Source organism: Dromiciops gliroides, chromosome 3 (assembly GCF_019393635.1).
Source record: "Dromiciops gliroides isolate mDroGli1 chromosome 3, mDroGli1.pri, whole genome shotgun sequence".
In the NCBI taxonomy this organism is placed as follows: domain Eukaryota; kingdom Metazoa; phylum Chordata; class Mammalia; order Microbiotheria; family Microbiotheriidae; genus Dromiciops; species Dromiciops gliroides.
This window is the reverse complement of record NC_057863.1, coordinates 352,598,961-352,877,755: the sequence shown is the minus strand read 5'-3', so window position 1 is coordinate 352,877,755 and position 278,795 is coordinate 352,598,961. Positions and strand designations below refer to the sequence as shown.

Below are 278,795 nucleotides of genomic sequence, written 5' to 3'. Positions count from 1 at the left end.
TTGTGCTATAAGAAATGATGAGGGGCAGCTAGGTGGCGCAGTGGATAAAGCACCAGCCCTGCATTCAGGAGTTCCTGAGTTCAAGTCCGGTCTCAGACACTTGACACTTAGTAGCTGTGTGACCCTGGGCAAGTCACTTAACCCCCATTGCCCCGCAAAAAAAAAAAAAAAAAAAAATGATGAGCAGGCAGATTTCAGAAAAACTTGGAAAAACTTACATGAACTGATGCTGAGTGAAGTGGGCAGAACCAGGAGAACATTGTACACAGTAACAGCAACATTGTGTGATAATCAACTATGATAGATAGCTCTTCTCAGCAATTCAATGATCCAAGAAAAGTCCAAGAGACTCATGATGGAAAATGCTCTCCACATTCAGAAAAAGAACTATGGAGTCAGAATGCATATCAAAGCATACTATTTTCACTTATTTTTTGTCTTTTACTTTCTCATGGTTTTTCCCTTGTGTTCTGATTCTTTTCTTACATGACTAATGTGGAAATTCAACATGATTGTACTGGATAACCTATATAAGATTGCTTGCTGTCTTGGGGAAGGGGGAGGAAAGGAGGAAGGGAGAAAAAAATGGAATCCAAAATCTTACAAAAAGGAATGCTGAAAACTATTTTTATATGTAACTGGAAAAAAGGGGAAAAAAAAGAAACCATGTTTGGTAATTAGAATAACATTAATACCAATTGAGAATTTTGAGTCAATGGTGTGTAATAGTCACCCTGTATCCCTTAGGTGGGATTCCTTTTTTTTCTTTTCTTTTTTTTTTTGCGGGGCAATGAGGGTTAAGTGACTTGCCAGATAGTAAGTGTCACGTGTCTGAGACTGGACTTGAACACAGATCCTCCTGAATCCAGGGCCAGTGCTTTATCCACTGTGTCACCTAGCGGCCCTCTTAGGTGGGATTCTTAAAATTAAAACAAAACTGTTTCTGAAAAACTAAAGCAAAAAGAAAAATTGAACTGAATTAGGTAATCGTGTACTTAAAATTATTTACAGAACCAACTGCAGCAAGTTTAGCTTACTATCTCTCCAGCTGTTATTAGACATATATCAGCTTCCACCTGGAATCCAAACTACCCTTAAAGAAGGCTCCCTATCCAGTTTGTATCAAGGGTGACTATCTCCTTGATGCTCCTTTAGTGCAGAATAGGTCACTGTTTCCTGCTTAGAGAAAAGGATAAGAAGGACCAGCACAGCAGTTACCTCAGTCGACTCTTAGAGTTGTTATTCAGAGTGTGATTATCTAGACTAGGAACTATAGAGTGCTTTGACTCTCCTACTGTTCAACATCTTTTAATAATTTGACTGCTCTGAATGGAGAAGAACCGATAAATGAAAGGAAAATTGCCTCAGTCCATTTCGCTCTGCATCATATGCTCTGGTGAGAAAAGAAGTATCAACAGTAGGTCAAAAAGAAACTTGAGTTCTCAGTGGATTTTGTTTACTCATAGTATCTCCTGCTCCCCTTTGATTACCATGGATAATGTGGAGTTATCTGAATCAGCAGAGAAGAAAAACGAAAGAAAGGGGAGCTCTGTTTCTAACTTAAAGAAAACAAAATAAATTTTATTTAGTGATGGATTTAAATGGAAAAGAGTCTTCAATTTTTAAAAAATACTGGATGAAGATACTGTTCATTTTTAGAATGAACAAACACCTCTGGTAAATTCTTCCTTTAGCTCCATTAATCAAAGTTCAGTTCTCATCAGTGTACTGAGCAGGTATAGAACTACTCAGTTTCATAAGGAAAACAACCGTTCAATGGAAAACAAAAGGTTTTTCCATTTATTGTAGACATTTACATTATGGAAACATTCTTCAAAAAACCAGTTTGGGGGGCAGCTAGATGGCGCAGTGGATAGAGCACTGGCCCTGGAATCAGGAGTACCTGAGTTCAAATACGACCTCAGACACTTACCACTTACTAGCTGTGTGACCCTGGGCAAGTCACTTAACCCCAATTGCCTCACTAAAAAACAAACAAAAAACCAGTTTGAAATATTCCCATAGTCTTGTGGGTATGGATCAGTTGCATAGCTAAAAATATGGATCCTTAAGGAATGAAATTTCAACCACAACCCCACCCATGTGAACTGAAAAATCAATCTCTAGTCCCACTTCCAATGCCATGGACACACATCCTGAGGGAGGACAAGGTGGTTCCTGGTGCAGATTGTTTCCCACACTGAGTCTAGCTTCTTTGCCATTGCCTTTTGCCCATGGAATGAATCCATGCCTCAATAGTACTTATTAAAGTAACTCACCTTCAGCAATCAGGTAACTCTTACAAGTCTAGAGTAGTGGTTTCCTAAGCAGTATGCATACCTCAGAGTGTGTACAAAACAGTGCATTGGGGTATGGAAAGAAAAGAGTAGGACTCCTGTTTATTTCTAAACCAAAAGCTAAACTAAGCTAATCCTCACAGAATGGATAAGTGGGTTAAAAGATTAATAATGGGAGACTAAATATCCAACAAAAGTCTACACTGGTCCTACTCCTTGGTATAAACTCTTCTTCAGCCACAATTGTGAGGCAAAAAATGATGACAATTTGATCAGATATGACAAGAAGGCAAATAAAAAAGTTTCAAAATGACCATGATTATTTCAAAGATGTATTTAGATCTATTGCCATTCACAATGAACCTCATCCTGAGTGTAAATTATGCCTTTAGATATTAGCTAATGATAATCTGAAATTATAACTATCAGCAAGACATTTTAAAAGTAAGATTTCATCATCAAAGAGACATAAATGTCACCACTAAAAACTCTCCTCTGCATACGTTTAAAACCTGGAAACAGAATTTTTTCAAACTCAATTTTTTTATTCTGAATTTAAGAAATAAAACAAGCATTTCCATAACAAAGTAGTTTTGAAAAACAGAAGATTGTACCTGAAAATGCAGATCCATTATGTACAATTTGCAATCCCTTTCAAATATATAACAGTTATCATATAACTTTCTTTTTTCCTTCCCTGTCCCCCATTTTTCTTTGCTTTTTTCTTTTTTTAAACCTGTTTAAAATGAAGAATTTGGGGCAGCTAGGTGACACAGTTGGATAAAGCGCCAGCCCTGGATTCAGGAGGACCTGAGTTCAAATCCAGCCTCAGACACTTAACACTAGCTGTGTGACCCTGGGCAAGTCACTTAACCCCAACTGCCTCACTAAAAAAAAATGAAGAGTTTTAACCCATTTGTTAAAAATATAAAAATGCAACAGACATCAGGGAAAAGGAAAATGTACTAGCCAAATTTAAGCAAAAAAATTTGCATAATTGTTGGATGGAATTGAAAAATTAGTATCATGGGGGCAGCTAGATGTCACAGTGGATAAAGCACCAGGCATGGATTCAGGAAGACCTGAGTTCAAATCCAACCTCAGACACTTGACACTTACTAGCTGTGTGACCTTGGGCAAGTTACTTAACCCTCATTGCTCCACAAAAAAAAAAAGAAAAAGAAAAAGAAAAAAGAAAGAAAAACAAGTATCATGATTTAATAAGCACAGACAATGGTGAACTTCTTTCATTTGGTCTTCATCTCTTTTTTAACTATAAAACCAAGAATAAAAATAAACCAAATTGGTAACCAGACCTTTGAATCAATGTATCACAGTTTTAAACTATGATTTTAAAAAAATGAACAAATTCAAATCATATTACAACCTGTGGTAAAAATTATTTGTGATAAAGATTAATATCGCAGTTTTAGCTGAATCATTTGGGAGGGGCCACACCTGGCCCACCCCGAGGTCATGTATGCTACTGAGGTCAGAAGGAGAACTCTCCATAGGCAGCTTTTGAAGGACCTCCCCTTTTGGGAGAGGGGAGATTGAACACTCCTGAAGGGAGGCAGGCTGCTTCCGGAAGGCTAGGTCTTTTTCCTTCTTGGGCCTCGCACTGATGGTGTGTTTGCTCTCTGTTTGGCGACTCCCCTTGAGGTGGCGTGTTGGCTGTTCTGGTGGCATGAGCAACTGTAGACTTTCAGGTTTGATGAGCTAATTATGGAAAACCCTAAATTCCTTTGAATTAGCTTAATTGGGAACAGTCTGGGCAGTGAATAGGTTAAGCTTAGAGTTAAGAATATTTATCTGTATTTCTATTTTCCTTTTTCCTTATCTTTGATTCTTATTAGTTTCCCCTTTGTTGTTTGATTAATTCCCGAGTAATAAAATCTGATCCTTTTGTGAACTAAAGCTTAGAGGCTCCTTTCTTATTGGCCTGGGAGAAATGTCTAAAAAGGGCAGTTCAGAGCGGAGGGAGAACCTAAAAGGTCCCTCATATTTCTGGGAGCCCAATATTAAGGCAAGTCACCCAAATAACACTCTGTATATCAAATTTTGGCCCTCACAAACCACATATTTTAGTAAAAGATGGTTTTTGTATCATTCAAAATAAAATATTTTAAAATATTATTTATTTCATCCTTTTTTACATTTTGTGTGCATAATATACTATCACAAAAGCATATATACTAAATGTCACATGTATGGAGTTCATGTTCAAAATTTTTTTTATTGATGGGGTGTTAGTCAATAAAGTTTGGAGATCACTAGTTTAGAAGGTTAAGCTTATATCTTTTTGTCCAAAGTCTTAAAAATCTTTGATAATGCCTTGCAAATATCCCTTGCTTAATAAGCAACTTTAATAAAACTGCTCCTCTGATGATCAAAAAATGGAATAAAAAAGGGGGCAGCTAGATGGCGCAGTGGTTAAAGCACCGGCTCTGGAGTCAGGAGTACGTGAGTTCAAATCCGGCCTCAGACACTTGACATAGCTGTGTGACCGTGGGCAAGTCACTTAACCCCCATTGCCTAAAAAAAAAAAAAAAAAAGGAATAAAAGGAAAGGCAAAAAAAAAATTTTTAACTGAGTCAGTAACTGGAAGTTACTGGGTAACTGGAAGTATAAAGCTGAATCCATTGTGTTTGATCAATCTGGAGGATTAGTCTGAATCATTCAGGATCTTAACCCACTTTTGCTCAGGATTTGGTTTGGGGCCTAAAAATTATTTCTCCCTTTAATTTTGCTGTTAACACTCTCGGATGCATCAAGAAGTTAGGCTGAGTGTAGTGACCCAGGAAGAGCTCTTTCTTTCAGCTATCTCCGACTTGTTTCCCAGATAGTGATTTTTTTTTTCTGTCTTCTTTCCCCCTTCCACAAAATGGTGACAGACATGTTGAAGCAGGTCTGATGAAGTCACTAAATTTGTTGTCTCTACTTAAAAGTGATAATCCCCAATAATTCAAACCTCAAGCACCCATTTTTAATGAAACTGTTAGATGAATATCAAAGAGCTATTTACCTGGGTGTCTAATATTTTAATTAGATTATATTCTCAATTTAACCCATTAAACCCCCTTTGATGATCCCCATGTTTAGTGTTTAGCCTCAGATGCAAGAGGTAATGAATACTGGACCTTTTGATTTAATGAGAATTTCGGCCTTCCAGCCTGAGGCCTCTTTGTGTGCCTTTTGTTTTGCCTGCTATAGAATTCATTTAATTGAAGGAGTCTCTTACCATCACACATTAAGGAGTACAAATTAGCATCCCTTTTCTGATTGGAAAATGCAAGCAGACATTTTTGCTTTGATCTGAGGATTGTGCTGAAGGAGGCAGCAGCCCTCTGAAAATGAGCTGATGGCCTTGTGATTAGGACAAAATGTAGATGCGTCCATGTGTCACAAAATGCTTAATGTCCTAATTGGTCACCTTCCACATGGCTTATTCTCCTTGTCCTGTTTGTATCCTTCACGCATTCTCTGGCTCCTCCCAAGTAAATTAGGGACCTAGATTTTAAACAAAATGGTAACCTAAGGGAAATGAAATTTTATACTTTCTGATCTTTTTCTTCAGGTCACATTTTTTTTTCAGAATGCCCTTATTATACCTCCATCCTCAACTCCATCCACCCTCCATCCTCTAGCCAAAAAGATTCCCCAGGCAGCAACAAGGAAGCATGGAATATTGCAAAAGACGTTGGCTTTAAAGTGAGGAGTGTTTGAGTCCCAGCTCTGTTAAGAGCCATGTGAACATAGGCAAGTCAATTGACCTCTGAACGTCATTTTCCTCATCTATAAAAATAGAGGGATTCATACTTACATTACCCACCTTAACCCACAGAGTTATTGTGAGGAAAGCACTCTGTAGATCTTAAAGGTTTGCATATGGAAAATATGAGCTAATATTATCCCTATCAGTATGGTTATTTCTCAGCTAGGATAGGCAAGAAGCATTTCTGGTTACTTTATGCTTTGGCAAAGCCCATCTTTTGAAATATTCTGGTAGTGATGAAAATTCTGCTGGAACCCAGCAGATATAGGGGTTCAAAAGAGGGAAAGGAACATTTTTATTAAGTGCCTACTATGTGCCAGGCGCTGAACTAATTGCTTTCAAAATATTCTCTGATTTGATTTCCGGTCTTCCTGGCTCCAGCTCTATCCCCTGCACCACCTAGCTCCAACCAAACAGACCTAGAAAGGATCAAGTAAAATTGACCAATTTTATGTAAGTGGACAATGCATTGGCAAACATGTTAAGGACACTACGCTTATACCACATTATGTGTTGGGAAGCAAGAAGAGACATGAAGAGAATGAATCGCTGATCATCATAAATATAACCCCATGCCAGAATTTCTAACTCCTTCTCCATCTTTGTAGAACCATTCACAATAAATAAAATTTAATGGTCTCCAGGCCATTTTCTTTTTTGTTGTTCCTCTTGGAGAAAAGTTGATGAATTGGGAAGAGATAAGCACATTGAGGGCATTTCAGAAGGACTATGAATCTGAAAGGACCTATATCAATCATAGCAGCCACTTTTTTAGGGACTACAGAGCCTTGCATTATTTTTAAAATTCTCTTTAAATGATAGACTTGTGTTTAGCACCAAAAGGGTGATACAGGAGGCAACTAAGTGGCACAGTGGATAAAGCACAGGCCCTGGATTCAGAAGGACCTGAGTTCAAATCTGGCCTCAGACATTTGATACTTACCAACTGTGTGACCCTGGGCAAGTCACTTAACCCTTATTGCCCTGCAAAAAACCAAAACCAAACCAAAACCAAACAAAAGGGTGATACAAATCCTGCCATTACTGTGTGAAGGAAAGGAGGAACACTACAGCCTGGTCACTCTACTAGCTCTCAGTGTGATTTCTGGACCTCCACTATGGATTAGACATACCACCTCAGGTTGTGGATTACAATACAACTGTGGTAGTTGTGCAGTGCAATAAAAAAGTGTACAGTCAATAAGAATCAAATTACAAGGGGCAGCGAGGTGTCACAGTGGATAAAGCACTGGCCCTGGATTCAGGAGGACCTGAGTTGAAATCCAGCCTCAGACACTTGACACTTAGTAGCTGTGTGACCCTGGGCAAGTCACTTAACCCTCATTGACTCACCGCCCCCCCAAAAAAGAATCAAATTACAAAAATAAAGTTCCTTGGAGGTATTTTGGATGATAGTACAACGGAGCCACTTTTTAATGTCAATATTAGCAGATAAAACTAACTCTTTGGGCTAACCATGTCCTATCAGTTGTGGCTGAATGGATATTTGTTTCAAGGATGTTATCAACCTCTAGATACCTGATCTAATATTCAATTCACTTTATTTATTTGTTTGTTTGTTTGTTTATTTATTTATTTTTTTTTTTGTGAGGCAATTGGGGTTGTGACTTGCCCAGGGTCACACAGCTAGTAAGTGTTAAGTGTCTGAGGCCGGATTTGAACTCAGGTACTCCTGACTTCAGGGCCGGTGCTCTATCCACTGCGCCACCTAGCTGCCCCTAAAGAGCTGCTGTAAACATTTTTTTTTTTGCAGGGCAGTGGGGGTTAAGTGACTTGCCCAGGGTCACACAGCTAGTAAGTGTCAAGTGTCTGAGGCCAGATTAGAACTCAGGTACTCCTGAATCCAGGGCTGGTGCTTTATCCACTGTGCCACCCACCTCAATTCACTTTAACAGTGCTAAATAGGCTCTGAGTTACAGTATAACAAAGTTATGTCATAATATAAGCTAGCCTTTCTCTAACAACATTTCTTCAAAGAATTCAAAGTACCTCTGTATTTTTTATCTCACAAGTCTTCACAATATTCTTGAACCTGGGATGAAAGTGTTAGATATTATTCTCCCTATTTCATAGACAACCAAGTGACTTGCCTAGTGGCAAAAGTGGATTTTAGTCTGATTTTTGAATCCAGGTATCTGTACTGCAACCAAATTTAATTAATGAAAACCAATACTACAAAAGCAATAGGAGAATGCAGAATTGTTGGAATCTCTTAAATAAATGAACTGATTTTGTTGTTGCTGTCGTTCAGTCATTTCAGTCACGTTGACTTTTTGTGACCCCCTTTGGCGTTTTCTTGGCAAAGATACTATCAAAAATACCCCATCATGATGGAGGTGGTGTGTGTGTATTCACAGAATACCTAGAATAAAGTTTTTTGAGGTTTCTTTAATGAATGTTAACGTTCCTATCTCCTCCCTTATCCTCTCTTCTGTCACTTTTCTCTGTTGTTGATGGATCTGTTTATTAAAGTCTTTTGATTTGTGCCATGACAAATAATATTAATTCCTTGGACTTATATGGCTCCATTCGTTCTAAGAGTTCATAGGACTTTTGGAATTATCTAACTAACAGTCTCATCCCCCGTGCAGGAATCCCCTCAAAAGCATTCCTGATGAGTGGCTATTTAGCTTCTCCTAGAACAATTCAAATGATAAGGCACCTCAAGGCAGCCTGTAACATTTTTGATTACTCTTAATTGTTAGAACATCCTTCCACATATTGTGCTGAAGTCTGCCTACCTGTCGATTCCACAGTTCTAATTCTGTCCCCTGGGGCTAGGCAAGAGAAATTCCATTCTTCTTTTAGATGACAGCCCTTCAGATATTTTAGGTATGTCACAGGTATGTGCAGCACATTTCATTAGGGTGTGTACCCAAGTAATCTTTTTTTTGAAGGTGAATATTTATTGAATATTCAGTCCTAAAGGACATTAATTAATTCATCAAACTAAATGAACTAAAAAATTTGGTTAAAAAACACATTTCCAATTAGACCTTGTTCCCTTAGCCCTAAACTTTGCTATAAAAGGCCAATGAGGAAGTCTAAGGACAGGTGACTAGAGGTGCATCCTTTTAAAATTTAAAATCTTCAGTTTAGCCTTCTTTGCCTGTAACAATCAGAGCCTCAGAGCCATATACTATTGGATGAGTCACAAAAAACTAAATATCCAGAAGAATCAGAGGGGCAGGGAGACCCCAGAGGCTTTCCTAACCCCTGCAGTCTCCAGATCCTAGGTAGCCATATAGCAATGATAGGGCTGCTGGCACAAGTTAATTTCTGGGCACACCTAGCACACCTAATAATGACAAGTGCCATGGGCCCTCCTTAAGTTTTCACCTCCCCATGCTAGACCCATCCAGTTCCGTTGTTGTTCATCCTTCATTCTGGAAGAGGATCAATGTCTTGACTCGCTGTGAATTGGATTTAAATGAGGCTGAGTTGTGCAAAGTCATCAACCTCACTCTCTTCCAGAGTCATTGAAGTCCAGGACAAAAGTCAATATGACTGGCAATGCCCCAGGATGCAGTGGATAACCTTGGCCTTTCTCAATTAAGTTCTTTCCCAATTCTTTTAACCATTTCTCCTATTACATGACTTTCAGTTCTCTCACTAGCCTGGTCACTAACCTGTGGGAATATTGTTGTCTGTTGGCATTCCTTTGAAGTGAAACTAATATTTAATAATCTAAAGTGGTTTTAGTACTTAGCATAGTACTTGGCACATTGTAAGTGCTTAATAAACACTTGTTGACTGGAATGTGTAATCCAATTCCCAAAGTCTGCCTTGGCTTATCCTGCTGCAGAGTTGTCTTATCACTGCCAAGCCAACAGCCTAAATAACCTGATCCCATCCCCAGCTTGGACGTTGATGCCTTTTCTTTCTTTCCTTCTTTCTTTATTTCTTTATTTCTTTCTTTGCACAGGGCAATGAGGGTTAAGTGACTTGCCCAAGGTCACACCTAGTAAGTGTCAAGTGTCTGAGGTTGGACTTGAACTCAGGTCCTTCAGAATCCAGGGCCGGTGCTTTATCCACTGTGCCACCTAGCTGCCCCCAACATTGATGCCTTTTGATTTTGGACAAGATGTTTTGACTTTTTCTGCATCATCCTATCCTATTTCATCAATAAAAATTATAACTGACATTTGTGTAACATTTTAAGGTTCATCATTTTCTTCCCCAAAACCCTAGGGTAGCTAATGTCAATATTATTACTCTCATTATGTAGTTAAGTAAAATGAGACAAAGCAACGTTAAGTAACTTGATCATAGTCACATAATTAAGAAATGGCAGTCTGGAATTGAATCTATATTTTCTGGCCTCAAATCAACCTATTCTCCATTTCCTAAGGTGATGCCATAGAATGTTGTTATGCTCTTCTACAAAAGCTAAACTAAGCTGAACAATTATCTGACCCAGTATGACACACTGAAAAATGGATTTAGAATTGGACAGGACCTTTGCTATAATCTAGTTCAACCCCCTCATTTTACCAGTGAGAAAACAGAACCCTATAGAGTGTGATTTGCCCAAGATCATAGAATAGGTCAGTAGCAGAATTGGGATTCAAACCAGACCCTTTGATTACAAATCTAGTATTCTTTCCATGAAGTTCACTAAAACAATTTTCCAGTTCCCTGACATGAAATTCTCTGTCCCAACCAGAAGGATCTATTTATTCACTGTCCCAGAACATAGTTTGTTCATGTGTACTTCTATGTCTTTGGTCATGTGGGTCCCCTTGTTTACAATGCCTCCTTTTTATCTCATAACACTATTCACTTAAAACCTAAACATATACTAACTTGCGGTATCAAACTTATTTTAGCAAACATTCTATCCCCAATCACTACCACTTCCATCTCTTTGTCTTTGCTCACATATTCTAGATGACTTAAATATCCTCCTGCCCCATCTCTGTTGATATTCTATCTAACCTTCAAAACCCAGTTCAAAAATTACTTTCACTAATTCTTCCAAATGTATATGATCTCTCTCACTCTTAGAAATCTCATAGATATGGTACAAATAAAAATAGTCTAAAGCCCTTTCTGGATATATGTCTTATGACTCCATAATAGGTTTATTATTTTTGTGGGCAGAAAACACATTTTTTAATCTCCCCCAGCCTTTAGCATAGTTTATTGCACATAATATGCACTTAATTAATGTTTGTTGAATGAATGAATGAACAATAATGCCACCGCTATGAGAAGAAATCCATAAAGGGCAAAGACTTCCGGATTAACATTTTGACTTTAAAAATAAATAAAAATTGGGGGCAGCTAGGTGGCACAGTGAATGGAGCACCAACCCTGGATTCAGGAGGACCTGAGTTCAAATGCGGCCTCAGACACTTAACACTTACTGGCTGTGTGACCCTTGGCAAGTCACTTAACCCCAATGGCCCCTCAAAAAACAACAACAATCCAAAACCAAAACCAAAAACAAATAAATAAAAATCAAAGTATTTATGTGGTGCAGTTAAGTTTATCCAGGTTGGTCTGCCCAGTTGCTGTTTTTTTTCAAGATGTATGCTTTTTCAATGCCAGAGCTGAGTATTTGTCCATTTCTGTAAAATATGCAGTGGGTAACACACCTTAAATAAATCTTTATAACCAAAGAAGTAGAGTTGGAGCAGTTCTTTCTTCAGAAATTCAAATAAAATTCATGTTTCAGCTTCTAGAAGTGCTAATCAGCCAACCTTAAAGGCCACCCAAATGCAAGAGATCTCTGCATTAAAATGAGAGTGACTTCTTCCACTCTGCCTACTTCACCCCTATGTATAAACAGAAGAAACTTACTGCATATTTCTGCTTGCAATATAACTCACCATTAATTTTAGACTGGAAATTTTGGATCCAAAGAGGCCATAGGATGCCACAGCTAGTCTACTACAGACCTGGCAGCATCATTGCTATGCTGTGCACATTATCTTTTAACTAAATCAAAAAGGGATGCCAGTAATGGAAACTTTAGAATAAAGTGACATTAGGACTTTCCCCATATGGAATATTAATAAACCACAGACTACAAGTTCTTTATTTTTTGCTTGTTCTTGTTTTTAAAATTCTCTATGCCACCAATTAGCTAGGGCTAAACATTCACTAAGAGAATTTTCTATCTTCTTTCATTTCCAAGGACAAGATAAAGATGCACCCAAGCTTGCTGCACTTGGCAACAACTCTGGAACCTTGCAAAAAATACAAGGGCAGAAGAGAGAGAAAATCGTCCCCTTATTTGGATGTCTGTATTCTGTATGTGATTCAAGGACCTAAAGAAAGTCATGCTACTTGTTTTCTCAATTACACAGCATTTCCACTCACTTCACAGACTTTTCCCAAATCACATTTAGTTGCTGTATTTTCTGGATATGGGAGCACTCAAGATGTCTTTCCTGCCTCCGCAGTTATCATCCTATGGGTATTATCTACTTTCCCTCCAAGGATCCCAGGAAAGCTCTCGTTCTCTGATTATATTAATTCCAGAGCAAAGGCTTTTGTCCTATTTTATTGTTCTCCCACACACTTTAAATCCTGCCTTGAAATTAACAATCTTAATATTGGAGGGGGGATGGATTTTCAGGCTGAACTTTAATAGTCCCACCTACAGAAACAAAGCAAATTAAGGAGGTGAAGCAACGTTCCAATAATAAAGGTAAAGAACCATCTCAGTGCTATCGGGGAGCATCATGGTACAGTTGAAATAGCAATAGGACTTTGTTTCACATCTCATTTCTGAGGCTTACTTACTATGTGTAGCCTTGGACATAGCCTTGTGTAACATAATCTTTCTGGGATTTCTTGCTCATCTGTAAAATTAGGGGGTTAAATTAGATAGCGTCTGAGATTCCTTCCAGTTCTTAGAGCTGTGATCCAAATGTACTAAAAGGTTCCGTTTCTTCCACGTAAATAGTTTTGAGTATAATAGGATAAAAGCCCTTTGAAGGCAGGCACTTTATTATTTTCTCTTGGCACCCCAAGCACCTCTCACAGAGCCTGGCGTGTGGTAGGGAGTTAAATGCCTGTTGATTGATTAAATGAGACGAAACCTACATCAAAGCACTTGAAACTGCAAACAGTATTCAAAATAACAATCTTACTTTTCCAAATGAGCCATATTGTTTGCCTACCCTGCCCCAATAGTCAGAGCTCATAGGTTTACAGATTCAAAATTGTTACAGTTATAAGGAACCTGAGAGATCATCTATTCTAACTTCCTCATTCTACAGTTGAGGAAACTGAGGTTAAAAGATGAATTAGTCATGGTGACACAAGCAGATAGCTGCAGCTTCACCAGGCTCTCTATGAAGAATAAATCAAATGACACGTTTCCCTTTCTCCCAATCTAGGTAGCTTCACTTAAATTGAAATCACTTCAGTTTAAGGAAATAGTGAGATATGAGAAGCGAGGGAAAGAAGACCGGGGGTGACATTTTGACATATATAATGTGTATATATCTCTATATGCATACACATATATAAAACAATTCTTTATAAATTGCAAAAAAAAAAAAAAAAAGAAATTTCGAATGCTAAAGAATGCACTGTCTACCAATTTCAGAGTTGGAAGGCTAAAAATGGTAGGTTTCTTTTCCATACATGCGGTAACTCATGTCTATATATCAAACGGTTAAAAATTCTAAACGGAGGTGAATGGGAATTACGCCGGGTGGAGAGATCTACAAGAAGTTATATCTATCCTACACTGGGCTGCGTAAAGAAAGGGCGGTGTGGAAGAGACTTGGGGAGAAGCGCAGAGAGACGCGCGGATGGGGCATTTTAGGTTTCGGTAACAAACGACTCTAGGAGCCTGTCGGTGGTTCCCAGCGTTCCCGCTGAGCCCTTTATTTTCCTAAAGAGACTGTAAACCCCACAGAAGAAAAGGCGACATCCCCATCGAGCTCCGTATCAGGCAGGAGACAGGAGAAAAGTACACAATGCTTCTCTCCCTCCTCCACGCCAATACCCCCCAAACAAGTGCAAAATCCTAAGAGAAGAAATTATTTCCCTTCTGCCCTCGAACAAAGTTAAAACAAAACACAATTCTCTATTCCTAACGACGTGGATTTAAAAGGCGACATTGCAATTGGAGGGAGGATTTCAATATACAAATAGAGATCTCACCTTTAAAAAAATGGCCCAGGGAGAGTGTCCCTGTCCCTCTTTTCAAAGAGAACTAATTTGAGTCTGAAGCCGAACTGCTTCGTGTATCCCTTCCTCGGCTGTCCAGCCTTCATTCGACAGGTGGGCATTTGAATTTAACTACCTGTCCTGCTTAGCTGTGGTTGGGTACCAGCTATTGGCAGGAGTAATAACTCCACAGAGAGGACGTTAGTCTGGAGAACCATGGTGCCCAGAGACTTAAAAAAAAAGACTCACTCTCTCTCTCTCTCTCTCTCTCTCTCTCTCTCTCTCTCTCTCTCTCTCTCTCTCTCTCTGTCGTGAGGCCCCCAAGCCGGGAGACAGTCTGTAGGGGTGTGGATTCTTGATCTTGATCTCTTATCCTGGATAGGGTGACTCTAGCTAGGGTTGCCTGTTGCTTTTTCTTACGCCTAATTCACTTGTTTCCAACCGGCTCTAGGAAGGAAGGGCCGAGTTTGCTGGAGACAGAACAGAACAGCCGTGCCTGAGCAAAGGAGGCAGAAGGACTGAGAAGGGGTCTGGGGCTCAGGCTAGAAAGACTCCCTCTTCCCAGCCAGCTTCGAATATCTTCTGTCCTGGCCTCTTGATTCCTACTGAGCTAGTCTTCAGATGGGGGCGGCGGAAGTATAAACATACTCTCAGCCCTGAACTGGCTGTGGCCGGTGAAGGAGGGAGTACTGGAATTGGGCCAGGAGCGGATGCGGAGAGAAGATGATCTGTAGGGAAGGACACCCTGAAATAAGATCTGGGGCTGGGGGCCAACCTCACTCTATGAAGGGTCGGTGGGAACTGTAGTTGTGGAAGAAGGGGTTGTTTGTTTTTCAGGAAAAAAGGCTGCCCTACCCAAATCGGTCTCTTAGTCTTCCCCAAACCCAGGAGTCTATGTCCTCTCTCCAAAAGAGACCCCAAGAGGGTTGGCTTCCGTTCCCTGGTCCCCACCTTTCCCTTCCTCTCTCGGACTCAGCAGTTCAGAGTAGATGCGGCCCGGGGCCCAGCTCTCCCTCGTCCCCGATGTCCACTTCGTCCTCGGGCTCAGTGAGCACGAAGGGGCCGGCTACAGGCGGCCCAGTCCGGGGCTCGACGGACACCGCCTCGGAGGCGTGTGGGCTGCGCTGGGGGCTCTCCTGGCCGCCAGGTGCCTTAGGCTCGTCCTGGCTTTTCCGCAGCTGTTTTTTGTGCTTCATCCTCCGATTCTGGAACCACGTCTTCACCTTCCCCAAGGGAAAGAAATAAAACCCTCGTCACTCATTCCAAAAGGTAAATACGGTTGCAAACACCTGAAATTCTGATGGTCGAAACAGTCAAGTACGCACTTCGCTAATTATTCGATAACAGTGAAAACCTAGACTCCGTTTAGTTACTAGCCCCAAATTCTAAAATCAGACTAGAAAGGAGGAATAATGGGGAATAAAACATCGTGCCTATTAAAATGAATAAGACTGAAATAATGATGATGATGATGATGAAGGACAGTGCTAGTAATGATCAGCTATTGTTATTAGCGACAGATAAGTCGCAGACCTCCCCATTCACCTCCTGATTGACGTTTGGTCCAGAATGAAGATTTGTTAGGAAAGCAAAGTCTGATTTTCACTATACCATTCTCCTCAACCCTGGAGGCTGAGATAGGGCAGGCTCAAGGTTTCGGAGTGTCTTGGATCCCAGGGCACAAAGATTTAAAGAGAGGGACAGGGAAAGGAATGTACCAGAAAAAGTCAAGGAATGGGTGAGACCGAGACGAGATGAGAATACCGAAGGTTCTCAAAGATGACATATAAGATGTCAGAGCTTAAAGGGACGTCTTTCATTTTACAGCGGAGTAAACGGAATGCTTAGCTTCTTTTGCAAATAATTCCTATTAAACTTATAGTTTCCAGGGAGACTTACATATTTTGATTCTCACAATAAACCAGTGATAGAGAGTGCAAATGCTATTATTCCCATTTTACAGAGAGGAACTTGAGAAATGGAGTGACTTGCCCAAGGTCACACATATAGTGCCTGAATTCAAACTCAGGTCTATATCTCTAAATCCAATGGTCATTCTATTATACCTTGCTGAATTCCTCAAAGACATTTCCTCTGAGGAGCTGGGGGGAACTTCTGTACCTAGGAGAAAACTGGTAGAAAACTAAAGAGTCAGGAATAAGATGGGTGAAAGCACATTTACTGAGTCAGCGATGTAGTATTACCAGCACTGGATTCAGTTTCCAGCTACTCCGAGTCACTGTTTGGATTGTATTAGGTGTAGAACAGAGATTCCTAATTGACCTTTGGCGGTACCATAGACAATTTGGTCATTCCGATGCAGAGGAAGCTTTGTGGGAGGCGGGCTACTGGTAAGGAAAGGAGACAGACAATTGGTTCGGAGTCCTGACTATGACTCTTCTGGGTACAACTCTGAACATGCTACTTACTTATCCTTTCCGAGTTTCCTCTTCCTCGTCTGCAGAATGGGAATGATAATACCTCAGATGACTACTTCACAAGGTTTAGGGGAGGAAAATGCTTTGCGAACCTTAAAGCGTTATATAATAGTGAGCTATTATTGAGCCCTGAAGAGCACAGGGTTATCAAAAGAACGTAGAATGGAGTAACAAGAACCGCCCTCCCTTGACTCCTTTCCTACCTGAGTCTCGGACAGGCTGAGAGCCGTGGCCAGCTCCACCCGCTCTGGGGTGGACAGATAACGTTGAATCTCGAACCTCTTCTCGAGACCGGAGAGCTGAGAGTCAGAAAAGACGGTGCGGGCTTTACGGCGGCGGCAGTGCTTCCCCGGAAGATCGGTGTGAGGGGGATGCGGGAACAACGCAGAGACTGGCACCCCTGGCGAGGAGGAAAGGAGATCCGGTGTGGGAGAGAGGCCCCAGTCATTGAGAAGCAATCCCAGCCCCCAGGGACCTTCCACTCTAGATTCTGTGCCTATGCCTTGCTAGTTCTTTCCTCTTTCTGAAGCCTCAATTTTCACTTGGGGAGTGCAGCCCAAGAAACCCTGGGACAAAAAGGAAAAAGATGCCCTAGTAAAGAAAGCGTGGGCATCTTTTGAACGAACTCTGTATAGAGTAGCAGCAGCAGCAGAAGAAGAAGAAAACGAGAATGGCTCCTTAGATGTTCAAAGAATCCTGTGTTTGTGGAAACTTCAAAGGAAATTTCGAGAGAGATGAGGAAGATCTCTTTTCCGGTATTCCATAGCCTCTCTCTTCCTCCGGAGGTCCTGATCCGTCAGCTACTGAAGCCCTGTTGTCCCCTTAAAAGCACCTTCCCTCGGGGTGCTCCCCCAGATACAACCCCTTCTAGAAGTTGATAGGGCCAATCGGATCTTTCCTCTCCCCCCCCCCTTTTTCCTAGCCAAGCGGCCCTCATCTTGAAAAGAGCTCGGGGAAGGGGACACAAAATCGAGACAAAAATGAGTAGTGCCCAAACTAGTTCTTAACTGAGCCGCACGAGACATTTCCCGCCTGGCACGTTAGTTCCCAGCTTTTTTTCAGGGGCGCCAGAGCACAGAGGTTTGAACTGGGGCCCCTGGAACGTTCTCTGGATCCGGGCCAGAGGCTGCATCAGCCCCCTGTCCTGACTTCCCTAGCCTAATAATCCGTCCGTCTTCAAGAAACACAGCTTTTCTGGAAGATAGAACAAGGGGGAAGTATTTAGATCTATTCTTCGTGAAGGTGTGCGGTGAAACAGAAATTATGACTGTGGTAAAAGGCCTTGTCCTCAGGACTAGGAAGGGGGATCGTGGTCTGCTTGAAGGCAGTGTGAAAATGAGTCTTGTGGCTTCGATTCAAAATGTTTAGGTCTCAAAAAAAAAATGTTGAAGTCTCCTGTGGAAATTAGTCAAAGACTGGAATCCAAGTGTCAACTGCTTTTCCGGGAGCTGAATCCATTCCAGTCCGGGTCCCGGTCCCTGATGTAACTTATTTAGAAATCTCTCCTTTTTGTTTCCCACCTCCAACCCCTCTCACATTTCTCCCACCACCCTTTTCCCTCAGTCTCTAAGACAGAGTTCTAGAGCTAGAATTAGCTCTTTGGCTCTGGGAAATACCCTGAATGGGACGCAATAGAGTTGGGGGAAGGATTTCTGAGCCCTTTAAATCTGAGAGTTAAATGTTATATGCTTACCTGACCCCTTTTATTTCCCTTGCCCACTTTCCATTAGGACATTGGCCTGACAATGACTCCTTTCCAACAGTGCTCAGAGCTAAAATAACTTTGGACCCCCAAGTTCGGAAGATATGGGGAATTGAGAGCTGCAGTCTGCCCAGCCTATGATTGTAAATGAGATGGGGCAACATTCGGGCAGGGCAGAGAGGTCAAGGAGGAGATGCGTCACTTCACTTTTCTCCTCTCCACCCTTTTTCGGTCTCTGACCTCCAAACCAAGCTCTCCGTCTTCAAAGGCTTCTGAACTTTTTTTTTTTTTTAAAGCCCAGGCTGGATCTGCAAGGACTCAATCGAGCGCCCAACCCTCGGGAACTTCCTTCTCTACTGCAAAAATCCCACAGAGTACCAGAATGGATGATCAGAGATTAGAGACTATGATTCAAAGGCATCTGCTTCTGGATTCCCGATCCTTTGGATCGTAAAATCTTCTAGGAGCGACGGAAAAACGAGGAGATAAAATTGTATAACCAAAGAAAGTCCTTTTGAGACAAAAATCGAACCACCGCTATCATCCTCAAAGGGCCAGTCTTAATAACCTCCCGGTGCATTATGACCATTTTTCTCTGAGCCTTGGGACTCGTAAGTAAAGAGTTGTTAAGAACGTTAGGGATATCTCTAACCTTAGATTCCTCAGGTGTGCCCCTCACTCATCGACCCAACACATCCATCCGACTTCCGCTTTTACTTCAGAGAAGGGTGGTACCAAGGGGGCGAGGAGTATGAACCCTGGGCTTTCCCCTCCCTGGGCTAATCTCCCGAGACAGGTCTAGGAGAGAAAAAGACCTTTCCCTCTTTTTCTTTCTACCCTCAATTCCCTCCTCCCTCCCTTAGCATATATGCCCATAGTGCCTGCCACTTACCAGAGGTAGTAAGGAAATAAGGGTGATGGTGATCGCCTTTGTGGAGAGGATGATGCGGGTGAGGAGCCAGAAGGGTCGGCGTGGGCATGAGGGGGTAACCATAGTCTAACAGTGGGACTCGGGAGGCCAGGGAACTGGCGAAGTGGTCAGGAGCTACCTCCCGCAGCGGCTTGGGCTTGTGCAGCAGGATGTCCTCAATAAAAAAGGACGTGGGCCTCTGGGAAGACACGGGGTGGAGAGGGGAGGTGAAGTTGAGGTTCATTTTGAAAGGAAGTGGGGTAATACCAGGGTAGGGTGGGGGCGGGGGAGTTAGGGGAGATAGGAAGAGTCTAGTTATCCGGGGAGTCGTAAGGCGCTACCCTCTCAGTACTCAATTTCCCTCTTCTTTCTCCTCTGGCCTGGGCAACCCCCAACGCTGGAGAGGCTAGGAGAGAACTCCAAGGTGGGCTGAGTCTCTGTGGCTGGAGAGTTGGCTGCTTGCAGAGGGGAGAAGGGGAGAGCCAATAGCGTAGCGGCAAACCTCGGTGGGAAGGGGAGGGTGGGGTAGGAGGGGGAGCCCAGTAGCCAGCGCGGTCCTAGCAGTTGAAGGTAGTCAGGCTGGGCGGGGCGCTGTCCGAAGTGCTGAAAGGCTCCTCTATCCCACTCCTGTAGAAAGACGGAAACCCAAATAGTGTTTTGCCAGGTTTTGGATTCTTCAGTCTCTGCCCTAAACACCTGGAGGGGCTGCCTCACTTTCTGGCTCCTCTCTTTTGAAATAATTTTTAAAAGGAAATATACGAAGCCTTAGGAGAGTCGAGGATATACTCTCAGGGACAATGGCAGTAGGGATGAAGGGGTGTTTTCCTCCAGGGTCTTTGGCCCAGGCTTAAAGCGTCCGTAAGTATGACAGCAAAGAGAAAAGGGGTAACTTAAGGAGAACGGGGCTCCATCAGTTGAAGTGGAGGGCTGGCCTATTAGCTGGACCTGTAAGGTAAATAATAATGATAATGACAATACTTTCTTTACCTCAATTATCTGGTAAGAATGGTGTGGGGGTATTTTTAATCTAAATTATCAGGATAATCTGTGCCCTGTGAATCCGCCCAGCCCTACTTCCTGGCCCCATCCATTTCCGTTCTACTGTCTCATTTCCAATGGTTCCCCGCCACATTCACTCCCTGTGTTATTTCCACTATATAGCCCCTTCGTTTCTCACCCACCCCTCAAATCGTATCCTATCAAGGTCCTTTCCCCCCTCTTCCTTTTCCACCCACTCGCCTTTCATTTCCTCCCTTGTCCCCTTGTAATCTTTTGTCTCTTATGTTTATCTTTTTCTAATCTGTCCCATTTATTTCCCTGGAGTCGATCTGCTAAAATTAAGGTGATAGTCTACAGCACAGCAGGGGTAATTTCGGCTCGCATCTCCGAAAATTGCTCTAATTATTGATGTTAAACTCGGGGAAATTAAAAGAAGCCACTTCTCTTCCATCTCCCGATTTTTAAGCTCTAATTTGTTGAAATCTAGTCGTCATCACAATTCCAATCACTACTGCTAATAGTAAAAGTGTTTTAATAGAGACTGAGTCCTCACAACCCATGCTATTAGATAATTAGAGGAGGTGTTAGAAAGCCAAGTGCTAATCCTTGGGCGCACGGGTAGGATTTCCATCTGATCTAGCAGGTAGAACAAATTAATTACCAGAATCAATTAGACCTCAAACTACAGTTCTCCAGGAAGTGGGAGCCTCGTATTCCATACGGATGAGCTGGTAAATGGTAAATAGATGGAGAGGGGGAAGGGAGGAGGGAATGCTTTAAAGGACTAGATTCTGGCAAGTAGGAGTCTTAATGAAGGCGGGAACGTGTTGTCCTAGAGTTCGTAAAGTGATTTTTTTTAAAGTCTCTAATGTTAGGCTTGGAGAACTCAAGGACCCGCAGCTGTGGAGAAGGGAGTAGTGCATAGAAGTATTATATTTTCGGTGTGGTCATTAGACACTCTCCAGTGTCCAGATATCTGTGGGAGAACAGGGGAACCAGAGACACAGTGCAGTGAAGTCCAGGGGTGTAACTGTATGCTTCCCTCATATTAGCTGTAAGAACTTTTCCCTGTTGTAAGCTTTGATATGCTAATTAGGAAAACTCTACTCAGCTGAAAGGATCAAGTCCTTCCCTGGCCTGCTCTTCCTTTAACAAAGGACTAGCATCGGTGGACTTGCCTTTATATTCGATTCTACATTGATTAAGCGCCTACTATGTGCCTACTGAGTATAGGAGACCTTGAGAACAGAAAGATATTAAATTACATTCTTAGCCACTAACCCAATCGAAAATCTCCAGCTGATTTCTTCAAATGACAGAGGTTCTTTTGACAAGAGCCACGGGTGTGTGCATGAACTGCCCACCCAGTATATGTACAAGTACAAGTGGCTTATGACTCTACTGAATCCCATCCTCAGACCGATTATAACCAGATTGGAACCTGTAAGAGGAATTACTCCTAGTGGCCTAAATGAAAAAGCTAATGTTCTAGTTATTAACGTCCCTGTCAGGGAAAGAAGTCAGTTATAACTATTTTAGCCAGGTAAGTACATCATTGGGAGGCATTTGTAGTGTGATGTAAACAATACTGGCCAGGAGCAGAAGACTCCTGTTCGAATTCTGTCTCTGTCACTTAGTAGCTATGTGACCTTGGGCAAATAATTTAACCTTTCTGTTTTCAACAGTAAAATGAGCACTTTACCTATCCCCTCAGGGCTATTGTGAGAAAAGCACATTGTGGACCTCACATTTCACAGTTCTTTAAGGTTTTCAGTGTTCTCACAACATTCTGGGGGATGGCTAATATAATGGCAGACTTTGCAGTGCTACAATTTGAGTCAAAATCCAGGTAGAGTTCCTCGATGCAAAGAATTGTAGAGGCCACCTCGACCAACTCTTTCCTGACCAAGAATCCCATCTATAACACATTCGACAAGTGGTCATCCCAGCCCTTGCTGGGTAGCTCTCATTAATAGGAGGTTTTTCCTCATGAATGTGAGGAAATCTGCCTCTCTGAAACTTCCAATCATTTTACTCCTGGTAGCCTCCCTGGTACATAGTAAATGCTTAATAAATGTTATTGAGTGATTGGCTGACTGACTGGTAACTGCATTCATTCTGTACAACATAGATACTACCCTCACATCCACTTTAGCCAGATTGTCCCCTGGGATAGGAAAAAGCAAGTGTGTCAATTGAGGGTTAGGGACCTTTAGGACCTTAATCCAATCCTGGAAGTTCTCAATATTATACTTTGTTTCTCTTGTTTGGGAGTGAACAATTTACCCTCAGTTTATACTGAGCCAATGGGTATCTGTCCAAAATTAGAAATCTAGAGATTCTTGGGGGGTGAGGCGGTGATGAGGAGGGTGGAAGGCAAAGGATGCCATTGTAGTCCTTCTGCCTGTCCCTAGTCCCCTATCCTAGTCTAGGAGACTGCAGGGAACTCAGAGGAGATTTCTTGTAGAACTAGTTGGTCTGACTCAGGCAGAGAGAAACCGAGAAGAGAAGCCTATTCCTTGGAGAAAAGGACATTTGCTTCCATTCTGTTTTTCCTTCCATCTGGCTTGGGTAAGATGAGGTAGAGGCAGAGAGAACTCAGCAAACACACATGGAAATGCCAACTCTTTCTAGCTTGTCCTGCTCTGGTTCCTGGAGTATAGAGAGAGGAAGAGAGCAGAGAGCTGGGAAGAAGCAGAGCTAGAGGACAAAGAGACTAGAGCACTGGCTAGAGACTGGATACCAAGACTGGGATTCTTGAAGTGGGTTACAGGCCTCCACACATCCCAGCTTCTGGGCACACCTTTCAGAGACATCTTTACACCTTCAGAATTCAACACCTTCAATTAAAGGGCCCCTCTATGCAGGAGCACAAGGAAGGGAGAAGAGTCTGAGGATAGGAAGTCAAATCTGGGTGCAAGTCTGACCTCTTACTAAAGTTGAGTACCATGATCTAGCTCTCTGAACCTCTCTGAGACCTTTAAATGGAGGTAAGAAAAGTTATCCTAAAATGCATTACAGGATTTTGTGAATTAAATGAGGTAATCTACGTGAATATTTTTTCACGGTAAAGCGCTATAGAAAGTTCAATAGTTAATCTTGTCTCTACGGTTTTTCCAGTCGTGTAATGTCTTTATCCTAGGTTGCAGGGTCTGCGGGGAAACGAGAGCTAGGATAGCTCTGCCTAGTCCCGTCCCCTCTTTGTGCAGCTTTGCCTCGCTTAAATCCAATTCATGCGCAAGTCGAGACATCACCTCGTGATGTCATTGATCCTCTTCGAGAGTGAAGGACTAACAACAACAACAACCCTGGGGCGACCCAGCTCAGGCTCTAAAGCAAAAGAGTCTAAGCAACTATGAGAACATTTTCCCATCCATTGCCATTTGAGCTTCCTGGCAAACCTGTGAAGCCAGAGAATAACTCACAGGCTCCCTATCAAATGTTTGAGGTGTCCCCATGGAGAATAGGGAACATAGGGCTACCATTTGAAGTCTGTCACTGTTTCTATTCAAAACGGTAATGTGAACAATAGCTGACATTTATATAAGGTTGTGAGGTTAATAAAGCATTTTACAGACATCTCATTTGATTCTTTGTGATAATCCAGTAATTTAAAATAAATATAAATATATAAATATAAATAAATAAAGCATTTTACTGATAAGGAAACTGAGATTTAGAGAGTTTAAGTGACTTGCCCATGTTCATAAAGTTACAAAGTAGCATAGGACTCAAAACCAAGTCTTGATTTCACACTCAATAATGACTTTGATTACATATTCTGCCCCAACTCTTGACCAAGGTTGAAAGAGTTCAGTTATTGCAAACATCATCCCAGGTGCCAGGTTTCCTAATTCAGCCTTCACTCAAGGATAGGATCTGTCTTAGTTTGACTGTTATCAGGGATTGCAAAGGCCTGGGGAAATCTGTACACAGGGAGACTTCTAGCACTATTGAGACTAAGGTTTAAAGAAATGATTGATTAATTTTTCTGTGAGTGGATTTTTGTGAGGAAGGAAAGCAGCTTTCTCCTCCATAATAAGAATCCTTTCCCACCCTCATTTTTTTCTTATTCTCTTACCCATAAAGACATAGGTCTAGAGGAAATCAGTGGATTTAAAACCAGCCTGGCAAATACCTCCTGAAGATTCACTAACCCTTCACATTTCATTATCCTCCATCTCCAGTTACAGGAATTCTGAAGCAGAGAGAGGGATATAGTGGGAAAAGACCCTGGGGTCAGAAGACCATGTTTACAATCCCCACTCTTCCATTTCATAGCCTTATGACCCTGGGAAACTAAGTTAGTATTTTAAGTGCCTACTAGGTTTCGGGCACTGTGCTAAGTGCTGGGACTTTAAAAAAGCAAAAGACCATTCCTGCCCATGGGGAGTTCAAAATCTAATGGAAGATATAACAAGCAAAAAACTGTGTACATACAAGATATATACTGGATAAATAGAAAATAATAAGGGGAAGACACTAGATTTAAGGAGGATTGATAAAGGCTTCCTATGGAAGGTGAGATTTTAACTGGGATCTGAACAAAGCAACAAAAGTCAAGAAGTGGAGATGAGGAGGGAGATCATTCCAGGCATGATGTAAAGTCAGAGGAAATGCCCAGAGCTGAGACATGGAGTGTCTTATTCATGGAATAGCAAGGGAATTAATGTAACTGGATCTAAGTGGGGGGGGGGGGGAGGGAGGGGAGTTAAGAAATGAGAAGACTGGAAAGGTGGGAGGGAATGTTTTAGAGGCTTTGAATGCCAAGAAGCAGATTTTGCATTTGATCTTGGAAGTGATAGGAAACCATTGGAGTTTATTGAGTGTAGGAGTGACATAGTCACTTTAAAAAATCACTTTGGAAGCTTGTCAGAGTATGGATGGCAGTGGAGAGAGACTTGAGGCAGGTAGACCATCCAGCAAGCTATTGCAATAGTTCAGGCATGAGGTGTTGAGAGCCCACACCAGGGTGGTGGTAGTATCAGAGAAGAGAAGAGAGTGTATTAAAGAGATGCTGAAAAGGTAAAATCAATAGGTCTTGGCAACAGATTGGATATGGGAGGTGAGAGAAAGTGAGGAGTTGAGTATGACATGGAGATTTTGAGCCTGTGACACTGGGAGAATGATGGTTCTCTCCACAATCATAGGGAAATTTGGGAGGGAAAATGTTGAAAAGGAAAGATAATGATTTCTGTTTTGAATAAGTTGAGTTTAAGATGTCCACTGAACATCTAGTTTGAGATGTCTGAAAGGCGATTGGAAATGCAAGACTAAAAGTCGACAGGTAGATTAGAGCAAGATAGGTAAATTTGGGAATCGTCAGCATAGAGATGATTATTAAAAGACCTTGGAGGTATTTTAAATGGATTTAAATGGAGGTGAGATCAAGTGAAATAGTCCTGAAGTCAGGAAGACTCATCTTCCTGAGTTCAAATCTAGCCTCAGATACTTATTAGCTCTGTGATCCCTGTTTGCCTCAATTCCTCATCTGTAAAATGAGCTGGAGAAGAAAATGGCAAATCACTCCAGTATCTTTGCAAAAAAAAAAAAAATCCCAAAAAACCCAAATGGGGTCATGAAGAGTCAGACACAACTGAAAATAACTGAATGATAACAATGATGTCCCCAAAACCTAGGGGAGATGGGGGCAGCTAGGTGGCGCAGTGTATAATCCAGCCTTGGATTCAGGAGGACCTGAGTTCAAATGTGACCTCAGACACTTGATACTTACTAGCTGTGTGACTCTGGGCAAGTCATTTAACCCTCATTGCCCCACCAAAAAAACCCCAACAACAACAACAAAAACCTAGGGGAGAGTATCAAGGAGAGAAGGTGACTGACAGTGTCAAAGCCTGTGGAGAGTCATAGAATCACAGGATCTCAAACTGGAAGAGTCCTTAGTGAGCATCCAATTTGAATGTTTATAGATAAGGAAACTTGGGCCCAGAGAGTTTAGGGGCCCTTCCCAAGGTCACATAGTAGGAGAGCTAAAAAATGTGAACTCATTTTCTGACTTCAAATCCAATACTCTTTCCACAACACCATGTTGCCTCTCTGGCTCCCCATTTCCCTCATTGGTGCAATGGGAATAAGGCTTCAAGTCCTGCTCACTCACCAAGGTTGTTATAATGATCAAATGATATCTTGTCCATGATGACACGAAATGGCGCCATATTAATGTGAACTACTAAGCAAAAGAAACCAGGATCTATCTTTTTTTCCTCAGCAAGGCTTTGACATCTATAATTTGTCACCATTGGCAAGGGGGAGTATGACTATTTGCAAGCCTGATATGCTTAAAAACTAAGCTTGCCAGATATTTTCCTTGCTTGAGCTGAGTAATATACAAATTGAATACACACACACACACACACACACATACACACACACAGAAAGAAAACCTGATGTAGACTCATACATGCTATCTCATCTGAAGGAGCTTTTTTATTTTAAAAAGATAAGTACTGTTTCTCAGGAAGCCAATAATTAAACAACTCTTTTCTTTTATGTCAGCCCCATATAAAACTGTCTTCTGAACTGGGCCTTAGTTTCCCAAAAGGTAACCTTTTTGATGATCAAAGGACAAGATTGGTTCCATTACTTGCATTAGTCCAAGTTGCCTATATCCAGGCCTTTACAATAAAGGAAGAAATGTACTTTAGAGAGATCTGAGTAACACACTTTACTCAAAACATTTTGTATTATATTGCTTGTTGTCTGTTTCAACTTACCTTGTCTCTGGGTACTTTATTTTAAGCACTGTCAAAGTGGGTGACAAGAATGGGGAAGGAAGGGAGCTGCCAGATAGCATCCTGCAAATGAATCTTGAAATAATGCTTTTAAACTGGAATTAGGTTGTGAAATTGCATCCAAACATGATGGAAGATGGGATATTCAGACCGAGGAGGCTAAGGTAATGTGAGCACTCTAGAATTGCTGTGCTGACCCACTCAGAACTGAGACAACGTGTTTAGTGCAAACTGAATTTTGTTTCTTCTTTGGAGTCTTTGGCTTTGCCTTGGACAACTTATCCCAAGGATTCCCAAGAAGGGGATAAAGAAAATGGAAACCAAGAGAGCTAGTAGATACTTTGTAATAGAGGTATGGTGTCCATTGGTCAATTACAGCTAGTGTGAATTTTCATGGCTTAGCTCTTGTTTTCTTCAATCATCCTTAAATGAAATTCTCCCCTCAGATTTACCACAGTAATTCCTCCTGACTCCCCATAGATATTAACTAGCCCTTTTAAAAATCCCTGTTTTTTTTTCATTTCAAATAAAATAACCACGTGCTTAAATTTCGAATTTTGCATGAAATCGATGATAATTATTAGTTCACCTTTACATAGTGCTTTGAAGTTTATAAAGCCTCTTCCTCACAAAAGCCCTATGAAGTACATAATAAAAATATTATTATCTCTGTTTTTATGGGTAAGGAAACTGAGACTTGGTGTGGAATAGGAGGTTAGCTCAGCACAGAAGCCTTCTAGAAATCAGGAAGTTCTAAGTCTCCGTTTCCTCACCCATTAAAAAAAATACTATAATTTTTCCAGGCAGGAAATGACTGGTAACTGACCTAGTAATTATTTCAGAATCATCTGTGAGTAGTCAGACTATCTACTCAGCAGAAAAAAATAAAAATCAATATCAAATTAAAATAAGAATTAAGTTGAGAAGACACTTTGTGCAATTACAACAGCTTTGACTCAAGCTGTTTAAATAAGCTGTCTGCTTTTAAATCAGGGAGAAGGAATTGTTAAAACCCCCAAAAGTAAATATACTCACTGTCAGTATTTTGTCGAGTACTTTAGCCAATGCAAAAATAGTCACCATAGCTGAAAGGTCAAAAGAGTCCAGAAATTGCCACAGACAGCACACATTTAATTCTAACTCTAAGTCTATGATTCTATGATATTTGCAAGTAGAGAGTTACATCAGCAAAGAGTAACATCAGCTAGAATACAGATGCATTTGCAAAATATTACACAGGCATAGGATGAAAAATTACAAGTCATATTCCTTCAAATATATTCAAAAGCAACAGAAAGCTATAGGTAAAACTAATCTTAATATATACCAGTATGAAACTCATCTAAAGCAAAACATCCCAAGAGCATTTATAAGTGAAACATGAAAGGTGATAACAAACATGAAATAAAACAGATTTGCTGACATTTCTATAGATGGTCTAGTAATATTAGCAACAATAGTGGAATTATCCATCATGTTTGGATTCTTCTTAGTGCCTAATATCCCAGGGGCAGCAAAGTGGCACAATGGATAGAGCATTGGCCCTGAAGTTGGGAAGACTGAGTTCAAACTTTACCTCAGACACATACTAGCTGTGTGACCCTGGGCAAGTCACTTAACCCCATTTGCCTTAAACATCCAGGGCCATCTCCAGTCATCTTAATATATTTCCAATAGAGCCACATAGCCCTGGAGGAAAGAGTGAAGTTGATGACCTTGCACAGCCCTCCCTCACTTAAATCCAGTTCACTGAAAATCATGATATCACCTGATGTCATGGTCCTCTTCAGGCACAAAAGACAAACAACAGCAACAATACATCCTATCCGAGGGAAAGGCAATGCCACTTTAAAAAATGATGTATGGAAGAGATATACAAGAAGACATTTATGTTGAAGGTGATACAATTTTTAAATTACTTGGGGTTTAATTTTCAAGATTTATTGAAGAGGGAAAGACCCCCAAATAATAAAAAGGCCCATTCTTACCTCCTAAAAGGCAACTGAGAAGACATCAATAATTTGTCCAAATCACAATCTTTTTCTTCTCTATATGGTCATTATGGGAAATGGTATGTTTGATGAAAACACAAAAAGGAAATAGGCTTTCACAAATTATTTTCTATAGAATACTGTCTTAGCAATTAAAAAATGACAGATGCGAAGAAACAATCCTTTTGTATTAACAATTTGTTGCAGCCAGGTGGCACAGTGGATAAAGTACTGGACTCTGGATTCAGGAGGACCTGAGTTCAAATTCGGCTTCAGACACTTAACACTTACTAGCTGTGTGACCCTGGGCAAGTCAATTAACCCTCATTGCCCAGCCAAAAAAAAAATATTGATCATAAAAAAGTATTTGACTTAGTAGAATAAAATGCATTCTTAAAGTTTTCTTCAAACAGGGCATCTTTTGTATGAATATTAAACTCATAGAAAAATTCCATGACAGAAGTATCCATAGAGACAACTTTGTTCAACAATCTGCTAAAAATCAGCATAAAACAGGGAGTTATACATTTGCTAAAGGCATTCACAAGTGTCATAAAGGATGTTCTTTGCAGAACACAATTAGAAGAGGAATTCTCTATCAATGGCATGGTTCTCAAGATGGTTCCATATGAGAACACTGTGTTGATAGCAATGAATCTGGGAACACTAAAAGCTTCCTTGAGATTCTTGGATATTCAAAAGAGATCCCTTTAGCCATATCCCTTGTGTAACCAAATGGATCAAGAATGTGTATTGCTCAGACTATGACTGGCTAGTCCTTTTAATTAAATTGTCAGTTCTTATGCTATCTTTGGACAGTACTTTGAGATCAGAATTAAATATTTACAGAATATACTGGCAAGAAAGATTTTTTCCTAGGGAAAATTAGATACTTTTAATAAGCAAAAGCAAACTTTTTTCAAAAACTATGTCAATAACATCAAAGGATTGTTTGCATTTCATAAGTTCGCTTACTTAACTGTTGAGGGTAAAAAACCTTATTCAGTGAGAGAATACCTGTCTTTACTGAATTAGGGAAAAATGGTGATGGTGATGGTGCTGCTGGTGATAAAAGCTAACATTTATACAATGATTTAAGGGTTGCAAAATACTTTATATATATTGCCTAATTTAATTCTCACATGGATATATGGATTATTAAATAAGCAATAAGCATTCATTAAGCATGAATTATGTACCAGGTGCTGAGATAAGTACTAGGGGTACAAATAAAGGCAAAAAAAAAAAGAGAGAGAGAGAATCTCTTCCCTCAAGGAACATTCATACTAATAAGGAAAGACAATGTACAAAAAGAAGCATGTAGTAAGGAAGAGAGAGAAATTACCTACATAGACACAGGGCATGGTGTCGAAGTCTGGAGAGTCAAAATCAAAGCCAGAATGGAATTCTATAGAAGAAATTCACCAATGAGAGGAAGAAACTGGTAGGGTGGAGGAATATTCCAAGTAAGAACATTCCAGGTGCTGAGGGAAGTTCCAGGCTGAAAAGGCAGCTGAATCACAGTGGTGGTTAAGTCCAACAGAGTCAGAAGCATAGTCAAGAATGTTTATGTGGATGTTTATCTCCATTTTACAGATAAGGAAACTTAGGCTGAGAGAAGTTAAGTGACTTGTCCAAGGTCACACAGCTTGTAAGTATATAATGGGGTATTTGAACTCATGTCTTCCTAACTCCAAGTCTAGCACTCTCTCTTTGCCAAATTATACCCAAAGAACCTTTGAGTAGTTCTACTTATAGTGAACAAGGTGGGAATAAACTAGGCCTATACTCCAAAGAGATCAAAGAAATAGAAAAAGGACCCATGTGTATAAAAATATTTAAAGCAGTTCTTTGTATAATGGCAAAGAACTAGAAAGTGGGGTATGGGTGAGGAATGGATGAAGAAACTATAGTATATGAATTTAATGATATATTATTGTGCTACTGAAGGAAATGATATAAGGAATGGTTATTTGCCTTTATAGAAAAACAACTTTGAAAGACTTAAGAACTGGGGCAGCTAGGTGGCAAGGTAGATAGAGCACCGGCCCTGGAGTCAGGAGGACCTGAGCTCAAATCTGGCCTCAGACACTTGACACATACTAGTTGTGTGACCCTGGGCATGTCACTTAACTACAATTGCCTCACCATAAAACAAACAAAAAACAGAAAGAGGGGCAGCTAGGTGGCTCAGTGGATAGAGCACCAGCCCTGGAGTCAGGAGTACCTGAGTTCAAATCCAGCCTCAGACACTTAATACTTACCAGCTGTGTGACCCTGGGCAAGTCACTTAACCCCAATTGCCTCACTAAAAAAAAAAAAAAAACCAGAAAGACTTAAGAACTCTATATAAACTCAATGACCAACCATGATTCCAGAGGACTGATGATGAAACATGATACCCATCCCCTCCCAGAGCATGGTGCATTATGGTACCTTTTTCTGGACAGAGCGAATGCAGGAATTTGTTTTACTTTACTATGTATATTTGTAATGAGTTCTTGTTTTTCTTGCTTTCTAAATGGGGGATTAGGGAGGAGAGGGAAGGATGTGGGAGGGAGAGCATTCAGATCTGAAAATTAAATAAAATTTAATTCTTTCCTTTATTACTACTTGTCAATGTAAATTAGATACATATAGAAATATCTACTTAAAATACATGTCATATTTTACATAAACTGATACTAAGTGAAGTGAATAAAACCAAAAAAAACATTGTACATGGTAACAGGAACATTGTGTGATGATCGACTGTGATAGACTTAACTCTTCTTAGCAATACAATGATCCAAGACAATTCCAAAAGACATGATGGAAAATGCTCTCCACAGAAAAGAAGAAAAGAACTATGGAGTCTGAATGCAGAGCGATGCATACTAGTTTCACTTTCACTTTGTTGTTGGTTTTTGTTTCTTTCCTTTTGGTTTTTCCCTTTTGTTCTGATTCTTCTCTCACAACATGACTATGTGGGAATATGTTTAACATGATTGTAATGTGTAACCTATATCAGATTGCTTGCTGACTTCAGGAGTGGTGAGGGAAGGGAGAGAGGGAGAAAAATTTGGAACTCAAAATCTTACCAAAATGAATGTTGAAAACTATCTTCACATGTAATTTAAAAAAATACTATTTAAAAAATAAAAGAAAATACATGCCATGTATGGTTATAAAGAAGGTTCCATACATCTCAATGATCCTCACAAAAATTCTGCGAACTCCCATTTTATAGAGGATTAAACGGAGACCCAGAATTGAAGGTCATACAGCTTCTACCCCACAGAGTAGAAATTTAAACTAGGCCTCCTGATGTCAATCCATTCTACTTTAGGACATTAACTTTTATTTGTAAAATGATGGTTTCTAGGGTCTCTTCTGACTCTAACCATAAATCTATGGTCCTAACCCCTTCTTCCAGACTAATAGCTTGCTTTGATGCCTCATCACCCTACTAATCCACAAGCATTTATTCAGTGCTAACTATGTAACAGGTCCTGTATTAAGTACTAGGAATACAAATACAAGCAAAAAGAAGGACAGTCGGGGCAGCTAGGTGAAACAGTGGATAAAGCACCAGCCTTGGATTCAGGAGAACCTGAGTTCAAATCTGGCCTCAGATACTTGACACTTACTAGCTGTGTGATCCTGGGCAAATCACTTAACCTCCATTGCCCTGCAAAAAAAAAAAAAAGAAAGAAAGAAAGAAAGAAAAGAAGGAAGAAAAGAAGGAAAGAAAGAAAGACAGACACTGCCTGCCTTCAAGGAGCTCGCATTCTAATGGAGGTGACAACATGTAAATAAATAAGTATATGTACAATACAAAAATCTTGACCTGGGGAATCACTCTAAGGTTCTTGAAAACTTTGATTATAAGTACGACAATGGACTATCCATCAGCTGAAGGCTTCTTTTCTTCCTTACCTGAAATTCTCTCTTCTTATCTGTAAGTCCTACCCATCCTTCAATACCCATCTAAACCCCTTCTTCACAAGGCCCTCCCTGACCACTCCCATCCCAGCAATGCTCTCTCCTCTGAACTTTGATTATACTTTCTATCAGTAGAACTCGTTTGATTCTTATTTATGCCATTTGGTATGGCTTATCTCTTTGTGTATGTTGGATCACTTTGACATCCTATTAATTTGTGTTTCCCTTCAGCAATCAAGTCTACAAAAGTAGATAGTAGCAGTATTTTAACCTTAGTTTTATTGTTAGCTTCTGTTTAAAAAACAACAACAATAACACCTTCATTTCCAAATATATCTCTTCCCCCTTCCCCTCCTAAGCAAACCATCCCTTATAAAGGGCGGGGGTAGAATCCATTCATCCAAACCAGCCACCTTTGAGTCTGACAGCATAGGCAGTATTCCATACCCATAGTTCCCCACTTCTGCAAAGAGGAAAGGGAGGGACATCTTCTCAACTCTTCTCTGGAGTCAATCTTAGTCATTTTAATTATAAAACATTCAAAGTTCTGTTGTTTTTTCTGTTTACTTTGTTGGAGGTATTGAGTATCTTATTCTCCTGATTCTGCTTACTTCCTCACTGGAAAAGACCCTGATGTTGGGAAAGATTGAAGGCAGAAGGAAAAGGGAACAGCAGAGGATGAAATGGAAACAACAAGCATGATTTGGGCACAGAGATAGTGGAGGACAGAAGAGCCAGGCAAGCTATGGTCCAGGGGGTCATGAAGAGTCAGACACAATTGAACAAACAAACTACAATCTGTGTTCATTCTGTGTCAGTTTATATGTCTTCACATGTCAACTATTTCAATTTTCTCATTTTACAGATAAAGAAACTGAGATCCAGAGTGATTAAGTGTACAAGATAATTCAATTGGTAAGTTATAGATCAGGATTCAAACCCAAGTCCTCTGACTCCAATCCTAGCATTCTTTATACTACAACAGGCTGTGTTACTGTGAAATGATATTCCTTAATATGTGTGTGTTACAGGGACAACTAAGTGGTGCAGTGGATAGAGCACTGGCCCTGGAGTTCAAATTGGGCCTCAGATATCTACTACCTGGATGACCGTGGGCAAGTCACTTAACACCAATTGCTTCCAAAAAATAATTGGTTTTGCCATTCCCCAACAAATGGGCACCAATTTTGTTTCTAGTTCTTTACTCCAACAAAAAAAAAGTGTTGCTATAGTTTGGTAGACCCCTTAACTGGTCTTCCCTCCTCATCCAGTCCATCTTCCGCAAAGCTGCCAAAGTGATTTCCTGAAGCACATCTGTGCTTAACCATGTCATCATTTCTATCTAACTCTATATCTAACCATTTCACCACTCCCCTATGCAATAAATCCCACTGAATTCCTATTGCCTCTAACCTAAAACATAAATTCCTGTTTGGTTTTGAAAGCTCCTTATAACCTCTCCTCTTTACTCTGGAGTTTTGTGCTGGCCATGCTCCTTGCCTGGAGTGTACTCCCTCTTCACTTCTGCCTCACAGAATCTCTCACTTCCTTCAAGACTCAGCTCATGTACTACTTTCTACATGAAGCCTTTCCCATCACTCCAAATCCTTGTACCCTCCCTCCCAGGGGCATCTAGGTGGTGCAGTGAATAGAGCACTGACCCTGGGGTCCAGAGGACCTGAGTTCAAATCTCACCTAGGATGTTTACTAGCTATGTGACCCTGGGCAAGTCACTTAGCCCCAATTGCCTTAAAATATCCGGGATCATCTCCCTCACTTAGATCCAAGTCATGTCATCACCCTGATGTATTGGTCCTCTTTGAGAACAAAAGACAAACTCCCTAACTTTTTGTTATTGTTCCCTCATTTTTCAGTTGTGTCTGACTCTTTGTAATCTCATTTAGTGTTTTCTTGGCAAAGATCTTAGAGTGTTTGCCATCTCCTCCCTCCCCCAACAGAATCCTTTAACAAAAAGGTTTTGTTTTCTTTACCTTTGTATTCCCAGCGCATAACATCTGGCACATGGTAGGTAGTTTATAAATCCTTGTTGACTGCTGATTGATTAATTGGTGTAAGTAAGGCCCTTCTGTGTTTTTTTTTAATCTCCTTGAGGTATATGCTTAGGGATGGGATTTCTGGATCAATTATTGATCATAGACATCTTTAAAGAAAAGGAAAAAAAGATATATCTGCTCAGATACAGTGATACTTATTCTTCACTGTCAGTGGTAATCTTATAGGTACTTTACAAGAGATATTTTACATCTTACCTAATGAGGACATTTTCTATGTTCCTTCAGATAATTTTTACAACATAAAAAACCTCCTAAATGAAAGAAGCATTCTTCTTTTCACTCAGATTTGTTTTAAAAGTACAAGACCAGAAACATTTTTTAAAAACCTGCTTGTGCATACATAGAATTCTTGTATAGCTAGAACATTTTTCTTGGGAGTCACTTTTGTATGTTTAGAATTACAAACATTCTATTTTGTGTACATAATATAAAAATATTAGGGTTAGAGTTAAGGTTAGAAGAAGCATAATTGTAGTCATTCTTTAAGCATAATTCCAAATTGTTTTCTAGAAAGGTTAGATAGACTAATTCACAACTCCATCAATAGCATATTAGAATGCTCATCTCTCCATAGCTGCTTCAACACTGACTATTCCCATCTTTGTCAATTTTGCCAATTTTCTGAGTGTAAGGTAAAACCTCAGAGTTTTTTTGATTTGCATTTCTATTATTAGTGATTTTGAGCAATCTTTCATATGGTTATTAATAGAGTACTGTTCTTTGGGAACTGCTCATTCACATATTTTGACCCCTTAGCCACTGGGGAATGGCTCTTGTTCTTACATATTTATATTAATTCGCTATATCTTTAATATCAGATCATTATCAGAAATATTTGATGCAAAGCTTTTTTCCCCAATAGACACTTTCCTTTCTTTTCTGAGATGTGTTCATTTTGTTCCTACGAAAGCTTTCCTGTTTCACATGATCAAAATTATATATATTTATCTTATGTGATCACCCTTATCCCTTGTTGAATTATGAATTTTGCCTTAATCATGCAATAGGTATTATGATCCCCAGTTTATAGATAAGGTAAGTTGCATTCAAAATGGGAAAATGATTTGCCTATGTTCACACAGCTTATAGTTTCAGAACCAACACTTGACTGTATGTTTCTTTAACTCCTCAACATTACTATTTCTACTATTCTATACTGTACAATCCTTGAATATGATGAGGGGGAAAGTCAATGTTTGTTGCTTGATTGGTTTTAAACACACCAATATAAGCAATAGACTCCCAAATGATCACACTCAGGCGCTTTCCTCTCTGCCCAGAAAAGTGTTTCATATACACACACCTATAATTTGTCTTATTAGTAAAAATGGAGACAGAACTAAGCCCCGTGGAATTAAAGTCTGTGTCCCGCTGATCCGTCCCAGAACACAAACCTCCATTCTGTGTCAATAGTACAGGTCAGGGGCCCAGGACTTTGGTTGGCAATGGAGCCTGCTTGTCGGATTGTTGGATACAAAGCTGAGATGTTGCTATGGTGATCTTTAACCTTATTAATCCACTGAAGCCAACCATGTGTATGAACAGCCCTGATTTAAGATGGCACCACATGCCCCCAGCCTATCCACCTGTTTTATTACACTGAATTTCAGCATGTCCTGGGGCATGGTATGTTCACGCGCACGCACACACACACACACACACACACACACCCTTTCTTAGAATTTGAATCCCTCAACTTTTATTCCTGTGGGGGCAGGGGGGGGAGAACAAACAAAACCCCAAAACACCTCAGTCATTAATTCTGGTCCAGGGATCTATCGAATTCTTTGATGCATCTAGTACTGAAAGAGGCTATAATGCCTAGAAAGATATATAAGGAGGATTCTGTGTGAAATAATAAAATGAATACAGAACAGATTTAAGTATTTATCTCAGATCTGCTAGTAACTTGCTACAGGATTGTGGGCAAGGTGTACAGCTTCTCTGGGTGTCAGTTTCCTTCTCTATAAAGTACAGACTAGATGATCTCCCAGGTTCCTTGCAGTTCTATAACAATATGAAAGGCTCTATAGTCTGTACCCCAGGAGAATTTTCATTCTAACCAGGCACAGGAGAAACACATAAGGAGCTAATCATAACAGCAGGGGTTGATAGGTGCCAGATGAGGGGTACACCCAAAGCTATGGCTTGAAGCAAGAAATTGTTGTGGCTTGGGGAAGGAAGAGGGACTGACTAGTTAGGAAGGTTAGGAAGACTAGGACTGACACCAGGCTTGGGACAGGCAGAGGGAAAGGCAAGCAGAAAAATACCCTCAAAAAAAGTACCTGGGGGTGCGGCTAGGTGGAGCAGTGGATAAAGCACCGGCCCTGGATTCAGGAGGACCTGAGTTCAAATCCAGCCTCAGACACTTGACACTTACTAGCTGTGTGACCTTGGGAAAGTCACTTAACCCTCATTGCCCCGCAAAAAAACAAAACAAAACAAAACAAAAAAACCAACCAAACAAACAAAAAGTACCTGTTCTTTGAGGCTGAGGATACACAGACATCCATCCCTCTTCTCAAGACCTCTCCCCATCCCCCCTTTTTTGGCATGGAGGTAACCCAGGTTTTTGAAGGCTCTGCTTGTAAAAGCACAAGCACAGGACCTATCATGACAGAAAGGCTGGACCATCAACTGACTGACCTAGGCTACCTGAGGAGGACTAGTTGTGATGAGCTCAGAGAGGAACATTGCCATGGGGCTGGTGACCAGGCGATGGATTGTTTTGACCACAGCAACTCCTGTTGGGAGAGGTGGCATCTCCGGGAGTAGCCAATGAAATCATGGCTCTTATGAAGTAGGAGATAGAAATGCAGATGAAAATAACAAAGAAACATTACACTTAGGGATTATCAGAAGTGTCTCGCAAAATCGAACTGAATCTTTCCACCCAGAGCTGCAGGCTAGGTGCTCAGGCATCTGACCTAAAGCGTTCCCTCCCTGCTTGTCAGGAGGCCACTGGGCAGCAGAGGGTTGGGATTAAGTGTCCACTCACCTCTGGTCTACTGAGCCAGCTCTCAGCCGGACCTCCAGCTGTGCACTATGTAAGCTCCCAGAATAACAAGCACGGTTAATTACAGACACAAAGGGCTGCTCATTTGCAAAGAAATGATACCCAAACTACATGTTAGGTGTGCCTCAAAGTCAACTGAGTCCAATAGGATTATGATTTTCCCAGGAGACTCTGGTGCCTCCCTCACCCTTTAGCCTCAGGGCCTCAGGCAATCCCTCCTGACCTCCTGGGGAAGCCGGTAGCCCCATTTTTCTTCTGGTCTTGGTGCTGATCATTTTCTTCTCTACTATCTTTAATACTTAAAAAATAAAATGATTCCCAAGGTGGTCAGGAAACAAAACCCAGGCCTCCCTGGTGTTACTGAGGTGGCTGTTTGTTGTTGCTAATGCAGCTCCTGATCTCCCTTGTAAATTCAATTCATTTAGCTTAGTACATTTTCGCCAGACGTTAGATTAATGAGTTTGCCGTGAAAGCATACTTTGGTAAGGATTGGAAACAAAAGCACCTTACTGTAGCTTAGTTTAGCTTTCCTCTCTCCCTCTATTCTCCACCCCCTCCATCCGCCCTCCCTCCTTTTTCCTGCAGCTCTCTCTCCCCAAGGCAAATGCATGGCAGGGGGGGTTGGATGGGGTTTTCTTCTATGTCACTACACTACATTAGGAATAAAACCTTCCACTTAAACACTTAAATGAAAACATTGAGAAACTAATTTACTATTTGCAATCACATGATTCAAGCCCAAGCTGCCTTAATTTCCTCCCCATCTTGCCTCATATTCAATGTGAGCCCACACTAGATTGGTCTATGAAAAGGCTGCCTTCGAACACTTAAGGCCTCTTTCATTTTCTTTTTGATTAAATAATTGAAATTCCTGTCAGTGCCTGCACTTTACCCATGTACAAATTTGGTGTGTGAGGATAAATACCGCTTTTTGTTTGCTGCTTTAATTTTAAAAGCCTGGCTGGTTTGCTTTATTGAGGGCCAGATCAAATGGGACCATACTATTCACCCATTTCGCAGAAATTTGCTGGACCCATTAAGTGATTGTTTGAGACAAATTATGGAAACCATCTCCCCCCATTTAGTCATCCCCATCCTCAGGCTGCTCCCTGGGGAGGCTAAAAGGAGTCCAGCTATTCCCCTGCCATCTTCATCCATTTATTTAAAAAAAAAAAAAAGGCAAACCACTGGAGCACAGGAAACTTCATTTGCTCCAATTAGGGAACTCATTGGTTGTTAACATTCCAGGCTGAGTTTCTTCAGGGAAACCCAGGTTGGAGGACCCATCCAACTCTAGAGAAAACCAGGAGCAAGGCTGGGGAACCTGTTCAGCATCTCTGAGTCTTTGCTCTCCAGCTGATGGAGGGAAACTGAGACCTAAACATGGCCTCCAATCCCTGGAGCATTCATATCAATATGGAAATAGAAATAGCATTGGTTTATATATTTTATATATAGATATAAATACATAATACAAATATAAATACATATGATATTAATATATCTATAGATAGATGGGTGGATAGGTAGATATTACATATGTTATATATATATATAAGTACATATGAAAGAGAGGAGATACAGAAATATACAGAGAAAGAGAAAATATTTATGTGCTTTGAGCCAGGCACCGTGCTAAGCACTGGAGGTACAAATACAAGCAAGCAAAACAGTCCCTGCCCTCAAAAAGCTTGCATTCTAATGGGGAAAGGCATTACATAAAGGGGAGGGTCAGTGTATGTGGTATACAGATAGCCTGGAAGAGGGGAGGGGCAATTGGTGTAGGATAGAGAGTTGACCGCAGAGTCAGGAAGATTTATGTTCAAAGTCTATTTTTGACACATTCTAGCTTTTTGACCTTGGGCAAGTCACTTGAATTCTCTGTGTCCCAGGCTACCCTTTGAGACAAGAAGTTAGAGAGCAGGTGCAGATCAACATCTTCACTAGAACCTCCCTGCACTAATGAAATCACTGGTCCTTGGCACCAATGGAATTACCAGTCCAGTCCAAAAGAAAATGTCATCTGTGTTTATGAAAAGCTAGTTTCATGATGTTGCCCGCACCGTGTACACATACATATTCACCTCATAAATTGTGCTGTTCTCACTATGCTGGGCTTCTTTTCAAGAAAGAAAAGCAGAGGGGCAGCTAGGTGGCACAGTGGATAGAGCACTGGCCCTGGAGTCAGGAGGACCTGAGTTCAAATCCGGCCTCAGACACTTAACACTTACTAGCTGTGTGACCCTGGGCAAGTCACAACCCCAATTGCCTCACTTAAAAAAACAAAAAACAGGGGCAGCTAGGTGGCGCAGTGGATACAGCACCGGCCCTGGAGTCAGGAGTACCCGAGTTCAAATCCAGCCTCAGACACTTAACACTTACTAGCTGTGTGACCCTGGGCAAGTCACTTAACCCCAATTGCCTCACTAAAAAACAAACAAACAAACAAAAACAAACAAAAAAATCAAAACAAAAAAGAAAGAAAGAAAAGCAGGGGTCAAGTGCTTCCTCATGGGGTCTTAGAGTTGGAAGGGATCTCAAAAGGTATTGAGTCCAACCTCAACCTAATAAAAATTTTATGACATTTCCAGCATAATTTCCTCCCTGTAGCGTCTCTTGTTCGGGTAACTGTGCCTCGGTTCCTTCAATTGATCCTCACATGTCTTAGACTCAGGCCCTTTAACATCTTGATTGCCCTGTTGGTCAGCTTATCAAACTGTAGCCCCCAGGAATGGTGTCTGATGAAGGTACTGTGCATGGGTTCCTGGACTTGAGTCAGGAAAATCTGGGTTCAAATCATGTCTCAGATTTGGGGGGGGGCTCAATAGCCAAATGTCCCTTCCATCTCTAAGTCTAGGTTCCTGTGATCCTAAGTGGTCATCCAGCCCTTGAACTGTGGAAGTCCTCCAGTAAAAGGAATCCCCTACTTCTGGAGACATTTCATTTCATTTTTAGTTCTAACTCTTGGAAAGATTTTCCTAAATTTAAGCCTAGATTTCCTTCTGCAAAACTTCCATTTTTTATCTCTAGTTCTGTCCTCTGGGGCCAAGCAGAACATATCCAATGACTCTTCTATTGGAAAGTCCTTCAAATACTTACATATGATTATCATGTTCCTTCTCTATCTTCTCTTCTTCAGGTTAGTCATCTCTAGTAGAGGTGATCTACCTCAACTCCCTCCTCTTAGAGAAATGACAGTTAAGGTCCAGATAGGTTTGTCTCTGTGACCTTGAACAGGACACAGAGACAATCCACTCTAGTCCTTTTGTTCACAGGACAAGAAAGCAGTTGGTGGTCTGGGGGAGTGGAGAGAACAAAGTTTGCATCCTCTTGGGCTATGAAATAATATATGAAAAAAATAATAATATCTGACCATGTGAAAACATGTTCCAAATCACTAGTAGAAAGAGAAATGCAAATTTAAACAACTAAAATTTTTACCTCTTTCTATGCAAATTGGCAAAGATGAAAAAACAAAGAAAGATGGGAACAATCAATATCAGAGGGGCAGGCTGATATACAGTCAGTAGAGTGAAGTGATCCAGACATTCTGAATCTCAGTTTGGAAGTACAAAAGAAAAGTCACTAAACCATCCACATCTTTTGACCCATGGATCCCAATACTGGTAACATCCTAAGGAAGTAAAAGACAGAAGAAACAAAAGTTCTCTATGTGGCACAGTGGATGAAATACTGAGTCTAGAGTCAGAAAGACCAAAGTTCAAATCCAGCCTCAGATACTTCCTAGTTGTGTGACCCTGGGCAAGTCATTTCGCCTCTGTTTCCTTCAGTTTCCTCAACTGAAAATGGGGATAATTAAAACACCTACCTCAAAGGGTTTTTGTGAAGGTCAAATGAGATAATATTTGTAGAGCATGTAACTAGTAGGCACTATATAAATGCTTATTCCCCTTCCCCAATATGCAACAGAGCACTCTTTGTGGTAGTAAAAAACTGAAAATAAGATAGATGCCCATCTGTTGGGGAATGGATGAAAAAATGATGGTATGTTAATAAAATGGAATATTGTTGCATAGCAAGAAATGAATTATAAAAGAAATTCAGAGAAATGTGGGAAGATTTGTATGAAATGATGTAGAACCAAAAGAACAATACTATAACTATTAAAAATGAAAGTGGGGGGCGGCTAGGTGGCGCAGTGGATAGAGCACCGGCCCTGGAGTCAGGAGTACCTGAGTTCAAATCCGGCCTCAGACACTTAACACTTACTAGCTGTGTGACCCTGGGCAAGTCACTTAACCCCAATTGCCTCACTTGAAAAAAAAATGAAACTGGGGGCAGCTAGGTGGCACAGTGGATAAAGCACCAGCCCTGGATTCAGGAGTACCTGAGTTCAAATCCAGCCTCAGACACTTGACACTTACTAGCTGTGTGCCCTGGGCAAGTCACTTAACCCCTATTGCCCTGCAAAAAAAAAAAAAAAAAGGAAAAAGGAAAGTGAAAGGATTGATAAAACACAGTTGAATTCCTAAAAACTGGGGGGCGGGGGGGGGGGGGGGGGAATACAGTTCCCAGAGAGTGGATAAGGAAACTTTTCTTCCCTCAGGCAGAGAGGTAGGGGGGATATGAGGAGGTAAAGGGGAAAGAAGTTACTGGAATAGGGGACAGCTAGGTGGTGCAGTGGAAAAAGCACCAGCCCTAGATTCAGGAGGACCGGAGTTCAAATCCCGCCTCAGACACTTGACACTTATTATCTGTGTGACCCTGGGCAAGTCACTTAACCTTCATTGCCCTGCAAAAAAAAAAAAGAAGAAGTTTCTGGAACAAAGTCAAGTATAGTCACTCTATTTGATTTGTTTTCTTTTTGAAATATTTTAATTGCTATCTTTCATTTTTACATCACCTCAGACACTAGCTGTATGACCCTGGGTAAGTCACTCAGCCTCTGCCTCAGTTTCCTCACTTGTAAAATGGTAATAATAATAACATCTATCTCACAAGTTGTTGTGAGGATCAAATGAGATATAATAGGCATAGCTTTCTGCAAACCTTAAAGCTCTATAGAAATGGTAAATATTATTATTACTGTTGTTGATATCCACGTTTCCCAATATATTCCTTCTCCAACTCCTATTGGATGTTATTACTTAACTGCTTTCTTTGCCATAGAAAAGATTCATTATGGAGCAGGGCTATGGGATATGACTGACATTAAGACAAAAGACATCAATAACATTTTCTTTTTTTTTAAGTGAGGCAATTGGGGTTAGGTGACTTGCTCAGCTAGTAAGTGTTAAGTGTCTGAGGCCAGATTTGAACTCAGGTACTCCTGACTCCAGGGCCGGTGCTCTATCCATTGCACCATCTAGCTGCCCCATCAATAACATTTTCAAAAAAATCCAGTCACAAATCAAATGTTCTTTGTACACAGTAACATCAACATTGAGTGTTGATCTACTGTGATGGACTATATTCTTCTCACCAATGCAATGGCACAGAAGAGTTCCAGGGAACTTGTGATGGAAGAGGATCTCCAAATCCAGGAAAAAAAAAAAGAACTGCGGAGTATAGATGCTAAATGAACCATACTATTTCTTTTGTTTTTGATGCTGTTATTTTTTTCTATTTTGAGGTTTTCCATCATTACTCTGATTTTTTTCTTTTATAACATGACTAATGCAGAAATAGGATTAATGTTATTATGTATATATATGTGTGTGTATATATATATATATATATATATATATATATATATATATATATATATATATAACCTATATCAGATTACCTGCTGTCTAGGGGAGGGAGGAGGGAGGGGAGGGAGGGAGAAAAATCTGAAATTGTAAAGCTTGTATAAACAAAGGTTGAGAACTATCTTTACATGTAACGGAAAAAAAATACTTTATTAATTAAAAAAAAAATCAAATGTTCTACAACCCATCCTAGATATACCATCAACATGCTGTCCAAAGACCTCTCCCCAAAGACTGACTAAGCAGTCAACACCTTCATTTCAAGCCCCCCAGAGTCCTTTCTGGCTGACCTGCAGCTTCTCATTACAATAGTCCTTATCATACAGTAAGATAGAGATTAGGTCTGAGTTCTTTTTGGAAACTCCTTTTCCCAATGCAGGATGGCATCTTTTCTGAAACTTATAGTCATTGGAAGTAGACCAGAGCATTGAAAGGCTAAATGACTTGCCCAGGACCACATGACCATGATGTGTTGGGTTGAACCTGGGTATTCTTGGCTTCAAGGCTGGCTCTCTATAAACTATACCCCAGCTTCTTAAACCATGAATCACAACCCCATATGGAGTCACATAACTGAATGTGGAGGTCATGGAAAATTTAGCAACAGTAACAAGTTATGTGTACCTATTGTATATACCTATTATAACTGGGGTGGAGTAAAAATTTCTCAGGCAAAAAGGGGTCGTGAGTGGAAAAAGTTTAAGTCCTATACTATACCATAATGGTCCCTCAGCACCACCTATCGTACCTTATTATAAGTTTCATTTTCATGGGAATTTTCTCCCTTCTTAGCCATATTCTAACCTTGTTTGCCTCCTTTGTACCCATTCAATAATAAAATAATCTTAGAAGTAACTGAAAGGGGTCTCAGAGATCACTTAATTAACCCTTCCAACCAACAAATGAATCTCCTTTATAACTTCCCTGCAGCCCCTGATTGAAGATTTCGTGTGATGGGAAACTCATTATGTGTAAGGTAGCCTCTTCCATTGTTGGACAACTCTGATTGTTAAAATTAATTCTTATGGAATGAAAATCTGCCTCAATGTAGCTTCTACCCATTGGTCCTACCTAATTCTATACCTTGGAGCTATATGTAATGAATCTCTGTTCTTTCTTTTATGCAATAGCTCTTTAAACATTTGAGGACAGATATGTTGATCCTTATTTTTTTCTTCTCCAAAGTAGGGCAGTGTATTGTGGGAAACACTAGACCTGGAATGAGTAGAAAACTGGGTCTGAATCCAGCCCCTTTCACTTATTAATTGTGTGACCCTGTGCAAGTCACTCAGCCGTATCCTACTAAATATTTGACAACCAGATCTCCAAAAATTCACAACACACTTTTCAGTTTAAACTGCATTATATTCAACAAAACAATAAATCAAAATTTGACTTATAACACCAGTTTACAAGGTATAAATGTTCACATTGAAAATTTAATAGTCATCTCTGTGAACTGGTTAGCACTAACTCTACCCCTGGGGAAAGTCCTTTTATTTCTCTGAACATTAGTTTCCTTGTATGTAAAATGAGGATAATAATGCTGGAAGACCTACATCATAGGATGGTTGAGAAGATGAAATGAAGTAAGTTATGTCATGTTTGTAAACTTTTTTTTTGTCTTAAGTGAGGCAATTGGGGTCAAGTGACTTGCCCGGGGTCACACAGCTAGTAAGTGTCAAGTGTCTGAGGCCCGATTTGAACTCAGGTACTCCTGACTCCAGGGCCGGTGCTCTATCCACTGCGCCATCTAGCTGCCCCGTTTGTAAACTTTAAAGAACGTTGCAGTATGTCCCAAAAGTCTTAGTGCAGTTTATTTGTTTGCTTTTTTTTTTTTTTTAGTGAGGCAATTGGGGTTAAGTGACTTGCCCAGGGTCACACAGCTAGTAAGTGTTAAGTGTCTGCGGCTGGATTTGAACTCATGTACTCCTGACTCCAGGGCCAGTGCTCTATCTACTGTGCCATCTAGCTGCCCTTTAGTGCAGTTTAAATTTCCCCCCACCTTTTTTCCCCTTTTTTTTTGGCGGGACAATGAGGGTTAAGTGACTTGCCCAGGGTCACACAGCTAGTAAGTGTCAAGTGTCTGAGGCTGGATTTGAACTCAGATCCTCCTGAATCCAGGGCAGATACTTTATCCACTGAGCCACCTAGCTGCCCCTACAGTTTAATCTTTAATAAACTGGAACATGCCATATAAATGTTAGCTATGCTCATACATTTATGTGCATATATGCATTATGGTCATACATATAATGATCATTGGAGGCAGAATTTAAACCCAGGTCTTCCTGATTTCAGGTCTAGTATACTATCTACTAGCCCATACTGAGGGGTAGCTAGGTGTCAAGTGAATAGAGCACTGGGCTTGAAATCAGGATGACTCGTTTTCATGAGTTCAAATTTGGCCTTAGACATTGACTAGCTGTGTGACCCTAGGCAAGTCACTTAACCCTGTTTGCCTCAGTTCCTCATCTGTAAAATGAACTGGAGAAGAAAATGGTAAACCATCCCAAATATCTTTGCCAAGAAAACCCCCCAAAAAAGAGATCACAAAGTCAGACGTTACTGAACAAGAACAACAAATCCCACATTGAACTTCTGCATTTAAAAAGGAAAATAAGGGGCAGCTAGGTGGCACAGTGGATTAAGCACCAGCCCTGGATTGAGGAGGACCTGAGTTCCGATCCAGCCTCAGACATTTAACACCAGCTGTATGACCCTGGGCAAGTCACTTAACCCTCATTGCCCCACAAAAAATTAAATTAAAATTTTTTTTAAAAAAAGAAAAATAATTTTGACTCTAGCATATATTTTTTAGCTCTCCCAACCTTCCTATTAAAAGCATACCATATCAAATTAGCTTCATTTCCTTTTTTTAAAAGAGTAACTGGAGGGGCAGCTAGGTGGCACAGTGGATAGAGCACCGGCCCTGGAGTCAGGAGGACCTGAGTTCAAATCCAACCTCAGACACTTGACACTTACTAGCTGTGTGACCCTGGGCAAGTCACTTAACCCTCATTGCCCTGCCCCCCCCCAAAAGTAACTAGCATGTTACTGTGGAAAGAGTACTTACTGACTTTGGAATCAGTCCTAAATTCAGATCCAGCCCAGAATATTAGCTGTTGGACCTGGCTTGGCAAGGCATTTTAACCTTCCTGGGCTTCAGGTTCCTCAACTGTAAAATGGAGAGGGTAGTCTAGACAGCTTCTAAGATCCCTTCCAACTCTAAATCCAAGAATAAATGATTAGGAAGATTTTCTAGGTATAGTTTATATCTGGATTTCAGTGAGGCCCTTGACCCAGTTTCTCATCCTAATGTGCCAAGATCCTTTTGAATCCTGATTCTGTCATACACAGTATTAGCTATTTTTCCAAGCTTTTTATCATCAGCAAATCTGATAAACACAACAATTATGCCTCCATTCCCATTACTGATGGAGAATGTCAAATACAATAGAACCAAAAAAACAAAGCTCAGGGGCATTCCATGTTCTATACCTCTCTCCAAATTTATCTGAGTCCACTAATCACTATGGTGAGGACCTGCTCACCAGCCAACTAATAATACTAAAACCTGTTCATATGGGTTGGGATGTCATCTTGCAGTATATTGGCAAAGTAACTTGTGTTCAATGTGATTTAAAACTAAATATCGGGGCAGCTAGGTGGCACAGTGGATAGAGTACCGGCCCTGGAGTCAAGAGTACCTGAGTTCAAATCCGGCCTCAGACACTTAACACTTACTAGCTGTGTGACCCTGGGCAAGTCACTTAACCCCAATTGCCTCACTTTAAAAAAAACAAACAAAAAAAACCCAAAACTAAATATCAAAGCATCTGAATCCATCTAACTCCCATGATTCAACCGGCATCTTTCCATTTGCTCACTAGGAAATCATGAGAGATTTTGTTAAACTTTTTGCTAATAAATTCAGGTATTCTACATCTGTGGCATTTCCTTGATGTACCAGTCTAGTGTCCACAGCAAAAAAAGTATTGAAGTTAGTGGGGTGGCTCATTCTTAAGGACTCCATCCTGAACCAGCCACCATTTCCCTTTCCAAATTTGCCCACACCATCTGCTCAATGATGCATCCAAGTATTTCCAGGATCAAAGTCAAGCTCAATGACCTGTAGTTAGAATAAACTACTTTCTTCTCTTTTTTTGAAGGTCATGATCTATATCAGTCCAACTAATTAGATTCTTGGCAGATGTGGAGAAAGGAGAAAGACTGAATCATTTAATAGAGACAATAGGAAAAGAGGAGCTGTGTAGCCTACTGGATAGAGAGCTAGCCTTAAAATCAGGAAGAGCTAGGTTCAAGTCTTGCTTCTGACACATACTGATTGTGTTACTCTAGGCTCTTGATTTAACCCCTCAGTGTCCTGCAGGGGTGCTAACCCGAATTGTCAGAAGATGCTCCTTACTCTGAACTGCCTACACCAAAGGAAGGAGAGAGAGAGAGAGCGAGAGAGAGGATTGCCTTGACTTAATTCTGCTTTATTGCCAGGCTTTATTATAATCAAGTCAACAAGCATTTGTCAAGTGTTTATTATGTGCCAGGCACTGTGCTAAGGACTGGGGATGCAAATATATAAACAAAAAGTAAGAGTCAGGGGAAGCTAGGTGGTACAGTGGATAGAGCACCGGCCCTGGAGTCAGGAGTACCTGAGTTCAAATCCGGCCTCAGACACTTAACACTTACTAGCTGTGTGACCCTGAGCAAGTCACTTAACCCCAATTGCCTCACTAAAAAAAAAAAATCAAGAGTCTTTGCCTTCAAGGAGCTTATATTCTAACGGGGAAAGATAAATAAAAGGGAACTGGAAAGTGCAGGGGGAGGGAGAAAGGACACCTATGCTGGGCCATGGTGGCAAATTCCAGACCAAAACAAGGCTGGTCTGGGCCCTTCCCCAAAATGGAAATTTGGGGAGGGACTCAACAATGGGAGAGAATGGCCATCGGGACAGAGGAAGAAGACAACTGAAGCATGACTTATATCATAGTCTCAATGGAGGAAGAAGCACAATTTTAACTAATCTCAATGGCAACTGCTCACACTGCAAAGGAACTACATCTCAGGCTGTATTTTCCCCAAGCCAACCCCATCTCTAGGCCAATATAGAGGGGTGGACTCCTTTCCATCTTTGATCTGGATGGTGATATGGACACATACAAAAAACAAAAAAGTGTGTTCTTACTAATCATCAGGGCACAAGCATTGTCTAAGACAGAAAAGCAAGGTACAATTGCTAATATTCCATCCATTATCCTAAACAGGAACTCACTGATCACTTCTTGGCCAGGCATGAGCACTAGAAGTTTTGCCCAGTCAGTAGAGTTTGGCCATCAAGACAGACGTCAAGCTTTAAATCATACCACCCAAGTACCACATTTTCCTGTCTCCCATACTCTAACACCTCTCCTTTTCTCTTTAAAGACCAGCAGCAGCAGCTCAGCTATTACATTGGACAGGTCCTTCCTAGAGATGAACTCATCAAAAGTAATGACGTCGGGGCAGCTAAGTGGCACAGTGGATAGAGCACTGGCCCTGGATTCAGGAGTACCTGAGTTCAAATCCAGCCTCAGACACTTAACACTTACTAGCTGTGTGACCCTGGGCAAGTCACTTAACCCCAATTGCCTCACTAAAAAATAAAAAATAAAAATAAAAATAAAAAGTAATGACGTGCTCTTTTACTATCTGCTCTACCATCTTGGTCTACATTTCCCTGACACCTTTCTGTTTGACAAATCTCATTCTGCCCAGCATTTTTCTTAGTAGAGAAATCAGAAGCAAAATAGGAGTTGAATAGGTCTTCCTTCTTTCTGTTGTGTATTAGCATCATCTTTATGAAGCAGCAATCTTATGCCATATTAATCTGACCTCTTGTCCCAAACTTAGCTTAAAAAGTTGTTTGTATTGTCATAAATATTCATCACAATACATAGTTTATTCTAGACCTTAGCCTTCCTACTGCTCCTCTTATACAGTGAATTTGTCATTCTCCATTGCCTTCCCTTTGCTTCCATCTTCTGTATTCATATCTTTGAAATCCAAGTTGGTCAATTAGTTCCCTGTGTAGTCACATTGGTCTCTTTAAGTAATTCTACAATTTTTTACTCATCTGAATAATTTGTGCTTATGCCATCAGAATGGTTTCTTATAAGCATCTGTTCTCCCTTGAGTAATCTTCAGGGACCAGCTTGCAGAGTTTGGACTGGTGGCAGAGACAGACAGCATTTGAAAAAAATCTCCTGCTTAGATGAAGACAGAGATCAATCCATCTGCCAACACTCCTTCTGGTTACTCCCTTACTTTTAGTATTCCAGTCCAGGACATGGAATTGTAAGAGTGCTGGAACTTTTTCTTTTGCTAAACTAAATAAACTAGTTGCTGGGTATACAAATAGAGTTGAAATAAGATGGGGGAAAGCCCAGTTGTCAGATGGGGATTAGATCTATAATTTTTTCCTATTTTAACAGAGCTAAGCAAATTTCATTTCAACCTTTCTGCTACAAATCAGAACCATGCCAGAAAAGTTTTGTTATTTGTCCAGTTGTTTGAAGTCATGTTAAGATAGGAGGCTTATGCATATGAACCAGAGAGTAGGATCATATATGTACACCAGAGAGAGACTCGCTTAACTACCGGCATGGTAACTTGAGTATCGTGCCATCTGGTGGACAAATCCTATGTCATGTTCCCTTGCTGGGTAATAAATGCAATGATATCCAGCCATCTTTTAGACTTGATAAAGGCAGGGCAGAAGCTGATGTGGGTTGCTCATGACTGTACTCCCCCAAGTGTCAGATGAACAATTCAGAAGGTATCACATCAAGTCCATACAGTTGTTATATTTGTGAATAGTTTGTATTTACTCCTTCATAAATTGTTCTTATCTTTTGGTCAGTTGCTCCATTGGAGAATAATCTCATCCAATTCCATGGCTTTGGTTATATCCACACAATGACAATAACAATAATTAATAATAATTGTTAATATTTGTATAGTACCTATTATATACCAGAAGCTGGACTAAGTACTTTACAAATATCATCTCATTTGTTTTGTGATCCTCACAACAAACATGGGAAGAAGGTGCTATTATTTCCTCAATTTTTCAGTTGGGGTAATTGAGGCAAACTGGTTAAATGACATACCCAAAGTCACACAATTAGTAAGTATCTGAGGCCAGATTTGAACTGTGGTCTTCCTGAATCCAGGCCCAATGCTCCATTCACTGTGCCACCTAATTTCCTAGGGGCAGGTGCCACCATCTTTCTAATCACCCAAGTTCACAACCTTGGTTTCATACTCAACTCTTCATCCTCACTCAACCAATCCAATTAATTGTCAGATCATGTTATTTCTATCTCTAAAAGCAAATTAGACTCAATAATGTTACAGAAAAAATCTATATATCCAAAGCTAGTGTCTCTCTTGAGCTCTATTTCCCTATCACCAACTGCTATCTGACATTTCCAACCAGTTTTCCCAATCTCTGGCTTAACATATCCAAAACACAGCTAGCAAGACTTAAACTCAAGGGGGCAGCTAGGTGGCAGAGTGGATAAAGCACCAGCTCTGAATTCAGGAGAACCTGAGTTTAAATCCAGCCTCAGACACTTGACACTTACTAGCTGTGTGACCCTGGGCAAGTCACTTAACCCTCATTGCCCTTCAAAAAAAGAAATTTTAACTCAGTTGTTTTACATAATCATACATGTATAACCTATTGCTTACTGCCTATTGGAGGGGGGAGAGGAGGGAGGGAAGGATGAATAAAAATTGGAACCCAAAACCATAAATAAAAATGTTTATTACTTTAAAAAAAATTTAAACTCAGGGAAATGAGTCTGCCTGAATCCAGGTCTGGCATTCTATCCATTGTGCCCTTGGTCAGGTTGCTCTCTGAGCCTCATCTGAAAAAAGAAGACAATAATTCTTGTAATACCTTCTTCAAAGGGTTCTCAGAAGAAAACACTTTGTATACTTGAAAGCACAAGAGAAATGTGAGTTATTGTTATTAAGACAGGTCTGTCTGGGGTCCATCTTGGGAGTGAATTGCATAGTTGCCAACCTGAGTTTTGTCATCTGCATGAGTTCGTGTGTGTAAGAATGCACAAGTTGCAATTAATTCCCAGCAAAGGCACTCCTCAAGTTAATTAGAAATGCAAAGTGTGAGTCTAAATGTTATGAGATTATAAAATGGTTTAATAATGGGAACAATGAGATTGTGGCATATGCATTCTGGCCATGTAAATATTTTATAATGGTACTGCTCTGATTTCATTTGACTAATCATGCCATTGATATGCAACTACTGCCCTGAAAATAGAAAGGCTGAATCGTGGCAGATCACCCTTCTAATGTCATAATTATTAATATTGGAGGGAAATGGAGATGCTACACTCTAATGGAGGTGACTTGGCCTTTCCCATTGACTGGGGGATGGCACCTCTGGGGGAAGAGGAGAGAAGAGAGACTGAAGCCCTAACACTACATGCATCCCGTTGGCCAGAAACATTTAGGTAATTAGTCAGCTCAACCAATTACAACGACAGGAATGCCTGAGAGAGTAGTTTGGAGGAGCATATTCCACAACCTGAAATAAAAATAACAATGTGAAAACACTATCTGAGGGAGTAGGAGTGAGGAGGACAGCTTGGAAAGATGATGAAGGACCCTGCACACTGGAATCTAGACAAGCAAAAGACCATTAGAGTGCAAGTATATCTTGCCTTACAAAATCAGTGTATTTCTTACACCTATAAATGACTATTTTGTAAAGAAAAGGATACTCCATGGGCAGTTAGGTGGCACAGTAGATAAAACACCAGCCCTGGATTCAGAAGGACCTGAGTTCAAATCCAGCCTCAGACACTTGACACTTACTAGCTGTGTGACCCTGGGCAAGTCACTTAACCCTCATTGCCCCACAAAAGGAGAGGAGAGGAGAGGAGAGGAGAGGAGAGGAGAGGAGAGGAGAGGAGAGGAGAGGAGAGGAGAGGAGAGGAGAGGAGAGGAGAGGAGAGGAGAGGAGAGGAGAGGAGAGGAGAGGAGAGGAGAGGAGAGGAGAGGAGAGGAGAGGAGAGGAGAGGAGAGGAGAGGAGAGGAGAGGAGAGGAGAGGAGAGGAGAGGAGAGAAAAGATTACTTCCTTTGTATCCTTGCAGGGCCTAACCATGTGCTGAGAAACATGAGCTAGATCAGTAAGTGTTTAATGTTTCAAGTCAAAGGACTGGATTCAGTACCAGTTGTACCACATCTGGAAAATTATGCTCTAGGTGCTACTTTTTCCCAGGTAAAAGGTAGGGCATGTTCAGATCAAAGCAAACAGGATAGCAAGGAAGATGCTAAAACATGTCATATGTGGAACTATTGTCTTATAAGATAGGAGCTGGGTGAATTTATCCTGGAAAAGACCAAGGGCAGACATGATCTTTGCCTTCATGTATTGAAGGGCTGTTGGATGAGAGAGGTAGTGAATATGAGGTTAAGCAAACAACAGTCAGCTGGGCCAAATCTGCCTATTTATGTACTGCCCTGAGCTAGGAATGGCTTTTACAAGTGAAAACCATTCTTAGCTCATGGCAGTATAAAAACAAGTGACCTGTCAGGGCTGTAGTTTGCTGACCCATAAACAAGTGTTTATTAATGGATATGTGACCTTAATTTTAAAGATAATACTATTAAAAAAAATCAGAAGAGAAGCAGATCATGTGCCTCTCAGAGCTATGGGTATGAGGTACATTCTTAACCAAAGAAGAGATAAAGGCAATTAAAAAAATAAAATAGACAACTTTGATTACATGAAACTGAAAAGCTTCTGCATAGACAACATGAATGCACTTAGAATAAGAAGGGAAGTGGTTGAATGGGGGAAGGAATCCTTTTGTCAAATTTCTCTGATAAGAGTTTGGTATTCAGGATATATTTTTATACTAATAGCCATTCTCCAATAGATAAATGGTCAAAGGATATGATCAACCATATGAAAAGAAAATTTGTAAAGTTCACAACCACATGAAAGAATGGTGCAAATCATGAGTAATAAGAGAAATACAAATCAAAACAACCCTGAGTTTTACCTCATACCTGAAAATTGGCAAAAACCCATTTTTTTAAATGCTAATACTCAGTGTTAGAAAGAATGTGAAATGATAGGCACACTAATTCATTATTGGTGGAGCTGTGAAATGCTATAATTTTGAAAAGCAATTTAGAATTATGCAAATAAAGTAACTAAAGTATCCATACTCTTTGAACCAGGGACTCCATTACTGGGCTTATATCCCAAGGAAGTAAGCTATAAGAATAAAGACCCCATACACACATACACACACACACACACACACACACATTATATATACATATAGATGCACATATAGATATGTAGATATAAAACTAGTTTTTATTTATTAACTTACTAATTTTTATGATAGCTAAAAGTTGGAAACAAAGTAGATTCCTAGTAATTGGAGAACTGCTAAATAAATTGTGGGACATGAATGTAATGGAATAAAACTGTGCTGGAAGAAATGATGTGTGATAATACAGAGATGCATAGAGAGCTCTACATGAAGTGATTCAGAGTGAAGTAGGCAAAGCCAAGAGAACAATATACACAGTAGCTACAACAGTGTAAACGGAAAGAACAACTATATACTGAAAGATCATTGGTGATACAAGAATGAAAGAGGCTTACCGTCTGGATTACTGGGAGTTTTCCAACACTGGAAGTGTTCAAGAAGAGGTTGGATGACTATCTGTTCATTTCTATGATTTTAACTTTCCTTAACTTATGGGGTTTGTTTTGTTTTCGGTCTTTTTAGAAGTTCAGGTTTTCATATATTGGATTTTCCTTAAAGTGAAACAAGCCTATAATAGTATTTGTTCTTCACCTTCTCCATCAGTCCTATGAGTAAAGATGAAATAAGAAATTCATGTGTCCATACACATCCCAGTCACATTCTTTCTTGTCAATGGGGGTAAGATGTACACTAATTTTAGTCTCAACCATCAATTAAAAAACCACACCAAGGTCAAAATGGGGCTGAGATTGGATGGGATTAAGTGGTTTCGAATGTCATATTGGAAAGTCTGGGCTTTTTTACTGTGGATGATAGCAACCCAAACCAGTTCTGTGCTTTGGGGAGATTATTCTGACAACAGAGCTGTGCCTCTCCCCCCGCCAAAAAATTATTTGCCTCCCATTAAAATAAGCTGCTTCCAAAGATAGGAATATCCACTTACTAGATCTCATCAAGCTGAGACTTACTAACTTTTTAGGTATATTTCAGAGAGGACACCTGTTCAGATAATCTGTGAGGTCCCTTCCAACTCTGAGATTATCTGATTTTTTAGTGTCCTGGTGAAATTTAAGTAGAAGGAAGTTGGGGTGGGGCGCAGGAAGAAGAGAGGTAGCCATTGTAAAAGATGAGAAAACTGGACTTTCTAAAGTCCAGTCTGGCTGAGGTAGCCTCTCGAGATGTAAGGGGAAGAACACTAGATTTGGGGTCAGAAGAACTGTGCTTGAGAACTGCCTAGGTCTCGTTCCAGCTGTGTGACCTTGAACAATTTCCCCCCTCTCTGGATCTCAGTTTCCTCATTAGTAAAATGAGGGAATTGGACTAGATGCCATAGATGGTCCCTTTCACCTCTAACATTTATGTGATTCTTGGTTTTGAGAAGAGTAAGAGAGAAGAATGGAAGAGAAGGTGGGGGCCCAAATAAATAGATGCAGCTATATTGTTGTGTGTATGTGTGTGTTAGCATATGTATGTGTATATTTGTATTTATTTCTAGGTGTATACAATAAAATATGGGGGCAAGGACTGTTTTCTTTTGCTATTATATCCCTAGCACCTAACACAGGAAGCCCACTGTAAATGCTTGCTGGTCGATTCTTCATTCCTTTATCAACATTACATTTTCCTCATGCATATATGTTTCTTTGTTTGACTAAGAGCTGATCAAAAGCAGGCACAGATGCTTTAACCCCTCTCCTCCCCAACCTGCCAGGTCTCAACTTCTAGAACGATTTGTAGGGGCTTCTCTGAAGGCTCTCCCAGCGAAAGGCTTTCAGGTAGATCCATTTAGCATTCAGTGATCTTTTTATTTAAGCTTCCTTATTCATTAGAAAGGGCTCAAAGGGAAAGGGACTTAGCTATCATGGCATGGAAAACCCCAGTGCAGAAGTTGAGCCTGCTCCCTCCAGCCCTGACCTTTGACCTGCTCTGCCCTAGTCCCCATTCCCCTGCACTGCTCTCCTACAGCTAGCCCTCCGTAGGGCTCAAAGCCCTGGTTCTTTCAGGCCCAAGACAAAGGAGGAGCACAGCCTCCCTCCCTTTTTAACTCTTCCCTCCAGGGGCCGTGGTTAACATATAATAACTGCACATTGGACTCAATTAGGCTGTGGATTGCAAAGCAGATGCTGCTTTTGTGAGGAGGATGGAGTAAAAGTATTGGCTATGGTAACGAAGGGCCTGCGAATAGCTCATGGAGACTGCTAATTGAGTTTTTGCTGGTAATTTTTCACCCCTAAATGAACAAGAAAAAGGGCATCTTTGAGGCTCATCTGCCGTGCTGGTCAAACAAGCAAAAGTCTTCAGGTTCAGGAAATGAGCATCCTAATCCAGGGGGAGACAAGAACTATCTTTTCTTCTCCTCTATCGAGGGTCATCCTCTCCACCCCCTTCACCCCCCTCCCCCAAGCAGGAGGAATCAGGCAGAGATTTCGTTCTTGCAGCTACAAAGGCAGGGCTGACTGGCATGAGATGAAAGCTTCTAAGGTTGTAGAGTGGTTTGGGGCCTTGAAATTTTTCAGATAGTCCAGCTACCCTTGTGACTTAGATAGTTTTCATGCTTTTTTCTCTGGGGCTGGGCGCTAGAAGTGTGTTGAGGACCACAGGCTGTGAAATAGACTGAATTTGCTGGTGGGAGGAATTTAGATGAGACATTAGATTAGCATTTTCTAGAGAGGATGGGTTGTGAAGCAACATTCATGCTGTGCACACAGTAGGGAGATGAAAAGCATTCATTGAAAGAGAGATTGATCATAGGATGATTGACTTGGGCTTTTCTTCAATTAAACAAACGTTTATGATTAATAGCTGACATTTATGTAATGCTTTTAAAAAGCTTTACAATGTGCTTTACACTAATATCTCATTTGATCCTGGCATATAGTAAGTACTTAATGCTTGATTGATTAATTGATCGGTCTTTCACAATGTCCTACTCCAATTCTTCATTGTTTTATGGGCGTTGACCCTGGGTTCTTTAAAGTTATACTGACCAAACAGGTTCTACCATGTTGAAAAGATCTTGAGTATGGTTCCAGCAATAGACTGTTTCTGACTTGCAAGAATTAGTCTAGCTAAATAGCCAAAGGCTTTTCAGCAGAGGATACCACCTTCCTCCTTTCACTTTTACAGCAATAGTGGCAGAGTGGAAGGAAAGGGGACAAAGGATACCAAGGTGTATCCAGTGTTTAAACCATCTACAAATATTTACTTAGCTGTGAGCATTCAATAACCAATGAGTGAACATAATACCAGAGAATCTTAATCATATCAATCTTTTTTTTTTGTGGGGCAATGAGGGTTAAGTGACTTGCCCATGGTCACATAGCTAGTAAGTGTCAAGTGTCTGAGACAGGATTTGAACTCAGTTCCTCCTGAAAATCATATCAGTCTTTATATTTTATCTACATAAATGATCAAAACATAAAAGGAAACTGTATTGAAAGATGGTTCACAAAAAAAAAATAAAAGAAAGATGGTTCACAATTTCTCCTTGGAAAATCATATAAAGGAGTTGGTTGAGTTAGTTCTGTCATCTGTCCAAAGGCAACAAAAAATGTCATTTCATGAAACATTTGGAGATTTCATATGGCACTGCTCATGACAAATATTCACAATAAATGAAAATTATTTTCACCACCATTAAAAAATTGTAGTTTATGTATCAACATACATTTTAGCAGATGAAAATTGATAATTCTAAAAAAAAAACGTTGGGGGAAAATGGTTCATGAGCAAGGAACGAACCAAGCCAATGACTTCTAAGACTACACAGAAGATTTATTATTATAAATATCCCTTCTTCCATAAATGTCTCATTTTTTACATCAATAACTTGTTTAAATAGGTCAAGATGGAGTTATTTTAATTATATACCATGTTTCCTCATTTATAAAGAATTCAATAAGACCTAAATTAAACATATACTTTGCAAAGGTCAGCCTGCAATATGAATACTTTGAGAAAATAATTGGAAAGTATTAGAAATCAAGAGCACTCAATAACATGAATAAAACAAATTAATAACATTTTAAAGAAACAGAAACAATTAGTGATTAATGTGGAGGTGATTCCTGAATTATTGTTTTATATAGTCAGGCTATCAATGTGTTAGAGAAAAAATAAAAATTAATAGAATAAGAGTGATGGAATAAAGTAAGAAAAACTTATTACATATAACTAAAACCAGTCTAACCTAAACATGTTATTGATACCATACAATAGGAAATTGATGGAAGAAAGAATATTGACATCAATTAGCCGTTTAGTATAGAAGTTTTACTAATGTAAATCAATTACCATAATGAGAAGGTCTAAATAACCTAAAAATATTAACCAGCAAACACTTAATTTCCTTGACAAGTAGAAAGAGATGGCAGCTAAAGGCCACACTAACTTATGACATAAACTCATTTGTAAAGTCTTATAACAAAGGATAATGGAATATTATGATCAGTAATACCAAACTTACCTCATCAACCACTAAGAAGCAGGGAATACAAAATTAGTTTAATGAAATCTGGATAAGAAAACCAAGTAATGAAAGCCATCCTGAGGGCATTTGAAGATAAAAATGGAAAGCCAAATATAAAAGGTAGAAAAGATTTAAACATATTTTCAGACAAATTATTTTCACCATTAAGAGCAGTTAAGTTACTAGATTTCTATTCTAATATCACACTCCCATATGTGCTTATAAAAAATAAGACTGACACTTGAGAAAACAAAGTTGGGAAAAGCACTTAGACTACACTAAGATATATGTGTGTATAGATGTATAAGTGTGTGTGTACAGACATATATCTATATAATAAGGGCAATGTAATTTTGAGAGTGTTGAGGAATTGATTCCAATGTATCGGAAAAAAAAGAAAAAATACCATAGGATTAGGGGGAAATCTCATATTATTACCCCCCAAAATGATGAAGAAAACATTAATAAGGGGCAGCTAGGTGGCACAGTGGATAAAGCACCAGCCCTGGATTCAGGAGGACCTGAGTTCAAATCCAGCCTCAGATACTTGACACTTACTAGCTGTGTGACACTGGGCAAGTCACTTAACCCCAATTGCCTCACAAAAAAAAGGAAAACATTAATAACTACTATATTAACACATATACTCACTTTCATAGTTATATACAATTTTATGAGAATAATTAACAGCATCTTTAATGAGGATATTAGAAGACTTTTACAAGCAATTTTCTACAGTACATACGATTTTCACTGAGAGAATACAAGATCCCGTTGTGCTTATTTGACTATTAAAAATAATTTGATGGGGGCAACTAGGTGGCACAGTAGATAGAGCACCGGCAGTGAAGTCAGGAAGACCTGAGTTCAAATCCAGCCTCAGACACTTGACACTTACTAGCTGTGTGACCCTGAGCAAGTCACTTAACCCTCATTGCCCTGCAAAAAAAAAGAAAAAAGAAAAAAGAAAAAAATCATTTGATGCAATAGAATGAAATGCCATTTTATGGATTCATTTCCAACAAAATTACTACTAAACCTATATCAAAATTATACAAAATTCCATGAAAGATGTAATAACGAAAATAACTTTATTTTATAACCCTCTGATACTATCAAGTGAAGTATAGAAGGTATATGGAAGGTTTTAAGATGTGTGGCATAGAAAATTGTAAGATGTATAGTTTGGTTTTTTTTAAGGCATTCAACATTGACATATAGGAGACTCAGGGCAAAGTTCAATTTGAAGAAAGATTCACTAAACATAATGAAGTCCATTGGCTGTTCCTCTAAGTGTAATATTATACTGATGGCATCAAGCCCAATAACATCGTAAAGCCTCCTGAGAATCATAATTATTATGAAGAGTTTGGCTTAACTATCCATAAAGGAAAAACTAAGTGGATGAAGAATGTATAGTTCCCAGATTACGTTAAACAATACAATCTACAGACCACATTCATAAATGCAATCATTTGTTTGTTTATATCTTGCACAGACATGGCAAATGGCCAGTGAGTTGGGCCCAGAATTGAAGAGGAGAGCAAATTGGATTGTCTTTAGGAAATTGTACAGTTCTCTTAATTGCCCCAATTTTCTCCCTAAAAAAAGTCCACTGGCCAATATGATTTTTAAAAGGATTGTAAAATAGATGTTTTTGATTACATAAAATTAAAAACTTTATGCACAAACAAAACTAATGCAACCAAGATTATAAGGCAAGCGGAAAACTGGGAAAGAATTTTTGAAACAAGTATTTCTGATAAAGGCCTCATTTCTCAAACATATAGAGAACCGAGTCATTCTCCAATTGAGAAATGGTCAAAGGATATGAACGGAAGCTTTCTTCAAAAGCTTTCTTCAAAGCTAACTATAGTCATATGAAAAAATTCTCTAGATCACTACTGATCGGAGAAATGCAAATTAAAACAACACTGAGGTAGCACCTCACACTTATCAGAGTTACAAATATAACAAAAAGGGGAAATATTGGATGTTGGAGGGGATGTGGGAAAACTGGGACACTGTGAAGTTGTGAATCCACTGTTGGTGGAATTGCCAATGGATCCAATCATTTTGGAGAACAATTTGGAACTATGTCCAAAGGGCTATAAAACTGTGCATACTCTTTGATCTAGCAATACCACTACTAATTTAAATCTCAAAGACTTCCCCCCAAAAGAGAAAAAGGCCTATTTGTACAAAAATATTTATAGAAGCTCTTTTTGTGGTGGCTAAAAATTGGAAATCAAAGTAGTGCCCACCAATTGGAGAATGGCTAAACAAGTTGTGGTATATAATTGTGATGAAATATTATTGTGTTATAAGAAATGACAAGCAGGATGATTTCAGAAAGGCCTGGAAAGATTTATTGGTGTATAGTGAAGTGAGCAGAACCAGGAGAACATTGGGAACAGTGACAGCAATATTGTTTGATGAAGAACTGTGAATGACTTAACTATTTTTGGCAATACAATGATCCAAAACAATCCCAAAGGACTAATGATGAAACATACTATCCACCTCCAAAGAAAGAACTGATTAGATGGTAAAAGGAAGAATTCATTATGCAAGAGGAGCTGAGAAAACTGGAAAAGAATTAAGGGAAAATAGGTTTAAACCAGTATTTACAACATATACTGCAATAAGTTCCAAATGGTTGTGCCAGAACAAAAGCCCACCTTTTATATATCAATATTTTTCCTAGAAACACACTTGAAACAGAAAGATACACAGAGAATTAGAATAAGGGGCTAGAGCTGAATATCAATATTTTCCCTGGGCAGCTAGGTGGTGTAGTGGATAAAGCACCAGTCCTGGAGTCAGGAGGACCCGAGTTCAAATCTGACCTCAGGCACTTGACACTTACTAGCTGTGTGACCCTGGGCAAGTCGCTTAACCCTCATTGCCTTGCAAAAAAAGCTTTTGTAAATATTTTCCCTGCAATATACAAATATGATTCAGAGAACACTACAATCTGAAAAATCAGTTTTGAGGATTGACAAAAAGTCATCAGCAGGGTCCGGTGGCTTTAGTAGTCTACAATACACTTGAAACAAGGACTGATGAAGGAAAGGTAGTATAAAGAAGACCACACAAAAAAAAATCTTTGAAAGAAAAAAGTGGGTTTTCCATTTGATAAGAACAAGAGATAACTCAAGGAAATCAAAAAGGGTCTTAGCACTCTGGATTAGATCACCTGTGGCTAATTTAGGAGAGAACAAGCATGGGCAAGAGATATATGGGATGGGTGGGAATGGATAGTTCATGATTCTTATTGCCGGAGGGAATACCCACACAAATGAGATCCACTTCAGCATTTGAACTCCTTACAAAGTGCCTCACAGGTAGTACAAGGAGTATTATTTTCCTCACTTTCGGGATGAGGAAACTGAGGCTCAGAGAACTTACTTGCCGAAAGTTAGCAGCTGGAATTCTCTTACCACTCTCTTCCTCTGTCTACCTATCAAATTCACACCTACACTTTCAAAATCCATTTGATGCAACATCTCCTCATGGAAGTCTTCCCTGATATTTCTGGCTAAACAGGATCTTTCTCTTCTCTGATCTCTTAGCACTTTGAACTACTCTTGATACCTATGGTTCTAGTTTGCATTACATATCCCTGTGTATATTTACTTAGATAGCTGGGTGGTACAGTGGAGAGAGTGCTGGGCCTGGAGTCAGGAAGAATTGAGTTTTAATCCTACCTCAAACATTTACTAGCTATGTAACCCTGGGCAAGTCACTTTACCTCTGTCTACCTTCATTTCTTCATCTGCAAAATGGGGATAATAATAGTCCCCTGTGTCCCAGGATTGTCTTGAGGATCAAATGAGATATATTTGTAAAGCATTTTGCAAATCTTGAAGTATAGTATAAATATAGCTATTATTAGTAGTATAATATATATATATACATCAGTAATATATATACGCATATATGTATGTGTGTATATTAGTGCATTATAATCCCTCCTACTAGACTGTAAGTTTCTAGAAGACAAGGACTGTGTATTTCTGGCACAGTCTTCAAACTCTGGTCCATGGAGGTCTTTGAGGGAGTTAGGGGGAAAGTTCCTATAGAATGCACTTTCCAACTTACCAAAATAGAAATAAGGCACCAGAGTAGGACCTTCCAATGGCCTTTTCTTGTGGATTGTATGATGTGCCAAATAACAATTAAAAACATACCAAAAAAACCCCCAACAACCCTGTACTAGGTATACATATAAATGTATGAAGGAAATAGTCTTTGTCTTCATCTGACTTTCAGCCTAGTAGATTAAATGATACAGACATGAGTAATTAAAATACAAAGGAGAATGGTTGATAAGTGAACGGTAAAAGTATAGGCAAAGGGAGAGAAGGCTAGCTTTCTCTTCATTTAAATGAGAACATTACCCAGATACCATGAGATGCCACTCTTGAATTTTGGACCAGCCTGAAACCACTTATACCCCCTTGGGGATCCCCTCCAGGGGTCATTAGACCACATTTCAAAAACCAGTAATGCTTTTCTTATTCTTCCAGCCAAGATGCCAAAAGGAAAGAAAATCAAGTGGAAGAAGGTGACCCGAGAATGTGGCTGTGGTAAAGAAGCATGAGGCTGGAAAAGAGGCCAACCCTTTGTTTGAGAAGGGGCCGAAGAGCTTTGGTCAGGCATTGGTCAGGATGCCCAGACCAAAAGAGAATTCACCCACTTTGTCAAATGGCTTGCACAGTCAGCCTGCAGCATCAAGGCTCTCTCCATTAGAAGGGTTTGAAGGTTCCACCAGCAATTAACCAGGCTTCAGACCATCAGACAACTACTCAAATGATTAAACTGGTTCACAAGTACAGACCTGAAGGAAAGAAGGAAGAAAGGAAGGAAGGAAGGAAGGAAGGAAGGAAGGAAGGAAGGAAGGAAGGAAGGAAGGAAGGAAGGAAGGAAGGAAGGAAGGAAGGAAGGAAGGAAGGAAGGAAGGAAGGAAGGAAGGAAGGAAGGAAAGAAGGTTTGTTGCTGGTAGAAAACCATCTACTAAGAGACCACCTGTCCTCCAAGCTGGTGTCAACACTGTTATTATCCTGGTAGAAAACAAGGAAGCTAAAAAAAATTTAATTAAAAAAAAATTTTTTTTAAGAAAAAGAAAACAAGGAAGTTCAGTTGATGTGATGTACTCACCACTGAGCCAATGGTCTTCCTACCATCCTTGAGCTGAATAATGGTCATTCCCTACGTAATATAGATGTTAAGGCCACACTGGGTCTCTAAGTTCACTGAGAAAGGTGCCAGACAAACATTCACATGGGTTAAGCCTGAAGTTAAGAGAGTCCTGGTAACCCTGACAGAAGGCATCCAGGTGAATTATGACAGATAGGATGAAATGCAGCTAGGTTCAAAATTGATGGTTCATGTTGCCAAACTGGAAAAAATGAAGGAACTTGGAAGCAAACTGGGTGTAATGTTTAGGTGTGACTTTTCTCTTTTAAGAATAAACATTTTGGAGCAGCTAGGTGGTGCAGTGGATAAAGCACCTACCCTGGATTCAGGAGGACCTGAGTGCAAATCCAGCCTCAGACACCTGACACTAGCTGTGTGACCCTGGGCAAGTCACTTAACCCTCATTGCCCCACAAAAAAAACAAACAACATGACTAATATGGTAATATGTTTTGCATTGACTATACATGTATAACCTATATGGAACTGCTTGCCTTCTCAATGAGAGGGGTGGAAAGGAAAGGGGAGGGAGGAAGGGAAAGAATTTGGAATTCAAAGTTTTAAAAAACAAATATTGAGTTGTTCTTAACATGTAATTGAGGCAGGGCAGTCAGGTGGCACAGTGGATAAAGCACCGATCCTGGATTCAGGAGGACCTGAGTTCAAATCCAGCCTCAGACACTTGATACTTACTAGCTGTGTGACCCTGGGCAAGTCACTTAACCCTCACTGACCTCTCCCAAAAACCAAAACATGTAATTGAGTGGAAAAATAAAATACTAAACAAGGCAAAAAAATTTAAGCATAATAAATCCTCCTTTATTTTTATGGTACCCATAGAGTTTTTCTCTTCCATTTTGGTTAGATCAGTTCTTGCCCACTGGGGCTATTCCAGAGTTGTATTGTTAAGTGTTTAAAAACTGGCTCTCCCTTCCCGCCCCAAAAATATTGTAGGCACTTTTAAGTTTAATCTGCATTATTAACATTTTTCCATCATTTTCTCAAGGCTAGACAATCAACAAAACAAATTAAGCCCTGATTTGAAGCCTTTGCCTATTTCTGCTTTTTGGTTTTTTGTTTTTGTTTTTGCGAGGCAGTGGGGGTTAAGTGACTTGCCCAGGGTCACACAGCTAGTGTCAACCTTTGCCTATTTCTAAGGTATAAATGCTCACATGGGAAATTTAACAACCAGCTCTCCCAAATTGGTACTAGCTGGCTCCAGAACACCTCTGAGATGCTTTCTCCATTTCTACCCAGCCCAGGTCATAAGGCCGTCTATATACATTGGCAGAGTGGGAACAATCTCATGGATATTATTTCAGAGGGACCAGTCAGGACCTTGACCCACTGCCTGAAACTCCACCAGTATAGCCTCATTCCAGGCAAACTATATTATGCCTCAATAATAAAGGACCATATTTATAGTTCTTAGAAGTGGGCAGTACAAGTACCACTATCCCCATTTTACAGATGAAGAAACTGAAACTCAAAGAAATAGCGATTTGCTCAAGGCTACACGGCTCATAAGAGTCCAGAACCAATATTTGTTGGTACATGTGTATGTGTTCAATTTAACACATTCAATTTATTTTAAATAATTAATTAATTATTAGCCATTCGTTATTAACACATTAATAAAATGTGTTTTGAAACTGAGTCTCCCTATCTCAACCAGGCTGGCAGTCATTGGTCACTCATGGGCCTAATCCAGTACCCATCAGTGTTCTGTTCTGTTTTTCTGACCTGGACAGCTTTGCCTCTCTCTTCACAGTCTTTTTTTTTTTTTTAAGTGAGGCAATTGGGGTTAAGTGACTTGTCCAGGGTCACACAGCCAGTAAGTGTTAAGTGTCTGAGGCTGGATTTGAACTCAGGTACTCCTGACTCCAGGGCCGGTGCTCTATCCACTGCGCCACCTAGCTGCCCCTCTCTTCAAAGTTTTACTGGTCCTCTGTTTTGATGGCTCACCATACTGGTGTCCCAACTTGGCTTTCCACACTCCTGCTGCTCAGAACTCCTTTACTGAAGCCATCCACACCAGCTTCCGCCTCCCCAGCAGCAGGGACTATGGGCCTCCCAGGCCTAACATCTGACCCCAAGGTTCTTGATGCCAAGTCTAGTGCTTTTTCCACTACACTGCACTCACTGAATCGCAACTTCTTCTTCCTTCCCCCTTCCCCCTTCTGAAAGAATTGGTCACAGCCTTTTCCAAGAGTAGATTTGGAGAAAGGAGCTGGAAGAGGTTGGAAGCTGCCTGAGTAGATTGGCAGATGAAACACCACTGAGTCAGGGAAGGAAACAGAAAGGGAAGAAGGGGGTTTCAACCACTTCACAATTCCCACAAACTTGCCTGTGGGAGGAGAATGGGGCCTGGGTTTGCTGGAAGGTGGGGCTTGGTCCTCCTAGCGGAGGCCTGGGTTGAAGTGGGGGAAGAAGAGGTAGGGGACATCAGTAGGGGGATCCCTGATATAAACACGGTCTGAATTGGCTTCCAGTCCTTTGGTTCCCCAGGCTTATCAAAGGGCAATTAAGCTCCTTCTCGGTGACCCTGCACTAAGAATGCATTTGCCTTTCAAGTCTTTTTATGCCTGGAGCCTATTCTCCTCCCTTGTTTGGCTGCTAATTAGGCTTCCCCTAATTAGACTTTTACAGTCACCTGTAATTAGGCCCATGTTTAGTGCTTTTGAATTGGGCACTTTTAACCTACAGTCGCTCTTGTAATTAGGGGTGGAGTGCAGGTGTGTATGCATGGATGTCTGGGCAGTGGGGGGAAGGGCATTTGTTCATAGAGGTATATTCATGTGTGTGAGTGTGTGTGTGTGTGGGGGGGAAGTGACTAGGGGCCATCTCTTTCCTTTTCCTGTTGAGGCAAGAAGGCTGATTCTGAAATATACCATGTAGACTAATGGGAAGGTTCTTCCACAGAGAACTACTGATCTTCCTACATAAACCCAGAGACACTGCAGGCCCAAAGCCACTCTGATTCTCAGTGCCTCAGTTTCTTTTTGTGTGTGTGTGAGGCAATTGGGGTTAAGTGACTTGCCCAGGGTCACACAGCTAGTAAGTGTCAAATGTCTGAGGCTGGATTTGAACTCAGGTACTCCTGACTCTAGGGCTGGTGCTCTATCCACTGTGTCACCTAGCTGCCCTTGCCTCAGTTTCTTTAGCTGAAAAAATGAAGGAAGTTGGACTAGAAGATTGCTAAACTCCCTACCACTTCCAAATCCCATAAGCTCTATGAATCCCTGAAGTTATTTCAGCTGAACTTTCAGCATTAGTTGGAGAAAGGGAGGATCCCAAAGACTGTCTTATACTTTAGGTCCTGCAGCTAATTAATCTGTGTGACACTGCACAAATCACTGTCCTGACCTGAGCCTAGAACACAGTTGGTATCAAGAGAAGCTCAAAGTGCAAAGAGATCAAATAAGAAAAAGATCTTGTCTAGCTGGAAATATTAGGGAAGACTTCCAAGAGAAGCTGGAAAATCAATTGAGCTTTAAAATTATGACTGCAGATTTAAAAGGTGAAGACAGAGGCAGACAAGGAATTCCAGATCCTGACGTTGGGCAAGTCAAATCTCTGAGCCTCACGTGAAAATGAGGAAAATGGATGTTTTGTATCTCTTATACTTACTTCAGGGACACTGTGAGGATCTCAAATGAGGGGTTCAAACTAGATCATCACCAGGACTCTTCACTACTTCCTTTTTTTAAACCATAAAAGTATTTTGTTATTTTCCTGTTACATGTAAAGATAATTTTCAACATTTGTTTTCGTAAGATTTTTAGTTCCAAATTTTTCTCCCTCTATGCCTTTTCTCCCCCCTCCCCAAGACAGAAAGCAATCCAATATAGGTTATATATGTACAATCATACCAAACATATTTCTGCATTAGTCATGTTATGAAAGAAGAATCAGAACAAAAGGGAAAAACCTCAAAAAACAAAAAAACAGAAACAAAAGTAGAAACAGTGTAGTTCAATCTGCATTCAGAATCCACAGTTCTTTTTTCTGGATGTGGAGAACATTTTCCATCATGAGTTCTTTGGAACTGTTTTGGATCATTGCACTGCTGAGAAGAGCTAAGTCTTTCACAGTTGATCATCACATAATGTTGTTGTTACTGTGTACAACGTTCTCCAGGTTCTGCTCACTTCACTCAGCATCAGTCCACTTAAGTCTTTCCAGGTTTTTCTGAAATCTGCCTGCTCATCATTTCTTACAGCATAATAGCATTCCATTACATTCATATACCACAACTTGTTCAGCCATTCCCCAATGGATTAGCATTCCTTCAATTTCCAATTCTTTGCCACAACAAAGAGAGCTGCTATAAATATTTTTGTACAGGGATCCCACTTCTTCTTGAGGTATTCTACTCCATTTATAGATAATTCATTAAAGAAATTACAAATGGACTCTGCAGTGAGTGGAACTCATGGCATGACCTTGTGAATATAGTGCTGGTTTTGAAATCAGGAAGATCTAGTTTTGAATCCTGATTCAGACACTAAATTATCTGATCCCAGGGAAATCACTTACTGTTTCCAAATTTCAGTTTCCTCATCTGTAAAGTCAGGAGAATAGCACCAACCTTAATGGGTTGTTGTAAGGATCAAAATAAATCAATATATGTAAAACATTTCACAAACCTTAAAAAGTTCTATAATGTATATAAATGTCAATTATTATTTGCTTCCAGAATTTCTGTTCCTTGCCTTAATGATGATCTCTTAGCTCTAGTGACATCCTTATTAAATCTGTTTTCAAGTATCATTTTTTGGGAAGTGTTCACATGTGAAGGCAAAGTCTTGATCTTATGGAAGGATGGCTGAATGGGAAGTAGGGAGTCCTGGGTTTTAAGAGTAGTTCTATTGGGGCAGCTAGGTGGCGCAGTGGATAGAGCACCGGCCCTGGAGTCAGGAGTACCTGAGTTCAAATCCGGCCTCAGACACTTAACACTTACTAGCTGTGTGACCCTGGGCAAGTCACTTAACCCCAATTGCCTCACTAAAAAAAAAAAAAAGAGTAGTTCTATTATCTACTTCCTATATGTCCTAGATCAACTCACTGGACTCAGTTTCCCCTTCTGTGAAATAAGAGGGTAGAACTAGATGATTCCAAGTTTCCTGTAGTTCTGACATTCTGTGAGTTTATAGAAAAGGATAGGCAAGAAGTGTCCATAAAATGATTTCAAGCATTCATTATTCCAAGGAGAAAAAAAGTTGGTTTTCTCTCCATGTGAAGCTATTAATGCTATTTTATTGGCTTGGATCACTTCTGTTAGTAATAATCTTTTTAATTCTCTGGCAAAGTCTTCATATAAGACATAATCTAAAGTCCCATGTGTGGACCATTGATATACTTGTTTACCACAATAAATGGCCAGGGCTTCATGATTATTAAAACAAAACATTCCACAAGCCCCAGTTCTTGAAATTCTCTAATTTGAGTTTCATTACTTTGGCTTGGGTTAATTAGAGCTTTTATCCCATTTGAAAATAATAATGGGGGCAGCTAGGTGGCTCAGTGGATAGAGCACCGGCCCTGGATTCAGGAGTACCTGAGTTCAAATCCGGCCTCAGACACTTAACACTTACTAGCTGTGTGACCTTGGGCAAGTCACTTAACCCCAATTGCCTCACTAAAAAAAAAAAAAAGAAGAAGAAGAAGAAAATAATAATGGCTCGAATTTCAATAGCACTGAAAGCTTTATAACTTTAGGATCTAAAAAATGCTTTCTTTATTTCAGCACTGTTGTGCAGCTATAACCAAATCCATTTTATAGATGTAGAAACTGAGGATGAGAGGAGGTGATAACTTACTCATGGTCATAAAAGTTGGAGGTGGAATTGAAATTCAGGTCTACTAACTCCAGTACTATTTTCATTAACACACACTGCCTCTCTTTCAGAGCCAAAAATCATTCAACCAAATATTTAATAAATATGATGTACCTAGGAGTATGTTAGGCTCAGTCAGAGATACAAAAAGGAATAAGGCACAGAGGTTCTCACCCTTTTCGGGGAGCTCATAATCTCATCTGGGAGAGGAGATATTCACATTAGATTGTAAGCTCTTTGAGGGCAGGGTCTGTCTTTTGCCTCTTTTTGTATCCCCAGCACTTAACACAGTACCTGGTACATAGTAGGCATTTAATAAATGTTTATTGATTGATTGAAAAAAGATAAATACCTAATAAAGGGCAATATGTGGTTAAGTACTAAGGGTAGAGGACAGGCAATTAGTGTTTCAGAGGAGTTCAGAGAAGAGAGACCATTAAAGCCTTGGGTGGTCAGAAAAATCAGGACCAGGGTTTCAGACCTGAAGGATAGAGAGGATTGTGGACTGAATCTAATAAGATGAAATTAAATAGAGATAAGTATAAAATGTTACTGAGTTCAGCTTGTAAAGTCAATTTTTACAAGTACAAGTTGGGAAAGGTGTAAGTATATTGCAATTTACCTGGGGTAAAAAAAAACAACAAACTAGGGGTTTTAATGGTCTGAAAGTTCAATATGAATTTACATTGTGATAAAGCAGACAAAAATGCTATTTGGGGCTACACCGAGAGTGAGCCTTGAGTTCATGCCATATGGAAAATGGTTAAAGAAACTGGAATGTGGGGCAACTAGGTGGCCCAGTGGATAGAGCACTGGCCCTGGAGTCAGGAGTACCTGAGTTCAAATCTGGCCTCAGACACTTAACACTTACTAGCTGTGTGACCCTGGGCAAGTCACTTAACCCCAATAGCCTCAGTAAAAACAAAAAAACAACAAAAAACCAAAAAGACCAAAAAACCAAACCAAAACAAAACAAAACCACATGCTATTAAAAAAAAAAAAGAAACTGGAATGTGAAATCAAGAGAAGACACAGGAGAGCCATGGTGGCTATCTTTGTATTTGAAGGGGGAAAGGGATTAGATTTGTTTTTCTAGAAAGCACAACCAGGAGAGGCAGCAAGGTGGTTCAGTGGGTAGAGTTCTGGACCTGGAGTCAAGAAGAATCATCTTCCTGAGTTCAAATCTGGCCTTAGACACTTACTAGCTGTGTGACCCTGGGCAAGTCACCTAACTCTGATTGCCTCCCAAAAAAAGGAAGGAGAGGAAAGAAAGCGCAGCTAGGAACAATGGGTAGAAGTTGGAAAGAAGCAGATTTGAGTTTAGAAAATCTTCCTAACAATTAGAGCTATGCAGATGTGGATTGGGCGGTCTCCAGAGGTAGTGTCTCTTAGAGCAAGGACAGAATGCTTTGCGTAGGTGTGTTGCATTGAGGTTTCTTTTCCAGGTATGCATGTGACCAGCTGGCCTCTGAGGTCCCTTTCAATTCTGAGATTCTGTAAGGGAGAAAAGTATTCCATATGGAAAGGCTCTCAGGTGGGAATGTACTGAGCATACTGAGGACAGGGATTTGGGGGAGGAACATAAGGAGCAGAGCTAGATCAGAGGATTCATAATCAGAAGCAGAGTCATACAGAGAATGTAAGAGCAGGAAAGATCATAGAGATCCTAGAAGAATCCTTACAAGGCATCTAGTTCAGCCTCTTCTTCCTTCTTCTTCTTCTTCTTCTTCTTCTTCTTCTTCTTTGTTTTTTGGGGGGGAGGGCGGGGCAATGAGGGTTAAGTGACTTGCCCAGGGTCACACAGCTAGTAACTGTCAAGTGTCTGAGGCTGGATTTTGATATGGGGGGAAATGGGGTATGGGTTGGGGTTCTTAGGGATTCCTCTTTAAAGAATTACACCCTCTTGCACACAAAAAGTAGTTAGAATAAGGTGGTAGTTTATTTAGGAGCCAGGGAAGGGAAGGGTGGGGGGAGGGAAACCATGAAAGAAATCCTTAGACTTCTCATGGGGAGACAGGCACAAAGCACATGGCTCAGAGGTACCAAATCTCCTCGAACAGGAGACTGGAAGGTACTTTTATAGAGGACTGATGGGGGTGGACCATCTACCTGTGGAAAGTTCCTTTAGTGAAGGTAGACCATCCCCCACTGGTGGTAGCTGGGGGAATTGGGTGAGGGGTGGCTACGGATCCCTCTTCAGAACACAAAGGCCACAGCCACACCCAAATTTATCTCCCCAGGGTAAGGGAGACCAGAATGAAGGGTAGGAATCCCAAACTAGCTCAGTCCGATTTGGTTCAGCTTATCTCTCTAGGTGTTATCTGTCCTCTGGTTTAGTTTCTCTAGGAGAAGTTTCCTTGATGTGCCCCAGAGAACTTCTGGGGTGCTCTGCGCCCCATGACAATTTGAACTCAGGTCCCCCTGAATCCAGGGCCGGTGCTCTATCCACTGCACCAACTAGCTGCCCTCAGCCTCTTCATTTTACAGATGAGGAAGCAAAAGTGAAGTGAAAAGAGGAAAAAAACCTAAAGATTATCCAGTCCAACTCCTCATTATAGAGATTGGAAAATTCTATTTACCTGGGGTCCCGATATAGTGAAACTATATAATTTCTTTGTGTGTCTCCCTGGAATTTAGTATATAGTAAGTACCTAATAAGGTATAGCTAGGTGGTGCAGTGGATAGAGTGCCAGGCTTAGTCAGGAAGACCCATCCTCCTGAGTTCAAATCCTGACTCAGACACTTACTTGCTACCTATGTGACCCTGGGCTAGTCACTTCACCCTTTTTGCCTCTGTTTTCTCATCTGTAAAAGAGGATAAAGAAGGAAATGGCAAACCACTCCAGTATCATCATCATCTTCTTCTTCTTCTTCTTCTTCTTCTTCTTCTTTTGGTGGGGCAATGAGGGTTAAGTGACTTGCCCAAGGCCACACAGCTAGTAAGTGTCAAGTGTCTGAGGCCAGACTTGAACTCAGGTCTTCCTGAATCCAGGGCTGGTGCCTTTTCCACCGAGCCACCTAGCTGCCCCCTACTCCAGTATCTTTGCCAACAAAACCTCAAATAGGGTCAAGAATAGTTGGACAAGGGGGCAGCTAGGTGGCATGGTAGAAAAGTCACCAGCCCTGGATTCAGAAAGACCTGAGTTCAAATTTGACCTCAGACACTTGACACTTACTAGCTGTGTGATCCTGGGCAAGTCACTTAACCCTCATTGCCGAAGAAGAAGAAGAAGAAGAAGAAGAAGAAGAAGAAGAAGAAGAAGAAGAAGAAGAAGAAGAAGAAGAAGAAGAAGAAGAAGAATTGGACAAGAATAAAAACAACTGAACAACTAAAGGCATCTAATAAATGCTTGTTGTTGTTCAGTTTGCCCATAACTACACAAGGAGTTAGTGGCAAAGATAGGATTGGAATCCAGGTTTCCTGTGTCTCTGGCCAGTACTCTTTCATAGTTGTGACCTGCGGAGAGAGGGGCTGGCATTTCCCCATAGGTCATATATCCAATTAGACGGAGAATAGCACATTATGATTTGTCAGCCCTTTTCATTTGAGCATAGTTAAATTTGTCGGTTTCTTTCCTGAGGGAAGATTAGAGATGGGTGAGGAAGTAATTGAGTCCTAGGTACCTGAGGGGAGGATAGAGGGAAAAATTAGGGAAGCCACTGATTAAGAAAAAAGGTGAATCTCAGGGACTGAATAACAAATAATAATGATAACAATTAACAGATAGTGCTTTAAAGGTTTTCAAAGAGCTTTATATACATCTTCTCATTTGATCCCCAACCAAGTAGGTTCCACGGGTATTATTATCATTTAGCCAACAAGGAAACTGAGACTCAAAGAGACACTTGTCCATGGTTACACAGCCACTCAGCACCAGATACAGGATTTGAACACAGGTCTCTCCTGACTCCAAGTCCAGATGAATTTTGCCTACTTCACCATTTTTATTGGGATTGGGTTAGAAAATCTAGTCCAGGAAAGCCCTCTGTCATGGCCAGACACAGAGAGAAAAGCTCCCTGGCTAAAAAGGGTTGCCTGTGGTTTTAAAGGTCTGAACAAGAGATGACTCTGGGGGGCCACCTGGTGGTTTTTTCTGGCTCAAGCGGACAGAAAGCAACAGTAGCATGATCAGAGGAGGAAGACCACTTGCCTAGACTCCATGGAAAGGAAGGTGGTGTGAATTGAGAGGTCACATGTGTGACACAAAGTCAGGGTGGGTTTGGGGGCTGCAGCCTTTAAAGGGCATCTAGTGGTTTGGGTTTTTTTTTTTTCTGAACCTCCTTTTAAAATTTAATTCTTTAATTAGTCAGTCTACTGGCATTTATTAAGTACCTATTGTCCCAGTGCTAAGCCCTGGTGACACAAAGAAAGGCAAAAAACAGTCCCTGCCCTCAAGGAGTTCACAGTCTAATGGGGGAGACAGCCTACAATCAACTACATTCGAACAAAATATATGCAGGATAAATTGGGGTAGTCTCAGAGGGAAGGCACTAAGAAGTGGGACTTTAGCTGACATCTGACATCAATAAACATGAACATCAGGGCAGCTAGATGGCGCAGTGGATAAAGCACCGGCCCTGGATTCAGGAGTACCCGAGTTCAAATCCGACCTCAGACACTTTACACTTAACTAGCTGTGTGACCCTGGGCAAGTCACTTAACCCTCATTGGCCCACCAAAAAAAAAATAATAATAAACATGAACATTTCCTTGTAGAAAGAATTAAAAAGATTCTATGAAACCTTAAACTTCTGGGTATTAAAAATTATACTAGGAGAAGCTAGGTGGCCCAGTGGATAGAGCACCGGCCCTGAATTCAGGAGGACCTGAGTTCAAATCTGGCCGCAGACACTTGACACTTACTAGCTGTGTGACCCTGGGCAAGTCACTTAACCCTCGTTGCCCCGCCAAAAAAAAAAAATATACTAAATTTAACTCAGCAGAACAAAATTGCTCTATTTGTGTCTGTCCCCTTCTGGACTTCTGTTTGTATTCTGTGTATTTTTATAATGTCTTATTGAGGTCTTTTTCCTTTTCTTTCTTCTTTCCTTCCTTCCTTTTCCCTTCCCTCCCTCCCTTCCTTTCTTTCTCCTTTTTCTCCTTCCTTCCTTCCTTCCTCTCCTTTCTTGTACAAACAGAAGCAATGCATCCAAAATTAGAAGGAGGCAGTAAGCTGGGAAACAATTTTTATAGCCAGTACTTCTGATAAAGGGCTCATTTCTAAAATACATAGGGAACTAAATCAAATTTATAAGAATCCAAGTCATTCCCCAATTGAGAAATGGTCAAAGAATATGAACAGGCAGTTTTCTGATGAAGAAATCAAAGTTATCTATTGTCATATGAAAAAATGCTCTAAATCATTACTGATTAGAGAAATGAAAATTAAAGCAACTCTGAGGTACCACCTCACACCTATCAGATTGGCTAATATGACCAAAAAAAAAAGGAAAATAATAAATGTTGGAGAAGCTGTGGAAAAATTGGAACACTAATGCATCGTTGGTGGAGCTGTGAATTGATCCAACCATTCTGGAGAGCAATTTGGAACTATACCCAAAGGGTAAAGCTGTGCATACCCTTTGACCCAGCAATACCACTATTAGGTCTTTTACCCAAAGAGATCATAAAAAAGAGAAAAGGACCCACATGTACAAAAATATTTATAGCTGCTCTTTTTGTGGTGGCAAGGAATTGAAAATTGAGGGGTTGCCCATCAATTGGGGAATGGCTGAACAAGTTGTGGTATATGGATGTAATGGAATACTATTGTGCTGTAAGAAATGATGAGCAGATGGATTTCAGAGAAACTTGTAAGGATTTATGTGAACTGATGCTGAGTGAGATGAACAGAACCAGGAGAACATTATATACAGTATCATCAGCATTATGTGTTGATCAACCATGATAGACTTGATTCTTCTCAGCAATACACTGAACCAAGATAATTCCAAAGGACTCATGATGAAAAATGCCCTCCAAATCCAGAAGAAAAAAAAAGAACTGTTGAATCTGGATGCAGAATGAACCATACTATTTCTTTTGGTTTTGGTGCTGTTGTTTTTCTTTTTTGAGGTTTTTCCTTTTTGCTCTGATTCTTCTTTTGCAGCATGACTAATGCAGAAATATGTTTAATGTGATTGTACATATATAACCTATATCAGATTACTTGCTGTCTTGGGGAGGGGGAAGGGAGGGGAGTGAGGGAGAAAAATTTGGAACTAGAAATCTTATAAAAGCAAATGTTGAAAACTATCTATACATGTAACTGGAAAATAATAAAATACTTCTATAATTTAAATAAAAAGTTATTCCATCTTGAGCTCTATATGTCCTGCCAGTATGTTTCTCTGCCTAAGAGATACATGGTAGACATGCCCCGGGGATGGTGGACAAAGCAGGGAGAGCAGAAAAGAAATGACCTCCCCTTGACTTCATCAATCATGGAATTCTGGCAGATAAGGGAGGTAGAGGCAAGTACCCTACACACTCTAGAGCAAGGACAGCCCAGTTGTCCACAGATATGTTCATCTATTCTAGCAGACCCGGCCATCTAAGTGCAAACATCGTGGCAAAACCCCATCAGTGCCCCTTCCCCTACCATAGATTCACTTGAGATTATGTTGATGGTTTCATCATTATTTTTATAAGGGTAGACTGTGTTTCAGGGTTCAGAAAGCATCTTTGGAACAATTTGAATTGGAAGAAGATGTTGACAGGTAGCGAGGGAGGAAGAGATGTCAGAAAGTGTGCGTCAGAGAATCTTCAAAAGAAGAGGAAGTCAGGTGGGAAGAGCTGAATATAAGCAAAGAAACCTGGAAGCAGGGCCATTTCCATTTCCAAGAGTCATTTCCAGGAATCAGTCTCATGAATAATCACACAAGGTCTGTTCTGCCAGCAGCCATTTGTCACATTTATGCCAGGTGAGAGGTAAAGAACACTAGATGGTTCATTTGTATTCTGGTGGAGAGGAATATTAGCTGGCTGGTCATGTTTTGGCATCATCAAAAAGAGTGTTTATCAAGCACTTGTTGGCACTGTATAAAGGCAATTCCTGTGGATTAACATGGCCCTGTTCCTCTGAGACTGAGAACATTGCTTTGGACATGTGGTTAGTTGATGGCCACATCCCTGGGAAATACCACTGTGAGACAGGAAGGCAAACACAACCAGACACAACATGCTTGTCATATGCACATTCACATCAAATATATGATGTAACAAAGAGGTCCACTAGTCACAGGAGATCCAAATCCAGATCCAGCCTGTGTATCATGAAAGAAAGCTGAAGATTCTCCTTTGCTCCAATAAAAAAAAAAGACTTTCTGGAGAGAACCAATGACCTGGCAAGGGAGGAAGATGTCCCAAACATGTGCTGGCAATGTTCCATGTAGTCATCCAAGGGCCTATTTATCACCTCAGGGCTTATCTGCACTTCTACAACCACCCATGTGCCCATGTTGCACAATCATCTAAAATATCTCTACCCTCTGACACTCTACAGAGAACCCATTTAGGTTATCCCCCAAGGAGATCCATAGCAGCACTTGCTGCAAATGGAAATGAAAATCAAGAGGATGTGCATGGATAAGTTGTCATACAAGAATGTAAGGGAGGGAGCAGCTGGTTGGCACAGTGGATAAAGCACCGGCCCTGGATTCAGGAGGACCTGAGTTCAAATCTGACTTTAGACACTTGACACTTACTAGCTGTGCGACCTTGGGCAAGTCACTTAACCCTCATTGCCCTACCAAAAAAAAAAAAGAATGTAAGGGAATATGACTGTAAGAATATTTCTCATCTGTTCACTATTTGTTACAGAAACAATGAATATGATGGACATCAAGAAACATAGAATGACTTATCTGAATTGTTGCAAAGTGAAGTAAGCAGATCCAGGAAGACAATATGCGTGATGACTGCCCCCCTGGTGTAGGCCCTCATCACCTCACACATGGACTATTGCAATATCCTGCTAATTGATGTTTCTGCCACAAGTCTCTCCCCATTCTAATCCATCCACCACTCAGCTCTCAAAGTGATTTTTCTAAAGCACAAGTCTGACCATGTTGCCCCACTCTTCAGTAAACTCCAATGTCTTTCCATTACCTCTGGGATCAAATATTAAATCCTCTGGTTTCTAAAACCTTTCATAAATTGGCCCCTCCCAATCATTCCAGTTTTTTACCATATGCCCTGACACATACTCTGAGATCCAGCAACACTGGCCTCCTGCCTGACTATTTCTTGCAGGAGACACTCCAGCTTCTGACTGTGCATATCAGTGGATGCCCTCCGTGCCTGGAATGCTCTCTCCTCACCTCCACCTTCTGGTTTTCCTGGGCTTCTTAAAGTTTCAGTTAAAATTCCATCTTCTCCAAGAAGCTTTTTTTTTTTAAAGATCTCCCTTGGGGCAGCTGGGTGGCACAATGGATAAAGCACCAGCCCTGGATTCAAGAGGACCTGAGTTCAAATCCAACCTCAGAAACTTGACACTTACTAGCTGTGTAACCCTGGGCAAGTCACTTAACCTTCATTGCTCCGCCAAAAAAAAAAAATAATGCTTGTTGACAACTTTACTACAATGTAAATGGAAAAATAATAACAACAAAGTAATGAAAACTGAATGCTGTGAAATTATAATGGCCAAAGAATAGATATGAGAAAACATCTCCCCACCTTCTTTGCAAAGGTGAGGAACTAAGGTTATGAATCATTGCATATAATGTTATTCTTCTTTTAAGTGTTGATTACATTTGGCTCAATCTTTTTCTCTTTGTTAGCCTTTATTGTAAGGGATGGTTTTCTGGAAGAGGTTTTTATATCTAGATGATCTAAAACCAAAAGCTAGCAACAAATACCTTAAAATACTTTTAAAATGTCACATAATGTATATGTGTTTCGTATGCTTCAGATTTGTATGGCATAGGACCCTCTCTATCCCACACTTATCATTACCCAAGTAGCACTCAGCTGGCTCTATCAGTGAATGCAAAGTAAATTAGTTTAATATGACTGTTTTTTAACTATGATCAGATGGGATTTATACCAGGCACATAGGGCTGGTTCAACATTAGGAAAACTATCAACATAATCGACCACATCAATAACAAAACTAACCAAAATTATATGATTATCTCAATAGGTGCAGAAAAAGCTTTTGACAAAATACAACACTCATTACTATTAAAAACACTAGAGAAAAAATACACTAGAAAACAGAGGAATAAATGGAGCTTTCCTTAAGTAGTATCTACCTAAAACCATCAGCAAACATTATATGTAATGGGGAAAAGTTAGGGGCATTCCCAATAAGATCAGGAGTGAAACAGGGATGTCCATTAACACCTCTATTATTTAATATTGTACTAGAAATGTTAGCTTTAGCAATCAGAGAAGAAAAGGGAATTAAAGAAATTAGAATAGACAAGGAGGCAACAAAACTATCTTTGTAGATGATATGATGGTATACTTAGAGAACCCTAGAGAATCAACCAGGGGCAGCTAGGTGGCGCAGTGGATAAAGCACCGGCCCTGGATTCAGGAGGACCTGAGTTCAAATCCAACCTCAGACACTTGACACTAGCTGTGTGACCCTGAGCAAATCACTTAACCCCAATTGCCTCAATAAACAAACAAACAAACACTATACAAAGAATCAACCAAAAAACTACTTGAAACAATTAACAACTTTAGCAAAGTTTTAGGATATTAAAAAAAAAATCCAGGGCAGCTAGGTAGCACAGTGGATAAAGCACCGGCCCTGGACTCAGGAGAACCTGAGTTCAAATCCAACCTCAGACACTTGATACTTACTAGCTGTGTGACCCTGGGCAAGTCACTTAACCCTCATTGCCCCCCCCCCCAAAAAAAGGCATCAACCTGGAGGAACTAGAAATGTGGTCCTTTAACATGTTCTCACCCACAACTTTCCTGGCATCTGCCCTTTTCCAACATCCACCTTGTTCAGGTCCTTATCTCTTCTCATCGAGGTTTGTGATTATTAGTCTCCCTGCTTCCAATCTCTTCCATCTCCTAACTAGCCTTCACTCAGCTATCCAATTGATGTTCCTAAAATATGAATCTGACCAGGTCATTCTCTCCTCAAGAATCTTCAGTGTCTCCCTGTTGGAGGCAGGCACTCCTACTGGGGCCAGGGCCACTCTCTCTGAGCAAAGGCATATAATGACAGTCTCTCCCTGTTACTTCTAGGATAAAATACAAAATCCTCAACCTAGCATTTAAAGTCCTTCACAATCTAGTCCCCACCCTATCTTCCCAGTCTTGGCTCCTATTACCCACCTCTATGTATTCTCCAACCTGCCACCTTATTCCAGCCTCATTCTATCTTCCACCTTATGCTTTGCCACAGGGGATCCACCATGACTGAAATGTTCTACCTGTCTGATAGAATCCCTAACATCCTTTGAAAGACAGCTCAAGTGTCCCTTCCAAAGCAAAACTTTTCCTGATCCCCTCTTCTCCCACCCCCAATTGTTAGTACTTTCTTCCTCTTGAAGCCACTTTGTATCTACTGTTCTGTGCCCCAAACCACTATTCTTCAAACACAAATCTGACCATGCTACTCTCCTACTCAAAGTTGTCTCCTCCATTAGAAATCTGTAGCGTCCTCCCAGTAGCATTCAACTTCCTTGAAGGTAGGAACTTTCATTTTTGCATTTGCATTCCCCACACATTACCTTGTATGCAGTAGGCACTCTATGTTTGTTCAACTAACCGATTTCTTTTAACTATGCTTCTCAGGAGGGGGAGCCCACCCCACCCCATTCTGTTAGGCTCGCGTTAGAAGGTTGAATTTTTTTTCCACGTAGCTGCCAGCATAGTTGCAGACTTATTTCATACAAAAACCACCATCTTGCTCTCTGGTGACTGTTCACCTGCTCCAGAGCCCACCCCATCATCCCAATCTCCCTAAAAGCTTTCAGCAGCCCACTAAAAATATCCGATGTTGACAGATGTAAGTTATCAATATGGAGACTTGAGATCACAGTGTGAGAAGTAGCCAGAGGCGAAGTCTTGATAAACAGTTCAAATTGGCTCTTACTCCACAGGTGATGCCTAGTTTATCTGGGTAATTGTAAAGGGCATTTTACAGCAAATCAATTAAATGAAAATCTTTTAAACCCTTTTTAGATGGGGTGGGAGAGGGGATGAAGAGTGAGAACCTTTGTAAGTTAACAGGTGATTTTAATTGGAACCAGCAGTGTTATACCGTGGTTTTGACCCTTTCGGTAAAGGCAGAAAAAGAAATCAATAAATTTCCATCAGCATTTGCTCTCCTGGAGTCTTATAAGTAGAATGGAGACACGAACCCCAGTTAATGGCTTCATCAAGCACCTCTCTGACTGTCTAACAGAATTAAATAGTGTTCAGGTTTGGTCACCATCCATTATCATTGAGATTAAAAATATCCAGGAGTGCCAGGGGGCTGAGGTCACCAGGGTGGCACCCCAGGTAATGGACTCCTTGCCAGGGAAACTGCCCCAGTCCTCCAGGAGCTGTGTTCCTCTAAGCACGTCTGTCTCTCTCTGACTCGATTGGCAGGCTCTTTCCTATAAACAAGGGAGTGAAGCCAAAGAAATAATTCCAAACTCTTTTCTCTGTTTTTTCTGCCCCATTGGAGACTCAAGATCTGAATGAAGTTGTCAGAGTTTCACTGAGGTGTCTGGAGAAAGAATCATATATCTAGGAACAAAGAAATAAGTGGTGGGGTCCACTAACTATGTCTGTCACCATGCTCAATGAGCAAATTGAATGAATAAATGAATTTTAGAATTAAGCATTAATTATGTGTTAAAGATTACAGAACCACAGTTGTTGGTTTTTCAAAAAGCATTCAAATGTCAAAATGCCTTTTTTGTTCCTGTTGAGTTTCTTGTTCATGATAACTTCTTTTGAGCTCACAGCCAAACTCTGTATAGACATATATTTTTATAGTCTCTTAGCATAGTAACAAAAAGAGCAAAAGAAGGAGGTGGAGATAATCCAGGGAGTAAGATCGGTACACATGGAAGGAAGGTTGGTACACAAGCTATGGTAATAGCAGCTTTTTGCCCACAGCCAGAGCCCCTTGGATGCAAGAATATTACTTACCCAAAGGGTGCCTGGAACTGGGATTCTGAGATATGAGTGAGCACCAGGGAAAAGGCACAGACTTGAAAGCCACTGAGAGCCTAGGACATAATTGACATTAAATGTCTATTGTTTAAAAAAAAAAAGAAAGGAGGACATCACAAAGCTGGAAGAGACTCTTGACACCATCTAGTCCAAAGCTTCTTAAACTGTGGGTCAGGACCCTATATGGGGTTGCGTAACTGAATGTGGGGGTTGCAAAAAATTTGTAAAAGGTTATATGGGGGGGCAGCTAGGTGGTACAGTGGATAAAGCACTGGCCCTGGATTCAGGAGGACCTGAGTTCAAATCTGGCCTCAGACACTTGACACTAGCTGTGTGACCCTGGGCAAGTCACTTAACCCTCATTGCCCCACAAATAAATAAATAAATGAATGGATAGATCAATCAATAAATAAATAGCAAAAAGGTTATGTAGGGGGCAGCTAGGTGGTACAGTGGATAAAGCACCAGCCCTGGATTCAGGAGGACCTGAGTTCAAATCCGGCCTCAGACACTTGACACCTACAAGCTGTGTGATCGTGGGCAAGTCACTTACCCTCATTGCCTCCCCACCAAAAAAAAAAGGTAATGTAGGCCCATTTTATATACCTATATATCCAGGGTTGCATAGAAATTTCTTGGGCAAAAAGGGGTCAAGAATGGAAAAAGTTTAAGAAGTCCTGATCTAGTCCACTCTCCTCATTTTACAGATGAGGAAACTGAGGCACAGAGAGATTCAGGTAGTAACAGAGGCAGAATTGACTCCACTCTATTACTTTGTTTCTATGCCAATATATATTTTTAATGGAACTAATGACTTTATGAGGACTTGGGTTTTCTCTGTCCAAAATATATCATCCAAGTAATTAGTTTTTGCCACTGATGGATCTTCGCAATAAAGAAAGTTGAATTCCAACTAGGTATATGGAGAATACCTTCTCACTACCTTTTTGTTCAAGCTCATTTTCATTTGCAACTGTCCAAGAGAATCTCTGAAGTATGACAGGATGTCATAACCCTAAAATAGTTTGCCCTAACAACAGAGAGCTTTGTTCTCCACCCAAATATGGAGTCAAAAAGGAAAAACCTAATCTGGCTTTTGTCATCTGGGTAGAGTGGCCATGATGAAAAGGCTTCATTTAGACTTTTTAGAGACAGCTTCTAGTCACTATGCCCCAGCAGAATGAGGTTGCTATAACTTGACTAGCCTTGAAAAGATGAGCCCAGAAGATGGTAGCAAGGAGCAATGTCCAGCAGTTATGCTGCCCCAGTGAGGAGTAATAATGCAATAATGGGCCTTTTCTGGAGCAGGCTCAAGTGAGAGTATCACAATGACATCACCTCCATGGGTGAAATCCTTGTCCATAGCCTTATGAGTATTTACTTCTCCATACTGACATATATCTACATAGGCATATACATATATACATACATATATGTATATTTGTATGTTGTGCATGTCATATATACATATGTATGCTTATACATCATATAAATATATACATACATATCTTTGTGGGAGCATGTGCCTTGAGTTTATGGGGGAAATGTAATATCTTAAATTTTCTTATTATAATACTTGCTAAAGACCTTTCCTTTTAATTCGTTTTCCTCTGACTTACCAGAAAAAAAATTAACATTAATTTTAGTAGGGGTTTGTGAACTATAATCTTAAGTGAACAACTTACATACTGGAAGAGTCTGGTCAATTCGGTGGTAGGTTTCTTGCCCTGCCCAGAGAAATTTGAATACAAATGGCAAGTAAAATCCTTATAACTCAATTCAACAAACATTTATGAAATGTCTATGTAGGCGAGGCCTTGTCTGTGCTAGGAGCTGATAGCTAAAACACAGCCTTCCTCTCCAGGAGTTTACAATCAAAGGGGAAAGATAAGCACATAAAGAAGGGAGAGTGATTTAGGTGCAAGTCCACCAGGGGATGATAGGATATTTGAATTGGGCCTTGAAAAAAAGGGAGAGATTTCAAAATATGGAAAAAGAAGGTGGAGAGGGTGAGTACATCCTAGGTATATGGGACAAGGTGAGCAGAGGCACAAAGATTAACCTTTTATTTCATCAAGAAGCATTCCTTATCTATGAAAAAATGTAGAACCTCATGCTAAGTGCTGAGGAGGACTCAAATAAACAAATAAAAAAAGATAGAAATCACAGACTATGTCCTTAAGAAGTCTAAAATCAAGTTGGAAAGACCAAACACACAAGTTGCATCTTTCATTCAATTGAATAAGTATTCAGAGAATATGTGCTTGGTGTTCTTTGGCCTGAACTAGCTCCTGTGGAGGACAGGGTGTTAAAAATGTTCTAGCCTTCCAGGAGCTCATAATTCAGCTGGTGAGAAAGGCTATATGCATAAGAAGTGGTTATACAGTCAGTCAACAAGCATTTATTAAACTCATTCATTTCAGTTCTGTCCTACTTTTTGTGACCCCATATGGGATTTTCTTGGCAAAGATGCTGGAGGAGTTTTCCATTTCCTTCTCCAGTTCATTTTACAGATGAGGAAACTGAGGCAAGCCCAGGGTCACACAACTAGTAAGTATCTGAGTCTTCCTCTCTCCAGGCCCTACATTTTTACTATGCCACCTAGTTGCTTGTCTGACACATAGTAAATGCTTAGTAAATTCTTGTTGATTTACTGACTAATGGAAAAGACAACATGTACCTTTGTACATATCATATGCAGAAAAGCCAGAAAGTAATCTCAAAAGGAAAGCACTAACATATGGAAAGACGAAGAAAGGTCTCCTACAGAAGGTGAGATTTGTTATCTTCCAACTGAGAATATATGGAATTCTAAATTTTTATAAATAAGTCAGTAATTTGGCCCTAAGAGCATACTTCCAACTAGAAAAACAATCAAATATTGAGAGATGGAGGTTATGGAGCACAGATTTAGAGATGGAAGGAACTTAGAAGCCTCATTTTACAAATCAGTAATTTAGGGATTAAAAGAGTTAGGTTGGGGCAGCTAGGTGGCATAGTGGATAAAGCACCGGACCTGGATTCAGGAAGACCTAAGTTCAAATCTGGTCTCAGATACTTGACTCTTACTAGCTGTGTGACCCTGGGCAAGTCACTTAACCCCTGTGCCCCCCCCCAAAAAAAAGAGTTAGGTTACTTGTCTAAGGTCATAAATGTGGTAGTAAGTAAAAAAGCCAAGATCTGAACTCATGCCCTCTGACTAGATTCATAACATTCTTTTCATTGTATTGCACTAATTCCATGGCAGAGAAGGAAACTGAGGTTCAAAAGGATCATAACTTTGTCACACAGCTGGTAAGCAACAGAACTAGGCTTTGAACTTGAATCTTCTGGCTCCCAAATCTAGTCCTAATTTCAGTAAACCAATGATTAGGTCCCCAGCTCAGTCCATAAAAGTCTTTTTGATCCACAAACCATGTACAAGTTGTGGTATATGAATGTAATGGAATACTATTGTGCTGTAAGAAACAATGAGCAGGGGGCAGCTAGATGGCACAGTCGATAGAGCACCGGCCCTGGAGTCAGGAGTACCTGAGTTCAAATCTGGCCTCAGACACTTAACATTTACTAGCTGTGTGACCCTGGGCAAGTCACTTAACCCCAATTGCCTCACAAAAAACAAAAACAAAAACAAAAACAAACAATGAGCAGGCTGATTTCAGAGAAACCTGGAAGGACTTACATGAACTGATGCTGAGTGAGATGAGCAGAACCAGGAGAACATTGTACACAGTATCAACAACATTGTATATTGATAAACTGTGATAGACTTGACTCTTCTCAGCAGTACAATGTCCAAGACAATTCCAAAGGACTCATATTGGAAAATGCTCTCCACCTTCAGAAAAAAAGAACTGTGGAATCTAGATGTAGATTGAACCATACTATTTCTACTTTTTTTGTTTTTCTTTTTTGAGGTTTTTCCCTTCTGTTCTGATTCTTCTTTCACAACATGACTAATGCAGAAATATGTTTAATGTGATTGTACATATAGAACCTATGTCAGATTACTTGCTGTCTTGGGGAGGGGGGAGGGAGGAAAGGGAGGGAAAAAAATTTGGAACTTGGACAGAATAGCTAGAATTTTAGCCTTAACAAACTAGAAATCTTATCAAAACAAATGTTGAAAACTATCTCCACATGTAACTAGAAAATAATAAAATACTTTTATGATTTAAAAAAACGACTTCAGAGTTCTAATTCAGGAGGACAAAAACACATGTATCTCCAAAGCCATGCTTGTGAGATTATGGACTTTCTTTTCTCTCCACTGTAACCCTTGTCCCAATGCCTGTGGGTATGGGTCTTTCTTTTTATTGGTGGAAATGAGTGCCTTGCCCTTTGTGAGGAACAGGAAGGAGTTGGAGAAAGCCAAGAGTTCTTTTTTTATCATAAAAGTATTTTATTATTTCCAGTTACATGTAAAGATAGTTTTCAACATGTTTTCTTTCTTTTTTATCATAAACATATTTTATTATTTTCTAGTTACATGTAGAGATAGTTTTCAACATTTGTTTTTGTAAGATTTCTAGTTCCAAAATTTTCACTCTTCCTCTCTTCCCTCTCCACCTCCCCAAGACAGAAAGCAATCTGATATGTTATATATGTACAATCACATTCAACATATTTCTTCATTAGCCATGTTGTCAAAAGAAGAATCAGAAAAAAAGGGGAAAACCTCAAAAAAGAAAAAACAAAAACAAAAGTAGAAACAGTATGATTCAATCTGCATTCAGAATCCACAGTTCTTTTTTCCGGATGTGGAGAACATTTTTCATCATGAGTTCTTTGGAACTAACTGTCTTGGATCATTGTATTGCTGAGAAGAGCTAAGTCTATCAATGTTGATCATCACACAATGTTGCTGTTACTGTGTGCAATGTTCTCCTGCTTCTGCTCACTTTACTCAGCCTCAGTCCACTTAAGTCTTTCCAGGTTTTCCAGAAATCTGCCTACTCATCATTTCTTATATCACAATAGCATTCCATTACATTCATATACCACAATTTGGAGGGGCCGCTAGATGGCGCAGTGGATAGAGCACCAGCCTTGGAATCAGGAGTACCTGAGTTCAAATCCAGCCTCAGACACTTAACACTTACTAGCTGTGTGACCCTGGGCAAGTCACTTAACCCCAATTGCCTCACTAAAAAACAAAAACATATACCACAATTTGTTCAGCTATTCCCCAATTAGTAAGCATTCCCTCAATTTCTAATTCTTTGCCACCACAAAGAGAGCTGCTAGAAATATTTTTGTACATGTCAGTCCTTTTCCCTTTTTTATGATCTTTTTGGGGTACAGGAAAGTTGAGAGTTCTTCAGCCTTCACCATTCCCCTTCTGGACTCTGCAGGGCCAGTCCCCTTTGGGACTCTTGAAGAGCCAGCCATTGTCAGTGCTCTTCAAGTGGTGAGTCGCTTCAAATACTTCTGGCTTCCAGCTTTGAGAAGGAAAGGTGGAAGATGCCAACCCCACTTCAGATTGCTGAAGGATAAGACTCTGGGAAAAATTAAGGGGGTGAATAGTCTCCATCATGTCCCTGTTCCCAGCTTGCTACTCTAGAGACTTTGGGAGTTTCCCCTTGGGTGAGATCCAGGACTCTCTCTTGGTTGAATTGAGTTATCTCACTCCCAAGGGGAGAGTCCTTCACTCCATATTTTCTGATATCTATCTTCATGTATATACCTTCTCTGATTTTTGTTTTGCTACGATTTGGATAAATGAGCTTCTTTGCTATTCTCTATGTGCTCATTGTGGAACTAGTATTAGGTAGGAAAGGGGTCAAGCCTTGGAGATAGAGCTAGGGGGTTTCCCTTCCCCTGCCCCAAAATGACTAAGCAAGCAAGAATTAATTCAAATGCAATCATATCCACTAAATGAACAGTGTTTAAGGGAGCAGATAAATAGGCTTATAGCCTATTATCCCCTTTCTCTGAGGAGAGCAGAGTGGTAGCCTCTGCCCCCAACTTCCTGCTTCCCCTCCTGGCAGGAATTAAAGTCTCCCTTGGAGAAGGGTGAAGGGATAAGAAGCTAGAGACATCTATTCTGCCTTCCTTTGAGTCACAAAACAACAGGCTTTGAAACACATGGACATCTCTACACATTTGGGTCCCACTCCCCTTCATACACCACCATGGACAGAGGAAGTCGGAACTCCCTCAGCTCTAAGACCTTGATGGTAATGGCAGCTTCTGTGGCCACCTCTTGATAGGTATTTCAACAGGACAGGTCAAGGCTTGGCCCAAGGGATTGAGGTAGATGATGTTTGAGGGGCATATAATAATTATTAGGAATAATGAGAAGAGTTTAAGAACAGAGTCTGGGGAATTAATGAAGTGTCAGTGAGGTAGTTGTTATTGTTCATCCTTCATTTTCAAAGAGGACCAGTGACATCACAGATTGATGTCTTGATTTGCACATGAAGTGGATTTAAGTGAGGCAGGGTTGCACAAAGTCATCAGCCTCATTCCCTCTCCCTGAGTCATCAAAGTCCAGTGACAAGACAAAAGTCAGGACGACCGTTGATGGCCTGGGATGCAGCAATCAGTATCAGGGTGGAACCTCCCGCTTGTGTAAATCACTGGAGCCCCTTGATATTAGTGGAAAGCACTGGATTTGGAGTCAAAAGGCCTGGGTTTATATTTTCTCTGCCACTTACTAACAGGGTGTCTTTGGACTTCTTGATCGACAAGCCTTAGATCTCTCATCTATAAAATAGGCTTAGAGTCCTAATTAGCAACAGGGCTATTTCAAGGGCCAAAAAAGAAAATGTATGAAAAGCATTTTGTAAACTCTAAGTTATCATCACTCTTAAGCTTATTCATCTCCTTTCACTTCTTCTAGCTCCAGGGATTGTTCCACTAAGACCTTTAAGAACCTCAGAGACAAACTTGGCCAACCTTCCTCCTTTTACAGATGAAGAAACAGAGGCCAAAAGAGATGAAAGAATTTGCCCACAGTTTCACAGTCATCTCTCCATTGTGACCATTTGTCTCTTCCAATGTACCTTGTCTACACCATTTCATAAGAAAATAGTCATAGGCAGCCTTTGAGAGCATCCTAAGAGTTTTCTTTTCTTTTTTTAAATTGTTAAGAACAAAAGGAAAACAAGGAATAAAAAAGAACCCACACACACACACACACACACACACACACACACACAAACACAATTCTTCCCAGTTCTCTTTTCACAGATACTATAGATCAGGGTTTTTTTAAAACTTTTTTTGGAACAGAGACCCCCTTATCAGTCTGGTGAAGTCTAGGGATTCCTCAGAATGGCATTTTTAAATGCATAAAATAAAATACAGTGGATAACATAGGAAGTCAACTGCATTGAAATAGTTATCAAAAATATTTTACAAAACAAGTTCACAGGTCACAGGTTAAGATTCCTTGCAATAGTGGGGGGTGGGAAGAAGTCACATATTGGTGCTAATGGTAGGTCTTTGTAACTTTATCCAGTTTTCACTTCAGGAGTTGAGGCAAAGAGGGGGCTCCGGGCAATGAATCTTCTGGCTGGAGGTGGAGATGATACGGAAGCTGGGGAAGCCAGCAGCAATGATAGGGGTGCTGGACTGGGAAGCAACCTTGGAGCTTGTCTACCTTTTCCTCTTCTTCCCCCCTCACCACTACCTGTCCCGTCACCTAGAACCAAGTAATTGGGACTGTCAAAATTGAAGAGAAACAACTAGACTTAGTATCTAGTTAGGAAGAATAATTCGTTAAAATAGGAAGCCACCAGATGGAAAGGCCTTCCTCTGTTACCACACCCCAGGTGACATCCATCCCCTACTCCACCCTCCATATCAGCCTCACTGAGTCCTGGGGATCTCTGTCTTCCCACCTCAACTGACTGGTCTTACAGAGTTGATTTGACGGGGCGGCTAGGTGGCACAGTGGATAAAGCACCAGCCCTGGATTCAGGAGTTCCTGAGTTCAAATCTGGCCTCAGACACTTGATACTTACTGGCTGTGTGACCCTGGGCAAGTCACTTAACCCCCATTGCCCCACAAAAAAACAAAAAACAGAGTTGATTTGAGACTGTTTTCATGCTGCTTGCCTCAACTATATTTTGAGACACTTGCCCCGGATGTGAAAAATGCTCGGTTTAATGGCTGCATTACCCTGACAGAAAGTAAAAAGTGGAGACTAGGAAAGGGTATGTGTCCCAAATGGCAGCAGCCACAGGACAACGAGGGAGAGAATAGAGCAGGTAAATTGTCCATGGGATAAAAGAGAGGGAAGGAAATTTCCTGCAGCCACTAGCCATTCCTAAATTGTGGCATCTATGTAATGGGACATATATAAGCCAGGCAGATAAAAGGGTAACTGCCAATATAGAATTAGCTGAGAAGTGTTACCAACAATGTATGATAGGAATTCAGAGGAGGAAAAGGTCTTCCAAGTGGTCTCCAAGGTCCCTTCCACCTCAGTTTCCTCATCTGTAAAACCTGGATAGTAACTGTGCCCATCTCACAAGATAATCATGAGGATCCAATGAGATAATACATGTAAAGTGCTCTGCAAGCTGAAGTAATCAGCAGGCCTTCATGGAAGAAGATACAAAAAGGTTGTAGATAGATGGAGGAGAGTTGGAAAGATGGTGAATGGATTGCATTCCAAGAAAGAAGAAAATGAGCAAAGGTAGAAAGGTAAAAATGAATATGAAGTGTTCAATGGATGTGATGAGACTAGATGCTGATTTCTATTGGAAATTTTGATTTCGGGGTCTTGGAAAAGGAATTTTAAAAATCAGCATCTGGGAGTTGAGAAGAGCAACAGAGACAGTCTACTTCCCACAGGACAGCCAAAATGAACTATTAGTGGGTCAGCTAGGTGGCGCAGTGGATAAAGCACCGGCCCTGGATTCAGGAGTACCTGAGTTCAAATCTGGCCTCAGACACTTGACACTTACTAGCTGTGTGATCCTGGGCAAGTCACTTAACCCTCACTGCCCCACGGAGGAGGAGGAGGAGGAGGAGGAGGAGGAGGAGGAGGAGGAGGAGGAGGAGGAGGAGGAGAAAAGAACTATTAACTATTCTTCAATCTTGTCTTCCGTGTGTCCTCTGGGCCTTAGCACAGGCCTGTCCCTCATACCTGGACTGACTACCCCCATCCTCATTCTCTGACATTTTTTCCCCTCCTTCAATATCCAGCTCAAGAGGCCACCTTCTCCATGAAGCTTTCCCAGACGCTCCCCCGCCACAGCTAGAAATGATTTCTCCCTCCTGGAATCTATTCCGCCTTTCTGACCTCTCTTGGGCAACCCATCATATTCTAACTTGTATTATAGTTGCTTGTGTATACATCGCCTTCACTTCCTTGATAGCAGGAATTGTGTCATTCTTCATCTTTGTATTCCCAGGGCCTTAAAATAAGTAGAGAGATAACATGACTAATGCAGAAATATGTTTAATGTGTTTTATATATATATATATATATATATATATATATATATATATATATATATATATAAAACCTATATCAGTTTACCTGCTGTCTAGGGGAGGGGGGAGGGAGGGGAGGGAGGGAGAAAAATCTGAAATTGGAAAGCTTGTATAAACAAAAGTTGAGAACTATCTTTACATGTAACTCGAAAAAAATAAAATACTTTATTTAAAAAAAATAAATAGAGAGTACATAATAGACCTTTATAAATACTCATTGAATATAAATCAATGGATTCTAGTCCCTTTCCCCTGCATATGTGTATCAAAGGTGTGTATAAAATATGGGAGTGGAGGGCAGGGAGAGGGGGTGGGGAGAGAAGTTGCTTTCACCACACATTCCAAATTAAATGGGAAGTTCCACTTTATTGCTTCAGGAAAGACGGTTGCACAAACTTGAAATCGCAAAATCTTGGGCTTGGGAAAGACCCTATAGGTTATGTAGTAGAGACCATGAAGAAGAAGAAGAAGAAGAAGAAGAAGAAGAAGAAGAAGAAGAAGAAGAAGAAGAAGAAGAAGAAGAAGAAGAAGAAGAAGAAGAAGAAGAAGAAGAAGAAGAAGAAGAAGAAGAAGAAGAAGAAGAAGAAGAGCTAATCTTATATAGTATTTTACATAGGTTTTCTCACTTAATCCTCATAACAACCCTAGGAGGTAGGTGCTATTATTAGACCTATTTTATAGTTGGGAAACCCGAGGCTATGGGAAGCTAAATCACTGCTGCAGGGTCTCACAGCTAGTCAGAGGCAGAGGAAGAATCTGAAGTCAGGTTTTCTTGAGTCCTATATACTGTACCCAGCTGACTGTCTAGTAGGTAGAGACCTGAGTTTGAATCCTATCTCAGACACTTACTAACTAGATGACCCTGGGAAAGTCAACAAATCTCTTCCTAGCTCAGTTTCTTCATCTGCAAAATGGACTCAGTGGCCTCCAAGGTCCCTTTCCACTTCAGTTTCCTCATCTGTAAAACCAAAGTAATAAATTCACCCATCAAACTTTATAAATACTAGCTATTTCAGGGGGCAGCTAGGTGGCACAGTGGATAAAGCACTGGCCCTGGATTCAGGAGGACCTGAGTTCAAATTCGGCCTCAGACACTTGACGCTTACTAGCTGTGTGACCCTGGGCAAGTCACTTAACCCTTATTGCCCTGCAAAAAAAAAAAAAAAAAGATAAATACTAGCTATTTCAGTTAGTCCAAGGCATTGAGGGTACAGGCCTAGTAAACCATTTGTTGAGTTGTATAATGGCAGAATTTTTAGAGCTGGCAGGAACATTAGAGGCTGTTCTAATCCTTGTTGTTGTTCAGTCATTTGTAGATTATGTCCAACTCTTTGTGACCCCCTTTGAGGTTTTCTTAGCAAAGATACTGGAGTGGTTCGCCATTCCTTTCTCCAGCTCCTTTTATAGATAAGGAAACTGAAGCAAACAGGGTGAAGTGACTTGCCCAGGGTCACACAGCTAGTAAGTGTTTGAGACCAGATTTGAATTCAAAGAGGAGTCTTCTTGCCTCCAGGTCCAGTGTGCCATTTAGCTGCCCCCTTCTTTTCTTTTCTTTTCTTCTTCTTCTTTTTTTTTTTTTGGTGGGGCAATGAGGGTTAAGTGACTTGCCCAGGGTCACACAGCTAGTGTCAAGTGTCTGAGGCCAGATTTGAATTCAGGTCCTCCTGAATCCAGGGTTGGTGCTTTATCCACTATGCCACCTAGCTGTCCCCGACCCCCTTCTTTTCTAGATTAGTATAGTTAGTCCCAGAGACCCAAAGTGACCTGTTCAGAGTTACCAGTTCCCTTTCCACTAAATCACATTGCCACTCCATCAATCAGTAAACATTTATTAAGCACCTACTATGTGCCAGGCACTCTGCTAAGCACTTCGAATACAAAAAGAGAGATCTCTGAAACCTCTTCAGGATAGGTTCCTCCTTAAGTTTCTTTCTCCTGCTAAGCGTTTAGATTGTACCTGACTGGGCATAAAGTCTTGGGGAGAAAGATTCAATCAAAGTTCCAAGTCTGATTCCATTCCCAAAGGAGCCGAGCAAGCGTTCCGTCTCCCCTTTTCCCTGAGCCTATGACAATCTCAACAAATAGGCTTTTAAATTAAGCAGTGATTTGGAATGTAAGTGAGTGCATTTAAGATGATAAGAGAAAGAGAGATCCTAATGGCTGAAATATTTGTCATATCACAAATAAACGGAGTGTTTCAGGGAGCCGCTAATGTAACTAATTTTGTCCAAATCCTCTACTGCTCTGTGAGAGAAGATGGGGTCAGTGCAGGTTGAGACAGCCTAGAGCGAGCAGCTGTCAGAGGGCTGAAGAGAATACTGATAGACAGCTGAGAACGCACAGGCTTTTCTCCCTGGGAAACCAGCGCCGCATTGTTCAAATTAAGCTATGTCCTGTCGGCAGGTTGCTGTAAATGAAAAGGTGGGGAAACAAATGTGTTGCCCGTGGCAGCTCTGCAGAATACAGATTTCCTGGTGGCCCCATCCCTGAAACTGCTGAGCTCCCTCATCTGCCTGTCAGATTTGGCACAAATCACCTTACTCCCCCGGGGCCTCAGCCGCCATGGGACGAAACTGGCCCAGGGCATCTGTCCCCTCCCTTTGACCACCACCCAGTGGGGTAGAGGTCAAGCAGATTTCCCTCCCAAGTCTGTTGGCTCCTGAGTCCAGCCCTCATTTCTAGGTTGAAACTGTCCTCGCTACAATCACCTCAATTCCAATTCAGTGGTTTTTCCCATCAGTCCTTCTTTTATCAAACTTCTCTCCTTCAGCTTTCTGTGCAATCCCTTTGGGCCTCTCCCTGAAGACATTTATACTATTTTTCCTGAGGACCAATCCATTTTCTGCAGAGCTGGTCTATGTGCTGACATTTCTGTCTTTCTGAATCTTGGTGTGGCAAAGGCTCCACATGTTCACCCGTGTGTGTGTATGTGTGTGGCATGGGGATATCTAGACTAGACAAGACTTCTCCCTGCCTATGTATGTATAGATATATATACAATTATATATATCTATAGATAAAGATGTAAATATAGATATTAAGTGGTGCCTGTTATATGCCCAACACACTGTTAGCTACTTTGGGAGAAACAAACAGATATAAAATACCCTGGGTGTTTGCTCTCAAGGAGATCCATGGTATTAGTGTTGGTATTATTGTTGTTTTTTTATACAAGCTACTGATGGATCAGTAGATGTCCCATAATTCCATACTCTGTACCAAACCAAACCCCCATACAAATTATTGGAGGTTCCTCTGCACTCAGGGCTGAAAGGAAAATATAAAACATTAGAGTTGGAGGAGACCTTAGAGATCAGGTATCCTGGGAAGGATAGAACAAAAAAATAGTTAACAGGGAATTGAAACCCAAGATAAATAAGGAGATGATAAAAGAGCCCCTAGCTACCTTCACTGAATGTGTCACTAGGCCCAGATGAACTACATCCCAAGATTCTAAAAGACCTGGCAGATGAAATTGTTAAGCCTCTGTCTGTGATCTTTGAAAATTTGTGGTGAATAGGAGAAGTACAGCAGGAGACAGACAAATGTCTCAATTTTCAAAAAGGGGAAGAAAGTGGATTCTTCAAACTATAAGTGAGTGAACTTCATGTCCTTTCTTGGTAAAAATTCTGCTGTGTATTATTAGAGGGGTAGTTTGTAAGCACTTAGAAAGGGAAGCAATTGCTACCAAACACCATGGGTTCACCACAGACAGGACATAAACAGTCTTGGTCCCAGAAAAAAAAACTTGTGAAACATATTTCCCTCCTCTTGTTAAAGAAGTGGGGAACTATGGGAGCAGAATGTTGAATATGCTGTTAGTCATTCTGTCAGTCAGTTTTGTTTGTGATTTGAACCCAGACCCTCTGCATCCAGATGCAGAATTCTTTTCATTGTGCCATATAATATATTGCCTTCAACCCCTTATTTCAGTCTGATAGATGGGATTTTTAGGGTAATGCCTAAAGTTTTCTGGGTTTAAATGACCACATTTTTTTTTTTTGTGAAGCAATTGGGGTTAAGTGACTTCCCCAGGGTCACACAGCTAGTAAGTGTTAAGTGTCTGAGGCTGGATTTGAACTCAGTTCCTCCTGAATCCAGGGCCAGTGCTCTATCCACTGCGACACCTAGCTGCCCCCAATGACCACATTTTTAAGGATTTTAAAAGAAATGGCTAAAACTTCTTATCTTTCTTTTTTTCCTTGTCCTTTCCACTCTCTCTCTTTCTTTCACTCTATTTTTTCTTTCTGTCCTTTCTTCTTTCCTTCATTTTTTTCTTCCTTCCTTCCTTTTATCCTTTCTTTATTTCTTAAGCACAGGTCTTTCAAATTTAACCTTATTTCTTCACTTGACAGAAATAGTAAAATGTTAGATCTGGGAATGCCATAGACATAACATACCCAAGCTTCAACCAGGCTTCAGACAATCTTTTCTGCTACCTTTGTTGACAAGAGGGTATAGATTGTATGATAATATGGTTTAGGACTCAGAGGTGTCAGATATAGAACCCACAGGCCTCATTTTTCCAACCACATTCCTGAGTGCAACCCAAACCACATTTAGAATATTTAGCTAAAATTAAATACAATAAAACATAATGTTAATATGTGGTTTCCTGAGTTAATGTGCAACACTCAGGGATCCTTATGTATGGTTTAGGAACCTCTGTTTCTATTTGAATGTGACATCACTGACTTAGGTGGATTCAGACAGAGGGGGCTCCACAACCACACTCAAAGAGAGATCTATGTATGGGGCAGCTAGATGGTATAGTGGATAGAGCACCGGCCCTGGATTCAAGAGGACCTGAATTCAGATCCAGCCTCAGACACTTGACACTTACTAGCTGTGTGACCCTGGGCAAGTCACTTAACCCTCATTGCTCCACAAAAAAAAAGAAAAAGAAAACAAAGAGAAATCTATGTAAACCTAAAGAAAGAGTTTCTAATGAATCATTGCAGGTCCTTAGCCTATTCAACGTTTTTATCAATATCTTGGATGAAGTATAAATGACAACTATGTCAAATTTCTGGATGACACAAAAGCTGGGTGGGATAGCTCAAAAAGGAATTTGACAGGGACAAGATAGATTAATTCAGTCAATTTTTTTTAAAGAACACAAGAATAACATAAAATAATAAAAAATAAAATTAAAAGAATAAAATATATTTGCAAGAGATTAATGTCAAGAGGCATAAGTAGATTTAAAAAATCAAGTACAGGGGCAGCTAGGTGGTGCAGTGGATAGAGCACCGGCCCTGGAGTCAGGAGTACCTGAATTCAAATCCGGCCTCTGACACTTAACGCTTACTAGCTGTGTGACCCTGGGCAAGTCACTTAACCCCAATTGCCTCACTTTAAAAAAAAAAAATCAAGTACAAGGGGCAGCTAGGTTGGAAAGTGGATAAAGCACCAGCCCTGGATACAGGAGGACCTGAGTTCAGGTCTGGCCTCAGACACTTGGAATGTACTAGCTGTGTGACCCTGGGCAAGTCACTTAACCCTCATTGCCCCACCAAAAAAACAAAAAAAACAGTACACAAATACAAGACTAGTTATTGGAGACAAAAGAGGAAGATGAAACATGACAAAGTTCATGGAGAAAAGACCTGAGGATTTTAATGGATGCAAGATCCTTGAAGGCAAGAATCGGTTTGTTTTATTTTTTAGCCCCAGGGCCTGAAAGGAAGAGAAGATGGGAAAGGTTGAGGGGGGAGACCTCACAAGCGATGAAGCCCCAGGTTCAGGACCCACCTCTGACACATATTAGCTATTTGACAAGAAGCAGGTTATTTTACCCATCTTTAGACAACTATCTAGGAAGAGTTAGAGTAGATGCTGACCAGCAATGGCAGGAGGAATTTCCTTTATGGATGAAATCACTGGCCCTATCCCTAGCACCACACCCACCCCTCCGTGCTTAGCCCATTTTTTTTCCTGCTTTTGGAGGCAGGAGGGACGGTTCAGACCTGTTGGTGAATGAAACAGCCATGGAAGAACCAAAGCAGACTTGTACCTGCTTAGCAAGGTAGACTCTTGTGGGTAGGGGGAGCATATTGGGAGGTTAAGTAACTTGTCCAGGGTCAAACAACCAAATAAGCATCAGAGGAAGCAGTTGTAGCCAAGTCTTTGTGAGGGCCGGAGTCAGATCTCTGTCTGCCACCACCAACATGCCTCTTGCAATGCACAAAGTAGGTGTTTAATAAATGCTTGGTGAATTTAATTGAACAGTGAGATGTGTCAGCCAAAAAGCTATTGTGATCTCAGGCAGAAGTAACAAGGGATATGATAGTCCTGCTCTATCCACTGCGCCACCTAGCTGCCCCTGATGTTTGATGTTCTAAACATATTTGGGTTTTTTTGTTTTGTTTTGTTTTGGTTTTTTTGTGGGGCAATGGGGGGTTAAATGACTTGCTGAGGTTCACAAAGCTACTAAGTGTCAAGTGTCTGAGGCCAAATTTGAACTCAGGTACTCCTCAATCCCGGGCTGGTGCTTTATCCACTGCGCCACCTAGCTGCCCCCTAAACATATTTGTAACCAGGGAATTTTAGAGTCAATCATAAGCTAGAGCACTGGCCCTGGAACCAAGAGAACCTGAGGTCTCATTTACTAATTGTGTGACCCTGGGCAGGTCACTTAATCCCAATTGCTTTAAACATCCAGGGCCATCTCCAGTTGTCCTTGTGTACATCTTGCCACTGGACCCAGATGGCTCTGGAGGAGAGAGTGAGATTGGTCACCAACCCTTGCACAGCCCTCCCTCACTTAAATCCAATTCAGTGCATGGCATCACCCCAATGTCATGGTCCTCTTTGAGAACAAAGGACAAACAACAACAACAACAACAACCAGGCCAGGACAATATGAATAAAAAAATGAAACTGGAAAAAAAAAGGTGTGTCATGGATACAAAATTTTCAAAGGGTATTACCATCTTACAAAGGGTTTAAGAGGCTCCAGTGGCCCTGGCCCATAGTAAATCCTTAATAAATGCTGATTGATTGCTTTTAGGTCTGAGAGGTAGGTAGTACAAGGATCCTTTTCCCATTTTACAGATAAGTAAACAGGCTCAGAAATTAGGTGATTCACCCATAGCAACAGAGCTAGCCAAAGGCAGAAGAGAAATTCCATTTGCATCACTTGGCCTCTGAATAGAGAACTGGAAGCTACAGGTCCAAATTACAAAGTAGTAGCTTTCAGCTTGATTTAAGGAAAAACATCTTCATGATTAGAGCTTAAGGGATAGTGAACAACATCATTCAGGTGTTCAAGGGAAGATCCAATGGCTCTGTCTAGTATTCCTCTTCAGATCTATGTTAGACTTGGGGTCCTCTGGGACCCTTCTGACAGCTCTGAGATTCTACCAAATGTGAACATCAGTCGGTGGATCAATAAGTGTCTATTAAGCACCTACTATGTGCCAGCCACCCTGCTAAGTGCTGTTTATATAAGGAAACTGAGACCCAGAAAGGTTGAGATAGACTGAACATAAAAGAAAACAGGTAGCATATAAAAAAGTTTTTAATGGACATTAAAAACCACCACCCATTGCCTGCCAGACTTAACGAAGCTGTTTTCCATAAATACATCAATTGTGGGAGGCATATAAAGAGGACAGAAAAAGTTACTGAGGTAGTTTTCCCCACTTAAGGACCCCAAAGGCTTCACAGAAATATCCTTTTTTTCCCCCAAGGCCTCCAACAAACACTATTTTCGATTCAATAAACATTTATTAAGCTCCTACTATGTTCCAGGCACTGTGCTAAACACAAGGTGTCAGCAGTTAAATTGTAATCTAGCAGATTCGAAGCAGTAATTAGCAGTAGTCGCTTAGACTTAATTAAGGGAGTTGAAATCAGCTGGGCTGTGGTCTGTTTACCATCACCACCACCACCCCTCCCAAATCAGGTTTTTTTCTTTCTCCCTCTCTGGGAACCAATTGACCAACGCCCGGCTAAGACCATAACTGTGATAATCAGGGGAAGACCCTACGGACTAAGGAAGGGGTGAGCCAGTACCAAGAAGATCTCTGTGGTCAGAGATAGTGAGATACCCACTTACTGATCACCCCAAGCCACTGGGGAAGGGGAAGAAGGGGATCCATCTGAAGGCTCCTTTCTGATCCCCGTTTATGGGTTTAATGAAATAATTACAATTCACACACATACAAATCCCCCAGCCTCCGTAGGATCGATGCCCAGGAGCCCTGGGCCCCTGTGAGAGTGCTGCCCTCCCACCCCCCATTCCCAGTTCTGCGCAGCGGGCAGAGTGGGTGGAAGTAAATGCACTTGACCTCGAAGTTGCATTAAAAGAGCCCCATCGAGGGCAATAATAGATTAAAAGCTGCCGGGACCCCGCCCGCCGGCCCGACCAGTCGATATCCTCTCTCCCCTGCCTCGCCCCAATTCCGCCCCCTCGGTGCACGGTTAGCGCCAGTCGATGGGCTGTCAATTGCCACGCCGGCAGCTCCATTAATGCGAGCTCACAGAAGCCGCCTGGCCGCGCATTATCGCTTCGCTCGCTTTCAAATTACGCCCTAATGCAGGCCGGCGGGCGGCTTGTGACATGTTAACACTATATGCGATTTGTTGGGATTGGACTAAACATTTCATGGCTAAAGATTTCATCAGAGACTTGATGACAGAAATAAACTGCTGCCCACAGGGAAATCACTCGGAATAATAGAATTAGGCATTGTTGGGAAGTGGGCAAGGAGCTGGGAGGGATGGGCTGGGGAAGGGGCTGGGGCTGGGGGTGGTCTGAAGAGGGAGGTCCGTTGGTCCTAGAGCAAAGGCTAAAGGGCAGAGGGAGACTGGAGAAGGAGGGGTGCTGGTACTTAAGGGTCAGAGGGCCACAACTTTCAAAGACTTAAAACCTCTGACCCATGCCATGATTCCTGATAGAGAGGTGCAGAATGGTATTCATTTTGGGATGTGGCCAATCTGGGAGTTTTGCTTCATTATGTATATTCGTTTTGGTTTCTGTTTTTAAATGGGGTGTGAGGGAGAGAAAAATAAATGATTTTAAAATGAAAAATCAAACAAAATGGGGGAAAAAAGACAAAGACCTCTATGTGACTATGGTTTTTTAACCCTTTAGTTCCAGTTAGAGGAACAGAAATGGAGATTTTTGGCTATTGTAATACTTCCTTTCTACTTCTGTACAGGGTGATGGGAATGAATAGGAGAAATCAGGCATATGATTTATGCCATGGACCTTAGGAGTCTCTGATTTTCAAGGGCAGGAGCTCTTAAGCTTTGTTGTTGTTCAGGTTGTATCCAACTCTGTGACCCCATGGACCATAGCACACCAGACCCTTCTCTCCTCCACTGTCTCCTGAAGTCTGTCCGAGCTTGTGTTGTTGCTTCCATGACACTATCTTTCCATCTCAGCTTCTGTCATCCCCTATTCCTTTTGCTTTCACTCTTTCCCCATAAGTCTTGTCTTCTCATTATGTAGCAAAAGTAGTTAAGCCCCACCTTCAGTATTTGACCTTCTAGTGAATAGTCTGAATGATCTTTAAGTATTCACCGGTTTTTATCTGCATGAGACTCTCAAAAGTCTTCTCCAGCACAATTTGAAAGGATCCATTCTGTAGCACTCAGCTTTTCCTCATAGACCCGCTCTCACAGTCATTGTTTTTTGCCCTTCATTCTTGAAGAACAATGACATCATGAGGGTGGTCTTGACTTTCCAGTGAATTACATTTAAGTGAGGCAGAGCTTTGCAAAGTCTCTCCTCCAGATTCATAGAAGTCCAGAATAACCATAGCTTTCACTTTATGGGCCTTTGTCAGCAAGGTGATGTCTCTGCTTTTTAGTATGCTGTCCAGATTTGCCGTAGCTTTCCTTCCAAGGGGCAAGTTGTCTTTTAATTTCCCCATATGCAGTAAGCTCAAGAATATAAAATCTGACACTGCTCCCACTTGCCAGGAAATGATGGGACCAGTGGTTAGCTAGGTGGTACAGTAGAGAGAGGACCTGACTTGGAGTTAGTAAGGCTCATGTAACGATTGGAATAACGCCACCTGCTGGATACTAACTGTAGAAGAGTTCTGCCCATGAAGTGAAGGTCTTTGAGGGCAAGACCAGGAGTCTTTTCTTTGGTATCAGGATGTGACGCGGACTAGTGGGAGGAGGAAGGAAGAGACCGGCGCTCAGTCTGGGGCTCTTTCCGGAGGACGCTGGCGGAGAAGGGAGCTAGAAATGTGCTCTCCCTTTAATAGATAGGAATCTAGGCCTTTCTCTCTCTTTACCAAATTCTTATTCTCCTTAATAAATGCTTAAAAGTCTAACTCTTGCTAAAGCTTATAATTTATTGGCGACCACTCATTAAATATTTTAGACAGACTAGCTAGAATTTTAGCCGTTAACACTCATCTTCCTGAGTTCAAATCTGATCTCAGACATTGACTAGCTGTGTGACCCTGGACAAGTCACTTAACCCTGTTTTCCTGTTTCCTCATCTGTAAAATAAGCTAAATGAGAAATGGCAAGTCACTCCAGTATGTTTTTAAAATTTTTAATTTAAGAAATTAAACATAGTTTCATAATAAAGTAGAATAGAAGAAAAAGGATTGCCACTGGGGGGCAGCTAGATGGCTCAGTGGATAAAGCACTGGCCCTGGATTCAGGAGGACCTGAGTTCAAATCCAGCCTCAGAGACCTGACACTTACTAGCTGTGTGACCCTGGGCAAGTCACTTAACCCCCATTGACTGGCCCCCCCCCAAAAAAAAAGAAAAGAAAAGAATTGCCACTAAAACTGCAGATCTATTATGTATAACTTACTATTCCTTTAAATATACAACAAAGTTATGGTGTAACTTTTTTTACTCCCTCCCTTCCACCCCAGATGGCTGCATTAGACACAAATATACATGTGTGTGTGAGAGAGAGAGGAGGGAGGAGGGAGGAGTGAAGGAGGGAGGGAGAGCAAGAGCGAGAGCAGAGAGCCAGAGAGTGAGAGAGAGAGAGAAAGAGAGAGAGAGAGAGAATGAGTTCTCTGGATGCATACAACATCTTCCTTCATAGAAGCTTTGCAGTTAATTTGGCTATTTATAATTTTGGTCTCTCAGAGTTGTTCTTTAAACACTATTGCTGCTACTGTATACAACATTCTTTTGGTTTTACTGATTTTATTCTTCATTATTTGGTGTAAGTCCTTCCACGTTTTTCTAAAATCATCAAGCTTATCATTTCTTACAGTAGAGTAAGATTCCATAGTCATTCCAGTATGGGGATCACAGAGTTGGACATGACTGAAAAAGGACTGAACCCCCACCAATTGGACCAGATGCCAAGATCTTAGGGATTTTTAACGTTAAGCGTCAAGTTAGCTTTTACACTCTCTTCTTTCACCCTCATCAGAAGGCTTCTTAATTCTTCAATTTCTGCCATCAGAGTAGCATTTCCTGCATGTATGAGATTGTTGATATTTCTCCCAGCAACCTTAATTCTCCCTTTTGATTCATCCAGCCTGGCATTTCACTTATATATTATGTATATAAGTTAAATAAATAAGGTAACAATATACAGCCTTGTTTTGCTCCTTTTCCAATCTTAAACCAACCAATTACTGGCATCTATGAACAGATTCTGGGGATCTTGGAGTCTGGGGAACTTGCATCAGAAAAAAATATATCTTTTTTTTTGCTAACCTTTGATTTCCTTTTTAAAAAAAATTTTTTTAGGGGCAGCTAGGTGGCGCAGTGGATAGAGCACTGGCCCTAGAGTCAGGAGTACCTGAGTTCAAATCTGACCTCAGACACTTAACACTTACTAGCTGTGTGACCCTGGGCAAGTTACTTAACCTCAATTGCCCCACTTAAAAAAAAAATTTTTTTTTTGAGGGGCAATGAGGGTTAAGTGACTTGCCTAGGATCACACAGCTAGTATCAAGTGTTTGAGGTCAAATTTGAACTCAGGTCTTTCTGAATCTAGGGCTGGTGCTTTCTCCACTATGCCACCTAGCTGCCCCCCAGTATTTTAACATTTTTTTGTTTTTGTTTTTGTTTTTTTTTAGTGAGGCAATTGGGGTTAAGTGACTTGCCCAGGGTCACATAGCTAGTAAGTGTTAAGTGTCTGAGGCCGGACCTGAACCCAGGTACTCCTGACTCCAGGGCCGGTGCTCTATCCACTGCGCCACCTAGCTGCCCCAGTATTTTAACATTTTAAAAAAAGTTTTGAGTTCCAAATTCTATCCCCCTCCTCCTTCTCTCCCCTCCTCACTCCCTGAAAGGTAAGCAATCAGATATAGGTTATACAAATGTAATCATGTAAAATATTTCCATATTAGTCATTTTGTACAGGAAGACTCAAAAGGAAAAGAAAAAGTGAAAAATAGCCTGTATTCAAACAATATCAGTTCTTTCTCTGGAGATGAATAGTATGCTTCATCATTAGTCCTTTGGGATTTTCTTGGATCATTGTATTGCTGAGAACAGCTGTCACTCGCAGTTCTTCATCAAACAATATTGCTGTTGTTGTTGTTTGTCCTTTGTTCTCAAAGAGGACCATGACATGGGGGAGGTGATATCATGACTTACAGTGAATTGAAGTGAGGCAGGGCTGTGCAAAAATCACAAAACTCTCTCTCCCAGAGCCATCTGGGTCCAGTGGCAAGATATTTATCAGCACAACTGGAAATGGCTCAGATGCAATGGGAGACCTTGATCTTTTAAACCAAGGCCTTTCACAGATCTCAGTTTGCCTGAGGCAACACCCACTCAGTTACTGTGTACAACATTCTCTTGGTTCTGTTCACTCCTATGCATCAATTCATGTAAGTCTTTCCAGGTTTTTCTGAAATCATCCTGCTTGCCATTTTTTATAGCGCAATAAAATTCCATTATGGGGGCAGCTAGGTGGCACAGTGGATAAAGCACTGGCCTTGGATTCAGGAGGACCTGCGTTCAAATCCAGCTTCAGACACTTGACACTTACTAGCAGTGTGACCTTGGGCAAGTCACTTAACCCTCATTGCCCCTCAAAAAAAAAAGTTCCATAGAGAAAACAAAAATTCCATTATAAGCATATACCACAGTTTGTTTAGCCATTACCCAATTGATGGGCACCCCCACAATTTCCAATTCTTTGCCACCACAAAAACAGCTATAAATATTTTGTACAAATAAGTACTTTCCCCTTTTTTATGTTTTTGGGATGTAGTCCTAGCAGTGTTATCATTAGATCAAAGGGTATGCACAGTTTTATGGTCCTTTGGGCATAGTTCCAAATTGCTCTCCAGAATGGTTGGATCAGTTCACAACTCCACCTACAGTGGAGTTTTCCCACATCCTGTCCCACATTTATCTTTTCCCTTTTCTGTCATATTAGCCAATCTGATAGGTATGAGTTGTTTAAATTTGCATTTCTCTCATCAATAGTGACTTAAAGCATTTTTTTATATGACTATAGATAGCTTTGATTTCTTTAAAGGACTGAATTCTTTAATACCACCCAGTGACCCAGGCTCTTAAGGATGCACCTGATTCGATCCAATTTCCAAGTTTTATGGCTTAGCTTTTCTTGTTCTCCACATTGCCCTCATCTGGGTACTGTATCTTCAATAAGCAGTGTGATACAGTAGAAATAGTGCTGGGTTTAAAATCAGAGGACCTGATTTTGAATCCCAGTTGGTCTACTTAACTGTATGGCCTTGGGCAAACCACCTTAGTACTCTAGGTACCATTTTCCTTATTTGTAAAATGAAGGGACTGGAATAGATGACCTTTGTGGTTCCTTCCAGCTCCAATGCTATGTCCATAGTAGCTCTGAAACCAATGTTATCATGTGCCTAGGGATAGAGCATTGGGCTTGGAATCAGGAAGACTCATCTTCATGAGTCAAATATGGCTGCAAACACTTACTAGCTGGGTAACCCTGGGCAAGCTACTTAATAATATCTGCCTCAGTTTCCTCATCTGTAAGATGAGCTGGAGAAGGAAATGGCAAACTATTCCAGTATCTTTGCCAAGAAAACCCCAAATGGGGGCAGCTAGGTGGCACAGTGGATAGAGCACCAGACCTGGATTCAGGAGTACCTGAGTTCAAATCCAGCCTCAGACCCTTGACACTTACTAGCTGTGTGACCCTGGGCAAGTCACTTAACCCCAATTGCCTCATCAAAAAAACCCAACCCCCCCAAAAAAAAGAAAACCCCAAATGGGGTCAAGGAGAGTCAGACAAAACTGAAACGATTGAACAAGGCCAGGACAAAAGCAGCCCCATCAAGAACTGACTTCAGGAACCCTTTTCTGAACTGACAGACATATCCCATACCTGATGATTTCCCTTTCAAATGTGTGGGCTTGGTCGAGTCATTTAACCTCCATGAGACTATTTCATCATGTCTAAAATGAGGGAGTAGTGGGGCAGCCAGGTGGCACAGTGGATAGAGCACCAGCCCTGGAGTCAGGAGTACCTGAGTTCAAATCCGGCCTTAGACACTTAACACTTACTAGCTGTGTGACCCTGGGCAAGTCACTTAACCCCAATTGCCTCACTAAAAAAACAAACAAAAACCCCTCAAAAAACAAACAAAATAAATAAAATGAGGGAGTAGAACTAATGAGCTTGAAGGTTTCTTCTACTCCTACCACCCAGGGTTGTTATGAGGACAAAATGAGATAATATTTGTAAAGTTCTATGCAGACAGATAAAGCACTGGCCCAGAATTCAGGAGGACATACCTGAGTTCAAATCTGGCCTCAGACACTTGACACTTAACTAGCTGTGTGACCCTAGGCAAGTCACTTAACCCTCATTGTCCCGCCCCCCCATTCTATTCAGAACTTAAAGCACTTTATTTATTTATTGTTGTTGTTATTATATTATTTATTATTATTATCATATTATTCACCACCAGCACCATGATTATTTTCAATTCTGTGTTTTGGAAGCAGCTGGACATCTTTCTTTCTTTCGTGAGGCAATTGGGGTTAAGTGACTTGCCCAGGGTCACACAGCTAGTAAGTGTTAAGTGTCTAAGGCCGGATTTGAACTCAGGTACTCCTGACTCCAGGGCCAGTGCTCTATCCACTGCACCACCTAGCTGCCCTGACATACTTATTTCTTACCCATTCATTATTAAAATGTCACATGCTCTGCCTTGGGTATATTCAGATTGAGTTCCTTGACCAGCATGTATTACACTCCAGATTAGAACCTCATTGAAATGAGAATTTTCTGTGAAGCAAAATCAGTAGAACTGTTGTATACAACACATATGAATAATTTTATTTTTTCTTTTCACTAGATAGACACTGATTTCATCAGTGGGTAGAACTCTGGGTAAAGAATTTCCCATTCAGGGGCAGCTAGGTGGCCCAATGGATAGAGCACTGGCCCTGGAGTCATGAGGACCTGAGTTCAAATCCAGTCTCAGACACTTAACACTTACTAGCTGTGTGACCCTGGACAAGTCACTTAATCCCAATTGTCTCACAAAAAAAAAAATTTCCCATTCAGATGTCTCTGTAACTGGGGGAGGGGGGAGGGGGCGTTGCCTGGGGGAGTGAGACTTTAGATGACTTAGCAAAATCATATACATTCAGTAGGTGTCAGAAGTGGGATTTGAACCTATGGTCCCTAGACTCTGAGGCTACTTCTCTATCCACAATGCTACGCTGCCTTTGTGAAGATGACTATCACTACAACTATATAAAATAATCGAGAGGACAGTCAGAGGTAGCTGACTTTCAGAAAGGCTTGGAAAAGCATTCAGAACAAATACAGTGTTTACTTATTTAGTTTTACTTTGTTAACCGCTTGTGCACGATTGATTAATTGCTTGTGTTGGTGGTCATCAAATTTATAATTTAAAAAAGAATAGATGGCAATCTGCAGCTCTTAAAGGGGGGGAGCCTTGTAGCATGCCCCGCTAGAGTTCCTTTTGCAAACAGATACTGCCATCTGGTGGACAAAGGATACCTGTACTAACCCAAAGAAACGTGAATAGAATTATCTAGCCTCTCCCTATCCCTACCCCTTGCAGGAGAAAGTAAATCACTATTTTTTATCCTAAAAAAAAAAAAAATTACTCCACTGTAATTTAATTAAAGCCCATCAGAATTGTCTCCTCCATGCTTCTAGCTACCAAGCCTTCATCACCAAACAACTTCACCTCTCCAACCCTCCCCCCCCCCCGCCCCCCGACACACACACACACACACACACACACACACACTTACTTTTCTTGGATCAACATATGAACCTTGACCATTGAGAAGTTTAATATAATAGAAAGAACACTGGGGTTTTTATAGAAGGGGAGGGAAAGGGAAGGGAGAATACCAAGTCTCAGCTTCACCAGTTGCTTGCTGCATGACCTAGACTAGACCAATTTTTCTGGGTATGACAAGGTAAAACTAAATATGTGTGGTCACCTTACCTGTCCCCTGTGTGGGGGACGCTAGCTAGGATTTACTTATAAATTAGAAGCTTCAGAAACAAACAAACAAACAAAACCAGAAACAAAACAAAAAGGAGCTTCAGCAACAGTTTAGGCACTGAGCATTTATTAAAGTATATTAGAGGTTAGCAGAGAGAGAACACAGATCTCTGAAAGAATAGGGAAGCCTAGCTAAGATCTGCACAGGAGATATATATATATATATATATATATATATATATATATATATATAGAGAGAGAGAGAGAGAGAGAGAGAGAGAGAGAGAGAGAGAGAGAGAGAGAGAGAGAGAGAAAGCTGCCTCCACCTAGCCGACCCAAGCAACCAAGAGAAAGAACCCCAGTCTCCTTCTGCGGGCCAGGAAGAGGGGTGGCCCCCACACACAGCTCCAAGCTAATTGGCTGGTAGCATTCAAGTCCATTGATTGACATGACTTGAAGGCAGTCCATGAATTGTGAGGTAACCTCCAGATACTGGATCGACCTTAGAAAGGTCAACCCGTGCTCTCTTAGCAGGGGGCCCCTGGTAATAATATTCTCACATGGGTCAGGAACTTTTTTTCCATTAATAGGCCAAAACTCATAGAATATCACCAAGCATTCAAAAGGGCCAACTTCCCTGGCACTGGGGAGAAAAAAAATGGAATAATCCCTATTACCAAACTGGAAACAACATTAATCTAATCTAACAACACTTGATTTTATGGATGAGGAACTCAAGCCCTGCAAGATGAGAAGAATTGCTTCATAGAGAAACTGAGTGAATGGCCTAGTGAAGACCTGAATGAAGGCTTTCTTAACCCCCATTTAAGGGCTCTTTCCACTGCCCACTGTATTTGCTCCCAAGAGTCCTCATCAGGTACAACTTTTGATGAAAGTGAAGTTATAATTGTACACACTATCATCGACATTGAGTGTTGATCTACTGTGATGGACTATATTCTTCTCACCAATGCAATGGTACAGAAGAGTTCCAGGGAACTCATGATAGAAGAGGATCTCCAAATCCAAGAAAAAAAAAAAAGAACTGTGGAGTATAGATGCTGAATGAACCATACTATTTCTTTTGTTTTTGGTGCTGTTGGTTTTTTTTCTATTTTGAGGTTTTTCATCATTGCTCTGATTTTTTCTCTTATAACAGGACTAATGCAGAAATAGGATTAATGTTATTATGTGTATATATATATATGTGTGTGTGTGTATAGATATCTATATCTATATAGATATGTAGGTATATAGATATATAGATATAACCTATATCAGATTACCTGCTATCTAGGGGAGAGGGGAGGGAGGGGACAGAGGGAGAAAAATCTGAAATTGGAAAGCTTGTATAAACAAAAGTTGAGAACTATCTTTACATGTAATGGAAAAAGTAAAATACCTTATATGTAAAATAAAAAAAAGAAGAAAGTGAAGTTATATATGTGACATAAAGGGACAATGTGATGCTATGGAAAGAACATTAGATTTGGAATGAAAAAATTAAAAAGCTGAGTTTTAAAGCCTTGTCTTGCTACTGGTTACTGCCTGTCACCTGCCATGAGCTTCAATTTTCTCATTCCAACCAGGGAGTTTAAGTGAATGATCACTACTGTTCCTTCTAAACCTAATTCATAGAATAATAAAAAGTACTAGATTTCCCCTGAATTCATTAGTATGGAAAGAAATGGATTGATTCTTTCATATTTACCTTTTTTTTTTTTTGCGGGACAATGATCGTTAAGTGACTTGCCCAGGTCACACAGCTAGTAAGTATCAAGTGTCTGAGGCCGGATTTGAACTCAGGTCCTCCTGAATCCAGGGCCAGTGCTTTATCCACTGAACCACCTAGCTGCCCCACCATTACCCATTTTTGTTTTTTAGCAACAAACATTTATTTTAATTTTTCCAGTTACATGTAAGGGTAGTTTTCAACATTCATTTTCATAAGATTTAGAGTTCCAAATTTTTCTCCCTCCCTCTCTCCCTTTCCTCCCCTCTCCACAAGATCACAAGCATGTTATATATGTACAATCCACAAGTGTTCTTTTTATCAGTTCTTTCTATGGGGGTGCATAGTAAGCTTCCTCATTAGTTCCTTGGGATTGTCTTGGATCATTGCATTGCTGACAGTAGTTAAGTCATTCATAATTGCTCATTGAACAATACTGCTGTCACTATGCACAATGTCCTCCCAACTCTGCTCACTTCACTATACATTGATGTTCATTAGTCTTTCCAGGTTTTTCTGGGATCATCTTGTTTGTCATTTCCTATAACACAAGACCATTCCACCCCAATCATATAGCACAGCTTCTTCCATCATTCCTCAATTGATGGACATTCCCTTGATTCTCAATTCTTAGCCTCCACAAAGAGTTGCTATAAATATTTTTTGTACAATTTTTCCCTCTTTTCTCTTTTTCATGATTACTATTGTTAACTGTTTCCCTTCCATCCTAGTCCCTTCCCCATGATATTTATTCTATTATCCATCTTCTTTCATCCTATCACTCTTCAAAAGGGATTTGCTTCTGTCTGTCCCCTCCCCCACTCTGCCCTTCCTTCTTTTGCCCCTCTCTCTTTATCCCCTTCCCCTCCTATTTTCCTGCAGGGTTAGAGAGATTACTCCACCCAATTGGGTGTGTACATTATTCCCTCCTTGAGCCAATTCTAATGAGATTGAGGTCTTTGAGCCAATTCTGATGAGTGTTAGGCTCATTTACTGCCCAGATTAAATAGATTACTCCACCTAGTTGGGTGTGTGTGTGTTAGTCCCTCCTTGAGCCAACTCTGATGAGTTTAAGGTCTTTGAGCCTTTTCTGATGAGTGTAAAATTTATTTACTGCCCTGCTCCTCTTCCATCTCTTCCCCTACTCCATAAGCCTTTTCCTGTTTCTTTCATGTAGGATTTCTCCTCTGCCCTTCCCCCTCCTCCAGTGCATTCCCCTCACCCCTCAATTTAATCCTAAGGATGTCATCATGGGGAAGCCACCCCTGGACCCAGAGGGATTCCAGCCAAAACCCAGCCTCAGACACAAGACAGTCACCCACTGTACGACCTCAGGTATGTCCCCCAACTCCAATTTTTTATAGTTCTCTAGGGTCTTGTATTTGAAAGTCAAATTTGCCATTCAGTTCAGGTCTTTTCATCACAAATACCTGAAAGTCCTCTTTTTCATTAAAGTCCCATTTTTTCCACTGAAAGATTATGCTGAGTTTTGCTGGGTAGGTGTCTCTTGGTTATAATCTCATTTCCTTTGCCCTCTGGAATCTCGTATTCCATGCCCTCTGGTCCTTTAATGTAGAAGCTGCTAGATCCTGTGCTATCCTGACTGGGGCTCCACAGTACTTGAATTCTTTCTTTTTGGCAGCTTGCAATATTTTCTTCTTGACCTGAGAGCTCTGGAATTTGGCTATCATATTCCTAGGAGTTTTCCTTTGGGGATCTCTTTCTGGAGGTGATCAGTGAATTCTTTCAATTTCTATTTTAGCTTCTTCTTCTAGAATTTCAGGGCAATTTTCCCTAAGAATATCTTGGAAGATGATGTCTAAGCTCTTTCCTTGATCATGGTTTTCAGGTAGACCAATAATTTTCAAATTATCTCTCTCCTGGACCTATTTTCCAGGTCAGCAGTTTTTCCCAGAAGATATTTCACATTGCCCTCTATGTTTTTATTCATTTGGATTTGCTTTATTGTGTCTTGGTTTCTCATAAAGTCACTGACTTCCATTTGTTCAATCCTAATTCTTAGGCAATTATTTTCATCAGAGAGCTTTTCCATTTGGCTTTTCAAGCTGTTGACTTTTTTCTCATGTCTTTCCTGCATCCCCCTCATTTCTCTTTCCATTTTTTCCTCTACCTCTCTAACTTTATCTTCAAAGTCCTTTTTGAGCACCTCTATGGTCTGAGACCAATTCATATTTTTTCTTGGAAGCTTTAGATATAGGGGCCCTGATGTTGACATCTTCCTCTGAGGGTGCCCCTTGGTCTTCCTTGTTACTGAAGAAACTTTCTATGGTCCTCACCTTTCTCTGCTCATCTTGCCTTTCTTTTACTTGCCTTTTAGCTCCTTAAAGTGGGGCAGTTTCCAGGCTGCAGTATCCCAAGCTTAAGAAGTCCCAGGTGGTATGAATTAAGGAGGATCAGGTTCTTCACTCACCTGGCCTGTTCCCTGGTCCTAGATGACCCCAGACCAACTTGCTAATCAACCATCTTTGTGTGTTGTGGTTGTTAGTTCTGATGAGCCTGTGCCCCTCCCCCACCTGGGCCACTGCTACTCAAGCCTGCCTCCTGGTTCCCAGCAGGGGTAAAAAACCCAAGTTCTGCCTCAGCACCAGTATAGACCCCTGTAGTCTCCCCCCTGCCCAGGGCTCAGCCCTCTCACCAGACTGTGAGCTTAGTTTAAGACAACACTGGCACTTCAGCTGATTCAGAGGCTCTGGGGGTCTCCTTCTCTGGTGAGGCCTTCCTGGGACTGGATCTGTGTCAGGGTGACTGTGGGGTTGGGCTCAACTCCTGTATCAGCACAGCAGCTCCCTCCTTCTCCATTACCCATTTTTAATACAAATAAGTAACCATAATGTTATGATCTTTAACCAGTCCTAATGGGGGTTACTTGTAATAAGGTAGCACAGTGAATAAAATGCTAGACTTGGAATTGGGAAGACCCAGAGTTCAAATCCTGCTTCTGAAATTTTCTAGCTATGTGACCCTCAAGTCTCTTAAGCTCTCTGTTCTGTAAAGTGAACATAATCATAGCATCTACTTCACAGGATTGTTGGAGGATCAAATAACATAATGTAAAAATATTTTATAAACCTTAAAGTGTCAGATAAATTCTAGCTATTATTATTGTTTTCCCAAACCAACTCTGCATTTATAATATTCTCTCCTCCGACACTGCTATCACCCTGGTCACTCCACTTCTTGATGTTACTCTTGCCATTACTTTTGCAAAGGTTAGTCTGCTTACCTCAAGTCTCTCCTCATTCTAATCTATCCCATACCCAGCTGTCAAATTGATCTTCCTAGAGCTCAGGTCTGACCACCCCCTGGAAGACCTTAGGACCTCTAGGCTGAGGAATTCCATTCATGAGTAAGCTCCTTGAAATTTAGGACTATTTTTTTGCCTTTGTATCCCTGATAACTATCATCTTCTATCTCTTCTGCCCTTTGTAGCTAAAATCTACTTTCTTTCCTCTCACTCTCTTCTTAACCTCTTACTGTCTGGCTTCCAACTTTATCATTCCACTGATATTACCCTCACCAAAGTTGCTAATGATCTCAGTTGGCCAAATCCAATATTTTTAGGATTTTTGTTGGTTGGGTTTTTTTTTCTCCGTCCTTCCTCTTGACCTCTCTGCAGCCTTTGACACTGTTGATCACTCTCTCCTCCTTGATACTCTTTTCTCTCTAGGATTTCAGAACAAGTCTACTCTCTCCTAGTTTTCCTCTTACCTATCTGACCAATCCTCTGTTTCTTTTTCTGGATCCTCCTCCTGATCTGTCCTAAGTCCTCTTCCCTTTTCACTCTACACTACTTCACTTGATGATTTCATTAGCTCCCGTGGATTTCATTAGCATCTCTATGCTGATGATTCTTTTTTGCATTTTTTTTATGGGGCAATGAGGGTTAAATGACTTGCCCAGGGTCACACAGTTAAGTGTCAAGTGTCTGAAGCTGGATTTGAACTCAGGTCCTCCTGAATCCAGGGCCAGTGCTTTATCCACTGTGCCACCTAGCTGCCCCATATGCTGATGATTCTCAAATCTACCTTTCCCTCCCCAATCTCTCTACTGACCTACCAATCTTCCATCTCCAACTGTCTTTCAGACATCTCGAACTGCATGTCCAGTAGACGTCTCTTTAAAAAAATTTTATTTGTGATATATAATTAAATTTTATATGCATATCAAACATAGATATAATATACACATACACACATATGACATGTATAATGTATATTTTCTGTTATTACATTTAGATATACCTAGATCTACTACATATAACTTAGTATTTTAAATCCTCCCTCTTCTTTTTTTTTTTTAATAAACAGGCAGTTTTCTTACTAAACATGTCCAAGATAGACTTCCCCCCACCTTACCTATTACTATAGGGGGCAGTACTATCCTCCCAGGAGTCATCCTGGATTCCTCACTATCCCTCCTCTATCACTGCCACTACCCTGGTCCCTGGTGCAGGCCTTCATCAACACACACACACACACACACACACACACACACACACACACACACACACACACACACACACCCTCCCCCCCTTCCCCTCCCCATTCAATAAACTCCAGTGGCTTCCTTTTGCCTCCAGGAGAAAATACAAAAATGTTGTTTGACACTGGTCTTCTGGCTGTTTTTCTACAGGAAAAGCCTTCCCCAACCCCTCTTAGTTCCAGAACCTTCCTTCTCTTGAAATCGTTTGCTATTTATCCTGCACATAGCTCACTCTGTATATATCTGTTTGCATACTGTTGTCCCTCCCCCAGATTGTTAAATTCCTTGAGATCACATAGTAAGCTCTTAAATGTTTGATTGAACTACACGTGTATAACTTATATTGAATTGCTTGAGTTCTTAAGGGGAGGTGGGGAGGGAGGGAAGAAGAGAATTTGGAACACAAATTTCAAAATTGATGGTAAAATTTGTTTTTACATGTAATTTGGGAAAAAGAAAATTCTAAATAAATGCTTGATGGATTGGTTAGCAAATAAGTACTTTCTGGTACTTGCAGACTTCATTTTAAAAGGCAGAAGTCACAATTTTGAGTGAAAATGGAGATTTACCTATAGCGGTATTTTTAAAAATGCTCTAAATCACTATTTTAGGGTTTTTTTGTTTTTTTTTTTTAGTGAGGCAATTGGGGTTAAGTGACTTGCCCAGGGTCACACAGCTAGTAAGTGTTAAGTGTCTGAGGCCGGATTTGAATTCAGGTACTCCTGACTCCAGGGCTGGTGCTCTATCCACTGTGCTACCTAGCTGCCCTGCTCTAAATCACTATTGATTAGAGAAATGCAAATTAAAACAACCCTGAGCTACCACCCCACGCCTGTCAGATTGGCTAATATGACAGAAAAGGAAAATGATATAAATGTTGGAGGGGATGTGGGAAAATTCCATGCTGGGATAAAACCGATACTGCCAACCTTCTAGGCATATTATAAAGTAAGCCATAAGTTTTCTGATGAAGAAACCAAAGCTATCTATTCCCATATGAAAAAATGCTCTAAATCTCTAATGATTAGAGAGATGCAAATTAAAACAACTCTGAGGTACCACCTGACACCTATCAGATTGGCTAAAATGACAAAAAAGGAAGATAATAAATGTTGGAGAGGCTGTGGGAAAATTGGAACACTAATGCATTGTTGGTGGAGCTGTGAGCTGATCCAACCATTCTGGAGAGCAATTTGGAATTATGCCCAAAGGGCGATAAAGCTGTGCATACCCTTTGACCCAGCAATCCCACTTTTAGGTCTTTTGCCCAAAGAAATCATGGAAGGGGGAAAGGGACCCACATGTACAAAAATATTTATAGCTGCTCTTTACGTGGTAGCAAGGAATTGGAAGTTGAGGGGGTGCCCATCAATTGGGGAATGGCTGGACAAGTTGTGGTATATGAATACAATGGAATACTATTGTGCTGTAAGAAATGATGAGCAGGAAGAGTTCAGAGAAACCTGGAGGGTCTTACATGAACTGATGATGAGTGAGATGAGCAGAACCAGAAGAACATTGTACACAGTATCATCAACATTGAGTGTTGACCTACTGTGATGGACTATATTCTTCTCACCAATGCAATGGTACAGAAGAGTTCCAGGGAACTCATGATAGAAGAGGATCTCCAAATCCAAGAAAAAAAAAAGAAAGAAAGAACTGTGGAGTATAGATGCTGATTGAACCATATTATTTCTTTTGTTTTGGGTGCTGTTGTTGTTTTTTTTTTTCTATTTTTGAGGTTTTGCATCACTGCTCTGACTCTTTCTCTTGTAACAGGATTAATGCAGAAATAGGATTAATGTTATTATGTGTATATATATGTGTGTGTATATATATATCTATATGTATATGTATAGAGATATATAGATATAACCTATATCAGATTACCTGCTGTCTAGGGGAGGGGGGGAGGGAGGGGAGGGAGGGAGAAAAATCTGAAATTGTAAAGCATGTATAAACAAAAGTTGAGAACTATCTTTACATGTAACGGAAAAAATAAAATATCTCATAAAAAAAAATAAAGTAAGCCATAGGGGCAGCTAGATGGTGCAGTGGATAGAGCACTGGCCCTGGAGTCAGGAGTACTTGAGTTCAAATCCGGCCTCAGACACTTAACACTTAACTAGCTGTGTGACCCTGGGTAAGTTACTTAACCCCAATTGCCTCACTAAAAAAAAAAAAAGTGTATACCCTTTGACCCTAAAATACCACCACTACTAGGTCTGTATCCCAAAGAGATTTTTTTTTTTAAAGGAAAAGGCCCTATTTATTCAAACACACACACACACACACACACATACACACACACACACACACACACATCAGTTCTTTCTGTGGTGGCAAAGAATTGGAAAATGTGAGGATGTCCATCAATTGGGGAATGGCTGAACAAGTTGTGGTATATAATTGTAATGAAATACTATTGTGCTATAAAAAATGACAAGGATGATTTCAGGAAAGACAGATAAACTGATACAAAATGAAGTGAACAGAACCAGGAGAACAGTGTACAATAGTAACAGCAATATCGTATGATGAGCCTGTGTTCTCGAAAGAGGACCATGACATCAAGGTGATGTCATGACTTGCTGTGAATTGGATTTAAATGAGAGAAAGCTATGCAAATTCTCTCCTCCAGAGCTATCTGGAACCAGTGGCAAGATATATACCAGGATGACTGGAGATGGCCCAGGGTCACACAGCTAGTGTCTGAGCTGAGATTTGAACTTAGGTCCTTCCAACTTCAGGGCCAGTGCTCGATCCACTGCTTCCCCTTACTTAACTCAGTAATACAATGATCCAAGACAATACCAAAAGACTCGTGATAGAAAAATACTATCCACCTCCAGAGAAAGAACTGATGGAGTCTGAATGCAGATGAAAGCATACTAGACACTTTATTTTTTTCATGGGTTTTTGTTTGGTTAGGGGTTTGAGGGGTTTTTGCTCTCTTCTTTTACAATATCACTAATATAGAAATGTTTTGCGTGATTGCATATATATCAAATTGCTTGTCTTAGGGAGTGGGGTAGAGGAAGGAAGAGTATCTGGAACAATTTTTTTTTTAAACCAGTATACAATTGTTTTTACATGTAATTGGGGACAAATTTTTTTTTTAATGGAGTTTTACAACTGGGCCCTAATTGTGTTTTAGATGAATCCAAAGGTCCTATGAAGTGACAAAAGATCACAAGTGACAGGTTCCCCAGCCTCGTTTGCTGATTTGGTTTTTACAATATAATTTTGTACTTTCCAAAGCAGGACTTTGTAATTATCAAGTTGTTTTAGATTGGAAGCTTTTGAAGAGCAGAACTATCACAGATTGCTTCTGGTTTTAACCTTTCTCTTCACCCCTAGAATCACTGGATTTTTAAAGTGCACCTATTTTGGATTATCTAGCCTATCCCCATTTTGAATGCAAGGAAACTAAGGCCTATAAATGAAGAGACTTTTCCCAGGTCACAATGATATATGACAAAGTCAATAATTCCAACCTTTCTCCTGTGTCCAAATACAATGCTTTTTTCTACTGTGCCTCTGAAATTATAAGCAAATATGTTTATAATTTGTAGCATCAGATTAGGTATTAAAAGGGTTTTTAAATGATTTAGGATTGGCTGCCCTTGCTTCATTTCATAGCATTCCCAGGAGAATTGGGATGCAATTTAAACAGGGTGGGGAAAACAAATCATGGGAATGGTTATGTTGTGTTGCAACCCACTAGCTGTGCTGCTGAACTTGATAAAATATGAGGATCCAGAAATTAAAATGTAACATTCAATTACAGCTTAGATGAAATTGCTGGTAATTTCAATCACCTCCAATGCCTCCTAGGAACTTGAGTCAATTGAGATAAGGATTAAGGATAAACATAACTGAATCACAGCAGTTACCAATTTAGAGTGTTCCAAGCTGACCACTAGGTGTCATGCCAAGTCACAAAATCAGTTCTATTGTAAAAATATTAACTGTTAGGGAGGGCGTATCTGTAGAAGGTATCTGTAGGAGAGGGTCTGTATAACTCAAATGGGAAGACAATTTTCACTAACTTTTAACTGAATCTTTTCCTAATCTTTCTGTTACATAAACAGATTTTACCAGCCTTCCAATGGGGTCCATGATACAGAAGGCTCTGATCTAGATCTAGTTTGGTTCAGACCCAACTAGTCATATGACTTTTCAGGGCACTTTTTTTTGGTGAGGCAATTGGGGTTAAGTGACTTGCCCAGGGTCACACAGCTAGTAAGTGTGTAAAGTGTCTGAGGCCACATTTGAACTCAGGTCCTCCTGAATCCAGGGCCAGTACTCTATCCACTGTACCACCTAGCTGCCCCTTTTTAAAGACAATTTGACTGTTAAATGACAAATTTGTTCTCTAGGTCCCATTTTACATTAGGCAAGTGAAACAGCAATTGGGGAATTAGAACTGACTGGTATACTTAAAAACCACTTGATATCAGATCACAGGCAAGGTAGGATTAAAATTTTATTTCAAGTAAGATGACATAGGGACACAGCATACACTATAGCTGACTTGAAACTGGTTAAAAGGCTCTTCCTTGTACTAAAAATAGCCAGGTATGGACAAGTTCAAGGGCCAAAGCTTTGTGCCCACACAGCTTAAATATAAACCAGAGCTGTCCCCATATTACCTCACTACGGAACTGCTTCCTTTTCTGGATTTTAATGGTGGGTAGGGCAGCTAGGTGGAACGGTGGATAAAACACTAGCCCTGGATTCAGAAGGATTCAGAGTTCAAATTCAGCCTGACCACCCTGGTCAAGTAATTTAACCCCAATTGCCCCACCAAAACAAACTTAAAAAAATTACATATCAAAAGTAAATACAGGGCTGGGAATACAACTAGCATTCCACCCACCCCAAGGCTCAATTGTGGATTTTGCGGATTAACTAATGGAGCTTTGAGATTTCATGGTTTGAACACAGAAACCATGAAATGACTAACCCAAAGAACAAAATTTTGAAGACTAAAGCAGATTTAATAATTAAGGAACAATTTCATTTATCCTTAGGCAAGGCAGATTTAAAACTGAAAAAAAAAAATGGGGCAGCTTGCATTACCTTGCTCAACCTTTGTACCTTTTGGGTTCACAAAGGCTTGGAATTAAGGCTATGCTAAAATGACTTCAATGCCTGTGTCCTAGCTTCAATCTAGTAGGGCCCTTAGACTTCTTTCCTTTAATTTGCCCACTCTGAACCCCCCATTAGTTTGTTACTGACTTGACTGCACTAGATTGATGCATGCACACTTGGGTAAACAATCACCCAGTCAAGAAAACTAGAGTCATCTGTATGGTGCCAATTTTAAATAGATTTTATTCTCCAGCACAAGAATTGCATTTCCACTTGTTTACAGTACTGATAAAGTGCAATGTTGTTCACTTCTCTCCCTCTGCACACATTCAAGTATTCAGAATGCCCAGATTTTTGCAGTAGCTTAAATGTTAACTTTTAAACTGCCACTGCCTTGGCTACAAATTTGAGTCCTTCAATTTTTGGAAAGCTGTGTGGAATGCTCTTTCTTCTGGTGAGTTAGTCAACCTCTTCAATGGTGGGTCCAGAAGAGGCACCTCCAGATGGGGCTGCTCCACCCCCTGGAAATCCACCAGGCATGCCTCCTGGCATGCCACCTGCACTCTGGTACAGCTTGGTAATAATGGGGTTACAGACTTTCTCCAATTCTTTCTGCTGATGCTCAAATTCTTCCTTCTCAGCAGTCTGGAAAAGAAAAACAACTTTCAGAGAGCAGATTGATGTTTAACACTAAATCACCTAAGCTTTAAAGAATGGGGAATGGTAATCTACCAAAGTTTTAGGAGAATATGGTCGCTCAGACATCCAAGGAAGGATCTTACCAACACAAGTCATGTGACTTCTGGTGGAAACTACGAATGGTTTGGGTCAACTGTCATCACAGCAGCCATTTGGTTCTTTTAGAATTCTAATAATGGCACTAATTTTAGTCACTGTATTTAGTGCAGTTTTAAACTGCACATGACTTGACAGATTATATCCAACCTAACAGCTCATTTCTGAAAACATTCGACATACCTGGTTCTTATCCAGCCAGTTGATTATTTCATTACATTTGTCAAGGATCTTCTGTTTGTCTTCATCGCCAATCTTGCCTTGCAGTTTCTCATCTTCTACAGTAGCCTTCATGTTGAAAGCATAAGATTCAAGAGAATTCTTGGAAGAAACCTTATCTCTCTGCTTCTCATCCTCAGCCTTGTACTTCTCGGCCTCCTGGACCATTCGTTCAATGTCTTCTTTGCTCAGACGACCTAAAAAAAAAAAAAAAAAACAAAAACAAATCTTAGCACACTCCCCATCTCAAAATGGGCTATCCATATTTGACAGTACTCTAGCTGTGACCTTGGGCAAGTCACTTAACCCTCCTTGCCCCCCCCAAATTATATTAAAATCAGTTTGAGATAAGGAGTGGTCGCTCAGACAGCCAAGGAAGGAACTTGTGCCAACATTAGTTTTTCAACTTCTAGTGGAAACTACGAATGGTTTGCTATCACTTTCATCCCAGCAGCCACTTCTTTGCTCTTTTCTGATTATATGTACACCGTAGTGCTATTGGCATTCTTATTTACTTACAAACTGCACATGCCCTCTTGTAGATGGGGTCACTGAGTACATGGTTTGGCCAACTTTCTCCTCCTGTCCCCAACTGAAAGGACATGCAATCTTACCTTTGTCATTGGTGATGGTGATCTTGTTCTCCTTGCCTGTGCTCTTATCCACAGCAGAAACATTGAGGATGCCATTTGCGTCAATGTCAAATGTTACTTCAATCTGAGGGACACCCCTGGGTGCTGGGGGGATTCCTGTGAGCTCAAACTTGCCAAGCAGGTTGTTATCCTTGGTCATTGCTCTCTCACCTTCATACACCTTTAGGAAAATTATGCTAGTTAGTAGTGATCAGCTTAGCCTTGCTAATACCCACCACACCCCGTGTAATCCAGGGGCTTATTGTCTGGCCCAAGTGGCCAAAGACATGGAACAATGACATACCTGAATAAGCACACCAGGCTGGTTGTCAGAATAGGTAGTAAAGGTCTGTGTCTGCTTGGTGGGGATGGTAGTATTACGTTTGATCAGAACTGTCATAACTCCACCAGCCGTCTCAATTCCAAGGGAAAGAGGGGTGACATCCAACAGCAGCAAGTCCTGCACATTCTCAGATTTATCTCCAGACAAAATGGCAGCCTGGACAGCTACAGGGAGAAAAAAGTGTTGGTAAAGAAAAGCTCAAAGCAAGATGTTAACAGCAATCCTATGACACCTGTTTCGCTCAGACATCCAAGGAAGGTACTTGGCCATCATCAGCAAGCTTCCGGTGGAAACTACGAATGGTTTTGGAACATTCATCACAGCGAACATGCTTAGCTCTAAAAGGAAACCTAGCATTAAGTTACCTGCACCATAGGCAACAGCCTCATCAGGGTTGATACTCTTGTTCAGCTCCTTGCCATTGAAGAAGTCTTGCAGAAGCTTCTGGATTTTGGGGATTCGAGTGGAACCACCCACCAGGACGATGTCATGGATCTGTGACTTATCTAGTTTGGCATCTCTTAGGGCCTTTTCCACAGGGTCCAGTGTGCCTCGGAAGAGATCGGCGTTCAGCTCTTCGAAACGGGCTCGGGTGATTGAGGTATAGAAGTCGATACCTTCATAGAGGGAATCAATCTCAATACTGGCCTGGGTACTGGAAGAGAGGGTGCGCTTTGCACGTTCACAAGCGGTGCGCAGACGTCGCACAGCCCTCTTGTTCTCACTGATGTCCTTCTTGTGCTTGCGCTTGAACTCGGCAATGAAATGGTTGACCATGCGGTTGTCGAAGTCCTCCCCACCCAAGTGGGTGTCCCCAGCTGTGGACTTGACCTCAAAGATGCCGTCTTCAATGGTAAGAATGGAGACATCAAAAGTACCACCTCCAAGGTCAAAGATCAACACATTTCTCTCGGCACCAACCTGTTAATCCAATGACAAAGTTATTAGTTGAGTAGAAGGAAAAAGGAGTTGGGGAGACATGAAATAGAAATTCATGCAGCTTAAGTTAGGCCTACCTTTTTGTCCAAGCCATAAGCAATAGCAGCAGCAGTTGGCTCATTGATGATTCTGAGCACATTTAGACCAGCGATGGTTCCAGCATCTTTGGTGGCCTGACGTTGGGAATCGTTGAAATAGGCTGGCACTGTGACCACAGCATTTGTGACAGTCTAGGGCAAATAAGGTATAGTTTAGTAGGGTATTTATACATGAGAATATTCACTAATCCATTGCTGAGTCAACATGGACATAATTCCTCATCTACAATAAATGAGGGTGGCTTTCCAATTTTATTCTAACTATTTGTATCATTTTAAATACTACCCAGACAAAAATACAATTAGTTAAGTCAAGCTCGCTCAGACATCCAAGGAAGGTTCTTGCCATCATTAGCAAACTTCTGGTGGAAACTACGAATGGTTTTGGTACCAATATCATCACAGCAAGCCAGCCTCAGAATACTTAAGATAATACTGAATAGGTATTAATAGCATGTGTGTAAAAGACTCAGAAATCCTTCCCCTGTAATACACCTGAAAGAAACACATCTATTTCTGATTAACTTAACAAGACCTGTATGTACTATCCCCATGTGTAATTGCCATAATTGCTTAGATTGTCAACTCATATAACCAATAACCAATTAAGTCTTTACCTTCCCAAGGTAAGCTTCTGCAATTTCTTTCATCTTAGTCAAGACCATAGAAGATACTTCTTCAGGATAGAAACTTTTGGTCTCCCCTTTGTACTCCACTTGGACCTTAGGCCTGCCTGCATCATTCACCACCGTGAAAGGCCAATGCTTCATGTCCGACTGTACAACTGCATCATCAAATCTTCGACCAATCAGACGTTTGGCATCTGGAAAAATTGATGAGGCCTTTGGTTTTTATACATTTTCAGTATTTTTTAAACATCACCCCAAACTTAAAACCTATCTTCATTTGAATTTCAGTGACCTGTAATTTTTTAAATTCATGTTTGCTAGCATATTTTATTTCTTAGTAATTGCCGCTTACCCCCCCAGATACTAGTCTCCAGACTTAAAGCATTTATTCTAATCTTAACTTCAATAAGGAACTATTCACATCATAGGACACACAAGCCTAATTATTTTGAGATTGGACAGTAGCTTTGCTTGCTCTTTAAAAAACCCATCAATCCTTAATGGGCTTTTTTGAGCCTTTGCCCAGGAACTGCAAGAGAATTGAAATATGCTGTAGAATCTGAAATCTTCGGGAAGCCTGATAACTGGAGACTACTGCTACTTAATATCATAAATTACTGTTTGATTTCTTACCAAAAACTGTGTTGGTGGGATTCATAGCAACTTGATTCTTTGCCGCATCACCGATTAAACGTTCTGTGTCGGTGAAGGCCACGTAGCTTGGGGTGGTCCTGTTTCCTTGGTCATTAGCAATGATCTCCACTTTCCCATGTTGGAAAACTCCCACACAGGAGTAAGTGGTGCCGAGATCAATGCCAACTGCGGGTCCCTTCGACATGGTTGCTGCAATGAAATGGGTTTAGAAACACCAGTAATTTATCAGCCATCTCCTTATATCAAGCTTCTCATTCCCACCTGAAGCCCCCTCGGCAAACACTTTTACTAACAAGTACAAGAAAAATCACAGATGCCCTTTTAATTAGCTATGAAACAGTCTTGCTAAACATGTCAATATTCAGCTGGAGCAAATCTATGAGATTTTGTAAAAATAAAAGCTACACTCCAGCAGCCAAAGCCTCACCGCCCCACTTGCAGAAGCTTAAGTGCTAGGAGGCTCTTGGCTGTGCACGTGGCCTGGGCCAAGAAGCTCCTAGGCTGGGGCTCCTCCCTACCTTCCCCTTCTTAAAAAGGAACAAAATGGCCTCAGTTATTTTTGGTCGATTCTCCTGAACTCCCAACCGTTGGATCTAAGCCAAGTTGCCTACTCCCTTTTAACAAGCGAGAATTTCTGATGGAAGCAGAACGGGCACAGCGGAAAGGAAGCCACGTGGTACACAAAAACTACATTACCCGGCATGCACCCCGCCTCAGCTCCTTAACTCTAGCCACGCGGTCCAAGCGGAAAATCTCATCAGGACGTCCCCACCTTGACCTCGTGACACCCGCAAAGGCTCAGTAACAAAAACTGTAAGCCCCACAAGGCCTTGCGCGTCCCCTCGCGCCCCCCAACTCGCCCCCGCTTGCAATCCTCTGAAAATGCTCCCCCCCCACTCTTCCTTTCCTTTCTATTCACCGTACTCTCTCAACCCCGCCCGCGGCTCGACATTGCGGATTGTTTTGCAGCAAAATCGAGAAAAATTTTAAGTCATAATTAAGTAGGGCAAATACGGGTTTATTCCCCAATGTACCAGCCCGTCGCTGCATAATGTCGCCCCAAAGCAGCGTTCTTGTGCTAAAAGATGCACTGCAACAGAAACCCCGCAAACCTTCTAAGCAATTAAGCCCATCTTCGTATTAAATGCAAAGAAAATAAACCCTATTGAGATTCAGAGCAAACCTAGAATTGTTCCCTTAGGCCTTACCTGGGGAGTCGGGGGTCGTAGCTGACCGCTGTGGAGAAGGGCTGCTGCTGCGCTGAGTAGACCGGCTTCCGCCTGCCCCCCAGCCTCTTATACCCCTTCGCCGAACCTTCCAGAAAAAACCCGCCCATCTCGGCTGCCCGTCTTGGCGCTCTCGTCCAATAGGTGATGCCGCCATCGACAGCGGGGCCAATGGATGGAACCGTTCCCCTCCTCAGGCCTCGCCCTCTCCCTCCTCATCCCGCCTCTCGTAGCCGTGACGCTAACCCCTCCTCCTTCTCGAACCTTCATTCTCGCCCCCGCCGTCCGGGAAAGGAAGGGCGGGGGGAGAAAATGGGAAGGGAGAGGCGGAGCCAATGAGAACCCGCGCGCGGGAGCTCTCAGTCGCTGGGGGCAGGGAGGGGAAAATGGGACCTCGTTTGTCCCTGGAAACCCGAGCATGCGCGCTCGAGAAGATAAAGGGAGGAAAAAAAGAGAGTTAGGGAGATAACCGAGGAGACAGCCAATCACGCTCCAGAAGGGGGCGAATTCTGGGGAGCTTGGGGTGCTAGTACGGGCCAACGCCGGGACCCAGACTGGGCTGTGGGGGAAGGGAAGCTCTTGTCGTCAAGGGCGGAAATGGAGAGGGAACAAAATGGTCGCGGTTTAGCTCGGCCTCCTCTTCCTGACTGTGAAATAGGGTTGCGCCTTCCCAGATCCCTGGGCGTGCCGGGTTGTCTTTTCCCGTGGTTTGGGCCCGAGCGTAGCCAGGGCAGCGGCCTGGGGAAATGGGAGGGTGCGCAATGCTTGCCTTTCCTTCCCTCCCCCACTCCTACACGTTTTGAGATAAAGGCCGGGCCCCAGACCCCCGCTGGGCCCCGCGTGGCGCCCTTTTCCCTGGGCTGCAGAGGGGTAGGGGGTGGCGGGGTCTTGCGACGTCCTGGGGGAGCTCTGTTAGGCAGAAAACCCTGGCTGCTGGTCAAGGATTACTCCCGTACCCGGTCCCAAAGTCCCCAGGCCTCCACGCCCAGAATGTCCCCGCTGGAAAGGACCTTGGAGGTCATCCTCCCCACCCCCATCCGGGCGCTGTGGAGGAGATGGGGGGAGGGGAGCAGAAGGTCCTCCTGGCTCACAGTAAGCGCTTCAGGAATCTAGTCCCCACATCGGATCTGGTCTTTTAGAGCCCACCCCTTTTGCACCGACACCCATTCTGATAATCCCTGCGTGTTTTTCTCCTTGTGGAGGTAGCCGTGGATTTTCCTTGATAATGAGCCAGGCTTTTCGGTAACAGACCCAGCTCTGCTACTTAATGGTCTCAAAAATCTCCACCCTTCCTCCCCCAGCTTAGTTTTTTTTTTCTCCTAGTTTTGTGACCGTGAGATGAACCCCTTAAGGGGACCCAATTTCCACTTAATTTCCCATGCCACCGCGCTGTGGGGGGCAGCGTGACGACTGGGCTACATAAAAAGACGGTATCGTTATGGTTCTTTTCAGCTGGAGAAAAGGGCAATGAAGCCGGCTCTCTGACACCCTCCCCCCACCCCACCCCCGGGCCAAGGGAGCTTGCTTTTTGCTTCTCTGAAGGGGGCTGCCTGTGCTTCCCCTTTTTTCTTTCACTCTGTTCTCCCCCATTCCTTCTCTCACCGCCCATGTGATCCTAAAAATGTAGCAAGAAGAATGCAGGTCTAGAATTCAAGAACCCTTAACTAGTTTAGTAGAAGGCGGGGGAGGGGAGGGGAGGTATACAAATATTGAAGTTTAGATAAAAATCGGAATATCTGTGGCTCGGTTTCATTCGTTGAGGAGGTAATATCAAGCCCCCTAACCAAAATAAACATCATTATAAGGCAAAAGGACTTTTTTGTCCTGCTGTCGGTAAAATTACCCTTCTGTAGGCATTCCTACCTTTGCTTAACCTTTCTCAAAAGCTCCTTTTCCATTTTTGCCAATATTTTTCCTACTTCAACAAGATCATTTTTTTCCCCCAATTTAGGATCTTATCCAACCTTTTCGTTTTACAAAGGAATAAAATGAGACCTCTGAGTCCTCAAATGATTTGAAAACAAGACAAGATGTATAAGGACAATTGACGGGGCCCTTAGTAAGCAGTATTGTCCAATGAGCAATAATTGAAGGTCACAGGACAGATATACTTCTTTCTAGTTGCTTACAGCTGTTTCTAGAATCTTGACTGTGTCCACAATAAATGTAGTAATTCATAGTTTATAGATTTGATCGAGGCTAAGATGGATAATGAACTTCCTCTCCCCTGCTCTCTTCACAGAGTTGGTAACTGCATATATTCAGTTTCTGAAAATAAGGCTAGACACTGAAAAGATTTAGGGCCTAGGACCATCCCCAGTGGCAGATCACAAAACAAAATCTATACCAGCAATCCTTCCTGTGTTTTTATATTAATGAAATTAGATTGAATCTCAAGCACTCCTTGAAAATGGAAAAAGAAACGTCTAAAAGGCAACTGAGTTAAAATGTGATGTTAGTAAGCTTAGTAAGAACTGACTGAGCCTCACCTATTCTTCATTCCCAGGCCAGTGAATTACCTGGGGCTGACCAGATTTTGTCAGTTCTATCTTCAGATTAGTTTGTAAATCTCCCAAACTCTCCCCTCCAGTGATTCCCAAACTCTCTCTGTTTTGGTACCTCATATAAACCCTGTCCTGTTCCCATCTTTCGACATTTTTAGCATCAGCTGTGAAATGTCTCAAGTTATATCTCCTCTGCCCCTATTAAAGACTTTGGTTCTGTTCTATTGGTTGTTTTATTAATTTTTAGGTTGACAGCTGATTAAGTATTAAAGAAATTTGAGCTTTATTTTAAGAACTATCCAATCAACATACTTATGAGGGGAAGAGGAGTGTTAGAGGTAAAAATAATCTGTTGTACTCTAGGAACGATTCTGGATGGGAGCAATTAGCATTTAGTCACATTTCAATTAAGAAAAGTAAGGATAACCTTTCAGCAATTTAAAATGAAGACTAGGCCATTTCTGAAAGTAAAGGAAACTGGTTCATAGGAACCTTGAGTCAGCAATGGGTGTGGTTATTTTCTGTTTTTATATCAGGGAAGCTTTCAAAATCCAGCAAGATAGACCTTTATGTTGCAATCATTTCTTTGTGGCCAAAGAAAGTTGCATGTCAATTGATCTATCAGTCAGGCCCTGAGGATACAAAGGAGAGCCTTCTGACTCCTCCCCTTACTCCAAAAATAAATTTGAAAGTTAATCCAATGATATTTCTATGTGGCCAGATGCCTCAGTGAAATAAATACAGTAGCTTATTTGAAATCAGTCATAAAGAATAAATCCCTTTAGAATCATAGATCCTAACATACATCCCCCAAATTAAATCATGACCCTTATTAGATTCAATATGTAATTGTTGATCATAGCTATCACTTCCGTATAGCATTAAAATGCATTACATACTTTAATCTGATCCTCAACGCAACTCTGTGACTGGGGTAGAAAGTATTATTGTCCTCATCTTACTGAAGAAAGTAAAGTTAGGAAAACCCAGGTATTCTGATTTTTTACTTCCATGCAACTAATACTTTTCCATGTTAATTATACATTATTCCTTTTCAAGAGCCTCACAGGCCTGCCAAACTTGCCTTTCCTTCCATTTCTCACGTATGATTCATATGCACAGTCTTTCCCTAAAGTCTTGAATGCACTTCCTCTTTTACTTTATCCATTAAAATGTTTAATGTACTTAAAAGCTCAGCTCAAATGCCACCTCCAAATTTCAGGCTTTTATTGGTCCTCCCAACTACTAGGGGGCCTCTCCTCTCCCCCTTTAGGATTTTTTTATATATAGAACCCTTACAGGTTATGTTGGCAGAAAGAACTGACACTATGGGAGCACCCTACCTTTCAACCCCTCTTCCTGCTTTCTCTTTCCCCCAACACCAGCCTCAGCCTGGGCTATTCCAGAGCCATCTGAATATCCAGGCTGCAGGAGGAATAGATTCCATCAGGAGCCTTTTACTTTTGTTCAGCCTATTACACTACGCAGAGAGCTTGGACAAGATGGTAATTAACAACCCCATTCTTTCTGATGACATGGAGGACTATCAGCCCTTTTCATTTTCTTTGCCTCTCAATGCCCCGGAGTCTCCTAGATGACTCAGTGGATAGAGTGCTGGGTCAGGAGTCAGGAAGACCCGAGTTCAAATTTGACCCAAGACACTAGCCCATGAGACCCTGGACAAGTCATTTAACCTCAGTCTCACATTCCTCAAATGTAAAAAAAAAAAGAAAAGAAAAGAAAAGAAAAAGGGGCAACTAGGTGGTGCAGTGGATAGAGCACTGGCCCTGGAGTCAGAAGGACCCGAATTCAAATCCAGCTTCAGACACTTGACACTTACTAGCTGTGTGACCCTGGGCAAGTCACTTAACCCCAATTGCCTGACAAAAAAAAATAATAAAATAAGTTATTTTTAAAATGGAGATAATGGGGGCAGCTAGGTGGCACAGTGGAAAGAGCACCAGCCCTAGATTCAGGAGGACCTGAGTTCAAATCCGACCTCAGACACTTTTACACACTTACTAGCTGTGTGACCCTGGGCAAGTCATTTAACCCCAATTGCCTCAACAACTACAACAAAACAATGGAGATAAAGGGGACTAACACACACACACAACTGGGTGGAGCAATCTATTTAATCTAGGCAGTAAATGAGTTTAACACTCATCAGAATTTGCTCAAAGACCTCAATCTCATTAGAATTGGCTCAAGGAGGGAATAATGTACACACTCAATTGGGTGGAGTAATCTCTCTAACCCTGCAGGAAAATAGGAGGGGAAGGGCATAAAGAGAGAGGGGCAAAACAGGGCAGCTAGGTGGCTCAGTGGATAGAGCACTGGCCCTGGATTCAGAAGGAACTGAGTTCAAATTTGGCCTCAAACACTTGACACTAGCTGTGTGACCCCGGGCAAGTTACTTAATGCCAATTGCCTCAAAAAAAAAAAAGAGGGGGGGGGCGGCAAAAGAAGGAAGGGCAGAGTGGGGAAGGGGACAGACAGAAGCAAATCCCTTTTGGAGAGTGATAGGATAGGGGCGGCTAGGTGGCACAGTGGATAAAAGCACCGGCCCTGGATTCAGGAGGACCTGAGTTCAAATCCGACCTCAGATGCTTGACACTTACCAGCTGTGTGACCCTGGGCAAGTCACTTAACCCCCATTGCCCCGAAAATTAAAAAAAAAAAAGAGTGATAGGATAAAAGAAGATGGATAATAGAATAAATATCATGGGGAAGGGACTAGGAGGGAAGGGAAACAGTTAACAATAGTAATCATGAAAAAGAGAAAAGGGGGTTAAATTGTACAAAAAATATCTATAGCAACTCTTTGTGGAGGCTAAGAATTGAGAATCAAGGGAATGTCCATCAATTGAAGAATGATAGAAGAAGCTGTGCTATATGATTGTGGTGGAATGGTCTTGTGCTATAGTAAATGACAAACAAGGTGATCCCAGAAAAACCTGGAAAGACTAATGAACAACGATGTATAGTGAAGTGAGCAGAGCTAGGAGGACATTGTGCATAGTGACAGCAGTATTGTTCAATGAGCAATTGTGAATGACTTAACTACTCTCAGCAGTGCAATGATCCAAGACAATCCCAAGGAATTAATGAGGAAGCTTACTATGCAGCCCCATAGAAAGAACTGATAAAAAGAACACTTGTGGATTGTACATATATAACATGGTTGCGATCTTGTGGAGGGGGGAGGAAAGGGAGGGAGAAAAATTTGGAACTCTAAATCTTATGAAATCTTACATGTAACTGGAAAAAAAATTAATTAAAAAAAATGGAGATAATGGGGGCAGCTGCGTGGTTCAGTGGATAAAGCACTGGCCCTGGATTCAGGAGAACCTGAGTTCAAATGTGATCTCAGACACTTGACACTTACTAGCTGTGTGACCCTGGGCAAGTCATTTAACCCTCATTGCCCCGAAAAAAACAAACAAAAAAAATTGGAGATAATAATGGCACCTACCTCCCAATACTATTATGAAGTGTTGTAAAGTACCAGGCCTCTAGTAGGCATTTAATAAATGCTTATTCCCTTCTCTTAGGCACTGTTGTCATTTTATATGTAACTTATGAACTTCTGGGCCATGTTATCAGTCCCATGGTGCACCCTTAGGATTTCTGGACCTTTTTATCTGCCCTGAAGTTGAATTTTCTTTTTATATTATATCATTTCCCCCCTTCTCCCACTAGAGTAGGAGCTCCTTAAGAGTAAGAATTGTCTTGATTTTTTTTTGTTTGTGCTTAGCTCGTAGTAAGCTCTTAATAAGTATTTTTTTCATTCATTCATCTAGCTTTTTTTATACTAAGAAGTGTGCATGTCATTGCTTTCTATTGAAATCAAACTCCTTAAAAGCAAAGACTGTTTCATTTTGTCTTTGCATATTTAGGACTTAGCACAATGCCTGGCACATGATGGGCTCTTGGTAAATGCTTGTTAGTTTGGTAGGAAAAAAAAAAAGTAAAATGTGGCCCTCACTACATGTGTGACCCTGAAGAAATCATTTCACATCTCTTGGCTCCATTTTCCTTATCTGTAAAATGAGAGGATTGGATTAGTTGAACCACAAAGTCCCTTCCAGCTGTAGAGCTATGATCCTGTGATCCTGTAAAGAAAGTTATTATAACTGTTCAGAGACTAAAAGTGTTTCATTTCATTATGTGAGAAAGAGCTCCAGGGAAATGTGGACACAAGTCACAAGTTGTACTGATATTTTAACTTTTTAACTGTAGCCAAGTTTATCTCTACTGGAGGACAGTATACATATTTGAAATTCACAAGTAATCCCAAAATTTTCATTTTAACTTCCTCCATGATGTCTTGTTTCTCCTTTATATATTAAAGGGATTCCACAAATAGTGAAGGATTGATTTGGGTAGAACTACTCAACTGCAAATTTTATTGACTTCAGTTTTTGTTCTTTTAATTTACTCTTCTGACATGCAAGTGGAGGTGTTAAAGAGCAGTGAAATAGAGATCAGCAGAGAAAGGAAGACAAATCAGCCTCTAAATAATTGGAAAGACACCTGTAGACAATCAAATGGTTTTCTCAGGCATTTGAACCAGAGAACAGAAGAGGGGAAATGGCCATTTTCAACAGTGGTATATTCATATAATGTTTGGAAAATTCTTCCTTCACTTTCTTTTTCTTTTTTTCTTTGTGGGGCAATGGAGGTTAAGTGACTTGCCCAGGGTCACACAGCTAGTAAGTGTCAAGTGTCTGAGGCTGGATTTGAACTCAGGTACTCCTGAATCCAGGGCCAGTGATTTATCCACTGTGTCACCTAGCTGCCCCTCTTCCTTCACTTTCAATAAAGGCTTGGGTGGGTAGAGTGAGAAGAGTGTGGTGATGGAGACAGGCTAGAGGCAATGGTCATGAAACTTTAGAAAGTTGAGGCAATAGGAGACCATAATGTTCAAAGGGTAGAGAGCTTAAGGTAAAAAAAGAGGCTGTGAGCCATGTACTGAATTAACTGCAGAGAAAGGAGAGTGACTTGAGGGCTATGGGTAATAGGTAATAAGCAACTGGACAAGATGGAGTAAATTCTAAAGGAAGCAAAGTGGTTGTTGAGTCTGAAAGTGACAGTGGGGGAGAAGTAAGTCAGTTCACCTAGGGCCTTGGAAAGGATGCCAAGATAGTGGTCAGTTTCAGTGAATTCCAGTGAATAGAATGAATGAAGAGAAGATATGGATGACAAGTTAGCATTATTTATCAATTTAACAAATAATACAGGAGGGTTACAAGAGAGCAGAGCAGAATAGGACTGAGGGCTTACTTATGACCTCACTGCTGTTCTTTCTCTCCCCCATTTCTCATCCCAGATGTTCCAGAGTGATGTGTTGCAGCAGTTGTCATTCTTGGGAAGGCAGGCATGAGAGAGAAGCATTATGGCCATAGAATTGTGTGGGTGGCAGGATGAGGGTTTGCCACACAAATGATGGTGAATGATGAATAAGAAGTGGCCCTCCTGTGACATATAAGGCAACTCCCCAGCTACTTTTTTATTTCTGGCTCTGGGACCATCTAACCTCTGAGGTGCCTAACAGGTGGATCCTGTTCACTTTATCTAGATTTCCCAGCAATAACTCAAACCTAACATGTCCAGAACTGAGTTCACCTTTCCCCCTAAACCTCCTTTTGACTTCTCTATTCCTATCAGTGGTTTCGTGTTGGACACTTTGGGGTTATCTTTGATTCTTCCTTTCCTTCAAACACTTCCCAAACCCTCCACAATCTCTCACATTTGTTCCTTCTCTTTTCTCATTGCCATCCACCAAATACAGCCTCTTCTGACCGGATTATGTCAATAACCTCCTTATTATTGCTTCCAATTTTCCTTCTTCAGGCCACCACCAGACTAATCTTCCCTATGATCTGTCCTCATGCTACTCACCGTTTTGCTTGCAAGTCTTTAGTGGCCTCCAGTAGCACATGATATAAAGTTTGAATGTGTTTGCCTGGCCTTCAAGACCCTCTCTGATACTTTGTTACCCTCCTTTTCCAATCTTATCTCATGTTAGTTCCCTCTCTGAATTTTTTCTCTAGCAACTAAACTGTATTACTCTCTGTGCTCAGACTCCCACACACTTAGTTCCTCCTAACTCTAGCCATTGGTTATTCTGTTCTTTAAGCCTGAAACATCCATCTCCCCCTTTTCAGTTTATTTCCTACCTATACTTTAAATCCTATCTCAAATGCCACCTATGCTTTCTTCCTCACCTCTCAGAATCTTTTGTTTGTCACTTCTTTCTTTAATTCAGTTACCATCTAGTATCTTTATTATAGTCATCTAGTGGTAGATGTTGTCTCAGAGGACCTGTATTCACATTCTAGATATGACACTTAGTGACTGTGATCTTGGGCAAATAAATCACTTAAACTCTCTGGGCCTCAAGTTTCCTTACCTATAAAATGAAGGGGCTGGACTAGATGATGTACCTCCAAGCTCCCTTCAGGGTCTAAGTCCATGATCTTATGTTTGTAAGTAGTGTCACTGTTAGACAGGGACCATATCCTGTGTAAACTTTGTATCTCCCTCAGCAGCTGGCACAGCATTGTGCACATAGTGAGGGCTTAATGGTTTTTGAATGAATAAATGAAAGTTGTTAATTTTCAGGCCATATGGGAAGGTTTTTTTAGCCTCTCTGAAACTGTGTTTCTTAATCTAGTAAACAGAGAAAATATGCCATCTTTCTACTTTGTCCTGACATGATGGTAGGTTGTAGAAATGAATCTTGTCACGTTATGGAAATTTGAAGATTTGCTTTATTGTTTTAGTGAAATCCCTGGCCTTTGCTCAGCTTCTACATTATGTAGTAGGGAAAGGAAGCTGAGCCTATTACTCTGAAATCCCAAACTTCTAATTTTATTTTGTAAATAAATTGTATTAAGTTCTTGTAGTTTGCAGAAACCTGAAGAGTTGGCTAAAGCCAGAGTTCTTCCTTCCTTCCCATGTCTGAAATGCAATTTTGTGCTGTATTACCTTATTGTGCTTTTTGTTTTGATAAATTGATGATGTTGTTCAGTCATTTTCAATCATGGCTGACTCTTCATGAGCCCATTTTCCTGGCAAAGATACTGGAATGGTTTGCCATTTCCTTCTCCAGCTCATTGTACAGATGAGGAACTGAAGTAAACAGGGCTGAGTGATTTGTCACACAGCCAGTAAGTGTCTAAGGCCACATTTGAACTCAGAAGATGAGTCTTCCTGAATTTAGTCCTGGTTACTCTGTTCATTTCAACACCTAGCTGCCTGTAAATTGATCATATTCAAGTCTATTTCAGTCCTTCTGTTCTTCATTTGAGCAACTGAGCTGATAAACACTTTTCCAATACAGTTTATATGAACTACAGACTCTCCTACTGAATCACCTTTATTTTTTTTAAAGCTGTTGATTCAAAAGGATCGAATAAATATTTGTCTTCTATGTTGCTCAAATACAGCCCCAGCTACACTAAATTCTATCAGGTAAGAGGAACAAATTCACTTTAGCAACAGAAATGGAAAAAAATACATACAGCGACTCTACTTCAAAAGTTTATATACAGTGTAACATTGTCTTAAATACATTAATATATAAAATTGTTTGGTTTATATATTTTATTAAAATGGTTTCTTTCACACATTATCAACATTCCATTTGCATCCTTTTTGCATACCAAATAGTCCTTCATGCACAAAGTTTCTTCCAACTTTTGAGGTTTTTTGGTCCCTTATTAAAGAATCAGTGGTCAATGGAATATAGGTTAGAACAGAAATAGATCTGCCTTTATCTTCAGACCTCCAGAGTATCAGGTAAAGCTTCTCTAAATAAATACCCCCGCAGCTTTCCTTCCAAATTCTTACCTCCAGAGTAACAATCTGAACTATGAATCTATTGTACATTTCCATGGTGAAAAGAGTTCCGAAATAATTTGAGCATTAAACAGGGATTTTAGTCTTCTGATAACTAGACTCTTCAGAAGAACCAAACTTGTTTCTCTTCATCCAAAGAGGACAGACTTCTGTTGAAGAAGGCATAAGCAGGAAACTGAAATGGTATGGAAATCTGGGATACTAATCAAAATTTGAAACAGCAGATTACTCCATGGAAAATCTGGAAGGCCTGCCTGTGAATTCCAATATAATCTTAACTCAGCTAAAGATGTTGCTGGACAGGTTCCAAGGCAGATTCCACAGAGTAATGCCCTGCCCCAACCTCTCCACCTCTTTTTTTTTTTTTTTGACTTTGTTTTATATAGAGCCAGTAAGGGTATGATCCTTGAATATAATATTGTGTGATGAACCAGGAGTTAACTGTGGGAATTGAAAACCAGATTGATGGGACAGTAACTTTGCTAAGTACTTGCCAATGAAACTATCATCTCCATTAGAATATTTGCTTTAATACCCAGACCCTCATTTGAGAAGCCATACATATATAGATTTCCATCTTTAGCTTTACCTTTTCTCTCCTAGGATTGTGCCCTTGTGTTCTACTCCACTCAGCAGACAGTGAAATTTGAGTGGACTGTGAATGTGTGTTGGGGCAGGGGGAGGGGGTATGTAGTATCACCAGCCCTGGATGGGGAAATTGGATCTACGTAAAGGGAGAGTCACCATGCCATAAGTAGAAGAGATGTTTTTTGAAACAATATAGACTAAACCATGAAGGAAGAAAGAAGTTTGATTTGGCAGCCCCTCATCCCACCCTACCCTCACCCCACCTTTTATTCACTATTCCTACTGGATTCTTTCCTTCCCCCATTAAGATGATAACTGATGAGTGCCAAAGGCTTAACTTGTGAGCTAAGTGAGAGAAAATCAATCCTGACCACTGCTTGGCCAGCCAGCCCTCCCACCACAAAATCCTTTCTCAACTTTGGCTTCGTATGGCACATAGTTACCTCTAGCTAGAAGGCCAGAGGAGCACTGAAACTTCTGCTAATATGGTCTAAGGCTTGGACAGGTATTATTGGCTGAACCTGGCTCTATCCTTCAGGCCCTGTTCACTTCATGGGCCAGATACATTCTGTGGTGTTGTCTATCCCCCTTAGAACATAAGCTCCTGGAGGGTAGGATTGCCTTTCTTTTTGCTTGTATTTGTTTTCACAATGCTTGGCCAATGAAAAGAACTTAATAAAAGTTTGCTTGCTTCCTTCCTTCCTCCCCATTCTCCTGAGAAAGGGGAATACTTAATATTTACCATCTGAAAGGGTGTTTAGCCCTGGTCTGCAGGATCATTCAAAGCCTGAGTCCCCAGTTTCTAGAGAGAGTCAAAGCTATTCTGGAAAAAGTAGGAGGCAGAATCCCCCAAGTAGAAGCAGACCTTCTTAGAATCCTCATAGCATTCCTTAGAAACAAACGTGAGAAAGACAGTCCTCTTTCTCTCATTCAGCATTAAAATGTGGGTTGCTTGTGGTCTCAGGAAGAGAAGACCAAGGTGATATTTCAGGGGGCATCCATAACTTTCAAGAGGCAGCATGGTGTGAAGAGGCAGCATGTGAAGTGGGCACTGAACAAAGAGCTGGAAGAACTGGTTTCAAGTTGTGGGTGACTATAAGTAATTCATTGAGCCCCTCTGAACATCAGTTTACTAATCTGAAATATAGGGAGAAGAATATTTGCACTATTCATGGGACTGGGAGGGGCAGGGTGAGTATGTTCCAAACTGTAAAGCACTCTATAAATGTGAGTTATACATTAGGAATCCCTCCTCTCTTGAAGACCACTTTGTTAGTACTATTTCAGAACATGAACATTCTTTTCCCTTATAAATCCCCAAAGCAAAAATCCCGGTAGACAGGAAAGAAAGAAAAGCCAAGATTGCCTTACCATTATGTTCCTGATATTTCTCAGAAATCCCCTATACAAAACACTATTTATACCTTTAGCGAGTCCCTGGATAAGTTTTTAGTTTGTTTGTTTACAGTACTTTGCCATGAAGTAAGATTCCAGGCATGTGGAATATAGAAAGACTCCTTTGCTTCATATTTTTCTTGGACCTCTTCAACTTGCTCTTAAAACTGGGGGCCAAGCTCCCCCACACACACCCAAATGAAGTAAAATCAGGATGAGAATCAGGGTTTTGTGTTTCAGCGTCCTCAGAAGTGGTGAACCAACGAGACTGGGCAGGTAAGTGAACTCTAAGGCTATCTGAATAATCCATATCTCTGTGGACTCTGTTTGGCTATTTGCATAAACCTAGTAACTCAACAGGTGTCTGTACAGGTGCATAGGAAATCATGAGCATGCTCATCCATCCCCAGGTAATCTGGCTAAGAGATAGGTAGGAATGAGCTCCTGCCCATTCCAGTTTTAAAGCATAATGAAATGCCTCTTTGTAGATTACTCAGTTCACATCTCATCCCTATTGGTGCCCTGTTGAAACAAAATACTCATGTGGGCAAGTCCTTTGCAATGTTTGTAGTCATCCTAATGACCTCTCCCCCTACCCTGAAGGGGCTGGGTGGCTGGCTGGTGACTGAGTTCCAAGTAACCAGGAGTATCCCAAGCTTCTGACCATCAGGAGAGCATGGGAGGAGGGTTCATCTCAACTCAGACAGTTTGGAAGGCTCTGCTCTGACTGGGGACTGTGCTGGGTATGGCCCCTGCTTTGGACAGGGTGGCATGATGAACTTTCTTTTGCTCTGGGCCTCTTGCTTCTGACCCCACCAAGCTGTAGGGGTGGGAGCCTGCCCCTGGCTGGGCTGCAGCCTCACTGGACAGTGTCCTCTGGCTGCGAGAGGCACTATTGGCTGTGGAGCGGGTGGAGGAGGAGCCAGAACGGGAACTCCTGGAGCCCGAGGAGGAGGAGCCAGGTTTCACAAGTCGAGCTTTAGGCGCCTCAGCATCTTCTCTGTGGAGAGAAGAAGGGATTCAGATTCAATAGAAAAAGTCTGAGTCGAAGTGCCCAGATGCTCTTGGCAAATCAAGTCACCAAGCATTTATTACACATTTACTTTATGCCTGGCACTCCGTTTTGTGCTGGAGATAGCAGTACAAGCCAGAACAAAATTCACCAACCAGTCCCTGTTCTCAAGGGGCTCCCAGTCTAATGGGGGAGGCAACATGCTAACAGCTCTGTACAAACAAGATATAACAAGAATAAATTGGAGATAATCTCAGAGGAAAGTCACTAGCATTAAGAGGGATCAGGAAAGGCTTTTTTTTAGAAGGTAGGAATTTAGCTAGGACCTGAAGGAAGCCAGAAGGCTGAGATGAGGAGGGAGGGAATTCCAGACATTTGAGACAACTAGTGGAAATCCCTAGTCAGAAGGTGGAATGTCCTGTTTAAGAAACAAAAAGAGGCCAGTGTCACTGGATCTGACTCCTGGTATGTGGAGGGGGGTAAGGTATCACGAGACTGAAAGATTATGGGCCAGGTTATGAAGGGTTTTAAAAAGCCAAACAGAGGATATTCTATTTGATCATCGAGTTAAAAGGAGTCATAGGAGTGTATTTAGGAGGGGGAGGTGACACTATCAGAGAAGCATTTTAGGAAGATCAATTTGACAGGTCAGAAGAGGGCAGTTTGGAGTGGGAAAGACCTACCCATAGGCATTAGGTGATGAGGGCCTAAATCAGGGTAGTGACAGTATCAGAAGAGAGAAAGGAAACATATGAGAAAGATGTTCTTAAATGACTGCTTCCTGCTGAGGGGGTGCTGGTTGTGGGCTCAGCCTTAAAAAGATTACAGAGGGGCAACTAGGTGGTGCAGTGGATAAAGCATCAGCCCTGGATTCAGGAGGACCTGAGTTCAATTCCTGCCTCAGACACTTGACATTTACTAGTTGTATGACTCTGGGCAAGTCACTTAACCCCCATTGTCCCAAGGGAAAAAAAATGCTGGAATTTGAAAAAGGTTACAGAAGTGTTTGGGGGCATTGTGCATAAAGGTAAGAGAAAAGGTGTTAGTGAGGTAGAGAGGAAGTGTTTCTATCAGTGTGTTAGAGGAGTCTGTTGAAGGGAGGGTGCCTGCGTGTCTGTATGTGTGTATCAACTGAGAGAATGGAAAGAGATCAGAAGAGGTCTAGTTGGAAATGTTGATAGGTAACAAATAGGAAATCAGAGAAAAAGCCTGAGAAAGGTAATCCAGAAGCAAGGTCACATCTCTATATGGAACTTTAAATGGGACTGGATAGGTTCTATTAAGTGCACTGTTTCCTTTGAACAAAGGCAGAAAATTGTTATAGGATAAGGAATTAAGACTTGGGCTGTTTTGCTCCAGAAAGCAGAATTTAGGACGAAGGGGTGGAAGATAATAGGAAAACATTTTAGCTCAGTATGAAGAAAAGCTAACAAATGTGGGATTGATTTCTTTGGGATACAGTAAGCTGTCTATCTCTATAGGTCTTTAAACAGAGTTTAAACATTTGTAGTTGTAAAGAGGATTCATAGTGTAAGTAAAGGTTGGATTAAATTACTTTTGAGAATTCATGAAAATCCTCAGCATACAAGTAAATCAGACCTGTAAAGTTGAGTTGGTATCCTGGTCCTTGACCATCTTACAATTTATTGTATAGCTCTTTCAAAGTGTTTTCACTCGTCTCATTCAGTCCTAACAGCAGTTCTATTACACTGACAAGGTATCATCATTTTATAAATGAAGAAATTGAGGCGCAGGGAGATTTTAAATTGCCCAAAGTCACACATTCTAGTTCTTGTCAGAATAAAGGTGGTGATCTCACCTGCTGGTGATTTCCTGTCCATTTCTATTATATCATGCTCCCTTCTTAATTTTATTACAATATTATCATTCTACTAAAAGAATTATAGGTTTTCTTACTGTCTTAGGAATGACCCAGTAAAGCACTTTACTAAGCATTATGTCCCTGGGCTAGACAACCCTAATCGAAAAGAATACTCAATTTGAGGAATCTCTGATCCATGGCTAAGAGGCATTTAAGAAGAAACTGGGGGGCAGCTAGGTGGTACAGTGGATAGAGCACCGGCCCTGGAGTCAGGAGTACCTGAGTTCAAATCCGGCCTCAGACGCTTAACACTTACTAGCTGTGTGACCCTGGGCAAGTCACTTAACCCCAATTGCCTCACTAAAAAACCAAAAAAAAAAAAGAAGAAGAAACTGGGAATGCTTGCTGTCCTATTGCTGATAACCACAATGCTAGATCTAGAATTTAATTCAACCAAATTCAACAAACATTTGTTAAGCACTTACTCTGTGTAATACACTAGGTCCTAGGAATTAAAAAACAGGAGTTTATGTTCTATTGGGATTGGGTGGGTGGTTGGGGGCAATATAACTTATACAGAGAAGTAAAGGTGATTTGAATGATGAGCAGGATGTTATCAGAAAAACCTGTAAAGACTTACATGAGGGGCAGCTAGATGGCGCAGTGGATCGAGCACCGGCCCTGGATTCAGGAGTACCTGAGTTCAAATCTGGCCTCAGACACTTAACACTTACTAGCTGTGTGACCCTGGGCAAGTCACTTAACCCCAATTGCCCAGCAAAAAAAAAAAAAAGACTTACATGAGCTGATGAAAAGTGAAATGTACTGTATATGAAATAACAGCAATATTGTAAGATGATCTGCTGTAAATGACTTAGTTATTTTCAGCAATACAATGATCCAAAACAACTCTGAATGACTTACAAAAAATGCATTCCATCTACAGAGAATCAATGGTATCTGACCACAGATTGAAACATAATTGTTTTGTTAGCTCCTTTTTATAAAGATTTTTTCTTTTTTTTTCACAACCTAGTATAGAAATGTTTTGCATGATTATATATGTATAACATATTGAATTCCTTAAGTTCTTAAGAGGAGGTGGGGAGGGAGGGAGGGAGGAAGAGAATTTGGAACACAAAGTTTTAAAAAATCAATGTTAAAATTTGTTTTTACATGTAATTTGGGAAAAAATAAAATTCTAAATTAAAAAAAAAAAAGGTGATTTGAGTGCATAAAGGTGTAATAGAAGTAGCCCTTTGAGCTTATCCTTAATGAAAATTTTCAGGAGAAAAAGTATTTCAGGTATGCTTGTGAATGCATGGTGGTACAAGATTTCCATCTTATGGTTTGGGGATCAGCTAATAGTCTAATGTGGCTAGAATACGAGATGTGTGGGAGGAGGTTATACAAGGTAGATGGAAGCTAGATTTTTGAAGGCCATAAATGCTAAGCTGAGAAGTTTTATTGAATCCTTGAGATCCTCCAAAAGTTCCTGAGCAATATAGTACCAGGGTCAGATGTGTGTCTTAGGAAGATTATTTTGGCAACTATGTGAAGGATGGAACAGAATGAAGAAAGTCTAGGAGCAGAGACACCAGTTAGCAAGGTATTAAAATAATCCAGATGAGAGAGCCTGAACCAGGTTTGTGGCAAAGTGAATACTGAAAAGAGGACACATTTGAGAGATATCAGGGAAGCAGAATCAACTAGGCTTGGTGCAACTGATTGAATGTGGTGATTAAGGCAGTCAAAAGAGTCAAGTATAAAGCTGAGGTAATAAACCTAGGTAATTGGGAGGCTTTTCTTTTCTTTTCTTTTCTTTTTTGGGCAGGGCAATGAGGGTTAAGTGACTTTCCCAGGGTCACACAGCTAGTAAGTGTCAAGTGTCTGAGGCTGGATTTGAACTCAGGTCCTCCTGAATCCAGGTCCGGTGCTTTATCCACTATGCCACCTAGCTGCCCTCAGAGTATTTTCTTTTTTTAACAGAAAAAGAAGCAAAGATTTAGAAAAGGTTTGGGGATTTTTTTTTTTACCTGATTTCATTGGGTCTTTCTTCTTCTTCATATCTATTCTTGTCTTTCCTTCGGATGAGCAACCATATCAAGAGGAAAATCAGCAGGGCTCCAGCCACCATACCAGTCACTGCACCCGCAACCATGCCAATGCTTTGTACATCTGTTTCCTCAGAAAGAAGAATCAGAACCGTACATGAGCTGAGAAAGCCAGATACTTAGGAAACATCACTCTCAGATTGGGTTATGGAGTGTGAAACCACCACCATCATCCTTTTCTGAAGTGGGTCACTTTCATTTTCTATATTTTTGCAATCAGGATCATTCTAAAACTGAGCTCTGGAGCAACTGTTTTAGGGATTGGCAAACTAATAATTTTCTGCTTATGTTCTTTTCCTTTCTTGTTCTCTTTCTTCTCTCTCCTCCCTCCTATAATAAAAATGAATTAAAATGGAGTTGTTGGCCTAGACTCAAGGTGAGACTTAGCCACAAGAACTTAGAAGGGGAAATGAAATGTAGGATGTAGGCAGGCCTAGAAGCTCACTCAACTGCTTGATATTTCTCTTTCCCAACTTATACTCAGAGCCTCTAAATTTCTACATCTAGCCCAATAACAATAATTATAATAATAAATAGTAATGATGGTTCATATTTACATTGTATTCTTTCATTTACAAAGTACTCCCCACAATTTTGGGGGGTGTGTGTGAAAGAATTGAGATTAGAACAGCAAGTGGTAGTAGAAATTGGGTGTCATCCAATTCTGGAGCTAGCTCAGTTACCCTTTATTCAATTATGGATCTAGCCTAAATCCTGTCTTTTGAGAAAAATGTATTCATTTTTGCGGGAATCAGGAGAAAACCTTATTGTATTGTTTGCACCTAGCCCTGCATGGCTGAGAAATTGTACTGCCTCTACCTGTTGTTTAGAGACATTTAACCAAGGATATAGATTATGCAGTCCAGAAACTTAGATCCAGAGATTGATGCAAGGAGTTTTCTTACAATTATACCTCTCAAGCAACCTATGACTTATTTGAAAACTGGCCCCATACTGATCAATCAGTTATTGTTTCACATTCCTTTCATTGCTTACAGGTTGTAAAGAGTGAGACACTTCCTTTTCTGATTTCAGGGAATTGCATATCTTCCCCTCCCAACAGACACTTATCTGTGGAAAGACACTTATCTTTCCTCCAATTAGAAATCAGAATGCCTAATGTTGCATTATTTCCTTTTAATTAGTTGGTCTTACTTGATTAATTGTTTTTTTTTTTTGTTTTGTTTTTTAGTGAGGCAATTGGGGTTAAGTGACTTGCCCAGGGTCACACAGCTAGTAAGTGTTAAGTGTCTGAGGCTGGATTTGAACTCAGGTCCTCCTGACTCCAGGGCCAGTGCTCTATCCACTGCGCCACCTAGCTGCCCCGTTGATTAATTGTTGTTTTTTTTTTTTTTTTTAGTGAGGCAATTGGGGTTAAGTGACTTGCCCAGGGTCACAGAGCTAGTAAGTGTTAAGTGTCTGAGGCCAGCTTTGAACTCAGGTACTCCTGACTCCAGGGCTGGTGCTCTATCCACTGCACCACCTAGCTCCCTGGTTAATTGTTTTTAATGTATAAAAATGTTTCCACCTGTATTCCAGGTTCAAGCCTAAGGTGATAAGGTCTGGGCCCAGTTTATTGGGCAATTAATTGCCATGTATTGCTTAATAAATTAATATGCTTAGAAGATCAAACCTTTGTTTCCTCAGCCATTTCATCTTTCACCTGCCCTAGGGATAGATAGGTTGGGATTTATTATTCCCATTTTATATATGCGAGTGTAGAGATTTAGAGAGACCAAGGCAGATTGCATCTATTAAGTAGTTTGGTTTTGGAGACTTCCTGAACCAAAAATTTCATGCTATATCTGAAATGCCTGGAGCTCCTATTAGGAGACTCAGTTTCCTATATGTCCTCAAATTGTTTATCTCAAGGCTCATTTGTAGTAGTCAGAACCCCAATGCCCATGAAGTAATCATATATCCTCTAATATCCTTTAAAAAACATACACTGGAGGGGCAGCTAGGTGGCGCAGTGGATAAGTACCAGCCCTGGATTAAAGAGAACCTGAGTTCAAATATGACCTCAGACACTTGACAGTTACTAGCTGTGTGACCCTGGACAAGTCACTTAACCCTCATTGCCCTGAAAACAAACAAACAAACAAACAAAACACTGGTGGACATTTAGATCATGAGACTAACAAACTGCTTAGTACACTAAGAAGACCCTGATAGCACCCTGCTTGGTTAGAGTTAGGACTTCCTCTTTGAAAGTCTAAAGCTGAAAAACTGACTAGGGCAAATTATTAAAAAGCCACATCCAGAACTATATCTTTAGGGACATTGTGTGTGAGTGTGAGTATGTATGTGTTTTATGAGGGTTTTTTCATTTAACAGGTATCTTCTTTCTTTCCATTCTACTTCCTTTCTCAACCACCACTCCAGCAATAAATAGGATGTTGGGGCAGCTAGGTGGCGCAGTGGATAGAGCACCGGCCCTGCAGTACCTGAGTTCAAATCCGGCCTCAGACACTTAACACTTACTAGCTGTTTGACCCTGAGCAAGTCACTTAACCCCAATTGCCTCACTAAAAAAAAAAAACCAATAAAATAAATAGGATGTCTTTGTAAAAAAAAAATTTTTTTTAAACCTTTTATATTCTTGTCTTGAATGAGTAGTGTTATAGGTCAGCCAAAAGGAAAAAAAAAAGAATGTTAATTTTCTTTGACAGCCTGTTGCTCTCCTGGGGAAGGGTAGACTGCCTACTAAATATGTTTGATAGACTAATAAATTCTTCACCCTTGTTTGCAAGTAAACTGCTAAGCTCAGATAGAATAAATCTTCCCAAGTCACAGGGAAATTATGAAATCATTCTGGTAAACAGAGCTTTGATCTTGGCCTTCTTAATGCTCAGATTTTTTTGTCTCTGAAATAGTCTCTGCTGCAAGGGAGACTCGATAGCAAGATTTCCTCCTTGTGCTGCTGCCCTTCCATACTCACACTGCACTGTCACTCGAACCACACAGCTTTCCTTCCCCGCCTCGTTGCCTGCTGTGCATTGATACAGTCCAGAGGAAGATAAAGTGAGATTCTGCAGCAAAACACGCCCAGGGTTTTCATAGTCTTAACACAAAACAGAAAGACAGATTGTAAATTCTTCCTAGACAGGTTCATGGCTATCTAATTTGCAATTTGAGCATTGTGGACATATTAGTAATTAAAAAATTATAAGTTGATTAACAGATAAAATTCACTATTAACCAATGGGGAGAAACTGGGGATATTTTTATTTTAGGTGCATTTTGAAAATTAATAAGGGATAGAGAATATGAAATAAAATACAATAAGAATGAATTGGGGGGCAGCTAGGTGGCTCAGTGGATAAAGCACAGGCCCTGGATTCAGGAGGACCTGAGTTCAAATCCAGCCTCAGACATTTGACACTTACTAGCTGTGTGAACCTGGGCAAGTCACTTAACCCTCACTGCCCCACCAAAAAACAAAAACAAGAATGACTTGGATTGCTCTTTCCTTTCAATAATTCAAATTTACAGAAGTTTTATTATTTGCAAGGTAATTTCCTCATAACAACCTAAGAAGGTACTACGAGGGTTATCATCTCCTTTTCAATATTCCTATCATAAGGCTAGGTGGGAGAATAGATAGAGTACTGGGACTTGGAGGCAGGAAGACTGGAGTCCAAATGTTACAACACACCTTCTGTATCTGTTTCTTCATCTGAAAAATGGGGATAACAATAACGCCTACCTCATAGAGTTGTATGTAACATACATGAAGTATTTTGCAAACCTTAAAGCTCTACATAAATGGTAGATATTATTTTATAGGTGTTTACCAGAGAGGTTATGTGGCTGGCCCAGAATCATACAGACCGTTCATAGCAGAGCTGAGATTTGAACCCAGATCTTCTGGCAACATGTCTAGGGCTCTTTCCACTATACCATACTGCCTCTGAATATCACATACCATTTTCGTGAAGAAGACAGGGGTCAGCTATTATATGTTCATTTTATAGATGGAATAATTGACTTCCTGCAACTTACTCAAGTCATATAGTAAACTGCTGAAAAATACAGATTTAGAATTCAGTTTGTTTGGTTCCCAATCCTACACTCAATCTGCTAGCCTGATGGGAAAGTAGAAAGATGACTTACCAACCCGTGATTTCGGGGGCAGGTGCTCATCTTCTCCCTCCTTTTCCTTGATGCGCTGCCAGTGGTACACAATAGGCTTTGTGCCCGAAGATGACTCACACTGCAAGGTCAGGTCCCCTCCCTCTGTCAGCACTCCTTCTAGCTCACATTTAGGTTTAGATGGTCTCACTGGCATCATAAGAACAACCGTCATTCAGTTAGCCACCAGAGATCACAAAAGAGAAGACTCTAGGATAGCTCTTAGTCAATCTGGAATGAAACCCAGCCATGCTATACAACTCCCATGGTGTGATTTTCCCTATACACCCCTCCGCATGTATCATGTCACTGTATCTCCCCTATTTTGTAGTAGAGATTGCCTGGGAGATAGCCCTTCCCATCTTTCCTATATTAAAGCCCAGATATAAATTTTTGAAGAGATGTTGCCAGGCATTTAATAATACCATGGCTATAGGTATTCTCACTGAAAATGAGCCAATTTAGATTAAACTGGTTTTCTCTATAAGGTCAATGCAGCTGGTTACAGAGTATGCTGTGTCAATAAACATTAATTAAACACCTACTGTGTGTCAGGTGACAGAGTGGATAGAGTGTCTGGTCTGGCATCATGAGTCATCTTCTTGAGTTCAAATTCAGCCTCCAATACTAGCTATGTGACCCTGGGCAAGTCACTTAAACCTATTTGCCTCAGTTTTCCTAATGTGTAAAATGAGCTGAAGAAAGATATGGCAAACCACTCCAGTATCTTTGCTAAGAAAACCCCAAAGGGGGTCACAGAAAGTCAGACATGACTGAAAATGACTGAACAACAATGCCAATGTGTCAGGAACTGTGCTAAATGTTGGGGACATAGAGAAAGGCAAAAGATAGTCCCTGCCCACTAGGAAATAACAATCCAATATGTTAAGATTTAGGTCCCATGTATGGGTTAGTTGTGATTTTTGGAAGACAATTTAAAATAAAGAAATGATGAACTCTTGGTCAGGTATGAAGTGCATTCAAGAGAGGCAAGAAAAATATATTAACCTATTGTCTTGCAAATCCAATCAAAAAGGCTTTAAATAAAAAGTAAAAGGAAAGAGGATTGTAAAGAGGAGAAACCTGCCGATTACAATGAGAATACTAGCAATAGAGATGCTTGGTAAGAGGAGGCAGAAATCAAAGAAAGTAGCCAGTAAGAAAACCAAAGGACACACACACACACACACACACACACACACACGCACGCACGCACACAACATATAGGTAACAAACAAGGTAAATCAGAGTGCCTAAAATAAGAGAGGCAGATTTGATCTCATAGGAATCACAAAGCCTTGGTCTGAGGGGAACTTTTGACTGGAATAAAGCTTTGAAAGGGAAAACCTTATTCAAAAGGATATACTGATGTAAAGTAATGCCAAGAACCAGAGGAATGAAGTCTAGTAGAGAGAATTTTGGTGAAGATAAATGAAGCAGGAAGTAGTATTCATATTTATCATTGGAGTAAGTGAACTACCTAGACAAATGGAGAAAATAGATGAAGAGTTTGGAAAGTCACTATCCTGGCACAAGGGTATGATAGGGAAGTCATTGAAGATTTCATTCATGCAGATAGATATCTGCTAAGTAGATAAATGGCTCATTCTGCCAAAAGTTAGAAAAACTAGTTAATTCTTCTTTCGTAGATCAGTTCTCTGTGATCCCATTTGGGTGTTTTCTGGGCAAAGATACTAGAGTAGTTTGCCATTTCCTTCTCCAGCTCATTTTACAGATGAGGAAACTGAGGCAAACAGGGTTAAGTTATTTGTCCAGGGTCACAAAAGTTAGTATATGAGGTCAGATTTGAACTCAGGAAAATGAGTCTTCCAGACTCTACTTCCTCAATAATACTTGTTATGGGAATGCAGTGGGACCCCAAGAAACCTAAATATCGCAACCCCCCAAGACCGAGGGAAAAGTGGCTCTCTCTCTCACCTCAGTATGAGGTGTGGCAGGACATGAACCCAGTATGCAGATAAGCAACACTTAGGTCTGCAAGAGGATATTCAGGATTTGGTTGGATGCTGCATATCCTACTGATACCCAGTTATCAAAGATCCCCCGTAAGTAATCTGGCCCTTTACCTTTGCAATTCCTTTCCCCTTTGTTTTGTAAAGATACAAAAGATCAGTCTTCCCTTACTCCAATGGGACAGTCACCAAGGTGATCTGTTCCCGGGCCATACTTTCTTCTCCTAATCTCTTTATTTTACAAGATTCATGATGAGTCTCCAATTCTTTGGGTGAGCTAGCCCCCCAGTCCAGGTCGCAAATTTCCCCCAAACATTTCTTCCATTCATCAAAAGGTGGAGGATTTGACAAAATGCTTTAGGATTACAAACAGGAACTCCTAGGAGAGGAACTCCCTCTGCGGCTGTCTCTTCAACCATACTTTTTTTTTTTTTAAGTGAGGCAATTGGGGTTAAGTGACTTGCCCAGGGTCACACAGCTAGTAAGTGTTAAGTGTCTGAGACCGGATTTGAACTCAGGTACTCCCGACTCCAGGGCCAGTGCTCTATCCACTGTGCCACCTAGCTGCCCCTGTTTAATTATTTCAATGGGGTCTGACTCTCTGTGACCCCATTTGAGGTTTTCTTGGCAAAGATACTGGAGTGGTTTTTGCCATTTCCTTCTCCAACTCGGAAGATCTATATACTGCCCACACTTACCTTCCAGTATCCTGAGTCCTAGTAATTGGGTTCACCCTCTAACATTCTACAAGAGAGGTGTTTTTAACTGACACCCAGCATGTATATAAAAAGATTTGAATATAAAAAGAAGTCTGAGAATCTTCCCCTTTAGAAAGTGCTTGGTACCTTTTAATCACTTGGCCATTATCTGCTCTTATTGTTTCCTTATTATCCTTTCCGTATTTATTTAATTCCCTGGCATTTTAAAACCTGAAAAATGGTGCACAGGGTTAAAAAGACTCATACTGCCTCTCCACCCATAAGTCACTTACTTTTATTAAAAGATAAATTAATTTTTCATGAGTGTTTGAAGTTTTAATTCTTCATGTTTCTTAATTCTTCAAACTCAGAGATGAGTACACTGTGTGCTACTGCCCCACAGATATTAAGAGGGATTTCTCTTCTCCATTCAGACTTAAAACAGCAGGCACTGTCATCCCCTCAAAAAACAAAACACAACACCAAACGGCCAAACAGGTTTCTGCAGAGCCAAAAGGCTTTAGCCAAGATAAATTTTTAATCAGATAAGTGACTCTGCTGGGCTTTTAGCTGTTTACTCCCCAGTAGGTGAATAAAGTAATTTATTAAATTCAATATGCTTAAGTGGAAGCTGCATTATTCAAGCATTAACTTATTTTGTGACCTTGGATAAGTCATTTCTCCCCTGAACATCAGTTTCCTTCTCTGTAAGGGGGATGGGAAAGAGAAAGGGTGATCTTAGATATTCCTATATTAACATTTTATGAAGGAGTTAAGTAAGAAGTGACTTAATTGGGGACAGCTAGGTGATGCAGTAAATAAAGCACTGGTCCCAGATTCAGGAGGACCTAAGTTCAACTCCTACCTCAAACACTTGACACTTACTAGCTGTGTGACCCTGGGCAAGTCACTTAACCCTCATTGCCCCATCAAAAAAAAAAAAAAAGAAGTGACTTAATTAGCCTTCTATAGGAAGATTGAACAAAACTGATGATTTTTATTTTTCAAAGTGTTCACCCACCTTTCACTATCTTAAGAGGAAAAAAATGAAAAACAAACCCAAAACCTCAGCTATGCTGAATGGAAAGGAAATGAATACCATGTTTTCAGGCTACAAAGTTTCCAGGTGTGCTACCTTAGGACTGACTTCATTTGAGAGTCCCTCCCCATCCCCCAGCCACCATTGGTAGGATTCCCATCCTCCAACTTCTTCCGTTTTCCTGGCCGTGCTGTTGAATAGGGTCAACTCTACTTGTTACCATGGAAGAAATGTTGAAATATAGGGGAAAAAATATCTGTGACTGGAAATCTTTCCTAAGCAAAGGGGGCGGTGGGTTTGTGGACATTCTAACACTGAAATCTATAAACGTAGGGACATAGGTATCATTCATCTGCTGGGACACCTTCAGATAAATTATGTTTTGTTTGTTTGTTTGTTTGTTTTTTAGTGGGGCAACTGGGGTTAAGTGACTTTCCCAGGGTCACACAGCTAGTAAGTGTCAAGTGTCTGAGGCTGGATTTGAACTCAGGTACTCCTGACTCCAGGGCTGGTACTCTATCCACTGCACCACCTAGCTGCCCCTTCAGGAGGTTTTTTGTTTGTTTTTTTTCAGATAAATTATGAAGTACATTAGATCACTTGAAAAAAAATTTCATTTTAACGTTGAAGGTTACCTTTGAAGGGGCAGCTAGTGGCACAGTGGATAAAGCACCGACCCTGGATTCAGGAGGACCTGAGTTCAAATCCAGCCTCAGACACTTGACACTTGACACTTACTAGCTGTGTGAGCCTGGGCAAGTCACTTAACCCTCATTGCCCCACAAAAACAAAAAAACCAAACTTCTGTGCAGGAATCATAGGGTGGCACAGAAGGTTACTTTCGAACTCTCTTATGTGGCTGCTAGGTAGTAGAGTAAATAGAACACCAGACCTGGATACAGGAAAACTTGAGTTCAAAATCTGATGCTTCCCCATCTGTAAAATGGGATGACAATAGCACCCACCTGCCGGTGTTCTAAGTATGAAATGAGATAATATTTGCAACATGATATGTAAACTTTAAGGTGCTATATAAATGCTAGCTGTTGTTGTTATGAGGTATAGTCAATAAAGGGAGCAGAGGAATACAAATCAACAGAGACCATCAATTGAACTTGATCTATTTCCCCCTGTACAATTTCATCCTAGAGATGCACAGCTCCTATTCTTCAGTGAGGAGGGAGCTGTGTGTTACATGTTAATGATGGTTTAGGGGATGGGCCCCAAACTACCAGGATACAGTTTGTACAGTGTGGATTTTGAGGGGTGGAGTGGGGAAGAAGAGGGTTCTTTGTTAACTGTAGGTAAAAAATAGGTTCTTAGCAATAGAGGGCTCCTTCCACTTCCACAGTGATAATGGCAGTGTCAGATGGGATTCTAAGAACCACATTTTTAGACCATCTACAAACATTTATTTAACTGTTGGTACTGTTAGTGTGGTCTTCTTTGTGTTAGGGAGTCCCTCTATGGAGGATTTATTGAAAGCTAGGGAAAAAGTTCACCCAGTGTGGTAGAACATGGCAGGAGGTTAGTCTGCACAAGGTGATGAATAGCCACACAAAGCCTACATAACCTGGAGATTTAAAAAAAAAATTTTTAAGTTTAATTTTAAATTTAATTAATTTTTTTTTAGCCTGGAAATTTTGATGAATGATTTGCTAACTCTAAGAGTTGGTTTGTTAAGACTGGTTAAGATTCTTCCTGCAGGGCAGCTAGGTGGTGCAGTGGATAAAGCACCAGCCCTGGATTAAGGAGGACCTGAGTTCAAATCCAACCTCAGACACTTGACTCTTACTAGCTGTGTGACCCTGGGCAAGTCATTTAACCCTCATTGCCCCACAAAAAAAAAAAAAGATTCTTCCTGCACTTCAGTTTCTTTGAGACAGTAGTTCAGGAAGCTTTAATTAATTGCCCAGTCTTTTATTAATAATACACTACATGTCTGTCCTGCTCCTTGTCCTCTGAAAGAGCCATGAACTCCCCTTAAACCCACCTATCTCTCAGCCTATATTCCCTTGCCTGTTGTCAGATTCTAATTGTCTATTAGTGAAGCTAGGTGGTGCAGTGGCTAGAGCACTGGGTCTGAAGTCAGGAAGATATTCTTTCTCTCTTTTTTTTTTTTTGGTGAGGCAATTGGGGTTAAGTGACTTGCCCAGGGTCACACAGCTAGTAAGTGTCAAGTGTCTGAGGCTGGATTTGAACTCAGGTACTCCTGAATCCAGGGCCGGTGCTTTATCCATTGCACCACCTGGCTGCCCCAAGACACTTACTCTCTGTGTGACCCTGGGCAAGTCACTTCACCCTGTTTGCCTCAGTTTCCTCATCTCTAAAAGGAGTTGGAGAAGGAAATGGCAAACCACACCAGTATCTTTGCCAATAAAACCCCAAATGGGGTCATGAAGAGTCAGACACTAGCGAAAAACAACTGAATGACAATGGTCTAGTAGTAGTTATAATGGCCTCCAAACCCTAATATGACTTTTGACTTCATGAGAAGGAATGGTGTTCAGACTTAGGGAAGAAAATATTCTTTCTTCCCTCTGTGTGTGCAAGTATTTTTTTCCCCAGAGAATATGGAGTTCTGTCTGGGTGCCATATTTTAGGAAGGACATTGGTAAACTTGAGAGCACCTAGTATAGGGGGACCAGGATGGTGAAGGGATCATGGCATCTGAGGATTGGTTGAAGGAATTGAGGATGGTTAGCCTAGAGAAGAGAAGACATTCAATACACAAGAGCCATCTTCTAGTATTTGAAAGGCTTTTACATGAAGGAGGATTAGATTTGTTCTGCTTGGCCTCAGATCACTTGGCAGTCTGATGCAGTGAATAGAATACTGAACTTGGTACCATGGAACCTGGGTTGAAATCCCAGTTCTACCACTTGCTGCCTATGTGACCTTGAGCAAGTTCCTCATAGGCATAATCTAGTCTGACCCCATCATTTTGTTTTGTTTTGTTTTGTTTTGTTTTTGCAGGGTGGGCAGCTAGGTGGCGCAGTGGATAGAGCATCGGCCCTGGAGTCAGGAGTACCTGAGTTCAAATCCGTCCTCAGACACTTAACATTTAACTAGCTGTGTGACCCTGGGCAAGTCACTTAACCCCAATTGCCTCACTAAAAAAAAAAAAAAAAATTGCAGGGCAATGAGGGTTAAGTGACTTGCCCAGGGTCACACAGCTAGTTAAGTATCAAGTGTCTGAGGCTGGATTTGAACTCAGGTCCTCCTGAATCCAAGGCCGGTGCTCTATCCACTGCGCCACCTAGCTGCCCACCCTGCCCCCCATCATTTTATGGATATAAAAACTGAAGCCCAGATATAAGTGATTTGTCCAAAGCCATAGAAATAGTAACAGATCTTAGATTTGAAACCACATACTCAACCCAGAACTCTTTACTATACTTTGACCTCTGAGATTCTTTCTATGTGATTCTGTGATTTAAATACATGAATTCAGGAGAATCAGTTGAGTTGGATTCTAGTGAGGATGAAAACAGTTCTAGGTAAATATACATGAGAGGGAATCATGCAGAGGTTGTTAGCTATCCTTAACCAATATAAAATACATAGAAATGAATTCTGTAGGCTTATGGGAAGGATGGGCTCACACCTAAGAAATCACATTCATTCCCCAGAAGATTCTTAAATATTGAAATGCGTTGCCAAAGAGGATGATTAATTTTCTTTCACTGGTAGTGGTCAAAAAAACAATAAGCACATGTCTTCAGAGGAAGGTTTAATGAGGTCCTACTTGGAGATCTGGAAATAGACCAGGTGATCTCTGAAGTAGGTCCCAGTCTGAAAGTAAGACCCTTGGCACTGCCACAGAAGGGAAGTGTCTGGGAAATGCTGGGTTAATATGGTCCCAGTTTATTCATGGGATGTAGGAGATTCCCCTAGGGCAGCTGTCTTACCCAGGACTTTCAAGTTGATGCGGTTCCACTGGTAGCGCCCTGAATTCTTCACTTTGCAGGTGTATTGGCCCTCATCACTAGGCTTCAGGGGCTCAATCTGCAGGGAGGCATCTCCCGCCAGGAAGTTGGAAGCAAAGGCTACACGCCCTTTCTGCTCCTCAGTCAGATTATTATAGACCTGGCGGCTGGAATAGGTGATCACCTGTAGAACGGATAGGGGCAGGATTAAATGGTGTGGCCTTCAACCATCCTCATACTTTTAAGCCAGAGAGAGGATCAAGGATACTGACACCCAGCATAGAGGTATAAACACCAATTTTTGCCCCTCCCCTGCCTTGAATTGGGAGAATCTAGCTAAAGTATCAGCATGCTCTGTAATCACCTACCTTCCTGGCATAACTTCTTTTCCACTGCAACCCATACCTCTCTCCCCAAATCAGGACCCCTGGCCAGACATGGCCCAGGCACCAGAATGCAGGTCCCTTTGTACTCTAGTGACCGCCATGACCCTACTAGACTGATTCCCCAGTATCTCTTCCAGACAGTATTCTGGGACAGTTGCCTGATGGTTCATGTCTCGTTCTGTCATTCACCAGAAGTCTGTTGTCCAAATGGCAGAGCAGAAAGGAAAAACCAAGTCTAGTTTATATGTAATTTTTGACATGTATAAGTTGAGGATTTATAAGGCAGGTCATGGAGCAGGAATGAGGACCGACAGATGGACAGCTAGGGTTCTATACTGGTACCCTCCAGATAACAACAATAACTAAAAAGCATGAGAGGAAATCTTCCATTAGGTTGGATGCATCCTCTATGGAAGAAAGAATTGCATGAAAGGAGACATGCTTCAGTGGAGTAAATAAACATAATGATAAAACCTCAGACCCAGCCAGATATCAAAGTCAATAACTTATCCATCCAATCTCCAAACAATTTCCCATCTGTTATCACTTTTAGTACCACAGTAGCCCAGAGAAAAAGATAGGGATTATATGTTAACTCTTGGTTATGGGTGCCAATAAATGGGAACATTTACAATGGATAATTCAAGAAAATGAAAATATTCAAGGTTTTTATAGGTATCTCTAGAATGTATTATAAGCAAGTAATATACTTGTCATTTCAATTATATTTAGTCCTCTTTCCTTATACCATTTAAAAAAAATACCTTTCAACCTTATAACCTTTGAAAGCTTTTGTCTTTCCTTCAAGACTAAAGTTCTAGAAATAGTAGTTTACTTTCATTGCTCCCATTTCTTCACCACCCACACACTGTTAAACTTCACTACTTGACTCAAATTTCTCTCCCCAAGGTGACCAGTAACCAATGAATTGCCAAATACTATGGCCTTTCTCGCTCTGTGTTGTCCTTGACCTTTCTGCTGCCTGGATCAGACTTAGGAATGGGGAGTCAGGAAATGGGTGGTATGTTAATCGTAACTCTAATATTTACTAGTTCTGTGATCATGGGCAAGGTATTTCTTCTTTCAGACCATCAGTTTCCTTATCTGTCAATTTCGCAGAGTTGTGAGTAAATTGTATGAAACTATGAATCTTAAGGAGCTTTATAAATGTAAGTTGTTGTTGTTAATAATAATATATCCTCTTTAATATTCAACCAGCACTTATTAATAACTTACGGAGGGGCAGCTAGGTGGTGCAGTGGATAAAGCACCAGCCCTGGATTCAGGAGTACCTGAGTTCAAATCTGGCCTCAGACACTTGACACTTGCTAGCTGTGTGACCCTGGGCAAGTCGCTTAACCCCCATTGCCCCCCCCCAAAAAAAACCAAACAACTTACTAGGTACCAGGCACTGGTAGTAGATAGTGGCCATGCATTTGAGACAAAAATTAAACAGTTCCTACTTTCTAGTTGCTCACATTCTATTGGGGAAAACAGCATAAACACAGATAATTCAATGAAAAATATAGATAAAGTAATTTCTGGGGTGGGGGAGGCACTAGTAACTTTGTAGGCATCAGGATAGGGCTCATGGGGGAAGTGACACTTGATCTGAGACTTAAAGGAAATAGGGACTGTACCAGGCAGAGGTGAGGAGTGAAGAGATCATTCCAGGCAGAGAGAACAGATGGCCTATGCAGTCAGTGACTTAGCTGGAAGATGGAATATCATGTCCAGGGAACTAGGCCAGTTTGGCTGGTACATGGTATGTGGAGGAGAGGGCTGCGTAGTAATACTGGATATTCTCTGCTTCCTTGGATTCTGTGACAATGTTCTCTACTTCTCCTTTCTGAAAAACTGCTCCTTCTTCTTAGCTCCTCATCCCATCCTCTAAGTGTGGGTGTCCCTTTCGGGCTTCTTTTCTTCTAAGGGAGTAAGTACAGTATAGTGGAAAGTCAATATGTAGTGGAAAAAGTATTGGAGAAACCTAGGTTTAAATTTCTCCTCTGACATTTAATAACTGTGTGACACTTGGCAAGTCTCTTAACCTCTCTGAGACTCATCTGTAGATACCTATTGTATCTGCCTCATGGCCTTGTGAGAATCAAAAGAAATAACGTATGTAACACACTTTTAAAATTTTAATCTCATTAATTAGGAATCATCTTATTTTTTATAATAAGTAGATCGAGTCAGAAAGGGCTTGGACAGGTCTGCTTCTTTGTTTTTTTGGTTTTTGGTTTTTGGCAGGGCAATGAGGGTTAAGTGACTTGCCCATGGTCACACAGCTAGTAAGTGTCAAGTGTCTGAGGCCGGATTTGAACTCAGGTACTACTGAATCCAGGGCTGGTGCTTATCCACTGTGCCACCTAGCCACCCCGCCTTTTTTTTTTTGGGGGGGGGGACAGGTCTGCTTCTGATACATATCTCTTATGTGACCAGGAGCAAGTCACTTAATATCTCAGTCCCCTAGTCAAGTCTTTTAAGACTATAAGTTATATGGGGTAGCTTGGTGGCTCAGTGGAGAGAGCACTGGCCCTGGAGTCAGGAAAACCCGAGCTCAAATGTGGCCTCAGACATTTACTATCTGTGTGACCCTGGGCAAGTCACTTAACATATATATATATACAGAGAGAGAGAGAGAGAGAGAGAGAGAGAGAGAGAGAGAGAGAGAGACTATAAGTGATATACTTGCCAATGTGGAAGGAAAAAAGATTATGATATTTGGGCTTGAGTCCCAGGTCTGCCACTTATTAGCTCTGTGACCTTGGAAAAGTTCAATTCTTTGAACCTCAGTTTTCTCATTAGTAAAAAAGGGATAATAATTTACTACTTCACTGAGGTATTGAAAGGAGAAAAGAAACATCTAGTCAGAGCACTGGAATTAGCAAGACCAAATTGATACAGCAGTAAGAATTTAGCCTAAATACTAAGAAAGTCATAGGAGACCAAAAAAATTAAAATATTAATCAAAGCAGGAGTTAAAACCTCCTTCTCTTGAGATTTAAGGAAAGAACAAATGAGTTATTTTTCTAGGCTGCACAAAACCCTATGGAGGCAGAGACACAGATTAGGAGAGCATTTGGAGTCTCTGTATTTGGAGGCAGAGACTTGAAGTCCAAGACCTAGCCCTGTGATCATAAGAAAGTTGTTTAGCTTCTGTGGACCTCAGTTTTCTCATTGATAAAATGAGGGATGTTGGATTACTAGATGATCATCACTGAGATCTTTTTCAGCTTTCTTCTTTTTTGATCCCAGAATCTTCTCTCTCTCTCTCTCTCTCTTCTCTCCCTAGATAAAGGTATTACTCTACAAAGGCTTCATTTATCACCTCTGTACTGATGACTTCTTTGTTTTTGTTTTTGTTTGTTTTTGGTGAGGCAATTGGGGTTAAGTGACTTGCCCAGGGTCACATAGCTAGTAAGTGTTAAATGTCTGAGGTCGAATTTGAACTCAGGTACTCCTGAATCCAGGGCCGGTGCTCTTATCCACTTCCCATCTAGCTGCCCCTGTACTGATGACTTCTAATCCCATAAATCCAGCCTCAGTCTCCAGCTCCCTGCTGGACCTTTCACTTTAACCTCATCCTTTCCTCCAGCTCCATATGTTTAGAATGAAATTCATCACCTTTATTTGCCCTCACTTCTCTATTTCAGTTGACACTCCCATCCTGTAAACAGGCATTTAGTAAGCACCTACTATGTCAGTCAATGAGCACTTATTAAGCACCAATTATGTCAACCAACAAGAATTTATTAAGCACTCACTATGTGCCAGGCTCTGTGCTAAGTGCAGGGGATCAAAAGAAAGGAGTTCAAGGATCTCATCATTTAGTGGGGTCAACAACATGCAAAGAACCCTGGAGATAATCTCAGAGGGAAGACACTAAGAGGAAGGACTAGGAAAGGCTTCCTGTAGAAGGTAGAACTTTAGCTGAGATTTGACAGAAGTCAGTTACCAAAGGTCAAAACCCTGAAGTAATCTTTGATTCCTTCCCCACCATATGCAGTCATTTGGATTGCATGCCTATATCTTCCATGCATGTTCTCTTCCCCAGCCTGCCACTACTTTCTTTTACCCCCATGCTTGGACTATGCTCACAGCCTCCTTACTAGTCCCAGGGCTCCACTCTCTCATTTCTTTGATCCACCCTCTACACATCCTCAATGATAGACTCCCTGAGGAGGTCACCACATCACTGCCATCACTTCACTTGTTGTTCAAAGCTTTAAGCAGTTCCCTGTTTCTTTCTTTCTTTTTTTTTCTTTTTTAGTGAGCCAATTGGGCTTAAGTGACTTGTCCAGGGTCACACAGCTAGTAAGTGTTAAGTGTCTGAGGCCAGATTTGAACTCAGGTACTCCTGACTCCAGGGCCAGTGCTCAATCCACTGTGCTACCTAGCTGCCCCAGTTCCCTGTTTCTTTTTGTTTGTTTTTTTGGGTTTTTTTTAGTGAGGCAATGAGGGTTAAGTGACTTGCCCAGGGTCACACAGCTAGTAAGTATTAAGTGTCTGAGGCCAGATTTGAACTCAGGTACTCCTGACTCCAGGGCTGGTGCTCTATCCACCACACCACCTAGCTGCCCTCGGTTCCCTGTTTCTTATAGAGGGCAACTAGATGATACAGTGAATAGAATACCGGGCCTGGAATAAGGAAGACTCAACATCCTGAATTCAAATCTGGCCTCAGACACTTACTAGCTGTGTGACCCTGGGCAAGCCACTTAATTCTGTTTGCCTCAGTTCCTCATCTGTAAAATGAGCTGGAGAAGGAAATGGCAGACCACTCCAGCATCTTTGCCAAGAAAATCCTAAATGGGGTCCTGAGGAGCCAGACAAGGCTGAAAAACTACTGAACAACAACAAATTGCTCATAGGACAAATGAGAAACTCCTTACTTTGACATTTTAAGCTTCCTATAATCTGACTCTAAATCTTATTTTCTACTACTCCCCTACATGTACTCTATCTTCCAGACAAAATGGACAGTTAGTTATTTCCCAATCTTGCCCTGTACCCATGCTTAGAATACATTCTGTCCTACTTTTTGTCTGTTGAAATCTTTCCCTGCTTTCAAGGATTTTTGAGGGTGTCATCTTCTTGATGTGAAGAGTTTTCTTATCTTCACAGATAAAAATGTTCTATTCCCTCCCAAACCTACCCTCCAAGATCCCCAAGTTCCTAGAGTACTTTGGTTCTCTCCTCTGCCACAATCACATTTACCTTTCATCAAGCTGGTTTGTGTGCCTTTTGTATCCCCCTCATTAGACTGTAACTTGATTACAAGGGATATGTCATTTTCATCTTTATATCCCTAGGATCTCTCATAGTCTTGCAAAAAAGTAGGTTCCCATTAAATCAATCTTACGAGTTTATTTTATTTTATTTTTGCTAGGCAATCAGGGTTAAGTGACTTGCTCAAAGTCACACAGCTAGGGTCTGATGTTAAATTTGCACTCAGGTCCTCCTGAATCCAGGGCTGGTGCTTTATCCACTGTGCCACCTAGCTACCCCTTCAGAGTGTTTACTAAACATCTGTTGTGTAACAGGCACCATGCTAGATGTTAGAATGTTTACATTCTATGTTTGATTTGAGTTGAATTTTGTTTCATCTAGTACTAAAATAAGTTTACATCACCTAACGCATAGGAAAAAGCAGGTCTGAAGTGTAATGTATGGCAGAAGGAAACTAGCTTGCATTAAATATTTCTTTGGTTATCCCACTGTGACCGACCGATCCATACATAAGTTAATAATAGCTTTTGATACTGTACTCATCTTGCTTCTCTCCTTATAGCTCAGTTCTCCTTGTCTGATCCTTCTTCCTTCTATGGTGTCAGTCCCTGGGAAATTCGGGGACCCCCTACCCTGTTCTGACTAGCAATTTCTAATCATCCCATACCCCCGAGGTAAACTCCTGGGAATCTCTGCTGTGATCAGCAGTTTCTAACTGCCCTTGTTCCCAGACAGAGATAGCTCCAAGGACACTTTGGCAAATCCTCCCCTTTCTGCAGTTTAGCTATTCTGATAAACCCTACAGGTGACGCTGGCTTGGGGCATAGTCATCGACCTGCCTTGGTTGGCTAGAAGCAGCCTAAACTGATCCTGTGATTCTTCCATGCCTGCTGCAATAAATAACTTGCAAACTACCTAGCTACTCCACTAGTGAGCATACATAACCCCTTTGTAACTCCCCTTACTGAACTTTCCCGAGTAAGACAGTGTCTTGTTCTGAACTATAATTCTTTGACTTTGAATAAATGCCTTACTTTATTTATAGATCACCTTGCTGATCTGATTTTTATACAGGTCTGACAGTGGGCTGGACTAGATGTCTCCTGAGATTCCGTACAATTCTCAAATTTTGTTATTCCAACCCCTAACCCAAGATTGAGCTCCAGACTCACATTTCTTAATTCATCACATGTTTATTAACAATGCTATGTGCAAAATCACTGTCCTAGGCAAGGGGGATTAAAAAAAAACCTTATGATATACAGTCTTTAGGAATTTACAACTTAATGGAGGAAAGACATGCAAACATAGATATAAAGGAAATTTAGGTAAGTGGAAAAAGAGAGGGCTGGACAAAGTGTAGTGAGATAATTGAGGGAGACCTTACTTTTACCTGCAGCGGGGGTGGGGTGGGGTAAAGGATTGTTGTTTGTCCTTCCATCTTGAAGAAGACCATGAATGACATCAAGAAGTGATGTCAGGGGCAGCTAGATGGCATAGTGGATAGAGCACTGGCCCTGGATTCAGGAGGACCTGAGTTCAAATGTGGCCTCAGACACTTAACAGTTACTAGCTGTGTGACCCTGGGCAAGTCGATTAACCCCAATTGCCTCACAGAAAGAAAGAAAGAAAGAAAGAAAGAAAGAAAGAAAGAAAGAAAGAAAGAAAGAAAGAAAGAAAGAAAGAAAGAAAGAAAGAAAGAAAGAAAGAAAGAAAGAAAAAGAAGTGATGTCATGACTCACAGTGAATTGAGTTTTAAGTGAGGGAGGTTGTGCAAGGTCACCGGGATTATTAGAGATGGCCCTGTTTGTTTAAGAGGCAACTGGGGCTAAGTGACTTGCCCAGGGTCGCACAACTAGTGTCTGGGGTGAGATTTGACTCCAGGGCCAGCGTTCTATCCACAGCACCATCTAGCTGCCCCAGAGTAAAGGGAGAGAAGGTGTTGAAAGAAAGTCTTGGTTAGGGCTTTGGCCTAATGAATCAGGCAAGCTCAGAAAAATGAGACAAGGAATTTATTACAGCACACAAGGCAAATGCATTGTATATGGCTAGGCTAGGAGAGAATTTTCCCTAATAAAAGCAAGACAATCCTGATAGGTGTTGTTTTCAGTCATGTTTGACTCTAGGTGATCCCTTTCGGGGTTCTCTTGGATACTGGAGTAGTTTGCCATTTCTTTCTCCAGTTTCTTTTATAGATGAGGAAATTGAGGCAAATAGAGTTTAAATGGCTTGGAAAGGGTCACACAGCTAGTGAGCTTCTGTGGCTGGATTTGAACCCAGGTCTTCCTGACGCCGGGCTTGGCACTTGGCACTCTAATCCACTGTACCACCAATGCTGCTAGGTACAGGTTTCCAAAAGGGAATGGGTTCAGATCCTCTTCCATAGCCGCATTATAGGGAAATGAGATTAAAAGACAGATCAAAGAGTCTGTGGCTTCTGTAGACTAGCAGACAATACAAAAGATAAGAGGATGGGATCTAACCCTGGGAAGACAAGCAAGACTGGAAACAATGGGGTCACTCAAACTGACCCAGCACAAATTCCAATAGAGGTATAGGGTGAGATAATTTCAAGGAGGGGCCCCTTGCTTTAGATAGGTCATTATTCTTTTCCAGGCTCCACTCCTTACTCTCTGGACTTTCTCTACCATGTTCCCCCAGGGTATTTTCACTGTTCTCCCCCCCCACAGCCCAATTTTCAGCTACCTTTTATAAGATATCTTTCCCCCATTAGAATGTAAACTCCCATAGATGGCGCAGTAGATAAAGCACTGGCCCTGGATTCAGAAGTACCTGAATTCAAATCCGACCTCCAACACTTAACATTTACTAGCTTTGTGACCCTGGGCAAGTCACTTAACCCCAATTGCCTCCCCCCCCCCCAATGTAAACTCCTTGAGGGCAAGAATTGTCTTTCACTTGTATTTGTATTCCTTGCATTTAGGGCTGTGCCTGACCTAGTGAGAGCTTAATAAATAATTCCTCGATTTGACTTTGCAAAGTGCCCTACATTCACTTTTGTTTTTGTTTTTTTGTTTTGCTTTTGTGTATTTTTGGCAGGCTGGACAATGAGGGTTATGTGACTTGCCCAGGGCCACACAGCTAGTAAGTGTCAAGTGTCTGAGGCCAGATTTGAACTCAGGTCCTCCTGAATCCAGGGCCGGTGCTCTATCCACTGTACCATCTAACTACCCCTTCTACGTTCACTTTTAGAGGTGAAACCGGTAATGGTGAGAATCTATACCAGCCTTGGTGGTTAGCAGAAGCAAAGTAACGGAGGGAGGAAAGGTAGGTTGACAATAGTGGACAAAAAAATAGTCCAGTTTGATTTGGATAAAGAATAACTGTAAGATAAGTCTGGAAAGGTAGGCTAGAGTGAATTATGGAGGACCTTGAATGTCAGATCAAGAGCGTATATTTTATTTTGCAGGCAATGGAAAGATATTGAAAATCTTTGTCAGAAAAAAAGCTTTAAATTCTAGGAAATGGGGAAATTATATTAACAAACCTTATTTGGGAGAACAATGAATAAAAGCCCAACCCATTGCAAAGAACATTTTGTAAATGATGAAAATTATTAATTATAATGATGTAATAATTTTTTAAGAAATAGCAACTGTTGGCTTATTCTTCCTGTGAAGTCCCTGATGGGACCTTTGACAGAAGCATTTTTTCTGTTGTTCAGCCTTGTCCGACTCTTCCTGATCCCATTTGGGGTTTTCTTGGCAAAAATACTGGAATGGTTTTACAGATGATAAACTGAGGCAAACTGGGCTAAGTCACTTGCCCAGGGTCACGCAGATTTGAACTCAGGAAGAGGATTCTTTCCTGACTCCATGCTGAGTACCCTATCCACAGCATTTAACATTTTTTAAAAGACCTTTTTATTATTATTATTATTTTTTGGTGAGACAATAGAATAATTTGTAGTTATGAGGGTTTACATAAGAACAGATGGATCAGATTAACTTTCTGGAAGTTGCTTCTCGGTAAACAGTAGAAATCTGCACTAATCCAGATAGAATCTAATGTTCCTTCAGATGATAATGATGTGATAACCTATTTGAAAAGAGTGAATAGAGGAGTGGGGATTGGCCTGGGAGTGAAAATTCCTGGTCTTCCTCCCTTCAAGTGAGCCAGTGAGATGCTCGTTTCTTTCTCTACAAAATGGAGAAAACGATTTCCGTCTTCTAATAGATGTTAGGCCTTAGAAAGATAGTAGCAGTCATTGTGAAATTTGGCCTAGGAGAGTAGTATTAAGTAGTATTAACCTCCTTCTATAAGCCTGAATTTCAAATATTCCTGGTGAGGCCACTTTCAAGGCTCAGGGTAGGCACTCTGGGTGACCACCTTTCCTCTCTCTGCTCAGTAGATTGGCCTGCAGACATTTCTGTTCTCATGCATGCAGGTCCAGCTTAGCTTAAGTTGATTCTTTTTTTTTTTTTTTAGTGAGGCAGTTGGGGTTAAGTGACTTGCCCAGGGTCACACAGCTAGTAAGTGTTAAGTGTCTGAGGCCGGATTTGAACTCAGGTCCTCCTGAATCCAGGGCCGGTGCTCTATCCACTGCACCACCTAGCTGCCCCTTAGGTTGATTCTTATTGAGTGTTCAGGGTGGCTTAAAGCTGAGGAGCCATACTGTCTGTTTTAGACCAAAAGCTGCTTCCCAAGTTCTAGAGTCATTTGTTTCTACAATCCAAATAAATGACTTTTGCATTGGCAATGGGTGAAAACACCAAACATCAGCTTTGTGCGATCATCTTGGATTTTTGTGAAAAGGAACGGTGGCTTCTAATATGCTTTGTGCAAGACTGACAGACATTTCAGCAAAGGCCAGGAAATTTGAATAAATGCCTCACAGGACACAGAATATATACACATTCGTATGTACTTACAAATGTATGTGTATACTATGTAATATACGATAGATATGAGATATTGGACATGACAACATCTATTTTATATATTATATACTATGTTACATATGATAATATGTTACATGCATATATGCACACATATGCCAGTACAGAAATTTGTTTTGCTTGACCATATATTTATAACAAGGGTTTTCTTTTTCTTTAGTTCTCAATGTGGCGGGGGGAGGGGGGGGAGAAGGAGATGGAGTTGGTGAAAAGGTGAAAAGATGGATTGAAAAAAATATATATATATAATTTTTAAAAACCGCTTCATGATTGGGCTCACTATGACATTTAGGGAAAGGAGAGGTTCCAGAAAGTGACACGTAGTGGGAAGCAGGGCTCCAGTGCTGAAGGAATTGACTCAGGTTCTTAAATAGCTCAGATCAAGTTTAAACTCCATTCTGCAAGACCTAGAGCAACACAACTGATATTTCTTTCAGTTTAAAGCTTCTCAGTGTCTCCTTTGTGTATATCCTCATTGGTTTCAGTTGTAATAACTAGAGAAAAAGAGAAAGGTCATGTCCCATTTTAAAGCAGTTGCCTAAACTTCTGAGAGAGGAAGTAGGAACTTGTATGTTGGAGAAGAGAGGGCTTGGGGGTGGGAAACACAGTAGTGGTCTTAGATTATTTAAAGGAGTTCTCACAAGAAAGAGGGATTAGGGGACAGCTAGGTGGCACAGTAGATAAAGCACTGGCCCTGGATTCAGGAGGACCTGAGTTAAAATCCAGCCTCAGACACTCGACACTTACTAGCTCTATGACCCTGGGCAAGTCATTTAACCCTCATTGTCCCCACATGGAACACAAAACTATAAATAAAAAAATGTTTCAGCTTTGTCCAGTTCCTCTCATGGCTGTGTGCTTCCTCTGGTCATTTACAAGGGATTTACATGCACAACCATTTCATCTCACAAGTAAATGGCCATCGTATTCTCACAGACATTTTTTTGTTGACAGCACATTAATGTTTCCATTAGCTACATTTATTTTTTCAGCAACATTCAAAACTCTTTTTTTTGGTCATTTTATAATCTCTAAAGTGTCTATTTATGTAAATCCATCCATTTAAGAACCAAATTGTGACAACAGATAATAAGACCATGGGGTCAGAGAAAATATGTAACCTCCTGAAAGCCCCTGTGCCCAGGCATCTGTAGTCCCAGTTTGACCCTCCTCTGTAAAAATCATTCTTTACGTGTAATATTAACCTTTTCTGCCTTAACAATGAATTCCTGCAATAAAATTGGATGAAATTTAAAAAAGAAAGAAAGAAAGAGGGATTAGGCTTGTTCTGTTTGACACCAGAAGGTAGGTCAGGGGTGATGAATGGAAATTGCAGAAAGGCAGTTTTTCCTGTTGGAAGGAGAGACCTTTTAACCATCAAAACGATCCCCAAACTAGAATGAGCTGTCTCAGGCAATAGTAAGTTCCCTGTCAGTAGAAGTATTCAAGAGACAGCTGGAAGGCCGCTTGTTGGAGATTCACATAGAGGCATTTTTGGTCAGATACAGGTCTCACTAGATGGCCTCTGAGGTCTCTTAGGCTCTGAGATTTTGCAAAATATATACATTTTTACAGCCCCAAACTGATAACAAAATTAATGGGTCACCCTAGTCATTAACACCTCAAATAATAATAGCTAATATTTATAAAGCATTTTAAAATTTGCTAAGTGTTTTTACTTGTTATCTCATTGATCTTTATGACAACCTGCAAGGCTGTTGCTATTATTATCTCCATTTTACAGGTGAGGAACTGAAGCCTTGCCAGGATCACGTGGTAAGTGTTTGAGGCAGGATTCAAACTCAGATCTTTTAACTCCAATTCCAGCACTCTATATACTACAATGCCTAGCTGCCAATTCAAAAGTCCTACAACTAGCTCATCTCTCGTTATCCTCCCAGATGTTCTGCCCCTTGACATAAAGATGTTATCAATCGGGGCAGCAAGGTGGTGCAGTGGATAGAACACCGGCCCTGGAGTCAGGAGGACCTGAGTTCAAATTCGGCCTCAGACACTTAACACTTACCAGCTGTGTGACCCTGGGCAAGTCACTTAACCCCAATAGCCTCACTAAAAAAAAAAAAAAAAGATGTTATCAATCCTTTTGTCAGCTTATGTGGTTGTTCTACATCTAGGATTCTTTGGGCCCATCTTAGCCCATCTTATGTTGTAAGTTCATAAGGAGCAGGGACAACAGCTGTTTTAATCACCCTGTTCCATGCTAAGTACCAATAGGTGCCACTAAAGGCCACTAAAGGGGATTCAGGCTAACGGTGGCCCCCACTGGTAATGGTAACTTTAAGCGTATGCAAGCTTACCACTTTTTGATTCCCATCAGGTTCTGTTAGCAGCCACTCGATATCCAAGGTATCTCTTTCTGGGAGCCCCAGCTGATGATGACAAGGCAAAGTGACCTTCTCCTCAGCCACTTTTTTGATTTCCATATGAGTGCCCCATGTCCCAACATAACAGGAAACTGAAAGAAAAAAAATCTTGTCAGTGATGGAAAGATGGATAGTGACAAGACAAGGATGGGAGAGCAGGCTCCTAGATTTTTCAAATGGAAGTACTGGATGACTACTTGGTAAGGATGGGTTCATGTATCACTTTGGGAGATGGGGACACTTAGAAGCCTCTCAGATCCCTTCCATCTCTGGAATTCTATGGTTTTCTTAATCCTAGAACTGGAGTTAGGAGTTCTGGGTTCAAATTATAACTTTTTTTCTTTTCTTTTTTTTTTTTGGTGAGGCAATTGGGGTTAAGTGACTTGCCCAGGGTCACACAGCTAGTAATTGTTAAGTGTCTGAGGCCGGATTTGAACTCAGGTCCTCCTGACTTCAGGGCCAGTGCTCTATCCACTGTGCCACCTAGCTGCCCCCTCAAATTATAACTTATACTAACTGGCTATATAACAAGTTATTTAGCTTCTCAGCATCTTAATGTCCTCATCTGGAAAATGGAAATAAAATATTTTCTTCCTCTTATTTTTCCTTCTTTCCTTCCTTCCTTTGTTCCTTTTTTCCTTTGTTCCTTCCTCCTTCTCTCCCTCCATTCTTCTCTTCCTTCCTTTTATTACTGTCACGAGAATCAAAGGCAGTAATAAATGTGAAAGCACATAGAAAATAAAGTATTATACAAATATAAACATTCATTATTATCCACCAGAGTGGATTGATTTGAATCCAGAAGTTGTTCTCAAACCCTGTCCCTGCCTGACAATTTGCTTCTTTCTGTGTATAAACCCTCCACCCCCAATCATTCTCACCATTTTTATTGCCATGGCAACATGAGATGTTGGAAGGTCATTTAGCAGATGAACAGACTCTTCCCAGAGTGCCTCAGGTTCTAATGTCAGGCTCCCCTAGGCAAGCACACACTCTTGTTGCCACGTGCGGTAGCCATAGCTGCTGCTAGAAAATAAATCTCCTCCTCCTGTGCCTTATTAGTTCAAGGAAGAACTGGTATTGGCTGAGTTCTAACAAAGAGATTGCCTTGAGGGAGAAAGGAAGCTGATTCTCCTGGATCCTGATAGCCCACAGAATGAGCAGTTCTTCCTAGCTCAGTTGGCAGGCGTCTTTGATACAACCCCATCCATGGGACAAAGGACCAGCCAGAAGCCTTTGGTCATGCAAATCCTTTAGTGAGGGACTTGGGTCTATGTGATAGTCTGCAAGGGACCAGGCACTGCCCCATCTCCACGCATGCTCCATGAGAATTCACTGCTACATGTTCATGTCTCCTGAGTATACCCACAATGGATTAAATGTATGGTCTATATTTCTATTGGCTTTATTCTCTGGGTGTTTGCAGACCCTATAGTGGCTTGTAGGATGAATCACCCTAAATGGAACAACGCACAAGGAAATCCTAGCATCATTTTCTCATGGTCATAGACTATTAGAAAGGGACTTTGAAATTACATTATGCACATCTCTTATTGTACAGAACTGAGACACAGAAAGTTTCTATAAAAGACAGCACGGGTGGGGGTGGGGGGCAGCTAGGTGGCACAGTGGATAAAGCATGGACCCTGGATTCAAGAGTACCTGAGTTCAAATCTGGCCTCAGACACTTGATACTTGCTGACTGTGTGACCCTGGGCAAGTCACTTAACCCCCACTGCCCCGCAAAAAAAAAAAAAAAAGACAGCACAGTAGGAGCAGCTAGGTGGCATAAAGCACCGACCCTGGATTCAGGAGTACCTGAGTTCAAATCTGGCTTCAGACACTTGACACATACTAGCTGTGTGACCCTGGGCAAGTCACTTAACCCTCATTGCCTCGCAAAAAAAAAAAAAAAGCTAGCACAGTATAGTCAAAGTAGTACTGCCGTTTCCAGTCTTATTATTCCCTTCCATAAGTTTCTGTTCTAGTCTAGTGAACCTCTTAGATGTTCTCCATACATGACATTCCATATTCCATTTCATGTCTCTCATCTCCCTGTCTTTGCAGATGTGGGCCCTCATTTTTGGCATGTTTACCCTTCTCATCTCCAGTCTTCCTGAAAGCCCAGCTCAGTACCCTTTACCCTAAACCTTTCTGGATCCCTCCAGGTTTTCACATTCCTTCCATCTAGAAGTTAGTGTATATGCTTTCTGTTTATTTGCTTGTGTGTAAGTTTATATTCCATATATGTATGCATGCATGTATATATCTATATATACATATGTATATATTGAGATAGACATTACAGTACAATATAAATTCCTTGTAAACACATACAAGGTGTGTATAGATTTTATATAGTTATATGTATACATATATATATGTGTGTGTGTGTGTGTGTGTGTGTATGATTAGAATATAAGTTCCTTGAGGGCAGCAACTGCTTCTTTCCCTTCCCTTCCCCTTCTTTTCTCTCCTCTCCTCTCCTTTTCTTTCTCTTTCTTTTTTTTTTTAACTTTCTTTTTCATCCTCAGCCTGGGGCTTAATAGCTTTGTTGAATTCACTGGGAATCAGTCAATTTTACTCATTTTCTTTTATGCATACATTTCTTTAGTCTACAATGCTAAACCTTTAATATGCCCTAATATGAAATACAAATATATTCATTTATTGTGGCCACCACTTCTGCTGGGGGAAAGCTCCCTTAAGTCATTCAATATATTTTCTAGTTCCTGAATTTGATTTTTCCTCTCCTGGCAGAAAACAACAACAACAACAACAAAACAAAATCCCTTGGAACTACAGTGGGAAGGTGTCTTCAGGGTAAAAACAAGCTAGAGAAACTCCAGGGCTCCAGGCGATCAAGGAGGTGTTTAGGTCAATTCAATTTAATTCTGCATTTCATTTTTCCTGGAAAACTAAAAAACAAAACAAAACGAAACGAAATCCTGCAGGTTCTCCTGCATCAGATCTTTATTCTCTGTGTGATCATGGGCAATTCACTTACTCTTGCTGATCCTCAGTTTCCCCATTTGTAAAATGAAGGGGTTGGTCTAGATGGTTCTGAGGTCCCTATGACCCTACAGCCCACAGTCCACTAGGCAAATGGCGTCCTGGAAAACAACATCTGGTCTTGTTTCTTCTTTTATGCAAGGACCATAAACTTCAACCATCAGTCTTCCTTCTTCCTAGTGTTATATGATCTTTTTTTTAAGGTATGAACATAGATGCCTCAAAGACCTGGTCAGAGCCAGGCCAAGCCATTTGTGTGTCCCAGGCAAGGGTTTTTGTTTGTTTGTTTGTTTTTTGGCAGGGCAATGAGGGTTAAGTGACTTGCCCAGAGTCACACAGCCAGTAAGTGTCAAATGTCTGAGGCCGGATTTGAACTCAGGTCCTCCTGAATCCAGGGCCAGTGCTTTATCCACTGCGCCACCTAGCTGCCCCCCAGGCAAGGTTTGAACATGGCACCCCCTGGGTTTGAAAATGTGTTTACGTATGCAATTTCTTAACCCTCTGTACCAGAGCCTTTTGTCCTTTTTCTTGATTTCCTCCTCTCCAACTCTCCAATCTCCTGCATCTTTTAGGTTACAGACAAGGATAGGATTCACGAGCCACAAGCTCAATTGCCCAAGCCTTTTTTTTTTTTTATCCTTTACGGTTTTTTTTTTGGTGGGGCAATGAGGATTAAGTGACTTGCTCAGGGTAACACAGCTAGTAAGTGTCAAGTGTCTGAGGCCAGATTTGAACTCAGGTCCTCCTGAATTCAGGGCCAGTGCTCTATCCACTGCACCAGCTCACTGCTCCCTGCCCAAGCCTTTTAACATAAAGGCAGTTGCTTAAGATTGCTTAATGTTGGGTTACACTCGTCCATTTAAAATATAAAGTCAACTAAAGTCAGGGGCTAAATTTCCACCCTTTACTATATCTCTTCATAGTACCCACTATTAGGATGCACATACTTCGGGGAATTCAATGTACAGTATCTGGCAAGGGTCAGTTGATATAATAAAATGTCTGGGCGTGATTAGCCAGACGAACTGTGTTCTGTTCCTTTATTTCTTTAAACAATAATAAAATTACTTAAAAGTTTTTTGGTTTTTTTAAATTTAACTGAACCTTTTTCTTGCAATTCAAAATACCATGAAACTGTTTTGAATCACCTCTGGGTGATTTTCTGGGTCTCAGTTTCTTCCTCTGTACCATGGGCTAGATCAAAGATCCTTTGTGATTAATGATTCTATCATGCTCTATCAAAGCTCTCTGATGAGTGCCTCTATCATGACCATTTTACAGATAAGGAAATCAAGGTACTATTTATCAGATCCCACAAAGTAGAAAGTTTTCCCTGTTTCTAGTCTTGAGCTTGCACTACTTTTCAAACATGAAACCAGAACTACTTAACGTAAAGAAAGTAACTTGGTACTATATGTATAGTGGGGGCCTGCTCCATAGTGAATGAACAAAAGAAACAAGTATGGAAATGCACCTCTGAGCCACTAGAGGGAATCATAGGCTGAATTATCCACAGCTGCAATCACCCCACACCAAATAAATAAATAAAAAATCCCTCCCGGATTTCTGTGTACTGGAGGCACAGTGGTCCCTGAGCCCAGTCTAGGCCTCAGGTGCCCAGACAAATTCACAGCCTTGGCAGTGCTCACATGCTCCTTCTGGGCCTGGGTCTGCCCCAGCGTCCTCAGAACAAGCAGATGGGGTACTGTCTATAACCTTCTGGAGAGGAAGCATGCCCTGGGTTACTTCAAAGAAGACGAAATGGTTTTTCCTACCCTTGTCAGCCACTCTCCTCCCTGTAGGTTCTTGGTCTAAAGAATTAATTTTCATTAAGAAGGGACTTTAGAGGGGCAGCTAGGTGGCGCAGTGGATAAAGCACCGGCCTTGGATTCAGGAGTACCCGGGCTCAAATCCGGCCTCAGACACTTGACACTTACTAGCTGTGTGACCCTGTGTAACCCCCATTGCCCTGCAAAAAAAAAAAAAATTAAAAATAAAAATAAAATGTCTTTTAAAAAAAAGAAGGGACTTTAGAGATCATCTGGTCCAGCCTTTCCCTTTGCTGGTGTGAAAACTGAGGAGATAGAGTCAGAATTTGAATCCAGACCTTCTGACTCTAGAATCAGTATTATTTCCATCATAAAAGTAAACTGAGGGGTAGCTAGGTGGCACAGTGGATAGAGCACCGGCCCTGGATTCAGGAGGACGTGAGTTCAAATCTGGCCTCAGACCTTTGACACTTATTAGCTGTGTGACCCTAGTCAAGTTGCTTAACCCCAATTGCCTCACCAAAAAAACCAACCAACAAACAAAAAAAGTAAACCGAGTCTCAGAGGAATAAAGTAATTTCCCCCAAATCACACAGCTAGTTAGTAAGAGAGACCACAGCAGTAGGGCAATATAGAGAGCCATTGCTCCTGGGGAGGTAGGGAAGAAGCTAAGAGGCAGCTGTGTGGCACAGTGGGTAGATCTCTGACTCTGGAGTCAGTAAGAACTGAGTTCAAATTTGACTTCAGACACTTCCTAGCTTTGTGAACTTGGGCAAGTTTACCTTAATCCACTGGAGAAGGAAATTGCAAACCATTCCAGTATCCTTGCCAGTATGGTCCACGGGGGTCACAGAGAGTCAGACATGATTGAACAACAACCACCTCAGCCTGATGTAGGAGGTGAAAAAAGGGTTAATAGAGAAACCCAAGACCCAAGCTCTAATTCAGATATTAGCTCTAAAAGGGAGTCAGATCCCAGTTAATGGATAACTTATGTTAAGTTCTCATACCCATAGTGATCAAAATCCATAACGGACCAGAACGGGTCAGGTCAAAATAACAACAAAGGAAAAAGACAACCTATAGAAATGCTAATGAAAAATGATTATATTTTGAAGCTAGCCATGGGAATCAGAAAGAGATGCGTAGAAAAGGCCAAATTTGTCCTCAGATTCACCTTATGATGTGTAAACCCCCAAAACACACCTCCACTGAAAAAGGTACCTGCCTCGGGGGTTGGCTTAGGACCCCGGAAACTCCAAATTAGGATAAGCCCTCCCCTGTAACACCCCTAGGTGGAGAATATTATAATGAGTAGGACAGGCCCTCCCTTGTACCTCCCCAAGGTGGAGATTATTATAATGAGACTGATAATCAATTTATCCATACTATAAATATAACTGTCTTTCCTTTCCTTATTTGAGAGATACCTTTCCAATATTCTGGTTCTCTCCCTGTGGTCACCCACAGTATTGCAATAAAACTGGGAAACTGAGTCACTGAGTCTTGTAATTCTTTTGGGATGACTCACAATCAATTGGACCCCCAAATTCCAGCCCATATCAAGCCCATGCAAAAAAGAGATAAGCTCCTCCATCCCCCACCCTTCAAATTTTGTATTCTCTTTCTAGACAGTGGGAGGGCTTATCCTAATTTGGAGTTCTTGGGGTCCTAAGATAAGCTCTGAGGTGGGTACCTTTTTCTGTGGTGTGTTTTGGGGGTTTACACGTCATAAGGTGAATCTGGGGACAAATTTGGCTTTTTCTGCGCATGTCTTTTTCTGATTCCCATGGCTAGTTTCAAAATATCTCCATTTTTCATTTGAATTTCTATACCCTTGTCATTTTATCATTGTTATAGTCTTCAGGTCTCCCCGGCCTAGGTCCCTCTGTTCCCATTATGGGTACTGATTTATGTGGGTATGAAAACCCAGCATCCTACTTGTAAGTTATCCATTAACTGGGGTCTGACTCCCTTTTGGAGCTAATATCTGAATTAGAGCTTGGATCTTAGGTTTTTCTATTAAACCCTTTTTGCCTCCTACATCAAAATGGCTATTAAATGCCTACAATACTCGATACTGGAGGCATGGGGCTAGACACCGAGGATGTAGCAATGAAATAATTGGACACAGATTTGGCCTTAAATCCAATCTGCCTCCAAGAAAATATGGTGGGAGGGATGAGCCAAGTTCATGCACAAATACCTGTAATTGGCAGCAAAAGATGATGTGTGAAAGAGGATTCTGGGCAAAATGCTATGAGACTTGCCCCAAGGTAATACATCTGACAAGTACCAGAGCTGAGATCAGGGAGGAGGCATTGCTTTTAGAGAAGACTTCATAAAGGAGGTAGGATTGGAGTAGGGCTTTCCATTAAATTCAATAAACATTCATTAAGTGAAAGGCTGCATTAGGCCTTGATGGAAGGAGAGACTTTTAACTGGTGGAGGGAGATAGAGGTTGGGAAAGAGTCCATTCCAGTGATGGGGATGGCATGAGCCAAGATGGGGAGGTAGAACAGGATAGGCTGAGGCTGGTGAGCAGTGAGTAGTCCCATTTGGCTAGTTGGATGCTGTATATGGGAAAAGACAGGAAATGTAGGCTAGAGCTATGTTGTGCAGGCTTTTGAATTCATTCTTTATTTGGCAGGTGATGGGAAGCTAGTGAGTTTTTGATTAGAGGAGGAATGTGGCAAGGTGAAGAATGGTTGGGGGTGGGGGTGGGAATGGGAGCAGGAAGACCAGTTTGAAAACTATTACGGTTATCTGATTAGTGCCGGAATCATTGCAGCAAGAGTGGGAAAAGGTATGTGTGAGGTGGGATGAGAGGTGAGAGGAGGAAGATTTACAAGATGTTGCAGAGATTGGCACTGATTGGAAAATCACCATCATCAAGTATTTTCTGAATGTTGACAAGGTAGAGCGCACCTTGGAATCTTCGAGTTAAAACACCATATTCCCTGGCTTGGATACCTTTATAATCCAATGTTGAAACAAGAGACACAGGTACACTATAACCATAATTACAGAGGTCAAGGGTAAAGTCTAGGAGGAGACACACTGACCAGTTGCAAAGAGTATGGTCCCCCAACTAGTATTTTTGTCTATAAGACTCTAAACAACCAGTTTCATTCTTTTCAATAAATTGAGAAGTTATGTTTCTGCTAACACTGAAGTATGGGACACTTGAATGACAACCAGTGGTGGCTGGACAAGTCATTTGACCTTGCTGAGGCTTCTTCCTCATCTGTTAAAGGGGGATAGGACATCTAGGTGGCACAGTGGATAAAGCACTAGACTTGGAGTCAGGAAGACTCATCTTCCTGAATTCAAATCCAGTTTAGCTATGTGACCCTGGGCAAGTCACTTAACCCTCCTTGCAACTCAGTTTTTCATCTGTAAAATGAGCTGGAGAAGGAAATGGCAAACCACACTTTGACAAGAAAACCCCAAATGGGGTCTCAAAGTGTCAGACATGACTGAAATGACTGAACAACAACAAAAATAGGGATACTAATAGGTAGTATTCATTAGGTGCTTTAAATTTTACAAAGCACCTGACAAATATTATCTAATTTTACCCTCACAGCAACCCTCTGAAGGTAGGTGCTATTATCTCTACTTTACAGATAATAGTAGTTAAGTGAGAATTTTTTTTGGGGGGGCTGGGCAATGAGGGTTAAGTGATTTGCCCAGGGTCACACAGCTAGTAAGTGTCAAGTATCTGAGGCTGAATTTTAACACAGGTCCTTCTGAATCCAGGGCTGGTTCTTTATCCACTGCGCCACCTAGCTGTCCCCAGAAAATAATTATTAATAATGAATTTCTTGGGGGAACCCAGAGATCAGTTTCAGTCCCTTCTTACCTCCCTCCCCCCAAAAAAAAGAAAAAAGAAAAAAAAGTCCAGGAACTTCAGCAAATCTTGTCTGAGACAGGCCAAGGGAACAAAAGAAATGGAGATTGATTCTTCTATCTAGTTTAGTGAACTGATGGGATTAAGCCACACCTAGATACTGGACCTCCACCTTTGCCCTTCTGGGAGGGTCTCTTCTATTATGTCATAGGTTAGAGTTCATTTTTTTTGGTTTTGTTTTTGTTTTTTTGTGTGTGTGAGGCAATTAGGGTTAAGTGGCTTGCCCAGGGTCACACAGCTAGTAAGTGTTAAGTGTTTGAGACTGGATTTGAACTCAGGTCCTCCTGAATCCAGGGCCAGTGCTCTATCCACTGTACCACCTAGCTGCCCCATAAAGTTCATTTTTAATTTGGACCACCCTCAAGTCAACCAATGGAACTGAGTGATGCTAACCAATTAGCTTTGATCAATGTATAATGACCTGATTCTATCAAAAGAGGATAAAACCCTTGACCTCATGGTCCCTGGTCCTACTCCCTTGGTTTGGAATGCTGTCTCTTGGTGTTCTCCCTCTTAGACAGTGTAAGTTTTGTAGGACTTCCTATTTTACAGATGAGGAAACTGAGGCAAACAGCTCAAGTTGATGTGGGATTGAATTTGGGGTCAAATTGATTGTGAGTTGTCCCAAAAGAATTACAAGACTCAGTGACTCAGTTTACCAAGTTTTGTTGTAATACTGTGAGTGACCACAGGGAGAGAACCAGAATAGTGGAAAGGTGTCTCTCTAATAGTGAAAGAAAAGACAGTTATATTTATAGTATGGATAAATTGATTATCAGTCTCATTATAATAATCTCCACTTTAGGGAGGTACAGGGGAGTACCTATCCTACTCATTATAATAATCTCCACCTTTGGGAGGTACAGGGGAGGATTTATCTTAATTTGGAGTTCCTGGGGTCCTAAGCCAACCCCTGAGGTGGGTACCTTTTTCTGTGGAGGTGTGTTTTGGGGGTTTACTCATCATAAGGTGAATCTGGAGACAAATTTTGCCATTTCTGTGCATGTCTCTTTCTGGTTCCCATGGCTAGTTTCAAAACATCTTCATTTTTCATTTATTTCTAGACTCCCTCTGTTCCTGTTATGGGTACTAATTTCTGTGGGTAAGAGAACCTAGCATCCTGACTTGTAAGTTATCCATTAACTGGGATCTGAATCCCTCTTAGAGCTCATATCTGAATTAGAGCTTGGATCTTAGGTTTTTCTGTTAACCCTTTTTTCACCTCCTACATCAAAGTGATTTGCCCAGGGTCACACAGCAAATAAGTGTCTGAGGCTGGATTTTAACTCAGGTCTTGATTCTAGGCCTGGTACTTTATCCACTAAACCACCCAGCTGCCTCTCTAAAATGGAGATCATTTTAGTACTTAGTTTATAGTATTGTTGTGAGGATTAAATGAGATAATCTAAAGTGCTTTGCAAAATTTAAAGTGCCCTGTATAAACGTTAGTAGCTATTATTACCATTATTGTTCTTATTAATTAGCAACTACATACCCATTAATGTATTCCCATTGGGGCTCATCTGTTATGTTTTGTAACAAGAGGTTATGGCCTGGCACTAGCCAAAGAACTTGAAATGCTTCCAATTTTGTGATCAGATCTTTTAAAAAATGACCTGGCAAATTAAAGTATTGATGCAGCTCACTCAAGGGCTCCAGGAATTTCTCAAGGGTCAGCTTATGGTGAGAGGGTCTCAGGACAAATTTAAAATATCTGAATTGTAAAGGACCTTAGAACAGCTCCAACTGTTCATTTACAAGTGGGGAAACTGAGGCCCACAGGTGACAATTGCCCATCACCATGCACACCTAGTTAGCCTGAAGATTGAGGACTAGTCCCCGGGAATCTGGACCCCCAGATTCAGGGACTTTTTCTCCTAGACCACTAGGACACTCTGACTCCCACATAGACATCAGCCTATTTTTAGTGTTAGTTATAAAATACTTGCCAGGGAGTTGTGTGTCTTGGGATTCAGCGAGATGATTTGGAGATTTAATCAGGGAAGGCTTCTTAGGAGAAGAATATATGTTTGGGTTGGAAAAGATGACAGGAAAGCTTACAGTGTAAAGGAAGGAAGAAAAGGAGTTATGTGGTTTTCCCAAAGATAGAGGAAGGTCTACAGAGAGAGAGGTGCTGACCTGGAGCTGCAGGCCTAGTCATTCTCTTGGCCTTATGGGCTGAGAAGAAGCTTGGCATAGGGGACGGAATGCTGCTAGACTTAGAGTCAGGAAGACTTGGGTTCAGATTCTCCCCTCCAATATGGGCAAGCTCAATACTTTAGTTAAATCCTCTATAAAATGGAGGTAATACCTGAAGTGCCTGAGGCAGCTAGGTGGTTCAGTGGATACAGAACTGAGCCTGGAGCCAGGAAGTTGTTCAGGCGTCTGACCCTTCATGACTGTATTTGGAGTTTTCTTGGTGGAGATACTGGAGTGGTTTGCCATTTCCTTCTCCATCTCATTTTACAGATGAGGAAACTGAGGGAGACAGGATTAAGTGACTTGTCCAGGGTCACACAGCTGGTAAGAACCTGAGGCTGGATTTGAACTCAGGAAGATGAGTCTTCTTGGTTCCCAGTCCAGTGCTCTATGTGTTGTGCCACCTAGCTGCCCATAAAAGGGATAAGTGACTTACCCAAGATCACTCAGTTAGTAAGTGTCTGAGGTCAAATTTGAACTCAGATCTTCCTGACTCCAAGCCCAGTGCCCTATCCACTGTGCTACCTAGTTTCCCTCACCTCCAGAAGTCCTGAGTTCAACTGTGGCCTCAGACACTAGCTGTGTGACCCTGGGCAAGTCATTTAACCTCTGTTTGCCTTAATCTACTGGAGGAGGAAATGGCAAACCACTCTGGTAGTTTTGCCAAGAAAAGCCCATGGACACCATTGGTGTGCTATGGTCCCCAGGATCATAAAGAGTAGGATATGGCTGAATGACTGAGAAACAACAACACCTGAAGTACTTACCTCATAAAGTCTTGAGAAGCTTAATTGAATAAATATATGTAAAGTGCTTTATAAGCATTAAAACACTATATAAATGTTGGCACTTTTATTGTTGTGGAAATTATTTGTTAATTAATTTACTGAACAAGTATTTATTGACTGTTTCCTAGGCACCCTGCTGGGTGCTGGAGAAGGGAGGAAGATGGTGGCTAGATGCAAAGATGGTAATTCAATCTCTTTACAACAATTAATTAACAGTTTATTAAATGTCTATGACCTGGGGGCAGCTAGGTGGCATAGTGGATAAAGCACCAGCCCTGGATTTAGGAGGACCTGAGTTCAAATTAGGCCTCAGACACTTGACACTCGCTGTGTGACCCTGGGCAAGTCACTTAACCCTCATTGCCCCACAAAAACCAAACCAAACCAAACCAACAAAACCCAAAAAACCAAAACCAACCAACCAACCGACCAACCCCCCCTGCCCCGCCCCAAATAAATGTCTATTACCCAGGCCCTGTTCTACTTACTGGAGATATAAAGAGAAAAATGAAAAAAGAAAATTCTCTCTTCTCAAGGAGGGCTGCAGTTGCATTAAGGAAGCCCTGAGTTCAAATCCTGCCTGACATACCTACTAGCTGTGTGACCCTATGAAAGTCCCTTAACCTCTCTGAATCTCAGTTTTGTCATCTCTAAAATAATGGAGTTGGATTCAATGGCCTCCAGCTCTAAATCTATAAGTCCATGAAAGTCTTTCAAATAGGAGGTTTCATTATTTTTTGCTTCTACAGGATTACCTCTATCCCTTGTAAATGGTCACAAACCTATTTTTTTTTTTTTTTGGTGAGGCAATTGGGGTTAAGTGACTTGCCCAGGGTCACACAGCTTGTAAGTGTTAAGTGTCTGAGGCTGGATTTGAACTCAGGTCCTCCTGAATCCAGGGCCAGTGCTCTATCCACCAAATACAATTTTTAACATTAATTTTAAAAATAAGATTTTAAGTTCCAAATTTTTTCCCCTTCCTCCCCTCCCACTTCCCTAGGACAATAAGCAATTTGATATAGGACAAACTTATCTTTCTAAGAATCCATTCTAAAACAGATCAAGCTCACCAGCCTACTTTTACATATATACTCTCTTCTCCCTTTTCAAAAATCATGACAACATACACCCACCTCCAGGCCAGTCACACATTTCCTACCTGCCAAGGCTCCTCAGAGACCTTTGACAGTGGCTCAACCATCAAACCCTGGAGTTGTTTTTGTCCTCCAGCATATGTTAGGACAGGCCTGGTGACTTGAACTCTCTGAGGGCATTTCTGTGCTTTTTTGGTAATCTCCTTACTGATCATAGGTTTTAATTTCCTGCTCATATATTCTTTCTTTTTTAATCTAAAGATCATTCTCCAAAGCAGAAAAAAACCAGAACTGAAATATTACTGTTATTGAGTGGTTCTGCCTTATCCCAGACCCTAACTAATTCTCATCTTCCCAGCCCCATGAGGCAGTACTATGCATTTCCTGTTCTTTGTCTAAGCCCTCAAAGGTAGCTGAAAAAGTTCTTTCTTGTTTTTTGTTGTTTTTGGCTCATACAAAGCATCAGGTTTTGGACTTTTTCTTTTTTTAACAGGACCATTCTCCTCTTTTGTATTCATCTCATTCTTAGTTACTTCATCCTTGTTTTCATCACTGGTAGGTGTTCTTTGAAAAGCTGAGTTAGGCAATGAGCTCTCTGTTAGTTGCACTGATTCTTTTAGACACTTTCCCCTTTTTTTGTCAACTCTACACGCTATTCATCTCTGTTGAGTCCCTAACTCCCTTACCATTTCACTGATTGTGCCCTGCTAAGCTTAGCCTTGTATCACTCCCATGATTTGCCAGCTTTGCTCCTACACTCATGCTACTGGAATGAAGGTGGAGAAAAGTCATACAACCTCAACTGGGCTCTCACTGATACAAGGCAATCCTGTTATACTATAATCTACTATACCTCCCTTATCGACTCACTATCCCACTCTGCACAGAAACTTCCAAACCTTTTCACCGTTCCTCAAAACTCACATGCCTCTCCCTCCTTCCATTCTCTCAGCTGAGAAGTTTGCCTCATATTTTACAGAAAAATGTGAGGCCTTTAGCCATGAGTTCCTTATTACCCCCTCTTTCTCATCTTACATCACTCATATGCCTTCTGCCACTCTCTCCTCCTTCACCCCCCTCTCATGTGATGATGAGGTGACCTTACTCCCTACCAAGGCTAACCCCTCTAGCTGCTCAGGTGATCTCATTCCATCTTGTCTCCTCCAGGAAACTGCTTCCTTTGTCATCCCTGTTCTCTCACTTATTTTCTTTTTCTTTTTTTTCTTAGTAAAAATTTTTATATTTTATTTTTTTCTAATTACATGTAGTAACATTTAAATTTTTTTTTTTGTATTTTTGGCATTCTTTTGTTTTAAAATTTTGAGTTCCAGATTCTCTTCCTCCCTCATACCCCTCCCCCACCTGCTGAGAAGGCAAGCAATATATCAATTGTACATGTGAAATCATGCAAAAACATATTTCCATATTAGTCATATTTCTAAAAAGCTAAAAAATAAAGTACGAAAATTATACTTCAGCTTGCACTCAGGGTTCATCAGTTCTGGTGGTAGATAATATTTTTTCATTGTAAATCCTTTGGAATTGTCTTGGATCATTGTATTGATCAGAGTAGGCAAGCCTTTCACAGTTGATCATCTTTACAACATTGCTGTCTCTCACTTATTTTCATTCCCTCCCTCCCTCTACTGGCTTCTTCTCTACTACCTACAAACATACCCCCATCCCTCCCCCCAAAATCCTCCCTTGATCCTTCCTTCTCTGCCCTGCCTGCCCCCCCCCCCCATGTCTTTTAAGGAATGATTGAAAAGACCTGAGATAGTTATCCTTGGGGGGGAAAAGACCTAAGAGGAAATGTGTTAGCTGTCATCACAGATTTGAGGTGTTGTAATGAAAGAAGAAATAGACTTATTGTTCTGTGTGGTTACAGAGGGTGTAACTAGGACATCACCTTGATGGATCTGTAGTTTCACAGATGTGAACACTCTCTCTATCGGCGCAGAATGGATCAACTCCCTCCCCTCCTCCCACTCCTCAATTTTCTTATCTCATTTAATTTTTACCTATGACTTTTTAAAAGTTTTTATGCATTTTTTATACATTTTTTAATTTTTAAATTTTTAAAACTTTTTTGCAGGTTTTTTTTTTTACATTTTAGTCAGATATGTCTACCCCTTACAATCCAATAAGCCTTTCCTTGTAATTTTTTAAAAAATAAAAGTATTTTATTATTTTCCAGTTACATGTAGAGATAGTTAACATTTGTTTACATAAGATTTCCAATTTCAAATTTTTCTCCCGCCCTCCCCCAGACAGCAGGCAATCTGATATAGGTTATGTACATATATATTCATAATTTAATAACATCTACATTAATAATTGCTTGGATTGATACAGTACTTCAAGCACCTTATAAAATATTATTTTATTTTATCCTCACAACAACCCTGGGAGATAGGTGCTATTATTACCCCTATTTTACGATAAGAAAACTGAGGCAGAAGTTAAGTGATTTGCTCTGGGTTACACAGCTAGTATCTGAGATCAAATTTGAACTCAGGGGGCAGCTAGGTGGCACAGTGGATAGAGCACCAGCCCTGGAGTCAGGAGTACCTGAGTTCAAATCCGGCCTCAGACACATAACACTTACTTGCTGTGTGACCCTGGGCAAGTCACTTAACCCCAATTGCCTCACTTAAAAAAAAAAAATTGAACTCAGGTCTTCCTGATTCCAAATACATACTTCTGTGCCACCTATTTGCCTGCTAGCTTATATAGTCCATGTCTGACAGCACCTGCAACATTTTGTCCCAAGTTCCCCAATTCTGTAAGGAAAGGAAAGAGGCATATTCCTTATCTCTTTCCATAAAACCTTCATTGAGGATCCACTGGATACACCCAGTTCTCATTAGTTTAGTACCCTTAGGGTATCAACAGAGCACCTGAGACCTTCTATGAATCTAAAAATCTTTGGTCTAGCAACTAAAACCAAGGGTTGAAAATCAGGCAAATTTTGGCTTAACTGAAGAAAGGGGGGGGGTGGGCAGCTAGGTGGTGCAGTGGATAAAGCACCAGCCCTGGATTCAGAAGGACCTGAGTTCAAATCCAGCCTCAGACACTTGATACTTATTAGCTGTGTGACCCTGAGCAAGTCACTTAACCCCCATTGCCCCACAAAAAAAAAGAAAAAGAAAAAAACAGAAGAAAGGGCCTAGAACTAATTAGAAGAGGCAGGAATGAACTGTCTGTTGAATTAGTCTCTTTCATTAGAGTTATTAAAAATGATTGAATAGCTCACTAAAAAAAAAAATTAAAAAATTAGGGGCAGGTAGATGGCACAGTGGATAGAGTACCAGCCCTGGAGTCAGGAGTACCTGAGTTCAAATCTGGCCTCAGACACTTAACACTTACTAGCTGTGTGACCCTGGGCAAGTCACTTAACCCCAATTGCCTCACTTAAAAAAAAAATGACTGAATAGCAGTTTGTTAGGGATTTCTCCAATCGTGGGAGGTTGGACTATGTGCTTTCCAAGGTTATTCTAACTCTAAGATTCTATAAAATACTCACAGATCTGCCAGCTTTTACGTACAAGTCATGATGCTGGACACTTTCAGTTTGTCTTATCTCAGTCTATTACACCATATACTTTTGGAGAATGGAAAATCAATTTGTTTTGTTGTAGACAACTTGGGCTTGTGCCAAGAGGGCTATTTGATTTAAAAATTTGGGAAATTCCATTTTATGCACAATTGCATTCAGACAGTGAGATTTTTTTTAATCCACAAGGGGGCAGAATTTACTCAGAGAGGACCAAACTTACGCGTCTAAGTGGGTATGATCCATTAACCATAATTATTATTGATAAATCATTATAGTCCATTGTGATTTAATTTTGTAAAGTGCTTTGTATTTATTTGTGGTTATTGGCTATGGTTCCTGTCAGTCAAGTGAATTTTATTTTCTTTAATGTTCAAAGCCCTGTGTAATAAATGGGAATGAATACTGGAAGAAAGTAGTTAGGCCATTGAGAGGAAGGTTACTCATGAAAATAAATATCCATCATCTCAGTAACCAAAGGCCATTGTGCCCAGTTTTTTTCAAGTGGGATACATGGTTAATTTGTCTTTGACAACAGCAACTTTCTCTGCCAAAATCCAAGAAAGTAATCAAAATATACAAAAACCATCTTTGATTCTTACCTTTCCCCCATCTTCTCCCCCAGCTACCCACATCTCATCATTTGCCAAACCCTTTTGATGGTACATCTGAAATATATCTTAAATCAATTCAGTGGAAGTCCACTCTCATACATATATATGTATGTACTTTCATACAAAGCTCTAGAGACATTTTCACATATGTACGCACATATAGACAAACTAGTCAGGAGTAACACACAGGAAAAAAATGTGTGGATTTCTCCTTGGAGAACAGGATTAGACACTAACCTATTTTATTAACATATCTATTTATAGGTTTTATCTAATTCTAAATGCTAAGTTGCTTTCTAAACCTAAATCTTTTATGAGCCTCAGCAGAGAAGTAGAACTGGAAACGAATATTAAATGTAAAAGAATATACTTCCTGCTAAGAAAAAGATTGCCAACTCTCTGTGGTACATGATAATTGGACACTAGAGTAGCATGAACATTTAAATTCAGATAAACTTGATCAAAGACAAGTCTTCCATTCATCTTTCATAGACTCCTTCTTGCCTTCCCCGTAACAATTGCTGCACCTTTCCCATCACTATCAAATCTACTTAACCCTGTTTGCCTCAGTTTCCTCGTTTGTAAAATGAGCTAGAGAAGGAAATGGCAAACCATCCTTGTATCATTGTCAACAAAAATTTATTCATTCTCCACAGGTTATCTGTCACCTTACTGAGAAAAGGCCATCTCTCTCATATCCATCCTGTCCCAGAAGAAGAAATGACCTTTTTTCATCTCAGTAAAGAGGTGGTAGACTATAGGTGTGTAATGAGGCATACATTCTGAGTCCATGTATTGATTTGTTTTGCTTGACTGCATTTATTTATTACAAGGGCAGGTTTTGAGGGAGAGGGGAGTCTCTGGTATATGTCAGTGAGCTTAAAAAACAAATAATTTTTTAAAAAGTGGTCTTATTATAAGAATACAGAAAACTGGGGGAAGATTTTGTAACAAGTATCTCTGATGCTTTCTCAAATATATAGAGAACTGAGTCAAATTTATAAAAATACAAGTCATTCCCCAGTTGATAAATGGTCATAGGATATGAACAGGCAGTTTTCAGACAAAGAAATGAAAGCTATCTATAGTCATATAAAAATGCTCTAAATCACTATTGATCAGAGAAATGCAAATTAAAACAACTCTGAGGTACCACCTCACACCTTTCAGATTGGCTAATATGACAAAAAAAGGAAATGTTGGATGTTGGAGGTGATGTGGGAAAACTGGGACACTAATGCACTGTTGGTGGAGTTGTGAACTGATCCAAGCATTCTGGAGAGCAATTTGAAACTATGCCCAAAGGGCTATAAAAGTGTGTATATACCCTTTGATCCAGCAATACCACTGCCAAGTCTATATTTCAAAGACACCTCCCCCCAAAAGGGAAAAGGACTTATTTATACAAAAATATTTATAGCAGCTCTTTTTGTGGTGGCTAAAAATTGGAAATTGAAGGGATGCCTATAAATCTAGAGAAATGGCTAAACAAGCTGTGGTATATGATTGTAATAGGATATTATTGTGCCATCAGAAATGACAAGCAGGATGATTTCAGAAAGGCCTGGAAAGACTTACATGAACTTATGCATCGTGAAGGGACTAGAACTAGGAGTATGATGTATACAGTAAGTGCAACATTGTATCATGAATGACTTCGTTATTCTCAGCAGTACAATGATCCAAGCAATCCCAAAGGACTAATGATGAAACATACTATCCTCCCCCAGAGAAAGAACTGAAAATTGTTTGAATACAGACTGAAGCATGCTATTTTTCACTTTCTTTCTTTCATTGTTTTTTCTTTTATTTAAATCTTCTTGTACCATATGACTAATCTGGTAATATTTTACATAACTGCATATGTATACCCTATATCTGCTTACTGTCTCAGGGAGGGAAGAGGAGAGAGTGGGAAGGAGGGATAAAATTTGGAACTCAAAACTTTAAATAAAAGTGTTAAAGAAATAATAAAAAAAAGTTATCAAGTCTAAAAAAAAAAGAAGTGGTCTTCTTCCTTGACAAGCCTAAATCTCTTCTCCTGTGCCTTAGATTCCATCCCACTTTGCTTTTTCCTGGTCCCACTCTAAGCAGTCATCCTCTCCTTTTTCTTTGCTCTTCAGTTTTTCCTTCTTCACTTGGTATTCAGCAGATGTTTGTTGAATGAATTAATGTGTAGTTGTTTATAGGTCCTGCCTTTGACACATACAGGCTGTACAACTGACTTTTTTTTTTTTGGCAACCTTGCAGGGTTCTAGGCAATTCTTTTAGACTAGAGGTATCAAACTGGAGGTAGCCCAGAATACTCTAGAGTCAGCCTGAACCAGATTAAGGACTATAAGAGACCTTAGATATTATCTCCAATTCTCTTTCATATTATAAATTCAATTAGATTCTTTTCAACAAGCTTTTATTGAGGGGACTGAGGTCTAGAGAGCGAACATGACTTGCCAAGATGTCACAGCTTGGTAGAGATGGGACTATAGCTCAAGACTCTTGACTTCCAACCCATTGAGCTCTGGTTCATTCCACTGAACCATCTTGACTCTCTTGATGATGCAATTTTAGTAAATGGGGCAAGGAGGAGAGATGGGGACAGGGGCAGAACAGAAAGAGAGATATTATAAAGGTATTGATGAATTAAAGGTAGAATGAAATGGAGGCAGCAAGTACAGAATACTCTTTCAAATGTGAAGGGGTAAAGGAAAGAAAGAAGAATAACTCAGGGGATAGCCAGGTCAAAGGAACATCTGTTTTAGTATAAGGGAGACCTGAAGTGTTTGCCACCAAAAAGGAAAGGGAAAGGGTGGGTAGGTTATGCAATAATCTCCCTAGGATGGGTCAAGGGCAAAGAGATGGATTGTGTGACTCTCCTATATCTTTTCCAGTGAAAAGTTTCTCCTTTGCTCTATTCCAGGACAGGGAATTATAGAATTTTAAGTAATTCAAGAACATCCCCATGAAATTCTAGAATCTAAATACTGGATGAGGAACTAAAGGGGTCATTTAGTTCATTTCTCTACCTTGAGACAGGTTCATAGATCAAATTGTTCAAATTCTCATTACACTTAAGGGTCTGAATATTAGAAATGTTTGTTATAAGAATTTATAGGTCAGGGGCAACTAGGTGGTGTAGTAGATAAAACACTGGCTCTGGATTCAGGAGGACCTGAGTTCAAATCCAACTTCAGACACTTGACACTTACTAGCTGTGTGACCTTGGGCAAGTCACTTAACCCTCATTGCCCCCCCCCCCAAAATTTATAGGTCAGTAAGGATCTTATATATATATATATATACACACACACATATACATTCATATACACACATATATGCATTTATATCTAGATATACACTATAGTATCCCCTAAATGAAGAAGGCTTATCAGATATTTGCAGGTATTTTTAGATAGGGTTTGAGACAGGAATAGGGATAGAAATGAATATGGATAAGGTCCAAAAAGTCAACCATCCTCTTATTCTTGAAGCTTTCTCTTTCCTTTCTTTTTGTACCCCTGCATCCCATGGGTCTCTTTTAACTAACTCTTTGTTTCTCTGGGGTCTGTTACCATCTCCCCTTCTTTATCCTGCTTCCTAGGTAGCGATGGTTCTATTCTTTCTTCAATGATGTCATTAATTCCTGTGGTTTCAGACAATATGCAGTTCGCTGATTTTTTTTTTTTAAAGCATAATGGACCATGAATTAGAAGCTCTGCCACTGATTACTATGGGAACCCAACCAAGAAAGCTATCTGGCCTCACTGGGTCAATGCCATCAAGGAATCATAGAATCAAAAAAAAATTAAGGGGCAGCTAGGTGGCACAGTGGATAAAGCACCAGCCCTGGATTCAGGAGGACCTGAGTTCAAATCCAGCCTCAGACACTTGACACTTACTAGCTGTGTGAGCCTGGGCAAGTCACTTAACCCTCATTGCCCCACCAAAAAAAAAAAAAAAATCACAGAATCTTCAAGCTGGAGGAGAACTCAGAGACATGTAGCCTGATCATACCTGAATAGGAAGCTACCTTAGAGTATTGATAAGTTATCCTACTTCCCCTTGAAGGCTTATTCTTATCTGCAAAATGAGAGGGTGACATTAGAGAATCTCTAATTTTCTATTATTGTTGTTTTTCAGTTGTGTTTGACTCTTCATGACCCCATTTGGGGTTTTCTTGGCAGAGATACTGGGTTTTTTTTTTGGGGGGGTGAGGCAATTGGGGTTAAGTGACTTGTCCAGGGTCACATAGCTAGTAAGTGTTAAGTGTCTGAAGCTGGATTTGAACTGAGGTACTCCTGACTCCAGGGCTTGTGCTGTATTCACTGAGCCACTTACCTGTCCCTTTGCAGAGATACTGGAGCAGTTTGCCATTTGCTTCTCCAGCTCATCTTACAGATAAGGAAACTAAGGCGAACAGGGTTAAATGACTTGCCCAGGGTCACACAGTTAGTGTCTGAGGCTGGATTTGAGCTCAGGTCTAGCCACTGTACCACGCAACAGCCCTAACTTTCTATTATCTAATAGAATAAAACTAGAAGGAGCATCATCCATCCTTCTATCCCTCTAAGGGGAATTGAAAATATTTCTGTATATGTATATATGTGTGTGACTAATTGTCCAAGTCAAATACAATTATTAGTGACAAGACCATTCCTTTAGAGCTGGATGGCACCTCAGATGCAACTGTCCAATGTCTTTATTTTACAAAGAAGGAAACTGAGGCCTGGAGATGTTGACTTTCCCAAGGTCCCACAGTGGGTAAGGTATGTTTGGATTATCCATTCTTATCTATCTATCTATCTATCTATCTATCTATCTATCTATCTATCTATCTATCTATCTATCTATCTATCTATCTATTTAATTGTTTTTGGTGAGGCAATTGGGGTTAAATTACTTGCCCAGGGTCATACAGCTAGTAAGTGTCAAGTGTCTGAGGCCAGATTTGAACTCAGGTCCTCCTGACTTCAGGGCCAGTGCTCTATCCACTGTGCCACCTAGCTGCCCCATTCATTCTTTTTTATTATCCAGAATTCTGCTAGCTTCTCCCTTTACCATAGAAAAGAAAATTAATAATAACAGCTGACATTAATAAGAGCACCCTGAATTTTACAATGTGCTTTATATGTACTACCTCATTTGATATTCACAACAGCCTCACGAATGGGTAGTATAAGTATTATTATTATTATCATCATTTTACATTTGAGAATACTGAGGCTCAGAGCTGCTAATAGTGAGGAAATGTGTCAGAGACTATTCAAACCCACATCTCTCCTGGCTTTACACCCAGGATTTATTCTACTCTACTTTCTTTTTTTTTTGGGGGGGGGTGAGGCAATTGGGGTTAAATGACTTGCCCAGGGTCACACAGCTAGTAAGTGTCAAGTGTCTGAAGCTGAATTTGAACTCAGGTCCTCCTGAATCCAGGGCTGGTGCTTTATCCACTGCGCCACCTAGCTGCCCTGATTTATTCTACTCTAACAGGTAGGCTCTCTCTGGATCAGAGGATCATAGCTCTGGAACTGGAAGGGACCTTAGAGGTCATCTAATCCAAACACCCCATTTTATAGGCTGGGGCCAGGAGGTTGTTACAAACCCAAGGTCACATGTGAGATTCTATCATCCCACTTGCCCTGCTTACATTATCATAGGCCTTAACTTTACCCTGTGGATCTCCTGCTGATACCTTTGTTGAATTAACCTCTTGTCTCAGCTCCCTCTGTCCAGCTTTCTTTCTGCCCTGGCAACGCATCCCTTTTGGGAAATGGAACTGCTTGTCCTTGTGGACCAGATGTTTATATATGCTGCCCCGGGGCTTGAACAAAGACACATCTGTTGCAACACCCTTAGTTTCTGACCCATTAGAAAAGAAAACAAAAATTCTCAACTAAGAACCCTTCTTTCAAAGCAAAGGACCACTGTTGAGTGTGAAGGCAGGCCTCTTTTGGAATGGCTGTGTCAACTATTTGGCCACTTTTGACCTCTGAAGCCTAGAAAGAAAAAAAAAATAACAATAAAGAAATCCAAGATTCAAGGTTTGCTGAGTTCCCCATGGTAGGTCAAACAAAGATCTTTAGGCTTCTTTGGAACCAGATTAAGAACACACACACACACACACACACACACACACACACACACACCCCCACACCCCCCCACACACACACCAAACAAACAAACAAAAGAACAAAGCAAGTTTTTGTTAAACTCCTAATGAGAGTCCTGGGTCAGAGGTCTTCATCCCCAATATAAAATAGGTACCACGTTCCCACCCATCTTTGGCTTTGCTTGTAACTTTGAAGCTCTACCAGAGGCCTAGGACCTTCCAGTAACAATATTTGCTTAAATTGGCCATTTGCTCTGTGGTTGTTATAAGCCTAGACTAGACCAACAGTGTGGTTTTTCAGTACTAAAGTTGGATTCTTCAGGCATTTCGTATTGGCCTGCTGCTGTGACCTTTCTGGGAACATGAACTTAACACCTAAGGATTTCTAGCAAGAGCTCCAAGTTCACCTGCAGTGGAAATTAGAGGCAATCTTTGTGGGCATCCACAAGGGACACAGGGAGAGGCAGGGTTCAATGGCCTTCCCAAAGCAGGCTGAACAAATTCTCATGAGCAGCAGAGCAAAAGCAAAAGCAAAAGACCTGTGTTCTAATCCCAGTTGTGAGAATAACTTGTGAGACCTTTGGTAAATCACTAGACCTCTCGGGGCCTCAGTTTTCTCATTTAAAAAATGAGTGGGTTGAACATAGGCCCATTTCTTTCTTTCTTTCTTTTTTTTTTGTGAGGCAATTGGGGTTAAGTGACTTGCTCAGGGTCACACAGCTAGTAAGTGTTGAGTGTCTGAGACTGGATTTGAACTCAGGTCCTCCTGAATCCAGGTCTGGTGCTCTATCCACTGTGCCACCTAGCTGCCCATAGGCCCATTTCTACTAAAAAAAATTTTTAAGTATTTGGCTGCTATATAAATGTTAGAGGCAGGTCTCACTTCTGACATTTACTACTCCTGTGACCCTGGGCAAATATTTAATTTTCCCTGTACCTCTAGCAATTGAGTAACACTAGTTTTGTGACCTTGGGTCAAGACATTTAACCTTCTTGTGCCTACTGCTGCTCCTTATACAAATAGATTTATGCATAGTAGTCCTTTAATAAATTATTGTTGACATTTGGTCTCAAAGGAGAGATATGAAAAGGTACCCACTCCTTTCATTGCTGAGGTGGGGGACTATAGGTGTGTAACACTATATATCACATCAGAATTTTTCAATATATTGGTTAATTTTGCTAAACTTCCCTCATTTTAAAATTTCTTGTTATAAGGGATGTTGTTGTTGTTCTTGTTGTTTGTCCTTCACTCTCAAAAATGACTGAGTTGTCAACTAGAGGTTTGTTTTTGTTTTTTGGCGGGGCAATGGGGGTTAAGTGACTTGCCCAGGGTCACACAGCTAGTAATTGTCAAGTGTCTGAGACTGGACTTGAACTCAGGTCCTACTGACCCCAGGGCCATTGCTCTGTCCACTGCGCCACCTAGCCGCCCCCAACTAGAGGTTTTAATAAGGCTTAATCCCAGAACTCAGGGATCATATATTCTAGTGGTAATGCACTTAAAACAATTACAGAACAGTGAATTAATACAAGACATCTCATAATTAGAAGCTAAATTGTGTGGTAGAAATAACAATTGTTTACTCTATGTAGTTTAGAAAACTTTTTATTATTGGATTCTAATCTCATGCCTCTTCCCATGAATCTCCAATCCCTGATATTCTAAGTTTGTTGTTCAGTGATTAGCAAGCATATTCCAATCACCCCAGCCCAGTGATTCTGAACCCCAACTACCAATATACCACCTGAATGGTTTTCCTCCTTAACCTGTGGCTGGCTACTTGTACCTGTCTACCTCAGCCCTGCTCCCCCAGTGTCTCCTTCACTGAGCCTGCCTTTCACTGAGCCCTTCCTTGCTCCATAATTAACAAACTTCTTTTCATTTTATTATGCTTCTTTCTTCCTCTTTCCATCTCTTGGACTTTCCTGAGACATAGCTCCTTCTGATGATAATCTGGCCTCAAACACTCAGTAGTTGTGCGGCAAGTTGCTTAAATCCTAGGTACCCTAGTTTTCTCAACTTTAAAAAAAATGGAGATAACAACAGCACCTACCTTCCAGGTTTGTTGTGAAGCTCAAAAGATATAATATTTGTAAGGTACTTAACATGGTGCCTTGCACATAGTAGGTGCTAGGGAAATGTGAATTGTTTTTCTTCCCCTACCCTCCCTTTATCTATTGACACCTAGGACATTCTTCTTCCTTAATAAATTTGCTCCTATCTCACAGCCTTTCTCTCTTCTCTATCTTCTGTCTTAATATAAGGAGACTTCAGTATATATATTCCCCTTCAAACACCCAAACTTCCTAGTTCCTCATCTACTCAGTAATCATGACCTATTCTCCACTTCAGTCACATAGAGATGGTTACATTTCTGATCCTGCCATCATCCACAAGTATTCCCTTCCTTGTTTCTGACCTCTGAAATCCCTTAATCTCATTGTAATCTCTTAACATTCCATTTTTCCTTATGATTTACAACCCCCAACACTGACCATGACCTCTATTCCCTCCATGCCATTCACTCAGTGCTGGGGAGGACCCTTCCCTTTTTATTAACACACATTAACGGTGTTCTCTTGATTTTTTCCAGCATGAATGTTCCCTTCATCTATAAATACATACATACATATATATACACACACACACTGTGTATGTGTCCATATACATGGTACACATACCCCTATATACACATTTGTATGTGTGTATATAGCTATATGCACATACACACATACATACAAACACATGGTCCAGGATCTGTCACCAATCCTTTTCTATTTCACTGCAGATTTTTTTTTTTAAAGTCTTAATAATACCACATTACCAGAAAAAGAATTTAGTCATTTGACTTTGGCATATTTGTTCATTTTCTCCCATTAATAGAACATCAAAAATTCAATCAATGGTTTTTATTTGTTTTTTTTTTTTTTTGGAATAGGATTTCCTATCATGCCTAAGCTTTGATTTGATCCCATTACTGAGCAGCACTGGAGCCTAGACCTGCTCAGTTTTGGACCTGGATCACTTCTCTCCTCCTTCAGCAGCCTGGTGGGCCCCCATTCCTAGAGTCTCACTTGGGTGTTCTGGTAAGTGTTTAACAACTGGCTCTCTAAACACCCCCAAACAGGACACATTTTAATGTTTGAACTGCATTATCATAATTTTCTCCATAACTTCCTTAAGTTTAGACTAACAACAAAAGCACAAATTAAGCCCTGATTAAGCATTTGCTGAGTTCTGAGATGTTAATGCTCACCCTGAAAATTTAACAATCAGCTCTGGTTCCAGCACATCATATTGGTACCAGGTGGATGTTTGGACATCCATTAACTTTAGCCCTATTGCAGCTCAGAACTTTTGACACAACCTGCCTCAGTCTCCCCAGTAGTCTCATATGATGGTAGGCCCCAGAAAGATTTATTTACAAGGAATGGAGGCTGATAGACATGAAAAGGTAATTTCTTACTTTTTGAGATATTCTTGATTCCTCTTAAATGTGTTTCATTTCATCAAAATAAGATACAAAGGGGGGCAGCTAGGTGGCACAGTGGATAAAGCACTGGCCCTGGATTCAGGAGGGCCTGAGTTCAAATCCAATTTTAGACATTTGACACTTACTAGCTGTGTGACCTTGGGCAAGTCACTTAACCCTCACTGCCCAACCAAAAACAAAAACAAAAACAAGAGACAAAGGAATGCCAAAAGCACAACAGCCCCCACTATTGCTTTTCCTTCCTCCTCCCTTTCTTTGGTAAGAGGCCTTCTTTACTAATTAGTCTTGAATAGGATATAAAATCAATCCTTTATACATAGTCCTCCTTTCCTTATTTTTCCTGACTCTGTATCATGTTCATGCTGCTTCATTGCCCTCTACTCTTGACTCCTGATCTCCCCAAGCTTCCTGCCAACTTTAATGATCCTGGGTCTTTTTATTTAGTTACCTGAATACTCCACCTGAAGAAGAATGGACAGAACCAGAAGGATTTGGCCCCTGGTCAAATAGAACTATTAACCCCATCTAGGAATGAATTCAAGTCAATTCACCTCTTGTGTAGAGAGCATTGTACTGGGGGTTGGGAGTTGAGGCTCTTAGAAAGTTTAGATTAGGGGTTACTAGGTGGTGCAGAAGATAGAGCACCAGCCCTGCAGTCAGGAAAAGCCAAATTAAAATACAGCCTCAGACACTTACTAGTGCTGTGACCCTAGGCAAGTCACTTAACCCTCATTGCCTCCAAAACCAGGAAAGAAAGTTTAGCTAAAACACCGACCCTGCCCTACAAAAGCATAGGTCTAATGATAAGAAGTAGTCACAGAGAACTACAATAAACAATAATATGTTGCACTATAATAACTATAATTTGCATTAGAGATTTGCAAAACAGGAATCTGATCCCTCACCCTGCCCCCAAAGCCATGCATTTCCAGCCAACCTCCATCCTCTTTCAGCCACATTTTTCACAAGAAACGTTCCTCCCCGCAGGAATGTGGACTCTTCACTATGTTCCTGTGAGTGCAAAAGCATTGGAGGGCAGTGTCAAGTTTAGAGGAATTTCTTTTAGAAGGAGGAGGAGGGATTGAAGGAGGCTGATGAAGAGCTGAGGGCCCACTGGGGAGATGGCTGCTCTCCTATGAATAAACAATTTCACCAGAGGCTGTGTTCAGTACATCTGCTCCGTGTTTATCTTGGATGGAGCTGACCAAGAGGTCTTAGGGTTACTTTCTCCCTGGAGCTTATGAGCCAGCCCCAAAGAGCCCTAGTCCCCCTGCATGCTGCCGGCAGCCTCCAGCTGCCCTGGGATTTCCGGAATTTGGTGGAGAGGGAAAGGCTCAGCCAAAAGCAGGCTCCCCAACCCTGCCAGCTTCCACAGACCCCAACTCATTCTACTGCAAACAAAGAGGTCAGCCGGGCTCCCTGGAGCTGCTGGGCTAAAGGCGCCATGCCTCCTGATGTAAACCACATGTGCTCCTGGAAGCTTCTGACAACTCCCACCCAGACACCAGAGAGAACAATTAACTGCTTTTTTCAGTAGATTTAGGTGCTCCAAGGAACCGAGACCACTAGCATACAAGTAGAAAGAGCAGAAGTTTTGTTTCTTGAGGTTTCATGAAAGGGTTTATTTTTTCCCAAAAGGTAAAGAGGGAAGAGGGAGTAGAAAACATAAATGTCCCCAACATAGGATATTGTATCAAAAGCCTCTGTTTCCAAGGATGCAGGCTGAGCTGCTGTCAGCCAAGGAAGGCTCCTTGCCATCTCTGCACTCACAGGAGATTCCTTCAGAGAGGAAGGAAACAAGCATTGATTAAGCACCCACTGATTGCCAGGCATTGTGTTAAGCTTTCCAAATATAATCTCATTTAATCCTCAAAACTACCCTTTATTTATATAGTGCCTACTGTAATGATTGGAATGATGCCACCTACTGGAGACTTGCTGTGGGAAAGCTCTGCCATGAGGAAAATGCCTCAGAGGGCAAGGCCATGTGGCTTTTCCTTGGCATCAGGAAGTGACGTTTGCTCATGGGTGCTGTCAATCAAGGCTACCAGCCAATCAACTTGAGGGGCCTCCCATTTTCTGGGAGGAGACAGGAACGAGGAAAGAGGGCCTGCACGGAGAGCTCTCGCTCTTTTGGGTTCCTGACTTGATGGTGGTGGTGGTGGCAGAGGACTTCACAGGAAATTTGAGGAAAGATAGGAATGCCAGGCTGTTGGAATTCTGTTCTTAATCTTTTTCTTTCTATTTTTCAATAAACCCTTAAAAACCTAAACTCGTTTTATCAGTGATTTTAGCCAGTTTCCCCCAAAACTGGGGGAACAGATTAGAATCCACCTTTAGAATCTTAAATTACACACTACTATGTTCCAGGCACTGTACTAAATGCTTTTTAGAAATATCATCTTGTTTGATCCTCATAATAACTTTGCTATTATTACCCTCTTTTTACAGTTGAGGGAACTGAGGCAGGCAGAGATGAAGGGACTTGCTTAGGGTTGCACAGGCGGGTATTTGAACTCAGGTACTCCCGAATCCAGGGCCGGTGCTTTATCCACTGCACCACCTACCCGCCCCCGCGCCCAAGTTACTTAATCTCTCATTCAAGGCCCTGAATCATTTGTCCCCAACTTTCCTTTCTACCTTTATCTTATACTTCTCTCCTTCACTTACTCTATTCTCTACTTTTGGAACATACCTCACCTTTTCCTGTCTTCCAGAGTTTACTCTTTTTTTTTTGGTAAGGCAACAATCCACTGCACCACCTAGCTTTCCTGAGTTTACTCTTACTGTTCCCTACTCTTGGAATGCCTCCCTCTCCACCTGTTGAAATTCTATTTATGGGGCAGCTAGATGGCACAGTGGATAGAGCACTGGCCCTGGAGTCAGGAGTACCTGAGTTCAAATCCGGCCTCAGACACTTAATACTTACTAGCTGTGTGACCCTGGGCAAGTCACTTAACCCCAATTGCCTCACAAAAAAAAAAAAAAAAGAAATTCTATTCATGTACTGTTAGCTCAGGTGATCAAAAGTAGACAGTGACTGATTCCATCTGATCTGCTAAAGCTTTCACTCTGGTGAGAGTTTTCTGGACGGAAATAGAATAGTACTGCAGCTGTCCCTGTGTGGCTATGGACTCTATCAATTACATACCTCTCTTATTTGTCATGTTTCCCTGTATGGCTTTTTTTGAGCAAGTGATCAAGAAGATCTTATGGACCCATGGAACTTGGACTAAAAGATCTCTAAGGTCCCTTCCAGTTCTTTTCTTTTCTTTTTTTGTGGGGCAATGGGGGTTAAGTGACTTGCCCAGGACCACACAGCTAGTAAGTGTCAAGTGTCTGAGGCCGGATTTGAACTCAGGTACTCCTGACTCCAGGGCTGGTGCTCTATCCACTGTGCCACCTAGCTGCCCCCTCCTTCCAGTTCTAAAAAACGTTGTTTTTAATATTTTTATTAACCTTCTATTGACACATGCCAAGATTTCCCTGGTTGAATTGAGTTATCTTGTTCCCAGTGAGAGAGCCACTTCATTCTATATTGTCTGGCATATATTCTCCTGTGTATACCTTCTCTGATTTTTGTTTTGTTTCAATTTGGATAAATGGATTTCTTTACTATTTAGTTAGTATGTGTGTTCATTGTGGAACTGGTATTAGGTGGGAAAGGGGTCAAGCCTTGGATATAGAAATTGGGGGTCCTTCTCGCTCCAAAAAATTGAAGTGATCAGAAGTTAAATGGAACCTGACTGTATCCCCTAGATCAAAGCTTCTTCTTCTTCTTCATCTTTTCTTTTTGGTGAGGCAACTGGGGTTAAGCGACTAGCCCAGCGTCACACAGCCAGTAAGCATCAAGTGTCTGAGGCCAGACCCAAACCCAGGTTCTCCTGACTCCAGGGCCGGTGCTCCATCCACTGCACCACCCAGCTGCCCCAATCAAAGCTTCTTCTTCTTTTTTTTTTTTGGTGAGGCAATTGGGGTTAAGTGACTTGCCCAGGGTCACATAGCTAGTAAGTGTTAAGTGTCTAAGGCCGGATTTGAACTCAGGTCCTCCTGACTCCAGGGCCAGTGCTCTATCCACTGTGCCACCTAGCTGCTGCCCCCCCTCCCCGATCAAAGCTTCTTTTTTTTTTTAATTAATAAAGTATTTTATTTTTTTTCCATTACATGTAAAGATAGTTCCAACCTTTGTTTATACAAGCTTTACAATTTCAGATTTTTCTCCCTCCTTCCCCTCCCTCCCCCCTCCCCTAGACAGCAGGTAATCTGATATAGATTATATCTATACACACATAATAACATTAATCCTATTTCTGCATTAGTCATGTTATAAGAGAAAAAAAATCAGAGCAATGATGGAAAACCTCAAAATAGAAAAAAAAACAACAGCATCAAAAACAAAAGAAATAGTATGGTTCATTCAGCATCTATACTCCACAGTTCTTTTTTTTTTTTTTTCCTGGATTTGGAGATCCTCTTCCATCACGAGTTCCCTGGAACTCTTCTGTGCCATTGCATTGGTGAGAAGAATATAGTCCATCACAGTAGATCAACACTCAATGTTGATGTTACTGTGTACAATGTTCTTCTAGTTCTGCTCATCTCACTCATCATCAGTCCACGCAAGACCCTCCAGGTTTCTCTGAACTCCTCCTGCTCATCGTTTCTTACAGCACAATAGTATTCCATTGTATTCATATACCACAACTTGTCCAGCCATTCCCCAATTGATGGGCACCCCCTCAACTTCCAATTCTTTGCCACCACATAAAGAGCAGCTATAAATATTTTTGTACATGTGGGTCCCTTTCCCCCTTCCATGCTGATCAAAGCTTCTTAAACTGTGAACTAAGCTCTTAAGTAGGGCAGCTAGGTGGTTCGGTGGATAGAGCTAGAGAATTGGGCTTGGAGTCAGGAAGACCTGAGTTTAAATCCACCCTCAAGACACTTACTAGCTGTGTAACAGTGGGCAAGTTACTTAACCCTGTTTGCGTCAGTTTCCTTATCTGTAAGTTGAGCTGGAGAAGGAAATGGTAAACCATTCCAGTATCTCTGCCAAGAAAACCCCAAAAGGGGTCATAAAAAAGTGAACATGGGGGGCGGCTAGGTGGCACAGTGGATAAAGCACCAGCCCTGGATTCAGGAGGACCTGAGTTCAAATCTGGCCTCAGATACTTGACACTTACTAGCTGTGTGACCCTGGGCAAGTCACTTAACCCCCATTGCCCTGCAAAAAAAAAAAAAGTGAACATGACTGAACAACAATAAGCTCTTTTTTTTTTTTTTTAGTGAGGCAATTGGCAAAGATACTGGAGTGGTTTGCCATTTTTTTTCTCCAGCTCATTTTACAAATGAGGAAACCGAGGCAAACAGGGCCAAGTGACTTGCCCAGGGTCACACAGCTAGTAAGTGTTTGAGACCAGATTTGAACTCAGGAAGATGAGTCTTTCTGACTCCAGGCCCAGTGCACCATCTATTTGCAGACAGCTCTATTTTACAGATGAAGGAGGTTCTTACAATGACTTACCATACGGTGAAAAAGTCAGAAGTAAGACCATCACACTTTCTCTTACACTGTAGTCTCTCTCCTTATAATTAATTTCAATTCAATTAAAAAGGCATTTTTTAAGTATCTCCTTTGTTTCATGTATTATGTTTAAGTATAGTAACTGTAGCTACAAAGATTTTAAAAAATGGAATAGTTCTGGTCCTTAGGTAGCTTAAATGCTGCAGAATTTAGAGAGAGAAGGGGCCTTCTGGTCTTTTCATTCAACCCCCTCATTTTACCATAAGGAAAGAGGTGGGAATCGAGGGAAACCTAAATCAAATTGAGATTTTCCTCAAGCCATCCATGGTCCATATAAGATTGAGAAGGCTGAGGTGCTTAGGGGAAGTAGCAGAAGGGAGACAGGATGTGGACGGAGGTCTGCTGTCTCCTCAGACAATTATAAACATGCCTCTGTGCCTGGTTGGCCTAACTTTGGTTTATTTTAGTCTTTCCTTTCATGGCTTAGTAAAGCTTTTGAACTCTGGCCTCCATTAAGGCTGGGAGGGTTCAGAGACACACCTACTACTGCAGGGAGTCAGTAGGAATGGGCAGGATGCCACAGAGAAAGAGAAGGCAGGAACCTGGGTGGGAGAGCAGCTTGGGGGGATCCACGGGAGGAAAGTTATTGATCCTTCAGTGGCCTGGCTTCATGGGCTGCACCAAAGGAAAATCTATGGATGGGCATTATTTCTTCTTTACATTCCTCCTGCTCCCCAGCTGACACTAATCTGCCCCTGAGACATCAGCTCCTCAGGCTCCGGAGTTTAATGTATTGGGTGAGTCTCTGCTCAGCCAACATGTCACATTGAATGGGACAGCAGTGACAACCCCGCTAATAGGTTAGAAAAGCAGCAGCTACTGGCTCACTTTGCATATTTTCTCTCTTTTCTCTGCCGACATCTACAGCCCTCCCTGGTGTGGGGAAACAAGGAAGTCAGCAGACTTCCCAAGTCCTATGCTTGTCATAACAACCTAAGGACCTTTCAGGGGCACAAAGCACTTTCCACTTGTCAACACCTTGCAAGGATTTTTACCTGGATTTACAGAGGAGGAAATTGAGGCACAGTGAGATAAAGTAACTAGCCCAATATCATACAGATAGCAATGATCGTAGCCAACAATGAATCCCAAGTTTTAGGATTCCATGTTACCAACTTTATGCTGCAAGACTCTCTACAGGACTTTAGGTAAATATAGGAGGGAGAAGAGGGTTTGTGGGAAGTGGGGGGAAGGGAAGATGGTTTGACTTTTCTCAGTCTACAGGGCTAGGAAAGCTAGGAAAGGCAGAGCCAATGGCTTCCTGAATTATTTGGCCACTTCCCAAATGTGCCTCTTCCCAAAACAAAACAACCCCCACCCCCAAACCCACCTTTCACTGATGCCTGAAATCCTGCCAGTAAGTGATTTCTCTGAGTTAAAAGCAATTTCTCCCTATTAAAATGCAAATGGAAACATGGATTTGATTAATGAATTAATCTAGCATTTATATATTGCATTAATATTTGCAAAGTGTTTTACATATACTTTCTTATTTGGTCCTCACAACAACCCTGTAAGATAAGTACTATATTATCCCCAATTTACAGATAAAGAAACTGAGACTGAGGTTAAATGATTTGTCCAGGGTCACACAACTAGCAACGGTGTGAGGCTAGATTTGGACTCAGGTTTTCCTGACTCCAAATCTAGCACTCTAGGCACTGCACTACCTGCACTTCTGCTCCTCCACCATGTTACTATTAAGTTGCTAATAGCCAGTAGCACCTTAGTATGAATTTGTTTATCAGCTCCTTTACTGTCTCAGCTGCATAGAATAGGTTTTGAAAAGGGGAAAGGAGTAGAATTGCCAGGAGCAAGGAGAAGCATCCAGATAGGGAAAATGAGAAGGAAACCAAGACCAAATTTAGCTATCATATACAATTTGGCCAGCCCTGGCCACGGGGACTATCCCCATGATATCACAAGGATGCTTAGGTTGGAAAAACATCTTTGAGGCACTCTCCTCTCAAGCTGTGTCACAGACATCCTCTTTAGGAGAGGGACATCCACTTCCTCTTCTATATACTTTTGAGTTCAGCCCTTGTTGAGATCAGTATGGGACTCTTCTAGAAGACAGCTGTGTATTTCTCGGTGACCTGAGTATCCTGGCATGGAGGTAGTCCGAACCTTTTGCAATTTTTAGGGGAAGTGGAGGGACCCAAGCCTCTGGGGGGTATACTCAGTCTATTTGTCCTGCCTGCTGTATGGGACATAAAGTAGTTCATCCTAGAGAAATTGGTCTGACTCTCCATTTCCAACCACTGACCATCTCCCTCACTAAGCTTAGCAAAGAGGATAAGGACAATGCTGTGGTTAGTGGGCCCTTTCCTCTGTTTGCACTCTGGAACTTTGTGCCAAGGCTCTTCTGCCTTTTCCGGGAGAACACAGCCTTTCCTTATCCCAAGTAACAGTACCGACTATTGCATGTTAGTGTCACCTCTGGAGTAGAAAACTCAAAACACCAGCAAACCTCGGAAGGCTTTGTGCCTTCTTTTGTACTCACAGCATCTCAGAACTTCAGAGCTAGGAGTCAATGACTCAGCCCACACCTAGAACAAGAATTCCCTGCCAACTAGTGGTCATCCAGCTTCTCCTAGAAGAGCCCCTGAAATGGGGAGTTCATCACCTCAGCAAGGCAGCCTGGTCCACTGCTGGGCAACTCTGGTCGTTAGAGGTTCTTTCCCACAGGAAATTGAAATCTACTTCTCTGCAGCATCCCCCAGTATTATTGTTCTGCCCTCAGGGAGCATTTAGTGGAGCCATAATCCCTTTTCTCCAAGACACCTCCTTAAATAGGGAAAGATAACTATCACATGTGTCTATGGCATTATTTTAAGGTTTTTGGTTTGATCATGCGGGGAGGTCCAAGAGGTTATTGCCTTTCCTCCTCCATCTTGGCTCTGCCCCCAGATTTCACTTATGTCTAAGTGTTCTCATCACCAGGCTAAACATCCTCCCTCCATTTCCCGCTACAGCCTGGTCTTGAGGCCCTTCCAGTCACCCTCCTCTGAATGCTATCCAAATGATCACTTTCACTAGCAATGAATAATTAGGGAGTTACTGTATATACAAGTATCCTTTACTTTGCAGATTAGTGTCAGCAGAGTTAGCAGTAAAGTGCCAGATTTCATTGAATTTTCAATCAACATTGGTATTATTAAAAGGGGGAGAGGGGGAGAGAAAGGCATAAGGCTAGAATCAGCTCATCATGGCAAAGGGCAAGGGAGATGATTATTGTCTTCCAGTATTTGAAGGCCTGTTAATGGGAAGAGGCATTAAACCTATTCTGCTTGGTTCTAGAACGCAGAGATATTCTGGCTCTCTCTATACCAATTCATCATTATCATCATCATTTAGTGTTTGTATAGAGGTTTTTTTTTTTTTTAAGGTTTACATAGTGATTTACCTATGTTAATTCATTTGATCATTTGGAGTCAGGAAGCAAGGATCCTTGAGGTGAGCAACACTGTTATCCTCATTTTTACAAGTCAAAAAATTAAGGCTGAGAGAAATTAAGTACCCAGGGTCACACTGTCAAACATATGAGGGAGGATTTCAACTTAGCTCTTCCTGACTTCTAGTCTAACACTCTCTACTGTAGCCCTTTGCTGCCTGCATGAGAAGAGAGCCAGGTGGTCAGTGGCAAAGGTTCATGGTAAAGACAGTTTCAGTTTTATCCTTTTTTGGGGGGGTGGGGCAATGAGGGTTAAGTGACTTGCCCAAGGTCACACAGTAAGTGTCAAGTGTCTGAGGCTGGATTTGAACTCAGGTCCTCCTGAATGCAGGGCCGGTGCTTTATATACCGCACTACCTGGTTGCCCCCAGTTTTATTCTTTAAATATTGCTGTCACACTCTTCCTTAACCAACCATATTTCATTCCATGAAGGATGAGGCCTGGGGAGAGGGGATGATGTGGTGTAAGCCACCTCCCTTCAAACATAGGATCTCCATATTTAGAACTACGTGGGGCCTAGTCTAACCCCCTTATTGGTCAGATGAGTTACTCTCCTATTCTCACCCTGATGGTGGCTTTTCCTTAAAACGATTTCAGGCATGTGACTTGGACACACACACAGAGAGAGAGAGACACTATGACCCTTCCAGAAACCTCACATAAGAAGAAACACAGATAGCAAATATTTAGCCCCTTTCACAAGAAACCTTTCTCATTCTTCTTTAATCCTGGTGCCTTCCCTCTGAGATCTGTCTGTATCTTGTTTGTATGTGGTTGTTTTCATGTGGTCTTCACCATTAGACTCTAAGATCCTTGAGAATAGGCACTTTCTTTTTTTTTTTAATTAATAAAGTATTTTATTTTTTTTTCCTGTTACATGCAAAGATAGTTCTCAACCTCTGTCTACACAAGCCTTCCAATTCCAGATTTCTCTCCCTCCCTCCCCTCCCCCCCAGACAGCAGGCAATCTGATATAGGCCATATATATATATATATATATATATATATATATATATATATATACACACACACACATAATAACATCAAACATATTTCTGCATCAGCCGTGTCACAAGAGAAAAATCAGAGCAATGACGAAAAACCTCAAAATAGAAAAACAACAGCACCAAAAACAAAAGAAATAGCATGGTTCACCCAGCATCCATACTCCACACTTCTTCCCTTTTTTTTTTCTCCTGGACTTGGAGATCCCCCTCCATCATGAGTTCCCTAGAACTCTTCTGCACCATTGCATTGGTGAGAAGAATATAGTCCATCACAGTAGATCAACACTCAATGTTGATGATACTGTGTACGATGTTCCTCTGGTTCTGCTCATCTCACTCATCATGAGCCCACGCAAGACCCCCCAGGTTTCTCTGAACTCCTCCTGCTCATCGTTTCTTACAGCACAATAGGAAAATAGGCACTTTCTTTAGCCTTTCTTTGTATTCCGAGTACTTAGCACACTGCTTGGCATACAGTAGGGGCTTGATAAATGCTTGTTTGACCGACACTGTTTTTATTTGCTAGTTTACCTGAATACATCTCCCCAATCCTGCCTGTTCTCTGGAGCCAAGCAGAGTCTGGTTAACATTTGGTTGGGAGACTTTGTATTTCACAGCCCTTAATTTGAACACAGTTTGATGCAGAGATCTATCCTCCTAGGCAAAGTTTTCTTGGTTTTTATGGAAAGAAGAGGATCTCTAAAGGAGTTCCTGAGCAGGGCCCTCTTTGGAGAACAAAGAGATACGGATCTTGTTCTATCAGAGTCAGTCATTCAGATAGTGAAAGTCTGATGGGAAGGGAGTTACCTCTTCAGTAGCCCCCCAAATATGCTTACCTCTACCCCAAAGAGTGGTCCTTTGAGTCTTGGAGGGACAGTTTAGGACGTCATAGGAAAAAGAGGTTCACCAAAATATCAAAGGGTCACCTGAGCAGCAGTCCCAATGTCAGTTTTCTATACAGGAGAGTTTATGGGTTATCTGAATGCTTTAAATGGTTCTGTATCTGTTTATGGGCTCCTGGGAGATCATTTCATCTTCTGCATTTTTTTTTTCTTTCTTTTTTTTTTTTTTTTAGTGAGGCAATGGGGGTTAAGTGACTTGCCCAGGGTCACACAGCTAGTTAAGTATTAAGTGTCTGAGGCCGGATTTGAACTCAGGTACTCCTGACTCCAGGGCCGGTGCTCTATCCACTGTGCCATCTAGCTGCCCCTCATCTTCTGCATTTTTTGTGGGGTGAATAAAGGCTATCTTCCCTATATACTTTGCTGTCTTGTGTGCTTTTATGGGACCTGAGGCCCTTTTACCCACAATTAGGGAGCCTAAATACAAGCCATACATAAATTATATTTGGAGATTTTCCTGGAGTAAACTCCAAGTTGGGGCAATAAGTGAAAGACAGAAAATGCCCCTTTTGAGTCAGGCTTAGGACTGAACCCAGTCCACATGTACCCAGAGTCTTGGGAGGTGTGGGGATGTGTGTGTGAGACATGTGTTACATAAGACTTAATGAGATAACATGTATAAAATGCTATGTACATTTTAGTTATTATTGTTCTCATTATTGACATGACCATCCAAGAGGCAATGTGATATAGTGGACAGAGAGCTTAGAGTCAAGAAGACCCTGGTCTATGTTTCACTTCTGATATATACAGGCTGTGTGACCCTGGGTAAGTCACTGAAATCTCTTCATGTTTCTTGAACCTCTTTGAGACCATAAGTTACAGAATTCTTGCTGATCTGTAGTGGTAGGAGGAATTTATTTACTAGGATTTCCTTCTACCAATGACATCACAGTTCCCAATAATTATTATGATTACTTCTATTTATTTGGCTTTTAACACTTACAGTGCTATATTTCTGTACTATAGTAATTGCTGTATTATAGCTCTGTGTGAGTTGTATTCCCCTCCCTGTGTCCGCACCCCCAATGTATACTATAAATTCCTTGAGGTAAGGTCTGTGGCTTATCATTCTAGCCCTTACCATGGTGCCTCCTACATAGGAGATTCTCAATAAAAACAGATTCACTGATTAAGGAGGAAGGCAGCTACGAAAGGATGGGGGGGGGCCGGGGGAAGCTGGGGAAAATCATCATTCGGGCCATCCCTATAGGACCAGATTCAGAGGCTGAGAGAGCAAACCAGCTAATGAGATGGGAAAAGGTCATCAGTGCTCTCCAGGAGCACCTTGTTAAAGGTCAGCTGCTGTACGGATGGCACTCAGCCAAGAGGGCAGAATAACAGCTATTAGTCTCCACCTAGAAGGCAATTCTAGGGCTTGTGGAATTTTTCTCCTCCCTTTCTGGTGATACATTGGACCAAAACCTGATTGCAGCTTGCGACTGAATCAAAGCTATTTCCTTGTTTTCACCTGGGAAACTCTATATCTTCCTGTCTGTAGGCAAAAATAAACAAATTACACAAAGGATTCGGTAGATGGTATAGTGGAAAGAGCAAAGGACTTAGAGACAGGAGACTAGGTGCAAATTCCAACTCTGGCATTAGCTACGTGACCCTGGGCAAGTCACCTTATCTCACCAAACTTCACCTCGTGGTTTGCCTGCACAAAGTCTAAATGGAAGAAGGATCCCTTAATGATGGGGAGGTTCTCTAGGTGTTGTGGATGACATATCCTCATTGCATTGAGCTCTAGAAGGTTACTTGGTCTCCACAACAAGATCCATGACCCCTCAAAAGGTGTGAGCCTAGTCAAATACATTGGAAAAAACCAAAAGTATAGCAGTCAGACAGAGTCTGACTGGATGGTCAGTTGATTGAGTGAGTTGGTGGGGCTTTTGATGATCTCAAGTTGTTCCTTGCCATATAAGCCCATCTTCTTAGCATCCATGTTTTCTTCCTAATGGTACATGGCTGTCGTGAAAAAATTTTAATACCCCTATTCAGTTTAATCAGTATTTACTCAATTTGTTGTGATTTAATGGGTATTTGATTTGACTGGAATAGAGTTGTTTAATATAGTTAATGCTGTAAGTTTAAGAGTGGTAATTTCTGTAAGAATAAGAGTTAATGTAGACTGCAATTAATTCATCTACTATATATTGAGGATTATACTACTATTGATTGATTTATAAGATAGAAATATAGTGAGGCCTGTTATAAATATAAGGGCTTATATTAACTTGTGTAAGAACTGGTTGTGTTAGCAACCCCCTCACCCCAATGAATCACTACCATCTACTCCCAAGTGACTTTTTCTTTGTTACCACAATTTTATTGGTTCCCTAGTATACTGTTGGCCAAATACTAGTGTTTGATGGCCTGTGGAAAGCCCCTGCTGAGATGGCAAATGGCTGATGACTTGTGAAAGATCGGATGACAAAGGAGCTGTGATCGATGGACATTGCCCTTAGCCAGTGAAGGATCCCAAGGACTAAGGGGCCTCCCAGGGACTCCTCAAGGTCTATAAAATCCCTTAGCTCCTGAGCATCAGGGCCCTTGGCTAAGAAGGTCTTGAATCCAATTGCTTAGGAACCACCTGTCTCCCTAATAAATCAATACTTTCTCTGAGCTCTGCCTCAGTTGCATTTCATTGCAAATTGGAATTTTTACCCCCCCCCCATTGTGAACCATGGAATCCTAGGATTGTCAAAGAATTAAAATTACAGGTAATCCAGAGGGCAATGGAGAAACACTTGGTGGCTATAGGCTGTAGCTTGTTATCAAAAATGACTCAAGCTAAATAGAATTCACCTCAGTGCTGAATTTTTGGGAAGATCCCAGATCAGAAGTCATAGATGGTGGAAGGAGCACCTACATTGGTGAGATGGCAGATCTCCTCACAGGTTTGTGGTGAAGAAGGAACTTTATTAAGTTCTTTGTCAAGATATCAGAGATACTATATGACCATAAGTCTAGACCTGAAAGGGATGCTAAGATGTTGTTTAGTCCAAAGGGGTCAAACGTGTGGCCTGAAAGTTGCCTGCAAAATTCCGTGGCCAGAACCAGATTAAAACATAATTGGGACTTGGCCTGCTGCGGTCTGGTCTGTGGCCTTCGCTGCATGGCTTTGCTGCTGCCGAAGCCGCCCCTGGGAGCAACTTCTCCCTCTCCCTCCCCAGCCCCGGCCTGGTAGCTGACGTAAAGATGAGTAGCTCCAAGGAAGTATCATGGATCTCATGGTTCTGTGGGCTTCGTGGCAATGAATTCTTCTGTGAGGTGGATGAAGATTATATCCAAGACAAGTTCAACCTCACAGGGCTCAATGAACAGGTGCCCCACTATAGGCAGGCACTAGACATGATCCTCAACTTGGAACCTGATGAGGAGTTGGAAGACAATCCCAACCAGAGTGACCTGATCGAGCAGGCAGCCGAGATGCTGTATGGACTGATTCATGCCCTCTACATCCTCACAAACTGTGGCATTGCCCAGATGTTGGAAAAATACCAGCAGAGAGACTTTGGCTATTGTCCCCGTGTATATTGTGAAAACCAGCCCATGTTGCCCATTGGACTGTCAGACATACCAGATGAGGCCATGGTGAAGCTGTATTGCCCCAAGTCATCCAGGCACCACCACACAGATGGTGCTTACTTTGGCACTGGCTTTCCCCACATGCTCTTCATGGTGCATCCTGAGTACAGGCCCAAACGGCCTGCCAAGCAATTTGTGCCCAGGCTGTATGGCTTCAAGATCCACCCTATGGCCTATCAACTGCAGCTTCAGGCAGCCAGCAACTTCAAGAGCCCTGTCAAGACCATCCTCTGACTTGTCTCCTCCCCTTCCCCCCAATACTTCAGGCTGTGACACCATTCCCTTCCCCTCTCCCCCCAATACACACACACACACACACACACACACACACACACACACACACACACACACACACCTTTCCAGAACACTAATGTTTTTTAGTTTAAATTAAGAAGTCATTATTGTGGTGGTGTGGTGGGAGTATGAAATAAAGTGGAGGAAAAGGCAAAAACAAACAAACAAACATAATTGGGAGATGTTTACCAAAATAAATAAAAATACAATATGACATAGATCGTCAGTCTGTGGGTTTCTAAGTCAATCTGCAGCCTCACTGCTTTAGTCCAAGCCTAGAGAGGGCAAGGTGTTTGGCTAAGATCACAAAGACAGTAAGAAAATTTGAATGGGAATGGGGGCTCTGAATCCCTATCCAGTGCACTTTCTATGACATTGTGCTATCTTGTTGTTTGTCCTTCATTCCCAAAGAGGACCATGACATTTGACTTGCAATGAATTGGATTTAAGTGAGGGAGGGCTGTGCAAGATCACCAACCTTGCTCACTCCTCCAGAGCCATCTGGGTCCAGTGGCAAATATATTAGGATGACTGGAGATGGCCCCGGATGTTTCAGGCCATTGGGGTTAAGTAACTTGCCCAGGGTTACACAGCTAGTACACGACCCAGGTGAGATTTGAACTCAGGTTCTCTTGACTCCAGGGCCAGGGTTCTAGTCACTTCACCACCTAGGTGCCCCTTGTGCTGTTTACACTCCAGGTTTAAATGGTGGTCAAAAGTAGGAAAGGAATTGTCTCCATTTCAAGCTCAAAGGAGATTACTTTTAGGCTTGACTCACTTGATTCCACAGAGGGCATACCCTCAGCAAAACTGTGAAGTCATTCAAGACTTTCTTTACCCCCAGCTTCTATTTCTTCTGCCCTTTTCCTCCCTCTTTCCAGTCAAGGGAGGAGGCTAGGTGGAGCAGTGGATAGTGCTGGACTTGGAGTCAGGAAGATGAGTTCTAATCCTACTTTCACACACTTACTAGCTGAGTGACCCCTGGGCAAATCACTTAGCTTCTGTTTGCCTTAGTTTGCATCTACAAAATGAGGATATAATACCACCTGCATCTCAGCTGGGAGGGGGAAGATCAAATAAAGTAATACTTCCAAAGTGTTTAGGCATGCTTTAAAGTACTATGTAAATGATAGCTATTGTTATTAAAATTTTTTGGGGTGGGGCAATGAGGGTTAAATGACTTGCACAGGGTCACACAGCTAGTAAGTGTCAAGTGTCTGAGGTCTGATTTGAATTCAGGTCCTCCTGAATCTAGGGCTGGTACTTTATCCACTGTGCCACCTAGCTGCCCCTTCATATACTTTCAAACCCCCATTTTATGAATGAAGCAATAGAAACTCAGTAGAATTAGGCACCAAGAGGGGGTATGGTTCAGTGGCTAGTGCACTAGGCTTGAGTCCAGAAGACTTTGGTTAAAATCCCATCTTAGATACTTAGTATTTCTACAATCTTGGCCAAGTCACTCAGCCTCAATTTTTTTCAGCTGGAAGTAGCAAGGTAGAGCAGTGGATAGAGCACTGGACACTCAGATCAAGAAGATCTAAGTTCATATTCAGTCTCAGACACTTACTAGTGGTATAACTGTGGGCAAGTCACTTAACTTCTGTCTGCCTCAGTTTCCTTAACTGTAAAATGGGAATTATAATAGCATCTACTTTCCGGGGTTGTTGTGAGAATTAAATGAGATAATATTTGTAAAGTGCTTAGCACAGTGGCTGGCACATATTAGGTGTTATTTAAATGCTTGTTCCCTGTCCCTTTCATGTATAAAATGAGAAAGTTGTATTAGAACATGGATTAAAAAAAATGTTTTTAAATTAAAAAAAATTTAAAAAGAACATGTTTTCTTCAACCTTGTGTGTGTGTGTGTGTGTGTGTGTGTGTGTGTGCTGTGGACGCATGGCAGTCTGGTGAAATATACAGACCCCCTCATCAGAACTGTGTTTTAAAAACATATAAGATTACAGAGGGGCAGCTAGGTGACTCAGTGGATAGAGCACTGGCTCTGGATTCAGGAGGACCTGAGTTCAAATCTGGCCTCAGACACTTGACACTAGCTGTGTGACCCTGGACAAGTCACTTAACCCTCATTGCCCTGCAAAACAAAACAAAACAATACAAAGATTATAGAGGAAGCTAATTCTATTGAAATACAGTTTATCTATCTATCTATCTATCTTTTTTAAAATCAAGTTCATGGCCCTACGTTAAGAGGTCCTTGACCTGAGACCAGGTATCTTCCTGTTTGAACTCAGTTATCCTGTGGCCCAACTGGACTAGGTAGAGCCTGGTGGTCACAGGGGAATCAGCTAGGCCCTTGGGTGGGGGATTGTATTTGGCCACCTGTTTTTCTGAGGTGGTGGGAGTAAGGAGGTGATTCCACTCAGAAGATAAAGACAGAGTTGGCATAGGGGCAGGAGAGTGAGGAAAGAACAATTTCATGGAAGCTGGGAGAGGATGGAGTGACAAGAGAAGGAGGGTCATTGACCTACAGCAGTCATTGTGTTAGGAAAGGGAAGACTCTAAAGCTCATTTCTTTCCTTTTTTTTTTTTTGGTGAGGCAATTGGGGTTAAGTGACTTGCCCAGGGTCACACAGCTAGTAAGTGTCAAGTGTCTGAGGTCGGATTTGAACTCAGGTCCTCCTGACTCCAGGGCTGGTACTCTAGCCACTGTACCACCTAGCTGTCCCAACCACCTAGCTGCCCATTTCTTGTGTGACTTTGGGTAAATCCCTTAACCTCCTTGGGCCTCAGTTTCTTCACCTAGAAAATGAGAGGGTTGGTCCAGATGACCTATAAGGTCCCTTCCTACTCTAAATCTATGAACTTATGATTCAGAAAAATCTACCGACTTGGCAATGAAGGAAATTACTAGTGACCTGGGGAAGAATAAATTTAGCGGAGTGCTAGGGACTGGACCCACATTCTGAGGGGTTCTGGGGGTGAGGAAGAAGTTTGGGAATGAAGGGGGAAGAGAAATGAGAAGGCCAGGCAGTGATTGGATGTACAAGGTCTCCAGAGGAGCCTGGAGAGGACAGGATCACGGCTAGAAGCAGAGGGGTGAGCCTTGTAAAGAAGCCAGGCCATTTCATCTTCTGAGACTGGAAGGAAAGAGTCAAGATATTTGTGTAAGGGCATAAAGGGAGATGACTTGAAAGAAATCTTTTAGTTATTTGCCAATGCAAATTCTCCTCCAGGGCAGCTAGCCAGAGATGCTTACTTATTGGAAATTTTCTTTCTTTTTCTTTATTTTTTTTCCAAGTAAAGATTTTCTCCAGGAAAGTGAATTTTTGCCATGAAACATCATAGGCTAAGTGGGTATGGGGCAGTGACATTCAATGTAATTGACATTAAAATGTTCCAGCATTTTCAAAGAATCCCCTTCAATGACTGCTGGGGGATTTGATCAGTGCAGCCGTAGAGTTTCGGGATTCATATTTCTGACATTTTAGCTTCCTAGTCTGCATTAAGCCCAGCAAACACTCCTGAGTGCATCTCCAACCATATTACAATATAATTGGGAAATATTTAACAAAATAAATAAAAATACAATGGAATGTAGAAAACAGTAATATGTGGCTTTCTAAGTCGACATATGGCCTGCAGGATCCTCATGTACTATTTAGTTTCAGTTTGACACCACTGTTCTGGAATATATCTTTTACTCTTCTGATTTCATTCCTACCATTCTCTTAGCTTCTATTCCTTAGTGTATGGGACAATGGGGTGGAGCACACCAGGGAACTGGCTCCTATTCCACTGTTCTCATTCAAAGAGGCTCATACTATAGAATACTGGGTTTGGAGTCAGGAAGTTTCATTTTGCTGAGTTCAAACCTGGCCTTGGACATTTTCGTTTTGTTTTGTTTTGTTTTTTGTGGGGCAATGAGGGTTAAGTGACTTGTCCAGGGTCACACAGTTAGTGTGTCAAGTGTCTGGGGCCAGATTTGAACTCAGGTCCTCCTGAATCCAAGGCCAGTGCTTTATCCACTGTGTCACCTAGCTGCCCCTGGCCTCAGACATTTGCTAGCTGTGTGACCCTGGGCAAGTCACTTACCCCTGTCTGTCTCAATTTCCTCATCTGTAACATGAACTAGAGAAGGAAATGGCAAACCACTCCAGTATCTTTGCCAAGAAAATCCAAAATGAGGTCCCAAGGAATTGGAAACAACTGAACAAGTACAACAAATATTTTGAGATGTGATCATTGGATTAAAGAACCACAGTTTTAGGAGAGAAGGGATTTTATATGCAATCTAGTTCAACTCTTTCATTTTACATATAAAGAAACCAAGACCTAGAGGCTAAATGACTTGCCCCAAATCACACAGGTAATAAGTAGCAGAGTCAAGATCTGAACTCCACAGTCAGTGTCCTTTCCACTGTGTGGTTTCTCGTCTTTGTGTCCCCAGCACTGGAAGTCAGCGATAGAGCAAACAGAAGGCCAGTCTTAGAGTCAGCAAGCCTGATTCAAGTGCTGACTCTGACATATAATATCTATGTGACCACAGGCAAGTAACTTAACCTCTCAATGCCCCAGACGGCTGTCTGAGATGGTATTTGTCAATCTCTACCAGTGGAGACAGTCCCCGTTATTGGAGTTTCCCACAGAGATGAAATCACAGGTCTGGACCAAAAAAAACCCTTCCAGTATCCTGTATAGGGTCTTTCTTATACTTAAGAGGCATCTAATAAATGTTAGTTGAAATCAATTAAGAACCTCTAACGGGGCGGGGGGGGGGGGGTCGGGGAGAAGAAATGTTTCCTTGCTGATAAGAACATTACTTTCCTTTTTTTTTTTTTTAAGCTAATAAATTCTTTTGGTCAGGAGTTGTATCAAATGGTTTACAACCATTTGGTTTATAGCCAAATAAATGTTTAGCAGTTTCAGAGGCATGCACAAAGAAAATACCATCTGTTCCCAGGAGAAGGGAAGAATCCTTGAGGTTCAGTGCCTGGGCCTACAGATGTGCTAGTTCCACTTTTAGGAGCCCAGCTGGAGCTGAAGGTGAGGGAAGTGAATGCTAGGGTAGGGATGTGGTGACGGAAGTTCCCCAGTAAGGCAAGATGGTGTGTGTGTGTGTGTGTGTGTGTGTGTGTGTGTGTGTGTGTGTGTGGCTCAGAAGGTCCAGCCCAAGCCAAGTCATCCTTGCTTTGGGGGGGTCCCCACCTATGATGCTTGGGACTCTTGTGACATACCTGGACTTCCTACTGACTTGGCCAACCAATTCCTAGGCTTCAGTTTCTCCAGTTGTAAAATGAGGGATCTGGATTAGACAGATGAGAGCCCTACCAGCTCTATAACTATGATCTTCTGATCTCGAGAAAGGAATTTGACTCTGGGAACTTCCTTACTTCCTGAAAGGGAGGCCTGGAATCAGCTTAGTTGTAGTGAAAGAGAGATGAAAGAAAAGATGAAGGGAAGAAAGAAAGAAAGGAATAATAAACACATAGTCAGTACCTTCTCTGGGTCAGGCACTTTGCTAAGCACCTTATAAATATCTCACTTGATTCTCACAATAACCTTGGAAAGTAGGTGTTATTATTATTCCCGTTTTACAAATGAGGAAATGGAGACAGACAGATGTGAAGTAACTTGCCCAGGATCACACAGTTGGGAGGGGCCTGAGTCTGGATTTGAATTCAGCTCTTCCTGACTCCAGACCTGGTGAGGCCCAATACTCATTCTACCCACTGTACCACCTAGATGCCTAGAAAGAAACTAGAAAGGACTTTATATAGAGTCCACTTAGTCATAGAATTTATTTTATTTTATTGTTTTGTTGTTGTTGTTTTGCGGGGCAATGGGGGTTAAGTGACTTGCCCAGGGTCACACAACTAGTAAGTGTCAAGTGTCTGAGGTCAAATTTAAACTCAGGTCCTCCTGAATCCAGGGCTGGTGCTTTATCCACTGTGCCATCTAGCTGCCTCCTAGTCATAGAATTTAGAACCAGAAGGGCATTCATTCATTCATTCGACAAGTTTTTATTTAATAGGCGCTAAGCACATGCCAGGTATTCTACAACAAAAATTAAATAGTCCCTGACCTCCAGAAGCTTACATTCTACTGGAGAGAAACAGTAGGTATGCAAATAATAGATAAAGTAAATGAAGCCACTTCAAGGGGATGGATGTCCAGGAGGTGGTAAGGAAAAGCCTCAGGTTCCTACCTCAGCACCTTGGTAAATAATGTGTTGAGCCTGGAGTCAGAAGACCTGAGTTCAAATGTGACCTTAAATATTTACCAGCTGTGTGACCCTGGGCAAGTCACTTACCTTCTTTTTGCCTTAATACCCTGGAGAAGGAAATAGCAAGCCACTCCAGTATCTTTGTCATGAAAACCCTATGGACAGCACTGGCATGCTATGGTCCCCAGAGTCACAAAGAATGGGACACATTGAAGAGCAGCAGGAAGCTCTTGGGTCAAACCTTGAAAAAAGCTAAGGAGTTTAAGGGAAAGAGATGAGAAGTGAAGACATTCCATACATATATAATCTATTCTTACTCTTCATTTCGCAGACTAGATGTGGAAACAGAGGCCCAGAGAGGACAAATGATCTTTCCTAGATTTGAAATAGAATGTGGACCCAGATCCTCAAACTCAAAATTTGGTGCTTTTAGGGCTATTACGGTAAACCAGCCTCTCTTTCTACGATTGCCCCATCTCTTTGGGGATATGCTTGACAAGGTGCTTCCCATCCCGAAAAAGAAAGGGTGAGTTTATCCCAAATCTTCTAAGCCTACCATGGCATTTTTAAAAAAAGGATTCAACCCTGATTTTAATTTAAGAATTTTAAGGATTTTTTTTTTTAAGGATTCATCCCTGGTTTTAATTTAAGGATTTTAAAAAAAGGATTAATCCCTTATTTCTTTTAGGTGTCAAGCACATGGTAATTTGCACAAAGGCAAGGGCTTTGAGATCCTTAGGGGGAGACTCTGCTAATGAGTAATTATTTAAATGAGCCAGCCAGACCATAATATATTTCACATTCTGCCAAGAGAAGAGAGGCAGAGAAATGAGCCCACAGCAGGAATTCTGGGGAAGGACATTTCTTAGAAACAGACTTTGTGGAGCTGTCTGACTTTGTTTTTTTAATGATTTGCTGTAATCTGGATCATGTATAACAGGCCTGTTTATTTTAAAGGGAAGATCTGCATGGAGGACCCAGAGTTATATAAACAGATGACCCTAAAGGTTGCCTGTGTAGAATGATTTGTGATTACTCAGGTTTGAGAAGCTGCTCTGATTTATTGATATCCTCAGACAGACAGAATGGCCTGGCCCCTGTCCAGTTTTTTTCCATCACACTGCCTGCTTTGATTGTTTCCTCTCCCTAGCCCCCCTCCTCCCCATAATAACATTATCTCATTTCATAGATCAGAGGCTCATAGTTCTACAGCAAGAAGGGATGTTAAAGGCAATTTAGTCCAATCCTTTCATTATGCAGATGAGGAAACTGAGGCTTAGAGTGGTTAGATGACTTGCCTGAATTGACATGGGTAGTAAGCATCAGAGGTGGCATTTGAACTCGGGTTCTGCCCCATAGCAAATGCTTTTTTCCAACTTCCTTTTATTTATTTATTTTTTTAAGGCAATCGGGATTAAGTGACTTGTCCAGACTCAGCTCCTCCAGGGCTGGTGCTTTATCCACTATGCCATCTAGCTACTCCTGTCCTATACTGCCTATCAATATCCCTACAAGGTAAGTACTACAGATGTTATGCTGTAGTTAAGGAAACTGAGGCTCGGAGTGATTAAGTATTTTGTCTTACTAGTATCTGTTAAAGGCTAAAATTGGCGTCATTCCAATCGTTACATATCAAAGCCTCCTGGCTCCACTCTCTTTCTACTACTTCAAGAGATGAATATCTTAAACTTGATAATAGTAACAGCCCACATTCATATTGACTGCTTATTTTCCAGAGTTTTTACATATATTATCTCATTTGCTCTTTTCCAATGAGATTGGCAGTATGAGTGCTATTCTGCCCGTTCTACAGATGTGGAGAGATGGAAGTGCAGAGAAATGAAATGTCCAAGGTCACAAACTGTATAAGTGGTGGAACAGGGATTTGACAATAACTTCACTTCCTCTAATATTTACTGATCTGAGGGAGCCAGAAGAGGCATATTTGATTTCCTTGGCATTCATAAGAGAGAGAAATTGGGGGGAGGGAAAAGGAAGGAGGGTAGAGAAAAAAAAGGCATCAGTTTGCTATTCAACCAACCCATCAAACAAAGACCACCAACTTGTGTTTATCATTATCAATACTAACAGCTTACAAGCTATACTCTTGCCTATTTTGCAACGTTCTCTACATGTCAGAGGTTCTTTTTTTTTGGTTTGGTTTGGTTGTTGTTTTTTTTTTTTTTGGACTTGCCCAGGGTCATACAGCTAGTAAGTGTGAAGTGTCTGAGGTCAAATTTGAACTCAGGCCCTCCTGAATCCAGGGCCAGTGCTTTATCCACTTTATCCACTGTGCCATCTAGCTGCCCCCAACATTCTTAATCTGGAGACCATGGACCATTTGACAGACTTGAGGGATTAGGGAGGAGCAGAGGGCAAGGAACTATAAACTTGGGTTAAAAAATATTACATCTGGGGGCAGCTAGGTGGCGCAGTGGATAGAGCACCGGCCCTGGATTCAGGAGGACCTGAGTTCAAATCCGACCTCAGACACTTAACACTTACTAGCTGTGTGACCCTGGGCAAGTCACTTAACCCCAATTGCCTCACTAAAAAAAAAATTTTTTTTTTCTAAATATTACATCTCTCTCTCTTTTTTTTTTTTTTAATGAGGCAATTGGGGTTAAGTGACTTGCCTAGCATCACAAAGCTTGGAATTGTTAAGTGTCTGAGGCCGAATTTGAACTCAGGTCCTCCTGAATCCAGGGCCAGTGCTCTATCCACTGTGCCACCTAGCTGCCCCAAAATATTACATCTTAATTGTCAATAACCTCTAACTGAAATTAAGCATTTCCTTCCACTATTCTGAGAAGGGGTCTTTAGATCTTCACCAGAAGGATCCCTGCCCACATTGGCTGCATATTGACTTAGAAAACCATATTTTATATTTGTATAGATTTATTTTTTATTTATATTTTTAGGGATCTATTTTGAAAGATATGTTTTATTTACATATTTCTTTTTTATTAATACATCAACACATTAAAATGAGATAGGAACTACATTTTAATTTGGGTCAAGGCCCACGTAGGAGTGCTGTGGGCTGTGTGTTTGGCCTCTCTGCTCTACAATTCTGAGATTCTGATTTTGAGTCAGGAGATTTGGGTTCAAGACTTAGCTCTGATTTGCTGTGTGACCTTGGACAGGCATTCTAAGTTCAGAGGGCAGCATGCCCCAAGGAACAGAGATATGAGGCAGTGGTGGAGGAGTGGACACAGAGCAGTGAGGTCAATTGTTCTTTGTTTATTCAGGGGCCTAAAGAGTGTGCCTGGTAAAGTAAGGTAGATTGAGGAGGCCAGTAGCCAAGAAGGAGGGCAGGAGCCCCTCAGGGCAGCTCCCAGCTCTATCCTAAACTTTAAAGTGTTGTAAAATGAGTCACTCGAAATAAATTGTTTCATTACACACTCAAGATTTTGTTCTGTAAAATGGGGATATGGTTATTTCACAAGAGCAATTTTAAATGTGGTTAATTGATCTATTTTGTTGTTCACTCGTTTCAGTCCTGTCCAACTCTTCATGACCCCATTTGGGTCTTTTGTTTGTTTGTTTGTTTGGTTTTTGTGGGGGGGTTTTCTTGACAAAGACACTGGGGTGGTTTGACATCTCCTTTTGTAGCTCATTTTATAGATGAGGAAACTGAGGCAAACAGGGTGAAGTGACTTGCCCAGGGTCACACAGATAGTGTCTGAGGCCAGATTTGAACTCAGAAAGACGAATCTTCCTAACTCCAGGCCAGACATGCTATCCATGGCACCATCTAGCTGCCCTTTAAGTGATCTAACCTTATAGCAAAAACAAACAAACAAACCCAAACCATTTACTAAGTCAATCAAAATTTTGTATGACTATTGCTTTGGTGGATCATAGAATGACAGAGCTAGAAGGGACCTTAATAATCACTTAGTCCAACCTCCTTATTTTATATGTAGCTGGTAGCTTTGAATCATATTTTTCATTGCTGTGGAGACCCTAGGACCTAGGAAGATCACCACAGAGTGAAACAGATGAGTAGATTCTATGAGATATACCACTATAAATGGGACTACCCTGTCTGTTCCTAGGACAGAGAGGACTATCTAAGCCATCTTGCCCTTGTGTATGCTCTGGGAGAGGGCAACACAATCTTTGTGCTGTGGTGGCCTATCTTTCTTTGTTGGTTTTTTGTTGTTGTTGTTTTGTTGTTTTTTGTTTTGTTTTTTTAAGTGAGGCAATGGGGGTTAAGTGACTTGCCCAGGGTCACACAACTAGTAAGTGTTAAGTGTCTGAGGCCGGATTTGAACTCAGGTCCTCCTGAATCCAGGACCGGTGCTCTATCCACTGGGCCACCTAGCTGCCCCTGGCCTATCTTTCTTCCACTGACCTTGCTTTCCTAGATTTCCATGAGAGAGACTCAAGAAGGTGACCAGTGACTGGATCATATGGAGAAGTAAAAAGACTATAAACAGAACCAGACAGAAGTTGTTGGCCCATGAGAATGAGGCAACTGGAAGTTAGCCCAGCCAGCAGACTCAAGTCCTTTATGAAAAATAGGGATCAGCTATGAAAGGAGACTGAAAGTTGCCAAGACTATTTGTTAGTTTGTGAATTCCATTGAACTTGAGAGTTGGGGGAAACTAATTTCCCTCATTGTCTTCTTTGCTTTTGGCATTTCTAAAACATGATCAGTAGATGGGGAGCAGACATCATTTCTCCTCCTCCTTTCTCACAAGCTACAGGTGATGAAGGTAAGGGACCTGAAAGTCTAGGAGGACCATCAGGGGGAGATCTAGGAGATAGATGGCTGGAGAGAAATACCTCCATATTGGAGTATTTGATCCAATTTTTTTTCCCCACTTTATTCTATGTACAATAAATTGTGTGAGAATACAATTAAAAAAAAAGCATTTTAAGTCCTTAAGTCTATGAATGTAGTGGGCAGTGAAATGAGAGAGGGGAGGCCAACCTGGGTAGGAACTCATAAGCAGAGTACAGATAGCAAATTTAATAGTTCAGGTTTTTGAGATATATTCCATTTCATCCCCTAGGGTAATTTTGAACCTGATTCTTGAGAGTTAGTGAGGCAGCTACAGTGGCAAGCACAGGATGGGTTTGGGCAATGGGAGAAGCAGCCTAGGTATTTACTGGCTGAGTGGTCTCTGGTAGCCATGAGAGTATTGCAGCCTCTTAAAAAGACTATCCTACTCATGTCACCATATTGCTGATAGTTCAAAGTAGTTCACCACCTGCTGGGCCTTTCAGATATTGCACTCTCTTACTGGATAATTTGTACAGTGATGGTACTGTATTTTTCTGAATGCTTGACCCACACAACCCAAGGACCCAGGGAGGGTCATTACAACAAGTGTCACATATAGATGAGGAAACTAAAGACCAGAGAAATCAGTAACTTGTCCAAGGTCACAAATCTTCCATGAAGACTTTCCTGATCTCTCAAGTGATATTCCCCTTCCTGCCCCACAAACAATGCTTGATTTGCACCCATCTAATGCATTTGTATATTATTTTGTATTGTGGCTCTTTGTGTAGACATGCATTTGTGCGTGTGTGTATTTGTGTTCCATCACCCTACTAGAATGCCAACTCCACAAAGGCAAGGACAAAGTCTTACTTAATCATTCTGTTTATCCCACGTTGCAGTGGAGAGAAAGCCAGCCTTGAATCCAGGAAGAACTGAATTAAAGTCCTGCCTTACACATATATTGGCTGTGTGACTCTGGCCAATTTGATTAAATTGTGTCTAGGCTACTCTCTAAGACTATAAATTGCGGAGAAAGTAATGACTTGCATTCGTGGTTTTCTCATCCATAAAAGCTTTCTGTATTAATGAAATCACAGCACCAGCACCAATCCCCCCCCATCTCTCCCAGTATCTACCACGGCGTTCTGCATATCAATAACAACAATGACAACAAAAATCAAGACTTATGATTTCATTAATGTAGAGAACTTCTGGTGTGGAAATCCTCTCCAGTTGCCTGGGCCACTAAGAGATTAAGTAATATATAGCCATTATTAATATGTATGCAAGAATAAAAACCTTAAAACTAAGCTTCACTGACTCCAAGGGGAAAACCTCCATCTATTATGCCTCATTGCCTTCTCATAGTATTTGCTTAAAAAATGTTTACTGAATGAATGTTGAACAGATTGAATGACTTTCAAAGGGTAGAGGTACCCTACCAGAATGCCTTGTGGTCCTTTCCTCCCTCAAAAACTCTGTTCAAAACTCCATGCCAGTTCCCCAGATTAACCATTGCTGCTCCCTTCTGGTCACTCACTATAATCCTTCCCTTCAGTGGATCCGTGCTTATTTCTGTTGACTAGTAACTGATTTCCACTAGTCTTTGAAGGTGCCCATCTCTCTTACTGCATTAATTACTTCCCAAGGGCATATGCTGTTGCCCCTTTCTCCTCCCATGTCATTCAGTAATGTGTTTTGTACTTAGTGGGAGAGGGATACATGCCACTTGACTTACTGATCCTGGTTGATAGGCTGTGTTGTGGTTTATTCAGTATGAGGGGCTTTGAGGGGAAAGCTGCTGAGCCTGGTGTCTCTATGGGTCCAAGTCTGTGGGGGTATTTGGATGTGTGGGAAAGCTCCCTGCAGTTATAAGCTCCCTTTGTCCCCAGAGCTCCCCCACCCTCCACTATGGCTACTACCCTTCTTCAGAGCCATTGACTATAAATGGTCATCAGGTAGAAGCTGCCAGATCACCAAGAGACAGGAGCTTGACAAAACTTGTATTTAAGTTGGCTTCATTTAAACAAATTGAGAGCAGCCCATGTTTGGACTATAAGACCAGAGACCTTTCTACCAGCCCTAGTGGAGAATGCCAGGCCCATGGACCAGGTTTATAAACCATGCTTGGCTTGTTGGTCATCCTCTCTTGGGGCTTCTGGGATCCCAGGGGTCTGGAAAAGTTTACTGAGGTTGGTTTTAGACCTAAGATGATTAGTTCAGTAACCAGGGGATTGATTTGGAGGTGGATAAAAGCACTTGGCTACTCTCCTCAAGAGGGGTGTGACATTCCGCTGGAAGCCAGTATCCAGCTCAGCTTTATGAAATACAGGGAGGAATCACTGACAGACCAGCCAGCAAAGCTTAGGAAACAACAAGCTTATTCTGTAAACAGATGTAGGTTATATTGGTTACTAAAGGAAGGGAGAGAAGATTGATGATGTTTTTCCTAAAAGGGCAGGCAGATTGCTGAAAATGTGCCATTATTGTTCCTTCTTCCTACCTTAATCTCATTCCTTGATTAGGCAAAGAAAAGATGCAACCACTGGAGTAAACCCCAAGGCAGCACCCTACACTTACCTTTCAGGCCACTTGGCTCTGATGTGCCTTGTGTATAGGAGGTACTTAATAGATAACTTGCTGAATGAATGAGTGAATGAATGAACGGACAGTCACCTTCAGTTCTTCCTTTTATATGTCTTTTTGAGGTATGTTTTATATCTTTGTGCGTGTGTGCGTATTCACTTGATCTCTCCCATTAGACAGTAAGCTGACTATAAGCACAGAAACCAGTCCCTTCCTTCCACTAGAGTTCTCTCCCCAATCTCCCACAGCATTCATTATAGGGTTTTGTGAGTAGGGTGGGGACCATCATCAGTCACCCTGACCTGTGTCTTGCCACTGGACTCCTATGACTCTGGAGGAGAGAGTGAGGCTGATGGCTTTGCACAGCTCTGTTTCACTCAAATCCAATTCACTTGCAAGTCAAGGCATCACACCATGATGTCATTGGTTCTTCTTTGAGAACGGAAGACAAACAACAATCTTGAATAGGGTATGTCAAAGTTAGTGAATGAGGTCATATTTGTGCATAAAAAAATCACTGGGTGTTCTGAATGTCAGGTAAACCAACTGGCCAGTATTACCAAGTCCAAGTGATACTCCTCTATTTGACATTTTAAACTCTGATCCTGGTTCTCCCTGCTGGTACTCTTTTTTTTTTTTTTTTGGTTTGGCAATTGGGGTTAAGTGACTTGCCCAAGGTCACACAGCCAGTAAGTGTTAAGTGTCTGAGGCCGGATTTGAACTCAGGTACTCCTGAATCCAGGGCCAGTGCTCTATCCACTATGCCACCTAACTGCCCCCCTGTTGGTACTCTTAACCTTTGTTCCTGCTGTGCTTGCTTTTTCACTACATTTCTCTGGTGCTGGTTCTCAGGACACATTCTTCATCCTGCCTCTTTCCCCGAAACCCTTCTGGACAGAATTCCCTATACAATGAACATGTGTTGAACTCAGTCCAGGCTATGTTACTTACTTGCCCAACAGGGTCACACAGCTAGTAACTGTCTGGGGTAGGATTCAAACTCAGGTCTTCTTGACTCCATCTACTGCTTAGCTAGCTTAATATGAGGTACCTTTGCACTGCATCGAGGACTGTTTCCTTAGGAATGGTCCTCTTCTCTAAATCACCTTTCATGGGATAAGTCCCACACTTCCTCCACACCTCCCTAGTCTCATTTCCAGGAAGAGAAGATTCCATTTTCCTTTGGCTTTTAAAAAAGTAATTTCATGTTAGGCTTATGTCAGGGAAAGGAAGATGGGGTTGGGTTTTGCTTAGAGTTCCAGGGATGGATGAGCTAAGTGCTGACCTTAGATGTTACACAAACCATGAACAACATGACTGTGGGGGCTGCCTTCTTAATATCTCCCATTGGGCTATATTAGCTTGGGTAACTCTCCTGTCTCGGGTGGTCTGGATGTACTAAGTGCTTCAGGGAGCTATGCATGGGTGATGGCTACTGGAATATAGTGATTGGTCTCTGTTCTCCCAGACTTCCTGCTTCTTATAAGTCAGGTATCTTGAGGAAGGGCATGAATTCTTTTGAATCATGCAGTGCTTTTGGACATGTAGTCAGGCTGCCCAAGGGGGCAGGGGATGCTAGCTAACTTCAGAAAAAGAGCAAACTGTAGTCTCAACATGAAGGGCTTCTAAGAAACTGCATCAGCATCCAGGTGTGAGGTCCCTGAAACCCAGTGGTCAGGCTTCTTATTAATTTCTTTTCTTTTCTTTTCTTTTTTTTTTGGTGAGGCAATTGGGGTTAAGTGACTTGCCCAAGGTCACACAGCTAATAAGTGTTGTGTCTGAGGCCGAATTTGAACTCAGGTCCTCCTGACTCCAGGGCTGGTGCTTTATCCACTGCACCACCTAGCTGCCCCCTTCTTATTCATTTCTTATGTGGCTGGGGCATAGGGTTGGAGGAGGAAGAAGATGGGAGAATGATGCCAAAAGTTGTAAATTGGGAGTACAACCTTTGTTGACCCCTGTGTCACCACAAGGCAGGCCAATTCATCTATGGGACAGGAAAGTAGCAATTGTTACCAGTAGCCTTACTGAGGACACCAGCTTCCATTAGACTGTGAGGTCCTTGAGAGCAGGGATTATCGTTTGTCTTTGTATTTCTAGAATTTAGCAAGTTGTATTGTTTGGTAGTTCAGTCATGTCTAAGACCCACAGACCATACTGTTCATGGGATTTTCTTGGCAAAGATACTGGAGCGGTTTGCCACTTCCTTCTCCAGTGAATTAAGGCAAACAGAGGTAAAGTGACTTGCTGGTCACACAGCTAGTAGGTATCTAAGGCCATATTTGAATTCAGATCTTCCTGACTCCAGGCCCATTCTCTGTGCAGAGTCAGGTAGCTGCCTCCTACATATTAGGTACATAATACAAAATTATTGACTGACCGTTTTTTAAAAAAAGAATTAAATATTATTTTTTTCAAGAACAAAAATAGATTTTTTTCCCCTCCAACACCCCCTACCATTGAAAAAAGAAAGAAAAGAAGAAAAACAAAGCCCTTGAATATAAATACGCATAGTCAAGCAAAGCAAATTCCTGCATTGACCATATCCAAACAATCTCTAGCTCACTCTGTACCCTGATACCCTGAGTCAGCTCTGTTGGGGGGCGGGGGTGGGGTGTTGCAGCTCCATGGTTCCTTCAGAATCAGAGATGTTCATTATTTTGGTCAGAGTTCCCAAGTCTTTCATAGTCTTTTTTTTACAGTGTTTTTGTTTTTGTATAAATAATTCTCCTATCCCTGCTCACTTTACTCTTCATCGGTTTAATCAAGTCTTCTCCAGCCTCAATGAAACCGTCCCTTTCATCATAATACCATAATACTCCAATTGATGGACACCCCTTTAGAGTCCAGTTCTTTTCTACTACACAAAGAATCTGTCTTTCTCCCGACTCTGGGGCTGCTGCATCGCCACATTATGAAATCAGGCAGAGCGCAAGCTTCTAAGCCGGCCCTTAAATGGCGCAGATGAATGTTATCGATTAGTCAGGAGAGCAAGAGAGGCAAGGGAAGCCTCGAGGCAGCAGAACTGTACCAAGTCGATATTGACATTTAAACCATAAATGAAATACACAACAGCTGGCAACAAAAACACTAGACAGTCTGGAAACACCACCTGGCTGATTAGACGTTTCTAGACCTGGGCTGCTTTGCTACAACAAATCTTACCTGGCTCTCTTGCTTTATCTCCTATCAACACACTCAGTTTTATGGGACAATTTAGGAGCATCAGCTCTGAGGCCTGGCTTCTCTATGCTTTTATCTGCTGCCTACAGGCAGCTTTAGAAAGAGGTGGATGCCCTCATTAGGACTATCAGCTGCAAGTGCTGACTTCTTGCTTCCATGATTCAACTGTCCTGTTTCCCTTACTGTGATAACATAAAGAAATCCTATAATTCAATACAAGGGGAAAAACTACTAGGAATACATGCCCCAGCAAAAGTGTTGTTCTGCTGTGCTGTCTGTCTGTCTCCTGCCCTCTTCAAGGACTAACTTGTTCTGTGTGCAAGTTATGGGGGCCAGTTTTCAAAACCTGGTAAGTGGGAGTCTTGCCAATTCCTGATTATATGTCCTGGCTGAAGGCAGCTCTAATGTGGGAGGGGAGCTGGAAAACTCCTTGAGGGTGTTGGCTCTAGTTACTCTTTTTCCACTTGGACTTCAGAGGTAGGCTTGAGTCAATCAATAACTCAATCAATCAATCAACATTTATTAAACTCCTACTAGATGTCAGGCATTGTGCTAAGCACTGGGGATACAAAAAAAGGCAAAAGATATCCTTGCCTAGAGGAATTGCACAATGCTAATTGCTTGAACCTTCATCAAATTTGGGCCAGTTAAGTTACTTGACTTTTCTGTATCTCAGATTCCAGTAAAATGAAGTGGTTGGACAAAAGCCCTTCCACTTCATTCCTCATGCCTAACTCAAGTGTCTCCACCTTTTATCCCTTCAAGGCACAGTTGAGCGGCCAGGATCTCTGTGAAACGTCTCCTGATTCTCCCTTGAGACAAGTGTCCCCTCCTTTTAGTGAGGGGTACATTGGAGCTGGTTCATCCCTAGAGCCTGATTGTTAAATTTTCAGTGTGAGCATTTACACCTCAGAAATCAGCAAAGGATATAAATCATCCACTGTTTTGTTGATTTCTAGACTTAAGCAAGTGTTGGAGAAAATGTTAAGAATGCAAATTAAACTTAAAAGTGTTTTATTGCATTTTTGTCATTGTTAAGTTGTTTTTTAGTCATTTCTGACTTTGTAACCCCATTTGGTTTTCTTGGCAGAGATAGTAAAGTGGTTTGCCATTTCCTTCTCCAGCTCATTTTATAGATGAGTAACTGAAATAAACAGGGCTAAGTGACTTGCCCAGGGTCACATAGCTAGTAAGTGTCTGAGACCAGATTTGAACTCAGGAAGATGAGTCTACCTGACTCCAGGCCCAGCACTTGATCCACTGCACCATCTAGCTATCCCATATATGGTTTGCTTTGTATATATTTGTTTACATATTGCCCTCCCTCATTAGAATGTAAGTTCCTTGAGGGTAGGGGCTATCTTTTATCTCTTTTTGTATCCCTTAGTACAGTGGCTGGCACTTAATAAGCACATAATAAATCTTTATTGAATTGATTTGAAATGTAAGCAATTATGTGTAGGCCTGTCTGTGCATTTAAACATGATATAGGTTTATGTTTCATCATCATATATGTTTGTGTGTGTATGTTTATACCATACATATATGGTATAGATTTATGTGTCTGGGTATGCACTCCTAACTGGGGGCCAGATGCACATATCATGCCTCTATTCAGGGTCTAGTTCTGATGGGGAAAACAAAATAGGTTGAAAAATCCCTATTGCCAGGGGCAACTAGATGGCGCAATGGAAAAAGCATGGGCCCTGGATTCAGGAGTACCTGAGTTCAAATCCGGCCTCAGACACATGGACACATGACCACATGACCCTTACTGGCTGAAAGACTTACTGACTGTGTGACCCTGGGCAAGTCACTTAACCATTACTGCCCAGCAAAAAAAAAAAGAAAGAAAGAAAGAAAGAAAGAAAGAAAAGAAAAGAAAAATCCCTATTGTCTATGGAGCAGATGGTGCCACTTCTCTTGGCCTTGCTTTCCCCTTGTGTATAATGGGTGTGTTTTGCATTTTTGATTTCTGATGGCCCCTTCCTTCTAGCTCTGACATCCTGAATTCAGAAGCTGCAAATTCTTTCCCTCTTTTTTATTCTAGGAAACAAAATGGCTAATCAAGGAGACATGAGTAGAAAAAGGACCATCTGGACTACGCCACATTCTGTCCTAAACATGAACCCCTTTTACATCTGGACACTATGAAAATATCTCTCAAAGTATAATATTTCACATGTGGGGCTAACAACAGGTTTCCTCAAGCTGTTTAGGCAAAGTATGGAAAAAGAAAAATACTAGATCCTCCCACTTGCCACTTCCTGACTCTTCGAAGAGATAGATGTGTTTGGATTGTGTTGGTTGTGAAATATGATGATGGGATATTAAGCTTTCAAAAGTATGGGGGTGGGGACAAAGAGTCCCTATATTGCACAACTGTTTGCTATTGCTTCCCCTCCTCTGCCCTAGGGGGGATAAATGCAGTCTGTAGCTTTTCAGCTTTGGTTGGATAGAGATGTATTTGATAATATAATAAATACAGAGTTAGAGCTGCCAACGTGGGCGACTGAATTTAGTGATGGAAGTTGGAAGCCTTTGCATCCCCCAGCTGCTATCTGGGATAGACCGCCAGGGAACGTTCAGATCACAGGAAGAAAGGATCTTCATATTTATCTAGTCCAGCTTCCTCATTTGCAGATGAGGAAACTGATACCTAGAGGGGGAAGTGGCCAAGAACAAAGAGAGCTCCAGAGGAGGATGCTTCTGAACAGGAGGCTTATTGCTCTGCTTGAGCATAGCCTCCCCTCAGTCTCAACTTCTGGGACACCCTGCCCCATTCTGCACCCTGAATCTATCACCTCTCTATCAGCAGCATGTTTTATCAGAGGTTCTCTGGAATCATAGATGGTCATCGCTTTGGGCCTGATGTGTTCTTCAAACAAAAACATAACTATTGGGCGACTAGGTAGCACAGTGGATAAAGCACCAGCCCTGGATTCAGGAGTACCTGAGTTCAAATCCAGCCTCAGACACTTGACACTTACTAGCTGTGTGACCTTGGGCAAATCACTTAACCCCCATCGCCTGGCAAAAACAAAAACCAAAACCAACCAAACAAAAACATAACTATTTGCCTTTCCAACATTTGCCTTGGAGAAGTTAAAAACTAAGGCTGGTCCTTCTCCAAAGTAGGTATTTGCCTTGTAACAGGTATGGAAGCACCATATGCCCTTTTCCAGGTGGGAGGGAAATCTATTCTCTCTCTCCTTCACATCTTTGCCAAGTCATCTGTCTAATGAACTGTTCTGCTTATGACATTTGTTAAGGACTAAAATTCTAGCTAGTCTGTCTAAAATATCTAATGGGTGGTCGCCAATAAATTATAAGCTTTAGCAAGAGTTAGACTTTTAAGCATTTATTAAGGAGAATAAAAATTTGGTAAAGAGAGAAAAGCTTACATTCATCTATCTATTAAAGGGAGAGTACATTTCTAGCTCCGCTCTCCACCACAGTCCAAAGGAAAGAGAGCCCCAGTCAGAGCTCCCGGTTCCTCCTTCTTCCTCCCACTAGCAAATGTCACTTCCTGATGCCAAAGACGCATGTTCTTGCCCTCAAAGACCTTCCTTTCATGGCGGAACTTTTCTACAGTAAGTCTCCAGCAGGTGGCGTCATTCCAATCGTTACACATTCCTCTGCTCACATTACTCATCTGCCCTGAAACATTTCACAGCTCCTGGGTGCCCATCAAATAAAGTAGAACTTTCTGATCCTGGCTTCCCAGGCCTTCTACAATCTGGATCTAACTTTCTTTTCCTTTCTCCTCCTGCCTGAAGTCTTCCCAGACTCCCCCAAGTGAAAATGATTTCTCATTCTTCACATTTCACTTCCACATTTATTTTTTTATCTCCATTGAACCACAGTTTACAAGATCATGGGTTCCTATCTGTTGACACATATTTATTTCCATAAATTCCTACAAAATCCTTGCTGGGAGGGTCTGTCTCATCTCTATCTTTGTATCACCAGAGTCTAGAATAATGGTTTGTACCTAGTTGATACCTACAAACTCATAGATTAAGAGCTAGAAAGGACCTTAGAAGTTATTGAGTCCAACCCCTTCATTTCACAGATGAGGAAATAGGTTAGAACAGCTAAGTGATTTGCTCAGAAGCACAGAGCTAATAAGGATCTAAGGTAGGATTTGAACCCATGTCTTTCTGACTTTATCCACTAAACTATATCCCATCTTTTGTTGTTCAGTCTTTTAGCTGTATCCAACTCTTCGTGACCCCATTTAAGTTTTTCTTGGCAAAGATGCTGGAGTGTTTTGCCATTTCTCCAGTTCATTTTATAGATGAGGAAACTGAGGCAAACAGGATTCAGTGACTTGCCCAGGGTCACACAGCTAGTAAGTGTCTGAGGCCAGATTTGAACTCAGGATGATGAGTCTTTCTGACTCCAGACCTGGCACTCTATCCACTGCACCACCCAGATGCCCTGTCTGCTAATTAATACATGTTTGTTGAATTGAATTGAAATTGGCTGTGACTTGAGATATTGTATTCTCTAGCATGATTGGGAAGGTCATCTCACCTTGCTGAATTCTCTTTTCCTACTGCTTCCAACTACTTTTCCCTCTTTTGACTCATTAACCCAAGCTAGAAAACATCAACATCTAAGACTCATCAGCCAGCATTGACTAGTTTCTCTCAGCAGGCCTGTCTGCCATGCCTCACTTTTGCTGTGTATTTACAGCCCATATAAAAGAGACATTAGACATTTCCCCTTGACTATTTATAACAGTGTGAGAAACATCATCAGGATGGAATATGCTAATGTTTCGTGCCCAGCATGATAAATATCTCCTGTGCTGTGTAGGAAAATGAGGTACCTCTTACATAGCAAGGCTCCCCTTCTCAGACTCCCAGAGCTGTAAGTGTAAAGAACATTGGGGGCTCGTAGGATCATAGAAAGAGTTGGAAAGAGTGGCAGAGGTCATCTATTCCTCATTTTGCAAATGAGGAAACTGAGGTTTGAAGAGCTTGCTTACGGTTACAGAGAGGAAATGACAGAGAGAGCTAGGATTCTAGTCCTGGTCCTCTGATTCCAAACTCCAGGCTCTTCTAATGTGAACTCCTGCCTTTAGGTAAGAAAGCCCTTTGCCCTGAGCAGAAAAACAGCTGTCTGTTCATTTCTCAGAAGTCTCCAGAGAAGGAAATTCCAACACCTCTCTTGATTACAGAGTCTGGTCTTTTTAAATTTCTTGAAACTTTTGACTGCACATGTATAATCCATATTAAATTGTTTGACCTTCCAAGGGGGAAGGGAGGAAAAGGAGGGAGGGAGGAAAAGGAGGGAGGGAGAGAATTTGGAACTCAAAATTTTTTTTAGAATGCTAAAAATTGTTTTAAAAATAAAATACTAAAAATTTAAAATATTTTTTCTTGCCACTTTGTGTATTCAGTTTCTCAATATGTAACCTAAATCCTTATTGCTGTATTATATTTATATAATATGATCTTGCTTATGCGTGTTGCCCCAGTGTTTCCTTTTTCCTTTTAACAGCTCAGTGAAGTAGGTGTTGAAAATGTAATTACCTAACAAGGGAAAGTGAGGTGATTTTACCAATTTATACAGCTAGGAAATTGGGAAAGCTGGGACCCAGGGCCACACACACACACACACACACACACACACACACACACACACACACACCTGGAGCAAAGCTAAGTCTGTAACTCAGCCTTAAATAGTCCTTAACCTTGGTGCCTTCCATCTCTTGATTACCCTCAGTCTTTCCTGTATCTATTATGTTTGTACATAGCTCTTTGAATATTGTCTCCCCCATTAGACTGTGAGATTGACAATAGCAGGGACTAGTTTGTTTGTTTGTGCCCTTTGTTTCTCAGCTTTTAGTATAGTCCTTGGTATATAGTAGGTGCTTAATAAATACTAGTTGACCAACTGACTTGCCTTGGAGAAGTTAGGGACGTGGGGTTTTTGTTGTTGTTGTTGTTATTGTTGTTGTTTAGTCATCTTTGTGACCTCATGTGGGGTTTTCTTGGCAAAGATACTGGGATGGTTTGTCATTTCCTTCTCCAGCTCATTTTACAGATGAAAAACTAGCCATCGGGGTTGTTCCTTGCCCAGGGTCACACAGCTAATTAGTGTCTGAGGCTGCATTTGAACTCAAGTCTTCCTGACTCCAGGTCTAGGCACTGTGCCACCTAGTTGCCCATGGTTAAAAAGCTGATATTTGGCAGACAGGCCTTAAACTGAACTCTACCTGACTCCAAAGACTGCTGGCTCTCTATCACTCCACTATATTGCCTCTCATTAGTCATTAATAAGGATAGTTACTTATACAACATGTCCCCAAAGTCTCAGTGCACTTTTAAGCCTTAATAACTTAAAACTACACTAAGTCTTTTGGGACATCCTATTACAAAGTGCATTACACACATAATCTCATCTGATTCCTACTACCACCATCTCCATATGAGGTAGGAACTACAGTTATTATAATCTTCATTTTACAGATCAAAAAACTGACTTAGAGGTTGTTACTTGTCCAGGGTCACATAGCTAATGAGTGCCAGGGAGAAATCTAATCCTGGATCTGTTGGACTCCCATGCTTTTTTCTGTACATGTTGGCTTCCCACTGCACTGTATTGCCTCAGTTGTTTAACCCGGAGAGGAGAAGACTATTCATACTGTTTTCAAATATTTGAAGGCTATCACACCAGAGAAGGGATAGAGGTTTATTTTGTGTAGCTCACATGGGCAGAAATAGATTCAGTGGGTATAGGTTAATTCAGGGCTGATTCTGGTTCAATGAGCACTGACTTTAACTACTTAAGCTGTTCAGGGTTGGGACAGGCTGCCTTAATAGATATGGAATGGAAAGCTTCATTAAAGCCAGAGGGAACCTGGTGAGGTTAAGATGAAGGCATTGCCTGGTCACTGGGGCTGGAGGCAATAGCAGTGGTGGTGGTGGTGGAGATGGTCATGGGGCATTGTGACTGCACATCCTGGATGGGCTACAGAGCATTTGTCCTTTGACAGAATTTTAAAACCCTTGAGGAGGAAATTCCCACCTTGTCACAACCAAAGTAAATTTGCTTTCCTAGAGAAAGGCCAGACTGGAGGGACGAGAGTGCCGGAATATCTGAGCTGCTTCAGGAGCAACCCAATCTATATACTATGAAGTGCATCATAGCAACATTTTTACTGCCTTTTTATGTAGCAACATTTAATTATCAAATTCAAACTCTATGCTGTTGATTTTATTTGATTTTATTTTTTTGTGAGGCAATTGGGATTAAGTGACTTGCCCAGGGTCACACAGCTAGTAAGTGTTAAGTGTCTGAGGTCACATTTGAACTCAGGCACTCCTGACTCCAGGGCCAGTGCTCTGTCCACTGTGCCACCCAGCTGCCCTATGCTATTGATTTTTAAAAATGAACAATTTAAATAGTGGGGTGATTCCATCCATCACTTTACTCATTGAGTGTACATGCCCCACAGAGGACACAAGATGAGGGGTATGAATCTGCTTGTTCCCTCAGTTGGTCTCAGTTTTTAATGTGCTGAGTGAGTGGGATTCCAGAAAATCCTCTTCCTCAACCCCAAAGGGTGCCTATTAAGTCTGCTTAGGCTGATAAAGCTAATGAGGGCATAAGCTTGAATTGACCAACATTCCTGGTCAGTTAGAAGGCTCCAATGGACTTTGCATCCTTTCTTGACTCATAATTAAGCAGAGATTAGAAACAGTTATGTGATGATCACCCTTTAATAAAATTATACTTCTGTGAAGCCCATTTTAGGGTATCCCTCCCACAGTCATCAGTTTTCCATCCAGTTAAGGTTTTACCTGTTTTTGTTTTCTTCTTTTTATAAGGAAGCCCTGATTTCTCCTCTCCAACTTAGTGAAGTGGGTGTGAAAAATTAAATTTACTTTCAATTGTTTTTATGGTTACCATCCTACATCCATATGCTCTCTGATATGGATTGCCTTCTTTTAAAGAGAAACTAACTGGGAGAATTTCTATTATTTTTTATTTTATTTTATTTTAGGTGAAGCAATTGGGGTTAAATGACTTGCCCAGGGTCACACAGCTAGTAAGTGTCAAGTGTCTGAGGGTGGATTTAAACTCAGGTCCTCCCGACTCCAGGGCTGGTGCTCTATTCACTAGGATTTTTAACCAAACAATGGACGGAAGCATTACAAAAGATAAAATAGATAATTTTTGTTATACAAAATTAAGGGGCAGCTAGGTGGCGCAGTGGATAAAGCACTGGCTGGCCATGGATTCAGGAAGACCCAAGTTCAAATCCGGCCTCAGACACAACACTTACTAGCTGTGTGACCCTGGGCAAGTCACTTAACCCTCATTGCCCTAATTGCAAAAAACAAAACAAAAAACAAAACAAAATTAAAAAGTGTTTGCATGAACAAAATCAATGCAACTAGGATAAAGAGGGAAGCTGTTAGTGGAAGAAAAAAAATCTTTTTTTTAATCAAATATATCTAATAAGGGCTTGATATCCAAAATATGGAGGGAAGTAATACAAATATATAAGATTAAGAGTTATTCCTGAATGGATAATTAGACAATGGATATGAACAAACACTTCTCAAAAGAGGACATATATTATTAACAGCCATATGACAGATTGTGCCAGATCACAAATAATAAGAAATATACAAATTATAATTACCCTAAGGTTTCATGTCACCTCAAACATATTAGAAAAGATGACAAGATATGGGAATGCAGTAGTCAGTATTGGAGGGGTTCTATAAAGACAGGCATACTAATACATTGCTGGTGGAATTGGGCATAGATCCAACCATTCTGGAAAGCAATTTGAAATTATGCTAAGAAAGGGACTAAAGTGTCCATACCCTTTGAACTGGAGAGCTTATCATTAAGCAGATACCACAAGGAGGTCAAAGAAAGATCCCATATACACCAAAGCAATTTTGACACCTTTTTTTTAGAGCAAAGAACTGGAAACAAAGTAGATACTCATTGGCTGGGGAATGGCTAAACAAATTGTGATATACTGATGTATTAGAATATTATGACCTTTAAGAAATGATTGGGATGAAGAGTATAGACCTGTAAAAAAGGGGAGTAAGGAAAAAAATATTTATATGGTAGATACTACATGCAAGGAACTGTGCTAAGCACTTTACAATATTTCATTTGATCCTCAACAACTCTGAAAGTAGGTGCTAATATTGTCCCCATTTTTTAGTTGGGGAAACTGAAGCAAAGCGGGGGGGGGTATTGTTTCTTTTTTTTAAGTGACTTGCCCAGGGTCACCCAGCTAGTATCTGAGGCTGAATTTGAATTCAGGTCTTCCTGACTTCAGGGTCAGTGTTCTATCTACTGTGCCACCTAGCTGGCCACCTCTACCCCCCCCCCCCCCAACTCATTTATTAAACAGCAATGGTGTTGAGCGCTGTTGAAAGATAGTCAAAGTTAAATTTCTGCCTTCTTGGAACTTGTATTTTAGTAGATAGGCTATGGCACCTATGCAAATAACTACTGTAAAAAAAATAGTGTGTAAGGGAAGCACAAGCAAAATACTATGAAATGTTCTCTTCCCCTTCCTCTCTGCCTTTGCAATCCTACATATTATTCAAGGCCCAGGTCAGATACCACCACTCCTCCAGAGTCTTCCCTGTTCTCTCCATCCTCAAACATGAGTAATCTTTCTTTTCTAAGTCTTAAATAGCCCTTTGTAATCTCTGGGTCCTAAATTTGTAACATACTTTATATTGCACTAGATTTACTTTACCTGTTCTCTCTCCCAAAATAGATTGTGAGTTGTGGGGGGGGCACCCACTGTACCTTCTTCATCTTTGTATTGCTTGGTCTATCACGGTGTCTTGATAATTGTCCAGCTTAAGCCATGATTGATGAACTGACTGGAAGGCAACATTTGTCTCATAGACTTTTTTTTTTTAATCTCACATAGCAGGTAAACTCCTTGCTGGGCACAGGGTTGGTGCTTAACAATGCTCTCTGAATGAAATGTGTGCATTGTACACCTCCTTTTGAAGTTTACCCACTTTTTTTTTCCCATTCACTGTGGACCTAATTAGGTTCTAAGCTTTGAGATGTGGGGAAATGAATTTATGAACAGAAAGCATTTGTAAATCCTCGGTCAGAGGGACCTCTTCTTACCTGGAGGGGCATTTCATTCCCAGGTAACAGAATGGGTTTAATAGGGCCCCCTGCTGATGCTGAAATTCCTCTAATCCTGCAATTTAAACCTTTTCCTCCTCGTGCCTTCCTCTCCTCCAGCTCCATCGCCCCCAAACATCAGACAAGAACCTCTCTGAGCCCTGCTGCCAGCCATCTATTAGGGACAGAGGTCTGTGAATGCAGAGGAAATGTGGGTTGGCTTTGTTCTAGAAGTCTAAGGCTGCTCTCTGTGGTTGCAGAAAGATGAAATTTCTCTGCCTACTCAGTGCCTTTTATCTCAGAATTTCATAGCCCTGTAGTATAACCACAAGAGGACAAAGGGAAAGAAATCCTGAAGCCTTTCAAAAGAATGGGGAGTAGCTACTGTGATTCCATTTTTACTCAGGAGTAAACAGGGACCCGTTGAGACTAGAACAATGATAATAACAGACATTTATATAACTTTAAGATTTGCAAAGTGCCTTTGCATTTGTTTGATTCTCACAACACCTTGTGAAGGAAGTGCCAGGGTTATTATAATTTTCATTTTACATATAAGTAAACTGAGGCCCAGAGAAGTTAAAGGACTTGCCTAAGGTCCCACAGGTAATAAGTGTCCAAGGTGGGATCTGAATCCAGGTCTTCTTGCTCCCAAGTTAGTGATCTTTCCTCTATATCTTCTTCTTGTTCAGTCATGTCAGATATTCTTTATGACCCCATGGTCCATACTGTCCATGGGGTTTTCTTGGCAAAGATACTGGACTGGTTTGCCATTTCCTTCTCTGGTGGATTAAGGCAAACAGAGATTAAGTGCCTTGCCCAGGGTCACACAGCTAGCAAGTGTCTGAGGTCAGGTCTTCTTGACTCCAGGTTTAGTGCTCTGTCTAATGAGTGACCTACCTGCTTCCTTCTGCTGTACTGTTGATCATTTTCATCAATAACTGTGTGGTGGAATGAGCATTGACCCTAGAGTTGGAGGAGAAGGCACTTACCCTTCCTAACCTCATTTCTTTTTTTTTTTCTTTCTTTTTTTTTTTTTTAGTGAGGCAATTGGGGTTAAGTGACTTGCCCAGGGTCACACAGCCAGTAAGTGTTCAGTGTCTGAGGCTGGGTTTGAACTCAGGTCCTCCTGACTCCAGGGCCAGTGCTTTATCCACTGCACCATCTAGCTGCCCCCAACCTCATTTCTAATCTCTGAAATGAGGGGATTGGACTAGATGACCTCTTAGGTGTCTTCCCCCTTTAAATATACAAGCCTATGATTTTCCTCACTTGGGGGTATTAATTACATTAATTTTACTAGGTCTCAAATAGTGGAATCCCTATGGGAAAGAACAGGCTGGTAAATCATGGTTCTTTGTTTGCAAGACTGGGTTAAGGTGATGTAACTGAGACCTTGGGGCAAATATGTGATACAGGCAGGACTAGAAGTGAAATCCCAAATACCCTTGTCAGCTTCCTTGGGAAGGACTTGTGGGCTGGAAATGTCTACTTAGCATTCTCCCACAATTTTCAGGAGCAACACTATCACCAGAGGCTTAACGCTTTGTGTGCTGGTCATCACTGTTTCAAGGCCAAGTCTTTAAGGGGTCTCATGAGACTGCTGCAGTCTGGGGTCATGCTTCAGTTTGGAAAGTACAAAGACACTAGGGACAGCCAGAATTTCACAATGTTCATGCACAGATCAGTTTGCTATCAGGTACTCTCTCCAGGGAAAGCGCAAAGGGATGTAATGGGGAAACTGTAAAGCTTTCCTGAGAAGGTGAATGCTGACTATCAAAGACATGTGATCTCATCTCGCCACCAACACAGAGAGATAATTCTGAGGGAGGTGCCCGAGGCACATGGACGGTAAGACATAGGTATGGTGGGAGGAACCCCGAATTTAGCAGTAGTTTTGCATTTGAACTTGACTGAGCTGGAAGCCCTCTCTGGGCTTCAGTTTTCTCATTTGTCAAATAGGGGTCTTGACGAGCTAGTCTTGGGCTTCTGAGGCCCCTTAAAGCTGCAAATCTATGATTCTGATTTGAGTTTGAGGCTGACTGTCAGTTACTATTCTATACTGAACCTCTCTAGTCCTCAGTTCCTTCATCTGTAAAATGAAGTTAGAATAGATTACCTTAAAATTCCCTTCCAGCTCTAAGCCTGTGGCCCCATAACTTGTCCAGAGAGACACAGCTAGTGGGTAGAGGCAGGATGTGTATCCAAGCCTTCTTGACTCCAAGCCCAGTATTGGAGTTACTAGACTAGCTGTTCCCAAGTAAGGTCCCAGCACTGGGAGTCCCGAGACCCTCTCAGGGAGTCTGGAAGGTCAAAATGATTTTCATCATACTAAGATGTTTTCATTTTTAATATGGTAGCTATGATAGACATAATCCAAATAAACAAAAAAGTCTTTGGGGTCCTCCATAATTTTTGAGAGTGTAAAGAGGGCCTTTAGACCAAAAAGTTGAAAACTGATTGTCTTTACAAAGAAGATGGAAAATTGAAAATGGATCCAGCTAATTAGGCTGTTGACTTATGACATTAACTACCCCCCACCCCCTGCTTCTTGTGCATTATTAAAATATCCTCTAGTCTCTCACCCTTTGTACATGAATGTGTCTTTTATTTCCATCCTGCCTCGGTTGAGGTACTGAAGCTTTAAGCTTTGATGCATATCACTTAGGTCTGAATCAGCATAGAACTGGGTTTAAATTTTGACTCTAATACTTATCTGCTGTGTGACCATGGGTAAATCTCCCTGAGCTTCAGGTTCCTTGCTGTTAATGATGATGATAATAATAGTAATAGTGATAGTGATAGTGATAGTGATAGTGATAGTGATAGTGATAGTGATAGTAATAGTAATAGTAGTAGTAGTAATAGTAATAATAAGTAACAACAGCTACTACAATTTACACATGGGCAGCCAGGTGGCACTTGGAAGGTCTGGAGTCAGCAAGAGTCATTTTCCTGAGGTCAAATCTGGCCTCAGACACTTACTAGCTGTGTGACCCTGGGCAAGTTTGCCTTAGTTTCCTCATCTGTAAAATGAGCTGGAGAAGGAAATAGCAAACCACTTCAGTAACTTTGCCAAGGAAACCCTAAATGGGGTCATGAAGAATCAGACGAGACTGAAAAACAACTGAAGAAATCATTTATGTAGCATTTTAAGGTTTGCAAAGAGATTAATATAATTATGACCTACTTTATACACTTGGTGTGAGGATTGAAAATGGCACAATGTTTTCAAAGGGCCTTCACATCAATAAGGCTGTTTATAAATGTCAGTTATTGTTATTACTATTACATTCCTTTTGTGCTATTTCCTTTAATCTCCCCACTCTCTCTCTAACCTTTCATCAGTCTTGTTGATGTTCTCTTCTCAGATCAGTTGGATGAAATGTCTGTACTTAACATTTGATTTTTCTTCCCCGCCCCCCACTCTTCTCCCAGTACTCTAAACTCATCAACTCACCAAGTCAACGGGGGAAATTAGAACAGAAAACCAGGAAACAGAAATTCCCCAAAACCAAAGGAGATTGGGACCAGCTAAGTGGCAAAGTGGATAAAGCACTGGCCCTGAATTCAGGAGGACCTGAGTTCAAATCCGACCTTAGTCACTTAACACTTACTAGCTGTGTGACACTGGTCAAGTCACTTAACCCTTATTGCCCTGCTGAAAAAAAAAAAGACCAAAGAAGACCTGGGCCTTCTGCTAATACATGTAGGCATGGTTGCTATGTGGGGTCAGAGAATGGCAGTCTCTGAAGGTCAGGGCCTAGATGCTTTGAATTACCTGCATAAAACCTAGCACAACAGAGGTGCCCAACAATGCACAACACTAAGGAGGAACTTGACACTTATTTTTTGTCTGCTATAGTGGGGCTAGAGGAGGGTGGAAGTGCTCTTTATGTTTTTGAAGCAGTAAAGTCTAACATGGCTGAAGGGTCTGACTTCTCTTCATGGAATTTAACTCTGAGGTGAACAACTCATTTTTGTTGTTGGGTCATTTTAGTCTTGTTCCACACTTTGTGCGACCAATTGAGGTTTTCTTGGCCATTTCCTTCTCCAACTCATTTTACAGATGAGGAAATTGAGGCAAACAGGGTTAAATGACTTGACTACTGTCATATAGCTAGTAAACATCTGAGGCAAGATTTGAACTCATGAAGATGAGACTACCAGATTCCAAATCCACTGCTCTATCTACTGCACCATCTAGCTGCCCAAACCAACCTGAAATCAGCTCTGGGATTGGTCTGTCTTGTTTAAGTTTAGATCACATTCTACATTCTGGATTCCAGATACTACATCTCTAGGATTTGTTCTTCTGCCAAGTGTAGCACAGATTGTAACTCCTCCCTACCTTTTGTAAGTGATCTTGAAGTGCTTGTTTTCGGCATCATAGGATTTGGAGTAGTTGAGGACCTTAGAGATCTAGTCCAATACCCTCCTTTTACCAAGGAGGAAACTGAGGCTCAGAGAGGATGAGTAGCTTGCCTAACGTATCACAGCTACTAAGTGGCAGAGCTGAGATTAGACACACCTGGATTCTCATTACCAGTTCACTGCTCTTCCCATTCCATCAAGTTTCCTTCCTGTAGAGCCCCCATGGCTGAAAATATTCATCTCAGTCACCAAATTTCTGGTGATCATAGGGCAGTGATGAGTTTTCTCAAAGTCAGCTAGACTGGTCTTTGAATGTCGGACATGGAGACTACCATTGAACCCATACTCAAAGCATTTCCAGCTCGATGGGACTCACTAGAGCTTGTGGTTCACTTCCTTAGGGAAGCCAGGGTCACCCCCACTCCAGGATGAGGCATCAGGGTGACTAGCTAGCTAGCAACATGAAGATAGCGCTTCAAGATTTTCAATGTCCTTTACATAACCTACCTCATTTGATCCTCATAACAACCCTGTTAAGGTAGGTGATATTATTATTATCACCCATTTTACAGATGTGGCTGAAAGATAGGTTAAATGACTTGCCCAAGGTTACACAGCTAGTGAAAGTCTAAGACAGAATTTGAAATGCAGTGTTCCTAATTTTGCTAGGTGGTGTAGTGGAGAGTGCTGGCCCTGGAGTAAGGAAAAATCATCTCCCTGAGTTCAAATCCAGCCTCAGACACTTACTAGCTGTGTGACCCTGGGCAAGTCACTTAACCCTGTTTGCTTCAGTTCCCTCATTTATAAAATGAGCTGGAGAAGGAAATGACAAACCATTCCAGTATCTTTGACAAGAAAACCCCAAATGGGTTCATGGAGAGTCGGATATGACTGAAAAATGACTGATGACCAACAACTTCCTAACTTTACAATGACCTACCTACTCCCTCAGAAAGGTGCTTTACAGAATGATAGAGGTGGAAGGGGTCTTTGAGATCATCAGGTCCAACCCTCTTACCTTATTAATGATGAAACTGAAGCCCAGAGAAATGATGTGATTTGGCTAAGATAAAAGAGCTGGTCATTTTGTCTAAAATAAATGAAGCCGGGATTCGAATCCAGTCTCTGATTTAAAATTCAGTGCTATTTCTATTACACCATACTACCTCTCCATCTAGAAAATGTAGGGTCAGCTTCATGATTAGACAAATCCTCTGTGAGTTTTGTTTTGTTTTGTTTTGTTTTGTTTTGCAGGGCAATGAGGGTTAAGTGATTTGCCCAGGGTCACACAGCTAATAAGTATCAAGTGTCTGAGGCCAGATTTGAACTCTGGTCCTCTTGAATCCAGGGCCCGTGCTTTATCCACTGCGCCACCTAGCTGCCCCGAGTTTTGACGTATAGTATGCGTATATCAGATATTATACCCATTTATTAGAAGGCTTGGTAGACACTCAAGGTCTGCAGTCAGAAAGACCTGAGTTCAAATCCAGCCCCAGATACTTATTAGCTGATCCTGGGGCAAGTCACTTAACTTTTGTCTGCCTCAGTTTCTTCATCTGTAAAAGAGGGATAATAATAGCCTGTACCACCAAGGTTCAGGAGGATCAAAATGAGATGTTTTTAAGGTGTTTTGTAAAGCTTAAATACTAGCTGTTATTATACCTCTCCTATCACCTGTCAGGGTGCCTAAATTTCTACCATTAGAAAATCATTCCTTTGGGTTTCAAGAGTCAACTAATATCTTAGTATACATTAGTTCATCAATAGCATGGAACATTCATTGAAGTCCAGCACACAGGCCAGGTACTGGGCTAAACACTGGGAAGTTGATAATCATCTGAGAACAAAGCTGTTCAAGAATACTCCCACTTTCTATTGAGATGGCCTTCATAAAACCCTTTCATACTCGTTCTCTCATCAACCTTGCAACAGCCCTCTGAGATATAATCCCCATTTTACAGATAGGGAAACCAAGGCATACCATACAGCCCATGGCTGTATAGCTCATAAATGACAGAGATGGAATTAGAACCCAGAATCCAGGACTAGTGCACATCCCATTACACTCCAGGGAATGAAGGTGAGAGGTGAGGCAGTCCTGGTTAGGGAGAAGTGCTGAAAAGGAGGGTAGGAATGAAGACAGAAAGACAGACGTCATCCCCTTTACACTTCTTCTGGCTCCATCCCAAGAAGAGGATGGTTTGTCCCAGAGGGAAAGAAATCTGAATGTGAAGGTCAATTGGAATGGAAGACTGCCTGAGGCTTTGGAAGATGAGGGCCCCAGGGACAGAATGTGGGAGGCAGGAAGGTCACCCCAGAGAAGTAATCTCTCTGGGCCTAGAGAGGTTTTTCATCTCTTAAATGTTAGAATTGAACTAACTCATCTCTTTGGTCCCTTCCAGCTCTGTCATCCTATTCTGTGAATCTATGGACCCATGATGACCTTTGTACCCACTTCTCTGAAAGCACAGAAAAATGAGGAGTGATAGCTCTTTCTGGGCTCAGTTTACCCTGGAGAGTATCAGATGCATACCAGACCAGAGTTAAACTAGAATGCTGAGGCTTCTTAGGCCAATGAACCAATCCAGATAAGAATTCTAGGTCCTTTGAAATCTGGGACACTTGCCATAGCCCAGGTAAAAGGGAGTGGGGGAGAAAAATCACAGCCTTTACCCTTCAGGATGGTGGAAAATATGTAGGCATTTCACTTTTCACCTGGAGGTTTTCCGTTCCCCAAAAAGGACACTGAATTCCACACATCTTCCAGCTCTGTGTGGGTTTGTTAGAAAAGAACAAGTGACTGTCTGGAAAGATGGATGTTTTAGGAAACACCCTTTTAATTTTTTTTTTTAACCTTCAGAAGACCACACATCAGAATCTGTGCAATGGGAATAGGGAAACTGGATCACCCTTTATAGACCATACTAATCTCTTCCACATGGGCCAGGACTCAATATTTTCTGTCCCTGTGTCTGGGCTTCAGTCCGGATCTGTGCAGGTGGAGAGAATATAACCAGTCGTTTTCTCCAGGTAGGCCAGCCCAATTTGACACTTATGTCAACAAGTCTTATAAAGCAAGAGCCAAATCTGACCTCGTGATGCAGCTCACCTGCATTTTTTTCAGCAAAAAAGAATTCTTTTTCCTCATTAAGTAGCACTCGTGAAGTAGATCAGTAGGGTCTAATAAACACTTTCTAGTGCCTGTAACTGATTAGCTTGCTGGCTTATGTCAATTAGTAATTATTTTTAAACTTCTTGGGACCCCCACCCATATCTAAGTCTGGTAATGTGGCCAACCTTTGAACAACAAAAACAAAAACTTGCATGTGATTGCCCTGGGTACAGTTTTAATACCTTGAACAAGTGTAAATGAGATGCAAACAGCATGACAATGTGCACATTGAGTAGCAGGTGCCTACCTGTATTGGGGTTCCGTTGCTACTTTCTGACAGAGAGAGCTGAGCCCGGTAAGTCAAATGATGCATCTGGCAGGATGGGGAGCCTGCTTGGGCAAGATCTGATCCCTTTCTAGAAACCGGGTAGTAGTTGTGACCTAAACATGCCCTCTAGTGGTTTAGCATCACTTGCCCTGTCAACTTTGGGGAGTCTGTCCTTCCATTTCCTAGGCGCCTCTCTGAATGACTATTGGTAAATCAGGTCATTTGTTCATCTCAACAGGCTGACTAGGGTGGGGAGGCAGTACAGCCTAATGGAAAGAGCAAGAGCACTGGATCAAGAATCATTAAAGCTAGATTCTAGCCTCATTTTCACCGAGGCTGGGTGATCCGGGCAAATCATTAACCTCCCTGAACCTGCATCTACTCATTTATAAAACCCACCTTGTCTACTAAGCCCCAGAGGGGTTTTGTAAAGACCAAGTCATGTATATGGAGAGCTTTGAAAACCCCAAAGTGTTGTCATAAAAACATAAAGCAGTATTATTTATAGTGACTGGTCCACAGAGGAGGGCCGTGTGCTGGAGCATCTGACTTGTTCTCCCTCCTCTGCCTGGAATGATGATTGGAAATAATTGAAACTGTCACTGGAAATAATGAGAAGTGACAGAGCCTGGGTTATAAGGGCTATTGCTTCCAGTCTTAACGATCCCCACAAACTGAAAAACTAAATTTAAACAATGAAGTCACCAAGCAATTTGCCTTCCAGGGACCAGAAAAAAAATTTTTTTTTTGTCATAAACAGGAATAAAGACATGTCTAGAGCTGTCTCAGTTCAATATGTGTTTTTCTCCTGGTGCAGGAAATCCATTCTGCCTGACTTATTATTACTTTCCTTCTACCTAGAGTATAACATCAACACCTTGCTACTCTGGGCTTCAGCTTCTTCCTTTATAGAATGAGGGGGTTGAAGACTCATCTGACTTGATGCAGTGTGAAGCAAACACAATTTGAGAGCAAAACAGAACTCATTATCTTTCCCTCAAGCCCTCCCCTCTTCCAAACTTCCCAGTTTCTGTCAAAGGTACTGCTATCCTCCCAGTCACCGAGACTCATAATCTTGAGTGTCATCCTTGATTTCTCTCTCATAGGCCCTCCAATATCAATCTGTGGCCAAATATTGCCATTTCTCCCTTTATATCATCCGTCTTACCCGTCCTTTCCTCTCTGCCCACAAAGCCTCCACCCTGGGCCAGGCTCTCATCCTCTCACACCTGAACTATTGCAGTGGCCTGGAAGTGGGTCTCCCCACTCCAATCCATCCTTCCTTCTGTGATTTTGTCACTCTCCTATTCAGTAAACTCCACTGTCTCCCTCTTACTATCAATATCAAACATATAATGCCCTTTTGGAGGGTATTTATTATTATTATTTTAATTATCATTTTTTAATTTATTTATAACATTTTTTCTTTTAAAATTGAGTTCTGGGGCAGCTTGGTGGCGCAGTGGATAGAGCACTGGCCCTGGATTCAGGAGGACCCGAGTTCAAAGCCAGCCTCAGACACTTAACACTTACTAGCTGTGTGACCCTGGGTAAGTCACTTAACCCCCATTGCCTCTCAAAAAAAAATTGAGTTCCAACAACCATCCAATAAACATGCCTCTCTCCCCCTCCCCCCAAAAAATTGAGTTCCAAATTCTGTCCCTCCCTTTCCCCCCTCTTTCACCTACTGAGAAGGCAAGGTTTTGTCTTGGAGGGACGTTTAAAACCCTGTTTCACAACCTATCTTCTTCCTACTTTCCCCTTCTTCTCACACCTTCCCTCCATCTGAGTACTCTGCGACCCAGAGACATGGGCTTTCTTTGTCCCTTGTACACACACACCCATAATTCTTGTGCCTTTTCTAGGGCTGTTCACCAAACCTGTAATGTTCTCCCTCCTCACCTCTGCTTCCCAGTTTCTTTGGTTTTCTTCACTTCCAATCCCAGGAGATTTTTCTCCAATCTGTCTCCTTCCCATCCCTTATCCACTTCCTGTCCCCTAGTACCTTCCTTTTGAGATTACCTGCCATTAACACTCGGTAGAGCTTCTGTTTACATAGTTGTTTGAATGTTATCTCCTTTCTTAGAATGGTAGGGGTTTTTTTAGGACAGGGGCCATTTGGGGGGCTCCTTTTCTGTATTCTTTTTGCTTAGCATAATGCAAGACAGCTAGATGGTTCAGTGGAGAGAGTATCAGATAGAATGGAAGTTAAAATCTTCAGATACTTACTAGCTGTGTGACTCTGGGCCAGTCACTTTACCCTGCTGGCCTCAGTTTCCTCATCTGTAAAATGAGCCAGAGAAGGAAATGACAAACCACTCAAGGATCTCTACCAAGAAAACCCCAAATTGGGTCACAAAGAGTCGAAAAGGACTGAACAACAACAAATGCCTGACACAGAGTAAAACCCTTAATAAATTCTTCTTGGCTGATTAGAGAATAATCCATACATATCATATCACATATCATAAAGAAGCCATATATGATATATAGCAGGAACTTATAGCTTCTTTATATCTATATAGACTTTCTATAAATGTATTGTATATATGTTATATATTTATAATTATATTTGGCAGCAAAGTAGAGCAGTGGTTAGAGTGCTGGGCCTGGAGTCAGGAAGACTCATCTTCCTGAGTTCAAATTTGGCTTCAGACACTTTACTAGCTGTGTGACTCTGGGCAAGTCACTTAACTCTGCTTCAGTTTTCTCATCTGTAAAATGAGCAGAAGAAAATGGTAAACCACTTTAGTATCTTTGCCAAGGAAACCTCAAATGGGGTCATGACGAGTCAGACATGACTGAAATGACTAAACATTAATTTTATATGTGTATATAGTTCTCTATCAGTCAGTCTAAATTTTAAGCATTTGTTACTTATATATAGGTGTGTTTATGTATATTTCAATAATGTAAATGAAAAACATACTAAATGGAAGCCAAATATGCAGTATTTGTAATGGCTAATCTGGGTCCCAGAGAATAGATAATGACAAATATCTCCCTCCTCTAGGCAGAAAGGTGGGGACCTGCAGGTGCAGGATGTTGCATACATTATCAGACTTGGTCACTGTGTCAATTGCTTTTGTTTAATTGCTTTTCTTCATTACAAAAGGATTTAATTGGGGAGGGTAAGGGGTGATATTTTTTGATAATATACAGATATGATTGTCATATAAAAAGAAAAAGCATCAAAACAACTTTAAAGTAAAATTAAAAGGTTGCATTGGGTGATCAATCAACCAATAATCAATTTCTTCAATGTCTGCTATCTTCAAGAGACCAGGGAGACATGATTTCTAAAGTCCCTTCCAGCTCTAACATTCTGTAACCCTCTGACACTGGATGTTCTTATGCAGGGTGGGTCAAAAGTCACAGAGAGATCTGATGTTTTAATAACTTTTTGAAAATTATTTTTTGCCATTTATATTTGATTTGTCACATGGCATATAAATTCATTTCTTGTATATATACTGTATATGATGCTATGGTATTATAAATTCAAAACAAAAAATAAAGGCATTATTAAATATTTATGACCAAGGCCCGGTCTGTAGAAACCTAATATATTCTCATTTGAAGGCCCTATAGTACAGGGAAAAGCATGCTGATTTTACTGTCAATGGATCTGAGTTCATAGCTTACTTCACATATTTACAATCTGTGTGACCTTGGGCAATTCACTTAACTTCTTGTGTGTTTTATAAATGGGGTGAACACAGTCTCATCTGCACAATAAGGAGTTTAGGGCAAATGCCCTCCAATGCCCCTTCCAGATTTAAGCCTATGGTTATATGATCTTTGCCACCTTCCTATAAGGTGTGGAGGATTGTTCTCCCTTTTTCAGATAGGGAGAATGAGGTGGCTGCATCACTGGTATGTTATTTGTTTTTTGTGGCACAATGAGAGTTAAGTGACTTGCCCAGGGTCACACAGCTAGTAAGTGTTAAGTGTCTGAGGCCGGATTTGAACTCAGGTCCTCCTGAATCCAGGGCTGGTGCTCTATCCACTATGCCACCTAGCTGCCCCACTGGTATGTTATAATGAGGAAAAAGACCATAACCCCTAGAGGATGGGTCTAGCTTGGGCTAAATCACTGAGCAAAGTGACATGGACCCACAGAGGGCGTAATCAGGACCTTTTCAGGGGAGGAGCAATCAGATGAGAACTTATTAAAGGTCTCGTTTGTGTAAAGATCTCAGAGAGAAGAGGAATACAGATAGTAATAGTGATGGCTATGCACATTTGTTCAGTGCTTTAGGGTTACAAAGGATTTTGTTTGCAAAAAGCCTGGGAGGTAGCTGTGCCAATATTACCCCCATTTTACAGATGAGGAAATAAAAGCCATACGAGGTTAAGTGACTTGCCTAAAGTCATAGAGCTAATCAGTATTAGATTGAGAATTGGAACCCAGTGCTTCTCTAACCCAGAACAGTCTCATTTTCTCTCTGCTTTGCCGCTGGCTGTTTGCAAGAGTTTAGAATGTACCTGGGGAGAGGAAGCATGAGTGTGAGCGCTCACAAGACAACCAACAACAAATCCAATAAGATAGTATATCATTGCAGTTTGTTGTTGTTCAGTCATTTCTCATTCTCTCTGACCTCATTTTGGGGTTTTCTTGGCAAAGATACTGGAATAGTTTGTCATTTCCTTCTCCAGCTCATTTTACTGATGAGAAAAATGAGGCAAATAGGATTAAGTGACTTGCCCAGGGTCACACAGCTAGTAAGTGTCTGAGGCTGGATTTGAACTCAGGAAGATGAGTCTTCCTAATTCCAAGCTCTATCTACTGCACCACTTAGCTGCTTGCTCAATATGATGGTATCAAATCCAATTGGGGAGACCTTGTGGCACCAATTCTAAGTGCTCCAGGACTTCAGACCAGAGGAAAATCTGTGGGGGCTCTGCTGCTGCTGCTGCTCCATCAACTATTCTGAGTTAGTCCTTTAGTGACGGACAACATGGAAACCCCAGCAGGTTCTTGTAATTTGTCTCCTCATCTTCCAAGTGTCTGCTGTTGGGACAGTCTCTTAGTGACCTGAGGTGACCCCATCCTCACTATTGCATTGCTTTTGAAAACTGCCAATTTACTATACCAGCTTTGGAACAATTCTGAGGCTAGCTACTCATTTTCTATTCTCAGTGTGGACAAAACCAAACCAAAACAAAACATCTTTCCACTCCCCACTTTTGTCCCATTGAAACCAAACAGCTCTCAGACTTAATGTCGTCTACACACACAAAATAGTGTGACTCGATTCATTTTATGGTGGGAGGAGAGGGGAGATAGGAGTCAAATGCAAAAAAAAAATTTCCAACCACCCCTTTTTTGGTCTACGTGGTGCCAAACCCAACAAACCCTTATTTATCCACAGTACAGAGTACCATAAAGCTGAAATAAGAAAGTTGTTTTTCACACATTTAGCACGGTTTTGGGAGAAAGACACATATGGTAAGTATACAAGCTGATATCATCCATTTACTCAAAAACGCAACATCTGGAGTGAGTCAAAGGGTCAGTATGAGAGGCAGCCCAAGCCCCTAGACCTTTTACAAACACATCCACACATCTCTTCCATGACAACTGCTATTCAAATTCATGTCCCCAAAGCATTTTGAGATACTAACTGGCCTTTGGAGTTATTGAACGGAAAATAATTTTCAGGAAGATGAAGCAAGATTTTGAAGTGTCTCTGAGACATAGGAAATTGGTCATCTCTGAATAACCCATGTGGTAACTCAGTTAATCAGAGCAGCTGCTTTATTTATTTTTGGTGAGGGGAAGGAAGGTCCAGTGTTCTGATTTCACTGCGATGGAGAACTCCCAGTGTAGAAGCTTTCTTCATCGATGAAAATCAGCAACTTGCTTAGAGAGTTTCTTGAGAGCGTTAAGAGGCTAAATGACTTTGCACATGGTAACACAGTATGCAGCAAAGGCATGATTTGAACCCAGGTCTTCCTAAATCTAAGGCCGACCCCTCTTTCCACTCCACTCCACTGATAATAAAAATAACAGCTTACATGCTGATAGCATTTCAAAGCTTGTAAAATGCTTACCTCACATCAACCTTTGTGAAGTGGATGGTGTGGAAGGGGACGGGACCTGTGATTTCACCAGAGTGGGGAGGTTCTGATGAAGAGCTTCTTCCAATGCTCATCAGTACTTTCTCTACAATTTACCATCTTTGCCAGAGTTACCTGGAGCATTGGACATCAAGTGACCCAGGGTCACACAGTCAGCATGTTTTAGAGGCAGGTCTTGTCAGCTCTCTATCCTTTGTGCCACACTGTCTCATTATAAGGTGGCTAGTAAAAGCATTATCATCTCCATTTTATGTATGAAGAAAATTGAAGCTCTGAGTGACTTACTCATGGTCCCACAGCTAGTAAAGACTGGATTCAAACACAGATATACCAACTCTGGGTTCATTGCTCTTCTTATTACATTATTCAACTTACCATAACACTCAAGTTCCCCTTCTTTAGAGCTAAGTTCTCTAAACCTCACACATGTACTTAGCAGCTAGGTGGTACAGTGGGTAGAGCTTTAGGGAGTGCGACCCTGGGCAAGTCACTATACCCTTTTGCCTCAGTTTCTTCATCTATAAAATGAGCTGGAGCAGGAAATGACAAACCACTCCAGTGTCTTTGCCAAGAAAACCCCAAATGGGGTCATGAAGAGTTAGACACTACTGAAATGACTGAACAACAGCAATAATATGTGTACTACTCGACCTCAGCATGGTGATTAAATGAAGGCTTTCAGTTCTTTCTCTATATAAACTATTCATACACTTCTCTGGGGGTATAAAGAACCCTCTACACTAGAACCCTAACAGAGTGCCCTGTGTATCCAAGCCACAGCACTGACTGCCTTTAACTTTGCCTCTAGGCAAAATCAAACTTATGATAAGTGTTCTTTTGGCACTTAAGGGTGGGTTTCTTAAACTGGGGGCTGGTGAAGAGGCTGAGTATCCACGACACAGCAGCCATATCCAGGACTGAATTCTTCTGGACAGTGAACAGAGTGATGGAGACATCCCCGAGGATTTACGGCAGCCACATTGTCCAAATCAACAAGAGGAGCATCATTCTCACACAGGCTACTCCTTTCACAAAGCCTTAGGAAAAGTTTCTTTTCTGACTTGGAGATCTCACTGCTAGGCATATATCCCAAGGAGGCCAATGGAAGAAAGAAAGGTTCATTATATATCAAAATATTTACAGCAGCACTTTTGTGGCAGCAAAGAACTAGAGACAAAATAGATGCTCATTGATGGGAGAATAACTAAACAGATTGAGGTACATGAACAGATGGAATAATATTAATATACCATAAGAAATAATAAATATAAAGTATTCAGAGAAACTTGGGAACACTGATAAACAGATATAGCGTAGAGCAAGCAAAACCAAGAAAACAATATTCTCATGTAAATAGAAAGAACAGCCCCCTTCCCCCCAAATGTAATTATAATGATCAAGCTTATCCTGAAGAAAAAAAATGTGCCTCCTTCCTTGGAGAAATGGAGAACTATCGGTATGAAACACTGCCTGTGCTGTCATATTCAGTCCTCAGTTGATGTGTTGGTTAGTGTTGCTAAACTGTTTCTTTTTTCTTTTCTTTCTTTTTTCTTATTATTTTTGTGTTATGAAAAATGTCACATGGATAGGGGAAATGAGAGGAATTATCATATCATATTCACGAATGAAGGTGTTATAAAAACAAAAGATAGCAATAAACTATTTTTATCTTGAAATTGGCACTTCCCTGGAAAATAAATGGTGGGCCTTGGTCTATCACACATCTGTTCAAAACAGAAGAATGTACTGCTGTGCATTTTTCTCACTTGTTCTTAACTATCCCAGCAATCTTGAACAGCCCCACCAAACATGAGCAAGGCCATGTGAACCGAATCACATATATCTTGTTCACACACATACATGCCTTTAGGCTCGGTGACTCAGTTCCTTTCTTCAATGACTCCACCTTCCACACCTCACTTAATGTTAGAGATTCCTAAGTTTCCAGGTACAACATCTACCTTAAAAGTTACAATATCCATGCTTGAAGAGTCAACTTCAGTTTTTTAAAAGCAGCTCAAGAATCAAACTGGTGCCCAGTTTTTAGAGTGCTTTATTTCATGGAAACAACTGAGATCTTGCAGAACAAGATCACTTAAAGAGAAAGGCAAGAGTGACTTCTCTATGTTAAGAATCTATTGTGCCAGGCAGGATTGGTAAGGGGGGGGCAGGTGAGTTCTAGTCTTTGTTCTGCCACTAGCTAGCTCTGTGACTTTGGGCAGGTAACTTCATGTTTCTGGGCCTCAGTTTCCTTATCTGTAAAAAGAGGGGGTTGGAATGGATGGGGCTCTAACAGTGCTATGAGCATATCTTTTCTTAGAGGTCCATTTCATCATTATTAAGTAGTATTTTTGAATTTCATTCACATGAATAACCCTGTGCTGAATACAGTACAAATAATAACGATACTATTATTATTAATTACAATTTCTACTTATATAGCACTATAGGTTTTCGTAAAGATATCAACCAAGAAGTATATAATTAGAAAAGGAGGTGGAGCCAGTCATGCAGTAGGAATAACTGATACTGATGGACAGCCTGAGTACTAAGCTGGTACCCACGAAGTGAGGACCTGGACTAGCTTGCGAGTTGGACCCTGCAGGGAGGGTTCATGGGAAGGTGTGGACAAGAGTCACCTAGGATAAGAAGGGGGTGAATGGATCATAGATTTAGAACCAGAAGGACCCTTAGAGGTCATCTAGAGCAGAGCTTCTTAAATTTTTTCCACTTTTGACCCCTTTTCACCCAAGAAATTTTTACCTGACCCTGCATATTTAGGTATATAAAACAGGTATACATAACCTTTAACTGTTGCCAAATTTTTGACGACCCCCACATTCAATTACTCAACCCCATATGGGGTCGAGACCCACAGTTTAAGAAGCTTTGAGGGGGCAGCTAGGTGGCGCAGTGGATAAAGCACTGGCCCTGGATTCAGGAAGACCTGAGTTCAAATTTGACCTCGACACTTGACACTTACTAGCTGTGTGACCCTGGGCAAGTCACTTAAGCCTTATCGCCCTGAAAAAAAAGCAGCTTTGACATAGGTAGTAAATGACAGTTAGGATTTGAATCCAGGTCCTATAATTCTAAATTCAGTCTATTTTCCATAGCATCACACTGCCTCCTAAGGGCTCTGTATTGGTACATCCAGAGAGAATGCCCACATCACTGAGATCACATCTTTGGACTTAATGATGTCATGATTTTGATTTAAAATTCATCTATTTATTTAGTTTTTGCATGGCAATGGGGGTTAAATGACTTGCCCAGGGTCACACAGCTAGTAAGTGTCAAGTGCCTGAGGCCGGATTTGAACTCAGGTCTTCTTGAATCCAGGGCCGGTGCTTTATCCACTGTGCCACCCAGCTGCCCATTGATTTAAAATTTATAAAGGGCTATCCTCACAATAAAAGCACCAGCAAGTTGCAGGGGGAAAGAATACTGGATTAAGGTCAGAAAGTCTGGCTTCAAATTCTAATTCTGCTACTTACTAGCTAAATGATCCCTGACAAGTCACTGAAGTTCACTCACAGCCTTATTTTCTTCATCTACAAGATGATGGGAGTAGGACTAGGTGACTTCTGAGGTAATTTCTGGCTCTCTGTCTATGATTCCAGGAAGGCAAATAGGACCTGAACTATATTGTCATGATTTTACAGATTGGGAATCTGAGGCAAAGAGAGATTAAGTGATTTGCTCACTTAATTGATTTGTCCTTAGTATCATTCAGGTTACGTGTCAGAGCAACGACTTAAATTCAATTCTTTGGAGAGCCTAGAAACAATGTAAAAACAGCTCCCAGTCTCCAAAGCATCTTCTCAGTTACAAATCATTCCTTAGATCAAGAGTGTGTATCCTTTTTGGTGTGGATGGACCCCTTTGGAAGTCTAATGAGACCTATGGACTCCTCAGGATAGTGTTTTTAAATATATAAAATAAAATACACCAGATTACAAAGTAAATCAATTATATTAAAATACAGTTCTCTCTCTCTCTCTCTCTCTCTCTCTCTCTCTCTCTCTCTCTCTCTCTCTCTCTCTCTCCTCTCACCCCTCCCTGCCCCCTCTCCTCTCTCCTCTCTCCCTCTCTTCTCTCTCCCCTCTCTTCTTTCTCTCTCCTTACTCCTTTCTTCTCTCATTCCCTTCCACTCTCCTCCCCCTGTCTCCCTGCTCCCTCCTCCCTCCCCCTCTCCTAATTCCTTTCTCCTCCCTCCCCTCCCTCCCCTTCTCTTCTCTTGCTCCCTCTCTCTCTTCTTCTTCTCTCCTTGCTCCCTGTTTTCTCTCCCCTCCCTGGCCCATCTCCTTCTCTTTCCTTTCTCTTCCCTCGCTCTTCTCTCCCCCTCTCTTCTTTCTCTCTCCTCACTCTTTTCTTCTCTCTCATTCCTCTCCCCTCTCCTCCCTGTTTCCCCCCCTACCTCTCTTCCCTCTCCCTCCTTCTGTCTCTCTCTGTCTCTCCTTTCTCTCTCCCCCACTGCTCCCCTCCATAACCCCAGGTTAAGAACCCAGCCTTAGAGTGAAACCCATTTCAACGAAGGATTCTATGTAACAAAGCTTCTTCCCCTACAGACCTTGGGGGTGACAGGATTTTATTGATTTGTTTATGAGAAGTTCTTTTTTTCTTTTTTGAGAAATTCTTTATAACAAATAATTTTGATGACAAATGTACTCTCTGGTCTTGGTACAATAATTTCCACTATAGCTGTGGTACAGAGGAAAATAAGCACTGGACCTCAAGTTAAAGAACATTAATTAAGACACTGTGCTAAGTGCTGGAGATGAGATCTGGGTTCAAGTTTTACCTGTAATGTTTACCAGCTCTGTGACTCTACGGACAATCATTGAGTTTCAATTTCCTCATCCATAAAACATGAATAAAAATGTTTTTACTCCCAATCATACAAGGAGACTATGAGACCACACTGCATAAAACTAAAGGTGCTATAGAAATGTGCTATTTGTGTTAAGGAATTTCATTTATCCCATGTGTATTATAGTGGAGGAGAACCCAGATGAATATGAATTCTTCACAGTTTTTTTTGTTCCTTTGCCTCAGGCTCATTGTGGCATGGCAGATCCTCATCTCTGGAAAGGTGTCAAGTATAGGCCTAGCAGTAGATTAAGCTGCTCTCATCTGTGGATCATCTTAGCCAAGAGTGGAGGGGCTCTTTTCCAGAAGGCTGGCCACCAGGTAATGAATTTTTTAGCCACAGTAACTCATGGAATGTAGACATGTTTTAGTCTGTTTATTGTGGGAGAAATACTCACATTGATGAAAATATCAGTCACCCTACCCACCTCAAACATCTCAGCTATCCTCACTGAAAAAAATGCTACCTTAACTGTGTAAGGGGAGACTAGAGATTATAGAGGTTTCCTAGTGAGCTGTAGGGACAGCTAGTTGGCACAGTGGCTAGAGCACTGGGCTTGGAATCAGGAAGACTCATCTTCCTGAGTTCAAAGCTGGCCTCAGACACTTACTAGCTGTGTGACCCTGGGCAAGTCACTTAGTCTTTTTTGCCTCAGTTTCTTCATCTGTATAATGAACTGGAGAAGGAAATGGCAAACCACTCCAATATCTCTGCCAAGAAAACCCCAAAGGGAGTCACGAAGAGTTGGATATGACTGAAAAACAACTGAGCAACAACAGCTGCACATTATAGGCTCTCAATAAATATTTGTTGAATGAATGAATCAATAGGATGTTTTGCCTGGAAAGTTCAGTCCATTCAGAAGGTCATAGAATTTAGAACTTGAAAGGGACTTTAGAGGAATCATAGAAGGCAACTAGGTGGCATTAGAGACCTGGACCTGGAGTGGGGAAGACCTGAGTTCAAATATGGCCTCAGATACTTACTAAGTCTGTGTGAACCTGGTTAAGTCCCTTAACCTTAGTTACTTCTACTGTAAAATAGGAATAACTGTACCTACCTCCCAGTGTTTTTGTGAGGAACAAATGAAATAGTATTTATAAAGCACTTAGCAGAATACCTGGCACCCCATATAAATGCCTTCCCCCTTATAAATGTAGAGCTGAAAGAGACCTCAGAGCCATTTACTTTAATCTCTTTGTTTTATAAATAAGAAAGCAGAGATCCAGGGAGGTTGTGATTTGCTCAAGGTTACAAAGTCACCTATGTATATCAGGGGATGGATTCAAACTCAGATTCTTTGACTCTAGACCCAGTACTCTTTGCATTGCATCTTGTCCAATCCCACTGTGTTATAGATAAAGAAAGTAATGCCTACAGAGGCGAAATGTCTTGTCCAAGGTTGGAATTTGAACCCAGGTCTTGAATCATGGGTATTGTAGTTTTAGAACTAGAAGGGACCATGAAGTGTGTGAGTGTGTGTGAGTGTGTGTGTGTGTGTGTGTGAGTCACCTAGTTCAGCCTCTTTAATTTACAGATAAGGAAACTGAGGCTCACAGAGGTTAAGTGATTCCAAATCCTCCAACTCTAAATCCAGAACTCTTTCCACTGCACTGCCTTATCAAGTACAATTATTCACGTTTATGAACTCAGATGTTACTTGCACCTTTAATGCATATAGTTTAGAATGTTCTAGCCAATTCTCACAAAGGCTAGCAGATTTTAAAAATCTTTCTATTCTTATTGTGTATGATTCTCCTCCATGCAATCTATGCCTTAGTACAAGTAGTCTACGCACCATTCTTATTACATGCCTCCCATTTTCCATTTCTGTACCTTTGCTCATGCTCATTTCTGTGCCTAGAATATTCCTTTCCCCAGCCCTCCCTCCTTTCCCCTCATGGCATACCTACCTATCCTTTAGTCCAATTCAAATGTCCCCTATTCCATGAAGTCTTCTCTGATTCCACCTCTTAGTAAGGATGCTCTCACATGTCATCCAGCTCTTTACTCACACCTCTCATTTGCTCCTCATGTATTATTTTGTGTTATGCTTATTTGGGTATGTGGCATACCCCTCTACTGGGCTATGAACTCTAGGAGGGCAGGGATTGGTTCTTATCAGAATTCTCTATCAACCCCACATGCCCAGGTTTCGGAGAATTAGCTATTGGGGAGCCCTTGGATAATGTGACTTTGGAGTTGAAATGTATTTAAATACCTTCTGGTTTAAAGGGGAGCCAAGATGTGAGTACATGAGGAAAGGAGCAGCCAGGTGTGCTGAGCAGCTTACCCCAGCAACACCCAGCCTCTCTCTCTCACAGGCCTAGGATATCAGGTCTAAAATCTTTTAGCTATAATCCTAGGTAAGCAGCAATGTTACCTGAGAGAATGATAAAAAATGGTTATGTTAATTCGGGGTCTCCTGGTTGTGTGTGTGTGTGTGTGTGTGTGTACATCTACATAAGTGTGTGTAAGAGAGTTCAATTTCAAATTCACTTCAAAGTATGACAGAGACTTCTACCCTGACTTAGAGAATTGCTCTTCTCATTTTATCCTTGAACCCTTTCGACCTCTAGCTAGTCTTGGATCTTCGATTTTCTCAACTTATTCTTTTGCCTTCCAGGTTCCTTTTGACCTCACTAGCCCTGTAGCAGTGGTGGCCAGGCCACCCCCTTCCTCATGTGTGGGTGTGTCAGTCAATTCTCCTGGGACCCTGAAGTCCCACCCTGCCACTCTGGATGACTCCCCGGGCTATCCCAGCCTCATCCTGCCCGTTCTTGCCCACACACATCCCTGACTGGCATTCTTTCGCAAACCTGTCTGTTGTCGGCTCAATCTGGGGAGTGGAATAGAAGGAGAGATTTGACTGAGGCTTATGGGCTCCCAAATTCCTTGTGACCAAAGTTAGTTACACCCAAATGGATGACCAGAAGAGCTTCTGCCTTCCTCCCTGGAGTCTTTCTTTCCTTCATTTAAACACACATACACACACATACCCCCCCCCCCAACAAAACAAAAAAGCAAAGCACGAACACACACTCTAAGCCCCGGAATGTTACTTGGTTCCTCTTCCTTTGTCCTTCTCTCCCCTTTCCCCCTAACCTTTTTTCAGTTGCTTGTTCCCAGATTCTCCCTTCCTGGCTGTCCTCCTTTTTCTCCCTTTTTCCTGCTCCCATCTTTTCTTCTTTCTCTCCACCCTTCCTCAGCTTTCCCTCTCTTCTTTTCCACTCCTCTTGGTCACATTTCAGGCTTTCTACCTTCTCGCCTCTCTGTTTTCTGGCCCCTTTTCGTTCTTCCTTTATCTTCTCTGCCTCCAGTCCCTTTACTACACCCTCTCTTTCACGCTTACACTTTAACACATCTGTTTCTAATCCGAGTTGTCTGAGATGCCTGTTGGAAACAACAAAAAAAGCCCCTTCCCCCACCTTAGGGACCTGGAACGAACATTCCTAGATCAAAGCCAAAGCTCGTTTCTCTAGTTTTCCTCCCCAAACATCCCCCCCAAAACAAACGCTACCACAAAGGGGGTCCCAACTTTCCAATGGTTTATGGCCGGGAGGCCAGCGCTGCACCTTGAGTACGCTGCCATCAACAAGAACTTAAAAAAAAATCAAACAAACAAACAAAAAAACCAAACCACCCGCTTTTATGTGACTCCCTTCAAGAGAACAGATGTTTCCGACCATCTACAAAGCAGAATTTACAATCCGCTCCTGCCCAGATGTGCTGCCCATTTGCCCCGAGGCAGAAAGCGATGGCCCTTCTTCAACCAAGGGATTGAGGGGAAATGGTTTAATTAGCAAGTTAGCCTCGCCTCCTTCAACTGCCGCTGCTCCTGCCAATCCGTCTCTTCAGAGACATCAAAACTCCCGATGTACCGTCCCCGAAACACTCACCTAGGAAGAGGATGGGCAGGAAAGACATTCCGTTTCCAGGACTCGGACACTTTTCCCCTCTGTGGCTCCCCTAGTCCCAGGCACGTCAGACAGACAGAGAAGACCTGCACGGAATGGAAAGCAACGTCTCTGGCATGCGCTCCGTATAATTGCATCCATGTGCCAGCAAAGGAACCCAACTTCCCTCCCTCTTCCCCCTCGCCTACTTCTCTTCTGCCTTTGCCTCCTCTGACTCCACAGCCCCTGGGGAGGGGCCTGGAGCGCACCCTTCTCCTTTCGGGTGGGAGTGGGAGGAGAGAGAGATCAGGGATTATGCTCTTCCCCAGAGGAGAAATTGTGACAGAGAAGCTCTACAGCCGCATAGAAACACTTTTCCCTGTTTGGAAAGAAAAAGGAATGAAGAAGGAGGAAAAAAAAATCATACTGAGCAGTAACCACATGGCTGCCTCCTCCTGCCAGCCCCTCCCCGCCATCATCTGGGATTAGCGGGGAACACCAATCGGTGGCCTGGCTGCGGAGCTGGCAGTCAAGAAGGGGCTTTTCTTTCGGAGGAGAAATGCACGGGGGTTTTCAGGGGCAAAGCAGGGAAATCTAGACGCAACTTAGTATACATAGAAAATTTGGAGGAGGGGAGCCGTCCATCTCTCTTCATTGCAGAGCCAAGGCCTGAGAAGAGCTCAGAGGAATGCTATGGACCTTTTCTTTTCTTTTTTTTACAAATGTGGAAACTGATGCCTAATGTGGTGAAGAGGAGGCACCCCGGTCATCCAAACCCTATACGAAGCCGGATGACCCATCTTCAGTCTTCCCAAGTCACACAGTCATGGGCAGGTTCAGCACTAAATATTTTCTCCTTTCTCATTTTCTCTGGTTTAGCTCTAACGAGCTGGTGGCTGGACCATTTGGAGTGAGACTGAATGGTGTAGTGGATAGGATCTTAGGTTTGGAGTCAGGAAGAAGTGTTTTCAAATTCTCCCCCAGATACTGGCTGTATGACCTCCAGCAAGTCATTTAGAATTTCTGTGCCTTAGTGTCCTTATCTGTAAGACAAAGGGGGATGGAGTTGCCCGCCTCTTAGGGTCCTTTGCAGACTCTAAATCTACGAACTCTATGATTGAGTAGGTCATTTAATTCAGCAGTTTGATTTATTTCCTTGGCATGTCATTGATGGTCAGTTCTCATATCCTGCAGACAAAAGCTCAGACTCTTTTCTTTTGGCCTCTACTTCTCTCTCTGTTCCTGCCTCCCTCTTTTTGTCAATGTATGTGGCAAAGTGTATTGGGCAGAAGAACAAAAGAAGAAGAAAGGAAGTTATCTTGCTAGTGAGTGGTATATACATCCAAAAGCCAGATTATATGGGGTTAAGGAATGTTTTAGCTAAAAGCAAAAACAAACAAACAAACCAAACCTGCTGCTCTGACCAGAATAGAATGCTAACCCTTTGCAGAGAGCAAAGGAAGAAAAGCAGACGAAACTCCCTCCTTGCCATGGAAGGCCCCAAATGGACTGCAGGACCCCAGCCAAAGGAGGCCAGCAGAAGGATGAAGGGAGGGCCAGATAGGCCAGCATGAAGGGAGAGCTGAGATCAGCCCTGCTGGCATCCATCTACTCTCCCCAGGCTGAGGAAGTAGAAGCCTGTCATTCAGGGCACTATATCACGGAGGCAGCTGGAGGAGGCTGGACCTGCCGCTCTGGGAACAGAGCAAGAGAAATGTGCCTGAGTCAGGCTCTAGGCAGGGGGGTGCTAGGCGAGCCTGCTCATTCTGCCCTCTGCCAATTTCTGGCGCATGCTTCCTGTGGCTCTGCTGGAACTCTGGACCTGCAATGCCCTCTGCTCTCCAACTTTGAGGGTGTCTCTGGAATGGGGGCAGCCCACTGACACACCGTGTACTGTGATTATATGAAGCTGACGAAAAGGAAAGAGGGTGAAAGTATTCCCACTTAGTCTCTTTGCTGACCTACATTGGGGGGGGGCAGGCCCCCTGACCCATAAATCCTCTTTCAAAGCCCTTCAAAAGATAGCCAAGCTATTCCCCATCCATCTATCTCTACAGTTTTCCTACTCCTTATACCATTCTCACCCTCCCACATACTCTTTTTGTGTATGTGTAAGGCAATTGGGGTTAAGTGACTTGCCCAAGGTCACACAGCTAGTAAGTATCAAGTGTCTGAGGCCGGATTTGAACTCAGGTTCTCCTGACTCCAGAGCCGGTGCTCTATAAACTGTGACACCTAGCTGCCCCTCCCACATACTCTTGGATCCATTGACACTGGCCTCGTTGGATATTCCTTGAATAAGACACTCCATTTCTGGACTCCAGGCCTTTTACCTGGCTGTCCCTCATGCCTGGAATTTTCTCTCCTCATCTCTACTTCCTGACTTCCCTGGCTCTCTTCAGGTGCCACCTAAGATCCTACCTTTGACAGAAAGCCTTTCCCAACCCCCCTTAATTCTAGTGCCTTCCCTCTGTTGATTATTTCCTATTTATCCTGTGTTTGTGTGTATGGAGGGAGAGAGAGAGAGACAGAGAGAGAGAGAGAGAGAGAATCTTGTTTGCATGTTGTCTCCCCCACTAGACTGTGAACTTCTCTAGGCAGGGACTGTCTTTTGCCTTTCTTTGTATCCTCAGTGCTTAGTATAATGGCTGAAACATAGTGGGTCTTAATGTTTATTGATTGACTGATTGACTGAAGAGGGGAGCTTCTGCTGAGGGAGTCATTTAACTCACTCAGGGCCAGAAGACCTGAGGCTGACAATCCTACTGTCATTCACACATCCTGTCATTTGTTCATAGTATCTTAGATTAAGAGCTGGTAGGGGCCATCTAGTTCAACTCTCTCATTTTATAGTTAAGGTCCACAGAAGTTCAATCACTTGCCCGAAGTCCCATAGCATATGATTTGTTTTTGTTTGGTTTTTTTGGTTTGGCAATGAGGGTTAAATGACCTGCCCAAGGTTACACAGCCAGTAAGTGTCAAGTGTCTGAGGCTGGATTTTTAACTCAGGTACTCCTGAATCCAGGGCCAGTGCTTTATCTACTGCACCACTTAGCTGCCCTGAGTTGCATATGATTTGAACCCAGGTACTCTCACTTCAATTACTGCACACTTTCAGCTATACCATGCTGCATCCATTGATCTCTGCTTGAACCATCTCTCCATAAGTCTTAGAACCCAGTGGTTTCAGGTCTGTTTATCAGTTGTCATTCATAGTTGTAAAGTGGAACAGCCCCATTGTGCAGCTGGATGGCACAGTAGGTAGAGTGCTGGGTCTGGGGTCAGGAAGACTCATCCTCCTGAATTCAAATCTGGCCTCAGACACTTTACTAGCTGTATGACCCTGGGCAGATCACTTAACCCTGTTCTCCTCTATTCCTCATCTGTAAAATGAGCTGGACAAAGAAATGGCAAATGAGTCCAGTGTCTTTGCCAAGAAAATCCCAAATGGGGTCACAAAGAGTCGGACATGAGTGAAAAACTACTGAACAACAAAAATGGTACAGAGGAAGAAAACGGAAGCCCAGAGAGGGAACAGGCTTCTGGACTACAAAGAAAGTATCTGGCAAAGGCAGGAGTTGTACTCAGATCAGCTGTGCAGATCAGAAAAAACCTACAATCTGGAATTGCAAGCCACTTTGGAGATCCTCTGGGCCAACTCCATTTTTTTTTTTTTTTTTAGTGAGGCAATTGGGGTTAAGTGACTTGCCCAGGGTCACACAGCCAGCAAGTGTGTCAAGTGTCAGAGGCCGGGACCCGAACTCAGGCACTCCTGACTCCGGGGCCAGCGCTCTATCCACTGCGCCCACCTAGCTGCCCCCCAACTCCATTTTATAGAAGAATTTTCTATGGCCCAGAGAAGTGATTTTGCCCAAGGTCCCACAGATAGCAAGTATCAGAGCTAGAATGTGAACTCAGGTGTTTTAGCTCCCAATCTAGTTCTGTTGCCTGAATTGTCTTAACTGGAAAGGAACCCAAAAGTCAGGCTAAGAGCTTTCCTTTACCCATACCCACCTAATATAGAGATATTTTTCAGGCCACTGGCTCTGGAGCTGCAGAGTAAACACCACTTAATCTTCCTAAAACATCTCAAAGCCTCCTCCTCTATCGCCTCATTGCTGGTGGCCTTTCTCCCAGATCTGCCAATGACAACACTGTTAGCCCATGGGGGAAAGCCTGTGTGTTGCTGCAGACAGATGTGGGTAGGTGTGTAGGCAGATGCATTTCTCAATAGGAAGGGAACAAGATGCCTTCAGCTCCAGGTCATCAGTCCAGGTTAAGGTGTAGGGGGCGTGGGGGGTGTAGGGGGGGAGGAGGGGAGGGTGAGGAAAGGACAGTGGACCATTGCATTTCATTTTAACTGCTCTGTAGTTAACAGGAACTATGCAAAAAGAGCTGGACTAATTAGGTGTACAGTGAAAGGATCCTCAAGCTGGGCAGCACCACTATTCAAAGTTTTGCTTCAGCCTTGGGTGCCACCATCTGTGGGCAGTTAAAACAGAGTGAGTGGGGCAGGTCTTCACAAACGGAGGTTGTGCCAGGATAAAGTTCTCTCCCTAAGTTGCCCGTGATGAGAAAGAGAAACATTTTGTCTGATAGAAAAGATAAGCACAATAGACAGCAGGCTGAGCCGGAGGTATAACTAGGACAGGACAACTGGAACTTTTCTCCAGGACACTCAAATCTAGAAAGTGGGCTTTCTTCCCATAGTGGTCCTCCAAACCACTATTGCTTTGCCTTGCTGCCTCTGATCCTTTCCTTGGCCCTGGGCTACCATCTCTAGGTTCCTGTTATTTTAGCACCTTTCTCCCAAGGTCCTCTTTTTTGGTATAATTGGTGTGCCCACACACATACCTGCTGCTTCCCCCTAACTGCTCTCCCTATTCTCCTCACCTTGACCTTCTCCTTTAGCAGTGAGGAATCAGGGACCACCAGCCATGTAACTCTGTGGGACAGGCTGCTCCCTTTCTCAGCACTCTTTGAACCACAGTTATTTCCTAAAATAACCTTATTATACACTGATTGAACTCTGTTGTAACACAGGGAAACAGTTAGGCAAACTGACCAATATAGTAAACACAATGACTGTGTTTTATGGAGTATGTAGTATTGCACACCCATAGTCCCTTACCTCTCAAATGAAAAGAAGGAGATGGCGTTCCATCATTTGTTTTCTGGGACTGAGATTGATTTGATAATTCTTAGCAAAATTTACCTAAGCTTTTTTTTAATTATAAAAGTATTTTATTATTTTCCAGTTACATGTAAAGATAGTTTTCAACATTTGTTTTCAATAAGATTTTTAGTCCCAAATTTTTCTCCCTCTCCCCCTCCCTTCCCTCCCACCTCCCAAGACAGGAAGCAATCAGATATAGGCTATACATGTACAATCACATTAAGCATATTTCTGCATTAGTCATGTTGTGAAAGAAGAATCAGAAAAAAGTGAAAAGCTTCAAAAAAGAAAAAAGGTAGAAACAGTATGGTTCAATCTGCAGTCAGAATCCACAGTTCTTTTTTTCTGGATGTGGAGAGCATTTTCCATCATGAGTCCTTTGGAATTGTCTTGGATCATTGCACTGATGAGAAGAGTTAAGTCTATCACAGTTGATCATCACACAACATTTCTATTACTGTGTAAAATGTTCTCCTGGTTCTGCTCACTTCCCTCAACATCAGTCCACTTAAGTTTTTCCAGGTTTTTCAGAAATCTGCCTGCTCATCATTTCTTATAGTACAATAGTATTCCATTACATTCATATTCCACAACTTATTTAGTCATTCCCCAAATGATGGGTATCCTCATGATTTCCAATTCTTTGCCACCACAAAGAGACTAAGCTTTTTTTTTAAAACCTACTGTACAAGAAAGAGTTTTCCTGAATAATATTTGAGTTTAACCTAGGACCATATCATCTCTATCTATTTCTCCAGGTCTCTGTACCTCTGTGGGTGGTCTGTGTGTTGGGGAAAATAAACATGGGTATGTGCATAGACAAGCTGTATGTTTGTAGCTATAGATATATTTCTTCATTTAGCTCAAATTTGAAAAAGCACTAGGAGAGATAATGAATTAAAAAAAAAAAGACCTTCCCTGCCCTCATAGAGCTCAGAATATAGTAGAGGAACAAGACACAGACACAAAACTATAATACAAAATTGTGTTGTTGTTGTTGTTCAGTTGTTTCAGTCGTGTCTGACTCTTCATGACCCCATTTGGAGTTTTCTTGACAAAGATGTTGACGTGGTTGGCCGTATCCTTCTCCAATAATACAAAATATTACCTGACTAAGAGTACCTCAGAGAGAAACTCTCTGAGGCCTAAGGGGAACCAGTCTCTTCAAAGCCATTTTTTTTCCCCTAAGAAAGACCTATTATAGGATTTACACTTTGTGAAGTCAGAATCTGACATATGAAGAGAATGAGAATGGACCCCTAGAGCTATTGGTGCTGAGGTCTGATTGGACTTCATATGGGATCCAGGAGAAATATAGATTACTTACCTCACAGGCCTCAGAATCATTAAGCTCTGGAGTCCTGGTCAGGGTCACAGCTGGGGCTGGGTGATTAATAATAGTTGTCATTTAAAGAGGGATGGTCACTTTCATAGATCTCACCATTATTTATAAATATTATACTTCCTTTAAAAAAATGCTGAAATTCCCATTGGCAGGTGGAAGATTCCATGGGACCTAGAATAGCTATTAATTTGTATTGCATTTCTATCTACCATACAGGAATCTATGTATGTCATATATTTAGGGCTATTATTACTACTTATATTCACAAATTATAAAACTCATTTTAATGGGTTTGTGTGTTCATTACTGAACCAGAAATTTCCTTGATATTCTTTGTGCTCAATCTTCTCAAGGCAGAGTTAAATAATAATAACTGATACATTTTTGTGTCTTATTTTACAACATAGCTAATATGGAAACATTTTTACATGACTTCACATGGATAATCGATATCATATTGCTTGCCTTCTCAAGGGTGGGGGAGGGGCAGGAGGCAGGAAGAGAATTTGGAACTCAATTTTTAAAAAAATTATGTTTAATAATATTTTATTTTGTCCCCAATTACAATTGTCTTTACAAGACAAATTTTCACATTCATTAAATTTTGTTGAGTCCCAAATTCTATTCATTGCTCTTTTCTCTTCCATATCCCTGAGATGGTAAACAGTTTAATATAGGTTATACATGTGAAATCATGCAAAATATATTTCCATTTTACTCATGTTGTGAAAGAAGACACAGACCAAAAAATCCCCATAAAAGTAAAGTGAAAAATAGTATGCTTCAATCTACATTAAGGCCACATCAGTTCTTTTTTTTCTTTCTTCTTTCTTTTTTTTTTGTGTGGGGCAATGAGGGTTAAAATGACTTGCCCAGGGCCCCATAGCTAGTAAGTGTCAAGTGTCTGAGGTTGGATTTGAACTCAGGTCCTCTTGAATCCAGGGCTGGTGCTTTATCTACTGGTGCCACCTAGCTGCCCCCTCCATCAGTTCTTTCTCTGGAGATGGAAAACATTTTTCATCATAAGTCCTTTGGAATTAATTGTCTTTGGTCATTATATTGCTGAGAATAGCAAAGTCATTCATTGAGGATAAGAAAAGTCAAAGTTGATCATGATACACTGTTGCTGTTACTGTGTACACAATGTTCTGCTGGTTCTGCTCACTTCACTTTGCATCAGTCCATGTAAGTCTTTCCAGGTTTTTCTGAGAGCATTCTGCTTGTCATTTCTTATAGCACAGTAGTATTCCATCACAATAACATATCAAACCTTGTTCAGCCAGTCCCCAACTGATGGGCATGACCTCAACTTCCAGTTCTTTGCTACCATAAAAAGCTACTATAAACATTTTTGCACACATAGGCCTTCCCCTCCCCCCCCACCCCTTTTTGGATTTCTTTGGGAAATAAAACCTAGTAGTGGCATTGCTGGGTCTAAGGGTATCACAGTTTTTTTTTTGTTTGTTTTGTTTTGTTTTTTGTTTTGGGGTGGGTTTTTTTTGGTGGGGCGATGAGGGTTAAATGACTTGCCTAGGGTCACACAGCTAGTAAGTGTCAAGTGTCTGAGGCTAGATTTGAACTCAGGTCCTCCTGAATCCAAGGCTGTGTGCTTTATCCACTGCCCACCAGCTGCCCTGGTATGCACAGTTTTATAGCTCTTTGGGCATGGAACTCAAAATTTTAAAGATGAATGTTAATTTTTTTATGTAATTGGGAAATATTTAATAAAATAAATAAAATCTATTTAAAAAATTAATAATTGACATTTATAGTGGGCTTTCAGGTTTTCAAAATGTTCTCTCATTGAGAATATTGTACTAATAGGGAAAAATTGAGATGTGTCTGTGATTGTGTGAAGATCCTGGAACTTTCCAAGTCCATATGTCCCATTTTTAGACATTGTGGTGAGTTGTGGTACCCTTCTGGTCCTTTTGAAACTTCCCATCTACCCACAGCCTTCTCCTCCTCTAAGGATCATCATGCAGAATGACTCCACAGCCAGGAGCTGATAGAGCCATTTCTAAACCCAATTAGGCTTAGAAGATTGTTGAATGAAATAAATGGTTTAGTGACATTCACAGGTGCAGAACTGGATACTTGAGTGGTAAAATCTCACTAAAATCACCAGACTGAAAAACAAATAGAATAGATTGGGTCTATTGTATTTGGTTGAAGGTCTTGGTGTCGCTTCCACTGCCTCAGGCATATCTTTCACTTGTACAATTCAAATACATTTATTTTTTAAAAAATCCTCTAAGTCCCTTAGGACTTTGTGTGTAAATATGGGTATGTGGGCTTTAGGAATGTGTGTCTGGACATTTTATATTTGTATCTGTATCCAGCACATAGTAGACACTTAATAAATGCTTATTGCATGGCTGGTTAATGGGACACACATGTGGGAGCTTAAGTTTTGAACAAATGTATGTGGGTGGATGGGGTAAATTGTTCTTGAAAATTTCCTTGTTTCTTTTAATAACAGAATGGTAAAATTGGAGTGATCTTATTCCTAAAATGGCATCATTTCTTCATGTTTCTACTGGCTTGGAAAAGTTAGATTGCACTACAAAGTCTGAGCACCATTCAATTTAATTCAACAAACATTAGTTAAGGGTTCTTTACATGCTGGCACTGTGATAGGTAGTAGGCATGGATAAAGGTAGATAGAACCTTTGGGGAAGTCACCTTTTCATCTGTGGGCCCCCAGAAAAGGCACTCCCGGTTATAGGTATTGTGGATTAATACTCATTCAAAATTATATCTCATGAGCCTTCACTGATGCATTTGCTTTTATTGACAAGCCAGGGGACACATTTCTTCAAAACAAAAGAGGTAATCTTAGCAAATTAAGTGAAAAGAAAAGGCTACTCTATCCTGTACTTTCCCACAGTTACCATACCACTAGTTTGGAAGGATTTACATGAAAGAACATGTGTGATCACAGGACATACATTCAGGGAACATACACAAGAAGCTTATGTAGCCATGATGTCTTCAGGGAAGACACACAATGTTAGGGACCTGTGTGGTTAGAGAACACACAGAAAGTGTCCCCTTATTCATATAAGGACAATTCTATCCAGGATTCATGTATGGATAGTATAACTCATGACTCCAAAACTGAAAAATTGCCTATTTCCTCTGCCAGCACTTGGCACATTTCCTTGGGATATTGTCCATGTTGCTTCTGTTGCATCCTCTCTTGACATCACATCTCTACTCTCTGCATCTCCCCATCATGGCTTCTCATGGTCAAGTTGTTTTCTGCTACCCATTGTTTGGGGTTCAACTCTTAGATTCCATCTGATGCTTTTTACTTCTAATCACGTGCAGTGAGCTGGAAGCCTCGCACTGACAAGGCTACCAGACCCAAACCATGGGGAAACTTCTTTTCCACCCCCAAAAAACCCTCCAACAATGACAGACTCGTATAGATCACAATTAAATTCATTTTTTGTGCTTCCTTTTTCTGGTGCTGATTTGAGGTCCATGATCTCAGGCAACTGTCTGAGTTGGGGGTAAAACTCATTCCTCGTAAATTCTATTAAATTCCATTACTTGGATCCTATGTCCCACACAATCCATATCAGAGATTCTGTTATATAATGCACCATGGAAATTATGTGGTGACAGGGACTATGAAGTGGAACAAAATATTCTTTGATTGACACATAAATGAGGTTAGGTAAAGCAGGAAGATTCTCCATTTTTGCCTTTATTATGCATCATTGCCAACAACAACACCCTTGATTTTTGCACTATGTTTTGTGTAGTATGAATCTGCTGGTCTTCCTAAATATATACAACATAGACTGCTCTCAAGGAGCTTACAATACAGAGGTTGGTTGTTGTTTTTGCATTGGGGTATATCTCGGAGTGTAAACATACCTAACTCTAAAATTCATTTGATTCAGGGCATATAATAGAAGTCAGGAAGCAAGTCAAGATTTACATGAACTGATGCAAAGTGAAGTGAGCAGAACCAGGAAAACATTTTACAGAGCAACAACAGTATTGTATGATGAAGAACTATGAATGACTTGTATATTCTCAGAAATATAATGATCCAAGACAATCCCATAGGACTCATGAAAAATGCTATCTGCCTCCAGAGAATGAACTAATGTTGTCTGACTATAGACTGAAGCATACTATTTTTTAAGTTCCTTTCTTCCTTCCTTCCTGTTCAAGTCTTCTTGCACAAAATGACCAATATGGAAATGTTTTACATGACTTCACATGTATAAACTGTATCAGATTGCTCACCATCTTATGGAGTGGGGAGAAGAGGGAGGGAGGGATAGAATTTGGAACTCAAAACTTTAAAAAACAATGAATGTTAAAAATTTGAGTGGGGGGAAATAAAATAGTATTTTTAAAATGGATTTGGAGTTAGGGTGATTGAGAGAATTCTAGTTTTACCCATAGAAATAGGGAGGCTTAGGAGGAGGGGTCAGTTTTCAAAGGAAGATGGTGAGTCTTGGTACTGGACATTGAATTTTGACATTGAATTTTTAGTATCCTTGAGAGAGGTTAGTGACATTTATTTAATTCCATTAATGATTGTGAAGATCCCTTCGAGGTCCATCAAGGGATTATCTTTTCTAAGTCGCAGAGAATAGAGGTGTTGAGAGCTAGAAACCCAGTTAGATATTCTAGGAGGTGAGTTTTAGAGCTTTCTAAGTGGGAAGAAAGTCTGGGATCATGGGGGACCTGGAAAGTGACTTTTCACCATCTCATCTTTGTTCTAGTGGCATGCCTTAAGTAGCCCAAGACCCTGACTTGAAGTCTTGGAGCTTTTTGCCAGGATGTTTAGGAAAAGGATTGGTGACATAATTTCCAAAGCATCTCTTAACTAGAGATTTCCCACCAGCCCAGTCAAAGTTTGATTCGTAGACACATTAGTTGGAACACATCATATTATTGTAGTACTTGCCCAGCCAGACTCATACCAGGTCTAGCTGGAACATGGCTTCCAAACTCTCCCCAAACCTGTCTGCTGAACCTTGTTCTTCTTCTGGGTCACTGTCTGCACAATAGTCAGAGCCCTAAAGAAGGAAAGCTTGTCAAATAGATAGGGTACTGAAGTTAGAGGGGGCAAAAATCTCTTGTTTTTCAGCATCATAGAAACAACAGAGCTTAGAAATTAGTTAGCAAGGATAATTGATAAAATGAGAAATAAAAGAAATAAAAAAGAACAGAAAAGTAAAAATAGAAAGCTATCAGAGGGCATGCTGGGGTGAGCACCTTCCTCTCTCCACCCTATCTTTTATGCCATGGCCTTCCCAGAAGCAGTCATCAAATATCCTTGGGGAGAGGGGTTTCTCTGTTCTCTCTTACCCCAGAGGATGATGACCCCTTCTCTCCAATGAGAATAGACTCTTTAAACCAATCAGCAGGCATTAATTAAGTACGTGTTATGTTCCAAGTACTACTAGGCACTGGAGATACGAATGCAAAGCATGAAACAATCCATACTCTCAAGGAGTTTGCATTCTATCTTCCAGCTATTTGTCCCAGCCAGATTTGTGGTACTTGCCTTGGGATCAAGAATTCCTGGTTATAGCTCTGCCCACAGCTGCTGCCACCATTTACTCCCCAACTCCATATAGGGAGTACTACTGCTGCTGAATGGCAGTATAATTTAAATTGGGACACTTGTTATTTTGGGGGATTTTGAGCAACCAAATTGCTCACTTGGCAGTAATTCTCACTGGTACATCCACCGTTTCCTTCTGGCCAGAGTAAACGTGACTATACTCAGCTCCACTCAGGATGAGGTAATCTGGGTTTTGGCAAATATTAATTTTACCATGTTCTTTGAATTTCTTACAAAAAAAAATCCCTTTATACAATGTGACCTTGTATGAGGCTTCTGAGAGGGTGCTTGTGTCTTATACTTTAGGCTTAATCAACTCAAATTACAGGAACAATTTAATTACACATGGAATTGAATCCATTGAAACTTAAAAAAATTAAAAGTGAGCTGCATTCAGCCTAATTCAAAATTTCATTGTTCTGTAATTCATTTGTTTGGTGATGTTATTTGTGTGGATAGAAATTGTTCATAGTGGATTTGTTTATTATCGTGGGATTTTACAGCATCCTAGAAATGGCAGCATGTTAAATTTCTATTTATTTATCTATTTATTTATCTATTTATCTATTTATTTATCTATTTATTTATTCATTTATTCATTTATTTATTTATTTTTTATTTATTTATTTATTTATCTATCTATCTATTTATTTATCTATCTATCTATCTATCTATCTATTTATTTATTTATTTATTTAAAGTTTTGAGTTTGTACTTCCAGCTTGGAGGAGAGAGAAGAAGGAAAGAAAGAAAGAAGGCACAAAACAGCATGTTTCACATCAGTTCTTTTCTCTGGAGGTAGATAGTATGCTTCATCTATTTCTATTTATTTATTTAAAGCAGCATGTTAAATTTCAAAGAGAGCTCAGAGATTGTTTTGTCTCATCCCCATTTTAGAGTTGAAGGTCCCTAAAATGAAGTTTTCATGCAAATCAATAATTTGTCTTGGGGAGGTATCATGGTACCTTGTTCCAAGCCTTGGGCTGATGGTAATCAAGAGATCAAGGGTTCAATTCAACTCAATGCAACTTGTATTTATTAAGTGTTTACTGTATGCAACACAACAGGATACAAAGCTAAAAATGACAAAACATCCCCTTCCCTCAAGAGAGTTAGAATAATAATAATGATGATAATAATATAATAAGATAATAATTATTATTTTAACACTTATCTAGCACTTACTATGTTTCTGGCACGGTGTTAAAACATTTCATAATTATTATCTTGTTGATCCTCACAACAACCCTGAGATGTAGAGCACTAGTATTATCCCTATTAACAGATGAACAAACTGAGGCCAACAGGGGTTAGTGACTTGCCCAGATTTGTACTGCTAGTATATATCTGAAGCTGGATTTGAACTCAGGTTTTCCTGCTCCACGTCCTGACACTCTGTTACAAAGTAATTAGAATTAATACCCCTTTCCAGGACCCAGTTTTCTCATCTGTAAAATCGAAAGGGCTTCTATTAAATCATCTCAGACCCCTTCTAGCTCTAAAATTCTCTGGTTCACTATAATGCAACCCCTGGTTCCTGGGTGAACAAGTCTTTTTGTCTGGGTCAGGTGATTTGGGGGAATTGCTTTTAGGAAAAACCAAAATTCTCTGTTGAGGCAATTCTTCTTTCTTTCTTTTTGTTTGTGTTGTTTGTTTTTGTTTTTGGTGAGGCAAATTGGGGCTAAGTGACTTGCCCAGGGTCACACAGCTAGTGTCAAGTGTCTGAGGCCAGATTTGAACTCAGGTCCTCCTGACTCCAGGCTGGTGCTCTAATCCACTGCGCCACCTAGCTGCCCCCAAATCCTTCTTTCTTATTGCCACTGGTCTTTGCCACCACGAGGGTGGAAAGGCACCCAGAATTGTCCCTGCCTGGAGACACAGTTCTCACGAGCTCATTAGCTGTTATAAAGTAACAGTCCAAGACTCTCTCACTGAGGATCCTGTCCCTCTTGGGTCTCACAAGAGCTTGCTCTGGGAACAGGGCTCTCTCTTGGCCGAAAATTTCCAGGGTGCTGCTGGTCCCCAATTCCAGTCTAGCAGATATACAAATCTTGACCTCTTTTTAATCCCTCCACACTTCAGAGAAATTTTCCTCACTTGTTCAGGAGAGAGCTTCCCTTCCCTCCCCCAATAAAGCAGACGCCTCCCTGCTCCTTCTATCTTTCCCTAATTGGCAGCAAGTACTAAGACAGGCACTGGGTAGAATTATTCACATTTGTGTTATGGATCCCTTTTGCAGACTGTGGATCTACAGATTCCTTCTCAGAAGAATGTATTTAAATGCATAAAGTAAAATACACAGGGTGACAAAGGAAACAAGTTATATTGAAATACAGTTGTCAAAATACTGGGGAGAAAAAAGTAAACCAAAACCAAAAGCAAGTTTGTGCATCTTAGGTTAAGAACCCTTACCCTAATGGGTAGTTGGGGTAAGTTGGGGTTTCTCCAATTTCTAGCTCAGAGGTTGTTGGAGGAGACCCTTGAATCTACAACCATTGTTAAAGTTTCAGCATGAGCATTTAACACCTCAGGATACAGGGCTTGATTTATCATTGTGTTGTGTGTCTGGACTTAAGAAAATGTTGGAGAAAATAGTAATAATGAAGATTTACTTCAAAATGTATCTTTTGGTGGCACTAGGTGGCACAGTGGATAAAGCACCGGCCCTGGTTCAGGAGGACCTGAGTTCAAATGTGACCTCAGACACTTGGACACTGACTACTGTGTGACCCTGGGCAAGTCACTTAACCCTCATTGCCCCACAAAACAAAAACAAACAAACAGTATCTTTTTCTGCCCTGGTTGTCTTAAATATTTACCAATATACTTCTGACCACTCATCTTGGGAAGGGATGAAGGGGGAAGGAAAAGGTCTTATCATTAGCTATAGAGATTCAACATATGGGTTATTAAGTGGCCTAGGCATGCAAGCACTGTACTTACCAGCTGTTAGGAAAGAATGAAATTTTAGAGAACACAGTCTCTGTCCTGATCAAAGATATTAAATATGACAGTGACTATACAGAACCTTACTGCCTGGAAGCCAGATATGTTACATTTCACCCCTCTTCCAGTGTTCTCTGGTACCTTTGAAGGGGCCTTGGGGTATCCAGGCTCTGCTTACTGGCTCTAGCCACCACAAAAGATGTGTTTCCCTCATTTTAGTGGTCCTTTGATCTTGAATTTCATTGGATCTACTTAACAGTTGAATTAGCTATTAAAAAAGAATATTGCCTTCAAAGGTAACAGCAAGAACAACATCCTCTCCTTCCATCATATCAGTATCTGAGAAGAATGATGGGATTAGCTTCACAGTTTAGCTCAGGTTGTTCTATATAGCATCATCCCACCAAATTCCAAGTCCGAAAACCCTCTCTAAGTCCCAGGCTCCCTGGCTTCTCCAGACTTCCGCTGCTTGTCAGGAACTCTGACTCCAAGGTTATGCCTGGCTCGGTTCTGGGTCTGAGGAGTCCACCACCTGGTGCCTAGAAGCGTGAATGCAACAGACCAAAACAGAATCCCAAGCTTGTTTCAGGGGCTCTAAATGGGGAGAGGGGTCAGTCGGTTCACAGAGTCCTTACTGTAGGTGAACATGAACTTTCTGAACATGACCTTCACCCTGTCTTGAAAGACAGGTTGGGGGGCAAGGTGGTGAAGGCTCTAAAAGCTAAACAGATTTTTTGGGGGGGAGGGAAGGGCAATAAGGGTTAAAGTGACTTGCCCAGGTTCATACAGCTAGTAAGTGTGAAGTGTCTGAGGCCGGATTTTGAACTCAGGTCCTCCTGAATCCAGGGCCAGTGGCTTTATCCACTGTGCAACCTAGCTGCCCAATTGATTTACTAATGGGTGAAAAGGGGGAGATGAGAGGTCATTCCAGGGATAGAGGATCAAACATAAGCCAAGGTACGAGGTGGTAGAAGTGCAGGGAGCTTTGGGATCTGAGAGGTGCTTGATTTAGTTAGAGGATGTGTGAAGCCAGAGGATAGAATGTTGAATGGGACATGAGATATGGCTGCAAGTTGAGTAGAACCTAATTATACAGGTAATTAAATGCCAGGAAAAGACATTTAAACGTTATTCAATACACAACAGGGAATCACTTCTGATTTATGAAGTGAGGTATGTCATATATAAAAAAGATTATTCTTACAGCAGTATGAAGGAGTTATGGAGGGGGAAAAAGTGGAGATGGGAAGACCTGCTAGGAGGCTATTGCCACAGTCCACGTGGGCTGTAATGAGGGTCAATGCTAGGGCAGTGGTAATGGGAAAAACTCAAGGGGTGGACCTTGCAGGGTTGGAATGGAAAGTACTTTAGTAACTAATTGGATATAAAAGGTGAAAGGAAAAAGCCAAAGATAATAGCATCAAGGCTTCTGACATGGGAGATTGATTTAGCCGTGATTCTATGGATGAATATAGAGGTAAGAGAAGGGGCAGGTTTAGAGGGAAAGAAAATAAGCTAAATTAAAATATTTTGAATTTGAGGTGTTAGAAAAACAGCTGGGTGGACATCTGCTTTAGGAAGTATTGCAAATATGGGTATGGAAACAAAGAACTGGAAGGGAAATGGGTGTCCATCAATTGGCTAATGGCTCAATAACTTGTGACATATGAATGTAATGGGATAGTTATTGTGCCATAAGATAAGATGACTATGAAGAATTCAGAAAAACTGTGAAGACTTGCATAACTGATGCAAGGGAAGCAAACAGAAGCAGAGATAATTTACAAAATGACTGTAAAAAATAATTAAAGCAAAACAACATTGAAAGATTCCAGAATTCTTGTCATGAGGTGTTATCAATTCATGTGCTGATCAATTCAAACGGCAAGTGTTTAATAAATGTTTGTTAATTGAGTGACTTCAGAGGACTGGAGGACTGATGGTAAAATACATGTTGCACCTCTTGTCAAGAGGTGGTGGACTATGGGTATAGAACTAGGTATATACTTTTTAGATATGGGTCAATGTGTTTGATTAACTTTGCTTGCTTCACTTATTTGTTTTTTGTTTTTTTGAGGCAATTGAGGTTAGTGACTTGCCCAAGGTCACACGGCTAGTAAGTGTCTAGTGTCTGAGGCTGTGATTTGAACTCAGGTCCTACTGACTCCAGGGCCAGTGCTCTGTCCACTGTGCCACCTAGCGTCCTGCTTGTGCTTATTTGTTAAAAGGATGATTCTATTATGGGAAACCAAGGGAGAGGGAATTCTTTGGAAGTTATTGTTCGTCATTTCAGTCAGGTCTGACTCTTCATGACCCCATTTGGGGTGTTTTTTTGGGGGGGGGGGAGGGCAAAGATACTAGAGTAGTTTGCCATTTACTTCGCTAGCTGCTTTTAATAGATGAGAAGTGAGACAAACAGGGGTAAATGAGTAGCTCAGGGTTCACACAATTCTACCTAGTCTGAGGCCAGATTTGAACTCATGAAGATGTGGGTTACTGACTCCAGGCCTGGCTCTCTATCTACTGCACCACCTACCTGCCCTCTTTTGAAGTTAGAGTGATATTTTTTAAAAAAGAGAGAGAAAGAGAGCTTTAATGAATGGAAGATCCCTGGGAAGCTATAGGAGTTGTCCCAAAGGACTCAATCCATACACATGTGTATCATGTTGTGCAATTTTAATTAGTTTATTTATTTATGTGTTTGAATCTGTGGTTTTCATTAGTGTTGGGAATTCCAGGTGACCAATGCAGATCTGCAATTCTAGAATAAGGGTTGTTAAACTTAGGGGGTCCCTTGAGGATCCATGGATTAGAGTTCAGGGAATCTGTGAACGCAGATGAGGAAAATATTATATATTTATTTTTATTTCATTGATTTCCTTTGAAATATCATGTATTTTATTATATGCGTTTAAAAATATCATTCTGAGGAGAACCCAGGCTTCATCAGATTGCCAAAGAGCTTCATGATGCCAAAAAAAGAAAAAAGCTTAGAAACAACTGCCCTAGAGGTTTGCTGGGGGCCTTGAGAGGTGAAAGATTTGCTCAGGCTCTTATAGTCACTGTCCAGATTTGTCTGTCTCTGAGGCTGGCTAGCTCTTTAGCTTCAACAGAAAATGCAGGGTGAGTCAGTAAAAATGATCCAACAGACCTTATTTAGTGAAAATAAATAATATGTCTTACATGTATAGGCAGGATTTTTTTTCAAATGTATATAGTACTGATGTAGTAAATGTATAGTTGCTTTTTGTCATATATTTTCTAAATCTATGGATACTAACAGTACAATTATGATCATGTGGGAGATCTGAGAAAGGTTTTTTAAATGATTAAATTTTTTTTTTTATAATATGTTCCTCAGTCTTAAAAATGTTGCGAGCCACTGAAAACCACCAAAAATGTTCCAAAGAAGCCTTGGCATGACTTTACAAAGGAGGTGGGGTTTGAGGTAGGTCTTAGAATATGGGTAGGATTTAAATAGAGAGGACTGGACAGACCTGGTGGTAGTTATTTAACATCAGCTCTCTGAGAATGATATTCTTTTAAGTTTATTCTACATTATTGATATTTTTATCTGCCACTTTCTTAGGTCTAGGGCAGCAATCAATAAATCAACAAATTAAACTCTGATTTGTAACATTTGCTAATTTCCTTTTTTTTGGGGGGGGGTGAGACAATTGGGTTAAATGACTTGCCCAGGTCCCACAGCGAGTAAGTATTAAGAGTCTGATGTTGGAATTTGAACTCAGGTCCTCCTGACTCTAGGGGTCGGTGCTCTATCCATTGCACCAACTATCTGTCCCTATTTGCTAATTTCTTAAGTGTAATTGGGACAGCAAGGTGGGATGGAGTGTGGGGGCCTGGAGTCAGGAAGACCTGGGTTTAAATTCAGCCTCAGACACGTACTAGCCGTATGACCTTGGGGTAAGTTATTTAAGCTTGTTTTGCCTCATTTCCTCATCGGTAAAATGAGTGGAAAAGGAAATGGGCAAACCATTCCAGTATCTTTGCTAAGAAAACTCCAAAAAGGAGTCATGAAGAGTCAGAATTGAAATGACTAAACAACACAGAAGTAGAAATGCTCACATTGAAAATCTAACAGTGTTTTCCCACAAAGCTGGTATGAGCTGGCCTTAGCACACCCTTGCCTGTTTACTAGCTTGTGGGGGCAGGGAGCACAGCATGTCAATGTACAGATATTGTGATGTATCAAAATAACTAAGTTTATGTTGGGGAATCTCAGTAGAATAGTACAGATTTTTAAAGGTAAAATCTATGGGATCAACTGACTGTTACTGATTGAATTTTGAAATGAGAAGAGTCAAAGATTACATCTAAAGGTTCTAAATTTGAAGAATTGTGGTGACACTGAAAAAAAAGGTTAGTAAACCAGCTAAGTGGGTTCATTGTGTAAGAGAAATATGATGAGTTTGATTTTGGACATATTGAGTTTGAAGCGATTATGAGAGACCCCCAAACACAGAGAGTAACTGGAGCTACAGGTCTTTGTTTGTTTTGCTTTAGCTTTAGCTTTTTTTTTTTTTTTTTTTTTTTTTGCGGGGCAATGAGGGTTAAGTGACTTGCCCAGGATCACACAGCTAGTAAGTGTCAAATGTCTGAGGTCATATTTGAACTCAGGTCCTCCTGAATCAAGGGCCGGTGCTTTATCCACTATGTCACCTAGCTGCCCCAGAGCTACAGGTCTTGGAGTTCAAGTGATCATTCAAGTGCTGGTTTTCAGTTCATCCAATATGAGAAAGTAATAAAAACCATGAAAATGGAGGGGAGGGCAAAGAGGAAGAAGAAAAGAGGGCTGAGGCCTGTGCCTTAGGGAATGTCTGCTGTTAGTGTCAGAAGAAGAGGAGTCTTAGAAGGAGACAGAGTGGGGGCAGTAAGAGCTATGAAGATAACTAGAACAGTTCTCTCTCCTTGTCACTGAGAACTTTCCATCAACCTTAGACAAACCGAAAAGCAAGGTAGCCCGGTGGAAAGTGTGTGGGTCTATGCGCGGACATGATCTCTGTCACGGTCCCAGTCATTTTATAGTGTGGCTTTTGCTGTGCCACTCTGGATGATTCACTTAATCTCCCTGTGCCTCGGTTTCACCCTCTCCTTCCCGCCTCCCCATTTACCCCCAGATGAGGATTCTTTGAAGGCACATCCACTTTGATTCTATTTTTTTAAATTAAAAAACAAAGCTGTATTTATTTGCCTGTTCCCGTCCTGTAAGGATGTTTCAGAACTTGGCTCCTTCACTGTGGCTTTCTATATTTATGGTTGGACAGGAAACATCTCCATCTGGCTTTCAGGTTCTCAGCCAGACCTGAGTTTTGTTTGGTGTCTGTCAAAGCGATGAGGTGCTGGTGGCTGCTGAAGAGTTCAGATAAATTCAGCAAAGAGTGACTGGGCACCTACTATGTGCAGAGCACCATGCTGGTTCTGGAGGAAGTACAGAGTTCAGAAGAGATTCGACTCCTGTCCTCCTGGAGTTTACATTCTATCGGGAGTATGACATAGACCTAAGTAACTATAATAAAAATATCGCCTAAGTCCCTTTGAGACAAGTGATTCTATTTCTCTTTGTTCCCTCCTTTTCTCTCCTATCTTCCTTTCTCTTTTCTTGGCCTTTCCTGTTCTTCCTCTTCCTTCTGCTTTTCCTTCTACTTCAGTGTGGGGAAAACTCTTTTACAAAGGCACAGAGCAGCATGGGGTGGTGGCCAACAGTTACAAGAAGACAGCTCTCTGCTTGAGGGGACAGTCCCCCCCACTTTGATACTCAGTGTGAGCTGAACCGGTCAATAATCTAAGGCAACTGCAGCACAGGGGATAAATCAGTGAGGCAAAAGGCAGCTGGATCTCTGCTGGGACCCAGGGAATTCCAAGTCTGTCGGTCCACATCAGGGTTCAGAGAAAGAATAGGTCCATGTTTGCCCCTGTTTCCCAGCGCAACACACGCTGTTCCTCTATCTTTCACACCACTGTCAGGATAATTTCCCTTACACAGAGATCTGGTCAAGTCACTTTTTTGTTCAAAAATCTTCAATGGCCCCTTATCACCTATGGAGTCAATATCAGAATCTTTTCCTGGACTATCAGATCATAGATTCAGTATGGAAAGGGACCTTAGAGGTGACTGAATCCACCCCCCTCATTTTACAGATATTTTTAAAAAATGAGACAGAGAAATGAAGAGACTTGCCCAGGGTCACACAGATAGCAATTCTAAAGTAAGATTTGAACCCATTTGACTTGGAGTTTAATCCCTAATACCTCTCCTAGAATTCAAGGGCTACCGAAATCTGGTACTACCCTACTTAATCTCATATTGTTCATATTTCCAGCCTTAACCTCTGTCTGCCTCAGTTTTCTCAACTGTAAAAATAGGGATAATTATAGCCATATTATTCCCCTCATTTCG

The 278,795-nt window shown here is 41.3% G+C and overlaps 4 protein-coding genes, 2 non-coding genes and 1 pseudogene across 8 annotated transcripts; 2 read left to right on the top strand and 5 right to left on the bottom strand.

The window, feature by feature from the left end:
• Nucleotides 1–15,177: 15,177 nt before the first annotated feature.
• BSX (brain specific homeobox) lies at nucleotides 15,178–19,520 on the bottom strand. Its single transcript, XM_043991370.1, has 3 exons — nucleotides 19,259–19,520; nucleotides 16,868–17,064; nucleotides 15,178–15,449 (listed from the first exon to the last, which is right to left on the bottom strand). Exons 1-3 carry the CDS (start codon nucleotides 19,518–19,520, stop codon nucleotides 15,207–15,209), a joined length of 702 nt encoding a protein of 233 aa, XP_043847305.1. The 3' UTR covers nucleotides 15,178–15,206.
• A 43,549-nt stretch (nucleotides 19,521–63,069) lies between these two features.
• LOC122747600 lies at nucleotides 63,070–65,823 on the top strand (annotated as a pseudogene).
• Nucleotides 65,824–119,108: 53,285 nt separating this feature from the next.
• Nucleotides 119,109–124,566, bottom strand: HSPA8 (heat shock protein family A (Hsp70) member 8). Its single transcript, XM_043992043.1, has 9 exons — nucleotides 124,408–124,566; nucleotides 123,179–123,388; nucleotides 122,534–122,739; nucleotides 121,896–122,048; nucleotides 121,245–121,800; nucleotides 120,841–121,043; nucleotides 120,519–120,717; nucleotides 119,869–120,101; nucleotides 119,109–119,535 (listed from the first exon to the last, which is right to left on the bottom strand). The coding sequence occupies exons 2-9, from the start codon at nucleotides 123,381–123,383 to the stop codon at nucleotides 119,350–119,352; spliced, it is 1,941 nt and encodes a 646-aa protein (XP_043847978.1). The 5' UTR covers nucleotides 123,384–123,388; nucleotides 124,408–124,566; the 3' UTR covers nucleotides 119,109–119,349.
• LOC122752029 lies at nucleotides 121,117–121,205 on the bottom strand. Its single transcript, XR_006355835.1, has one exon. It is a non-coding gene; the product is annotated as a small nucleolar RNA SNORD14 (small nucleolar RNA).
• LOC122752028 lies at nucleotides 122,234–122,324 on the bottom strand. Its single transcript, XR_006355834.1, has one exon. It is a non-coding gene; the product is annotated as a small nucleolar RNA SNORD14 (small nucleolar RNA).
• A 9,181-nt stretch (nucleotides 124,567–133,747) lies between the features above and the next one.
• On the bottom strand, nucleotides 133,748–257,697 carry LOC122751050 (CXADR like membrane protein). 3 transcript variants are annotated; one of them, XM_043997972.1, is made up of 8 exons: nucleotides 257,521–257,697; nucleotides 257,315–257,418; nucleotides 166,355–166,512; nucleotides 153,482–153,683; nucleotides 145,843–146,010; nucleotides 144,668–144,790; nucleotides 141,649–141,790; nucleotides 133,748–137,778 (listed from the first exon to the last, which is right to left on the bottom strand). In XM_043997972.1, exons 2-8 carry the CDS (start codon nucleotides 257,340–257,342, stop codon nucleotides 137,478–137,480), a joined length of 1,122 nt encoding a protein of 373 aa, XP_043853907.1. In that variant the 5' UTR covers nucleotides 257,343–257,418; nucleotides 257,521–257,697; the 3' UTR covers nucleotides 133,748–137,477. The 3 variants fall into 3 exon arrangements, with proteins under 3 accessions (XP_043853907.1, XP_043853906.1, XP_043853908.1); XM_043997971.1 differs by having other exon boundaries at nucleotides 257,315–257,697; XM_043997973.1 differs by lacking the exons at nucleotides 257,315–257,418; nucleotides 257,521–257,697 and adding an exon at nucleotides 167,302–167,417.
• Nucleotides 207,092–207,757, top strand: LOC122751052 (casein kinase II subunit beta-like). Its single transcript, XM_043997974.1, has one exon. It carries the CDS (start codon nucleotides 207,121–207,123, stop codon nucleotides 207,742–207,744), a length of 624 nt encoding a protein of 207 aa, XP_043853909.1. The 5' UTR covers nucleotides 207,092–207,120; the 3' UTR covers nucleotides 207,745–207,757.
• Nucleotides 257,698–278,795: the final 21,098 nt, after the last annotated feature.

What these genes read in the sequence shown, in the direction of transcription:
- BSX (XM_043991370.1), bottom strand. Translation starts at nt 19,520, where the DNA reads ATGAACCTCAACTTCACCTCCCCTCTCCACCCCGTGTCTTCCCAGAGG. An exon ending in TTATTTCCTTACTACCTCTG is followed by an intron (nt 17,065 to 19,258) that starts GTAAGTGGCAGG and finishes CCTCCTCGCCAG; the next exon opens with GGGTGCCAGTCTCTGCGTTG. An exon ending in TCAGCCTGTCCGAGACTCAG is followed by an intron (nt 15,450 to 16,867) that starts GTAGGAAAGGAG and finishes CCCTTGGGGAAG; the next exon opens with GTGAAGACGTGGTTCCAGAA.
- HSPA8 (XM_043992043.1), bottom strand. Translation starts at nt 123,383, where the DNA reads ATGTCGAAGGGACCCGCAGTTGGCATTGATCTCGGCACCACTTACTCC. An exon ending in CTTATGGCTTGGACAAAAAG is followed by an intron (nt 121,801 to 121,895) that starts GTAGGCCTAACT and finishes TTGGATTAACAG; the next exon opens with GTTGGTGCCGAGAGAAATGT. An exon ending in AGCCTGGTGTGCTTATTCAG is followed by an intron (nt 120,718 to 120,840) that starts GTATGTCATTGT and finishes ATTTTCCTAAAG; the next exon opens with GTGTATGAAGGTGAGAGAGC.
- LOC122751052 (XM_043997974.1), top strand. Translation starts at nt 207,121, where the DNA reads ATGAGTAGCTCCAAGGAAGTATCATGGATCTCATGGTTCTGTGGGCTT.
- LOC122751050 (XM_043997971.1), bottom strand. Translation starts at nt 257,342, where the DNA reads ATGTCTTTCCTGCCCATCCTCTTCCTAG. An exon ending in CTGATGGGAATCAAAAAGTG is followed by an intron (nt 153,684 to 166,354) that starts GTAAGCTTGCAT and finishes TCCGTTCTACAG; the next exon opens with GTGATCACCTATTCCAGCCG. An exon ending in GGTTCGAGTGACAGTGCAGT is followed by an intron (nt 141,791 to 144,667) that starts GTGAGTATGGAA and finishes CTGAGGAAACAG; the next exon opens with ATGTACAAAGCATTGGCATG.